Raw genomic sequence first — 247,892 nt, forward strand, 5'->3', positions numbered from 1 at the left:
GAAATCTCTGATGATTTCCCTTGTGTAGTAGCGTCTATTCACCTATAGAGGGTGGATTTGTTCCAATTCAAACAGTAGATGGAGAATCAGGTTTAAGGAAGATACACTTTGACATTTCCTTCAATGATTCACCCACAGAAAGACAGTCTCCCATTGTAGCTGCTTCTGAAATGACTTTAGGAATTTCATTCCCAAAGTCAAATCAGTTCCTGAAATGATCTTTTTTATTTTTATTTGCTCTTCCTGTGAGTATCTTTTCCTTTAGATACTTATCCTACTTCTCTTTCCAAAATATGCTTTATTCATAAAAACTGTAAAATATATTGGCAAACATTACAACTTTAAAATGACAGTAAAAAATCCAACTCATCTCCTACAGCATGCTTTGCTCTTTGGAAGCTCAATTCAATTGTAATAGCCTTAATATTTACAGTGTACAGGACATTCCCTGTAAAGCACACAGCCAGAGGAAAAGTCATTTCACAATGAAAACCACGGAAATTTCTCTGCACATCACATTCCAGTCTGAGTTGCCTCAATATAATTTCAATCTCTGTTGATTTATTTATAATATAAATTTCCTGAAAACTGTAGCTACTTCACAGAATGAATGAGAGGGAGAAGGGAGAGTACAGGATAATTAACTTTTACAGGTGAATCAAACTGGCTCCAGGACAGGGAGATATTTCAGAGACCAGTAACCAGGTCTCCAACTCGAGGAGGTGCCAGATGGAGTTGGGGCAGAGTCATTGTGCTTATCTTGGGGTAGAGGCCACTGTGCTCAGTTGCATTCCAGGAGGGTTGGGCTGGGGGCCCAGGCCAGTAGCGGCACTGGGGCCAGTGATATCAGTCCCTGTCATAGCTCCCAAAGTCCATCAACACAGACTGTGCCTGCCAGTGTCCAGGTCTCCCAGAGACAGCAGCAGCTTCTTCACGCAATGAGTAGATATTGTGTGATACAGAGAACATCCATCAGAGGAGAGATTGTTAAAAGTGTAAGCATATGGACAGTGGAAAGAGTGAGGACTGCAGATGCTGGAGATCAGAGCTGAAAAATGTGTTGCTGGAAAAGCGCAGCAGGTCAGGACGGGCTTATGCTCGAAACGTCAATTCTCCTGCTCCTTGAATGCTGCCTGACCTGCTGCGCTTTTCCAGCAACACATTTTTCAGCATATGGACAGTGTGTGTGAGATACTGGCAGTATCTAGAGGAGGGGAGACTGTGTAATACGAAGGCGAGTGTCTGTGTGCTGTCATGACCAATACTGGAGGAGTGCAGTATTGCTCTGGCTCTGTTACTCCACAGATCACAAAACAAAATATGATTCCTTTTTCTAGTTACCAAATCTTATCAATTCAGAACAGATATTAAACAGAAAGATCTGTCAACCATATTTCTTAATAACACAACTGGGGTTTATTATCAAAACTTAATCAATGAGGATGCAGCAATTGGTTAACATACACAGTCAGTGATATGGAACTGAATTGAATTAAATTGAAGTTATTGTTATGTGTACCGAGTCACAGTGAAAAGTTTTGTCTTGCAAGCAATACAGGCAGATCACAGAGTTAAGTAGCATAGATAGTAAATAATAGGTAAACAGTGGCAAAAATAAAAACACAGGTACCGGCGAATATTAAGAGTTTGTGAGTCCATTCAGTATTCTAACAACAATAGGGCAGAAGCTGTTACGAAACCGGCTTGTGCGTGTGTTCAGGCTTCTGTACCTTCTCCTCGATGGTAGAGGTTGTAGAAAAACATTGCCAGGGTGGGATGGATCTTTGAGAATACTGGTGGCCTTTCCTTGATAGCGGGCCTGGTAGATGGATTCCTACTCCTATCCCCTCTAAATACCTTAAAATGCACACACACACACACGTTTCAACACACACAGTGAGACTTCCTTTAGGAGAAGAGGGATGAAAATGATTTCTCTGCGGAGATTGGCTTTCCGAAAATAAAAACAACTTTGCCCAATAAATTTTCCTTGAAGGCAAAAGGTTAAAGCATAGATGTTTCAGAACCTGCTGCTGGAAGGTACTAGCATGTGTAGTCAAATCATTAATCACTCAGCTGTCTCTGAAGTTAGCGAGTTTTGCCAAGATTTGTAGCTCAGGTTGAGGTTCTGGATGTAGATTTGCTCGCTGAGCTGGAAATGAACTGGAAATGAAAATGAACCTTCCAGCTCAGCGAGCAAACCTACATCCAATGTCTCTGAAGTCTCATAAATACAGCTTGCTCAGAAAAAGTTCTTAACAAGTTCTTTCAATCACTCTTTTCAAAAGAACAGTAAGTTTCCCGGAACTCAAGAGGATTGTTTTTTCTGAAATGAGAGAGAGAGATCAGCTAGGCAGCTGGTTTTAGTAGGTTTTCCTCCAACTCAACTGGTTCTTGGCAGAGTTTTCTTCAACTGAATCAGATAGAAATAACTCTCCAAGCCAATCACTGTCCAAAACAGTCCCAGCAGGATCTACAGCAAGTCCTTATCTTCCAGGGGTGGGAAGAGTCAGACCTGCATAGAAGCATGTTACAGGGCTATGACCAAGGCAAGGGTGTAGCTCAAAATTTTCACTTACCTTGCAGAAGCAAGTGGAGTCAGACATGTAAGAGAGCACCTTCCAGAGCTCTGAATAAGGGCAGGCTCAGGATCCAGGGCATCCATTAACTTCCCAGAGTGGGAAGAGATGTGAGTTTTGAGAAGATTTGAAGCTCAGGTTGAGGATCTGGATATAGGTTTGCTCACTGAGCTGGAAGGTCAGCTGAAAGATCCAAGGAAACCTAAACACACAAATAGAAAGCAGGCTATGCTACCAGTGCTTCATCTGGAGGCTCACTGATGATGTTGCCGCATATGGTGACGAAACATCTGAAAATGAACCTTCCAGCTCAGCAAGCAAGCCTACATCCTGGGAAGAGATGTATTAAATACAAGAGCAGAGAGTTGATGGAGCTTCATAAGACATTTGTTCGGTCACAACTGGAATTATGTGTGTAGTTCTGATCACCACACTCGAGGAAGGATATGATTGCACAGAGGAGATTCACCTGGATGTTGCCTAGGTTACAGTGTTTCAGCAATGAAGATAGCTGAGTTCGGCAGTGGCTGTTTTATGTAGAACAGAGAAGGTTGAGGAGGAGACCTGATTGAGGTCTACAAAATTATGAGAGCCTTGATAGAATAGACAAACACTTACCTTTCATAAATGTTTCAATAACCAGGTGGCATGGTTAAATATAAAACATCTTAAGAGTTGTACATCACAGAAACTGACCCTTCAGTCAAACTTGTCCATACTGACCAGGTTTCCTAAACGGAACAAAGCCTGTTTGCCTGTATTTGGCCCATAGCCCTCTAAACCGTTCCTATCCATGTACGTCCCCAAATGTCTTTAAAATGTTGTAAATGTACCATCCTCTACACAACCATTGCCTATTGGGGGACCTATAGAACAACTCCATGGAAGTAATTGACCCTTCTTATTTCTCTGTTCCACCCATATAGCTTAACTGGACAAACCTTAGTTCACCTGCCTTACCTGTCAGGCCTCTTGTATTGAAATAAGTGCAGTTTAGTTCATCAGGCTTACCTCGCTTTCTACCATGTTGTCAATTTAACTTGTTCCACTTAACTACCCGTACTAGTTTCAAATCTCTTTCTTTTCTCATGCTGAATAGTTCTAGCAAATCTCCCCACCAGGATATTGCTCCCTCTCCAGTTCAGGTGCTACATGTCCCTCTTGTACAGATCACCTCTGCCCCAGAAGTGCTTGCAATGATCTAAGAATCTGAATCTCTGCCCGTTGCACAAGCTCTTCAGCTACACATTTATCTGCTTTGTTCTCCTATCCCTACTCTCACTAGCACTTGGTATGAGGAGGAATCCAAAGATTACAATTCTTGTGCTCCTGAGTTAAAACTTTGTGCCTAACTCCCAATATTCACTCTACAGTCCGTCATCGTTTTTCTACCTACATCATTGGTACCAATGTGTACAATGACCTCTGGCTGCTCACACTTTCCTTTAGAATTTGCTACAACTGCTCTGAGACGTCCTTCACCCTGGCACCAGAGAGGCAACACACCATTCTGGAGTCTCACTCGCTGCCACAGAAAGGCTTGTCAGCGCCTCTGACTACAAAGTCCCCAATCCAGGAACCTTGATCAGTCAGGAAATCAAGGGTTAAGCAGAAATGCAGGAAAATGAACCTGAGCAGTATCAGATCAGCTATGATCTTATTGAATATCAGTATTTGCTCCTGTTCCTATTTCTTACAGTCTTAATGTGATAGACCAATCGAAACATAGTGGCAAACAGTTAAGGGATATTCAAAATACTCAGAAGTATATTCCTATGGTAAAGAAAATCTCTAAAGGGAGGGCCAACCATGCACGGTTCACTAAAGTAGTTAGAGAAGGAAGAAGAAGAGAATTAAGGAAGAAGCATATAATTGTACAAAGGTGAGTGACAGATTAGATGATTGGTCAGAATATAAAGAATGGCAGGAAAGGACTAAAACGTTAATTAAGATGTAAAAGAGTATGAGAGGAGGTAAGCTAGAAATGTGAAACCAGATAACAAGAGTTTCTACAGATACTTAAAAGGTATTAAATAAAGTCAATGTTGGTCCAATATAGATTACAACATAGAGGTTAATAGTACAGGAAAGGATATGGCAGATGAAATAAACAAATACAGTAAACTTTATTTTAACCAGCATCTTAACAAACCAGCCAAAATTATAAACCTCAAATACTCTGATCTTCCACAATGTCTGGTTATTTATGCTGTAAATTAAGTATAACAGTGATGTACATACCCCCACAATACATTTCTATTACTTACTATGTGTTTTTAAATTGATTTTAGGCAAAATGTTTATGTTTTTATGTAAATTCTTTGAGGGATGCTGATGTCTTGAAGTCAGAGTTTACTGTGGTTATGCATAATCTCTTAACTACCCGGAAAAGTCGATCAACCAGCAAATTCCTGGTCTCATAGGTTCTGGTTAATAAAAGAAGTTTGCTGTATTTTGTTTCTGTCTTCACTATAAAGGATACAAAAACTTTCCAGTAATAGCTATAAATCAGGAGGTGGCATGGAGAAACAAATTGAACAGAATTACAATAGTATGGCAAGTAAGTAATCTGTGAGCTAGCACCTCTTGGTCGAGATGGATTTCATCCTTACAGTCTTAAATGAGTGGTTAATGAAACAAATGTGTTGGCATTAATTTTCTGAAGTTGCTAACTTCAGGAAAGATTCCATTGGGCTAGAATGGAAGGAGGTGAGAAACAGGACATTGTCGGCCAGTTATTCTCACCTGGTCCAACCTCACCGACCACCCACAACATTCCCTGCCCCCGTGTTGATGTTTGCTTTGTTCCACAAATCCAGACAACACAAGTTTTCTGTACAACAGCAGTAGCTTTTATAATTGGACAGCCAGCAAGAGATTCAAAATGTCCCCAAAGTAGCCATGTGTCTACTTGTGGTGACACTTCTCTATGAATATCTGCCCCACACACACACAGACAGTATATTTTAGAGGAATCAAACAAAAGGTTTATCAGACACATGGGCGATTGTCATCACATAGGTTAAAGTAGATAATTATGAATTTACAAAGCCCGATGAATGTGGGTGTCCTGTGGTAACATGTGAATGGATTACAGAAACTGTTTATCGTATTCTTCACGATTATATCTTGATGGGAAGAGATTAAGGCAGAAGGGTTTTACCTGCCGTAAATGGGGGATTCACATACCTATGCTAATATGGAGGGGACGTAAATGGGGAATTCTCAAACCTATGCTGATATGGAGGGTAAGTAAGAGAATGGGAGCGGGAGGCAGTTTAACAGGATTGTGGCTAAGGCTATCAGTCTTGTCTGGAAAGGGCAAGTACCTCTGTCAGGGGGAATGCATATGTGTGGCTCCACTCGACTCCATATCTGAGACACAGTCAGTCTCTGCCCTACTGAGATGTTCTGTCTGTATTGTAAGAGGGCAGGCTTTCTGTTGATACTGCAGTAAGTCCTTTGGCAGGGGAATGTTTAACCCTTGACTCCCCAGTGTGTCCTGCAAGAGAAGCAAAGCATGGAACTGACCACTCTGTGGCATTTTAACTCCATCACCCATACCTCACATTCCCACACCCTGATCCCCACTCATTTTCACTAGCATCACCACAGGGCCCTGCTAACCTCTGAAAGTGTGAGGAGACCTCCCACAGTCTGCACCAAGTGTGATCTGTTTGACAAAACCAGCTGATCAAAGATTGAAATACCGAATCTGGAGTACTCCCTGTTTAATTCTGAATGGTTGATAACTGGCTGTGAATACAAATGCTTTATTAGAATGACTGACTTGGTGTTTTCTAATCAGTTACAGAAACACTGAGATTCCTGGTACCCTGTCCTTAGTTACACTCCTCGTTCTTTTATTCGCACTTGAATTTAACTTGGCCAGTTGTCTCCTGACCTTATGGAGTTAAAAACATTTTGGAAGTCGGGGAGCTGATGGCCTTATGGGAAGGAAACTGCCATCCTTATCTGGTCTAGCCTACATGCGAGTCAAGATTAGAGTGCTGCTGGAAAAGCACAGCAGGTCAGACAGTATCTGAGGAGCAGGAAAATCGATTTTTCAGGCGAAAGCCCTTCATCAGGAAAGTTTTCATCAGGCCTGCCTGGCCTACATGTGACTCCAGACCCACACCCACAGCAATGTGGTTGACTTTTAACTGCCCTCTGGATAATAAATGATGGCCTAGCCTGCAATGCCCTCATCCTGGCCAGATGTCAGACAACACCAGGTTATAATCCAAGAGGTTTAGTTAAAACACAAGCTTGTGGAGCATTGCCCCTTTGTCAGGTGAAGTGCCACTTCAGAGTAAGGGCAGGGGTCGGGTGAGAATGCTGGCGTAGGTTGGGGATGAGTGAAGGCAGGGTTATGACGGATGGTAGAGAGGCAGAGATGAGAGAGACAGATGCGGGAGTGTGGCGCTGAGGGGGATTGGTGATTGCAAATGAGTGTAGACAGGGTTGGGGAGGGTGACCTGTGAAGGGGCAAACCTCCACACTACCCCCTTGCATCCCGTTTAAATCTGAACACAGAACCGGAGACATGTGAATGTGAGAATTTAATATGTGTCCAACATAACATGTGCTGGCATCAGTAAATGCAGCCCTCGGAGTGATGTTTAAAACCATTGGGAACTGATCATACAGCCTGGATTGGTTCCACATCATACCACTGATTATACTCCTCTAGGCTGTGTGAGTGGAATACATTCAGGAGGGTTAACTTTCAGATATGCAAGTATATAAAAGAAGACACATTTGAAGGAACCTCATTGCTATTGAAAAGTCAGGATCAGTTAGCCTGAGTTATGGCCATAATCAATATGGAATGGACCTTGGTGGGAATTGTAAGTAATACAGTGGTCTTGGCCATGGAGATTTCCTGTGTGTGCCCTGCACGTTCTTGTCAGATCCACCAATGTCAAGGCAGTTTTCTTCATTGACCACTGCCTCCTGCTGGCCGACCGTCAACTGCAGTACATCCAGCGCGCTGGCAAGGGAATGTGGAAGCTGAATGTGAAGAGATTGACCCCAGGAAACACTGAGGAGCTCAAGAAGGATTACACAGATTGGAGAACTATGAAGTCTCTCTTTGAGCCTCCAGCAGACTGTGGGAAAGAATCAAGGTGAACATCAAGAGGTTCTTCATCCTCAAAGGTGTTCAAAAGGCAAGAGAGAGAGAGAGATGTGGAACACTGTCCAAACTCCAGAAAAGCATGCAGAACCTACTCCTGCTGCAGACGATTGGATTTATGTCACAGAGGATCTTCAGGAGGTAAAGAGCCAGCAAGACTCGCTCTTTGCCCAGGAGTCCTTCAAGATAATCTTCCGGTCCAGGGTCCGCGGCGTGGAGCAGGATGTGACATGCTCGTGTTGCTTCTTCCAGAAGGTGCTCATGGAGAACTCTGTCCTCAGCGCCTGAAGGAAGAAGATGGCTCAATAACGTCATCTCAGTCTGACGGCCTGAGGATCAGCAAATCCTTTTATTGCCAGTCTGGATGACACAAAGCCCCCAGACAGCACAATCTCCCAATCATTCCTGTCCTCTACCATGGAGGTCTTAGACAACAGCACAGAGGAGAGGCTGGACCAGCCTCTGGATGAGCTGATCAAGTCCTTACAAAACAATAAAACTCCTGGAAGTGATGGTTTACTGGCCGAGCTGTATTCAGCTCTGAGGGACTTGATTGGCCAGGACCTGCTGGAGGTGTACAATAGTATGTTTTTGGCAGTCAGTATTGCAAATCAACGAGGAAAGATATCATCACCCTCATCTACAAACAGATGTTCTCTGAGACCACCCCCCCCCCCCCCCCCACACTCCTCAGGGATATGATCACCTATGTGTCGGACACGGGGCTGGACACCTGCCATATCAGCCTGGACCAGGAGAAGGCCTTTGACAGGATATTGCACACTTTCATGTGGGATGTGCTTTCAAAAATGGGCTTTGGGGAGGGAATCTGCAATCAGAGCAAACTGCTCTACACCAACATCCGAAGTGCAGTCTCAATCAATGAGTGGGAAGCAGAAATCAGATCAGATCGGGAGTCAGGCAGGGCTGCCCACTCTCTCCTGCCTCGTTTGTGTGTTGGATACAGCCTTTTACTGAGTCCATCAGGAAGGATGTGAGCCTCAGAGTGGTGATTATTTCAGGCAGTGGAAGCCTGCAGGTCAAAGCCTCCCTATACATGAACGTTGTCTTCTCAGCTCTGCTGTCAGTGCACAGACTCATGAGCATCTGCAACCAGTTCAAATTGGGCCTTGGGAGCCAAAGTAAATTGAGGCAAGAGCGAGGTCATGTCCTTTGGGAACTGGGCCAACTGATCCTTTATCCCCTTCACCATAAGGACAGATTAGCTGAAGGTGCTGGGAATATGGTTCAAAGGAGTTGGGGTGTGCGCAATATCTTGGGAGGAGTGTATTACCAAGGTGAGGCAGAAACTAGTCTTTCGGGAACACTGCTCCCTCTCCATTGCAGGTAAAAACCTGGTCATCAGCTGTAATGCACTCTCTTTCTGTTGCTGTATGTAGCACAGGTCTGGCCCATGTGCCGAACCTGCTCTGCTGCAGTCACCCAAGCTGTCTGGAAGTCTAAGATGGACCGTGTCCACAGGGACACCAAAGCTCTGGATAATGGAGGAGAGGGGGAGAACATAACCAATGCCGACTCTATCCTGATGGCCAACTTTGTGTACAGATGCATCAAGCTGTGCGTAGACCCTCAGTGTACAAACACCAGTGTCACTAGGTACAGAGGTTCTATAAGACCATAAGACATAAGAGCAGAAATTAGGCCATTCAGTCTATTAGGTCTGCTCCACCATTCAATTAGGGCTGATAAGTTTCTCAATCCCCGTAGCCCTTGATCCTGTTGACAATAAAGAACCCATCTATCTCCATCTTAAATATATTCAATAACCTGGCCTCCAGAGCCTTCTGTGGCAACGAATTCCATAGATTCCCCATTCTCTGGCTGAAGAAGTTTCTCCTTATCTCCGTTCTAAAAGGATCTTCCTTTTATTCTAAGGCTGTACCCTCGGGTCCTGCTCTGTCCTACCAATGGAAACATCTTCCCAATATCTATTCTGTCTGAACCATTCAGTAGTCTATAAGTTTCAATTAGATCCCCCTTCATCCTTCTAACCTCTATCAAGTATAGACCCAGAATCCTCAAACATTCCTCATAATATGTTAACCTTTTCATTCCTGGGATCATTCTTGTGAACCTCCTCTGAACACGGTCCCGGGCCAGTATATTCTTCTTCTGATATGGGGCCCAAAACTGTGTACTATACTCTAAAATGTGGTCTGACCAGAGCCTTATAGATTCTCAAAAGTACATCTCTGCTTTTATATTCAAGTCCTCTCAAAATACACACCATCATTGCATTTGCTTTCCTAACTACTGATTCAGCCTGCAAGTTTACCTTGTGAATCCTGGACTAGATTTCCCAATTCTCTAGATTTCTGAATTTTCTCCCCATTTAGAAAATAGTCCATGCCTCTCTTCCTCCGACCAAAGTGCATGACCTTACACTTTCCCACATTGTACTCCATCTGCCACTTCTTTGCCCACTCTCCAAACCTGTCCAAATCCTTCTGCTGCCTCCCCGCTCAATGTTACCTGTCCCTCTTCCTATCTTTGTATTGTCTGCAAGCCTAACCAGAATTCCCTCAGTTCATTCATCTAGATCATTACATTTTTTTTAGAAGCCCTATAATGTGGAATCAGGCCATTTGGCCCAAAAGGTCCTGGTGGCTCAGTGGTTAGCACTGCTGCCTCACAGCATCAGGGTCCTAGGTTTGATTCCTGTCTCAGGCAACTGTCTGTGTGGAGTTTGCACATTCTCCCCGTGTCTGCGTGGGTTTCCTCCAGGTGCTCCGGTTTCCTCCCACAATCCAAAGATGTGCAGGTCAGGTGGATTGGCCATGCTAAATTGCCCACAGCTTGACACCATCACAATGCTGGGACATTAGTACGAGGGAAATGGGTCTGGGTGGGTTACTCTTTGGAGGGTCGGTGTGGACTTGTTGGGCTGAAGGGCCTGTTTCCACACTATAGGGAATGGAATCTAAGTCCACGCCAACCCTCTGAAGCGTAATCCACCCAGAGCAATTCCCCTACATCTATTATTCTACATTTACCCCTGACTAATGCACTCAGCCAACACATCCCTACAGGCTATTTAGCATGGCCAATTCACCTGACCTGCACATCTTTGGACTGTGGGAGGAAACTGGAGCACCCGGAGGAAACCCATGCAGACACGGGGAAAGTGTGCAAACTCCACACAGACAGTGGCCAGAGGCTGGAATTGAACCCGGGTCCCTGGTGCTGTGAGGCAGCTACACTGGAGCTTACTGAGTAAAATAAGAGCCCATGGTGTTGGCATGGATAGAAGCTTGGCTGTTTGGCAGAAAGCAGAGAGTGAGGATAAAAGGGTCCTTCTCAGTATGGCAGCTGGTGACAAGTGATGTGCCGCAAAGCTCAGTGATGGGAACCATAACTTTTCACTTTATACATTATCAGTGGCTCAGTGGTTAGGGTTAGCTTTAGAGTCGCTTGCAAGGGAACTTGAAGGTGGTGGTGTTCCCATGTATCTGTTACCCTTGTCCTTCTAGATGGAAGTGGTGGTGGGTTTGGAAGGTGCTGTCTGAGGAGCCTCAGTAAACTTCTGCAGTGCATCTTGTAGATAATACACATTGCTGCTATTGAGTGTTGGTGATGGAGTGAATGGATGTTAGTGGAAATGATGCCAATCAAACAGGCTGCTTTGTCCTGGATGGTGTCAAGCTTCTTGAGTGTTCTTGGAACTGCACCCATCCAGGCAAATGGGGTGTATGTCATCTCATTCCTGACTTATGCCTTGTAGATGATGGACAGATTTTGGGGAATCCAGAGGTGAATTACTTGTCGCAGTGTTCCTAGCTTTTGACCTGCTCTTGTAAATACTGTCTTTATGCAATGAGTCCAATTAATTTCTGGTCAATGATAACATCCAGGATGTCAATATTGAGGAATTCAATGATGATAATGCCATTGAAAGTCAAGGATGGTGGTTAAATTGATTCTTAATGAAGAGAGTCATTGCCTGGCATTTGTGTGGCGTAAATGTTACTTGCCACTTGTCAGCCCAAGCCTGGATATGGTCCAGGTCATATGCATTTGGACAATGACTGTTTCAATATCTGAGGGGTCGCATATGGTGCTGCATGTTTTTCACTGATGATTGCACATTCTGATCTTATGATGGAGGGAAGGATGAAGGAGCTGAAGATGGTTGGGTCTACACACTACTCTGAGGAACTCCTGCAGAGATGTCCTGGCTGATCTCCAACAATCATAGCCATCTTCCTACGTGCCAGGTATGGCTGCAACCAGTGGAGTATATTTCCCTGATATCTATAATTCCAGTTTTGCTCGGGCTCTTTGATGCCATACTTGGTCAAATGTGGCCTTGATGTAAATTTTATTTTTAATATTCACTGCTTCAGATTTTAAGGTTCTTTGTTTCATTATATTTTTAATCAAGAATCCTTGGGAAAATTATCCCCCACCACTTTCTCTGGTGCAGTGCCCCCATGGGACAGGGAGAAAAATCAGCTCCGACAATCCAGGCCACCGTCTCACTCTCAACAAGGTGAGGGAATGTGCTGTTAGTCCATTGAGAGACACGGGATGGGACACTGGAGGGATCCATGATTCTCGAGAAGTGTTTGTTCAAGTATTGTATTGTTTACTCTTCAGTAGTGTGCTGTAGTGCACCGAGTTTGAAGAGAGCCTTCAAGTCAAGACCAAAGAAGTTAGGGCTGTTTAGGTAATGACAAGCTCAAGAGAGAGAGAGAGAATGAGAGACAGTGAGAGAACAAGGACAGGGAGTGAGCCAGAGAGAGAAAGTGAGCCTGAGGGAGAGCGAGAGAGCCAGCCTGAGATAGGGGGAGAGAGAGAGAGAGAAAAAGAGAGATAGAGAGAGAAAGAGAGGGAGAGAGAGAGAGGGGGTGAAAGAGAGAGAGACAGAAAGAGAGAACGAGAGAAAGGGAGAGGGGGGACAGAGTGAGAGAGAAAGAGAGAGAGAGGGAGAGAGAGAGGGAGAGAGAGGGGGGACAGAGTGAGAGACACAGATAGGGAGAGACAGAGAGCGAGGGGGATAGAGAGAGAAACAGAGAGACAGAGAGAGAGTGATTGAGAGGGAGAGACAGAGAGAGACAGACAGACAGAGAAGGGGGGGAGAGAAAGAGAGGGAGAGACAGAGAGAGAGAAAGAGAGTGAGAGGGAGACAGAGAGAAAGAGAGAGAGTGAATGAGAGAGAGAGAAAGAGGGAGAGAGTGAGTGAGAGGAAAGCAGAGACAGATGGAGAAGGTGAAGGAGAGACAGCATCTATACACCCTTTAAGTGGCCCTGAGCCAACATGAAAAAGCTTGAAAGAACTCTGGGTTCTATCGTTTCTTAAATCTCTCCCATCAGATCAGTGGGACACCAGTGATGAAACAGAACAGGAGAGAAGCAAAAGCCATCTTAACCATTAAAATGTGCTCCCCAACTTTTTGACACATCGCTAATAAATGGGTGCACCTTTAAGACGGCTCTTCCCATTGCATGCAACTTATCAACATTCTCTTTCTTCATTCTCGTACAATTAGAATGCCAAAGTACTGGAGTCTTCAAATAATGGGATACCCAAATATTTGCCTTTCACTCCATCATCACCTCATTATTTCCCCAGAAAACTGAGAATGCCTTTCTCCTTCTCTGAAGCCTGCACTAAGATCCTTTCACATCATGTCCTTGTGTTGCTTGGGCCCACCTTTCAGAAGAACCTGGATACAGAGCAGCAGAGATGGAGGTACAAATTAACAATTTGCTGTCTTACCAGGGAAGGTATTGTTATGTCATCATAGGTAAAAAAGAAGGGGGCAGTTGAACAAAGGTCCTTGAGCTAACTGCCATCTGCCAGAGCTAAGAATCCTCAGCTCTCAAAACAGAAAATGTTCTCACAGTCATCTATATATTAGAGAAAGTGTCACCTAAACAATAATAGTAGCAATGACAGAGAAAATGGCATTCCTGACAGAAGAATCAGAGGAAAAGGCTTCCTGACAGAAGAACGACAGTGGATGCATGGAACATTCCGGAAGATAGATAGGATGATGATGAAGCATGTTTTCCTTTATTGGTCAGAGTATTGAGTACAGGAGTTGGGAGGTCATGTTGCGGCTGTACAGGACATTGATGAGGCCACTTCTGGAATATTGTGTGCAATTCTGGTCTCCTTCCTATCGGGAAGATGTTGGGAAACTTGAAAGTGTTCAGAAAAGATTTACAAGGATGTTGCCAGGGTTGGAGGATTTGAGCTAGAGGGAGAGGCTGAACAGACTGGGGCTGTTTTCCCTGGAGTGTCGGAGGCTGAGGGGTGACCTTATAGAGGTTTATAAAATCATGAGAGGCATGGATAGGATAAATAGACAAAGTCTTTTCCCTGGGATCGGGGAGTCCAGAACTAGAGGGCATAGGTTTAGGGTGAGAGGGGAAAGATATAAAAGAGACCTAAGGGGCAACTTTTTCACACAGAGGGTGGTGTGTGTATGGAATGAGCTGCCAGAGGAAGTGCTGGAGGCTGGTACAATTGCAACATTTAAAAGGCATCTGGATGGGTATATGAATAGGAAGGGTTTGGAGGGATATGGGCCGGGTGCTGGCAGGTGGGACTAGATTGGTTTGGGATATCTGGTCAGCATGGAAGAGTTGGACCACAGAGTCTGTTTCCATGCTGTACATCTCTATGACTAAATATGCAACCTGGTTGTAATTTTGAGAGACTAAATTCTTTTTTTTCTACATGAGTGGGACTCGTATTTATTGGCACAGAATTAAAATCTTGTTTTCTTTGGGAATAGTTAGTAGTTAGAAGGAATTTATTCAGTTTGTTAATACTTTAGTTAATTTGTTCACTGTTAGAGTTAGATAAATGTGTTGATTTTTAAGTGAGTATCAAGGATTTATTTTTAACCACTAGAAGTTGCAGAAGAGCAGTTTACATCACCTTTTACACCCTTTTTATAGATTATAGGTTTCGGTGCTCCTCTTTGGGTGGTTCAGTTTTATTTCTCGGCGGGTTGGAGGGTTCACCTTTCACTTTATAACAATTATCCAAAACTCCAAACCCATCTTCCAGGTGTAGCAGCGATTTACTGCATTTAATTCAATCTAGCTCAATTCTGTATTTGCTGCTCACAATCTTGTCTTCTTTACATTGGGAGACAAAATGCAGACTGGGTGACTGTTTTGTTGAACACCTCCACTGTATCTGTAAAAATGACCCTGAGGGTCCAGTTGACTTCAACACACCAACATCTCTGTTTCAGGCCTGCTATAGTGATTGTGTGAAGCTCAGCGCAAGTTGCAGGAACAACACCTCATCTTCTGCCTCAGTACCTTACAGCCCTCAGGACTCAGAAGTGAGTTTATCAGTTTCAGAACGTGAACACCCTCCTTCATATTCATTACCTGCTCCTACACTTCTATTCTGTGTAGGTGCTGCCAGCACAGCGATCTCATTTTCATCTGTTCAAGTTTTCATTTACACTCATTCAACATTTACTTGTTTTCCAACTTACTATCAGCAATCCCCTTATCTGCTTCCCTTGAGTGTCTTGCTCTCTCTGGGAACAGTTCCCAACTAGATTAGAGCTGTGCTGGAAAAGCACAGCAGGTCATTCAGCATCCGAGGAGCAGGAAATTCGACGTTTCGGGCAAAAGCCCTTCATAAGGAATAGAGCTAGTGAGGGATCTTGAAGGAGAACCGTTGCTGGTGTTTTTGAATCTGTAGTCTGTACTGTTTGTCCTGTTCAGTTCTGAACTCTGCTGGTTTAAAGGTGGTCCGGAGTCAGTGTGGGATGAGTTGGTTACGGAGGCAGGCACTGAGAAAGCAAATGTGGCTGTGGTAGCGAGTCTGTTTCAGGACATGGTTGAAGAGCTTCCCGGCAGAGGAGATGACCTGGGAGTTGCAGTGAGAGAGAGACTCACTAAGATTCTTGTAGAGAGAGGAGGAAAACTTCTTCAAGGCAGGCAGTAGGGTTAAAATCAACTAGGTAAAAACAAGGACTGCAGATGCTGGAAACCAGAGTTGAGATTAGGCTGGTGCTGGAAAAGCACAGCAGGTCAGGCAGCATCCGAGGAGCAGGAAAATCGATGTTTCGGGCAAAAGCCCTTCATCAGTTTTTACCCACAGTTCCCAACAATGTGACTCACTCCTTACCCCCCGCCTCCCCAACCCTGTCTTCAGTGTAAATACCAGTATTTTCAGCTGCTTTCAGTTCTGATGAAGTGTCACTGGACTTGAAATGTTAGCTCTGTTTCTCTCTCCACAGATGTTGCCAGACCTGCTAAGTTTCTCCAGCACTTTCTGTTTTTGTTTCAGATTTCCAGTTCTTTGTTTTAGTATAGATTGTGGTTAGTCAGCTCAATACAGACCATGAACAAATCCCAAATCTTTCCAGTCTACATGGATCCTGATTTTTTTATTAGATGTTTCAATGGCTTCAATGTTCTGCTCGCAAATTGATTTATTTCTGTGCTAAAGCAACAGATTAAGCAGTATATTTAGGAAATGTGTTCAATTCACATATTCAGAAAAGGCTGAATAAAGCTGTCTCTGTTTCACAGGATGTGACACAAGAAGCTGTTTCCTGCCTGGGAATCGTTTTGAAAGAGTTTCCCCAATTGAATCGTGCCATTCCATATTCTGTAAATGTAATTCTGTGAACATTTCACCTAATGTTGGACTCTTCCTTTGCTGGTTGCTATAGTAACTGTAGCAGTGCATGTTTCTTGAAGATGAGAATCAAATGGGCAATAAAATGAGGTTGATTAACATTTGAGAAAGAACAAGCATGACTTTGATAATGTGACGTTTTTGTTTTGTGTTGCACTGTATGTGAGAAGACCCATGTATACGGCAATGCAACTAACTATAAATAATATGTTTCTTTTGTATAAACTGAGCAGTTAGTTTGTGGAGGTAATTTTCTGTGAATTGGACATCATTGTTTAAAAGTCGATGTGTGTAAAATTGTGAAATGGGGGAAAGCATTGCATAGTCCCTTTAAAAGATGGTGTTTTCTTCACTGCTTAGAATTAAAATGGATGTCTGAACAGGAGTTTAAAGTGTAGGTGCACAGACAGCAGCCGAATTGAAACATTTTGTATCAAACAGGCAAGCAGCATTTTTACCAAGACAACAAGTCTTTTTAAATTTATCCAATCAATTTGAATCAAGCACTCAGATACCTAAAACCAATTAAATTAAAATCTGATGGTTTTAACTACCTAGAACCAACCCGATTGTAAAGAAATTGATAGGTCATCAAGGGTATAAAAGATGAGGGCATCTGGAAAATCGGAGAGAGCAGACTGCCATCTGAAGAGATAACAACTTTCAGATGTCAGAGAAAGGACCATCTAATTAATAAAGGTACCGCAGCGCTCTTAGTTAATATTCCCAACAGCAGAATTCACACAGAGAGAACATTCCTGATAGAAGAACTGACGCAACGATTCGAAAGGAGGAGGCATTCCTGAAAGCACCAGCAGAAAGGTCAAAGAGTATTCCAGAAGGTGTATCCTGCTGTAATTTTGAGAGACTAAATTTTATTATTTTGTTACATGAGTATTTTTTAAAACAGCATAACATTAGGATTTTGTTTTATTAGGGAATAGTTAGTAATTAGAAGGGAATTGATCAGTTTGTTTGTGGTTCTGTTAATTTGTTCACTGTTGAAGTTAGATAAATAAATTGTCACTTGTCGATTATAGAGTGGGTAAAATGATTTCATTTCAATTAACCAGTCCTTTGTAATAGCTTGGGAGGGTGAGAGGTAGTTGTCCACTTCTTTTAATGGATTATAAGGCAAGGCGAGCCTCTCTGGGAGTTTCAGTTTCAGTTATCAGAGGGGAGTCGATCTCCACTTCATAATGTATACATCATTTCATTCTCACCTTGATACTCACCTGTAATCAACTTGAAATTGGGAGATTTGATTAACAGCAAGACTTTGTGGAGCTTTTAAAAAACTAAATAAGAATAATTGAATATGTGTTAACGGTGTTTGGTGACACATGAACTTTAGGTGACATGGCAGCAGCACAGTGGCTCAGTAATTAGCACTGCTGCCTCACAGCGCCAGGGACCTGGGTTCAATTCCCACCTAGGGCAACTGTCTGTGTGGAGTTTGCACGTTTTCCCTGTGTCTACGTGGGTTTCCTCTGGGTGCTCCGGTTTCCTCCCACAGTCCAAAGATGTGCAGATTAGGTGAATTGGCCTGTAATGTTAGGTGCATTAGTCAGGGGTAAATATAGGGGAATGGGTCTGGGTGGGTTGTTCTTTGGAGGGCCGGGTGTGGATTGTTGGGCCGAATGGCCTGTTTCCACACTGTAGAGAATTGAAAAAAAGATTTTGCAGCAAATGTGTTCACACAGCGATGTACATGCACACTGAACATCACTGTTTCAAGTGCAAAGATCTACACTGCCCACGAGCACATAAAGGTCGCAGGCTCGATATGGGAATCCATGGGGAAGGGGGAGAGAGTGGACCACGAGTGGGGAGAGAGATCGGACAGGGTTGGAGTGGGAGTAATTGGGTCTGCGAGGGGTGAAATAGGCCACGCTGATTCTATTCCCCTCCCATACACACTCCTTTCCTCACCCTGAGACCTGATCTCTCTCCTCCCACCCGATCTCTTCCCCCCTGCAGTGATTGGAATGAAGTCAGTCAGGTGGATCTCACAGACTATGAGTTCCCCGATTAGGGATGTTAATATGATACAATCAGGGAGCCCTGGCTGACTGGTATAAACAGGAATGTCAGAGATTTGACTCACCCCAAGAGTTGGCTCTGAGGTAACTGGATCAGTGTCAAGAACTTTCCACGAGTACATAAAGGGTGACTTGGTGACAGGATACTGGCCTCTCGGGAGTTATTTCACCTCCCATACCTGATCCCTCTCTCCACACCCCCACTCTCTTTCCCCACACCCAGTCTCTCCCCAGACCCTGTCTCTCTCTCCCCCCACACCTAATCTCTCCTCCCACACCTGATCTCTTCCCACACACCCAATCTCTCTTTCCCCATACCCCCAATCTCTCTCCCCATACCCGATCTCTCTCCCCAGACCCAGTGTCTCTCCCCAGACCCAGTGTCTCTCCCCAGACCCAGTGTCTCTCCCCACACCCAATCTCTCCTCCCACACCTGATCTCTTTCCCCATACCCCCAATCTCTCTCCCCAGACCCAGTGTCTCTCCCCAGACCCAGTGTCTCTCCCCAGACCCAGTGTCTCTCCCCACACCCAATCTCTCTCCCCACACCCAATCTCTCTCCCCACACCCAATCTCTCTCCCCACACCCAATCTCTCTCCCCACACCCAATCTCTCTCCCCACACCCAATCTCTTCCCACACACCTCATGTTTAAAAGATAAAAATAGTTAAAACTATTGTTGTGGTTGTGTTCGCCGAGCTGGAAATTTTTGTTGCAAATGTTTCATCCCCTGTCTAGGTGACATCCTCAGTGCTTGGGAGCATCCTGTGAAGCGCTTCTGTGGTGTTTAGATTAGATTACTTACAGTGTGGAAACAGGCCCTTCGGCCCAACATGTCCACACCGACCCGTTGAAGCGCAACCCACCCATACCCCTACATGTACCCCTTTTTACCTAACACTACGGACAATTTAGTATGGCCAATTCACCTGACCTGCACATCTTTGGATTGTGGGAGGAAACCGGAGCACCCGGAGGAAACCCACGCAGACACAGGGAGAATGTGCAAACTCCACACAGTCAGTTTCCTCTGGCATTTATAGTGGCCTGTCCCTGCCGCTTCCAGTTGTCAGTTTCAGCTGTCCGCTGTAATGGCCGGTATATTGGGTCCAGGTCGATGTGTTTGTTGATGGAGTTTGTGGATGAGTGCCATGCTTCTAGGAATTCCCTGGCTGTTCTTTGTTTGGCTTGCCCTATAATGATAGTGTTGTCCCAGTCGAATTCATGTTGCTTGTCGTCTGCGTGTGTGGCTACTAAGGATAGCTGGTCGTGGCGTTTCGTGGCTAGTTGATGTTCATGGATGCGGATCGTTAGCTGTCTTCCTGTTTGTTCTATATAGTGTTTTGTGCAGTCCTTGCGTGGGATTTTGTACACTACATTAGTTTTGCTCATGCTGGGTATCGGGTCCTTCGTTCTGGTGAGTTGTTGTCTGAGAGTGGCTGTTGGTTTGTGTGCTGTTATGAGTCCTAGTGGTCGCAGTAGTCCGGCTGTCAGTTCTGAAATGCTCCTGATGTATGGTAGTGTGGCTAGTCCTTTGGGCATGTCCTCGTTCCGTTGTCTTTCTCTTCGGCATCTGTTGATGAAATTGCGTGGGTATCCGTTTTTGGCGAATATAGTTAAAACTATATATTTTTTAAAAAATTCAAAATTCCAACTAAAGACTGAAAGTATGTTCAAGCCAAAAAGATGTATACATGTTTTTGAAACTAACATTGAAATTGGCTCCAACTAGACATCCTAAGGTAAGAGATTAGTCAAAATGCAGAAGGAGTTAAAGTGTTGATCCACAGAAAGTATTTGTGGATCCAGCCCTTTTCATATTGTCAGCCACCTCAGTGACAAAGATGTGCAGAGAGACAATTTTCAATAAATCCATTCACTAGTTCATGCACTAGTGTCTGCCTAGAGCATACAGCATGTGCCTCGGCGTCAGCAAATGCAGCCAAGTGGGTAGAGTTTGGAACCATGTGGGTAGAGTTTGGAACCATGTGGGTAGAGTTTGGAACCATGTGGGTAGAGTTTGGAACCATGTGGGTAGGGTTTGGAACCATGTGGGTAGGGTTTGGAACCATGTGGGTAGGGTTTGGAACCATGTGGATAGGGTTGGAACCAAGTGGGTAGGGTTTGGAACCAAGTGGGTAGAGTTTGGAACCATGTGGGTAGGGTTTGGAACCATGTGGATAGGGTTGGAACCAAGTGGGTAGAATTTGGAACCATGAGGGTAGAGTTTGGAACCAAGTGGGTAGAGTTGGAACCATGTGGGTAGAATTTGGAATCATTTTGGCAGAGTTTTGTTTTGCACTCCTGACCATTCAAGCCCATAATTTTGAAGCACAACCTAAGTTTTCCAAAAGCGAAACTTGTATTTTTCTTCTCATCTACCTTCCATTAGATAGTTTCATCAGCATTGACATTAAACAAAAGGTCCATATAAATTCTAACACTTAACACCACCTCTGGTGTTATTCTATCTGCATTGAACTAGAGGTGATGGAGGAGCAAGTGTTCCAGAATGAGGACTCTTAAATAAAGTCACCAATAAATCAAGAAAAGAATTAAATTTCTGTGAGAAAATCTTTTATCCAGACAGTGATCAGAGTACAGAATCCACTACCACAAGCAGTAAGGTGAACAGCTGAGCGACCTTTTTTCAGAGAAGACTTCATTAACACATATAACAAACAACATAAGCAGGAGTAGGTCATCTGGCCGTTTGACCCATCTCCACAATGTATGATCCTATTATGGCCTTACCTCTACTTGTCTGCCTGTTGTCTACAACCGTTGACTCCCACAACAATAAGGGAAAATGATGCTATATTGGTTATTTCACTGGACTAGTGGTCAAAAATTCCAATCCAATGGTTCTGGTGACTTGGGTTCAAATTCTAACATGGCCGATGGTGAATTTACAATTCTCTAAAAATCGAGAATAAAAATAATGACCACAGTTGACTATTGTAAAAATCCAATCAGTTCACTAATGTCCTATACGGAAGGAAATCTGCCAAACTTACCTGGTCTAGCCTACATATAATTCCAGACACCCAGCCCTCTACGCAACCAGGGAAGTGCAGTAAGTGCTGGCCTAGCCAGCAACTCTCATAATTCTATGACGTAATTAAAAAATAAATCTGTCTGAAATAGCGTGGGCAGAGAGAGAATACAGGACCAGATGAAGTAGGGTGGAAGGTGTTTAAACAGCATTACATATTGAAGCATATTAATATTTAAGGATTAAATCAGAAGATGTGAAACTGTTCAAATATGTTCGACATTGGTTTTATCAAAGACTGAAGTCAACAATTCCATGTCTGCTGTAAGTTAAGAGGCCCTCAATTTCTGGGAGACCTCGTTGAAAAAAACTGAGGGGTCTCTTTTTGCAACCCTTTTTGTACTTTGTTTTCTGTTTTACAGATTTAAGAAGGAAAGCTACTCTTGTGTTAAAGCAGTGAGCAAAATCATTCTGACTTCTGCAGACCCAAATTTTGAAACCTGTACTTATTGCCATGGTTACACTTATTTGTAATGTTTTCATTTCAGGCCACAGGGATTTTGCAGAGAATCTGAAATTGATAGTATGACAGAAACTAGACCATATGGAAGACAGTGGGATGCTATTTCTAAAACTTGAACACATTTCAATTTTAGCCTAAACTGGGAATGGAGTAGGTTCAGGTCAACTGTGGTTAAATACTGCCGAGATTGACTTCAGTGTATCATAAAATCAGTCAGGATATAACAGTACTGTTCTTTCTAAAGCCAGACGCTTTCTGCCAGGTTAAAGCCAGAATTGTAATATGTCAAGGAGCTCATCTAAGCACTGGCATTTTTGTTTATTCATTCACAGGATGAGGGCGTTGCTGGCCATTTGTTGCCCATCCCTAATGGCCCACACAGCAGTTAAGAGTCAAGATCTGGCCTACATGGAGTCTTGAGAGACTAGGTGGGTTAGCCATGGTAAATGCAGGGCTATGGGGATTTGGGTGGGGTGGGGGTCTGGCTGGAATGCTGCAGACTTGATGTGCTGAATGGCCTCTTTCTGAACTGTAGGGATTCTACGAATTCTAAGATGATTAGATTACTTGTACATGATTGTTTTGACGTTATGATTTTTGCAAACCAACTATCCAAAAGGCCACTGCTTGCTAGTTGGGATGTGGATCATTGATTGAGAACTTTTTGGTTATCCATGGAAGTTCCTATTTTAATATATATGGGCTGGTACTGAGATCAGTTCAGAAGTGACAACTACATAAAGAAAGGTAGCTTTCTGCAAGAACTTGTGTAATTATAGGAGCACTGCAGGGAGAAGTTGAAGAAGGAAGTGTAGTTTATTGGTCTTGCCTCAAGTAGACTGAGGCAGGTTTTGGCAGGTGCATGCTGGGATATGCTCCCCAGTTCTGCTACATCTTGCCTGATGTCAGTAGTCACCTTATTGTCTTCATATCCTTACAATCCTGGACAATGTTAGGTTCCTTGGTTGTATCATTACAATCACCCTGTATCATCAGTGAGTGGCCATCCACAGCTATGGGCTGCAAAAATTTAAACACTCCTTCTTTTTGCCCTAAAGTGGGACATCCTTCACATCTCATTCTGAGAATGTTCCACCTGGCTATAGGGAGCCTAGGAAGGGGAAAGGTCTCCCCCCTCTCACATCCTACAGAGCCCCACAACATTTTTCCATTACTCATTGATATTGCTTCTGCAGTGTGCTACTCCCAAGTCAGTGACCTCACTTTGACCTCACCGGATAAGGTCATTGGCCCTGTCCAATCTCTGGAGCCTTGCCTGCATTTCCCATGCGTTCAGTCCAGACTTCTCTGGATCATGTAAACAGCTTCAGGCACATATATTGACACAGCATCCCCTTCTAATGAGGGGAGGATACTGCATTTCTTATACTTAAGACAACCATCTCAGCTTCTAGCAGTGTTAGCGAGCATTACAGTAGGACATGTGAACATATGTTTACAGAAGTACAGTCAAGCTGCAGGTAATGAATACCTGTGCCATCCATGTGCCCTCACAATGTCATTTTCTTTGTTACCTACCACTATGACTAGTCCTAACCTGACACGTACTGCTGATGTGCAGATGACCTGATTATTGATATTTCCTGATGTCTGATACCATGGTGGTCTTGACATCAGGAGGGCCCTAGCCCAGGTACAGGCACACTTGGCCCCAGCTGCTGTCAATAAAGACAGCAGCAGAGACATGATACCTCCAGAGTGTCTGCAATTCTAACCCAAGACAGGGCTGCCTGTCAGATATGGATCATAGAATCCATACAGTGTGGAAGCAGGCTATTCAGCTCACTACAACCCTCCATTGAGCATCTCATCCAGACCCACCTCCCCAACGTTTCCTTGTAACTCTGCATTTCCCATGGCTAACCCCAGGCCACTATGGGCAATTTAGCACTGCCAATCCACTTAAACTGCACATCTTTGCAGGAAACCAGAGCACCCAGAGGAAACCCCTGCAGTCACAGGGAGAAGGTGTAAACTCCACACAGTCACCTGAGGATAGAATCGAACCTGGGCCCATGGCACTATGAGGCAGCAGTGCTAACCACTGAGCCACCATACCACCCAGAGTACCTTGCTTCATCATCCTGTGGGTGCCTGTTGGAGTCAGAGGGAGTGAGATTGAGGTGTGTCATCCAGCTTTCACCTTGCCGATGATACTGGGTACCTATAGCTATAACAATGATGACGAATCGAGCAGCCACTGAGCAATTGCTGGATTTGGGTCTTCAAGTAGAAGAACCTTCAGTGGTCCCCAGTGTGTGCACTGGCTCTCCAATGAACATCATGACTTACTGCCAATCTGTTACTTTTTGCCCATACCCTAAACATTACTTCTGCACAAATATTTATCCAAAACCTTCTTGAATGCCTCAATTGACTCTTCCTCCACCACACTTCCAGACAGTGCTTTCCAGACATGAACTGCTTGTGTGAAAATGTGTTTCTTTCACATCATCTTTGCTAAATTTGGAAATCTATGCCTTGTTCACCTTCATCCTTTTACACACTTCGTGAAGTTTCGTGAAGTTTCTCAACCCTGGAAATATTCTTACCGATCTTTTCTGCACTTTGTCCAGTGTATTTACATTTTTCCCATAAGATGGCACCAGCACTGGACACAATATTCCAGCTGAGGTCTAACAAAGTATCTTGTTTAAGTTCAACATAATATTTTTGTTGTTCTACTTTGTGTCCCTCTTAACAAAGTCCAGGATGTTTTCTCCTTCTGTCTTGCCACCTTCAATGATCTGTACGCATGTACACCCAGCACCTGCACCAGCTTCTGCACCCCCTTTAGAATTGTAAACTCTAGTTCTTATTGCCTCTTCATGTTATTCCTACCAAAAATGCAACATCTCACACTTCTTTGGATTGAATGTCATCTGCCACCTCTCCAGCCAATCCACCAACTTATCAATGTCCTTTTGAAGGTTTGCACCACCCTCTTCACAGTTTGCAGTGTCTTCAAGTTTCATAACATCTACAAACTTTGAAACAGTTCCCGGCAGGCCAAGATCTAGATCATTTATGAACATTAGTAAAACCAAGCGTCCCACTGCCCACCCCTGGGGAACTCTGCTACAAACCTTCGTCCAGCATGGAAAATATCCATTGTCCACTGCTTTGTTTCCTATCACACAGCTAATTTTGTATCCACATTGCTACTGTCTTTTTTGTTCCATGAACTATAACTGTCCTCACAAGTCTGTCGTGTGGCACTGTATCAAATGCCTTTTGAAAGTCCACATATACCACATCAACAGCATTTACCTCATCAACTCTCTGTGTAACTGCTTCAAATAACCCCAAGTTAGTCAAACACAATTCCCATTTAGGGATCCATGCTGGTCTTTCCTAATCAATCCACCCTCTCCCACATGACTATGAATTCTAAGACAAGCATCCCCACCACAGATGTACTATTCTCTGACAGAAGAACGTCCTCCTTATCTATGTCTTAACTCGACAACCCTTGACTCTAGTCCTAATGCTTGTTATTACATTTATTTCCCATCCTCCTGTTGTCCCTTGTCTATTTATTAAGTTGTTATTAATGTATTCTAATATGAAGGCTGATTCAAAGTCTTAGTCAACACCTCTGCAATTTCCTGGTTCCCCAATATTATTTCCCCAGCCTAGTTCTCTAAGGAGCCTATGTTAGGTTTGGCCGCTTCATTCCTTTTTATAGACAAAAGTAGCTCTTGCTGTCTGTCTTGATATTAATTGCAAGTTTACCTTCAATGTTTAGTTTCTCCCTCAGTTATTTTTTGTCATCTTTTGTTGGTCTTTAAAATTTCCTAATCCTCTATCTTAACCAATAATCTTTGCCATGTTGTTAACTTTTCTTGCAATTTCACGCTTAGCTTCCCTGGTTAGCCCCTTCCAAATATCCTTCTTTCTCACTGGGATGTATCTTTGTGTAAGTCATGAACTATCTTTTAAAATGTCTGCTATTCTTCCTCAACTGTCTTTGCTGATAAATTCCTTTCACAGTCCACTCCAGCAAGTTCTGCCCTCATTTCTTTGTAATTACCTAAATTTCCTCCTCTCAAATAGAATGTTAAATTCTCCCATGATATAATCACTGTTTCCTACGAGCTGTTTTATTCTGGCATAATTTATTAAACCCGACTCACTACACATCACCGATCCAAAATAGTGTGATCCCTGGTTGGATCCACAAGATATCGTTCTTGTAAACTGTCCTGAATACATTCTGAGTTCTTCCCTGTGGCTACTTCTGTTAATCTGACTATCCAAATTTACATGAAGGTGAAAGTCACCCATGCTTTACTCTCTGCCCTACTGTATAGCTACTGTTAGGGGATGGGGAGAGAGAGAGAGAGAGAGAGAGAGAGAGAGAAATAGAGTGAAAGAGAGAGAGAGTGTGAGTGAGAGGAAAGTGGCGACAGAGGGAGAAGGTGAAGGAGAGACAGCATCTTTACACCCATTAATTAAGTGGCTCTGAGCCAACGTCACAAAGCTTGAAAGGACTCTGGGTTCCATTGTCCTACCAGACGAGATAGATGTTGATCTTAGGGATAAAGGAATCGATGAATATGTGGAGAAACAAGAACAGCGGACTGAACTGGATGATCAGCCATGATCATATTGAATGGGGGTCAAATGGCCTACTCCTGCTCGTACTTTCCTAAGTCTCTTTTCCTTTTTCTTTCTTACCTCCAAATATATGGATTCTACATCTTTGGATGCAAGATTATTTCTTGCGATTGTACTTATTCCATCCCATACCAAGAAAGCTACTCCATTCTTTCTTTCCTGCTATCCTTTTGAAAAGTCACTTACCCCTGAATATTTCACTCCCACCTTTCATCTCCTTGTAACCACATCTTTGCAATAACTGTAAGATGATTTTCATGTTCAAAGTGGGCCCACAAGCATCAAGGACACCCCTGTTGCAAGAAGAGCAGATTGAGCATATACATATGAATTGGCAGCCCAAGATGGCACATTATACAAAGGAAATAAAATCATTATTCCAAATGAATTGAGAGAAAAAATGCTACAGTGCATCATATAAATCACCAAGTGATTGAGTAAAGTCTGAAGGTGGCAGGTATCGGTCAGATACCTTATGGACAAATAAGCCACACTTGGATAGGTACGTGGAAGATAGTACAATGAAGGGTATATAGGTTAATCTGATCTTAGAGTAGGATAGATGTCCGGCACAACATTGAGGGCTGAAGGACCTCTATTATGCTGTACTGTTCTATGTTCTGTGTGATGTGCTTCACTGACCGAATATGATCAATGAAATCCAGGGCCGCATCAGAGCTGGTAATGGATACCTAGCTAAACTGGTAATGGATACCTAGCTAAACTGGTAATGGATGCCTAGCTAAACTGAGATGGCAGTGAAAGTTGTCAAAGGAATCAAAAATAAATGAATAAATCCAGCATAGACATAAATAATGCAATCCTCAAGTGGAAAAACACCTACTGAAAGTAGTTCAGTACAATGACTAACTGAGGCCTGATTAGCTTAGTTGGCTGGATGGCTGGTTTGTGATGCTAACAGCTTGGGTTCAATTCCTGCACCAGCTGAAGTCACCATGAAGGACTTTGCTTCTCAATCTCTCCCCTCACCTAAGGCACGGTGATCCTTAGGTTAAACCACCATCTGTCATCTCTGGCTAATAAGAGAGCAGTCATATGGTTTGTCCTGGTAATATCATGATCCATCCAAACTACCGAGAGCAAAAAGCTACTGAAGTTAGTTGTAGTAACAGGTGTGAGTGATAAAATCGAGGTGAAACAACAGCAAATCCAATTTTATTTTCGCAGAATGGCCAAACCATTGTTACGCTGAGCATTAAGAAACCATTCAAGGTACAAGTCATCTGTGCTGTCAAAAAGAACCAGCCCTGTGACAACTTGGGAGCTGCATTAAGTAGTTGCCACCTTGATTGTAATTCATGGAGAAGAATGATCAGGTAATGCCATCACAATCACAGAGACATACACACAATTGGAGAAGCTGTTCCTCAACTGCTGGGAGCGGACGAGGACGATACTAACTCATCACCTCCACATTCCACAGACCAACCATCTGACGTACAGGTGTACAATAACCCAGAAATGGAAATGGACCAATAACAGGTAACAAATGACAACATTTGAATAACACACTCGGGGGAAAAAAACATCACCCAGATGAACTGCCAATGACTATGCACCATTCAGAGTCTATTATAATTTAAGTATTATATTTGCAATACTCATGCAAAGTCAGACAAGAAGAATAGACTGCAAATACATGAGAACAGTTGGACACTTAGCAGGTAACCTAACTATCTCAAAATGTAAAGGGTAAGGCATGAATATTTTTTCTGTTTCTGTTTTTGAGAAAAGGTGTTTGGAATAAAATGCAATATTGTACCATTCTGTTTCATGGTTTGCCATTATTAAGTAACTCTTACCATGAGACATAGATGGGGGAATCCATTTTGTGGCTGGTTTCAATAAGTCACAGTCCAGGCTAGAGTGTGAGAGACAGAGAGAGGGAGACAGTGGGGTTATACAGGAAAGCATATGAATTTGAGGCGTAGCAAGAAAGGCAAGGAGAGGTAAAGTGGAGAGAGAGGAGGGAGGGGTGAGGAGAGAGGACTAGGTAGAGAGGTTCAAGGAGAGAATGGTAGGACTTGGAACAGGGAGAGTAAGAAGGATAGAGGGAGAAGGAGAGAGAGTTAGGGAGAGAGAAGAGGGAGAGAGGGAGAAAGGGGCAAGGAAAAATGGAGAGAGGGAGAGGGGGTGGGGAGAGAGGCAGAGACAGGCAGGGAGAGAGGGATTGAGTGATAGAAAAAGGAAGGTTTAAGAGGGGGAGGTTGGATAGAGGCAAAAAAGGAGGGAGATGGGGGGGGGGGGGGGGGAGAAGAGAAACGAGGTTAGAGAGGGGTGATGGGGGAGGGAGAAAGAGGTAGGGAGCCAGAGAGAGATGGGGAGTGGGAGAGAGGGAAAGATAGGGAGGGAGGGTAAAAGGATTGGAAATCCTTGCAATCGACAATTCTCAGAATTTCATACGTTGCCTCAGGGCCCCAGCCGGGTATCTGCGGGATGGGTTTGTCATAGCAACCAGGCCCCGAGGCGGGAAGCTGGGGACTGGGGAAAGATGCGGCCAATAACACAGGAGCTGGCAATGAGAAGCGGCAGGACCAATGAGAATAGAGAGTTCAGCAGCATCAGCACCAATGATACAGGAGCAGGCTACAGCATTGCAGCAAGCTCAGGCAGGGAGAGGGACACACAGAGAGAGAGAGAGGAGAGGAGGAGGGGGGGGGGGGAAGAGAAGGGCAAGGAGCATCCATCCTCCATCCACCATCCAGCAGCCGGGCAGGGAGTCACGCTCCTGTCCCCTGCTATCCCCTGCAGCCGGAGTGGCCAGAGGGCTGCGGGCTCCAGTGGCCGGACAGGGAGATCCAGGAGCTCCGGCGCTGCAGACAGCATGGACCGTCTGATCCGGCTGCTGCTCGGCTTCCTCGCCGTGTTCCCCCTCCAGAGCCAAGCAGCGCCCAAAGTGGTGAACATCGGCGCGGTGCTGAGCACCAAGAAGACGGAGAATATCTTCAGGGAGGCGGTGGCGCAGGCGAACCGGAAACACGGAACCTACAAAATCCAACTCAATGCCACGGCGGTCACTCACAAACCCAACGCTATCCAGATGGCCCTGGCAGTGTGTGAAGACCTGATCAGCAGTCAGGTAAAGGTGGCAGTCTGCTCTCGCTATTGACTATCACTAACCAGAGTGTTAACTAGGACTGAGCATTCTGTAGCAACCTTATACTAACCTTGAGTACTGAGCAGTAATATTTACTAGTCTTGACGAATGATTGGAAGTATTATTCAGTACGAAAACCAGCATCATTTACTAGTTTACTAGCACGATTTACTAGAATTGGTCGTTAACCAGCAACATTTACTGGCACTGAGATTTAAGTCAGTTACCATTTACTCATGCCAGCTATTAAGCAGCACAATTTGCCAGTTGGTGGTATTAGCTGTACTAATTACCAATTGGTACCATTTACTAACAGTGAGCACTAACTAGAAACGTTTACTTGTACTCTATTTAATGGCAGCACTTACTGGCACTGAGTAACAATCAGAAATACTTACCCCAGTCGTCCATTAGCAATTTGTCAGCATGGACACTGATGAATTTGACATGACCAGATTCAGGGGATTACGTGTTTGAGGAGAGATGTTGGGAGGGTGTGGGTCAGCAGTGAAGGAGAAAGATAATGCACTGGAGGAAAAAGCAATTCATTTAAATACGAGGAGTTAAAAACAAATTAAATGTAAAGAATTGGGACCAAGAGACCCCAAATGGAATTGGGGTGACAAAAGAGAGTGTGAGTCAGGGATTGGGGCAGCTGAGTTATGGATAAGGAGAAATTTGAGGGAATATTGGAAAAATCAATGTTGAGGTGGGTTACAAAACATTGATAATGACGGAATGTGGCAGAGTGAATAAGGTAGAGACAGAAGGTGTGTGATGTGAAATTAGGTTAAAAGTTCTTGCTGATGCATGGGATGGACAAACTATGGGGAAGGAGAATTGAAAAACAGGAATAGTGTTCTTCACTATCGATTTATTTAACATTGTGAAGGTCACTATCAGGTAAGTATTGACACTAAACCATTGAAGGAACCATTAGGATAAGACCAAAAGTCATGTCAAACAAGTAAAGGTGCAGCTTAAAGGAGCATCAAGAGGTAGCCAGGCAGAGAGGTTTTGGAAGGGAATTCCAGAGACTGTCATCTTGTAACTGAAAACACATCAGCAGCAATGATGGATGAAAAGAATGGGAACACACTGATCTCCATCTTCACTGCATTGCCAACTACCTCAGCTTACCTCAGCTTCTCTGTCTCTGAAAGTCTCAGCATTGTGTCCAGAATTAGATGAGCATAAGTATATTACAGAAGGAGAGAGTTAGGTAGAGGCCAGGCTATGCACAATATAAAATTGAAAAATCAATATATTGCCTATTGTGAGTCTGATGGCACCGATGCAATAGCCAGGCAGCTTTAGAAATGACATTGCAGTTGAGGGGAGGGTGAGTGCTCAGAGTAGAAGAAAGAGGCTGGTGTGGTGAGACTCTGATAGGACACTGTCAAGTCTGATTGCTACTGAGTTAGCACGAAGAACGTTATCCCCATTCTAGCTTGCAAAGCTTAGGATACCTTTGAGCCATACCTTAAAGCTGCAATACTAACTCATATTTCTTTTCTTTTTTATATTGACATTTTCTTGATAATGTTTGCTCTTTTATGATAACCGTCTTATGTGCCAGGGAGATGAAAGACAGGACTCTGCTCTCTGAGGAACCCTTCCTGTTCTGGGTACCTCTCTGGAGAGGTGTCTGGTACCTCATTGCTTCCTGTGGCTGAGAGCAGCTATTGAATTGGAAGCAGCCAGAGTCCACCCACACTCTACTGCATGGAGAATGAATGCTCCCTGCAGCCAGACATATATTGCTAAGCCTCTTACTAACTACTGAACCTCCGCACGCTTGCTGCTGGATGTTGTAAAGGTTTTTCGGCGCAGAGCAGAGTACAGGGGCTCTTCTAGCATTCCACCCATGAAGAGCATTCACCAGATTAAAAGGAAGAGACAGAATATCCATCATCACTTCAGACTGTTCCAAACGTTTTACAGCCAATATAGAATCATTGAGGCATGGTCACTGTGTAGGAATTGAAGCAGCCAAATTTGTGCACAGCAAGCTCCCACAAGGATCAATGTCATATGTCATGTTTGAGGGATGGTGGCTGAAGGACATTTATTGGTCAGGATACCTGAGACACCTAATCCATGGGATCTTCTGCATCAATCTGAGATGGAAGATGGGATGTTGACTGAGCATCACATTTGAAGGACAGCAGTTTGGACAGTTGAGCACTGGACTACTCCCCAAGATTTCATGCTCACTTCCCCAGAATTAGGCTTCTTACACAGATATGTAGCAGCTTCCCATTGTGAAGATCAATAGGAGACAGAGACTCTTGCATTTCCATAGGTTTTGATTTGCACCCTGGCATATGGTCATCACCAGGAATTCCAACATTTGTTGCCCATCCTAATCGCCGTTGAACTGAGTGATTTCCTCAGCTATTTCAGACAGTTAACACATTGCTATGGGTCTGGACTTATTTATAGGTCAGACTGGGTGAGGATGGTAGATTTCCTTTTTTCAAAGACATTAATGATCCAGATGGGTTGGTACAATAATTGTTGATAGTTGTCATGGTCACCATGACTGAACTCAGCTTTCCGATTTGTTAAATGAACTCAAATTCCACCAGCTGCCTTGATGCAATTTGAAACCATGTCCTCATGGCTTCAGGGTGTGCCACTGGATGCCATTACCAATTTCCAACCATTCCCTATTCCCCCTTCCTGCACACCTTGTAAAACTTCAAAATGTCCCAAAGCACTTTACAGCCACTGAAATACATTGGCGAGGCAGCCAAAAGAACACCATATGACTATCATGTGACCACCACAGGACCAAAGAAATAGTAGCTGAATTAGGACACTCAGGCTATCTAGTCTGCTCCACCATTCAATTGTGGCTCAACCCTGTTCTTCTGTCTTCTCCCTAAAACCTTTTATCTCCTTTTTAACCAATAACCTATCTATCTCTGTCTTAAATACACTCAATGACTTGCCTTCCAAAGCTCACTGCGGCTATGAGTTGCACAGATCACCCATTCCTCCTTATCTCATGTTTTCCATGGCTGTTCTTTCATTCTGAGTCTGTGCCATTGGGTCCTAGACTCTCCTCATAGTGGAAACATTTTCTCCACATCCATTCTATTCAGGTCTTTCAGTTAGCTATAAGTTTCAATGAGATTCCTCCTCATCCTTTTAAACTCCAGCAAGTACAGATCCAGATCTTCAACTTCTTTTCACATGACAAGCCCTTCATTCCCGGAATCATTCTTGCAAACTGCCTCTGGACCCCCTCTAAGGTCAGCACATCCTTCCTTATATATGGGTCCAGAACTACTGACAATATTCCAAATGCAGTGTGACCAGAGTCTTATGCAGCCTCAGCAATACATTTCTGCTCTTGTGTTCTAGCCCTGTTGAAATGAATGGTAACACTGCACACTTGCCTTCCTAACTGCCAATTGAACTTGCATGTTAACCTTAAGAGAATCCCAAACTCGGAGTCCTAAGACCCTTTGCTTCAAATTTCTGAAGCCTTTCCCCATTTAGATAATAGTCTATGCCTCTATTCTTCCTACCAAAGTGCACAATCTCACACTACCCCACATTTTATTCCATCTGCCACTTCTTTGCCCACTCTCCTGACCGTCCAAATCCTTCGACAGCTTCTCTACTTCCTCAGCATTACCTGTCCCTCCATCTACCTTTGCATCACACTGAGCAACAAGCCCTCAGTTACTTTGTTTAGGTCATTGATGTATAATGTGAATAGTTGTGATCCCAACACTGACTCCTGTAGAACTCCACTAGTCACTGGCTGCCATCCTGAAAAAGACCCCTTTATCCGCACTCTCTGCCTTCTGCCAGTTACCCTAATCCATTCCCATACCAAGCCTCTCATACGGGGGTCTTATCTTATTTAGCAGCCTCCGATGCAGCACCTTGTCAAAGCCTTTTAGAAATCCATATAGGTCACCTCCACTGCTGCCCTTTGTCTAACTTGTGCGTTACCTCCTCAAAGAATTCTAACAGCTTTGTCAGGCATGATCTCCCCTTACAAAACTATGCTGATTCAGTAGTAGTTTTTTTTTATCAGAACCCCTGACAATCCTGTTTTTTTTCTCTCTTTTTCTTTTATTTAACCCCCACTCTACCGCCTAACTGCGGTAGTGCTTATTTTTTCCCCAGCACCCATGGTGTGTGTATGCACAGGTGTGAGACACAGTGAGAGACACAAAGTGCACGAATCTTTATTCAATTTTCTGTAGTAGTTTACTATATACTTCCAATTACTCACAATCCCATTGTAATTTAGATTAGATTACTTACAGTGTGGAAATAGGCCCTTCAGCCCAACAAGTCCACACCGACCCGCCGAAGCGCAACCCACCCAGACCCATTCCCCTACTCCTAACACTACGGGCAATTTAGCATGGCCAATTCACCTAACCTGCACGTTTTTGGACTGTGGAAGGAAACCGGAGCACCCGGAGGAAACCCACGCAGACACGGGGAGAATGTGCAAACTCCACACAGTCAGTCGCCTGAGGCGGGAATTGAACCCGGATCTCTGGCGCTGTGAGGCAGCAGTGCTAACCACTGTGCCACTGTGCCGCCCACGTGGTGCTTTAGGAAAATGTTGAATCATCCTTTGGCAGCTTATTGGATGGTTTTGCTGCAGAATGTGTGCTGTGATGGCTGCATAAAAATCGTTGTGGCTGATTTTAAACACAAGGTGTTTCTCTTTGTCTCTTTGTTAAATGTGTTTAATTTATGCATGCAGTATGGTAGTACTTGGCAGAAGACAAGAAGGAAAAGGAGGCTTATTATTTTCTGGGACATCTTCAGTTTTTCTATAAATAATAATCATGCAGCACTGCCATTGAAAGGTGGCAGGAGCTAGTTAGTCTCAGCGTGTGTTTGAGGAGACATGATAGGCTCAGCCCCCAGACTTCATTACAGATGAGAAATACAAGACCTTTTGCAGCTTTCAGGAAACAGAGACAAATTGGCACCAGTTCGGGACAGTGTTGAATAAACTCTGCCTTTTTTGACCTCCATGCCAGACATATTACAGTAGCTTGGAGCTATGCATACCTAGTTCCATGGCTTAAAGCAGATCTGATTGCCTCAGTTCAGTTTTATATTTGCAAATTGTATGATGCTATTTCTGGATTCTGCAGTATACTCAGATCTGCTCATGCTGTGAAATATTAAGTAAATGCTTTTCTAGGGGATCTAATGGCGTAGTGGTACTGTCTTTGGATGATGGGGGGGGTGGGGATGGCATGGTGACTCACTGGTTAGCACTGTTGCCTCACAGTGACAGGGACTCTGAACAGGCTGGGGCTGTTTTCCTTGGAGCGTCAGAGGCTGAGTGGTGACCTTATAGAGGTTTACAAAATCATGAGGGACATGGAGGGATAAATAGACAAAGTATTTTCCTTGGTGTCAGGGAGTTCAGAACTAGACGGCATAGGTTTAGGGCGAGAGGGGAAAGATATAAAAGAGACCTAAGGGGCAACTTTTTTACGCAGAGGGTGTTACGTGTATGGAATGAGCTGCCAGAGGAAGTGGTGGAGGCTGGTACAATTACAACATTTATTAGGCATTTGGATGGGTATGTGAATAGGAAGGGTTTGGAGGGATATGGGCCGGGTGCTGGCAGGTGGGACTAGATTGGGTTGGGATGTCTGGTCGACATGGATGGGTTGGACCGAAGGGTCTGTTTCCATGCTGTACATCTCTATGACTGTATGACCTGGGTTCAATTCCACCCTAGAGCAACTGTGTGGAGTTTGCACGTTCTCCCTGTGTTTGTGTGGGTTTCCTCTGGGTGCTCTGGTTTCCTCCCACATCCAAAGATGTGCAGGTTAGGTGGATTGACTATGGGAAATGCAGGGTTACAGGGATAGGGGAGGGGGTGATGCTGGGTGGGATGCTCCACAGAGGCTCAGTGTGGAATCGATGGGCCAAAAAGCCTGCTTCCACATTGTAGGGATTCAATGATTCAGTAATAGAGTGCCCCAGACCTAAGTCCTGGGCACATTGGTTTGAACCACACATTGGCAGTTCATGAAATTTAAATTTAATTAAAAATCTAGAATAAAAAAACTAGCCAATGGCAACCATGTAACTGCATTCAATTGTTGTAAAAAAAATCATTTTGCTCTCTGTAGGATGGAAATCTGCTGTCCCTACCCAGTCTGACCTACATGCGACTGCAGACACATAGCAGTGTGCCTGACTCTTAGGCCAATGAGGGGTAGGAAAATAAATTCTGACCAAGTTCATAAGGGAATAAAAAAAATTTCTTCAGGAAGCTGTTAACTGACACTGAGTGAGCCTTCTGATGTGCTGTACTGAAGTGTAATTGTGCATTTTTTACAGACCACACAGATTGAATAACATCATATACTGATGTCGACATCTATCTGCATCGTATACCACCATGTGTACATAGATAGGTACAACAACTAACAAACATACACACATAGGATCCCTTCTCTGATCCTTTATTGGCAGTGATGGCTGAATCCTGCAATGACTATTTCTTTTCTTTATGTTGTCATGTCAATGTCGCTGAAATGCAAAGAACACGGTAGAATCTGAAATACTGGAAATATTCTGTAAATCCCATCAAACATTTTTCTCAGGTTTCAATTTGGTCTTTTCACAAAAATACACACTTGCCATTTCTCTTTTCAGATTCTGAATAGTTGTTTCTGCATTTGTTTCCTGAACTTCCCCTTCCCACTGAAGCCAACCATGCGTTATTGGGAAAGTCTTCTTTAGGTTATGGAGCCAAAACAGAGATATTTGCAACAAATATCCCATAGTTAGCAGTGGAGGCACCAGCTGGTCAGATTTAATGGCTGTACATTTTCTTCAGAGAGCAGATTCCGGGCAGGATCAGCTTACATGTTGAAAATAGTTCATATATTTCCTATAGTTAGGTTCCTGGAACATTTGATTTGGAGGAGTGCTGCTTGTGTAGAGGGCTGACCCCACACAAATTGATAAAAGTATTTGCGTGAGTATTGCAGGTTCGCATGTCTCACAGATCGGGCTCCTCCTTTGTCTGTAATTGCAACCTTTTGTTGATAGTATTATTGACCTAATGGGCCTCTTGAGTGGATCAACCTTCTGATATTAAATGGTACTTTAACCAAATTATATTATAAGCAATTTTACTGCAATATTCCAAACCTCAGAAATCTGAGCCATTTCATGAGGATGTAACTGAGTGCTGCTGATACAGTGCAGACCTCCCAGTCCAGATTCATTTATCTGTTGCTGCCACATAATGGAAAAAGTCAAGCCCAAAAAGAAATCATTTTGGCTCATAGGAAATTGCCCTCATCACAGCACATCCCAACCCTCAACACCCGATCCCATCACGGCCCATCCCCCAATCCCCTGATTCCATCATAGTCCATGACCTCATCACAGCCCAACCACCTGACCCCATCACAACCCATCCCCTGACCCCCAACCCCATCATGGCACATCCCCTGATCCCTGACTCCATCATGGATCATCCCCCAACACTGACCCCATCGCAGCCCCTTCCCCAACCCTGACCCCATCACAGCCCATGACCTCACCCCATCACAACCAATCCCCTGACGCTCTGACCCCTGATCTGATCACAGCCCATCCCCTGACCCCATCACAGCCCATCCCCAACCCCCTGACCCCACACAGCCCATCCCCTGACCCCCGACCCCCTGACCCCGTCACAGCCTATCCCCGGCCCCCCCGAACTGATCACAGCCCATCCCCTGGATCCCCTGACCTCATCACAGCCTGTATCTCGAGACCTTGACTTCCCTAATCTTTTTAGAGGTCTACAGTGCAGAAAACACCCGATTCAGTCCATCGAGTCTGCACCAGTCAAAAACAAGCACATAATTATTCGAATCCCGTTGTCTAGCACTTAGCCCAAAGCCTCATCGGCCTTGGCATTGCATGGTCCAGACTCTTGTCACTTGCTGTTCAAAAAACATTTCCTCACATTCCCTCTAAAATTTGCCCAATAATCTAAAACACTCATCACGGCCCATGCCTCTGTTATTGAGGGGTGGTTAGCTCAGTTGGCTAGACAGCTGTTTTTAAGTGCTGGGAGGTGGAAATTGCATGGGTTCAGTTCCCACAGCAGCTGAGGTTACCATGAAGGGGTCTCCTTCTCAACCTGTCTGATCACATGAGGCATGGTGATCTTCAAGTTAATCCACCACCAATTGTTTGTCTCTAATAAGGGAACAGACTGATGGGCCAGTGATAACACTATCTTTACTCTCTTTTATTTTCTATTTCTTAGAAGAAGGCACAAAAACAATACCAAAATTAGTGGGGAACTGAGGGATGATTGATAGTGAGGAACTCAAAAATAGAAGCTTACCAAACAGCTGGAACTGATGCCTACATTCCAGGGTAATAAAACAATGGGCCGACGGAGACACTGAGCACAGGGTCTGACCTTGCAACATTTTCCAGATTCTGAACTGGTATCAGTAGATTGGAAGTTAGCAAATGTCCTGTTCCTGAAAAAAGTAGGGAAAGGGACGTAGGGAATGATGGATCAATCAGGCTGATATCAGTCATTGAGAATATGTTGGAATACATTATTGATCAAATGTTAGCAATATATTTTGAAACTCATAACCATGCACAGCCGACATAACTTTGTTTTATGAAAGGGAAATAGAGTTTGGCCAATCTGCTTCCATTTTTGACGATTCCTTTATTCAAAAAGAGAAGGCAGCAGAAAGCAGGAAACTACAGGCCAGTTAGCTGAACATCTGTCAGGAAGAAAGGAAATACCCGAGTGGCCAGTGACATCTGAACAAAATGTTAGAAGTTACTATTAAAGACATTAAAACAGGGCACTTGGATATGTTCAAGGTGATAAGGCAGAGTCTGCATGGTTTTGTCAAAGGGAAGTCATGGTTAACTAATTTATTGGAGTTTAAAGAACATAAGATATTGGAGCATAATTTGGCCATTCTGCCCATCGAGTCTGCTCCACCATTCAATCATGGCTGATACATTTCTCAAGGACATGCAGGTCCTGAGCCTCCTCCACTGCCAAACTGTTATCACCTGAAGCCTGGAGGAGGAACACCTCATATTCCACCTTTGAACCCCACAACCACATGGGATAAATGGAGGCTTCCTCATTTCCCCTTCCCCCACATTATCCAGTTCCAAGCCTCCACCTCCGGACCCGTCCACCACTGCCCCCTCTGATCTATCACCTTCTCCCTTACCCCATCTACCTATCGCTTTCCCAGCTACCTCCCCCCAAACCCCACCCCCACAGATAATGCACTCCAGTCCCTGTGGCGCCCACCTCTCCCTGAACAGCTCCAGGGTGTTGGTGGACACCACGTGCTCCTTCTCCAAGGAGACCCGGGCTCTAACGTAAATCTCCTGGTTATTTTTTTCTTTTTCTTTTTTTTTCTCTTTTGTTTCTTTTCTTTTTACCCCCGTAGTGCTTATTTTTTTCCCCAGCACCCATGTTGTGTGTGTGTGCAGGTGTGAGACACAGTGAAAGACACAAGGTGCATGAATCTTTACTCAGTTTCCACCACCAGGAAGAAAGGAAACACCCGAGTGGCCAATGACAAACACTGCCCTTCACATCAAAGGGCAATGCTGTGTGATCAAACAGTGAAGGGGAGGGCAGGGATTAAATCAAAATAGAGTTGGAGGGGGAAATGATGCACTCCACTCCCTGCGGCACCCACCTCTCCCTGAACACCTCCAGGGTGTTGGTGGAGACTGCGTGCTCCTTCTCCAAGACATCCAGACTCTAACATAAATCTCCTGGTTAATTTTTTTTTTTCTTTTTTTTCTTTTCACCCGGGTGGCCAGTGAAGAAACAACATTTATTTATTTATTATTATTTTTTTCTCCTGTTTATTTTTTTTTTCTCTTTTTTTTTAACCCCCACACTACCACCTAAGTGCGGTAGTGCTTATTTTATCCCCAGCACCCATGGTGTGTGTGTGTGTGCAGGTGTGAGACACAGTGAAAGACACAAAGTGCACGAATCTTTATTCAATTTCCACCACCAGGAAGATAGGAAAATACCCGGGTGGCCAGTGACAAACACTGCCCTTCACATCAAGGGACAGTGCTGTGTGATCAAAACAGTGAAGGGGAGGGTAGGGACTAAATCAAAATAGAGTTGGAGGGAGAAATGATGCACTCCACTCCCTGCGGCGCCCACCTCTCCCTGAACAACTCCAGGGTGTTGGTGGAGACTGCGTGCTCCTTCTCCAAGACACCCAGACTCTAACATAAATCTCCTGGTTATTTTTTTTTTATCCCCAGCACCCATGGTGTGTGTGTGCAGGTGTGAGACACAGTGGAAGACACAAAGTGCACCAATCTTTATTCAATTTCCACCACCAGGAAGATAGGAAAACACCCGGGTGGCCAGTGACAAACACTGTCCTTTCTCCTGGTTTTTTTTTTTAATCTTAACCCCCACACTACCACCTAAGTGCGGTAGTGCTTATTTTATCCCCAGCACCCATGGTGTGTGTGTGTGCAGGTGTGAGACATAGTGAAAGACACAAAGTGCACGAATCTTTATTCAATTTCCACCACCAGGAAGATAGGAAAATACCCGGGTGGCCAGTGACAAACACTGCCCTTCACATCAAAGGGCAGTGCTGTGTGATCAAAACAGTGAAGGGGAGGGTAGGGACTAAATCAAAATAGAGTTGGAGGGGGAAATAATGCACTCCACTCCCTGCGGCACCCACCTCTCCCTGAACAACTCCAGGGTGTTGGTGGAGACTGCGTGCTCCTTCTCCAAGACATCCAGACTCTAACATAAATCTCCTAGTTATTTTTTTTTTTTTTTCTTTTTTCCAATTTACAGGGAGAGGAGGACAAACCTCAAATCCCAGTTTATCTCCTGGTTATATATTTTTTTTTTCTTTTTTTTTATTTTAACCCCCACACTACCACCTAAGTGCGGTAGTGCTTATTTTATCCCCAGCACCCATGGTGTGTGTGTGCAGGTGTGAGACACAGTGAGAGACACAAGGTGCACGAATCTTTATTCAAATTCCACCACCAGGAAGATAGGAAAACGCCCGAGTGGCCAGTGACAAACACTGCCCTTCACATCAAAGGGCAGTGCTGTGTGATCAAAACAGTGAAGGGGAGGGTAGGGACTAAATCAAAATAGAGTTGGAGGGGGAAATAATGCACTCCACTCCCTGCGGCGCCCACCTCTCCCTGAACACCTCCAGGGTGTTGGTGGAGACTGCGTGCTCCTTCTCCAAGACACCCAGACTCTAACATAAATCTCCTGGTTATTTTTTTTTTTTTTTTTTTTTTTTTGAACCCCAAATTTCACTGTTTACCAAGCTAGTACTTTAACCAACTAAGCCAGAACATCATGTTGACACTCCTGTTTATTTATTTATTTTTTTTTTTTCTTTTTTTTCCCCCCACACTACCGCCTAAGTGCGGTAGTGCTTATTTTATCCCCAGCACCCATGGTGTGTGTGTGTGCAGGTGTGAGACACAGTGAGAGACACAAGGTGCACGAATCTTTATTCAAATTCCACCACCAGGAAGATAGGAAAACGCCCGAGTGGCCAGTGACAAACACTGCCCTTCACATCAAAGGGCAGTGCTGTGTGATCAAAACAGTGAAGGGGAGGGTAGGGACTAAATCAAAATAGAGTTGGAGGGGGAAATAATGCACTCCACTCCCTGCGGCGCCCACCTCTCCCTGAACACCTCCAGGGTGTTGGTGGAGACTGCGTGCTCCTTCTCCAAGACACCCAGACTCTAACATAAATCTCCTGGTTATATGGTGAGCCAAGGCTTTCTTGATTGGCCCAGGTTAACAACCCAAATCAAGAGCCTCGTAGTTAAAGAGGTCCACTTTGTTCCAAACACTACACTTCCTTACATCAAAGATAACCACCGAACCTTCCTCGTCTATCTGAGCATACTTGCATTCGGTATCAGTCAAAGTCCGGGAAGCATACGCTATTGGGCATTCCTGTCCTTGTGGCCACTGGTGAGCCAACAGTACCCCAATACCGTACGGGCATGTCAGCACTATTTCACGCTTCGGATCATAGTGGACCAACACCTTAGATGATGATAGCTGCTTTTTCACTTCCCTAAAGGCTGCTTCTTGGCTTTGTAACCATTGCCAAGGCTGACCCTTTTGCAATAGCAGGTATACGGGTGCCATGATGAGGCCAGGTTACATGTGAATTCACCAACCCAAGGAAAGCTCAGGTACAGATGTGGGAGTGATCAAAGCTCTTTTGATCGCAGTCACTTTCTCTTCAAATGAATGTAACCAGGTTTTGTCAATTCTGTCACCCAAGTAAACCACTTTGGCTCATGGAATACAATTTTTCCATTCTAAGGCATACATCCGCCTGGGGGAAACCTTTAAGCACTACATCCAGGTTCTCCAAGTGATCTTTATTGGTCTTCCCTGTTATTAGTGTGTCATTCAGATAAATGGCAACGTTGGGTAGCCCTTGTAAAATGTTCTCCAGGATCCACTGAAAAGGAGTACAGGCTGATGATACCCTGAATAGCAGTCTATATTGATATAAACTATTATAGGTTACAACTGTAGCTTACTTCTGGGATCCTCAATGTAGTCGCAGGTTCAGGTAGACGTTGGTCATGTCCAGCTTCGTCATGGACAGCCCCTCCACCAACTTTCCGTACAGTCCTCAATGCAAGGGATCGGGTATTTACCCAGCTGCGGGAAGTGGTTTATCAGTTGCTTAAAATCCCCATAGTTACATGGTTATTCCCACAGACCAAACGGTCTCTCAGCATCTCATTCAGGGTTAACCCAAAATCACATGCATCAGCCAATCACTGTAACTTCGAGAAAAATCCCAATATGGATTCCACCAGTTCTCTAAATGCTGAATAGAACCAATAGCATCTCAGGATTAGAGGAGGTTTGGGGTCGTAATATTCCTTAACCAACTCTGTCAACTCTTGGAAGGTTTTAGTGTCTGGTGCCTCTGGAAAGTTACAACCGAAAATGCGGGTCCACACACAGTCAGAAGGATTACTCATTGCTTTTCATCTGACCCAGAAGGAGTATGACACTCCTTCCACATACTTCGACAGCGGGGTCAAATGAGAGTCAAGATTCCCAAGTAGAGGCATGACGCCAGAAATTCATACCCCAACTCCATGATAACTGTTGCATGCGAATGTTCTTCAGGCCCAACCTGTTTTCTCCCACCACCACTGAAATCACTGCACAGAGGCTGGTGTCCCGTCACCAAGTCACCCGTTATTTACTAGTGCATAGTACATTGGCTGTGGTCAGTCAGCTCAGACCAGTCCTCAACTGAGGAAATTGTAATCTCCTGGTTATTTATTTTTTTCTCGATTTTTTTTTCTTTCTTTTTTATCCCCAATTGCCATACAGCAGTAGTGCTCATATTCCTCAGCACTCATGTTTATGTGTGGGTAGGTGCAAGGTACGGTGAAAAACACCAAGTGAAAATAACTTTCATTAACATTTACACCATCAGAAAAGACACCCGTGCGGCCAATAAACCCATGGGAAGCAAAGCCCAGAGTGAGCAATGCTTCTCCTGGTTAATTGTTTTTCCCTCTGGTTATGTACATATTTTTTCCTTACGCCCACCCTACCGCCTAACTGCGGTAGTGCTTCTTCTGTTTTTTTTTCTTTTCTCTTTTTTCTTTGTCTGGCTATATTGGTCAGCGAAGGCTTTCCTGATTTGTCCAAGTTAACAACCTCAATCAAAAATCTCATAGTTAACAAAGTCCACCTGGCTCCAACCACTTTGTAAGACATTCACCTATAATTTAGCTGGGTAGATAAAGGTGGACTAATGAATGTAATATATTTGGATTTCCAAAAAAAAACATTCAATAAGCTGGTGCGCATGTAGTTATTGCACAAGAGAAAGACTCATAAAGTTAGGAGTAAAACTTTGACATGCCTTAAAGACTAGATCATGTAAACGAAGCAGAGATTAGAATAAGTGAGACAGCTTTGGGTTGACAGACTATTGCTATTTATTGTCTATATTAATGACTAAGATGGCAAGAATGAATATATTGCATCTGGGTTTGCTGATGGTACAAATCTTATTGGGATTGTAACCCATGGGGAGGATATAGAGAGTGAAGTGGAACACAGGTAGGTCAAGTAGACAGGATGGAGATAGCAGGCAAAGTAGAATGGGGAAAGTATACACTTATTAACTTTAGCAGGAACAATATAAAAGCAAAATAAGTTTTAAAATTATGACAAACTGAAATTTGCTGTTTTGGGAGATCTGGATGTCCTTGGACTAAAAAAGCAGTAGGAATGAAAAACGTGGATCTGATCCAGTAGGTTGTGGGATTGCTTAATTCCCTCAACTGTATGTTAACTTTTGTGGAATGTTGTTTTATGAAGTTGTAGATGTGTACTTTCTCATTAAGAGAGTGTGAAAGCTGGCATGGCCCTAGAAAGGCACAGGGTGTGCTGAAAATTTTAGAAATGTAACATTTAGATGTGAAAAAAAAGCTGCGATGAGTTGCAATGGTACACAACAAATTTGAATTCAGTCAATTAGTTTAAATTATGCCCCAACACACCAAAATCCAATCGAACTTGAATTTTACTGTTTTTATGACATCAAACCAATGAGACAATCTGATGTTGTAGGGTAAAAAAATCAAGCAGGAGAAAGTGAGGTCTGCAGATGCTGGAGATCAGAGATGGAAATGTGTTGCTGGAAAAGCGCAGCAGGTCAGGCAGCATCTAGGGAACAGGAGAATCGACGTTTCGGGCATTAGCCCTTCTTCAGGAATGATTCCTGAAGAAGGGCTAATGCCCGAAACGTCGATTCTCCTGTTCCCTAGATGCTGCCTGACCTGCTGCGCTTTTCCAGCAACACATTTCCATAAAAATCAAGCATTTTGACCAGTTAGCCACAGTGGCAGAGAGCACCAACAGGTAGACTGCCCACAGAGACACTCTCTTTTCATATGGAATCTGTGCAGCAGAAAACCGAAGACGACTCAGGAAAATCTACAGAGGAAAGTACAAAGGGAAGACTGACAGCTGGCTGGTTTTGAAATTTTGAATTATTTTGTAAAACTTATCAGGGGATTTTATTGGATTGGTATATTGTTGTAGAGTGGGAAGCAGATAAATCGATTAGACAAAGGAGGATTACAGTGTAGATAGTTGTTGTTTAGTCTTCTCTTTTTCTCTTGGAATTAAAGAATAAATTGTTAATTTTTTTTAAATAGTGGGATTTGGTGGTTCTTTAGGAGAAAGTGAGGACTGCAGATGCTGGAGATCAGGGCTGAAAAATGTGTTGCTGGAAAAGCGCAGCAGGTCAGGCAGCATCCAAGGAGCAGGAGAATCAACGTTTCGGGCATAAGCCCTTCTTCAGGAATGCCCTTTCCTGAAGAAGGGCTTATGCCCGAAACGTCGATTCTCCTGCTCCTTGGATGCTGCCTGACCTGCTGCGCTTTTCCAGCAACACATTTTTCAGCTTTGGTAGTTCTTTGTCAGTCATATTTTTACAGATTATGAGGTGAGGTTAGCTTTTCTGTGTGACTGGTTTAAATTAGCGAAGGGGTTTACCCCGTGACATAACAGTTATACCCAACCAGATTGTGCAGAGATTGTTTCAACTTGTAAGCAACACGGAATGAGGTGCATGTGTAAAAGATCAAAAGAAAGACTTGCATTTATACAGTAGTTCTCAAGATTATTGGACAACTCACTTTATAGTCAATTTATGCTGAGCAAACTCCTACAAATAGATTAGATTCCCTACAGTGTGGAAACAGGCCCTTCAGCCCAACAAGTCCACACCAAACCTCTGAAGAGTCACCCACCTAGACCCATTTCCATTTGGCTAATGCACTAACACTACGGGCAATTTAGCATGACCAATTCAACTGACCTGCACACCTTTGGACAATGGGAGGAAACCCACACAGACATGGGGAGAATGTACAAACTCCATACAGACAATCACCTGAGGCAGGGATCGAACCCAGGTCCCTGGCACTGTGAGGCAACAGTGCTAACCACTGACCCACCGTGCCACCTAAGATTTAGGCAATCTGTTTCAGTGAGATGGTTTGAGGGATGATGGTTAGAAAACTGGGGAGAACTTTGTAGGACATTCACCTGTCGATTGCCTGTAGCTTTGGAGGAACGTTTTTACACAGGGTGGCTGGAATGTACAACTCGCTGTCAACTTGAGTCAATACACCAGGCGGCATCAGTGCATTTAAACAGAGGTTTGATACACACGTGTGTGTGTGTGTGTGTGTGAGAGAAAACAGAAAGCGGGCAGGTAAGAAAAGGTAATTTGTGTAGAAGGAGTCTTGCATAGGTTCACAATGGCAGAGACCAAGCAGGTAAAATTAAATTTCTTTGTAAATTCTCTGTAATTTTAGTTGACAGTGAGGAGTGGAAAAGGGAGAGAAGTATAATTCTATTATTGGGCAAGGGCAATGTAGCACTGACAACTGGGTAAATGATGGGGTGAGAGCCAGCCAATGGGGAAAGGATGTTACTAACTGGGGATTGGGAAGAATTGATGAAATGGGTGACAGAGAGGGGAGGAACAGTGACTGAGACCCTGATTACTGCTTTTTTTTAGTTTGGTAGGGTGAGAACTCTGCAAGGCACTGGTGTTCTGATGTTGGAGGAATGTTAGTTCCTGGATGTTTCACATCACTGTGTGTGGTTCTTTCTTCCCAGGTTTACGCGATATTGGTGAGTCACCCACCCGGCCCAAGTGACCACCTCACCCCTACTCCTGTGTCTTATACAGCTGGCTTCTACCGAATTCCTGTCATTGGCTTGACCACACGCATGTCAATATATTCAGATAAGGTAAGGAAAACCCAATTAACTGATTGGTTTGTCCAGTGATTTAATCTGTCAAAATGGGAAGAGAGTTACTGTCTATTTCCTATCAGTACTAATTGCCTCATTATTACAAATGGGCAGAAAATCAGAGGCTGCGTAGCAAAGTATCAGTTGATCCTATCCTGTTTACATCTCTTGCTGGGAACTTGACATTCTCTATAAAAACCTCCAGAGCCACTCCACAAGATTTTGTTTGTAGTTTGTACAAAAGCTACAGTGGGGGCTGTTGACTCAGCCTATATTGTATATCGAGATGTTAATCTAACATATTATATATTAGTACTTCATGTGGGAGTAGGAGGTCCACCTGCAGATCACATTATCCCCAAGAAACTAGGCAACAGATTAGAACAAATAGACAAATTATGTTCATAATAATGAATTCAGAATGTGATTGGTCTTAAGTGAAATTTTATGAAATGTTTCTTCATTGGAGCGATTTTCCTCAGGATTTTATGCTTCCTCCTTTTGAATGGATCTATGTATTACCCAGTTTTCAACTGGCTTGTAGACAGTTCTAGATCTTCTGGGTCCAGCTGGTAGTCAGTCTCAGGGTTAGCTCACTGCAAATTGACTTGCAATCTGCTTCAGCTGCAGCTGTACAGCACACACATGAGATCACTGCAGCCATGCAGTATATGCATGCCCTCAATGCAGCTGTGCAGTTCACGCATGGCCTCAATGTGGTTTTTCAGTTAAAAATGACCATGCGGTGCCTGTCCAGTATGTGCATGAGATCACTGAAGTTGTGCAGTATTTGAATGAACCCCTGCAGTTGAGCAGTTCATGCAGGGCCACGCTGCAGCCTTGTAATACATGTATCTAATCTTTGCAGTTGTATAGTGCGTGCATGAGATCACTTTGGTGTGTAACACATGTATAAATCACTGCAGTATGTAGTGTATCCATGATTTCACTGCAGTTGTGCAGGACATGAATGATCACACTGCCTTCTGGGGAAGATGGGATTTGGACAAGGAGGATGGGTTGCACCTGAACTGGAGGGGTACCAATATCTGAGGCAGGAGTTTTGCTAGATCTCTTTGGGAAAGTTTAAACTAGTTTGGCAGGGGGATGGGAAATGGAGCTATGGATCAGAGAATGGGGTGAATGGGTGAACACGCAGACACAGCGTGCAGAGAGTCTGTGAGGAAGGATAGAGAGATGATAGGGCAAAGTTGCAGTCAGCGCAATGCATTGAAATGTGTCTATTTTAACGCAATAAGTGTCGGGAATAAGGGTGTTAAACTTAGAGCATGAATCAGTACTTGGAGCTACGATGTTGCGGCCGTTACGGAGACGTGGATATCATAGGGACAGGAATGGTTGTTGGATGTTCCAGGGTTAGATGTTTCAAAAGTAGAAATGTAAAAGCGGTGGGGGAGTGACATTGCTAATCAGGGATAGTATAACAACTGCAGAAAGGGAGGTCATCCAGGAGGGGTTGTTTACTGAGTCATTATGGATGGAAGTCAGAAACATGAAAGGAGCAGTCACTTTATTGGGAGTTTTCTCTAGACCCCCAATAGCAACAGAGACACGGAGGAGTAAGATTGAGAGGCAGATTTTGGAAAGGTGCAGAAGTAACAGGATTGTTGTCATGGGTGACTTTAATTTCGCTAATATTGATTGGAACCTCTTTCGTACAAATAGTTTGGATGGAGCAGATTTTGTCAGGTGTGTCCAGGAGGGGTTGTTGACTCAATATGTAGATAGGCCGACTGGATTTGGCGCTTGGCAATGAACCAGGTCAGGTGTCAGATCTCTTGTTGGGAGAGCATTTCAGTGATAGTGATCACAACTCCCTGACCTTTACTATAGTCATGGAGAGGGATAGGACCAGGTGGTATGGGAAAGTATTTAATTGGGAGAGGGGGAAGTACAATGCTATTAGACAGAAACTGTGGAGCATAAATTGGGAACAGATATTCTCAGGAAAATGCATGACTGAAAAGTGGAGGCTGTTTATGGAGCACTTGCTGCGAGTGTTGGACAGGTTTATCCCACTGAGGCAAGGAAGGGATGGTAGGGTGAAGGAACCTTGGGTGACGAGGGATATGGAACATCTAGTCAAGAGGAAGAAGGAAGCTTACTTAGGGTTGAGAAAGCAAGGATCAGACAGGACTGTAGAGGGTTACAAGGTAGTCAGGAAAAAACTGAAAAATGGACTTGGAAGAGCTCGAAGGGGGCATGAAAAGCCTTGGCCAGTAGGAGTGAGGAAAACCCTAAGGCATTCTGCACTTAGCTAAGGAACAAGAGGATGGCTAGAATGAGGGTAGGGCCAATCAGGGATAATAAAGGGAACCTGTGCCTGGAGTCAGAGGAGGTAGATTAGATTAGATTAGATTACATTACAGTGTGGAAATAGGCCCTTCGGCCTAACAAGGCCACACCGACCCGCCGAAGCGAAACCCACCCATACCCCTACATTTACACCTTACCTAACACTACGGGCAATTTAGCATGGCCAATTCACCTGACCTGCACATCTTTGGACTGTGGGAGGAAACCGGAGCACCCGGAGGAAACCCACGCAGACACGGGGAGAACGTGCAAACTCCACACAGTCAGTCACCTGAGGCGGGAATTGAACCCGGGTCTCAGGCGCTGTGAGGCAGCAGTGCTAACCACTGTGCCACCGTGCCGCCCACGGTAGGGGAGGTATTTAATGAATACTTTGCTTCATTATTCACTAGTGAGAGGGAACTTGTCGATTGTGAGGACAGCGTGAAACAGGCTGATATGCTTGAACAGGTTTATGTTAAAAAGGAGGATGTGCTGGAAAGTTTGAAAAGGTCCCCTGACCCAAGGTTACTACAGGAAGTAAGGGAAGACATTGCTGAGCCTTTGGCAATGATCTTTGCATCCTCACTGTCCACTGGAGTAGTGCCAGATGATTGGAGGGTGGCAAATGTTATTCCCTTGTTCAAGAAAGGGAATAGGGATAATCCTGTGAATTACAGACCAGTCAGTCTTATGTTAGTGGTGGGCAAATTATTAGAGATAGGATTTATGATTTTTTGAAAAGCATAGCTTGATTAGAGATAGTTAGCATGGCTTTGTGAGGGGCAGGTCATATCTCACAAACCTTACTGAATTCTTTGAGGATGTGACAAAACACATTGGTGACTGTAGAGCAGTGGATGAAATGTACAGAGGAACCTCGATTATCCAAACGAGATGGACGGGCAATATTTCGTTCAGATAATCGATTATTTGATTAATCAATTAAATGCCTTTCCTCTGGGGCTCAGAGTTTTTTAAGTCTGCTCCCCGCTTAGGAGACTGCAGCAGCACACTGTGCGCGAGAACCCACCTTCAGCGCTGCCCCCACCCACCCTCAACCCCGTCCGATATCGCCTCCCCCCCCGCCTTGTCCAACCTCCCCCCCCCACCCCCCCCCAACCCTGTCCAACACCTCCAACTGCCCCCTGCCCCCGTCTAATACCACCCCCCGGCTCCTGGGCCTGTCCAACACCACCCCCCAACCCCGTCCACCCCTGCCCCCCCCCCCGCTCCCCCTGCACCAAACCCCGCCCCTGTCCACCTCGCCCACCCCTGCCCCCTCTCTGGGACAGGCGGGCAGGACACCAACAACAAGACTGCTGCTGCTGCTGCCTTTGTGGGGTAAGTCTCCACACACACACAGACAGACAGACAGACACACACACACACACACCCAACGTCTTCGCCCTGTACAGGACAATGTTGGATTAGCTAGGGAGGGGGGGTTTAGGGTACATGCTTCTGTAGAACTCCAGGGAAAGTGTGGGGAGAGAGGGGGCAGGAGGCCAGTCATTTGGAGACGGTGCCTGTTTAATCACTGTAAACAAAAGACGCAATCACTGCTGGAAACACATCTTTGATGTAATGTTGCTATTGGGATCTTACATCTCTTTCGGATAATCTGATATTCGGATAATCGAGGTTCCTCTGTATATGGATTTTAGCAAAGTGTTTGATAAAGTTCCCCAAGGTAGGTTCTTTCAGAAAGTTAGGAGGCATCAGATGCAGGGAGATTTGGCTGTCTGGATCCAGAATTGGCTACACTATAGAAGACAGAGGGTGGTTGTTGATGGAAAGTATTCAGCGTGGAGCGTGGTAACTAGTGGTGTTCCGCAGGGATCTGTTCTGGGACCTCTGCTCTTTGTGATTTTTATAAATGACTTGGATGAGAAAGTGGAAGTGTTGGTTAGTAAGTTTACTGATGGCATGGACATTGGTGGAGTTATGGATAATGTGGAGGGCTGTTGTAGGTTGCAATGGGACATTGACAGGATGCAGAGCTGGGCTGAGAAGTGGCAGATTGAGTTCAATCTGGTAAAGTGTGAAGTGATTCACTTTGGAAGGTCAAATTTGAATGCAGATTACAGGGTTAAAGGCAGGATTCTTGGCAGTGTGGAGGAACAGAGGGATCTTAGGGTCTACGTCCATAGATCCCTCAAAGTTAAAACCCAAGTTGATAGGGTTGTTAAGAAGGTGTATGGTGTGTTGGCTTTCATTAGCAGGGGGATTGAGCTTAAAAACCGTGAGGTTATGCTGAAGGTCTATAAAGCCCTGGTTCGAACACAGTTGGAATATTGTGTTCAGTTATGATTGCCTCATTATAGGAAAGATGTGGAAGAATTAGAGAGGGTGAAGAGGAGACTTACCAGGATGCTGCCTGGATTGGAGGGCAGGTCTTATGAAGAAAGGTTCAGAGAGCTCAGGCTTTTCTCATTGGAGCCAACAAGGATGAGAGGTGACTTGTTAGAGGTGTACAAGATGATGAGAAGCATAGATAGAGTGAATAAGCAGAGACATTTTCCCATGGCGGAAATGGCTATCATGAAAGGGCATAACTTTAAGATGATTGGAGGAAGGTTTAGGGGAGATGTCAGAGGTAGGTTCTTTACACAGAGAGTGGTGGGTGTGTGGAATGCACTGCCAGCAGTGGGAGTAGAGTCAGATACATCAGGGACATATAAGTGATTCTTGGATAGTCACATGGATGATAGTAAAATGAAGGGTATGTAGATTAGTTTGATCTTAGAGTAGGATAAAAGGAGGGCACAACACTGAGGGCTGAAGGGCCTGTACTGTGCTGTGTTCTAATTACAATGTTTAAAAGACATTTGGATAAGTAGATGAATTGGAAAGGTTTGGAGGCATATGGGCCAGGAACAGGGCAGTTGGGACTTGGTTAATTTGGGATTATGTTTGGCATGGACTGGTTGGACTGAGGGATCTATTTCTGTGCTGGTTGACTCTATGACTGTGTGGTTCTTGTGTGATTTGTACATATCCCTTCATATCTTTGGATAACAAAAGCTTTGCAATTTCACTTTTAACAATCAACTGAATAACAAGTGCTGCATTTGAGAGGACCTTCCAAATTTCCTTCTTAATTTAATTCTTGAAAATTCGGACTTACTTTTAGACTCTGTCTCCTGGTCCTGGACTGTCTGAGCAGTCAGAATAATTTCTCTGGGGACATTGCGTAATTGTTGCATAACGGGTATAATGTATTCCAACCCTCTAAATATTCCATTCACCTTGTTCTTTATCTTCTCTGCTGGTCCATCTGTTTTTTTCACAATTCACGTCGATGGAGCAGCAGCGTTCTGGAGGGGTAATGGGTCAGAAGAGTGGCTCATCATTACCTTCTCAAGGGCCATGATGGATAAATACCAGCTCTATCCATGATGTTCACATCTTGTGAACAAATCCAAAAATACAAGCTCCTTCTGGACCTCCATAGTTTATAGATGCAGAAAGGGCAGATGCGTAGAATCTCTACAGTGTGGAAGCAGGTCATTTGGCCTATCAAGTCCATACTGACCCTCCAAAGAGCATCCTACCCAGACCCATCCCGTACCCCTGTGACCCTGCATTTCCTGTGGCCAAATCACCTATGCTGCATATTCTTGGTCATTATGGGCAATTTAACATGGCTAATCTACCTAAACTGCACATCTTTGGACTGTGTGAAGAAATTGGAACAGCCAGAGGAAACCCACACAGACACAGGGAGGACATGCAAGCTCCATACAGCCAGTTGCCCGAGAGTGGAATTGAACCCGGGTCTCGGGAGCTGTGATATTTCACTTGGCTGCGGGGACTAGAACCAGTCTCACAAGAAGGGCAGGTCCAAGATGAGGAGGAGCTTCACTCAGAAAGCAGTGAATCCTTGGAATTCTTTAACTTAGAGAGCTGTGGAGAATCAGCTGTTGAGTGTAGACAAATCAGAGATCAATAGATTTCAAGGTACCAATAATACCAAAGCACATGGAAATGGTGCTGGAATTGAGGTAGATGATTAATCACAATGGTGCATTAGAATGGCAGAGCGGACTTGAGGGGCTGAATGGACTTCTTCTGCTTGACTGCTTTATGAGGGAAACCAAATAAGATCCACACACAATCCCCAAGTTTCTGCAAACAACTCATTTGGATTCATCAGGAATCTGCCCTTTATAAATCCCTTCTGGCTCTTTCTCTCTCTCTCTCTCTGGTCACTACAGCAGCTCAGAGCCTGGAAATTCTGTGGTGAGTAACTCAACTCCTATCTCTCAGGAGTCTGATGGAATACTCCCTTCTTGCCTGGATGGGTCCAGCTCCAACAACATTCTTGAAGTTTGCCACTATCCAGGACAAAGAAGCCCATCTGATATTTACTCTCTTTACCACTGACACACAATAACAATAGTGTGCGCTATCACTGCCGTAGTTCACCAAAGATCCTTAGACAGCACCTTCCAAGCCTCTACCACTTTGAAGCACAAGGGCAACAGATACATGGGAACACCACCCCCCTGCAAGTTCTCCTCCAAGTCACTCACCATCCTGGCATGGAAATATGATGCCGGCCACTGTCACTGGGTCAAAATCCTGGAATTCCCTCCCTAAGAGCATTGTGGGCCTACCTATAGAACAGGGACAGCAGCAGTTCAAGAATGCAGCTCACCACCACCTCCTCCAGGGCAGCTAGGGATAGGAAGCAACTTCTGGCTTTGCCACCATGCCCTCGTCCTATGAAAGAATAAACAAAAACAAAATATTAAGAAAACGGGTTATAAAAAAAATTGCTAAATTTCTCTTGAATATTAACAATTGAGGATTGAAGAAATTGAAAAGTTCAGGATGTTTAAAAGATTCAGTATATTTATGCTTCTTGGGAGTGAGTCTGGAACATGTGGATAGAACATGAACATCTGAGCCATTCAGATGCAAACTCAGGAAACACCTGTACATAAAAACAGTATTCACAATTAGGAATTCTCCCTGATACTATTGCAAGATAATTGGAGCTTTCAAGTTTGAGGTTGACTGATTTTTGATGCGTATACAAGCATTTTGGCAAATCTTACATAAAGGAGGACAGAGCCTGTGACTGCAGGCCCCCCTACCCTGTAGGTACTGGACCCAGTGACTCTACTGCCCTTATCCTCCCCAGTGATTGTTGCTTGTGATTGGGGTAACGTGCAACAGCTGACACCCTGAGAATGGGGAAGCCTATGTTGAGGTGACCCTATCATGCCAGGGAGACTCTGTGGCTGAGGGACCCTGTGACTGGCAGACACTGTGTAAGGGATCCCTGTAGCTGGGGGACCCTGAATTGGGGGGTGGGGATGGTCCTTGTGACTGAGGGACCCTGTGACTGAGGGACCTTGTGTCAGGGGAACCCTGTGACTGAGGGACCCTGTGACTGAGGGACACTGTGTTAGGGGGTCCTTGTGACTGAGGGACCCTGTGTCAGGGGGGTCCTTGTGACTCAGGGATCCTGTGTCTGAGGGATGCTGTGTCAGGGGGCTCCTGTGACTGAGGGACCCTGTGACTGAGGGACACTGTGTCAGGGGAACCCTGTGACTGAGGGACACTGTGTCAGGGGGACCCTGTGACTGAGGGACCCTGTGTCGGGGTGACCCTGAGTCAGTGGGAGTGCTGTGTTGGGAAGGACACAGTATCTGGACCATCCTGTGTTGAGTGGAGCCTGTGAATGGACAGTTTGATGTGATATAGCTATTTGCTGACTGCCCGTGTGTTTTTCCTACAGAGTATCCATCTCTCTTTTCTCCGCACTGTGCCACCGTACTCCCATCAAGCTCAGGTCTGGTTTGAAATGATGAGGCGTTTCCGTTGGGGACACATCATTCTGATAGTTAGCAATGACCATGAGGGCCGGGCAGCACAGAAGAAGCTGGAGACACTCCTGGAAGAAAAGGAGTCAAAGGTTAGTGCATGACCTTTGTGTCACTTCCCAACTGTTGTGTGTATGTAGATATCTGTACGTGAACACATTTTCTCTCCATTTTGAACATGGCTAACATTGCTTTAAGCATCTACGGTGTCTTGAGTGCTACCTGACAAAACTTGTATTTATCATTCCACGTGCTTCATCGTAGTCAAAATCTGCTACGTGTAATCAGCGACAGGATGAGAGCCGTATACTGGAGCTCTGCAAAAAAAAAACAACCTGCAGCTCTTCTTAAAGTTGGACCAAGGTCCTAACCTCCACAGACCTTAACCAATCATATGGCATCAGGAGCATCCCACTGTCAACACATACTCTGCCAAGCATACTACTCAGTACAGGACAACTCCAACATGACTAGGGCACTGTATCTCTTTATATTCTGCCTATCATAATTCCCAATCCAAGTCCAGATAATAGGATGAATGAGAGGGAGTGATTTTCACTTACAATGCGCAAACCCTGCTTGACCTCAAACCTCTGCCTCTCCAACCTCTCCTGAAGCCTCCCACTGGTCCTTCCATTCACAAAATGAGGGGAATGAATGAATTCACCATTCCTGAACATTCATGAAAGATTGTCAATCCACTGACCATCAGACCCTGGCCCATTTTATTGCTAAATAGTGTAATAACAGCCATTGGAGAGCTGCCCAAACCCAGGAAGAGTCATTGCAATGCCAAGCGTGTGATGCATGAATTAAATCATTAACATTCCCACTTCACAATTTCTCTCATCACTACCCAGCTCCCACATGCACTTTATCTCCCAGGCCAGCTACCTCCTTCCTAGTCTTCCTCCATCCCCACCCTGTAGCTTTGTCTCCCCTACTCCTTTCTTTTCCTCATCTCAAATCTCTCACCATTGTTGATTTTATTCTTCACAGAGGGCCGGGTTCACTTGTGTTCCTTCTGCCAACCCTCAACTGACTGTCTCACTCACTTGATAACAACCATTATATCTGGGCAAACAATTGGAGTAAAACCTCACTGGTTAAAGGGTTAATGAGAGCTGGGTAAGAGAGGACTAAAAGAGTTTGTTTAACATAGAAAGGCCTGTCAGAGTTAAGGTTTGTGTCCTCCCACCTTACAACTTGTTAGGATTAGTGTCCTGCCAGGCAGAATGAGCAGTCAGTATTTGGGTGCGTTTAGGGGGTAATGGCCTGGGAAACATCCTGGTAAATGGTTCAGCTGAATTGTGGTTCAGTTATCTGTCTACCAGATGGATTGGTTATCATTCTGGATTAATGATTGCTAATCCAGTAGTTAATCTTCCAACAAGGTTAGGAAGGACTGGGTGATTCTGTTAGAGATTTCTATCATTGCTGATAATAGATTGGATAGGGTGAGAAGCTAATTGCTAGAGTGAGGGGTCCAGGATCCAACTAGAGGCAGGGGGTCAGTGACTGGTTGGAGTGAGGGTCAGTGATGTGAATTGAGTCAGTGAGAGGTCAGTGATCAGGGTAGATTGAAGGATCAGTGATCTGAAAGGACTGAGGGGGTCAATGGTGAGACTGGAGTGAGGGCTCAGTGGTCTGTTAGAGTGAGGGATCAGTGATGAGGATGGCGTGAGGGTTCTGTCTCTGGTTAGAGTGAAAGGTCAATGATGGTATTGCAGTGAGGAGCAAGTCACTTTGGAATGAGGGGTCAGTGTGCTGGATTGAGTGAGGGGTCAATGATCAGGATTGATTGAGTGGGAGGTTGCTTATCCTTTTTTAATGCTGTCTATGAACTCATTGCCAATTCTTAGGAAAAACCTATCTGGTTCACGAATGCTTTTTAAGGAAGGAAACTGCCATCTTTACCTGGCCTGGCCTAGATATGACTCCTGACCCACAGCAATGTGGTTGACTCAGTTGCCTTCTGGGAAATTTGGATTGGGCAGTCGATGCTTCTCCAGCCAGTGATGGCCGCATCCCATGATTGAACTTTTTAAAGATCCTGCTGTGATAGGTGGCCCATATCCAGATGTGTTTCGGTCTCCCTGATTCAAAGTGATTACAGTGGAATGACAGCTTCGTGCATAAAAAAAAAACAAATTGGAGCTGAGGTAGCTCTCCACTTCTCAAACTTGTTCCACTGATATAACCATCATTGCTTATCTTTAAAATGCTATTCCCCTTCCTAGCCAATCCTCATTTTCTCTGATTCCACAATTATTCTCAAGTCTGAATATATTCAAAGACCACAATTTGTGTGGTGAAAACTTCGCAAACTTTTGAAAGATGGCATTTCTCAATTTGACCCCAATTCCTGAGATTGTGCCCCTCTCCCTCCCCCCCAGACCATGGACATGAAATTTTTTAAAAAGTACTGGAGAAACTCCCCAGGTCTTGCTGTATCTGTGGAGAGAGAAATAGAGTTAATGCTTGAGCCCAGTATGACTCTTGTTCAGAGTTGCTGTATCTATATTTGCCAAGCCATGCAAACTCTTATATGTTTCAGTGAGATTATCTCCCTTTCTTACAATAGCAGAGAACATTGATCCATTGTACTCAATTCACAATATAGGGTTACCTTTCATCCCAGCACCCAACCAAATGAACCTTCTCTGGACTGTCTCAAAGGCAACTATATCTTTCATAATAATAAAAAAAAACAAAAAATGTGAAAATTCATACCAAATCTGGAGAGATTATAATGTTTCCATTAATTATGTTTCTTTCTCCACAGATTCTTCCTGAAATGCTGCGTTTTTGTAGCATTTTCAATTTTTTATCAGGTTTCCAACATTTGCAATAAGTTGCTCAGGTACATAAAGCCTTATTTAGTTAAGGACATCAAGATTGTACACACTATTTCAAGTTTAGTCTTAGTAAAACCCGACATGATTGTTACTGGTTAAAAAAATTCTAATTTTCTATTCTTACTTAAAGAGGTTAATAACAGTTCACTTTGCCACATTAAACTTCACTGGCCAATTTATTACTTGCTAACTCAAGCTGGCTTTGTATCTTTGCAGCCTCTTTGTTACCCCTGTACTCTCCAGGCAGGTTAGTGTGCACCACCTAACTTCATATCCCAACAAACCTGAATGCATTCAGGTCATACATATAGATTGTAAATAGCTGTGGGGCCCTAGCATTGTCCTTGAGCAATCCACTCATAGCAGCCTGTTAACTTGACAATGCCACTATTCTCTGCTTCCTCTCCATTAACAAAATCTATGTCCACTATTGCCTCAACTCCATTTGCCCATATCTTGTTTAATAAATTTGTACGTGGTACCTATGGAATGCCTTTGGAAAGCCTGAATGTGCTACATCTACTAGATTTTATTTATCCACTCAGGTAAATCACAAACACTATAATGAATTTTTCAAATATGATTGCCATTTTATAAAAGCACACTGATGGTGTCTAATCATGTTATCCCATGTGCATTGATAACACATCTTCAATAATAAGTCCCAGGAATTTCTTGACTGATGCCAGCCTGATTGTCTGGTAGTTTTCTGATTTTTTTTTTCCTCACTTGTTTTCTTGAGTACCAGCATAATAAGTTGTTTGAAGGTTGTCATGGTGACAGTGGTAACATCAAGTAAGAATGTTTACAATTACACCATTTAGCTCTGAAATTGTTATCTTTAAATAATTTTCTTTAGAAAAACCATGAGCCTTGACAGTTCAGGAAGTTTGCTCTGACCTGTCACCTGCAGGAATGACTTGAACAAAGAAGTTATATACAGGGTACAGTGAAGGGTCTTATTGCTGATTGGATTGAAATAGTTCAGATCATGTTAACATTCATGCTGCTGATTGGTTGGCTGCACACAGTAGCCACCTGAAATGTTGAGGCCAACTTTAAGGAACAGTCTTGCAGTGACACCTTTTTTTCAGAGAATTTGTACAGCATGTAACTGTAAATATTTTTACTTAATGTTAGTTGTACTACATTTTCTCATTTCCAAACGGTGGGCATATTTCTACAATGCAGGGAGTTTTAAAACATGACAGTTTCCATTACTTTTACTTAAATGTATGGTGGAGTCCACAGGATTTGTTGAGTTTTAGTCCCATTGGAAGGGGTGGGGGTTTTCCTGAGTTACTTTTTCTCTGCTGATCTCAATTACTTTAAGTAATTAGCTTATTGTTCCGTAATATTTCAGGCATATATTTTGTATCTTCTATCACAAAGGCAGAGCAAAATATTTATTTAACATTTCTACTACTTCCTTATCCCCGATTATAGTTTCTCTTGTCTCAACCTCTTTTTTTAATTGTCTTCCTTTTTGTTGACTCACTGAGGCTCTTGTAAATTTCTTGCAAGTTAACTCATTCTTTTTATTAATCAACTTTTGTGTCAAACGCTTCTAGTTTCTCAAAGTCTTCAGGCTTCCTTTTGTTCTTGGCAATACTATAAATTTCTTTTTCTTTAATCTAATACTATTCTAGCTTCTTACATGAGCTACAAATGGATTATTTTTCAATGGAACTTTTCCTCATGAAAATACTTTTTAATTGAGATATTTGGGTATTGCTGAAAGAAAAACATGCTCTTGGTGTTTTTCATCTTACACACATCATAGACAGATAGAAAAAATACCAAATTTCAAAAGGAATAATAATTTATATGGTACATTTTCCGTTCTCCATGGTAGCACATCAACTAATCAGAGTCTATTTGTTAACCAATCAGCACTGGGTTTTGCGTGTTATATATTTTGTTGTTCTTTTTGAAATTTGGTACTTGTGCATTTGTCTTGATGAGCGCAGGAGGAACAGCTTTGATGATATATCTCTTTCTTGAATTATTTCTTCAAATATTTGCCACTTCTTATCTAACTCCTTAACTTTTAATCTGTTTCTACAATCGGTCTTAACCAACTTGCCACTCATACCCAAGTAATTGGCTTTATTTAAGGTTAAGATTTGTGAAATTCTGTTGTATTGTAATCACTCTGCTCAACTGGATCCTTTTGCTGTGAAATTGCTGATCAATCCTAGCTCATTACTCAATCTATGATCTAAAATAGCTTCACCCCAGATTAGTTCCATGATGTATTGATTTGGGAATGCCTCGAATGCATTTGATGAACTTTCCGGACATTTTCCAGTTTACTTGGTACATTTCAAATGAAGATTGATAGTTTGGTGAGTGAGGGTTGGTGACTGAGATGGAGTGAGGGGCCAATGATATGGATGAAGTGAAGGTTCTCTGAAATGGCTGTTGTTGGGGGATAGTTGTGTAATATTTAATGTCAGTGGGAATGATCTGAGTTGAGTCATTGATGCAAATAGAAATTGTGGCCAGTGATCTGATTGAAAGGTATAAATCCATGTTCCAATTGGTTGGTTATGTAATTATCTAGGTAGCTCAAAACAAATTGGTGATTAGGATAGCAAATAGGCCAGTGCACCGAATGAAGTGAAGAGTTAGATGCGGACAGAGTGACATGAGTGAGATGTTAGACAGGGGTTGTTAGATATTGGATGGAGTAAGTAGTCAATATATATCCAACAGTTATTGCCTGGTTGTGGAAGAAAGTTTGTATTTACTGATGTAACTCATAGATTCATACAGCACAGAAACAGAGCCTGCAATCCAACTCGTCCATGCCGACCAAGTTTCTCATACTTACCTGCATTTAGCCAATATTCCTCTAAACGTTCCCTATTCATGTCCTTATCCATATATTTTTTAAATGTTGTAACTGTACATGCATCTACCACTTTCTCTGGCAGTTCATTCCATGTGTGAACCATCACTCTCTGTGTGAAAAAGTTACCCCTCAGATCCCTTTAAAATCTTTCTCCTCTGACCTTAAAAATATGCCCCCATCCTAGGGAAAAGACCCTTGCTATTCACCTTATCTATGCCCCTGATGATCTTATAAACCTCTATAACGTCACCCCTCAACCTCCTGTGCTCCAGTGAAAAGATTCCCAGCTTATCCTTATAACTCAAACTCTCCATTCCCGGGAACATCCTTGTAAACTTTTTCTGAAACCTCTCCAATTTAATAATGTCCTTCCAATAGCAGGGCAAATCAGAACTTATGTGGTCCTGAAAGTATCACAGTTGTCCTCCTGGATCTGACCCATAAAACAGCTATAGGAGGAGGCCATTCGGCCACTTAAGCCTGTACAGGCAGTGTGTTGGGTTGTGACTTATTGGTATATTACACCATTTTTGTTGTTTGTTCCACATTTCATGACATCCTTGGCAACAAAAAAATTCACTGTCCTTTGAGGGGGGAGATGTGCTTGTGTGCAATAGTGACACTTTATTCTGGATTTCCTAATCAAAGGAAATAGATTCTCCTTATCAAACTTGTCAAGTCCTGTGAACATTTTATACGCCTGGATGAGATCAATCCTCAACCTTTTGTACTTAAGGGAATACGACCTAGTCTGTGCATCTTGATATCTCCATTGCCAAAGCCAGAATATCCTTCGTGATATGCAGTCCTCAAACCTTAGTGTAGGACTTCTGATGCGTACTAACCAGAGCTTTACATAACTGTAGCATAACTCTGTATTCCTTTGTATTCCAGCCCACTTTGTGAAGAAGGGTATCATTCTTTTAGCCTAGTAGATTATTTTATGGAGAACAGCTGTGACAGAGTACAAATCTGAAAATTTGGTGAGTGAAGGAGTTCAGTGAAGAAGGAGGAAGGTGATCCTTTCTTTCTCTAACCGTGTCTGCCTTCAGGAGAGAGGGAATTGAAAACTGCATGAGCAGGGGACAGAGAGCTAGTGGGAGTTCAGCTGCATGCTCTGAAAGCTGGGAAAGAAACTGATTGATGTGTCACTGGCAAATGTTCTCCAAACTCTAATCGTGACAAAAAGATTTTAAGACAAGGAAATAGAGAGCGTGCAGGGCCAACTTGTTCAGTAAAGATGGAGTGGCACCAATAAATCCAGCAAACTCTGGGTATTGGGGGATATACAGACTGGGTAAAGAAAAACAGGGAAGCTTACGGTAGATATCAAGAGCTGAAAGCAGCAAACAATCCTACAGAAGTATAGAACATGCAAGAGGGAACTTAAAAAGGAAATTAGAAGAGCAAAAGGGGGGCTCAGTGGCACAGTGGTTAGCACTGCTGCCTCACAGCGTCAGAGACCTGGGTTCAATTCCCATCTCGGGCAACTGTCTGTGTGGAGTTTGCACATTCTCCCCGTGTCTGCGTGGGTTTCCTCTGGGTGCTCCAGTTTCCTCCCACAATCCAAAAATATGCAGGTTAGGTGAATTGGCCAGGCTAAATTGCCCATAGTGTTAGATGAAGGGGTAAATGTAGGGGAATGGGTCTGGCTGGGTTGCGCTTCGGCAGGTCGGTGTGGACTTGTTGGGCAGAAGGGCCTGTTTCCACACTGTAAGTAAGTAATCAAAAAGGGGGCATGAAAAGATACCAGCAGGAAAATCCTAAGTTATTTTACAAGTACGTTAATGGGCAAAAGGATAACTAGAGAAAGAGTAGGGGTCATTAAGGACCATAGTAATTGGGAGCACGGTGGCACAGTGGTTAGCACTGCTGCCTCACAGCGCCAGAGACCCGGGTTCAATTCCCATCTCGGGCAACTGTCTGTGTGGAGTTTGCACATTCTCCCTGTGTCTGCATGGGTTTCCTCCAGGTGCTCCGGTTTCCTCCCACAGTCCAAAGATGTGCACTAAATTGCCCGTAGTGTTAGGTGAAGGCGTGAATGTAGGGGAATGGGTCTGGGTGGGTTGCTCTTCAGGGGGTCGGTGTGGACTTGCTGAGCCGAAGGGTCTGTTTCCACACTGTAAGTAATCTAATAATTTGTATGTGGAGCTAAAGAAGATTGGGTTCCCAATGAATATTTTGTGTCCTGATTCACTAGTGAGAGGGCTGATATGGGGATAGAAATCAGGGAAAAGAAATTAGCCTAGACAGAGAGGAGATTCTGAGTTGTCTGGCAGGCTTAAATGTAGATAAATCTCCATGGCTGGATAAAATGTATTCCAGACTTTTGAGTGAGACATAGGAAGAAATAACATGGGTGCTAGCAATAATTTTCAATTCCTCTGACCACAGGAGAGGTGCTGGAGGACAGCCAATGTTGTACTATTATTCAAGAAGGGAGCAAGGGGTAAACCAGGAATCTACAACCCAGTTAGTCTAACCTCGGTGATGGGGAAACCATTGGAAGCAATTCTGAGTTACAGAATAAACCTGCATTTGGAGAGGCAGGGGTTAATCAAGAAGTCATCATGGTTTTGTTAAGGGGTGGTCATGTGTAACCAACTTGATTGAATTTTCTAAGAGGTGACCAAGTGTGTAGGTGTCGACTTGGACTTCAACAAGGCCTTTGATAAGGTCTCACATGGGAGCAAAGGTAAGATCCCATGGGATCCAAGGAAAATTGGCAAATTGGATCCAGAATTGGCTGAGTGGCAGGAAGCAGAAGGTGATGGTCAAAGAGTGTTTTTGTGACAGGACGCCTATGACCAATGGGGGTCCACAGCAATCAGTGTTACTCCCTTGCTGTGTGTTTTATAGATTAGATTTGAATATAGAAGAATTGATCAGTAAGTTCACAGATGATACAAAAATTGATGGGGTGGTAAATAGTGAGGAGGATAGTCTTCGATTACAGGAGGAGAGAGACGGTCTAGTCAGATGGGCTGATAAATGGCAAATGGAAATCAAACTGAGAGGTGATACATTTAGGTAGGGCAAACAAGGCAAGGGAATACATGATGAACGGGAGGACACTGGGAAGCACTGAGGATCAGAAGGACCTTGGTGTCCATGTACACTGGTGGCTACAGGTATCGGGACTGGAGAATAAAGCATAAGAAGGCATCTGGGATACTTGCCTTTATTAATCAAAGCATAGAGTTTAAGAGCAGTGAGGTTATGCTGGAACTGTATAAAACATTGGTTAGGCCACAGCTAGCGTATTGTGTGCAGTTCTGGAATCCACACAATAGGAGAGATGTGATTGCACTACAGAGAGTGCAGAAGGGATTTACCAGGATGTGGTCTGGGCTGGAGAGTTTCAGTTATGGAAAGAGGTTGGACAGACTGGGTTTGTTTTCCTTAGACCAAAACAGACATGATTGAAAAGTAAGAAATTATGAGGAGTATAGTTAGGCTAGAGAGGAAGGAATGTTTCCCCTTGGTGGAGGGAATCAGTGACTGGAGTATGGGTTTGAGGGAAGAGGCAAGAGGGTTAGAGGAGATGCAACGCAAAACTTTTTCACCCAGAGAGCCCTGGTGATATGGAACTCACTGACTGCGAAGGTGGTAGAGGCAGAAGCCCTCATGATATTTTAGAAGTATTTAGATGTATGCTTGCAATGCCAAGGCAAAAAAAAAGGATTGTTAATCCAGAGATCCAGTTAGTGTCCTGGGGATTTGGGTTTGAATCCTGCCATGGCAGATGCTGGGATTTGAATTCCATAGAAAATAATCTGGAATGAAGAATCTAGTGATGACCATAATCCATTGTCAATTATCAGCAAAAACCCACCTGGTTCACTAACGGCCTTCAGGGAAGGGAAATGCCATCCATCTCTGGTCCTAGATGTGATTCCAGAACCCCCCACTCCACCATAGCAATGTGGTTGACTCTTAACTGCCCTCTGGGCTATCAGGGATGGGTAATAAAGGCTGACCAAGGCAGTGACACCCACTTCCCATGAATGAATACAATAAACACAGGCTACAGGCCAAGCCTTTATATGGTTTGCCAGGTCAGTTTGGCTGACCTGGCAAGTGCATAATGCACCGAGTGTCCAAGATGAACTCTTCTGCAGGATATGTCATTAGCTGCAGGTGGTTTTCAGAGAGAATCTGGCAGGTAGTACATGTCCCTTCTTTGATCTGGTTTGCTCATTAGTTTTCTATTTTGGATACTGATGAGGACATTGACTTCTCAGAGGAATGCAGCCAGACCAAGTCCTTGACACCACAGGTACTCAACTGTACAAGAAAGGCGGAAGAATAAAAATGCGAAGGGATTCAAACAGGCGTTTCTGTGGCAGTGAACATGGTGCATTGTCTCTGTGGTGCCAGGGTCACAAATGTCACAGAGCAGCACCTAGCCTGCACATCCCTGGACAATTTAGCATGACCAATCCACCTAACCTGCACATCTTTGGACTTTGGGAGGAAATTGGAACACCTGGAGGAAACCCATGCAGACATGGGGAGAATGTGCAAACTCCACACAGACAGTCGCCTGAGGCTGGAATCGAACCCCGGTCCCTGGGTGCTGTGAGGCAGTAGTGCTGACCACTGAGCCACCGTGCCACCCAAATTGCCCCCAAACAATAGTTAATGTGGGGCATGGTATTAATCAGGAGATCAGGGAAGCTTATGGCATGGTTAATATAGTATCCAGTGACTTTAATTTGAGTATAGACTTGGTAAATTTCATGAGGGCTAACACCATGGCAGATGAGTTGATGAGGTTTTGGACTGTGATAGGGATGGTTTTCTTGTCTAATATGTTGAGGAACTGACAAGAGAACAGGCTATTTTCAATCAAGTCTAATGTAATGAAAAGGGCATTATTAATAATCTTGTTTATTATTGAAGAACCTTTAGGAATATGTGACCACAACGAGATAGAATTTTACATTCTGTTTGAAAGTGGAGTGTTTCACTCTGAAACCAGGGTGGTAACTTTAAACAAAGCAAATTATGAAGCTACAAGGAGGTATATTCCTTCAAAGCACAAAAAAGCCAAATATGCTGGTCAGTCGTGGGCTAACAAATAATTGAAGGATTGTATAAATTTAAGCGGAAATGATTTGAATGTTGCCAGATAAAACAGTAAAACTGTTCGTTGAGAGGATTTGAGAATACAGCAAAGAGGACCAAGAAACTAATAAAGGAGGACAGAATAGAGTATGAATGTGAACGAAGAAAACACATAAACGTGGGGTGATAAAAGCTTCTGTAGGTACGTAAAAGGAAACATTTGTGTAAGACAATTTTTGTTATTCACTTGTGAGACGTGGGCATCGTTGGCTGTGAGCAGTAGCAGTGAGGTTACAAGGAGCAATGAGAGTAAAGTGTGGAGAGTTTCCAGAAACAGACAGAATGGCTGTGCAGCTGTTTCAACAAAATTGAAGTGTAATGTCACAAGAGACCAGGAAGGTAATTGGTGGGTTGTTGTTGAGGTAACTTTAGACTAGATTGGTCAGGGGGGTGGGATCCTGATAAATATTTCAGAGGGCAGAGAAGCTTAGATGGAATTCAAAGTTAAAATGCTAGTAACTGAGTCTGCCAGGCGGAGGAAATGTTGGCTAGATAAGAAAGAATTTTTACAAGGATGTTGCCTGGTACGGAGGGAAGGTCTTACAAGGAAAGGCTGAGGGACTTGTGGCTGTTTTCGTTAGAGAGAAAAAGGTTGAGAGGTGACTTAATTGAGACATATAAGATAATCAGAGGATTAGATAGAGTGGACATTGAGAGCCTTTTTCCTCGAATGGTGATGGCTAGCGTGAGGGGACACAGCTTAAAATTGAGGGGTGATAGATATAGGACAGACGTCAGAGGGAGGTTCTTTACTCAGAGAATGGTAGGGGTGTGGAACGCACTGCCTGCAACAGTAATAGACTCGCTAACTCTAAGGGCATTTAAATGGTTATTGAATAGATATATGGATGAGAATGGAATAGTGTAGGATAGATAGGCTTCAGATTGGTTTCACAGGTCGGCACAATATCGAGGGCTGAAGGACCTGTACAGCGCTATAATGTTTTATGTTCTATGAGTGAATTTACTGAATATATTTTAATGCAGAAAGGCAGACAAGCTGAGGGCAGAGATGGGCTTGTGGGAGTATGATATCAGAGCTATGTCCGAGACTTGGTTGAAAGAGGAGATATGGGGCAAAGACACCATGTACTGTAGGCTCCCAGACAGTCAGGGAGATATGGAGGATCAAACTGGATTTTAGGAAGACTTTTGACAAGATCCCTCATGGTAGGCTCACCCAGAAGTTTAAGATGCATGGGATCCACAGTGACTTGGCCACGTGGTTTCAGAATTGACTTGCCCATAGAAGATTGAGGGTAGTGGTAGAAGGGTGGTTTTCAGGCTGGAGGTCCATGACTAGTGACGTTCCACAGGGACCCTACTGGAACCTCTCTTGTTTGTGACATATATAAATGACTTAGATGAAAATATAGATAGGTGGGTTAGTAAGTTTGCAGACGATACAAAGATGGGTGGAGTTATGGATAGTGTAGAAGACTATCAAAGCAAACAGCAGGATATAGATTAGTTGCAGATATGGGCAGAGAAATGGCAGGTGGAGTTTAATCTGGGTAAGTGTCAGATACTGCACATTGGGAGATAAAATGTTAGGGAAAAGTATATAGTTAATGGCAGGACCCTGAACAGCATTGATGTATACAGAGAAACCTTGATTATCCAGCATTTGATTATCCGATTATCTGGCAAGATTGCAAGGTCCCGATGCTTGGCTAAACTGGGTTATCCAGCATTTGATTATCCAAACATTGGATTATCCGACAAAATACTTCCTGCCCATGTCATTCGGATAATCAGGGTTCCTCTGCAGAAGGATCTTGGGGTTCAATCCATAGCTCCCTGAGAGTGGCTGCGCAAGCAGGTTGGGTGGTAAAGAAGGCATATGGCATGCTTGCTTTTATTGGTCGGAGAATTGAGTACAAGAGTTAGGATGTCATGTTGCAGCTTTATAAGACTTTGGTTAGGCCACACTTGGAGTATTGCGTTCACTTCCAGTCACCATCTTACAGGAAAGATGTGGAGGCTTTGGAGAGGGTGCAGAAGAGATTTACCATGACACTGCCTGGATTAGAGGGTATCAGCTATAAGGAGAGGCTAGAAAAACTCAGGTTGTTTTCTCTGGAGCGGCCAAGACTGAGGGGAGACTTGATAGAAGTCAATGAAATTATGAGATGCATAGGTAGGGTTGACAATCCGAATCTTTTTGGCCAGAGTTGAAATGTCTAATACTGGGGAGCATGCATTTAAAGTGAGCAGGGAAAAGGTCGAAAAAGACTTGAGGGGTAAGTTTTTTTACACAGAGTGTGGTCAGAGTCTGGAATGCACTGCCAGGTGTGGTAGTTGATAAGGGCATTTAAGGGATTTTAGGTAAGCATATGAATATGCAAGGAATGGAGGGATATGGACTAAGGATCCATTCCTGTGCTGTACTGTTCTATGTTCTATAAATATGTCATCACATTTCAAGAACAGTTAGAATAAGAAGGCAGTTATAGGAGGGGATTTTAGTACCAAAATAGTTTTAGGTCAGGAGGGAGCAAGTTCTTAAACTGCATCCAGGAGCACCTTTTTTGGTAGAAAGCCAACAAGGATCAAGAGGAAGGCCTGGCTCTAGGGTGGCACTAGCTCAGTGGTTATCACTGCTGCGTCACAGTACCAGAGACCTGGGTTCAATTCCAGCCTTGGGCAAATGTCTGTGTGGAGTTTGCACATCCTGCATGCGTTTCCTCCCACAGTTCAAAGATGTTTAGGTTAGGTGCATTGGCCATGCTAAATTGCCAACAATCTCCAGGGAAGAGTGGATTAGCCATGGGAATCATAGGGTAGTCTGGGTGGGGTGCTGTTTGGAGAGTTGGTGTGGACTTGTTGGATCAAGTGGCCTGTTTCCACATTGTAACGATTCTATGAAATTATATTCAGAATTGTCCCTGGGCAGATTGTTTTTCTTCATTCGTGGGATGAGGGCATTACTGGCTGGCCAGCATTTATTGCCTGTTCCTAGTTGCCCCTTGAGAAGGTGCCTTCTTGGACTGCTGTAGTCCATGTGCTATAGGCGGATCCACAATGCCCTTAGGGAGGGAATTCCCGGATTTTGACCCAGTGACAGTGAAGAAACTGTGATATATTTCAAAGTCAGGATGGTGTGTGGCTTGGAGGGGAGTTTGCAGGCAGTGGTGTTCACATGTTTCTGCTGCCATTGTCCTTCTATATGGAAGTGGTCATGGGTTTGGCAGATGCTGTCTAAGGATTTTTGGTGAATTTCTGCAGTGCATCTTGCTACAGAGTGTCAGTGGCGGAGGGAGTGAATGTTTGTGGATAAGGTGCCAATCAAGCTTTGTGGTGGCAATCTTCTTGAATGTTGTTGGAGCCGTATCCATCAAGACAAGTGCAGAGTATTCCGTCATACTCCTGACGTTTGCCTTATAGATGGTGGTCAGGCTCTGGGGAATGCGGAGTGAGTTGCTCGCTGCAGAATTCCTTTTCTCTGACTTGACCTTATAGCCACAGTATTTATACAGTGAGTCCTATACAGAACTTCATCAGAGGTATACCCCAGGATGTTGATAGTGGGAGATTCAGTGATGGTAACACATTGAATGTCAAGCGACAGTGGTTTGATTGTCTGTTGTTGGTGATGGTCATAGCCTGGCATATGTGCGGTGCGAATATTATTTGCCACTTGTCAGCCTAAGCCTGGAATATTGTCCAGATCATGTTGCATTTGACCATGCTTCAGGGGAGCATCTTGGAGATGGTCACCATAACTCAATTAGATTTAGAACGGCTATGGAACACAGTAAGAATGGGCCTGAAAGAAAAGTTCTCAACTGGGAGAATGGGTAATTTTCCTAAAGTAAGACAGGATTTGGTTCAAATGGATTGGGAGCAGCTACTTGCAGATAAAGCAGTGTCAGAGCAGTGGGACACATTCAGGGAGGAAACAGGAAGAGTACAGGGCAAATGTATTCACAAAAAGACAAAGGGGGGGACCAAGATCAGAGAACTTTGGGTATTAGAGACAGAAAGGTTGGGATTAAAGAAGAAAAAGAAGCTAATGCAATTACTAAGGGCTGAGTACAGCAGTCTTTTGAGGAGCATAAAAAGTGCAGGAGGAACTGAAAAAGGAAATTAGGAAAGCAAAGGGAATGCATGAGGAAGCATTGGTGGATGGAATAAAGGAAAGCACAAAGAGTTTGTTTTAAATGTATAAAAAGTGAGAGAATAACTCGGGAAAGAGGAGGGTCCATTCGTGACCATGGGAATAATCTGTAGGTGGAGCTAAAAGATGTGGGCACGGCTTGATGAAAACTGCATTGGTCTTCACAATGGAAAAGGATGATGGAGATACAGACAGCAGGATGGAGAGCTATGAAATATTAGGAGAAATTAGCTTAGAGGGAGAGGACATAATAGTAGGTTTAGCAGCCTTAAAAATGGAGAAAACCGGAGACCTGGATGACGTGTATTCCAGGCTCTTGAGGGAGCAGTAATTTCCTATTCCTCTCTGGCCATCGATGAGGTGCCAGCAGACTGAAGACTGTTTACATTGTTCCGATATTAAAGAAGAGATAAAGGGACAGATCAGGAAATGACAGACTAGCACTCTAATCTTGGGTCTGAGGAAGCTACGAGAAAGAATTGAGGGACAGACTATAGCTGTACTTTGTGAGACAAGGATTAATCAGGGATAGTCAACATGGATTTGTTAAATTTATGTTTGACAAATTTACTCAATTTGCTTTTAAAGAGCTAACTCGGAGTGTTAATGGGGATATAGCATTTGATGTGGTCTCCAAGGCTTTTGATAAGAAACTAAGAATCCATGGGATCTAGGGCAAAGTGGTATGTTGGATCCAAATTGGCTGAGAGGCAGGAAGCAGAGGATGTTCGTTGGGAGATGTTTCTGTGGCTGGACATCTATTTTCAATGGGGTTTCACGGGGCTTGCTATCTGTGGTGTGCATTATAATTTTGACTTAAGTGTAGGTGGTATAATTGAGAAGCTCACAGGTGAGATGAAAATTAGTCAGCAGTAAATTTTGAGGAAGATAACTATAAATTGCAGGACCAACTAGAGCCGTGGCAAGCTGAATTCGACCTGAAAAATCCTGAGGTAATGTACTTGAGGAGTCTAACAAGGCCAGTGATTACACTATGAAGAATTCTGTGAAGAACTTCATCACTCTGGGACACCCGGACCAACCAACCCAACCACCCTGTGGCTCAACACTTCAACTCCCCATCCCACTCCACCAAGGACATGCAAGTCCTTGGACTCCTCCATCGCCAGACCATAGCAACACGACGGCTGGAGGAAGAGTGCCTCATCTTCCGCCTAGGAACCCTCCAACCACAAGGAATGAACTCAGATTTCTTCAGTTTCCTCATTTCCCCTCCTCCCACCTTGTCTCAGTCAAATCCCTCGAACTCAGCACCACCTTCCTCACCTGCAATCTTCTTCCTGACCTCTCCGCCCCCACCCCCACTCCGGCCTATCACCCTCACCTTAACTTCCTTCCGCCTATCGCATTTCCAACGCCCCTCCCCCAAGTCCCTCCTCCCTACCTTTTATCTTAGCCTGCTTGGCACACTCTCCTCATTCCTGAAGAAGGGCTCATGCCCGAAACGTCGATTCTCCTGTTCCCTGGATGCTGCCTGACCTGCTGCGCTTTTCCAGCAACACATTTTCAGCAGTGATTACACTATGGATGGTAAGACCCTGGAAAGTACCGAAGACCAGAGAGGCCTTGATGTGCAAATCCACATCTCAGTAGAGTTAGCAGGGAAGATACATAAGGTGATTAAGAAGGTGTTTAGGACGCTTGTCTTTATTAGCTGGTGCATAGAATGCAGAAACGAGGAGGTTAAACCAGAACCGTATAAAGTGCTGCTTTGGTCACATCTGGAGTGCTTTATACAGTCCTAGGCACCACCTTATAGGAAGGATGTAATTGCACTCAGGGAAGCTTTGGAGGAGCTTTATCAGGGTGCTGACCGAGCTAGCTGGTCTGAGCAATGAGGGAAGATTAAAGGAGAAAGTGAGGTCTGCAGATGCTGGAGATCAGAGCTGAAAATGTGTTGCTGGAAAAGCGCAGCAGGTCACGCAGCATCCAAGGAACAGGAGAATCGACGTTTCGGGCATAAGCCCTTCTTCAGGAATGAGGGAAGATTGGTTGTTTACAGATTGGAGATGCAAGAAGTAACCTGATTGAGGCATTTTAGATTATGAAGGCATGTTTTTCTATTAGTAAAGGGGTCAATAACCAAAGGGCAAAGCGAAGAGTTGAGGAGAATCTTTTTTTTGACAGAGTGATGTGTTATGGACCAGACCAAACTCCCTTCAAATATATCAAGGAGATAACCTCGACCCCCAACTTTTATCTTATTTAAAGGCAAGTGGAAAGTACTGTGTTCTCCATGTAATTCGATTGGTCACACTAATTGGCTTTAAGCATGGTCGAAAAGTGTGGCGCTGGCAAAGCACAGCAGGTCAGGCAGCATCCGAGGAGCAGGAGAATCGACATTCTCTGGAACACGCACTAAACAACCCTACTGCCCCTCGGCCAACCACTTTAACTCCTCCTCCCACTCCACCAAGGACATGCAAGTCCTGGGCCTCCTCCACCACCAAGCCACCCTCCAACTGGAGAAGCAATGCCTCTTCTTCTGCCTTGGGACCCTTCAACCACATGTCACCAACATCGACTTCACTAGTTTCCTTATCTTCCCTCCCCCCACCTCATCCCAGATCCAATCCTCCAACACATTACCCCCCTCTTGAACTGTCCTACCTGTCCATCTTCCTTCCCACTTATCTGCTCCACCCTACCCTCTGACCTATCACTATCAACCACCCGCCTACATCTACCTATTGCCCTCCTAGCTGTCTTCCTCCCACCCACACCCCCACCTTCCTATTTATCTCTCAGCGCCTCCCCTTACTCTCTTGGCTTTAAGCATGACACACTTTATTCTTATCCTGTACAATTAAAATGCAAACAAACCAATAAAAAATGGTATAACTTTAAATCAACTGGAAAACCTAACAGAATAATAGATTATTTAACTACTAAACAGCAACTGTTCCAATAGAGTAATGTCCCATAAACACACTCTTGGCAAAGGCAAATTCAGTAAAATAGACTATCTCACATGCAATGTTTCTCCCACCCAAGAGGAAGAAAATCAAGAGAAAATTCTGACAGAGAGAGAGCGAGAGAAAACTCAAGTATTTTGCTGTTCCAGGGAGAGATGTATGGCAACTTCAAAGTTCCCACCACTGATGAAAGTTAAACTAAAATCCTGCTTTGGTAGGAGCCTGTCTGTGCTGTATTGTTCCAATTTAAACAAAAAACCCAGACCTCACATTTGGCTTGGAACAGACCATGCACCTCCTCTGTCGCAACTTCACTTCATATAAAATCAGAACAAAATACATGTCTTAAAGCTGCAGGGATTAATGTCGTTAGATCTTTGACTGACACAAACACAATGGGTCAAAAGCTGCGGTACAGGAAAAGCACATCAGGTCAAGCAGGCTCCGTGGAGCAGGAGAGTCAATGTTTCGGGTATAAGCCCTCCATGCTGCTCTTCAGATGCTGCCTGATCGGCTGTGTTTTTCCACCTTTCGACCCAGATCTCCAGCATCTGCAGTCCTCACTTTCTCCACAAACGCAGTGGGCCAAATAGCCTCTTTTTGGCTCTGAGTCTATAAAATGCTTGTGTTGGAAAAAATAATGGAACTGACAGGTGGTAAATCTGTGGGATCTAATATTCTACACCCCCAAGTAGATGCAATGGTGTCCATCTTCAAACATGTTCCAGGTTCTGGATGGCTTCTATGGGTTGCAATGCAGCAAAATGTCGCTGCATTATTTAGGTAGGGAGGTAAAAAGAAAGCGTGGAATTACAGACTTGTTAGCGTTATATCAGAAATAAGGAAAATTATAAAAGATGTGAGAACTGTTCAATACTGATCTGATTGGGCATTATCAAGATAGTTTTATGAAGAGGAAATCCTGTTTGATGAAGCTGCTCAATGGTTCAAGGATATTACAAATAAAATTGATCAAGAGGAGTTGTAAACTTGGATTTTCAAAAGGTTTTTGATAAGTCCCCTATACTACATCAATTATCAAGATTGAAGCAAGCTGGAGAAGAGGAAATATAATGGCATGATAATGTTTTGGCTTACAGGCAGAAAATAGAGGATAGGAATATGCAGGCCGTTCTTATGTTAACATGCTGTAGATAATGGGGTACTGCAAGGGTCAGTACTTGGACCCCAATTGTTCACAATACTGTAAACTTTTATTATCCAGCACCTATGGGACCAGGAATGCACTGATTGATCAAATGTTCTGGATAATCAAGAGGTCCACATAATCAGTGTAAAAACACACACAAAATAGTAGAAGCGTAATGCAGGGAGTATACACATCATGTTATACTTTATTTACATCATAAATCACTTAAATATTAATGAAACTTTGCCTTAAATAAAACTTAGGAGCAGAGAGCCTTCTCACTTGCAGTATTTGAGAAGAAATTGTCTCGAAATTGAATCAACTGTTGATAATTTGTGTGACCATTCAATTGAACAAGTATATTTGCATTGAGGTAAATAAATAAAAAAAACTGTAATAATTGGACAGAATAATGCAGAAAACTTGTGCTATTTGAGGTATATAATTTTTGCCAGTTTATCAAGAGAGCCAGTTCATAAGGTGCCAGTTAAAACAAAGTTTGCTGTGTATATCAATGATTTAGATGTAGGGTTCAAATGTAATAGTTTCAGGTATGTGGATGACTCCAAGCTAGGTAGGTATGTGTGCTCTGAAAACGTTGCAAAGCGGCTTCAAGAAGATTTGGACAGACATTAGTGAAAGGAGCAAGAACTTGGACTAAAATTAGAATAGATGGAATATATTGTGAAATGATCCACTTTGATAGGAGGAACAAATGTACAGGGTATTTCTTAAATGGCAAGAGATTGGAAAGTGCAGATGTACAAGGACTCTTAGGTGTCCTTGTTGATAAGGCACTGGTAACCTATATGCAGGTACAGCAAGCTGTTAAAGTTTAATTAAATCTTAGCTTTTATTACAAGGGATTTCAGTATCATCTTATTGGTGTAGGAGCTTGGTTAGACTTCACCTGGAGCACTGCACGCAGTTTCGCTCCCCTTATCTTAGGAAGCCATGATGTGGTGGTGCCGGTGTTGGACTGGGGTGGACAAAGTTAAAAATCACACTGCACCAGGTTATAGATCCAACAGGTTTATTTCAAAGTATAAGCGTGTGGAGCGCTGCTCCTCCATCAGGTCGCTAGGATTTTAGGGAAGATAGTATTGTCATGGAGTGCAGTGGATTTTCGCTGAGAGGTGATCATATTGAAAACCTCGAAATGCTTAAAAGATGCAGGTAAGATGTCTGTCCTGATTTGGGAATCTAGAACTGGGGCACACCAAGTAAGGGGGGGAAATCACTTAAGACCCAAAATGAGGAGAAAGCTGTTTTATCAGAGGATTGTAAAGCTTTGGAATTCTCTACTGCACTCTCAATTATTGAGTCTGTTTAAATTAAGGATTTACAGAACTACTGATGATATAAAGGGATATGGAGACAATGTGGGAAAATAAGAATTGAAGTGAATGACCAGCTGTGATAATATTGATTGTTGGAGCAAACTCGACAGACTGAATGGCAAACTCTTGCACCTATGTCCTGTATCTTATACATATGTGCGCACGATTGAAGGAAAAGAGAGGCTGATAACAGGTACAAAGTGAGCTAATCAGTGGAAGCTCGAGTGAGTATCCAGGGATGTCCTTAAGAATGGAGTTTGGAGAGCAAAGAGGCAGCACAAAAAGAAACTGGCAGGTCAGCGTAGGGAGAATGCAAAGGTATGCAAGACGGTGGGCCAAGTGCTAGAAAATGGGTATAGAGTAGTGTAGGTGGTTGTTTGTGACTGTGCAGATGCGATGGTCAAAGGGCTTTTTTTCTGTGCTGTAGATCACATTATGACTGTAATTTCCCAAGATATTCTTTAAGCATATCAAGGGAAGGAAAATAACCAGAGAAAGAGTACGGGCCAGAAGGGACCAAGGAGGGCAATCTGTGCCTGGAGCCAGAAGACATAGGTGGAGTACTTCACATCTATCTTCACCATGGTGGAGGAGGATGAAGGTGTAGAATTCGGGAATAGGGACTGTAAGTTCTTGAGCAGTTTGATGTCAGAAGTGAGGATGTATTGACGGGCTTAAAAATGGACAAATGCCCAAGTCTGGATGAGTTATATCCCAGGTTGCTGTTGAGATGAGGGAGGAAAATCACAGGGGCTCTCACCCAAACTTTAATTCCTCTCTGGCCAGAGGTGAGGTGTCAGAGGACTGCAGGGCAGCTAATGTGGTTTACAAGAAAGGTGGTAGCAATAAACCAGAGAATTACAGAGCCATGAATTGCAAATTAGGGGTAGAGAAACTATTGGAGAAATTCCTGAATCATAGAACCCCTACAGTGTGGAAACAGGCCATTTGGCCCAACAAGTCCACACTAACCCACTGAAGACTAACTCACCCAGACCCACCCCATACCCTATAACTGTAACTCTGAGATTCCCATGGCTATTCCATCTAACTTGCACATCTCTGGACTCACTGAAGGACTGAATTAATCTCCACTTGGAGAGGCAAGGATTGATGAGGGATAGTCAGCATGTCTTTGTCAGGTCTAGAAAGTTTGATTGAAATCTTTATGGTGGTGACCAGGTGAATAGGTGAAGATAGTGCAGTTGATGTCATTTATGTGGATTTCAGCAAAGCCTTTGACAAGGTCCCACATGATGGAAAAAGCAGATAAGGCAAAAGGATAACTTGATAGATGGACATGGGCTGATGGAATTAACTCTTGGTGTTGGAAAAAAGAACAAAACAAGGGAGTACTTAATGAATGAAAAGACCTTAGGAAGCTCAGAGAAACAAAGGGATCTTGGGGTGCTTGTCCACAGATCACTGATGGCAGCAGGAAGATTATAGAGTAGAGTATTAAGAAGGCATCTAGGATACTTGCCTTTATGAGGCATGGCATACATTATAAAAGCAAGGAGGTCATGTTGGAGCTGAAGAACTTTGATTTGGCCATAGCTGGAATTCTGGTCACTGGAAGAATGTGACTACACTGGAGGGAGTGCAGAGGAGATTCACCAGGATTTTGCCTGGGATGGAGAGAGGCTGGATAAGCTCGGGTTGTTTTCGCTGGAGCGAAAAAGGTTGAGGTGTATAAGATTTTGAGGAGAATGGACAGGATGAATAGAAAGTAGCTGTTCTCCTCAATTGAAGGATCACTATCAAGGAGACATAATTTTAAAGTGAAAGGCAGGTGGTTTAGAGAGGATTTGAAACAAAAGCTGTTCACCCAGAGGTTGGTTGGAATCTGGAATGTGCTGTCTGGGAGAGTAGTTGATGCAGGGAACCTCACAACCTTTAAAATGTCTTTGGATAAGCTTTGAAATGTCATAACATTCAAACTATGGATCTGCTGCTGGAAAGTGGGACTGATTTCGATTTAGATGAGTTTTCTTTTGTTGGTGCATATTCAGTGGCTGAAGGGTATTTTCTATACTGGAGATTCTATGATCCCATGAAGAGAGATAGGCCACTTGGCCCCTTGATCTTGCTTCACCTTTAAGTAAGACCATGGCTGACCTTATTACTCCTGTGTTCTTGCTTATCCACGATAACCTTTGAACCACTTACTTATCAAGAATTTATCTATTTCCTCCTTAAAACTATTCAAAGACTCTGTTGCTTTTCAGGAAGAGAGTACCATGTACTCAGCAGCCTCTGAGAGAAATAATTTGCCCTGATATCTGTTTTAAAATGGATGACCTGCTTATCTTGAAACAGTGAGGCCTTGTTCTAATCTCTCCCATGAGAGGAACCATCTGTCACCCATATCCCGTCCACGCTGCAAACGTGCTCAGCATCGATATGTTTCAATTAAGCTGTCTCTTACTCCAGTAAACTTCAGTAGATACAAACCTAGCCCATTTAGTCCAGACAACCATAAGACATAGGTGTAGAAGTAGGCCATTCAGCCCATTGAGTCTGATCCACCAGTCAATAAGATAATGACCGATTTAATAATCTTCAACTCCACTTTCCTGCTTTTTTCCCTATAACCCTCAATTCCCTTACAGAATACAAAATCTGTCTTCCTCAGCCTTGAATATACTTAATGACTAAACCTTGATAATCTTTCTGTGGTAATGAATTCCACAGATTCACTTCCCTCAAGTGGAAACAACCTAACTTGTCAAATCCCCTAAGAATTTCATTTGTTTTCAGGAGGTTGCCTGTCGTTCTTCTAATGGGTACTGGCTCATTCTATTCCACGTCTCCTCATAAGAAAAATCTTCCACGTCTGGAGTCAATCCACTGAACCTCATCTGGATTGCCTCTGATGCCCAGTATGTATTTCCTTAGATAAGGAGCCCAAAGCTGTTCACTATATTCTAGCTGTGATATGACTAAGTGCATTGAATAGTTTCAGCACAACGTCCCTAGTTTAATACTGCAGCCTTTCTCCATTTATGTAATATTTAGCTCTTCTGTTCTTTATGCCAAAATGCGTAATCTCACATTTTCCCAGATTGTAGTTCATCTGTCAAGTTTTTCCCAATCACTTATCTCTCTGCACGCCCTCATTCAATCTCATCACTTGTGTTCCCAACTATTTTTCTGTCATCTGCAAACTTGCCAATGGGACATTCACTTTCCTCAACCAAGTCATTAACATATATTATAAGTAACTGTGGTCACAGCACTGAACTTTGTGGCCATCCTGAAAATCCCCCTTATCCAAACTCTGCCTTCTATTCTTTAGTCAATCCTCTATCCATGTTAATAATCAACCTCCAACACCATGGGCTCTTTGCTTATTAAGTAGCCTAAAGTGTGGTACCTTATTTTGAGGGGAACTAACAGGATGAATAGCTGTTCCCCTTAGTTGAAGGACCAATAGCAAGGGGGCATAATTTTAAGGTGAAAGGCAGTTGGTTTAGAAGGCTCTTCTGTACTAGAAATTCTATGATTGTATGTGCAGAGATAGGCCACTTGGCCCCTTGTTCTTGCTCCATCTTTAAGTAAGATCATGGCTGACCTCATTACACCCGTGTTCTTGCTTATCCATGATAACCTTTGAACCGCTTACTAATCAAAAATTTATCTATTTCTTCTTTAAAAATGTTGCTTTTCAGGAAGAGAGCACCAAGTACTCACCATCCTCTGAGAGAAATAACTTGCCCTGATATCTGTTTTAAAATGGATGATCTACTTATCTTGAAACAGTGAGGCCTTGTTCTAACCTCTCCCACTACATCCTTCAGTGCCCCCCCATTCATCCTGTAAACATACTCAGAAGCGATATGTTTCAATCAAGCTGCCTCTTACGCAACTAAACTCCAGCATTTTGAAAATCTAAATATATTAGATCCACTACTCCCCTTTATCTTTCCTGTTTGTTACCTCCTCGAACAGTTCTGGTAAACTTGTCAGATAAGATTTCCCTTTCATGAAGGTATCTGACTCTGCTTGATCATATTATTAATTTTCTAAATGCTCTACTGTTCCATCCTTTACAATAGACTCCAACATTTTCCCAACAACAGGCCTAAGTGGCCTGTAGTTACATGTGCTTTGTTTCCTTTTTCAGTAAAGTGTTACATTGGAAGTTTTTCAATCTTCTGGAACTTGTCCAAAATCTAAGGATTCTCAGGACATGACGACCCATGCATCTATGCACTTTGCAGCTAGTTCTTTTAATATCCCATGATGCTTTATCAGGTTCAGGCCACTGTTGGTCTTTTTGCCCCATTAGTTTCACTAACACTTTTTTCTAGTCAAAGTTATTATATTTACTGCCTCTCCCCTTTTGCCTCTTGATTATTTAGTAATTTTGAAATACTATTAGTATCTTCTTTTGTGAAGATTGATGCAAAGTATTTATTCAACTCCTTTGCCATTTCCTGCTTCCCCATAATTAGTTTCAAGTCTCCTCATTAAAGGAGCCTATGTTCACTTCCGCTTCTCTCTTCCTTTTTATATATTCAAGTAGCCCTCGCTGTTTGTCTTGATATTACTTGCGAGTTTATTCTCAAAGTTTATCTTCTCCCTCTTTATTAATTTTTGGTTGCTTTTTCTTGTTTTCCAATCCTCTGGTTTACTGTTATTCTTTGCCAAATTGCTTTTTTTTCCCCCTTTATCGTTAAGTTCCCTGGTTATCCTGGTTGGCTTACCCCCTTCCAAGTTTCCTTTTCCGTACAGAGAAATACCTTGGCTGTGGGCCATTTTCTTTAACGTCTGTCTATTGTTCCTCGCTCCTCTTTGCAGCTAAATTCCTTTCCCAGTACACTCCAGCCAGCTCTGCACTCGTTGCAAAATGCAGCTTTTGCGATGTTTTTCAAAATCAACAAGATTTTCCCAGCTAACGTTATCAAGAGAAACGAAGCTTGGTCAAATGAATGAAATTGAGGTGGGGATCATAGGTCAGCCATCATAGGTCAGCCATCATGGGTCAGCCATCATGGGTCAGCCATCATAGGTCAGCCATCATGGGTCAGCCATCATAGGTCAGCCATCATAGGTCAGCCATCATGGGTCAGCCATCATAGGTCAGCCATCATGGGTCAGCCATCATGGGTCAGCCATCATAGGTCAGCCATCATGGGTCAGCCATCATGGGTCAGCCATCATAGGTCAGCCATCATGGGTCAGCCATCATGGGTCAGCCATCATGGGTCAGCCATCATAGGTCAGCCATCATGGGTCAGCCATCATGGGTCAGCCATCATAGGTCAGCCATCATGGCTGTATTGTCTTCTTTTGTTGCCCTCTTCCTCCTGGCAAATTTTCTGGGGTAATGAATTCAATTTTAAAGCACTATCATCTATAGGACAGTGGTGGTAGTGCAGCAAATATGTACTTGACTCAACCGACATTGTTTGACAATTAAAGAAGCAACAGCATCATGAAGAGGGATTGGCTAGGTACCAGTGGTCTGAAGATGCATTTCCAATCACATGCATTTGTTTGTAAATGGATTTGCATGAGAATATGGAGGCATTATTAGTATGTTTGCAGATGACACCAAAATTTGTGGTATTATGGACAGTGAGAAAGGTTATCTAAGATAACAAAGAGATCTTGGTCATTTGGGACAATGGGCTAAGGAGTGGCAAATGGAGTTTAATTTGGGTAAATGTGAGGTATTGCATTTTGGTAAAACAAACAAGAGGAGGACTTGGACATTTATAGGTATAGCCCTGGGTAGTGTTGCAGAACAGAGACCTAGAGTACATAATTCTTGGAAACTTGTGTCACTGGTAGACAGAGTTAAGAAGTCATTTAGCACACTTTCTTTCATTGCTCAGTCCTTTCAGTATAGGAATTGAGACGTCATGTCGAAGTTGTACAGGATGTTGGTGAGGCCTCCATTGGAGTTCTCTATGTAGTTCCAGTCACCTTGTTAAAGGAAGGATATTATTAAATTGGAGAGAGTGCAGAGAAGACTGAACAGAATGTTGCCGGGAATGGAAAGTTTGAGATATAAAAAAGACTGGGACATTTTTCACTGGAGCATAGGCGGTTGAGGGGTGACCTTATTGAGGTTTATTAAATCATGAAGAGCATAGATAAGGTGAATGACAATGATCTTTTCCTGAGGGTAGAGAGTTCAAAACTAGGCAGCATATTTTTAAAATCTGAGGAGAAAGATTTAAAAAGGACACGAGGGGCAACATTTTTGCACAGGGAGTGGTTCATGTGGGGAATGAACTGCCAGAGAAAGTGGTACATGCAGGTACAGTTACAATTTTTAAAAGAATTTGGATAAGTTGATGAATAGGGAAGGTTTGGATGGAAATGGGCCAGGAGGACGCAGGTGGAACTAGTTTAATTTGGGAACATGGTTGGCGTGGACTAGTTGTACCAAAGGGTCTGTTTCCATGCTATATGACTCTATCAACTATAAGTGGTTCCTCTGACACGATTTCATCAGGACAGAATGTCACAATGGGAAGGTGATCCCTGGGTAAATAGCAGTAGACTGTACATGGCAGGAGTGGGAGAGGATAACACTCCTCCTGACTCTCCAGGGCCTGTCTACCATCTACAAGGCACAAGTCTATAACTGTCTCTCTCTCTATACACTCCATCAACATTTAAGAAACTCGCTGTCTTCCAGGATAAAGCTACCTGCTTGATCAACACTCCATCCACCACCATAAACATTCATTCTCTGAACCAGACTTTCTCTAACAACCTTTGATGAGCTGCCTTCTTGGATTGTTGCAGGCCATATGGTGTTTGTGTACCCACAATGTTGTTACAAAAGGGGGTTTCAGGGGTTTGACTCAATCACAGTTATAGGATGGTGATATAATTGGAATGGTGTGTCTTGAAGATGGATCTGTAGGTTTTCCATCTGTCTGCTGACCTTGCTTAGATGGTAGCACGTTTTGTTGAAGGAACATTGGTGAGTTATTGCAGTGCATCTTGTAGATGGTATACACCACTGCCACCGTTTGTAACTGTGAGAGGGTGAATGTTTCTGGTAATAGATGTGGTGCCAATCAATTGAGCTGCATTGTCTTGGATGGTGTCAAGTTTCTTGAGTATTGCTGGAGCTGTACTCATCTAAACCAGTGAAGAGTATTCTATCTTGTACCTTGTAGATGGTGGACAGACATTGAGGAGTTAGGAGGTGAATTGCACACTGTAAAATTCTCAGCCTCTGACCTGTTGTTAAGACTAGACTAGTTAATTTTCTAGTTGATGGCAGCCCCCAGGACATTTATAGTTGGATATTCAGCAATGGTAATGGCATTAAATATCAAGGGAAGGTGATTAGATTATGTTTTGTTCACATGGTTATTGCCCTAGCACGTGCATCGAATGAGTGTTACGTGCCACTTGGAATGATTTCTTTGGCTAAGGTGTTTGACCTCCAACAGACAATCACATTTCTTTGTGCTAAATATGATTCTAACTAGCATTGACTTTGTTTTTGTGAGGGGTCCTTGATGCCGAGTTAAGTTGTATTCTACCTTGATGACAAGGGCAATCATTCTCACGTCATGTCAGGAATATTGTAATTATAGTGGCACAGCTTGGCTCAGTGTGTGGTATATTCTGAAGTACAACATTACAATATTACAGCTGAGTAATATTGTATGGGTCCATAACCTTTGTGCTATGCTATGCCTTCAGATATTTTTGATATCAGGTGGAGTGAATTAACTTGACTGAAGACTGGCATCTGTGATGCAGGAACCACTGTAGGAGGCTGAGATAGATTATCCACTCAGCACATCCAGCTGAATGTGAATGTAAATACTTCAGCCTTGTCTTTTGCACTGATATACTGAGCTCCCTGAGGATGGGAGTATTTAATAACATTGCTCCTTTAGTTAATTGTTTTATTGTCCGCCATCAATCATGACTGTGACAGGAATGTGACATGACCGTTGGTTGTCAGATTGCCTAGCTTTGTCTTTCATTTACAGCTTCCACTGTTGGTGAATGCAGATTGTGGCTTTACTGGATTAACACCTTGTCTTTGGGCACACCTGGTGCTACTCCTGCATGCCCTCCTGCACTCTCCATTGAGTCAGGTTGGTCTCCTGGCTCAATGGTCAATAGTTAAGTAGGAAACATGCCCAAGTTTTCAGTTGTTTGAAATCGATCCAATTTGTCATGGTGGATGCCACACAACTCATTGGGTGTTATCTCATTGTGAAGATGTGTCTTTGTCTCCACAATGTCTGTGGATCATCGCTCTGGAAATGGGACAACTTCCCAGATGTTAGAAAGTTGCTTCAATAGGGATGAGGGATACAATATGTTGGATCAGTGGGTTTGAGTCCTGCATCCCCTAGAGGAACAGAATTTGATAACTCATCTTAGTTGATTTGAGAAGGTTAGCATTTCACAGGATATGATGTAAAGACACTCCGAAGCTCTCTTTGAGGCACAGTAGTATTGACATTAATGACTTGGAAGTGCTTTCCACCAATCTTTCAAAATGACGACAATGTGCCCATTAAGTTACATCTCACTTTGAGCTACAACATCACCAGCTTAATGATGCAGTGGGAAAAAAGTAAAGAAAAGGAAACAAATCCTGCACTCTGGATCCTATCACCCCTTGGGACTTCCTGCCCAATGTTCCTTAAGATCTTTGGATTCACATTTTGCTGGTTCAGTCACATGAGACACATGCCAAAATCCTCAACCCTGATAAGACGTCATCCTTCAATCAGGGGAGTGCTGATAATGATCCAAGCCCTTAATTAGTATGAATGAGTGATCACACTCATTGGATCTACAGTGAGGGATTCCTCTGGATTAGTACAAAAGTATGATCTCTTTGTGAATCAGGGATGTGATGATATACCACTGGGACAGGTGGGACTTGAACCCTGGCCTCCTGGCATAGAGTTAGGGACACTACCACTGTACCATTAACATCCCCTAAACAGAGAGATTCCCTCAATTAACCAATCTGAATGTGTCACGTCAGTCATTTGGTCAATATTAATTAAATGTTCATTCTAATTGGATCAGTAGAAATAAGAGAACCCTCTCATTAGATGCGTAGAAATGAGAGATTTCTCTTTTTGAATCAAGAGGAATGAGATCTCTCTTACTAGTTCGATGGCAGTAACAGGCATGTGGCAATAGCCACCTTGCAACTTAACAGAGAATGTTTGACTGGAGAGATAGCTGAAAATGTGTTGCTGGAACAGCGCAGCAGGTCAAGCAGCATCCGGATGCTGCCTGACCTGCTGTGCTGTTCCAGCAACACATTTTCAGCTCTGATCTCCAGCATCTGCAGACCTCACTTTCTCCTCCCTGACTGGAGAGATAGCATGGAAGAGAAGTCTTTATATTTCTGGGGCATTGGAACAGGTTTTGAGGGAGATCAGATAGGGCAGGTTACATTTCAATAGAAAGGGACCCATACTCTTTGGGAACTTCGTTGGTGAGAGTTTAAAAGGAACTTTGGGAGAGAGATGTGAACCTGCACAACTGAGATGAGAGAAGCAAAACTGTAAATAGAAGATAGAAAATTATTACACAAGTATGTAAGGTTGAGGAAACAAAAACTAGAAAATAGATTACAAAGGTGGTGTCTGATGATTAGGGTATATACATCAGTATAGTGAGGGATCTAGTGAATAAGGCAGGTGGGCTGAGGATTCAACTAGTCACTTGGAATCTTAATCACAGTTATTACTGAAATATGGTTTAGATGAAGGGTAACTGAACATCCCTGGTTACAGGGTTTTCAGACAGGATAGAAGAGGAGAGGGGGAAAGCATTACATATTGGGTTAAATAAACAATTGCCATGGTGAGGAAGGATGCTATGTCGAGAATATGGGTTGGACTGAGGAACAGAAAAAGATGCTCAGAATGCAAGGAGCTTTGTGTAAAACCCTCAATTCTCTGTGGGAGAAGAGCAAATGTATAGTCAAATCTCTTAAGACATGCAGAACAAATAGTTGAGGATTTAAAGAGTCTAACTTTAATTGGGATAATCTCAATCCAAAAGGTACAGAAGGTGCAGAATCCTTAAAATATATTCTGGTTCATAATAAATTGGACAAGAGAAGTGCATTTTTGTGTTTTATTTTAGGAAATCAAACTGGATAGGTAAAAAGGGTTTCAGTGGGACAATATTTTACTAGTAGTGATTATAAATCAGAATTCTGGAAAAGCTTATATATAGGCAAAGAGTAAAAGTCTTAAAGTTGGAAAAATTAAGTTTTACTCACTGGGATGACTTAGCAGAAGTGAATAGGAAGCAGCACTTGAAGATAAATCAGTGCCGGAATAGTTGAATGCACTTAAGGGGGACATAAAAGAGAGCTTAGAACAAACATATACCCCACAAAAAAATGGGAGGGACTCCTAAATCTAGATATACCTCTTCCTTCAACATCAAAGAATAAAGGGATTAGAATAGGCAAAATAAAGGTTTGCATCAGGTACTAAGAAATCAATGTTACAGGAAGCCAAGAGCAAGATAGAAAGTGCAAGAATGAGATTATAAAAAGAAATTTAGAAATCAAAGAGAGGGGCATGATGAAATACATAAAATCAAGGAAACATGTTTTAGAAATAAAAAGAAGATAACGAAGGACAGAATAGGGCCTATTTGAAACCAGGGAGACAAATTGTGCACATGTAAGTACAAGATGTCATGGTTCTTAATCGATATTTTGCATATATTTCACAAAGGATGTGACAAAGCTGACAATGTAGCTAAGGAAAATGACTGTGAAATGTTGATTGTAGTAATTCGAGGCAGGAAATAATAAGGTGTTGAACATCTTTGAAAGTTGACAAATGAATGGGTCAGGATAAATTTTATCATTAGCAACAGAGGCTCTGACAGTTACCTTCCAGTCCTACCTGGCTATAGGAATGGTGTTAGAGGACTGGAGAATTGCAAATGTTATACCGTGGCTTAAAAAAAGGAGGAAGGAATTGGTGAAGTAATTGATGAGCCAGTCGGCCAAATACCAATGCTGGATGTAATTGGAAAGAGTTCTGAGATCAATCATCATTTAAAAAGACAAAGTTTAATCAGCAACAGCAAGGATGTGTCTGACTAATGCTTTTGAATTTTTTGAGGAGGTAACAAGGAGAAAGTCTGATAAATTCAAATGTTATAGAATCCTAAGTAAAGTGGCAATTTGGATCGAAAATTGACTCAGAGGCAAGATGCAAAGAATAATGGTCAATGGCTGATTTTGTTTTTGGAACCCGTTTCCGGGTTCTGTGGCAATGTGTACTGTGTTCCTGGCTTCTTATTTATCAGTTGCTTAGACTTTGGTATAATGGGTATGATTATGAAGTTTGGAAATGATGCAAAAATTGACCTGGCATTTTATGAGAGGAAAGAAATCTGGACCTGCAAGATATAGATGGTCTGGCTGAATTGGTTCATAGCATTCAGTCAGGAGAAATCTGAAATGACATAATGAGCAGGGAATTGCACTATAAATGAGAGGACACTGAGGTGTAGAGGGAAGGAGAGACCGCCACACGTTCCTGCAGGTAACAGGATATGCAGGTAAGGTGGTCAACAAACTAAATTAGATGCGTTCCTTTATCATCTGAGATCCAGAGTTTAAGGGCAGGGAGGCTAGATATGTTTAAAATTTAATCAGACCACAGCCAAGATACTGTGTACAGTATAGGTCGTGACATTACAGAGATGTGGGAGACAGTGGCACAATGGTAATAGAGTAAGCCCAGGGTAATGCTCTGGGACATGGCTTCAGATTCCAATTTGGCAGTTGGTGCAATTTGAATTTACTTAATCAAATCTGGAATTGAAAATTATTGGCACAGTGAGCCAGGGGACCCATGTTGTACTGTATCAGGGGTGTGTAAAAACATCTCAGAACAGGTTGAAACTAGTTTTGAAAATTAGTCTCGGTAATGATGAGCAAACTATTATTGGTTTGTACACTATGTCATTTAGGAAAGCAAGTCTGCCACTGCCCTTATCCTGGTCTGGCCTACATGTGACTCCAGCCCCATAGCCACGTGGTTGACTCTCAACTGCCCCCTGAAATAGCACTCGGTTCAGGGGTGAATAGGGATGGAAAATAAATACAGGTCTCATCACTCAACAGGATGAAAAAAGATTTCATTGCACTTGCAAAGGAGACGAACAAGATTTATCCATTTTACGAATTAGACAGGCTGGGGTTATTTTCCCAGGAACAGGTATGCTGAGGGGAAATTTAATTTGAGGGAGCTAGATAGAGTTAAATAATACTCCCTCTTTTCTCATGGTGTGCAGACCTTGGAGAGCCACAGCAGCAATTTCCAAAACCAAAGACAGTGTGTCTACACACTGATCACACCGAGTGGTGGACCTCAGAGAGACCTCGGAGTGGCTGCGTGACTTAGAGAGAACACCAGAGTGGATAGAAGGGAACATTATCAATAGGTCAACAGCCAGGGGCATAGATTTAAAAGGAATGGGTGAATGGAGGAGTTGAGGAGCACCTTTGTTTTCCTGGAGAGTGTTAAACTCACTACCTGAAATGGTTGTTGGGACAGAAACCCTCATCATATTTGAAAAAAACTAATGAATAGAGACTTGAATGCCATCACTCGCAGTGGGACCAGCCTAGTTAAACCTTGTGTCAGATGGCATGGGCATGACGGGCAGAATGACCGCCTTCCACCACAAATCCCTCTGAATGAGTGATCCCTGTCACTAGATCAGCAGGAATAAGTGATCTCTTGTCATGTGATCATTAAGAAAAAGTAATTCCTCTCATTAGAACAATAGGAAGCAGTGACTGATTTCATTAGGTTAGTAGGCAAGATAAATCTTGCTCATTGGATCAAAATGAATGAGAGATCACTTTCAATCAGTTGGCATCAGGCATTTCCCTCACTGGAACACAGAAGATGCAAAACCTATTCCCCGATATAATCTAGGATCAGAGTTTTCACTCACTCTCTGGTGTTGAACCATTTCTCCATTGATTTGGCAGTTTCAATTTTTCCTCCACTGGACGTGTCAGGAATCAGATTACACTTTTCAAATGGGATCTTCCATCAAATGGGATCTTCCAACAAATTCCAACATCCATCATTCCACTGGATGGTCTAACTCTGGGAGTAGGAGGAGATTGTTCCTGTCTGGATATGATGGAAATACACAGACCAGGAGATCCACACTATCCCTACACAACACCAAAAGAGGCTCGCCCTAACACCACCCGAGATTTAAAGCTTGCTTCAACACCAAGCCAACACCCTAGAGCACTTCAACATCATCATGACCCCAGTCAGTGATCAATCACTTCCTGTACTCCAAGGTTCACTTTAGTACAACATTTTCCTGAAGCAGGGGAGAGCTCCCAGCAAGGCCCATGTCGGTCAGAACCTGCTTGTCGTTGTGTCTCCTCTCACTGCGGTAATAATAAAATTGCCAAACAGTGAATCAAAGTGAAGCCTGATTCAGAGCCAGTGTCACAGAGACTGAATCAAAAAGCTAGTATAGTATGACTTACATGGAACCAGGATAACAGTGCCAATGTCGCACAATCACAAACCAATATCATTTAAATATATACTTTATTCATAAATTACCTATAAGTGGGTACAAAGATTTTGTAGAAAATACATTGGACCTCCACCATGCACAGCAACAGAGAGAGAGTGCCTCACACCTGATGGCCAGATTTTTACCTGCAATGGAGAGGGAGTGGTGCTTCCGAAATCCCAGTTTCTCCCTCACCTTAGCAATGCAGTCCTTCCAAGTTTTTGCACATGTCCCAGCCCCTCCGAACCATATTCCCAGCACCTTCAGGTAATCTGTCCTGACAGTGAAGGGAATAAAGGATCAGTTGGCCCAGTTTCCAAGGAACATAGCCTCACTCTTGTCTTGATTCACCTCGGCGCCCAAGGCCAGCTTGAACTGGTCACAGGTGCTCATGAGCCTGCCCACTGACAGCGGGGATTCAAGCAGAAAATGCCAATGTCGCCATGTACAGGGAGGCTTTGACCTGCAAACCTCTGCTGCCTGGAATAGTCACCCCTCTCAGGCTCACATCCTTCCTGATGGACTCAGCAATGGGCTCTATCCAACACACAAACAAGGCAGGAGAGAGTGGGCAGCGCTGCCTGACTCTGGATCTGATGTTGATGGAGAGGAGTCAGCTCAAATTGCAGATTATTTCCCCTCAGCATTTATTTATTTATTCATTTTTTGGTACATGGGCGTCACTGGCTGGGCCAGCATTTATTGCCCGTCCCTACTTGCCCTTGAGAAGGTGGTGGTGAGCTGCTTTCTTGAGCCAATGCAGTTCACTTGCTGTGGGTTGGCCCACAATGCCCTTCGGGAATGAGTTCCAGGATTTTGGCCCAGCGACAGTGAAGCAATACTGATACATTCCCAAGTCAGAATGGTGAGTGGCTTGAAGGGGAACTTGAAGGTGATGGTGTTCCCATGTATCTGCTGCCCTTGTCTTTCTAGAGGGAAGTGATTGTGGGTTTGGAAGGTGCTATCTGAGGATCTTTGGTGAATTTCTGCAGTGCATTTTGTAGATAGTATACACTGCTGCTACTGGGTGTTGATGGCAGAGGAAGCGGATGCTTGTGCTTGCAGTGCCAGTCAAGCGGCTGCTTTGTCCTGGATGGTGTCAAGCTCCTTGAGTGTTGTTGGAGCTGCACCCATCCAGGCAAGTGGGGAGCATTCCACCACATGCCTGACTTGTGCCTTGTAGATGGTAGACAGGCTTTGGGGAGTCACTGCAGTATTCCTAACTTCTGACCTGCTCTTGTAGCCATTGTGTTTATGTCATGAATCCAGTTGAGTTTCTTATCAATGATAACTCCCAGTCTGGTGATGGTGATGGTAACACCATTGAATGACAAGTGACGGTGGTTAGATTGACTCTTATTTGTGATGGTCATTGCCTGGCATTTGTGTGGCATGAATGTTACTTGCCACTTGTCAGCCCAAGTCTGGATATTGTCCAGATTCTGTTGTATTTGGACACAGACTGCTTCAGTATCTGAGGAGTTGTGAACGGTGATGAACATTGTGCAATCATTGGCGAACATCCTCACTTTGGATCTTACGATGGAGGGAAAGGTCAATGATGAAGTAGCTGAGATGGTTGGATCAAGGAAACTACCCTGAAGAGATGTCCTGGGGCTGAGATGACTGATCTCCAATAACCACGACCATCTTTCTATCTGTCAGGTATGACTCTAACCACCAGAGAGTTTGCCCCCTGATACTCATTGATTCCAGTTTTGCTAGGGCTCCTTGATGCCACACGTGATTGAATGCAGCTTGATGTCAGGGACTGTCACTCTCATCTCTCCTCTGGGATTCAGCTGTTTTGTCCATGTTTGAACCAAGGCTGCAATGAGGTCAGGAGCTGAGTGGCCCTGGGGGGAACCCATTCTGGGCGTCACTGAGCAGGTTATTGCTGAGCAGGTGCTGCTTGATAATGCTGTTGATGACACCTTCCATCATTTTACTGATGATTGAGAGTAGACTGATTGGGCAGAAATTGGCCGGTTTGGATTTGTCCTGCTTTTTATGTACAGGACAAAACTAGGTGATTTTCCACATTGTCAGGTAGATGCCAGTGTTATAACTGTACTGGATCTGTTTGGCTAGGGGAGCGGTAAGTTCTGGAGTTCAGTACTATTGCTGGAATGTTGTCAGGGCCTGTAGCCTTTGCAGTATCCAGTGTCTCCAACCATTTCTTGATGTCATGGGGAGTGAATCGAATTGACTGAAGACTGGTATCTGTGACGCTGGGGACCACCCTAGGAGGCTGAGGTGGATCATCCACTCAGCACTTCTGGCTGAAGATTGCTGTGAGCACATCCCACATGTAAGTGTGCAATATCCTGTCAAAGGCCTTCTCCTGGTCCAGGCTGATATGGCAGGTGTCCAGCCCTGTGTCCGACACATAGGTGATCATATCCCTGAGGAGTGTGGGGGGGGTGTCTCAGAGAACATCCTGCCCAGTACTGCACACATTTGGTTGGGGTGAATCACCAATCCCAGTGCAGACTTGACCTGGTTGGCGATGAGCTTAGACAGGATTTTGTAGTCTGTATTCAGCAGTGAAATTGGTCACCAATTTCTAATTTCCTCCCTCTCCCCCCCTTCTGTTTGTAGATGAGGATGATGATACCTTTCCTCGTTGATTTGCACATACTGACTGCCAGAAACATACTATCGTACACCTCCAGCAGGTCCTGTCCTATCAAGTCCCACAGAGCTGAATACAGCTCGGCCAGAAATAACGGCTGGTCCAGCCTCTCCTCTGTGCTGTTGTCTAAGACCTCCATGGTAGAGGACAGGAATGATTGGGAGGTTGTGCTGTCTGGGGGCTTTGTGTCATCCAGACTGGCAATAAAAGGATTTGCTGATCCTCAGGCTGTCAGACTGAGATGACGTTATTGAGCCATCTTCTTCCTTCAGGCTGCTGAGGATAGAGTTCTCCATGAGCACCTTCTGGAAGAAGCAACATGAGCATGTCACATCCTGCTCCACGCCGCGGACCCTGGACCGGAAGATTATCTTGGAGGACTCCTGGGCAAAGAGCGAGTCTTGCTGGCTCTTCACCTCCTGGAGATTCTCTGTGACATAGATCCCATCTGTCCAAAACTGTTTGGACAGTTTTCCTCATCTCTCTCTCTTGCCTTTTGAACACCTTTGAGGATGAAGAACTATAAAACCATAAGAAATAGGAGAGGAAGTAAGGCCATTCGGCCCATTGAGTCCACTCCACCATTCAATCATGGCTGATGGGCATTTCAACGCCACTTACCCGCACACTCCCCGTAGCCCTTAATTCCTTGCGAGATTAAGAATTTATCAATCTCTGCCTTGAAGACGTTTAATGTCCCAGCCTCCACTGTGCTCTGTGGCAGTGAATTCCATCTCTTGATGTTCAACTTAATTGTTTTCCACCAGTCTGCTGGAGGCTCATTTCCACTCCCCCCAACTTGTCTCAGTCAAATCGATCGAACTCAGCACCGCTTTCCTAACCTGCAATCTTCTTCCTGACCTCTCCACCCCCACCCCCACTCCGGCCTATCACCCTCACCTTAACCCCCTTCCACCTATCGCATTTCCAACACACCTCCCCCAAGTCCCTCCTCCCTACCTTTTATCTTAGCCTGCTGTGCACACTTTCCTCATTCCTGAAGAAGGGCTCATGCCCGAAACGTCGATTCTCCTGCTCCTTGGATGCTGCCTGACCTGCTGCGCTTTTCCAGCAACACGTTTTCAGCTCTGATCTCAAGCATCTGCAGTCCTCACTTTCTCCTGTTTCCACGAGGGATCTGGACATGGTGTCCAGTTCACTGTTGGCCCCTCCAAATCGTCCATCTGCATCGATTGATGGAGTTGAAATCTCTGGCCAGAATGACTGGCCTGGACGTCACCAGCAGCAATGGGAACTGCTGCAGGATGGCCAACTGCACACTCTTTCCCACCGAGGCGTACATATTCATTAGTCTCAGGGGAGTGTTTCTGTATGTAATATCTGCTACAAGGAGGCACCCACCAATTACTTCCTTAACCTCGGAGATGGTGAAGTTGTGGCCTCGCAGCAGGATACCCAGGCCGAAGGACAGCAGCCCTCCGATCCCCCCACCCCAAACCAGACCTTATGCCTGTGGGTACATAAACTTGACCATTTTGTGTAGCTGCTGAGGTGCAGTATCCCACACTCCTGAAGAAACAGGAGGTCTACTTGGGTACACATCGCATAGTAGATTAAACACTAGATGTATTCATCCTGGCAATTTTAAAACTTCCTGCATTCCCTAGGTCTGGGCAAACTGTTGGATTTTCCGCACTGAGGTAGCCATCCTGTTCCTCCCTGGAAGCATTGCCCTGATCCTTTGGGAACGAAGCCAGAAGGGTCCGGTTTGGAGTCTGACAGAGGGGCTGTCGTGCTCTGTTCCTGATTCGGAGCGTTACTACTCCTAGTTGCCCTGTGCTATGGTGCAGTGGGTACCCCATGGTTTCTGGCAGCTGAAAGTTGGGCTTCACCGGGTCTCTTGGCACATCTGGTTTTTCCAGGTTGGGGGGTGACCCTATCCATCTCCCGCCATGGTGCTGTGCCTCTTTTTCTGTTGGTGGTCATCCTTCTGCACATCTTCATCGTCAGAGGAGCTGCTGGTGTGTCCATCATGCAGCTGCCTCTTTCTGTTTTGCTGTGGGCCTGGGGGCACAACACATTTTCCATTTCCAGTTGTTTCTCACTAGTATCCAGTCCCCTGCCTCTGTTGTTTCCTGTTCCTCCATGGACTGCATCTGTTCAGGTAGAGGTTGGGTCAGTTGCTGTGCCTCTGCGCTGCCTACCTTTCCCTCCTGTCCCTTCTTCTGGGTGCCCCTCAGTTTCAGTTTTTGTGTTGGAGGGTGGCACCTCACAGTCTATTGGGGGTCTACAGCACACATTGCCACTTCCAGGCACTTGAGCATATGTCCTCTCCACCTCCACCATGTCTTGGGTGGGTCTTGTACAGGCAGCCTGCTTCCCCTCACAGGTTGCAGCTCTCGGAGTCCTTGCAGTCCTTAGTCAGGTGGCCCTCCTGTTTGCAGTTCCTGCACAGTGTCACTTTGCAGTCGCCGGGCTTCCCTCAGGTTCGGCATACTCGAGGCTCACCCAAGTACATCAGGCCACCTTGACTCCTTCCAAATCGCAAAGCTGGTGGGTGGAGTATGTTCCCACTGGCGTTCACCTTCAGGGTCACTTTGCCCTTGCTGCTTGCTGGTCCAGGTTCCGAAGGGATTCACGACATCAGTGCTGCCTCCTTCAAGCTGCATGTACCTTCCCAGAAAAGTCAGGACATCTGCTGCAAAAAGTCAGGACAGAAAAGTCAGGACATAGCTTTAAATTAAGGGGGGGTAGATATAGGACTGAAGTTAGGGGTAGGTTCTTCACTTAGCGAGTCGTAAGTTCATGGAATGCCCTGCCAGCAGCAGTGGTGGACTCTCCCTCTTTATGGACATTTAAGCGGGCATTGGATAGGTATATGGAGGATAGTGGGTTAGTATAGGTTAGGTGGGCTTGGATCGGCGCAACATCGAGGGCCAAAGGGCCTGTACTGCGCTGTATTCTTCTATGATGTGAGGGTCCTACAAGTGGATTGTTCTAACCTGGTAGCTCTATGCAGGGAGAGCCAGCCGTGGTGCCGCAGACAGGACGGAGGAGGGCCCTCACGTCCTTTCTTCTCGAATAACTTCAGGAGACAATCCCAATGCTTCACTTTCCTGAAGGTCGCATCAAAGTAGTCTCTGCTGGGGAGCTCCTGCAGACAGAAAATATCTGCTGTTTGGAACCCACAGCAATCCAGGAGAACCCTCCTCATGTCAAGAAGACAATCCATCTCCTTCACAGTCACCCTGACTGTTTTGTGGACACCCTGACCAGGAGTGCAGGCACTAGCAGAAGCTGTAGCTCTAGTTGGCTGGTCACTGAATTGGTGTTAGGCCGAAGCCAGCATTGGGTTCTGCTGACGCCTCAGCTAATTATATGGGCATATGACCACAAAATGTACAGACCTGTATAAAAATGATAAGTTTTGATCTCTGTATGTAAATGTTTACATACGTATGGCATGACCAATTGTACAGACCATCAAATTATTTATGAATAAATTATATTTTTGAAAAAAAAGATTCACCATTTGCAGCTCAGCTCAGCCAATGATCCTCCAAATTCCGTTTGCAGTCAAGATCCAGATTTCAGAAGATTTTTTATTTAAAAAATATACTTTGTTCATAAAAATATCTTTATTTGCATACACAGTCACTGAAGCAGTTCGTAGCATATGAAGGAACAAACAAACATTGGAGTTTGACTCTATCCAACAAACAAAGGCGTTTCTTACTTGTGCAAGATTGCATATTGAAGGCATCAGGAGGGTCCGATAAGTGAATTGACCCCCAGCCAAGCACCCCCAAAGAGCCAGATCTAATGCCACAAGCTGGTAAAGCTGGTGTTATACAAACAGTGTACGGTGCTAACTCCACAAGATCAGGGTGACCAGCACAGAGCCATACTCACAGAGTCAGTCTAACACATGTCAGTCTAACTCCACAAGATCAGGGTGACCAGCACAGAGCCATACTCACAGAGTCAGTCTAACACATGTCAGTCTAACTCCACAAGATCAGGGTGACCAGCACAGAGCCATACTCACAGAGTCAGTCTAACACATGTCAGTCTAACTCCACAAGATCAGGGTGACCAGCACAGAGCCATACTCACAGAGTCAGTCTAACACATGCAGTGTTTTGCAGCAATGCCACAAAGCCACTGGAGCAGGCTCACTGTAATATAGCCAGTGTTACTCAACCAGAGCTGCTGTCAATGTACCAGCCCCCCCACAGTGCACAGCCAGTGTCCCAGAGGTAGTCTCCCACAAACAGTGTTGCAGAGCCTGCTCAAGCAGCCAACACCATGGATTCATATTCAGTGTCACAGAGCTAAAGTCGGTGAAGCCAGAGTTAAAGAGCCAGTGCTACACAGCTCATACCACAAGGACAGTGTAACAAAGACAAGGAAGGCAAAATAAAAGCGCAAGTAGGCCATTCAGCCGCTCAAACCTGTTCCACCAGTTGGGACCATGGCTGATTAGGTTCCCCATTGCTATTCCAATGCAATTCCTGTAACCCTTGGTATCATGAGTATCTAGAAATCAAACTCCCTCTTTCATGGATGTATTTAATGACTGAATCTTACGTCCCTCTAGGGCAGAGAATTCCAAGGATTCATTGCCCCCTGAGTGAAGAAATTGCTTCTTATTTCAGTCCTGTATGGCTTACCTTTCTCCTGACTCTAGGCCTGCTGAGGGTGAGCATCCTTTCTACACCCACTCTGCCATGTTCTTTCAGGATGTTATAATTTTCTGGCCGATCACCTCTCATTCATCAAAACTCAATTCTAGGCCTAGTGTCCTCAATCTCTTCTTGTCAGATGGTCCCAGGAATTAGTTTGGTGAAACTCTGCGCACTCCCATTTTGGCAACTTTATCCTTCTTCGCTTAAAGAGACAGGACTGTACACAATCCTCTAGGTTTTACACAGTTGTAGCAAGACCTTTTATCTCTGTAATGAAATCCTATTGTGATGAAGGCCAGCTTACTATTAACTTTCCTAATTGCTTACTGCTCCTGTATGTTAGCTTCAGTGATGTGTGAACAAGAGTATCCAGGTCCCTTTGGACACAATATTTCCCAACCTCTTACCATTTAAGAAATAATCTGTTACCTCCACTCTTCAAAACGCTGCTCTGATAGACAGACAGCCATTAGGAGTCAGTGTCACATGAGCAAATTCACACAGATATTGGAGCCTACGACTTTGGAGCTGGAGTAGGCCTCTCCAGCATGCTGCATAACTCCATAAGATCATGACTGATCTGATGGTAATCTCAACTCCAATTTCCTGTTATCCCCATCACTCATGACCCTGCTGTCTTTCAAAAAATCTCATTTAGCCTCATGTAAATATATGACGCAGCATCGACTGTTTTCTGAAGAGATTTCCACAAACTAAAAGCCCAAAGGGCTTTTGCCCGAAACATTGATTTTCCTGCTCCTCGGATGCTGCCTGACCTGCTGTGCTTTTCCAGCACCACTCTGATCTAAACTCTGGTTTCCAGCATCTGCAGTCCTCACTTTTGCCTCTCAGAGAGGACTCCACCTTAATCCTCTTATTCTTAAACTGTGTCCTCTGATTCTCGTCTCTCCTACATGGGGAAATATTCTCTCAGAAAGCACCCTGTCAACTCCCCTCAGAGTTGCCTGTGTTTCATAAAATTACCCCACATTCTTTGAAACTCCAGTGGGTAATGTATCACCTCCATACAGCCAAGGATCAAGATTTGGATCCAGAGATCAATTTTAACATATTTATGTAATGCTGAATAGACTCTGTAACCTATGAAAAACAACCTGTTATGGAGCCAATGTCATTAAAACCTGCGTCACAGTGACACTCTAATGATCTAACGTCACAGAACCAGTGTGACCAAGCACTCTCAAGGCTGCCACTCTCACAAATCCAGGACCAGAAAATTGGATTCATATAGTCATATTTACAGAGCCATTTCCAAAAAGCCAGTGTCACACAGATAGAATCACAGAGCCAGTGTCAGAGCCAGTATCACAGAGACAGTCACACAGGCAGATTCACAGAGACATTCAGACAGGCAGATTCAGACAGGCAGATTCAGACAGGCAGATTCACAGAGACATTCACACAGGCAGATTCACAGACAGTCACACAGGCAGATTCACAGAGACATTCACACAGGCAGATTCACACAGGCAGATTCACAGAGACATTCACAGGCAGAATCACACAGGCAGATTCACAGAGACAGTCACAGGCAGAATCACACAGGCAGATTCACAGAGACAGTCACACAGGCAGAGTCACAGAACCTTGTTCTCAGGGCCAGTTGTATAAAGTAGTGTCACAGGTGAGTCGCAGACACAGATAGTGTAATAAGGTATCACAGATCTACTCTCATTGACCTCCGGTCACAGAGCTGGTTTTGCAGTGTCGATCCCAGTGAGCCAGCCTCACACCTGTGCTGTCACAAGGTCATACCACCACTGTTCCAGAACTGATGCCCCAAGACCAGTGTTTTAGAGACAGTGTTTTAGAGTTAGACACAGCTAGATTCGTGCAGACAGTGCCTCTGAGCCAGTGTCTCAGGCTGCTCTCACAAAGCCAGGTTCATTAGTTGATCCAGTTTTGTAAAGCCAGTGTTGTAGATGCAATGTTTTCTACAGGCATAGGGTTGTAAAAGGGTGGTAAAGGAAGGGTGAGTCTTTTCAAGACCATCAAAAAGGGGATCTGCTCATAGAGGCAGGATTTACAGCTGAGTCATTAAGGAGGTACCAGGTACTGCTCTTTACCCAGGAAGTCATAGTCATAGTCATAGTCATAGTCGGGTCCTGGGGAGAATAATCATTGAGATGGAGAATATATTAGAAAGGAAGAAGGGCTTATGCCCGAAACGTCGATTCTCCTGTTCCTTGGATGCTGTCTAACCTGCTGCGCTTTTCCAGCAACACATTTTCAGCTCTGATCTCCAGCATCTGCAGCCCTCACTTTCTCTCAATATATTAGAAAGGCAAGCTTAAAGTTAAGTCACCTAGATTGGATCAAATCATCTCAGGATACTGAAGGGGAAAGTTGCAGAGGGGCTGGTCATATGTTCACAGCCCTCCATAGATTAAAGGGACTGTATTAGAGACTACCACAGGATGACATAAGGGGACTGGGGAATTGCAAATTTTGTACCCTAGGTCAAAAAAAGGGTACAAGGACCACACCAGTTAGTTTAAACTCGATGGGGAGAAGGTTTCAAAAATTGTAATCCAATAAAAAATAGGCACATGTGGATTCACTAAGGAAAGGCAACATGAAATATTAATGAAGAATCAGGCTTAACTGATTTGATGGAATTTGTTGATGAGATAACAGAGGCTGGATGAGGGTAAGGTCGATGATGTGGTGTATAGGGAATTCCCAAGTGGTTTTGCTAAGTGTGACGTAAAAGGCTTGACAGCAAAGTTAAATCCCACAGAATAAAAAGGTATGAAGTTGGCTGTGTTCCAGGAAGCTGGTGGTATATGGGTGTTTTTCAGATTTTTAGTGTGGTTCTTAGAGGATGGGGGTTTAAGACTCCTGTTTCTATATTAATCACTTACACTCGGGTTGCAGGCTGTTCAAGCTTTGCAAATGACACCAAACTTATCAAGTTAACTGTCAGGAGGTAATGAAGAGGACATAGACATACTGGTGGGATGGCAGACACGAAGCTGATGAAATTTAATATAAAGAAATGTGAAGTGATAGATTTTTGGAGAAAGAATGAGGTGAGGTAATATAACATACAAGTTGCAATTTGAAAGGAAGTGCAGAAACAGAGGGACCTGAGGGTAAATGTGTACAAAACATTGAAGAACAGATGAGTAAATGGATAAAAACATAAGATCGTGTAGAGTGGATGTGAAGAACCATACCCAGAGATTCCTTGTCACAGACTATTCATGAAGAGCCAGTGCCACTCAATGAGATTCATGTAAAGTTCCTCAGATCCATTGTCACAGTGCCAGTGTCACAGAGCTAGATTCAAAGTTGGACTCATAGAGCCAATGTCACAGTGAGATTCACAGAGCCAGTGTTACAGGACCAGTGTCACAGAGTGAGATTCACAGAGCCAGTGTCACAGTGAGATTCACAGGGTGAGATTCACAAAGCCAGTGTCACAGTGAGATTCACAGAGCCAGTGTCACAGTGAGATTCACAGAGCCAGTGTCACAGTGAGATTCACAGAGCCAGTGTTACAGAGCGAGATTCACAGAGTGAGATTCACAGAGCCAGTGTTACAGAGCGAAACTCACAGAGTGAGATTCACAGAGCCAGTATCACAGAGTGAGATTCACAGAGCCAGTGTTACAGAGCGAGAATCACAGAGTGAGATTCACAGAGCGAGAATCACAGAGTGAGATTCACAGAGCCAGTATTACAGAGTGGGAATCACAGAGTGAGATTCACAGAGCCAGTGTTCCAGTGAGATTCACAGAGCCAGTGTTCCAGTGAGATTCACAGAGCCAGTGTCACAGAGAGATTCACAGAGCCAGTGTCACAGAGAGATTCACAGAGCCAGTATCACAGAGAGATTCACAGAGCCAGTATCACAGAGTGAGATTCACACAGCCAGTGTTACAGAGCGAGATTCACAGGTCCAGTGTCACAGAGTTAGTGTCACAGACCCAGTGTCCAGCTTCCAGACATCGAGTGCTCAGTGTCACACTGCCAGTTGCAGAATCAGCATCAGAGTGCCAACTGCCCAGAGCCAGTGCCACATAACTTTCAAACAACGGAGGAGCTGTTTTTTTTGCAAGCTCCAGTGATACGTCTGACCCTGAGGAGGAGAGAGGGTTAAATTGCTTACTACACGTCATTTTCAACTGTTTATAATATTCTTCTGTGTCTACATATTTTCTCTGTGCACATTACTCATCAGAATAAAAAAAGGAACTTTGAAAACAACGACCAACATTCGTATGACAGCAGGCGAGGACCAAAGGTATATTTGCATGTAGACTGCACGAGCCAGCAACCGTAAACTAACGGAGTAGCCGAGCCACAGTCAGAATGACCAATGAGACTGTTCTGGTAGCACGCTGTTAGTTTCAAACAGACTCTTTTGGTTTGTCAATGAGAATGGTTAAAGAATATGAGTCGCCCCCCCCCTCCACCTAACCGAATCTTATTATAAGGACACATGCATGTTGAATAAAGACTAACTTGCAAGTTTCTTAAAAGTACATTTTAGAAACAAGCCATGACGTTTCCCCCCTGACTTCACCCCGTTTAAGACTCTTTTTTTTCTTTTGAAAGACCGACCAACTCTTTTTCAGGTTGAGATGCATTTTTTTCCTCTCTATTCTACTCTGTCAGATGCACGCACCCTTTTTTTGGTCTTGTTCTATCTTAGTTTGCATGCCCAGTACAGAGAACTCTGTAGCTCACATTGGCTCCACACGGGCCCACTTATTTGATCGCCTTTAAGCTGATCTATGCTGGAGATCAAAGGCGTCGTTGATGGAAACAGGCCGAAAAGGATGGGTTTGGACAAATCGTTTAGTAATTCTGAATCCCTGCACCAACTACAGGCTGAGAAGGTCCTACAGTTTGAACCAGGCACCACAAACATGACATCAATGCTGCTAGAAGCCAAGGAGTTGGAGGCCAGAGTCATCATCCTATCCGCCAGGTAAGTGACACTGCATCCAATAAGTCATTCTGTGTGTCTGTCAAACCCCAGCTCCTGTTTCTGAGGAATCTGTTCATTGCCTGCCCTCTATCCCTGACCTTCTGGAAATACCCAGCTTTATTCCTCCAGAGATGTTGATATCCAGCTCCCTGCTGCTGTGTTCTATGGTATGTCTGCCTGTATGTCTTCTCATGTAAACCTGATTACAGATCCTTTTATTGTTCTGTGTGTGATGTGAACTATACCTCCAACAGGGTGTTTTACCTGATGTGGAAATGCTTCTGTTATTTCTTGTAATTTAATATCTGTTTCTAGATATGATAGTATTGATTAGTTCTACAACCGATTATTAAATAGAAACATTAAAATCACAGGCCATATGAGTGAATGGACCAATATTAAACTATCAGGTAACAACAGGGCAGCATGCCTTTAATAATGTGGCATGTGTCCAGTGAGCCAGATTAAGATGGAGTGTGTGATCTTTATGTCCTCAGGTCATGTGCTATGTTACAGTGAGGTTATTATAAACATGTCTCTTAACGATAGACTGACTATGAGAAATAACACACATTGGTCTGTATCAGATGAACCCCTCATGCATTTCATGCACACATCCAGCTCAATTTCCTCAGACAGTGTATACACACAGCTGCATTTCCCCAGTCTTTATACCGTACACCACAGCTCCATTTCCCCAGAGTGTATATATACACAGCTCCATTTCCCCAGAGACTGGATAAACACAGCTCCATTTCTCCAGAGACTGGATAAACACAGCTCCATTTCTCCAGAGGCTGGATACACACAGCTCCATTTCCCCATCCTGTATAAACACAGCTCCATTCCCACAGAGTCTTTACACATACAGCTCCATTTCCGTAGAGTCTATATATACACATAGCTCCATTTCCCCAGATTCTGTATACACACAGCTCAATTTCCCCAGAGTCTGTATACATACAGCTCCATTTCCCCAGAGTCTGTATACACACAGCTCAATTTCCCCAGAGTCTGCATACATACAGCACCAGTCCCCTAGAGTCTTTATATACACAACTCAATTTCCCCAGAGTCTATATACACACAGCTCCATTTCACAAGACTCTGTATACATACAGCTCCATTGCCCCAGAGTCTATGTAGGCACAGCTCCATTTCCTGAGAGTCTATGTACACACAGCTCTATTTCCCCAGCGTGTATACACTCAGCTCCATTTCCACACAGTCTGTATATACACAGCACTATTTCCCCAGAGTCTGTATACATACAGCTCCATTTCCCCAGAGTCTACATACAAACACAGCTCCACTTCTCTAGAGTAGGTATACACACAGCTCCATTTCCTCAGAGTCTGTATCCACATGGCTCCATTTCCATAGAGTCAGTAAACACACAGCTCCATTTCCCCAGAGTCTGTATCCACACGGCTCCATTTCATCAGAGTCTATATACACACAGCTCTATTTCCCCAGAGTCTGTATACACACAGCTGTATTTTCCCAGTGTCTGCATACACACAACACCATTTCTCCAGAGTCTGTATACACACAGCTCCATTCACCAGAGTCTATATACACACAGCTCCATTTCCCCAGAGTCTGTATACACACAGCTCCATTCACCAGAGTCTGTATACACACAACTGCATTTTGCCCAGAGTCTGTATAAACATAGCTGCATTTCCACAGAGTCTGTATGCACACAGCTATATTTCCCCATAATCTGTATACACACAGTTCCATTTCCCCAGAGTCTACATACACACAGCTGCAATTCGCCAGAGTCTGGATGCACACATCTCCATTTCCCCAGAATTCGTATACAGACAACTCCATTTCCCCAAAGTCTATGTACACATAGCTCCATTTCCCCAGAGCCGATATACACACAGCTGCATTTGCCCAGAGTCTGTAAACACACAGCTCCATTTCCCCAGAGTCTGTACATATAGCTCCATTTCCCCAGAGTCTATATACACCAGCTCCAATTCCACAGTGTTTGTTTACGCACAACTCCATTTCCCCACAGTCTATACACACACAGCTCCATTTCACAAGACTCCATACATACAGCTCCATTGCCCCAGAGTCTATGTACACACAGCTCCATTTCCCGAGCCTCTATGTACACACAGCTCCAGTTCCTGAGCGTCTGTGTACACACAGCTCTATTTCCCTAGGGTGTATACACACAGCTCCATTTCCCCAGGGACAGTATACACAGCACCATTCCCCCAGAGTCTGTGTACACACAGCTCCATTTCCCTAGCGTACGTATACAAACAGCTCCATTTCCCCAGAGTCTGTGTATACACAGCTCCATTTCCCTAGCGTACGTATACAAACAGCTCCATTTCCCCAGAGTCTGTGTATACACAGCCCCATTCCCCCAGAGTCTGTGTACACACAGCTCCATTTCCCTAGCGTATGTATACAAACAGCTCCATTTCCCCAGAGTCTGTGTATACACAGCTCCATTTCCCCACAGTCAGTATATACACAGCTCCATTTCCCCAGAGTCTATATACACACAGCTCCATTTCCCCAGGCTATGTACACACAGCTCCATTTCCCCAGACCAGTATACACACAGCTCCATTTCCCTAGTGTCAATATATACACAGCTCCATTTACCCAGAGTTTGTATACACACAGCTCCATTTCCCCAGAGTCTTGTATACACACAGCCCCATTTCCCCAGAGTCTGCATAATATAACACCAGTCCCCCAGAGACTATATTTACACAACTCAATTTCCCCAGAGTCTATTTACACACAGCTCTATTTCCCCAGAGTCTGTATACACACAGCTCCATTTCCACAGTGTCTATATACACACAACTCCATTTCCCTAGAGTCTGTATACACACTGCTCCATTTTGCCAGAGTCTGTAACACACACAGCTCCAATTCTGCTGAGTCTGTATACACACAGCTCCATTTCCCCAGGGTCTGTACACCCACAGCTCCATTTTTCCAGAGTCTATATACACACAGCTCCATGACCCCAGAGTTTGTATACACACAGCTCCAATTTCGCCAGAGTCTGTATACACTCAGCTCCGTTTCCATAGTGTCTGGATACACACAGCTCCATTTCTCCAGGGTCTGTGTACACACAACTCCATTTCCTCAGAGTCTAACTACACACGGCTCCATTTCGCCAAAGTCTATATTCACAGAGCTCCATTTCCTCAGAGTCTGTACATACAGCTCCATGTCTCCAAAGTCTATTTACCAGAGTCTCTATGGTACAGAGAACACAGAACGGAGAATTCACCCACAAAGGTATACAGGAAAGCCGCACACACAGACCAAGTCCTGAACTATGAAAGCAACCACCCCAACACACACAAACGAAGTTGCATCAAGACACTATTCAAAAGGGCCACAACACACTGCAGCACACCAGAACTGCAAAAAGAGGAAGAGGAACACCTATACAAGGTATTCGCCAAAAACGGATACCCCCGCAATTTCATCAACAGATGCCTAAGAGAAAGACAATGGAACGAGGACATGCCGCAACACAAAGGACTAGCCACACTACCATACATCAGGAGCATTTCAGAACTGACAGCCAGACTACTGCGACCACTAGGACTTATAACAGCACACAAACCAACAGCCACTCAGACAACAACTCACCAGAACGAAGGACCCGATACCCAGCATGAGCAAAACCAATGTAGTGTACAAAATCCCATGCAAGGACTGCACAAAACACTATATAGGACAAACAGGAAGACAGCTAACGATCCGTATCCATGAACATCAACTAGCCACGAAACGACACGACCAGCTATCCTTAGTAGCCACACACGCAGACGACAAGCAACATGAATTTGACTGGGACAACACTACCATTATAGGGCAAGCCAAACAAAGAACAGCCAGGGAATTCCTAGAAGCATGGCACTCATCCACAAACTCCATCAACAAACACATCGACCTGGACCCAATACACCGGCCATTACAGCGGACAGCTGAAACTGACAACCGGAAGCGGCAGGGACAGGCCACTATAAATGCCGGAGGAAACACCACAGAAACGCTTCACAGGAGGCTCCCAAGCACTGAGGATGTCACCTAGCCAGGGGACGAAACATTTGCAACAAAAATATCCAGCTCGGCGAACAGAACCACAACAATGAGCACCCGAGCTACAAATCTTCTCCCAAACTTTGAAGTCTATTTACACAGAGCTCCAATTCCCCAGGGTCTGTACATATAGCTCCATTTCCCCAGAGCCTGTATACCCACAGCTCTATTTCCCCAGCCCATGTACAAACAGCTCAATTTCCCCAGAGTCAGTAACAGACACAGCTCCATTTCCCCAGCCTGTATAAACACAGCTCCATTTCCCCAGAGTCTGTAACACACACAGCTCCATTTCCCCAGAGTCTGTAACACACACAGCTCCATTTCCCCAGAGTCTGTAACACACACAGCTCCATTTCCCCAGAGTCTGTATACACACAGCTCCATGACTCCAGAGTCTATATACACACAGCTCCAATTCCCCATGGTCTGCATACCCACAGCTTCATTTCCCCAGAGTCTATGTACACACAGCGTCATTTCCCCAGCCTATCTAAACACAGCTGCATTCCCCCAGAGTCTGTATACACACTGCTCCAATTCTGCCAGAGTCTGTATACACACTGCTCCATTTCCCCAGAGTCTGTATATACACAGCTCCATTTCCCCATGCCTGAATACACACAGCTCTAGTTCACTGGAGTTTGCAGACAAACAGCTTCATTTCCCCACACTCTGTATACACACAGGCAGAAGTGGGCACTGCAGATGCTGGAGATGAGAGTCAAGATTAGAGTGGTGCTGGAAAAGCACAGCAAGTCAGGCAGCATCCGAGGAGCAGGAAAATCAATGTTTTCCTGATGAAGGGTTTTTGCCTGAAATGTCGATTTTCCTGCTCCTCGGATGCTGCCTGACTTGCTGTGTATTTTAAGCACCACTCTAATCTTGACTCTGTATACACACAGCTCCATTTCCTTAGAGTCCGTATGCAGAGCTGCATTTCCCCAGAGTCTGTATACACACAGCTGCATTTCCCCAGAGTGTATATACACATCTCCATTCCCCCAGAGTCTGTATACACACAGCTCAATTTCCCCAGAGTCTATATATACACAGCTCCAATTCCCCAGAGCCTGTATACACACGGCTTCATTCCCCCAGAGACTCCCAGAGTCTCTATATACAGCTCCATTTCCCCAGAGTCTATATATATTCAACTCAATTTCCCCATAGTCTATGTACACACAGCACCATTCCCCCAGAGGCTGTATATACACAACTCCATTTCCCCAGAGTTTATATACACACAGCTCCATTTCCCCAGAGTCCGTATACACACAGCAGTATTTTACCAGGGTCTGTATACACACAGATATTTACCCAGAATTTGTGTACACACAGCTCCATGTCCCCAGAGTCTGTGTACATACAGCTCCATTTCCCTAGAGTCTGTATACACACAGTTGTATTTCCCTTGGGTCTGTATACACTCAGGTCCATTTCCCCAGGGTCTGTATACACACAGCTCCATTTCCCCAGAGTCTGTATACACACAGTTGTATTTCCCTTGGGTCTGTATACACTCAGGTCCATTTCCCTAGAATCTGTATACACACAGCACCATTTCCACAGCGTGTATACACACAGCTCCATTTCACCACAGTCTGTATACACACAGCTGTATTTCCCAGAGTCCGTATACACACAGCTCCATTTCACCACAGTCTGTATATACACAGCTGCATTTCCCCAGAGTCTGTATAGACATAGCTGCATGTCCCCGAGTCTGTATAGATACAGCTCCATGTCCCCAGAGTCTGTATAGACATAGATGCATTTCCCCACAATCTGTATACACACAACTGCATTTTCCCAGGGTCTGTATAGGTATAGTTCAATTTCCTCAGAGTCTAATTACACATGACTCCATTTCCCCAGAGTCTGTACACACACAGCATCATTCCCCTAGTGGCTGTATACACACAGCTGTATTTCCCCAAGGTCTGTATACACACAGGTATTATCCCAGAATCTGTATACACACAGCTCCATTTCCCCAGAGTCTGTATACATACAGCTCCATTTACCCAGAGTGTGTATACAGCTCCATGTCCTCAGAATCTATATACACACAGCTCCATGTCCCCAGAGCTTATATACACACAGCTGCAATTCCCCAGAGTCTGTATACACACAGCTCCATTTCCCCAGGGTCTGTAAACACACAGCTCCATTTCCCCAGAGTCTGTATATATACAACGCCAATTCCCCAGAGTCTGGATATAAACAGCTCCACTTCCCCAGAGTCTGTTTAGACACAGCTCCATTTCCCCACAGTCTATATACACACAGCTCCATTTCACCAGAGTCTGTATACACACAGTTCCATTTCCCCAGTGTCTGTTTACACACAGCTCCATTTCCCCAGAGTCTATATATACAACACAATTTCCCCAGAGTCTGTGTACACACGGCTCCATTTCCTGAGAGTCTATGTACACACAGCTTTATTTCCCCAGTGTGTATACACACAGCACCATTTCCCCAGAGTCTATATATACACAGCTCCAATTCCCCAGAGCCTGTACACACACAGCTTCATTCCCCCAGAGACTCCCAGAGTCTCCATATACACAGCTCCATTTCCCCAGCGTCAAAATATACAACTCCATATCCCCAGAGTCTAGGTACACACAACCCCATTTTGCCAGTCTATATATATTCAACTCAATTTCCCCATTGTCTATGTACACACAGCACCATTCCCCCAGAGGCTGTATTTACACAACTCCATTTCCCCAGAGTCTATATACACACAGCTCCATTTCGCAAGACTCTGTATACACACAGTTGTGTTTCCCTTGGGTCTGTATACACTCAGGTCCATTTCCCCAGAGTCTGTATACACACAGCTCCATTTCCCCAGAGTCAATATATAAAAAGCTGCATTTCCACAACGTGTATACACACAGCTCCATTTCACCACAGTCTGTATACACACAGCTGTATTTCCCAGAGTCTGTATACACATAGCTCCATTTCACCACAGTCTGTATATACACAGCTGCATTTCCCCAGAGTCTGTATACACACAGCTCCATTTCTCCACAGTCTGTATAGATACAACTCCATTCCCCCAGAATCTGTATAGATACAGCTCAATTTCCTCAGAGTCTAACTACACATGGCACCATTTCCCCAGAGTCTCTATACACACAGCTCCATTTCCACAGTGTCTGTATATAAACAGCTCCATTTCCCCAGAGACTGTGTGTCACACAGTTATATTTCCCCAGAGTCCGTATACACACAGCTCCATTTCCCCAGAGTCTGTGTACACACAGCTCCATTTCCTGAGAGTCTATGTACACACAGCTTTATTTCCCCAGTGTATATACACACAGCACCATTTCCCCAGAGTCTGTATACACACAGCTGCATTTCCCCTGAGTGTATGTACACACAGCTCCATTTCCCCAGAGTCTGTATACACATAGCTCCATTTCCCCAGAGACTGTATACACACAGCTGCATTTCACCAGAGTCTATATACATACAGCTGCACTTCCCCAATGTGTGTATACACATCTCCATTCCCCCAGAGTCTGTATACACACAGCTCAATTTCCCCAGGCTCTGTATATACACAACGCCAATTCCCCAGAGTCTGGATGCAAACAGTTCCATTTCCCCAGAGTCTATATACACACAGCTCCACTTCACCAGAGTCTGTATACACACAGCTCTATTTCCGCAGTGTCTGTATATAAACAGCTCAATTTCCCCAGTATCTGTGTGCACACAGTTATATTTCCCCAGAGTCCGTGTACACACAGCTCCATTTCCCCAGAGTCTGTATACACACAGCTCCATTTCCCCAGACCCTGTATACACACAGCTTCATTCCCCCAGAGACTCCCAGAGTCTCTAAATACACAGCTCCATTTCCCCAGCGTAAATATACAACTCCATATCCCCAAAGTCCAGGTACACACAACCCCATTTTGCCAGTCTATATATATTCAACTCAATTTCCCCATAGTCTATGTACACACAGCACCATTCCCCCAGAGGCTGTATATACAAAACTCCATTTCCCCAGAGTCTATATACACACAGCTCCATTTCCCCAGAGTCTGTATACCATACAGCTGTATTTTACCAGGGTCAGTATACACACAGCTATTTACCCAGAATCTGTGTACACACAGCTCCATGTCCCCAGAGTCTGTGTACATACAGCTCCATTTCCCTAGAGTCTGTATACACACAGTTGTATTTCCCTAGGGTCTGTATACATTCAGGTCCATTTCCCCAGGGTCTGTATACACACAGCTCCATTTCCCCAGAGTCTGTATATACAACTCAATTTCCCCAGAGTCTATGTACACACAGCTCCATTTCCTTAGAGTCTATGTACACACAGCTTTATTTCCCCAGTGTGTATACACACAGCTCCATTTCCCCAGAGTCTGTATACACACAGCTGCATTTCACCAAAGTCTATATACACACAGCTGCATTTCCCCAGAGTGTATAAACACATCTCCTTGCCCCCAGAGTCTGTATACACACAGCTCCATTTCCCCAGGGTCTGTAAACACACAGCTCCATTTCCCCAGAGTCTGTATATACACAATGACAATTCCCCAGAGTATGGATACAAACAGCTCCATTTCCCCAGAGTCTGTATACACACAACTCCATTTCCTCAGAATCTAACTATACACGGCTCCATTTTGCCAAAGTCTATATACACAGAGCTCCAATTCCCCAGAGTCTGTACATACAGCTCAATTTTCCCAGAGCCTATATACGCACAGCTCTATTTCCCCAGCCTATGTACAAACAGCTCCATTTCCCCCGAGTCTGTAACACACACAGCTCCATTTCTCCAGTCTGTATAAACACAGCCCCATTTCCCCAGCCTGTATAAACATTGCTCCATTTCCCCAGCCTGTATAAACACAGCCCCATTTCCCCAGCCTGTATAAACATTGCTCCATTTCCCCAGCCTGTATAAACACAGCTCCATTTCCCCAGAGTCTGTAACACACACAGCTCCATTTCCCCAGCCTGTATAAACACAGCTCCATTTCCCCAGAGTCTGTAACACACACAGCTCCATTTCCCCAGCCTGTATAAACACAGCTCCATTTCCCCAGAGTCTGTAACACACACAGCTCCATTTCCCCAGCCTGTATAAACACAGCTCCATTTCCCCAGAGTCTGTAACACACAGAGATCCATTTCCCCAGCCTGTATAAACACAGCTTCATTTCCCCAGAGTCTGTATATACAGCTCCATTTCCATAGAGTCTGCATACCCACAGCTTCATTTCCCCACAGTCTATATAAACACAGCTCCATTCCCCCAGAGTCTGTAACACACACAGCTCCATTTCCCCAGCCTGTATAAACACAGCTCCATTTCCCCAGTCTGTATACACACTGCTCCATTTTGCCAGAGTCTGTATACACACAGCTCCATTTCCCCAGTCTCTGTATACACACAGGCAGAAATGGGCATTGCAGATGCTGGAGATGAGAGTCAAGATTAGAGTGGTGCTGGAAAAGCACAGCAGTTCAGGCAGCATCCGAGGAGCAGGAAAATCAATGTTTTCCTGATGAAGGGTTTTTGCCCGAAATGTCGATTTTCCTTGTCCTCGGATGCTGCCTGACTTGCTGTGCGTTTCGAGCACCACTCTAATCTTGACTCTGTATACACACAGCTCCATTTCCTTCGAGTCTGTACACACAGCTGCATTTCCCCAGCCTGAATATACACAGCTACGTTCCCCCTGAGTCTATATACACACAACTCAATTTCTCCAGACTCTGTATACACACAATCCTATTTCCCCAGAGTCTATATATATTCAACTCAATTTCCCCAGAGTCTATATGCACACAGCTCCATTTAACAAGAGTCTGTATACACACAGATCCATTTCTCCAGAGTCAATATAAACACAACACCATTTCCCCAGAATCTGTATACATACAGCTCTGTTTCCCCATAGTCTGTATACACATAGCTCCATTTCCCCTGAGTAAATATATACACAGCTCTGTTCCCCCAGAATCTGTATGCGCACAACTATATTTCCCCAGAATCTGTATACATACAGCTCCATTTCCCCAGAGTCTTTATACACACACATCCATTTCCACAGGGAAATATATACACAGCTCCATTTCCCCAGAGGCTATATGCACACAGTTCCAATTCCCCCGAATCTGTATGCACACATCTCCATTTCCCCAGAGTCAATATATACACAGCTCCATTCCCCTTAGAGTCTGTATACACACAGTTCCATTTCCCCAGAGTCTGCAAACACACAGCTCCATTTCCCGAGTCTATACACACATAACTCCATTTCCCGAGTCTCTATATACACAGATTCATTTCGTTAGTGTCTAAGTACACACACTCCCATTTCCCCAGAGCCTGCGTACACACAGCTTCATTTCCCCAGAATCTGCATACACACAGCTCCATTTCCCCTGAGTCTATACACACACAACTCCATTTCCGGAGTCTCTATATACACAGATCCATTTCCTTAGAGTCTATGTACCCACGCTTCCATTTCCCCAGAGTCTGCATACACACGCTCCATTTTCCCTGAGTCTATACACACATAACTCCATTTCCCGAGTCTCTATATACACAGATCCATTTCCTTAGAGTCTATGTACACACACTCCCATTTCCCCAGAGTCTGCATACACACAGCTCCATTTCCCCAGAATCTGCATACACATAGCACTGTTTCCACAGAGTCTATATACACACAGCTCCATTTCTCCAAACTCTGTGTACACACAGGCAGAAGTGGGTACTGCAGATGCGGGATATCAGAGTCAAGATTACAGTGGTGCTGGAAAAGCAGAGCTGTCAGGTAGCATCTGAGGAGCAGGAAAATCCATGTTTTCCTGATGAAGGGTTTTTGCCCAAAAATGTTGATTTTCCTACTTTTTGGATGCTGCCTGACCTATTCTGCTTTTCCAGCACCACTCTAATCTTGACTCTGTCTACAAACAGCTCCATCTCCTTAGACAAAGGGTCAGTTAGACTCGAAACATCAGCTCTTTTCTCTCCTTACAGATGCTGCCAGACCTGCTGAGGTTTTCCAGCATTTTCTCTTTTGGTTCCATTTCCTTAGAGTCTGTATACACACAGCTCCATTTTCCCAGAGTCTATGTACACATCGTTCCATTCCCCCAGAGCCTATATACACGCCGCTGCATTTCCCCAAAGTGTGTGTACACACAGTTCCATTTCCACGGAGTCTGCATACACACAGCTCCATTTCCCCAGAGTCTATACACAGACAGCTCCATTTCCCGAGTCTGTATGTACACAGATCCATTGCCTCAGAGTCTATGTACACACACTCCCATTTCCCCAGAGTCTATATACACACAGCTCCATTTCCACGGTGTCTGGATAAACACAGGTCCATTCCCCCAGAGTCTGTATAGACACAGCTCCATTTCCCCAGACTCTTCTTACACACAGCTATATTTCCCCAGAATCTTTTTACACACAGCTCCATTTCTCCAGAGTGTGTATACGGACAGCTCCATTTCCGCTGTGTCTGTATTCACACAGCTCCATTTCCTCAAAGTCTGTACACACACAGCTCCATCCCACAGAGTCTATATACACACAGCTCCATTTCCACAGAGAAATATATTCACAGCTCAATTTCCCCATAATCTATATGCACACAGTTCCATTTTCCTAGCCTGTATACACACAGCTGCATTTCCCCAGAGTCTGTATACACGCAGCTCCATTTCCCCAGAGTCAATATATACACAGCTCCATTTCCCCAGAGTCAATATATACACAGCTCCATTTCCACAGAGAAATATATACACAGTTCCATTTCCACAGGGAAATATATACACAGCTCCATTCTGCCAGAGCCTGTATGCACACAACTATATTTCCCAGAATCTGTATACACACAGCTCCATTTCCCCAGAGTTTATATACACATACCTCCATTTCCACAGGGAAATATATACACAGCTCCATTTTCCCCAGAGTCTGTATACGCACAAGTATATTTCCCCGGAATCCGTATACAAACACCAGCATTTCCCCAGAGTCTGTATACACATAACCATTTCTGCCAAATCTGTATGCACACAGCTCCAATTCCCCAGGGTCAATATATACACAGCTCCATTCCACTTAGAGTCTGTATACACATAGTTCAATTTCCCCAGAGCCTATATACATGCAGCTGCACTTCCCCAGAGTGTGTATACACAGTTCCATTTCCCCAGAGTCTATACACACACAGCTTCATTTTCCCAGAATCTGTATGCACACTGCTCCATTCTGCCAGAGTCTGTATGCACACAACTATATTTTCCCATGTCTGTATACACACAGCTCCAACCCCCAGAATCTATATACAGATACCTCCATTTCCACAGGGAAATATATACACAGCTCCATTTCCCCAGTGACTATATGCATACAACTCCATTTTCCTAGCCTGTATACACACAGCTGCATTTACCCTGAATCTGTATACACACAGCTGAATTTCCCCAGAGTCTGTATACATACAGCTCCATTTCCCCCGAATCTGCACATACACAGCTCTATTTCCCCAGAGTCTATACACACACAGCTGCATTTTCCCAGAATCTGTATGCACACAGCTCCATTACCCCAGACTCTGTATACGCACAACTATATTTCCCCAGAGTCTGTATACACACAGCTCCATTTCTCCAGAGTGTGTATACACACAGCTCCACTTCCCCAGACTCTTTTTACACACAGCTTTTTCCCCCAGAATCTGTATACACACAGCTCCATTTCTCCAGAGTGTGTATTCTCACAGCTCTATTTCCGCAGAGAAATATATTCACAGCTCTATTTCCACAGAGAAATATATTCACAGCTCCATTTCCCCAGAGTCTATATGACCACAGCTCCATTTTCCTAGCCTGTATACACACTGCTGCATTTCCACAGAGCCTGTATACACACAGTTGTATTTCCCCAGGGCCTGTATACACACAGTTGTATTTCCCCAGGGTCTGTATAACACACAGCCTTATTTCCCCACACTCTGTATACACAGAGGCAGAAGTGGGCACTGCAGATGCTGGAGATTAGAGTCAAGATTAGAGTGGTGCTGGAAAAGCACAGCAGGTCAGGCAGCATCTGAGGAGCAGGAAAATCATTGTTTTCCTGATGAAGGGTTTTTGCTCGAAATGTCGATTTTTCTGCTCCTTGGATGCTGCTTGGCCTGCTCTGCGTTCCAGCCCCACTCTGATCTTGACTCTGTGTACAAACAGCTCCATTTCCTCAGAGTCTGTATACACACACCTGCATTTGCCTAGAGTCTGTATAAACATAGCTTCATTTCCCTAGAGCCTATATACACGCAGCTGCATTTCCCCAGAGTCTGTATAAACATAGCTCCATTTCCACAGAATCTGTATACACACAGCTCCATTTCCTCACTGTCTGTATGTGCACAGCTATATTTCCTCTGAATCTGTATACACACAGTTCCATTTCCCCAGAGTCTGCATGCACACATATATATTTCCCCTGAATCTGTATACACACAGCTCCATTTCCCCATAGTCTGTGTACATACACCTCTATTTCCCCAGAGTCTGTATACGCACAGCTCCATTTTCCAAGCCTGTGTACACACAGCTGTGTTTCCCCAGCCTGTATATACACGCAGCTCCATTTCTGCAGAGTCTGTACACACATAGCCCCGTTTTCCCTGCCTGTGCACACACAGCTCCGTTTCCCCAGAGTCTGTACACTCACAGCCCCATACCAGCTAACATCTAACATCTCTCCAGCTAACATCAGTGCATAACGGTCTGGCCCTCATAGTCAGACGATGCTCCTGTTCTGGAATATCCATTCAGTGGAAATTGGTTATTTCTATCTATTCTGTCTTTTCCTGTTAATATTTTGAAGACTTCAATCAAATCATCCCTTAATTAGAGAGGAGATGTCTAATTTGTGTAATCTCTCCACATAACTTAATCTCTGAAGTGTCGGTATCATTTTTGTAAACTTAATTGTACTCTCTCCAAGATCAGTATATCATTCCTAAGGTGTGGTGCCCACAATGCTCCAAGTGGAATCTAATCAGGGTTTGTATAATTACAGAATAACTTGTACATTCTTGTACTCCAGTCTTCTCGATGTAGAGGCCAGGGTTCCATCAGCTGTCATGATTATTTTCTGCACCAGATTGTGACATGTTAAAGATCTATGCATTTGAACACCCACGTCTATTTGGCATCCTCTGTATTTAGCTTCATATCATCTAGAAAGTCCCCAAATCTGTCCTTTCATGGTCCAAAATAGATAACCTCACACTTGCTTATATTGAACTCCATGTGTTTTCCCCATTCACTTCGTCTGTCGACATCCTTTTCTACTTTGATGCTATCCTCTATACTGTGGACATGCCACCTAATTTTGTGACATCAGGCAATTTTTATGTATAACTTTCTTACGACATTATCCAAGTCGTTAATAATGTGAATAATCAAGGCCCTAACACAGATCCTTGTGGAAGACTACTGGTCATATCCTGCTATTTGAGTATCTACCCATCATCCCTATTTTCTGTCACCTGTCATTCAACCAGTTTCCTAGCCATGTCAGTAATTTGCCCTCAATTCCATTACCTTAGTTAACAGTGTGTTATGTGGGACTTTATCAAATGCCTTCTTGGAGCCCACATAAATAACATTCAAATACATTTCCTTATCCATTACCTTAGTCATCGCCTCAAAACATTCAATGAGGGTTGTCATGTGTGACCTACCTGTCATGAATCTATGCTGGCCCACCCTGATTAACTGAAAATTTTCAAGGTTTTCAGTTACTCTGTCCTTCTAATAGATTCGAGCAATTTCCCCACCGCACTTATTGGGTAAACTGATCAGTAATTCCCTGGTTTTCCTCTTTCGCCCTTCTTAAAACGTGGAGTGACATGAACAATTTTCCAACCCAGACGGACAATTCCTGTATCTAAGGAACTCTGAAAGATTATAATTTAGGGCATCTACAATGTGCTCCCCCTGCTTCATTTAACACAAGTGCACATGCAAACCCGCACACGCAAGCACACACACACACCATGCAAACACGTGCGCGCACACACACACAATGCACACACACACACAATACACACACGTGCGTGTGCACACACACACAATGCACACACACACAATACACACACGTGCGCACGCACACACACACACAATGCATACAGGTGTGATAAACACATACATATCCATTGATTTAGATTCTGCCTGTACACCTCTCCATTTTCCATTCACGAGGCCCATGGTGTGACCACATGGGGGCTGGTGGATTGACACACTGCATGTTCCTGGGCTAAGCTTTCTCCGAGTTCCTCGGAAGCTTTAGCCTGAGCCCATGAGGGACCCAGTTTTTGTGTGTCATCATGAGGATACACACCTGAGGACTTGCCAACCTGACTGCACGTCCCACAGTTTGCCCAGGACTTTTCTGCAGCCAAATCCATTTGTCAGTATTTTGGCTCCATTCCCAAGTCTCTCTGTACCAATGCTTCCAGATGCTACACTGAAACAGATACCAAGTGTAAAGCTAGGCCTTGCTGACCTTCAGTTCAGCTGTGAACACCATTCCTGTGTTTTCCAGTTCTCAGAGCTTCGAAATAGAGAGATTTATTGAGTATACTTCTGACTGCTCTCCCTGTGGCTGGTGAACCGTTATATTGGTATTCAGATCCTGCCCGCAGTGCAGCTGTGTATGTGGCATAATGGACGCATTTTCACAACACAATTAATCCCTAGCTCTCTCTTTGATTAAGGTAACATTACAGCAGTTATTACACAAGGCTGTGATTGAATGAAGGTGGAGAGGGTGAAAATGATTAATCTGTCTGGGCAAGCTATGACCCACTGCAGGACAACTGGGGCTTGGACCCTAGCCTTTGGGTACAGAAGCAGGGACCTGATCGCTGAAGACAGTGGACTGCTCATCTGATTAACGTCCATTAAAGTGCAATTCAGATCTTTATCAAAGCCTTTAACAGTAGACTCATGAGGCGATTTATGTGTTGTGCATGGGGTTTGGGAGGGGCATGGCATTTAATGAACAGAAACTAGAGGGCAGGAGAAGGGGTTCACTGCTGGAGGGGGCAACACTGTGAGAAATGATGAGCAGAAGCCTTTACATCGGTTGGACCCTGTACATTAGGAATACCACCTGCCGGGGCATCTTGAAGGCTGACTGAGGTGGGGGTTGGCAGTGACTGAGTAATGATCAGCCAGCGCCAGTGTTGCACTAGGGGCACATGAGCATTATCCATTCTGATGTGGGTTGCTCAAGCATGTAGGAGTATCACAGCAGGCAGAGACAGGCAGAGCAGCACTCTGGACAAACGGGCAGAAGTGCACAAAGATGTGCCAGGAGACCAGGCTACCCAGCAGATGGAATAATTCAGCAGTTGTCAGTGTGCCAGTATGTCAAATCACTGTGCCCATCCTGAGAAAGATGTGACAGGTTGGTGGCAGAGCTCAGTCTTGTAGCACGTCCATGGGAGTCTGAAGCTAATGGCTCAGAAAAACCATCCAGGCCCTGAGTTCCTACATTTCACCCTCAATCCAGGGGCCAACAGGAGACACTTGTAGCATTTCTCAGTCAGACACTCATTCCTACATTTAGATAATGGCAGATGCTCTGCTCAGTAAGTTCAGCCAAGAAATCAAGTTCAGAACAAATGTGGACAGACAGGCCAAGAGAGTCCGGGTGGTCTGCGAATGTCCCATGCACAATGGTTTCAGTGGGTTTCTGAACGCTTGGACATACCAGAGAGTTCTGCAGGATGTCGGAGTCATAGCAGCTGCCAAGATGATGGGTGCACACCTCCAGGAAGTGGTATGGGTGATCACAGATCATCTGGACATCAATAGAATGGAACTCCTTCTTTCTGATGAATTCTGGTGCTCTCAGTGACCCTCTCAATACAACCTGAATACTGGGGAATCCCAGCTACATTTCCAAATCCTATTGGCCAGGCTGCAACACTGTGCTCCTCATCGGATATAAAATAATCTGGTGTGATCTTGAACAGATGGATTGATCGCTGCCTGGAAGTATCTGTAGATGCACAACTGAGACATTACATACAGGTAAGATAAGACAGTCAAGAGATACAATAATAGAAGAGTCTATGACATTTGGAGAGGTATATTAGCTTGGACAGACGATGGACTAACAAACAAAAGGCTGAGTTGTGAAAAGGGGGACATTTTCAGGATGCCAGCCTGTAACTAGTGGAGTGCCAAAGGGATCAGTGCTGGGGCCACAGTTATTTACAATCAATATTAATGATATAGATGAGGATAGGGCATGTACTTTTGCCAAGTTTGCAGATGACACAAAAATAAGTGGGAAGACAAGTGCTGAAGGTGACAGAGTCTGCAGAGGGGTATAGACAGGTTAAATAATTGAGCAAAAACTGGGCAAATGGAATGCAATGTGGGAAAATGTGAGGTTTGCACTTTGGCAGGGAGAATAAAAGAGCTGAATATTAGTTAAATGAAAAAAGACTGCAGAAAACTATAGAACAGATGGAGCAAAAGACTGCAGATGCTGAAATCTGTACTGAAAACAAAAAATGCTAGAAATCACAACGGGTCAGGCAGCGTTCGTGGAGAGAGAGAGAGCAAGCTAACGATGAAGAGTCATCTGGACCCAAAACATTAGCTTGCTGTCTCTCCGTGAATGCTGCCTGACCTGCACTTTTTGTTTTCTGTATAAAATGGAGGGGTTTGGGAATCTTCATCCATGAATCACAGAAGCTGAAATCCAAATTCAGTGGATAGTGTGGAGGGCAAATGACCTTTATTTCAAAGGGAGTGGAGACTAAAAGTAGGGAGGCTTTGTTAAAACTCCACAAGTCACTACTCAGACTGGAGAGCTTTGAAGAGTTTTGGGGCCTTGATCTAAGAAAAGATATGTTGGCATTGGAGGCGGTCCAGAGGAAGTTCATTAGGCTGATCACTGGTATGGAGGGATTGTCTTATGAGGAGAGATTGAGTACGTTGGGTCTGTACTTAGTGGAATTTAGAACAATGAAAAGTGACCATTTTGAAACATACAAAATTGTTAGGGGATTTGACAGGGTAGATATGGAGAGGTTGTTTTGCCTTCTGGGACGGTCTAGCATCAGAGGGCATTGTCTCAGAATAACGGACTGCATTTTTAAGGCAGCAATGAGGAGGAATCCCTTTTCTCAGAGAGTAATGCATCTGTGGAATTCTTTACCACAGAGGGCTGTCGAGGCTGGGTCATTAAAATTATGCAAAGCTGAACTCGACAGATTTTTAATCGGTGAGGGAATCAAGGGTAATAGGTAAAAGGCAGAAGAGTGTAATTAAGGATCAAAACAGCATTAATTGGCATGATTAAGTGTTTTGTCGGTTTCAATGTCATTCAACCTCTTGTCGAACGACAGAACAGACACAATGGGCAAATGGCCTATTTCTGGTCTGAAATGACCAGCCGATCTCTGGAAGGAGCCAGTAACATCAACATTCAAAGCAGCTGTCATCTTCCCAGCCACTGAGAGAAGATGGCCTTCCATTCCAGCATTTGGCCAATTCTATCACAGTCTCCCACAGCCCATGGAGCTCTGTCTGACACAGTGTCCCATGGCCCAATGGAGCTCTGTCTGACACAGTGTCCCAAGGCCCATGGAGCTCTGTTTCACACAGCGTCCCAGGGCCCATGGAGCTCTGTCTGATACAGTGTCCCAAGGCCCATGGAGCTCTGTCTGACACAGTGTCCCAAGGCCCATGGAGCTCTGTCTGACACAGTGTCCCAAGGCCCATGGAGCTCTGTCTGACACAGTGTCCCAAGGCCCATGGAGCTCTGTCTGACACAGTGTCCCAAGGCCCATGGAGCTCTGTCTGACACAGTCTCCCAAGGCCCATGGAGCTCTGTCTGACACAGTGTCCCAAAGCCCATGGAGCTCTGTCTGATACAGTGTCCCAAGGCCCATGGAGCTCTGTCTGATACAGTGTCCCAAGGCCCATGGAGCTCTGTCTGACACAGTCTCCCAAGGCCCATGGAGCTCTGTCTGATACAGTGTCCCAAGGCCCATGGAGCTCTGTCTGACACAGTGTCCCAAGGCCCATGGAGCTCTGTCTGACACAGTGTCCCAAGGCCCATGGTGCTCTGTCTGACACAGTGTCCCAAGGCCCATGGAGCTCTGTCTGACACAGTCTCCCAAGGCCCATGGAGCTCTGTCTGACACAGTCTCCCAAGGCCCATGGAGCTCTGTCTGATACAGTGTCCCAAGGCCCATGGAGCTCTGTCTGACACAGTGTCCCAAGGCCCATGGAGCTCTGTCTGACACAGTGTCTCGAGGCCCATGGAGCTCTGTTTCACACAGCGTCCCAGGGCCCATGGAGCTCTGTCTGACACAGTGTCCCAAGGCCCTTGGAGCTCTGTCTGACACAGTCTCCCAAGGCCCATGGTGCTCTGTCTGACACAGCGTCCCAAGGCCCATGGAGCTCTGTCTGACACAGTGTCCCAAGGCCCATGGAGCTCTGTCTGACACAGTGTCCCAAGGCCCACGGAGCTCTGTCTGACACAGTGTCCCAAGGCCCATGGAGCTCTGTCTGACACAGTGTCCCAAGGCCCATGGAGCTCTGTCTGACACAGTGTCCCAAGGCCCACGGAGCTCTGTCTGACACAGTGTCCCAAGGCCCACGGAGCTCTGTCTGACACAGTGTCCCAAGGCCCACGGGGCTCTGTCTGACACAGTGTCCCAAGGCCCACGGGGCTCTGTCTGACACAGTGTCCCAAGGCTCACGGGGCTCTGTCTGACACAGTGATCCAAGGGCCACGGAGCTCTGTCTGACACAGTGTCCCAAGGCCCACGGAGCTCTGTCTGACACAGTGTCCCAAGGCCCACGGAGCTCTGTCTGACACAGTGTCCCAAGGCCCACGGAGCTCTGTCTGACACAGTGTCCCAAGGCCCACGGAGCTCTGTCTGACACAGTGTCCCAAGGCCCACGGGGCTCTGTCTGACACAGTGTCCCAAGGCCCACGGGGCTCTGTCTGACACAGTGTCCCAAGGCTCACGGGGCTCTGTCTGACACAGTGTTCCAAGGGCCATGGAGCTCTGTCTGACACAGTGTCTCGAGGCCCATGGAGCTCTGTCTAACACAGTGTCCCAAGGCCCATGGAGCTCTGTCTGACATAATGTCCCAAGGCCCACGGAGCTCTGTCTGACACAGTGTCCCAAGGCCCATGGAGCTCTGTCTGACACAGTGTCCCAAGGCCCATGGAGCTCTGTCTGACACAGTGTCCCAAGGCCCATGGAGCTCTGTCTGACACAGTGTCCCAAGGCCCATGGAGCTCTGTCTGACACAGTGTCCCAAGGCCCATGGAGCTCTGTCTGACACAGTGTCCCAAGGCCCATGGAGCTCTGTCTGACACAGTGTCCCAAGGCCCATGGAGCTCTGTCTGACACAGTGTCCCAAGGCCCATGGAGCTCTGTCTGACACAGTGTCCCAAGGCCCATGGAGCTCTGTCTGACACAGTGTCCCAAGGCCCATGGAGCTCTGTCTGACACAGTGTCCCAAGGCCCATGGAGCTCTGTCTGACACAGTGTCCCAAGGCCCATGGAGCTCTGTCTGACACAGTGTCCCAAGGCCCATGGAGCTCTGTCTGACACAGTGTCCCAAGGCCCATGGAGCTCTGTCTGACACAGTGTCCCAAGGCCCATGGAGCTCTGTCTGACATAATGTCCCAAGGCCCACGGAGCTCTGTCTGACATAATGTCCCAAGGCCCACGGAGCTCTGTCTGACACAGTGTCCCAAGGCCCACGGAGCTCTGTCTGACATAGTGTCCCAAGGTTTGTAGACCTCTGTGACAGCGTCCCAAGGCCTATTGAGCTCTGTCTGTCACAGCGTGTGTTGACACTGAGCCTCACATCTCCCCAGGAATTGAAGCCATGTGAACACAAAGAGGAGAAGGCCATTCAGCCCCAAGAGCCTAGACTACCAATTCAGAATGATTAAGGCTTATTGAATACTTCAGTGTTTTTCATCCATCGCAACCCTGTACACCATTGGTAATCAGACTATCTCCCTTAAACATGCTCAAAGACTAAGCTTAAACAGCTCTCTATTGTAGAAATTTCCAAAGGTTCAAATCCCTCTGTGTAAAACAAATTCTCCTCACGTCAGACCTAAGATGTATTCCTCTTATTTTTAAGTTATGCCTCTTGGTTTCATAGAATCATAGGATCCTTACAGTGCTGATAGAGGCCATTCAGCTCATCGAGTCTGCACCAATGCAGTCAGATGAGCAGATTAGTGAAAGGTTGAATTTAATGCTGATAAGTGTGAGGTGATGCGTTTTGAAAGAAGGAACAAGACAAGGGAGTACTCAATGAATAGCAGCACAGTAGGAAGCTCAGAGGAACAGAGGGATGTCAGGATGCTGCTCTATGGATCCCCAAAGGCAGTAGGACAGATTAATAAGGGAGTTAAGAAGGCATAATGGATACTTGCCTTTATCAGTTGTTGTATAGATTAGAAAAGCAAGGAGGTTATGTTGGAGCTGTACAGCTGTTAAGGTGAAAGGCAGGAGGTTTTGGGAAGATTTAAGGAAAAATGCTTTCATTAAGAGTGTGGAGGGGGTCTGGAAGGCACTGCCTAGGAGGGCAGTTGAACCTCACAGCCTTAAAAAGTAGTTGGAGGAGATGATGGCTAGGTGATATTATTGCTGCACTGTTAATCCAGAGACTCAGGTAACGTTCTGGGGACTGGGGTTCAAATCCCGCTATGGCAGATGCAGGAATTTGAAATCAATAATAATCTGGAATCAAGAGTCCAATGATTGTTGGTTGTCAGGAAAAACCCATCTGGTTCACTAATTTCCTTTAGGAAGGAAACTGCCATCCTTACCTGGTCTGGCCTATATGTGACTCCAGGCCCACAGCAATGTTGGTGACTCTTAACAATTAGGGATGGGGCAATAAATGTTGGCCTGGTCAGTGATGCCCTCGTCCTGTGAATACATTAAAAAAAAAAGGATGAGCACTTGAAATGTCATAACATTAAAGGCTATGGGCCTGGTGCTGGAAAGTGAGTCTAGTGTAGATTTAGAGTAGTTTCTGTTAGTATAGACACGATGGGCCAAAGGGCCTCTTGCCTCCTGTAAAATTTGATGATTCCCACACACACTAGTTACTCATCCTTCATTGCTTTACTGCTCAATTGGTTTGCCCATACTCTAAGCAAATTGGAGTCACCAATGATTACTGTGTTGTCCATGTTACATGTTTCTCTCATCCTCTGACTAATACTGTGTCCCGCACTACCTCACTATTTGGTTTGCCTATAAGTAACTCGAACCAATATCTGCTGTCCCTTGTTGTTTCTTAGTTCATCCCATGATGGAATTGATACTTTGTTCATCTGATCTGGATCCTCCCTAATGCTTCCTACTATGCTGATCCTATCCTTTATTATTAGCACAGCTCCATCTCCTTTTCCTTCTTTGCCTGCTCTTCCTGAATATCGAATATTCCTGAGCAGGGGGCAACAAACTGTGTTCCCTCCTACGGACCACAGTCATCCTGCAGCTGCAGCTCGATGCGTTTTGGCCTCTGCAGTGGCCATCTGCCGCTCTGCTATTACCATTGGCCTTGTTCGTTCTGTATCTGCAATCATTGCTTCAAGACAACCACCACGTGAGTAATATCACACATGAGCTGTCCTGTAAATGACCTATGATGGGAATATAAGGAGCAAGATCTCAGAACAGTCAGTGGCAGTGTGTCGTGCAGATGAGGGCTGAGCACACTCCGCCAGACAGTGAGACAATGCTGCACCTCGATAATGAGGGCCATCTCGCCATCATTCATTCTGCTTCAGCCTCAGCACGGGCATCAAACTGGCAAAGGTGATACTGCGACCGAGTGACCAACATGTTACATCAAAACGGGAATGCCCTCTGACCCCCTTCACGTTCCAGTCCTCCAACGCCCATTTCACCTCTCACTGCATTCCCTCGAGACCATTATAATAGGTACAGACCAGAGGACGAAGTAATAGCCTCTTCCCATAGCATATTGGAAGCTTCTCAGGTTATGGCTTGCCTTTTGCCAGCATTTCTCTCATCTAAAGTCATCACCGCTGACTTCTGCATCATTGAGATACCAGATTTCAGTTTGTAAGCACTGTCTGCAGGTCTCCTTTGACCAGCAATTGAACCCAAAACACATTCACTACACGCATTGCAAATTATTGAAAATTAAATGCAGCCGGAATTTGCAAGCGCGTACTTTGTGTATCTGTCCCTTGATGTCCTAATGTCGAGCAGAGGGTTCAGTGCTTCAATGCCCATCACACTGACACTGACACCACCCACCCTGGGTAAACTGTTGCAGTTAATGAAGGGAAGGTGTGGGCAGTGAACACAGAGCACGGTGGACCCTGTCAGCACTGGGCTCTGTCTCGTCACCAGGTAAACCCCCCCATATCTAACACCTTCAAAGACTACATCCTTTTTTACCTTGCACTATCCTAACATTTCCACTCCTTCACCCTTACAGAGTGGAGACCTAACACTCTCTTCCTTGCCCCCTGAGCCCTGCTGGTGGTGATGGTCACTGTCAATACTGCCAACTCCCGCTCCCACCAGCCTACCATGTCCTCTGATGCTGATCAGCATATCCTGCCCCTAATACTTTACGTTCCCCTGCATCACTGGCCCGGTCCCTACCTCAACACATACCTCTGCTTACCCCCCTCCCCCCATCTGGACCATTTCGATCCCTATTGGTATTGAGCTCATCCAACACTCACCATCCCTCCCACCCAACTCAACAGTCAATGCATGAAGCTCCCCTTCTCCCCCAGGACTGTATTTGCTCCAGACTTCTTAGAGACTTTGATGAACAGCCCTGAGACATTAGTGACCTAGACCAGAGTCTTTACAATTCTTCTCACGGCTTGTGATAGCCCGAGAGAACGGACTGCTGCCCACCAGCTGGACTATGATCGGACATATCCCCAACCATGAGGGGGCCAATCAGATGCCTGATCCTGGCCAAGCACTGGGACTGTGTATGAACTGACCCGTCACTGACCCCCTGACGAACCATGGCTCCCTTTGACTGGGCTGATGACTAGCCCCCCCACACAGGTTTCCCAATCAGTCATTTGGTTGAATACACATGCAGTGTGTTTGCACTGGCCAATGCTGAAGGTGTTGGAATGGTGCTTTAAAGCAAGACAAACCTGTCTGTGTATCTGTGCAGAAAAAAAACATCAGTACGGTAGGATTGATGGCCTTGGGGCTACAGCTAAGCACCATCACACTAACAAATATGGAACAGCACAGCATGGCAAGGCATGGCTGCTGGGAACAGGGACATCATCATGAAATGCATGGTAGCCAAGAGAGCACGCAAGCAGTCCTGAGATAGTCATAGAGATGTACAGCACAGAAACAGATCCTTCGATCCAACTCGTCCATGCCAACCAGATATCTTAACCTAATCTTAGTCCCATTTGCCAGCACTTGGCCCATATCCCTCTAAATCCTTCCTGTTCATATACCCATCCAGATGCCTTTTAATGCTGTAATTGTACCAGCCTCCACCACTTCCTCTGGCAGCTCATTCCACACATGCATCATCCTCAGTGTGAAAAGGTTGCCCATTAGGTCCCTTTTAAATCTTTCCTTTCTCACCCTAAACCTATGCCATCTAATTCTGGACACCCCCACCCCAGGGAAATGACCTTGTCTATTTACCCTATTCGTTCCCCTCATAAGACCATAAGACCATAAGACATAGGAGTGGAAGTAAGGCCATTCGGCCCATCGAGTCCACTCCGCCATTCAATCATGGCTGATGCGCATTTCAGCTCCACTTACAAGCGTTCTCCCCATAGCCCTTAATTCCTCTAGACAACAAGAATCTATCAATCTCGGCCTTGAAGACATTTAGCGTCCCGGCTTTCACTGCACTCCGTGGCAATGAATTCCACAGGCCCACCACTCTCTGGCTGAAGAAATGTCTCCGCATTTCTGTTCTGAAATGACCCCCTCTAATTCTAAGGCTGTGTCCACGGGTCCTAGTCTCCTCGTTTAACTGAAACAATTTCCTAGCATCCACCTTTTCCAAGCCATGATTTTATAAACCTCTATAAAGTCACGCCTCAACCTCCGACGATCCAGGAAAAACAGCCCCAGCCTATTCAGCCTCTCCCTGTAGCTCAAACCTTCCAAACCCTCCAAATCATCTAGAAGAGGGCACTGTTGGTATGATCAGCAAGTTTGCAGATGACACACAGATTGGTGGAGTAGCGGAAAGCATAAGGGACTGTCAACGAATACAGGAGGATATAGATAGACTGGAGAGTTGTGCGGAAAAGAGCCAGATGGCTTTCAATCCAGAGAAATGTGAGGTGATGCATTTAGGCAAGTCTAATTCTGTAGCAAATTCTACAATGAATGGAAGAGCCTTGGGAAAAGTTGATGGGCAAAGAGATCTGGGAGTGCAGGTCCATCTTACCCTGAAGGTTGCTGCACAGGTGGATAGAGTGGTCAAGAAGGCATATAGTATGCTTTCCTTCATTGGACAGAGTGTTGAGTGTATGAGCTAAAATATAAGAGCTAAACTATAAGAGTTAAAATTGTACAAGACATTGGTTCGGCCGCATTTAGAATACTGTGTACAATTCTGGTCATCACATTACTAAAAGGATGTGGCTGTTTTGGAGAGGGTGCAGAGAAGGTTTACAAGGATGTTGCCTGGTATGGAAGGTGCCAGCTATGAAGAGAGGTTGAGTAGGTTTGGTTTATTTTCACTAGAAAAAAGGAGATTGGGGGGGACCTGACTGAGATTTACAAAATCATGAAGGGTCTAGACAGGGTGGATAGAGATAAGCTTTTTCCCAGGCTGAAGGATTACATAGAACATAGAACATAGAAGAATACAGCGCAGTACAGGCCCTTCGGCCCTCGATGTTGCGCCAATCCAAGCCCACCTAACCTACACTAGCCCACTATCCTCCATATGCCTATCCAATGCCCGCTTAAATGCCCATAATGAGGGAGAGTCCACCACTGCTACTGGCAGGGCATTCCATGAACTCACGACTCGCTGAGTAAAGAACCTACCCCTAACATCTGTCCTATACCTACCCCCCCTTAATTTAAAGCTATGCCCCCTTGTAATAGCTGACTCCATACGTGGAAAAAGATTCTCACTGTCGACCCTATCTAAACCCCTAATCATCTTGTACACCTCTATCAAGTCACCCCTAAACCTTCTTTTCTCCAATGAAAACAACCCCAAGTGCCTCAGCCTTTCCTCATACGATCTTTCTACCATACCAGGCAACATCCTGGTAAACCTCCTCTGCACCCATTCCAGTGCCTCCACATCCTTCCTATAGTATGGCGACCAAAACTGCACACAATACTCCAGATGCGGCCGCACCAGAGTCTTATACAACTGCAACACAACCTCAGGACTCCGGAACTCAATTCCTCTACCAATAAAAGCCAGTACGCCATATGCCTTCTTCACCGCACTATTTACCTGGGTGGCAACTTTCAAAGATCTGTGTACATGGACACCAAGATCCCTCTGCTCATCCACACTACCAAGTATCCGACCATTAGCCCAGTACCCCATCTTCTTGTTACTCTTACCAAAGTGAATCACCTCACACTTAGCTACATTGAACTCCATTTGCCACCTTTCTGCCCAGTTCTGCAGATTATCTATATCCCGCTGTAACCTGACACATCCTTCCTCACTGTCTACAACTCCTCTGACTTTCGTATCATCCGCAAACTTGCTCACCCAACCTTCTAACCCCTCTTCCAGGTCATTTATAAAAATGACAAACAGCAATGGTCCCAAAACAGATCCTTGCGGAACACCGCTAGTGACGGCACTCCAAGATGAACCTTTGCCATCAACTACTACCCTCTGTCTTCTTCCAGCCAGCCAACTCCTAATCCAAACCTCCAACTCACCCTCAATGCCATACCTCCGTATTTTTTGCAGTAAATTCAATAACGAGAGGTCACGCTTTCAATGTGAGAGGTGGAAAGGGGGATACACACGGCAAGTACTTCACACAGAGGGTGGTGAGTATTTGGAACGCGTTGCCAGCAGAGGTGGTAGAGGCAGGCACGGTAGATTCACTTAAGATGCGTCTGGACAGATGCATGAGTAGGTGGGGAGCAGAGGGATACAGATGCTTAGGGTTAGACAGTACATTTGGATTGGCTCAGGCTTGGAGGGCCGAAGGGCCTGTTCCTGGGCTGTAAATTTTCTTTGTTGTTTTTTTTTGTTTAACCCTGGCAACATCTGTGTCAATCTTTTCTGAACCCTTTCAAGTTTCACAACATCTTTCCGATAGGAGGGAGGCCAAATTGCACACAATATTCCAAAAGTGGCCGAACCAATGTTGTATTGTTGGGTCTGTTTCAGCCCCTTGCAGCAGCATTTCAATGCTAGTTGCTGATGTCACCTGCACACAGCCCTGTACCTGTGTCAGAGATGTAAGATGAGGATGCTGAGGATCCTGCCAGATGTCAGTGTCTGTGGGCAGGGAGTGCATGCAGCTGGTGTTCATGGATCAGCTCCGAGGTATGGGGAGCAAGAAAATAGCAGAAAACCAGCACACAGGTGCAGCAGGTAATCAGGAAGGCTCATGGAATGTTGGCCCTTATTTCAAGGGAGTTGGAGTGTAAGAGTAGGGAAGTTTTACTGCAACTATACAAGGTGCTGGTGAGACCACATCTGGAATACCGTGAGCAGTTTTGGTTCCCTTATTTATTTTATTGGACGCTTCACTTGAATAAACCCTGGTGTGGACGGATTGTTTTATGATTAAATGTTAAGCAGGTTAGGACTGTACTCATTGAGTTTAAAGAATGGGAGGAAATCTCATCGAAACATAGAGGATTCTTAACAGGCTTGGTACGTTCAATGGATGAGGATGTTTCTCCAGATGAGAGAGTCTAGGACTGGAAGGCATAGTCTCAGAATAAAAGGACACCAATTTAAAATGGTTGAGATTTTTTGGAGCACCATGCCACAGAGAGCTGTGGGGGCAGAGTGTGTATTTCAAGCTGAGATAGTTTGAGTCTTGATCAGTTGGGAATCAAGGATTATGGGGAAAGGGCAGAAAAGTGGACATGAGGAATGTCAGATCGGAGATGATCGTATTGAATGGCAGAGCAGGCTCAGGGGCTGAATAACCTGCACCCAGTCCTGTTTCTTATGGACTTCTGCTGTTTTGTGCTGACCAGCATAGGAACTGTTCACAGACTGTGGTGAGCTGAAATCAGTACATACCCACACACATTATTGTAATATTAGTTTTCAGTTTTCTCATGAGAGATGGTAGGTTGGAAAGCTGCAAATTAATGAGATGTGATATACATCAATGTGGCTATTAATGAGCAATAGACCCCTTAATAGCCCGACAAATCTGTTAGAATTCTTGAGGAAGTAACAAGACATAGCAGAGTCAATGGCGTGATCTGTTTGGATTTCCAGAAGGCTTTTGACAAGTTGCCGCATAGGAGACAGTTAAATAAGGTCAGAGCCCATGGCAAGGTTCTGGTATGGATTGAGAATTGGCTGACTGGCAGAAGGCAATGAGTGAGGATAAAGGAGTCTTTTTCAGGATGTCAGCCAATGACTCATTCTGCAGAGATCACTGTTGGGACCATAGTCAGCATGGAATAGTTGAACCGAAGGGTCTGTTTCCGTGCTGTATGACTCAATGATCCGATCAATGTTATACAAATATACATTAATGATCTGGATGAAAGAACTGAGAGCATTGTTGCTAAGTTTGCAGATGACACAAAGATAGTGGAGCGACAGGTAATGTTGAGGAGGCGGGGAGGCTGCAGAATAACTTTGACAAGCTGGGGAAGTGGGCAAGGAAATGGCAGATGGAATTCAAGGTGGGAAAGTGTGAGTTCATGCATTTTGGTAGAAAGAATAGAGGTGTAGACTATTTTCTAAATGGGGAAAGGCTTTGAAATGTGCAGCACAAAGTGACTTGCCAGTCTTAGTTCAGAATTCTCTTCAGATTAACATGTTGGTTCAGTTGGCAGGTAGGAAGGCAAATGCAATGTGGGCACTCATTTCAAGAGGGCTCGAATACAAGAGCAAAGATGTACTGAGACTGTATAAGGGTCTGCTCAGACTGCATTTGGAATATTGCCAACAGTTTTTGGTCCTGTATCCTGTGGGAAAAATGTGCTGGTGTTGGAGAGGAGCCAGAGGAGGTTTACAAGATTGATCCTGGGGATGAAGAGCTTGTCATATGAGGAGGAGCACTTGAGGACTTTGGGTCTGTGCTCCATAGAATTTAGAAGGATGAGGGGGGCATCTAGTTGAAATGTACAGTATACCGAGAGGCCTGGATAGAGAGACTGTGGAGAAGATGTTTCCACTGGGAGGAGACACAGTCTCCCGAGGCACAGTCTTAAAGTGAAAGGTTTACTCTTTAGAACTGAGATGAGGAGGAAATTCTTCAGCCAGTGGGTGGTTAATCTATGGAACTCATTGCCGTAGAGGGCTGTGGAAGACAAGTCATGGAGGACATTTAGAACATAGAATGTTACAGAACAGTACAGGCCCTGTGAAAACAATCTGAAGCCCATCTATCCTACACTATTCCATATGTTTATCCGATGATTATTTAAATGCCCTTAAACTTGCCGAGTCTACTACTGTTGCAGGCAGTACGTTCCACGCCCCTACTACTCACTGAGTAAAGAAACTACCTCTGACATCTGTCCTATATCTATCTTCCCTCAATTTAAGGATATGTCCCCTCATGCTATACATCACTATCTGAGGGAAAAGGCTCTCACTATCCACCCTATCTAACCCTCTGATTATCTTATATGTCTCAATTAGTCACCTCTCAACCTTCTTCTCTCTAACGAAAACAGCCTCAAGTCCCTCGGCCTTTCCTCATTAGATCTTCCCTCCATTACCAGGCAACATCCTTGTAAATCTCCTCTGTACCCTTTCCAAAGCTTCCACATCCTTCCTATAATGCAGTCCCCAGAACTGTATGCAATATTTAAGATAGAGGTAGATTGGTTCTTGATCAGTAAGGATTATGCAGACAAGGCAGGAGAATGAGGTTGAAAAACTTAACAGACATGATCAAGTGGTTGAGCAGACCCAATGGGCCAAATTCTACTCCTGTATCTTATGGTCTGTTGTCTAAAACATCAGGCCCTGGTGAGAATTTCACCTCAACATCCTGAACTCACTTAAAAGGTCCCACGAGTTATTACCAATGATGAGATAGGTCTCACCGGACAGCTTGTGTGATTCTGCCACATTTCTCCCCATAGCCCACATCATTGAGGCCTCTACAATGTTCCATCATGGTCTCCACTAGGCTGGCTTTCCAGATTTAATTGAATTCAGATTTCAAATGGATTCCCACATGCAGTCATCTGTAACCATAAGACAAGAAATATTAACAAGAGTAGCTCAGCGTCCCAGTGTCTACCCATACCAACTCCACTCCTAGTGTCAGTTTGTACCCAGCTCTAAGCTCCTGCATTGGCCTTTATCAAGCACTAATCCCAGTGTCGGGATGTACCCAGCTCCATTTCCACACTGATTGATTGTCTATTTCCAGCTTCATTTCCCTAAATCTGTTTTTAACCAGAACAATCATCTAGAGTTCATCTGTTTCCAATTCTCTTCCTGATGCCATCTATTTCCAGCAACGTTAACCTGTAACAAGCTTGTCCTCGGGATCCCATTTGTCCTTAGCCTAGAGTAAGGCTCTCTCACTCCCTTCATTACTGTGATACTTCCTATTGGCACTTATGCAATGGCTCTCTCATGTAATAAAACACTCCAGATCAATTAAAGACTTCTCTGTTCTACCGTACTCTGCTGTGGTCAGATTAACCTCAAGAGTTAGATCATTGTTAGTATTTTCATATCCCTTTATGTAACTTATGTCTTTCATCAGGGCTAGGCTGTCTGAAGCCAACTTTCTGCAACAGGAGACTGTTGTAGCTGGCAGCAATTCTGCACAGTCTGTCTAGATACATAACTCTTCCAACAAATCTGTCTGTTCACTGCTGTCTCATTTGAGTCTGAAAGCTGCACTTGTTCCTTTGATTCTCTTTGTACCTAACTCTGTTCCTGAGAGTTTGTTAAGATAGTTTTGCACGTACGATAACAAGCCAACTAACCCTGCAGAATGCTTCTCTCTGCTTTATTCTGTTGTTTTGTTTTATCCATTGGTTTTCTTTTATTCATTCAAGTGGGTGTCACCGGCTAGGCCAATATTTATTGCTGATCCCTAATTGGCAAAAGGGCAATCAAGAGTCAATGACATGTAGGCCAGAACAGATAAGGGTGGCATTTTAATGAACCAGACGGGCTTTTCAGAAAATCAACAACAGTTTCATGGTCAATCATTTTGAATGAATTCAAATTCCACCAAATGCCATGGAGGATTCTGGGTAATCCAAGATGGAGGGTGGGAAAAATTTCTGGCTGTAACAGGCTGCTCCTTTTTTTGAGGTATTTTAGGTGCTGGAGGTGATTTCCTCGAATTCCAGGAGCAGCAATTACTGTTTTATATGTTGTTGCATTGTTTTGGAACTTTGGGGAAAAAATAACTCAAAACAATGGCACTATTAAAAGGGAAAGGAACACACAAAGGCAGCACATGGTGAAGTTAGTGCAGGAGACAGAGAGAGAAAGAAACCCACACTGCTAACTGACACAGCAGTGAACCTGCACAGTTACTGCCTTTGCTGTTTAAATTCATGTATCACTGGACATCGGAGTGCAGCTGGGAAAATTAACAAACAGCAAAATTCACAACTAATCTTGGAGGAACCTGTTTGGGAGAAGTCATACCACAGAGACAGATAAGTGGATAGGTTTAAGTGTAGCTTTGCTGTAGATCCACAATAGTGTGTAGAGTGGGTTCTTTCTTGATTATGTGTTTTATTAAGATATGTCTCTTGATTAAACTTAAAAATATAAGCCATAAGTATTAAATTAACTTTGGAACAGTGTTTGTAGAGGAATAAGATGGGGCTATTTTCTGGGTCTGCAGATTGGAAGAAGCAAAAATGGCCCTTAGTAGAATGATATGCTCTTGTTGGATGTGGGAGTTTAGGGAGAGTTTATGTGTTACTGAGATTATATCTGCAATAAATGCCTTTGGTTGCAAATCCTATCAGATTGAATGGAACAGTCGGAGCGATAGTTAGAGGCAGCGAGGAATTTACAAGAGCAAGAGGGTATGATGGAAGGCAGTTATAGGAAGGGAGAAAAGTCACAGATACAGTCACATAATAGGGTTAACTCCAGGAAAGGTAAGAAAGGTAGGCAGGTAGTGCAGGAGTCTCCTGTGGCTATCCCCATTTCAAACAGGTATGCTGTTTTGGAAAATGTAGGGGGTGATGGATTCTCAGGGGAATGTAGCACAAACAGCCAAGTTTCTGATATTGAGACTGGCTCAAATACAATTAGGTATATGTTGGGTTCCAAGAGATCAATTGTGTAAGGGGACTCTCTAGTCCAAGGCACAGACAGATGTTTCTGTGACCAGCAGAGAAAAAGCAGAATGATGTGTTGTTTCCCTGGTGCCAGGATCAAGGATGTCTCAGAGAGGGTGCAGAATGTTCTCACGGGGGAGAGGTGGCCCAGCAGGAGGTCATTGTACACATTGGAACCAACAACGTAGGAAGGGGAAAGGGTGAGATTCTGAATGGAGAATTAGGCAGGAATTTAAAAAGAAGGTCCTGGAGAATAGTAATATCTGGATTACTCCCAGTGCTACGAGCTAGTGAGGGCAGGATTAGGAGGATAGAGCAGATGAATGCATGGCTGAGGAGCTGGTGTATGGGAGAAAGGTTCACATTTTTGGATCATTGCAATCTCTTTTGCAGTAGAAGTGACCTGTACAAGAAATGCAGATTGCACCTGAATTGGGAGGGGACTAATATACTGCCGGGGGATTTGCTAGAGCTGCTTGGGAGGATTTAAACTAGTCAGGTGGGGGGGGGAACGCAGGGAGATAGTGAGGAAAGAGATCAATCTGAGACTGGTACAGTTGAGAACAGAAGTGAGTCAAACAGTCAGGACAGGCAGGGACAAGGCAGAGAACAAAGTAGGGAAAAAGTGAGGTCTGCAGATGCTGGAGATTAGAACTGAAAATGTGTTGCTGGAAAAGCGTAGCAGGTCAGGCAGCATCCAGGGAGCAGGAGAATCGACATTTCGGACAAAAACCCTTCATCATTCCTATTGAAGGGCTTTTGCCCGAAATGTCAATTTTCTTGCTCCTGGGATACTGCCTGACCTGCTGTGCTTTTCCAGCATCACTCTAATCTTGACTCTAATCTCCAGCATCTGCAATATTTGCTTTCACCTGTATTTATTTCAATGCAAGGGGCCTAACAGGGAAGGCAGATGAACTCAGGGCATGGTTAGGAACATGGGACTGGGATATCATAGCAATTACAGAAACATGGCTCAGGGATGGGCAGGACTGACAGCTTAATGTTCCAGGATACGAATGCTACAGGAAGGATAGAAAGGGAGGCAAGAGAGGAGGGGGAGTGGTGTTTTTGAAGAGGGATAGCATTACAGCTATACTGAGGGAGTTCAAAATTAAAAATCACACAACACCAGGTTATAGTCCAACAAGTTTATTTGGAAGCAGTAGCTTTCAGAGCGCTGCTCCTTCATCAGGTGGGTGTGGAGTATAAGGTCATAAGACACCGAATTTATAGCAGAAGTTTACAGTGTGATGTAACTGAAATTATATATTGAGGAAGACCTGGATTGTTTGCTAAGTCTCTCATCTTTTAGAGTGAACATGTTGGTTTCAGTTCTATCATATGTAAATCGCAGAACATTTAGAAGTTACATTCTCAAGTGAACTTTAACAATTGGTGTCATGTCGGCCCAGATAATGTTTTGAAGGTGTGAGCTGCCCTGTGTGAGACTGTCTGTACCACAATGGGCACACTGATTCTAATCTAAAAAATGGACTTACAGAATTACATTTTACTTTGTGCAAAAACTGCATGAACCCATGTATGATTCTGTAAATCCATGTTTTAGATCTGTACATCCAGTCCAACACCGGCATCTCCAAATCAGTACTGAGGGAGGATATTCCCAGAAATACATTCAGGGAAGTTATTCGGATGGAAGGGATGATCACCTTATTGGGATTGAATTATAGACCCCTAATAGTCAGAGGGAAATTGAGAAACAAATTTGTATGGAGATCTCTGTTATCTGTAAGAATCATAGGGTGGTTATGGTAGGGGATTTTAACTTTCCAAACATAGACTGGGACTGCCATAGTGTTAAGGGTTTAGATGGAGAGGAATTTTTTTAAGTGCGTACAAGAAAATTTTCTGAGTCAGTATGTGGTTAGCAAGGTTAGATCTCATGGAATACAGAGAGAACTAGGTATTTGAATACAGAACTGGATCAAAGGTAGACGACAGAGAGTGGTGGTGGAGAGTTATTTTTCAGACTGGAGGCCTGTGACCAGTGGAGTGTCACAAGGATTGGTGCTGGGTCCACTACTTTTCATCATTTATATAAATGATTTGGATGTGAGCATAAGCAGTATAGTTAGTAAGTTTGCAGATGACACCAAAATTGGAGGTGTAGTGGACAGAGAAGAAGGTTACGTTGGATTACAATGGGATCTTGATCAGATGGGCCAATGGGCTGAGAAGTGGCAGATGGAGTTTAATTTAGATAAATGTGAGGTGTTGCATTTTGGGAAAGCAAATCTTAGCAGGACTTATACACTTAATGGTAAGGTCTTAAGGAGTAATGCTGAACAAAGAGACCTTGGAGTGCAGGTAGAAAGTGGAGTCGCAGGTAGATAGGATAGTGAAGAAAGTGTTTGGTATGCTTTCTTTTATTGGTCAGAGTATTGAGTACAGGAGTTGGGAGGTCATATTGTGGCTGTACAGGACATTGGTTAGGCCACTTTTGGAATATTACATGCAATTCTGGTCTCCTTCCTATCGGAAGGATGTTGTGAAACTTAAGAGTTCAGAAAAGATTTACAAGGATGTTGCCAGGATTGGAGGATTTGAGCGAAAGGGAGGGGCTGAACAGGCTGGGACTGTTTTCCCTGGAGCGTCGGAGGCTGACGGGTGACCTTAGAGAGGTTTATAAAATCATGAAGGACATAGATAGGGTAAAGAGACAAGGTCTTTTCCCTGCGGTGGAGGAGTCTAGAACTAGAGGGCATAGGTTTAGGGTGAGAGGGGAAAGATATAAAAGAGACCTGAGGAGCAACGATTCATACAGAGGGTGGTACGTGTATGAAATGAGCTGCCAGAGGAAGTGGTAGTGACTGGTACAATGACAACATTTAAAAGGTATTTAGATGGGTATATGAATAGGAAGGGTTTGGAGGGATATGGGCCAGGTGCTGGCAGGTGGGACTAGATTGGGTTGGGATATCTGGTTGGCATGGACAGGTTGGACCGAAGGGTCTGTTTCTGTGCTATACATCTCTGTGACTCTATTCGAACCTGGGCTGCTGATTATTACCAGAGTCTCTGGATTAATAGACCATTGATAATACCACCAAGTTATGAACTAACCCTTGTTAAAATAAACTAAATTAAAGTAATACTTTGTTATGAATTATTGTATCCCATTTATGGCTTATTTTTAAGTTCAGGAATTGTTTGAGTTGATTCAGTCACATCACATTGCTCTTTTGTTTCAGTGACAATCTTGATTAGTCAGTGTAAATGCTCATAGTTGATCACTATCGTTAAAACAGTGGAGGCACTGAAGGATTGGCCAAGTTTTTACCTCAACCCCCCCACCCCTGGGCGCTGGCTTCGGGAAGTTGGGGCTGGGGTCATTCCCAAAAGAGGCAGCCTGCTGTACTGTGAGGAAGCAGGTTGGCCTGAAAGTTGGAGGAGTTATTTTTCCTCAGATGAAGTCAGACACGTCTCTGGAACTGACAAGAGTAGGATTTTGATGCCTACAACCGGCTGCTGCCATCACCCTTTTCCTAGATTGGATCTAGGGTTTTTTATAATAACAAGACATAAGCTAGCCATCCACAAAATCTACAAAGGCCATTTATTTCCAAGACAGTGTACACTACTTCTTCCAAAGCAGAAGCTACTAAAGGAAATAATTGCAGCCCCATCACTTAGAATTATCAAGATACATGTTTCCATTATTTGCATTTAAAATTTTCCTGGTCAGGATGTCTGTATAAATGTTGGTGCAGTACAGACATTAGGCTGTGATGCTGCACAGCTACCAGGATTCTTACCCAGCAGCAATGAGACAACGTTGTTGAAGGAGACTTGGTGAGTTGGTACAGATCCATTGGCAATGGAACACACTGCTGCCACCTTGTGGAAGAAGCGAAGGGAGCTGACAACTGGTTTAAATCTTCCAGAATGGAACAAATTTGATTTGAAATGCTCAGTGATGAATAAACGGTGGACGCCCAATCGATCAATTTATTTTTTGGCCTGTTTCACTTCATTAACCTTTGCTGTTCCATCATACCATTAACATATATTGCTGCCCCTGGTATACGCAATAATAAGCACTGCCATGTCAAACCCTGAATATCCATTAGTGCCCCAGCCATACTGATGCTCTCCATTATTTCACTGTCACACTTTCAATATCCATTACTGCCCACAGTGCACTCCCAATATCCATTAGACCTCTGCTACACTCAGTATCCAAATCACTGAGTGTACTTAAGACCGAGCTGGATGGAACAGCAAAGGTTAATGAAGTGAAACAGGCCAAAAAATAAATTGATCAATTGGGCGTCCACCGTTTATTCATCACTGAGCATTTCAAATCAAATTTCAGGCCAACCTGCTTCCTCACAGTACAGCAGGCTGCTTCTTTTGGGAATGACCCCAGCCCCAAATTCCTGAAGAAGGGCTCATGCCCGAAACGTCGATTCTCCTGCTCCTTGGATGCTGCCTGACCTGCTGCGCTTTTGAGAAACATCCCAGCCATGATTGAATGATGGAGCAGACTCCATGGGCCAAAAGGTCTAATTCTACTTCTACATCTCATGGCCTTTCTCCTCGTCAAGTTGTTCCAATACAGCTATGCACAGGTATCTACCCAGCAATGTGAAAAATGTCCAGGTAGGTATGTCCAACAAAAAAGAGAATAAATCTGAGTTGGCTAATTATTGCCCTACCATTTTATTTTTAATCATCAACAAAATAATGGAAGAAACTGTCAACACTGCTAACAAATGGCACATACACAGGAATAACTTGCTCACGGAGTGGGACCATTCAGCACAGCCATTTTGGCCTGTTTGGCGCAGCCTATTTAATAATTCTATTATTATGTTGATTTTTGTTGATGAGTACCGTATATCTGCGCCAAAATAGTTCTGCACCTAAATGGGTCTGCAGCAAAATAGGCTGCGCCAAAAGGCTCGCGCCAAAATGGCTGCGCCGAATGGTCCTAAATCCATTTGCTCGCTGCCCTGTTTATATTCTGCCAGGTCCACTCAGCTCATGATTTCATTACAGCATTGGTTCAAACATGGTCAAAAAAAGCTGAATTCCAGAGATGAAATGAGAGTGACCAAAATGACGTCTGGCAGATTTGACTGAGTGTTGAATCATATATCCCTAGTAAACTCAGTGGTAATCAAGGGGAAAATCCTCCCTTGATTGGAGTCATACCTCGCATAAAGTAAGGGGACTATGGTTGTTGTTGGTCAATCATCTCAGTTCCAGGATATTGCTATATGAGTTCCTCAGGGTAAAAGTCCCTGGCCCATCCATTTTCATCTGCTTCTTCAATGTCCTTCACTTCATTATAAAGTCAACGGTGATGATGTTCACTAATGATTGCACAATATTGAGTGCTTTTCAGAGACTGAAGCAGCTCATGTTCATTAACAACAAGATCTGGCCAACATCCACTTTGGAGCTGATAAGTGACATAACATTTGTGCCACACAAACGCTAGAAAGTGACCATCTCTAATGAGAGAGAATTGATTCATCATCTCTCGAAGCTCTGAGACAGCATCAACACTGAATCCTCCACTATCGAGACACATTGTCTCTAAGCTGCATGGCTGTTGGGAAGCTCCAAGCAAGTCATTTGACATGTTGATGTATGGCTGCATTGCTGTGCACAGACCTCACAGCAACCAGAGAAATTGCAGGGAACCTTGCCTGGGGTTAGCATTGAGCTGAAACTCAACTTGGCCATCCATATAAATACAGTGACTACAAGAGTATGCCCAAGGTGTGAAGAGATGTGCCTTTAAGAGAGATTTGTCCTGTCCAGTTTATCTTGAAGAACAATGTTGTCAAAGGTGTCAGAGGTGTCTGATTCATGGAAGTCAGAGTAAATAGCTTAGGTTTTTAAAAATATTTAAGCAAAAGGAGCATGAGTGGGTGGAATCAGGCTCACACAGTCCGAGGATTTTAGTTTTGCTTTCAGTTGTTGAAGTTGAAGCTGGCTGTTGAAACTGCTAGGCACAGTTCTGTCTCTGCTGTAGCTGAAAGTTTGAGTTCTGCCACTGCTGCTAGAGTGAGAAGACAGCACATGAGATTGAAACTGTTTTGCTAAATTGTCTTTTCCAAGGTGTTTATGGGATGCTGGTGTATTGGAACAGTTGATAAGTAGTAGTTAAATGACATATTACTTTGTTAAGTATTTTGCTAGATTTAAGATTGTGCCAATTATTTTGATTGTATTTTAACTGTGGTGTAAGAATAAACTGTGTTTTGCTTCACCTGATGAAGGAGCAAAACTCTGAAAGCTTGTGATTTCAAATAAAACTGTAGGACAATAACCTGCTGTTGCATGGCCTCTGACATTATCCACCCTAGTCCAACACTGGCACCTCCACATCAAGCATAGTAGTTTGAACAATCAAATCACATCTGGAACACAGTGCCTTAAACTTGCCGCTAAATAAGATAAAAGTTAGGGTCCAGGCTTTCATCATGGTATGTTTTGAGGGGGTTTGGTCTGGTAACTCACCTCCTGACTCCCCAAAGCCTGTCCACCATCTACAAGGCACAAGTCAGGAGTGTGATGGAATCCTCCCCACTTGCCCTGGATGAGGGCAGTCTCCAACAACAATCAAGAAGCTTGACACCATCCAGGGCAAAGCAATGTGCTTGATTGCTATTCCCTTCACCCCTTTTTATGTTCAGTGCCTTCACCACCAATGCATAGTGATAGAAGTGTGAATCACCCATAAATGCACTGCAGATAGAACCTTCCAAACCTGTGATCTTTACAAAATAGCTGAGCAAGAGCAGCAGATACATGGGAACAAGTTCCCCTCCAAGCCACCCACCATCCTGACTTGGAACTAATTATCGCTGTTTGCATTGTTGCTGGGTCAAAGTCCTGGAATAACCCCATGTCCTCCCATAACGTTGTGATGTCCCTATGACTCCAAGGACTGCGGAAGTTCACCAGAACCTTCCCACAGACACATAGGGATGGGTGATAAACGTTGGCCCAACCAGTGGTACCCACACCCTGTGAAAGATTTAAAAAACTGCGAAGTTTTGTAGAATTGATTTTCATTCTGTTTTGACATTGTGTAAGAAACAAACCTAACTATCCAGACTCAGTGGGTGATGTTCTGATAGGTTGGAGACTAATAATAGTTTGATCAAGTTTAAATATGTTCCTTTTCTTTCTTCTTAGTGAAGATGATGCTGTAACAATGTACAAGACAGCAACCTTCCTGAATATGACTGGGCCTGGCTATGTTTGGCTTGTTGGGGAAAGAGAGATATCTGGCAGGGCCATGCAGCATGTTCCAGAAGGTGAGGCAGTAAGATGGCTGAATTACAATTCTGAAATCTGTGCTCTTTAATGTTCCCCCAACAAGTCAATACAACATCCAAACATTTCAGCTGGATCACATCCCCATAAAACAGTGACTCTCCATTCTGATATACCAGTCTGGTGTATCCTACACCCCTCACACCCTACACACCATAAGATTACTGCCATAAACTATACACTCCTCACTGTAGGTCTTTGGTACACCCCACATCCCTCACTGTAACGCTCCTATATATCCCACAGCCCACACTGTGACACTGTCGTATACACCACACCTCTGACAGTCATTCTGATATATCCAACACTCCTCACTGTAACAATCTAATTGTACTACACACCCCTCACTGTAACACTCTGATACACATCCCTCACTGTAACATTTTAACATACCACACACACCTCACTGTAACACTCTGATACACATCCCTCACTGTGACACTCTGGTATACTCCACACCCCTCACTGCAACACTCTGATATACTCCACACCCCTCACTGTAACACTCTGATACACATCCCTCACTGTAACATTTTGATATACCACACACACCTCACTGTAACACTCTAGTCCACCCAAACTACATTGTCTCTCTCATACACTATACACTCCTCACTGTAATTCTTTGACAGACCCCACATGCCGCACTGTAACATTCTGACATACTCCTCACCTCTCACTATAACACTCTGATACACCTCATACCCTCCCACTATAACACTCTGTGACACTCTGATATACCCTACAGCCCTCTCTGTGACACTTTGATATACCCCACAGCCCTCACTGTAATATACCCCACACCCCTCACTGGAACACACTGGTATACCCCACATCCCTCACTGGAACACACTAATATACCCCACACCCCTCACTGGAACACACTGGTATACCCCACACCCCTCTCTGGAACATACTGGTATACCCCACACCCCTCACTGGAACACACTGGTATACCCCACATCCCTCACTGGAACACACTAATATACCCCACACCCCTCACTGGAACACACTGGTATACCCCACACCCCTCACTGGAACACACTGGTATACCCCACACCCCTCACTGGAACACACTGGTATACCCCACACCCCTCACTGGAACACACTGGTATACCCCACACCCCTCACTGGAACACACTGGTATACCCCACATCCCTCACTGGAACACACTAATATACCCCACACCCCTCACTGGAACACACTGGTATACCCCACATCCCTCACTGGAACACACTAATATACCCCACACCCCTCACTGGAACACACTGGTATACCCCACACCCCTCACTGGAACACACTGGTATACCCCACACCCCTCACTGGAACACACTGGTATACCCCACACCCCTCACTGGAACACACTGGTATACCCCACACCCCTCACTGGAACACACTGGTATGCTTCAAACCCCATAGTGTTTCTCTCATAAACTATATACTCCTCACTGTAACTCTTCAATAGACCTCACACACCTCACTGTAACACTCTGATATACTCTACACCCCTCATGTAACACTCTGATATACTCCACACACTTCACTGTGATATACCCAACATCCCTTACTGTCACACTTTGATAGATTCCACACTCTTCACTGTAACACTCTGATATACCCTTCACCCCTCACTGTAACACTCTGTTATACCCCACACCACATTGTGTTACTCTCATAAACTATACACATTTCACTGTAACTCTTCAATATACCCTACACCTCCACTGTAACACTCTGATATAGCCCACACTCCACACTCTCATAAATCCACATCCTTCACTATAACACTCTTGTATACCCATCACCTTTCACTGTAATATTCTGATAGATGCCATATCCCTCACTGTGACGGTGTGATATTCTCCACACCCCTCACTGGAATACTGTGATATATTCCACACCCCTCACCGTGACACCCTGACACACCCAACACCAGTCACTGTAACACGCTGACATACCACACATTATTCACTGTAACATTCTTGTATACCCCAAACCCCTCACCGCAACATTCTGGTATTCCCTGACTCCTCACTAGAACACCCTGGTATACTCCACATCCCATCGTTTTAATCTCAAATTGTATACACTCCTCACTGCAAGTCTTTGATGTACCCCACATCCCTCGCTTCAAAACTGTTAGACCCCATGCCACTAACTGTAACACTTTGTTATACCCCCACTATAACACTCATACACAACTCATTGTAACACTGATCTGTCCCTCACTGGAAGACTCTGATATACCCCACGCCACTCATTGTAACAGTGTTGTACCCCACACCCCTCACTGGAACACTCTGGTATACCTCAAGCCCCACAGTGTTTCTCTCATAAACTATGCACTCCTCACTGTAACTCTTCAGTAGAGCCTCCCATTCCCCAACCCTCCACCCTCCCCCCACTATAACACAATGATATATGCCAGTCCCCTTACTGCGACACTCTGATATACCCCATACCCCTCACTATGACACTCTGATATATCCCACACACCTCACTATGTCATTCTGATATACCCCACACCCCTCACTGAAACACTCTGGTATACCTTAAACCCTATAGTGCTTCTCTCATAAACTATACACTCCACACTGTATTTCTTCGGTAGACCCCACACCCCTCACTGTAACATTCTGACAGATGCCACATCCCTCACTGTGACATTGTGATATACCCCACACCCCTCACTGTAACACGCTGATATACTGCACACCTTTCACTGTAACATTCTGATATACCCCACATCCCTTACTGGAACATTCCAGTGTACACGATACCCCTTAGTGTAACACTCCGGTATACCCCAAATCCCATTGTGTTACTCTCATAAACTATACACTCTTAACTGTAACACTCTGATATGCACCACACCCTTCATTATAACATTGTGGTATATCCCACACACTTCACTGTGACATTCTGATATTGCCCATACCACTCACTGTGACTGATATATCCCACACCCCTCACTGTGACACTCTGATATACCCCACACCCCTCACTGTAACACGCTGATATACCCTGTACCCCTCACTATGACATTCAGGTATACCGATCATCTCTCACTGTAAAATTCTGATATACCCCACACAGCTCACTGAGACACTATGATCTCCGCCATACCCCTCACTGTGACACTCTAATATACCCATACCCCTCACTTTAACACTCTGATATACCCCACACCCTTCACTGTAACACTCCACTATATCTCACATTTTTCACACTCTGGTATACCCCACACCCCTCACTAGAACACCCTGGTATGCCTCAAACCCCATAGTGTTTCCCTCATAAACTATACACTCCTCACTGTAACTCTTCGATAGACCCCACATCCTTCATTGTAACATTCTGATAGATGCCACATCCCTCACTGTGGCACTGTGAGATACCCTATATCCCTCACTCTGACACTATGATATACCCTACACCACAATTGTAACACTCTGATATAGCCCACACCCCTCACTGTAATAGGCTGATGTTCCACACACCTTTCACTGTAACACTCTGAAATATCCCACAACCCTCAGTGGAACACTCTAGAGTACACCACACCCTCACTGTAACACTCCAGTATACCCTGTACCCCATTGTGTTACTCTCATAAACTATACACTCTTAACTGTAACACTTTCATATACCCCCACTTTCATATACTCTGATATACCCTGCCCCCCTCACCATAACAGGGAGAAAATGAGGACTGCAGATCAGAGTCGAGAGTGAGTTGCTGGGAAAACACAACAGGTCAGGCAGCATCCGAGGAGCAGGAGAATCGATGTTTTGGGCATAAGCCCTTCATCGCGATTCCTGTTGATTCTCATGCTCCTTGGATGCTGCTTGACCTGCTATGCTTTCCTAGCAACTCACTCTCGACCCTCACCGTAACACTGTTATGCCCTCATTATAACACTCGGATACACTCCTCACTGTAACACTGATATATCCTACTCCCCTCACTAACACTGATACATCTCTCACTGTAAAACTGTGATATACCTCTCATTGTAACATTCTGGTCACCCCTCACTGTTACTTTGAGTTCTTTCTCTCACTGTATCATTGTGTGTTCACGTGCTGTGGTTTGATTTCTGACGCAGGTGTAATTGGTTTGCAACTGATCGATGGTAAAAATGAAACAGCCCACATCAATGATGCAGTGGGTATTGTGGCACAGTCCATTCATGAGCTCTTTGAGAAGGAAAACATCACCGACCCCCCGAAAGGTTGTGTAGGGAACACTAACATCTGGAAAACTGGGCCACTTTTCAAAAGGTAGGGAAGTTCAGTCAAGTCGTTATGTTCAAATGTTAAAATGTATTGGGAGGAGCCAAAATCTATTCAATTGGGAATTTGGAGAAGGTATTAAACAGGACAGGAAAGCCATAGAATGATCTTCTGGACTAGTTTTGATCTCCTGTGTGTGTGATGTAGAGGAATTTCCCAGATATTTTTCTGAAATTGACCTGTGCTGTGATGTGTTTTCTCACTGTTCCCAGGGGACTATGCTTTTTCTCACTGTGCTGCCCAGTCTAAGGGCTGGATTGTAAATTTCTGACTCACTGGGAATGAGGGTAGGATTAGGTTTCTGGCACAGCAGGTGAGCCAGATCCGTTCCCTGCACAGTAATCCACCAATGAAATGATTGTAGGTTAAATGTAGCTGCGTTTTGCAAATGGCTGCTTCTTGTATTGGTTACTGCCATGTTGTAGAGTCAGGGCAGCTGTGAGTCCTGCACTTGTACCCATCAAATGGACACTTCCACAGGGTGTTCTTCCAGCCATTTACTGGGATCATTTTGCATCTAGAAGTGGGAGAGTGATGGCTGGAAACACAGCTCACAGTGGGCACTGTCAGCAATGGGCCCCATCTTTTTACCAGGTACCAATCCTTTTACCTTGAACTATTCTGACCGCCCATTCCCTCCCATTTCACAACATTACACCATGATGATGCTCACCCCGTCCTTTACACTCCCTTTGTGATAAGGCACATATATATATATGAAAGTTAATTTGTTCTTTTTGAATTTTTTACTTCTCTTTAATAATCTCTCCTCTTTTCAATGTTGATGGACCAACAATATTTCCTGTCTTATTTTCAGTTTGTTTTTCTCCGCTGGGTTGAAGCAGCCTTTATTAAAAGATAGGTGCTCAATATTCATTATCTGTCAATGTTAGTGTTTTTCAAACTATTTTTCAATAAAATTTTTAACAGTTTATGAATAACTCTTTAACACCTAAACAATATGAATTCACTGCGTGAAATCACTGCACAGAGGCTGGTGTTCCGTCACCAGTCCCCCTTTATTTCCTAGTGCACAGTATACTGGCTGTGGCCAGCCAGCTCAGAGTCGGTCCTCAACTAAGATTTTAATCACCTGGTTATTTTTTTGGGAAAAATGAAGGTTGGAGGGGGGAGGGGAAGGGATTAAATCAAAATAGAATCAGAGGGAGAAATAAAACTCTCCACACCCCACGGGGCCCACCTCTCCCTGAAAACCTCGAGGATATTCTCTCCTGGTTATTTTTTTCTAAACTGTGGAGATACTAAATCTCCTGGATATTTTTTTTTCAGCCAGGGCTTTCCTGATTGGCCCAGGTTAACAACCCCAATCAATGACCTCGTAGTCAACAAGGTCAACCTGGTTCCAATCACGACCCTATGTCACCATTGTGATGTAAGGTGTGTGATGTACATTTCCAAATTCAGTTCCAGCTGCAATCAGGAGCAGATATTGATCTCATGGAATTGACGGTAAGCTTCAATCACAGTGACCAGCCCACAGGTTAGCTCACACATTCTACCATTCTTCATTTCAAGATGTCAGGAACTCCGCAATCTCATTAATTCCAATTGCTTTCACAATATTAATGCTGAGCTGTGTGTTCATTACCTGTAGGGTTCTGCTGTCCACCAAGTATCGTGAAGGGTTCACTGGACAAGTGGAATTTAATGATGAAGGGGATCGAAAATTTTCCAACTACAGCATTGTCAATGTGCAGAAAGGGAAGCTAGTGCAGATTGGAGTGTACAATGGGACCAATGTACGTATGAAAACCAGAGCATTAATCTCAGCATTAAACTGGGCTGAACTGCTAACCTTGATGCTGTCACATCCTTCACTCTGACCCTGAAGTAATATGAATGTAAATCCCTAAAACCACCTACTTCTAATTCTGTCTAAAACCCGCAGTTTATTCCAAAACTGTGCTGCCTCCAGCCTTTCTCACAAGTCCTGATCACCAATCACCCTGCTCTCACCTATCTACATTTGCTCCCAATCTTGTAGTCTCTTCATTTTAAAATGTATATCCTGGTTTTTAAATTGCTGCATGGTTTCACCCTTGCCTATTTCTTTAACTCTTCCTGCCCTACAATCGACTGACATCTCTGCTGTTCTCAAAAGCTTCATGCATTCTCAGTTTTAATCGCTCCAACATTGGCCATGACTTCAGCAGCCTAAGCTCCAGAGTTTGGAAATACTCCCTGAACCGCTCCACCTTTTAAACGGTCTATGAAACTGGAACTGTAAAAGGTGTGCTGTGATCATGTGAGGTGTTATATAGATAAAGTTTCTTTTCTGTGTTAAATACCCTCACCCCCACCTCATTGATGCCATAAACTTCTAAATGCAATTCTTACCAGTCAAAGAAAATTAATGTTGTTTTATGATTGTATGATAAGAACTTATTAGTAAGGGGATAAAGGGTTATAGGGAGAAGGCAGGAGAATGGGGTTTGGAAACACATGAGCCATGATTGAATGGTGGACTGAATGACTTAACTCTGCTCCTATATGAGATGATTGACAAAAGGAGAAACTTCTTTACTCAGAGAGTTGATAGGATTTGGAATTCACTGCCTGGGAGAGTGGTCGAGGCAGATTCCATAGGAGGATCCAGAGAGCTGGATATATATATTTGGAAGTGATGAAGCTCAAGGGCTACGGAGAAGGGGCTGGAGAATGAGACCAGTTGGGTATCTCTTTCAGAAGCTGCTGGGTATGATGGATCAAATAGCCTCCTTCTGTTATGTAAAATTCTATTCTGGTCTTATGGTCTTAAAACAGCTCAGTCCTTTTAAGCTCACTAGTCTACAAATATGTCTAATTGTACCAGCGTGATGGGACCTTTTTCTGTGTCTCTGCAACATGGAACCCCTGCAGGATTACAAGGTATCCAGTCTTGTTCCCACGTGACACAGGTGATTCCACCATATTAACAAAGAAAATCAAATAATTTGGTATATGTCAAATTATGAAGTGTTTAAATAGATCATATTTTGTGACAGTTGCTTTTCACATCTAGCCCCAAGATTGTTAAATACTATACAGAAATAAGTATGTAAACAAATTAGAAAGTTGATTTTCTGATCATTAAGTGAGGTTTGTCAGCAGAGTTTATTTCCTTCAGCAAGTATAGGTAAATGAGCAGTGTAAATTTTGATTTAAAGTGAAGTCCCAAATTATAATCCACTCTCGAGATTTCCTTGTTACTCGTTCATGCCTTGTCAACACTTTGAGCTCAGAATAGACTAGCAGGTATTGTTTCTGGAAGATATGTGTTTGATTGCTCTCCCTAGCTCAGTGTTTTACATCCTTCACGTCAATAACTCTTTTCCATGTTTAATTAATTCCACAGGTTCTGCTGAACGATAAGAAAATCATCTGGCCAGGTGGCGAACTAAATACACCTAAAGGCTTTCAGATGTCAACTAAATTAAAGGTATAAACCTGGGCAAACATTCTCCAGTAGCAGAACAAAATCTAGCAGGTGTGAAGTTAAAACACTGGATTGTTTGCCTGAGACAAAGTTAACATAATGGAGAGTACAGAGGATAGCAAATGGGCAAAACTGTGGCAGATGGAGTTCAATGTGAGTGTGAGATTATCCATTTTGGACTGAAAAGGATACATCAGGGTACTTTCTAGATGATGTGAAGTTAAATACAGTGGATATCGGAAGAAATTTGGAGATGCAGGCGCATAGATCTTTAAAATGTCACAAACAAAAATAATCAAAAAAAGCTAAAGGAATACTGGCCTTTATTTCTAAGCACTGGAGTTATGCTGCAGTTACACAAACCCCTGTTTTGACCCCATTTGGAATACTGTTAACAGATCTGGGCATTACACCTTCGGAAGGATATATTGGCCTTGGAGGGAGTACATTGTAGGTTTACAAGATTGACACTTGTATGTCAGGGATTAGTTATGAGGAGATATGATACAAATTAGGCCTAAGTGAAAGTGAGGACTGCAGATGCTGGAGAACAGAACTGAAAAATGTGTTGCTGGAAAAGCGCAGCACCTGACTGCCCTGGCCGACCCATTGTCTCAGCCTGCTCCTGCCCCACCAAACTCATCTCTGCATACCTCGACACGGTCCTGTCCCCTTTAGTCCAAGAACTCCCTACCTACGTTCAGGACACCACCCGCGCCCTCCGCTTCCTCCATGACTTTTGCTTCCCAGGCCCCCAACGCCTTATCTTCACCATGGACATCCAGTCCCTATACACCTCCATCCCCTATCACAAAGGCCTCAAAGCCCTCCACTTCTTCCTCTCCTGCCGTACCGACCAGTACCCTTCCACTGACACCCTCCTTCGACTGACTGAACTGGTCCTCACTCTGAACAACTTCTCTTTCCAATCCTCCCACTTCCTCCAAACCAAAGGAGTAGCCATGGGCACCCGCATGGGCCCCAGCTATGCCTGCCTCTTCGTCGGAAAAGTCCATCTTCCGCAGCTACACTGGCACCAACCCCCAGCTTTTCCATCGATGACTGTATCGGCGCTGCCTCGTGCTCCCACGAGAAGGTTGAACAGTTCATCCACTTTACTAACACCTTCCACCCCGACCTCAAATTTACCTGGACCATCTCAGACTCCTCCCTCCCCTTCCTAGACTTCTCCATTTCTATCTCGGGTGACCGACTCAACACGGACCGACTCCCACAGCTACCTAGATTACACCTCCTCCCACCCTGCCCCCTGTAAAAACGCCATCCCATATTCCCAATTCCTTCGCCTCCACCGCACTTGCTCCCAGGAGGACCAATTCCAATACCGAACAACCCAGATGGCCTTCTTCAAAGACCGCAATTTCCCCTCAGACGTGGTTGACGATGCTCTCCACCACATCTCCTCCACTTCCTGCTCCTCCGCCCTTGAACCCCGCCCCTCCAATTGCCACCAGGACAGAACCCCACTGGTCCTTACCTACCACCCCACCAACTTCCAGATACATCGTCATCATTTCATCATTTCCACCACCTCCAAACAGACCCCAGCACCAAGGATATATTTCCCTCCCCTCCCCTATCAGCGTTCCGGAAAGACCACTCCCTCCGTGACTCCCTCGTCAGGTCCACACCCCCCACCAACCCAACCTCCTCTCCCGGCACCTTCCCCTGCAACCGCAAGAAATGCAAAACTTGCGCCCATACCTCCCCCCTCACTTCCCTCCAAGGCCCCAAGGGATCCTTCCATATCTGCCACAAATTCACCTGCACCTCCACACACATCATTTATGCATCCGCTGCACCCGATGTGGCCTCTTCTACATTGGGGAGACTGGCCGCCTACTTGTGGAACGTTTCAGAGAGCACCTCTGGGACACCCCGCACCAACCAATCCAACCACCCCGTGGCTGAACACTTTAACTCCCCCTCCCACTCCACCAAGGATATGCAGGTCCTTGGCCTCCTCCATCGCGAGACCATGGCAACACGACGCCTGGAGGAAGAGCGTCTCATCTTCCACCTAGGAACCCTCCAACCACAAGGGATGAATGCAGATTTCTCCAGCTTCCTCATTTCCCCTCCCCCCCCACCTTATCTCAGTCCCAACCCTCGAACTCAGCACCGCCTTCTTGACCTGCAATCTTCTTCCCGACCTCTCCGCCCCCACCCCCTCTCCGGCCTATCATCCTCACCTTAACCTCCTTCCACCTATCGCATTCCCAACGCCCCTCCCCCAAGTCCCTCCTCCCTACCTTTTATCTTAGCCTGCTTGGCACACCCTCCTCATTCCTGAAGAAGGGCTTATGCCCGAAACGTTGATTCTCCTGCTCCTTAGATGCTGCCTGACCTGCTGCGCTTTTCCAGCAACACATTTTTCAGCTACAAATTAGGCCTGTTTTCTCTCGAATTTATAAGGTTAAGGTGTGATCTGATTGAAGACGTCACGATATTAACAGGAAAATACAGGATAGACAAACATTTCCACTGGTTGGGAAATCTAGAACTAGGGCAAAATTGGAGAATTAAGGCTAGAGCATTCAGGAGAGATGTTAGGAAAGAATGTTAGATATTTGGAACTCTCTTCCACAGATATTGAGGGATATGGGCCAAAAACATGTATATGGAACTAGGTCACAGATAAGCATGATTTCAATGAATGGTGGAACAGGCTCAGGGGCTAAACGACCTCCAACTGTACCTCTGAGTCAATGCCAATTACAATTGATTTCCAAAATACTCCGCTTCATAGATTAAACAATGATTGGTCCGTTTCACAGTTCAGGAAGGTTCAATTCCCTATGTGCTGCTGATATACTGTATGGTGTCCAGCAGAGAAACTCATTGTTCAGTGATGATGGAGGAGGAATGGGACAAATGACCAGGCTTTTGGCATGACAATAAAGAAAGGGTCAGTAATTCAGCCATTATACGTTACCACAGATGGATTAAAGGAATGAAATACAGTAGAACCTTGATTATCCAAACATCAATTATCCAAATTTCGGATTAACCAAACAAGATCTCAAGGTTCATAAAAACGGCATTAGGCAACTCAGTGTTCAGTTATCAGCGAAATGGCATTATGGTGTGCATTGTTGGCTAACCGAGAAATGTTCGGATCACCAGCACTCATAAATTAGCACTTGTTTCCGGTTATCCGAACGATCACTTATCCGAACAAAATACTCCTCGCTTCTCTCATTCGGATAATCGAGGTTCTACCGTATCCAATTTAATAGTAATGGCTCGTGCAGGAAAAGCAGTTCTGATCATTGTCAAATTGTCATGTCAATGAAAGGTTGTAAAAATGGCAATGCAGGTGTTTGCACTGAAAATAGTTTGGTTACCTATTTAATACACCATACGTCAATTCACTGGTTTATAACCTCAGCTGCAAGCCGGTAACAAATATATTCACCTTTGGCCAGCACATAGCACATTCGAGTAAGGCTGAGTATAATGTTTACCTCGCCATGCATCCCTTGCTTTATTCTGACTCTGTCTCTTACAGGAGTGGGCATTGAATCTGAATGCAATCCCACATATAATTTACCAGTAACTAGCAACTTGTGCAGGTTCATGTTGTGTAATGGGAATAAACTTGGAGAGTGCCTGCTGTGGATTTGCACAACTGCTTGGTGATTTATTTGAAAGGCTGAAATCTCTTAGATATCTGTTTGCAGTATTGAGACTTGCAATAAAAGCTCCAAGTTTAAAACATTTAAAACTGCTGGGTTTTAAATTCAGAACCTGGATTTCTACACCCACAGTCACATTGCCTCAACGTGAGTATCAAGTTCGACTGAACAAAGTCTGAATTATATCACAACAAATGCTTCCGCTACAATCGGGAAAAGTTTGCCTGCTTTCTTTGTAAGCTTCTTATGAGCTGTTCACAAAGCAGATGCAGTTCCAAAAGATTTACTCCTAAAGTTTATTCAGAAACGTGATTGAATCTTTTCTGTTTTACCCAAAGATTGTCAGTATTTACCAGGAGCCTTTTGTATATGTGAAGCCAACACTACCAGATGGAACATGCGAGGAAGAGTATACAATTAGCGGGGACCCCATTAAAAAAGTGATCTGCACTGGACCAAATGCAACTGTGCCAGGTAAGCAGCACAATACCACCCTGCTGTTCACACAAGAAACACAACTCACACCCATGGTACCCATGATACTATAATCACAGCACCCTAACATAACTGATCACCCTCTAGTATTACCACCATCGCCCCAAATACAATTCATTATACCTGCCAAATTATTAATAACAAAATGAATCACCCCCTCACAAATAGAACACATCACCCACCCTTAATTAACCCATTACCTACTACAAATCAAACCATTCCATCTCCACTTTCCCTCCGCAAATATAACCTGCCCTCTTCTCATAGGCAGCCCCTTGAGAGGAGGACAACTTTCTTCCACTGAGAGAGCTGGGAGAGAGGTGATTGAACAGTCCGATACTGAACCCATCCCCTCCCCACCCTGCTATAGAAGGCTGTGGCACATTTACGTTTTTGTTTGCACTTGGCCTCCACCTGGGCTTGTCGAAAGTACTCGAGATGGAGAGCACCTTCGTGATGATTAACCTCATATTTAGACAATCTTGGGCAAGAGATTCCCACAAGCCAATGGGGTACAGCATTTTTTCAAGGAGGCCTTGAGGATATCCTTGAAACAGTTCCTCCATCTCCTGGCAACCACTTGTAATGAAGCTCAGAGCAGAGACATTGTCTTGGGAATCTAATGTAAGACAGTGAAGGTGGACGAGAACGTTCAGGTGATGGTGTTCCCATGTCAGAGTGAACAAAAATATCATCATCAGTACTCAACACACAGGAGAAAAATATAGGTCTGCTTCTTACATTTTAAAATTGCAGACTACACTCTTTTTGAGAAAAGTGTCGTTTATAATTCATAATTTATTGCTGTTGATCCCTAGTTCCTCTTGAGAAGATGGTGGTGAACTGCCTTTCTGAACCACTGTAGTCCTTGTGCTGGAGGTAGACCCACAATGATGTTAGGGAGGGAGTTCCAGGATTTTGACCAAACATCACTGAAGGAATGTTGATGTAATTCCAAGTCAGGATAGAGTGTGGCTTAGGTGATGGTGTCCCCATGTATCTGCTGCTTTTGCCCGTCTAGGTTGTAGAGGTCCCATGTTTGGATGTTGCTGTCTATGCAGTCCTGGGGAGTTATTGCAGAGCAACATGTGGATTGTACACACTGCTGCTGTAATGCTTTGGTGGTGAAGGGAGTGAATGTTGAAGATGATGGTTACCAATTGAGATTGCTGCTTTGTTCTGGATGGTTTCAACTTTCTTGAGTGTTGTTGGAGTTAAACCCAGCTGGGCAAGTAGAAAGCATTCCTTCACATTCCAGACTTGTGCCTTAGTGGATGGGTTTTAGGTAGCCAGGAGGTGAGTTACTCTGTTGTGTTCTTGTACCGTATTTGTACGGTTAGTCCTGGTTAGTTTCTGGTGAAAGCTAATCCCAATATTTTGAGGATTTCTAGATACTTGTTAACACTTGTGGACAGGTTGCACATTTCCAAAGGAGTTACCCAGTGGACAATTTTCTCCACAGGTAATTGTCCAAAAAGGCACCTGCACCCAAAATTCATCCGTGACCTGCGACCCAAAAGAACAGCAATCAACAGGATTCCCCAGGGGATTGCTGCTGACTATTTCCCATGTTTCCTTTAACTTTATGCACAAGGGTAATTCAGCTCACCAAAAGAGTATCCTTAATTGGTCTAGTCTCTACATTCTAGATTCCACATTTCCGGGACTCCCAAATCCTGCTTCAGCACAGGTGATATTCCTGCTCCACAGATGCTGCCTGACCTGCTGTGCTTTTCCAGAACCACTCTACTCTTGACTCTAATCTCCAGAATCTGCAGACCCCACCTCTGCTTAGCGAGGAGTCAGCTGACTGCTTGCTTCAATGGTCAGTTGCCTCTGGGATCCACGCATGCATGAACCATGGACTCCCCACAGTCTGCCCCCCATGAGGTTTGAATTGAGGCCTAGAATTGTGATTCCCAGCAAATTCCAGCATTGTTGCCATAGTGGAGGTATTATCCCGGGACCTCCATGTGAGGATGAGCATGTTAGGTTCTGGATCAGTGGTGCTGGAAGAGCACAGCAATTCAGGCAGCATCCGAGGACAGGCAAAATCGACGTTTCGGGCAAAAGCCCTTCATCAGGAATAAAGCTTTAAAGGCAGAGAGCCTGAAGCGTGGAGAGATAAGCTGGTGGGGGTGGGGAGAGAGTGGCATAGAGTACAATAGGTCAGTGGGGAAGGAGATGAAGGTGATAGGTCAGGGAGGAGAGGGTGGAGTGGATAGGTGGAAAAGGAGCTAGGCAGGTCGGACAAGTCCGGACAGGTCAGGGGATCGAGTTGCTGGAGGTTAGAAGCTAGGATGAGGTGGGGGAAGGGGAAATGAGGAAACTGTTGAAATCCACATTGCTTCAGGGCTGAGGAAATGACCTGGGAGTTGCAGTGAGAGAGAGACTCCCTGAGATTCTTGTAGAGAGAGGAGGAAAACTTCTTCAAGGCAGGCATCCTTGCAAGAGGATTCGCAGTAGGGTTAAAATCAACGAGGTAAAAACAATGACTGCAGATGCTGGAAACCAGATTCTGGATCAGTGGTGCTGGAAGAGCACAGCAATTCAGGCAGCATCCGAGGACAGGCAAAATCGACGTTTCGGGTGTTTAGGTATGAGGATGCTGTCATCCACATTTCCTATGTTTTGACTATTGGCAAGGAAGTCCTCAGCTAGCATATCATCCCAGGTGCAAAGGTCTCTTCAGACCAGCAGAACCAGCTAATGTACTCAGACTGTGAATATCAGTGCTTGCTGCAGTGTCGCTGAGCACGAGCAATGGATTGAGACCTCTGATAACCTGAAGCTTCAGTTATTTTTATCTAAATTTGTTGATGTGTCCACTCTTGGAACGTGATCTAGCTGTTGTTGGAGTCTGCAATTAGTGACCTTCACAATGACATTTGTAATATTGGCCCATCTTAAGCCTCTCTCTCACCTCCCAAATCCACGCAGTCCTTCTAGGAACTTCACATTTGAACAAACCTAATCTCAGTATGTCACAGCATGAAAAAACCTTTATCAAAGTCATTAATGACATTGTATGTGACCAACATTGGTAAACTTTCCTTCCCTTGTCCTTGTCGATTTTGCCTGTCCTCGGATGCTGCCTGAATTGCTGTGCTCTTCCAGCACCACTGATCCAGAATCTGGTTTCCAGCATCTGCAGTCATTGTTTTTACCTGAGCATGTTAGGTGTCACACGAGCCAATCGGCTTGTTAAGAGCTGACCAGCAAACCTCTTGGCCTATCGCAGGTCTCAGCAGTGGCTTCATTGCTGGTTCACCAGATGATTATGGCCAATTTCAGGCTGGCAGCTTCTGGGTCCTAAAGTCCAGCTATCAATGCCTACCCTTCAAGTGAGAAGATAAGTCTTTTTTTTTATCATGGAGTGGACGTAATTGGGAGAGGAGTTCATGTGAGTTGAAGGCCAGGGTAGTGGAGGGGATTAGCTTTGAGAAGCCACACCTTGCTATCTTTCCATTCCTTCAGTTGCCCCTAGATTGGGATAATTCAAATCCCCTCCCAACCCGACAGACAGGTCACTCTAGTTACCCCAGTCAGGAAACCAGCCACTTTCTGATCTGTTGCGAATGCAGATAATGGGGGGGGGGGGGAAATAGAGACCCTGACATGGCTGTTAAGTGACCATTTAAGGGCTTTAATTGCTGAAGAGTCAAGAAAAACCTCAGTGGAACTTCTTGCCTACTGCTTGGTGAGGTGGCAGGTATATCTCCAGCACCAACTCACCCAATTACTTCTCCTGCTCAGCACTTCTCTTGCCATCTTCTGGCAGGGGGATGATTCTGCTGTCTATTTATGTATTTGAAACATGGGAGCAGCACATTGTGGTTGAGGTTTTGCTAACTACACTTTGTTATATTTGGCAGGTCATCCAATTGTCCCTCAGTGCTGTTTTGGATTCTGTATTGATTTGCTGATCAAACTGGCGAGCACTCCGACCCTGAACTTCACCTATGAGGTTCATCTTGTCCAAGATGGGAAATTTGGAACACAGGAAAGAGTAGGTATTTCTTCATTCATTTCATGAGGGGGAACTCAGATAAGATCAGAAGACATGCACAGGGATCGATGTATACTGTTAACCCACAATCGGTTTTGGTGATTCAGGCAGCTGAATGATGCTGATTACCAGATTGCTACATACATTGCCCCTGTTGTTCATTAGCTGCACACATCAGCAGGAAGTCTGATAACAGAGGCAGCCACTGCTATGTAGAGGGGAGGTTTATTGTGGCTGCAAGAAAGCGGTCAAAGAGTCGTAGAGATGTACAGCATGGAAACAGACCCTTCGGTCCAACTTGTCCATGCTGACCAGATATTCCCAACCCAATCTAGTCCCATCTTCCAGCACCCGGCCCATATCCCTCCAAACCCTTCCTATTCATATACCCATCCAAATGCCTCTGAAATGTTGCAACCTCTACCACTTCCTCTGGCAGCTCATTCCATATACGTATCACCCTCTGTGTGAAAAAGTTGCCCCTTAGGTCTTTTTTATATCTTTCACCTTTCACCCTAAACCTATGCCCTCTAGTTCTGGACTCCCCCACCCCAAGGAAAAGACCTTGTCTGTTTATCCTATCCATGCCCCTCATGATTTTGTAAACCTCTATAAGGTCACCCCTCTATAAGGTCACGCTCCAGGGAAAACAGCCCCAGCCTGTTCAGCCTCTCCCTTTCGCTCAAACCCTCCAACCCTGGCAACATCCTTGTAAATCTTTTCTGAACCCTTTCAAGTTTCACAACACCTTTCCGATAGGAAGGAGACCAGAATTGCACGCAATATTCCAACAGTGGCCTAACCACTGTCCTGTACAGTGTAGGCCCTAAAAGTGAACGATGACTGAGTGAACCTTTTAAATGCAGATTCTTAATTCCCTCTTTACAGCATAAATGGACTAAGTGACAATTTGAGACTGACTGAATTTAAAAGGACATTAAACAATGGAAAGCAAGAGGAACAAAAGCACCGAAAGAGACAAAACAGCTCAAGGGTCTTAAAAAAAACTACAAATTATATTGAATCATTTAATTAAGAGAAAATATACCTCAGCTGCTACAATTTTGAACTATGACAGAATGTAATACATTGCGTATGGCAATCTAATCTTGCACCATAAAGTGCTACACCTGAACTTCTTAGTAACAGCAAATCCATCAAAAAATTCAAACTAACATTTGTTTGAACAAGTGTGAGTTAAATTCATAGGAGTAAAGCAAGTTGATATCCTGAGACATTGGTCAGAAATAGTTTGAGAGCTGGAAGAGTAATTCTTCATTTATGGTGCAATGGTATATCATAAACATCTTGCAGGTGCCTCTTCGCAGATTAGTTAGATGGTGAGTAAATCTCAAATGTTAATAGGTAATTGGATTTGCCGATTTTTTAATATTGTTAAGCAGTATTCTAGCCTAGAATTTTAAATGCTTCTCACGAGAAAATTAAACTAACTTTACTACTGCCACTACCCTCTGAGAAGAAGTTACACCAAAGAGGAAATGAATAAGTAAACGAATCACAGCACTCAAAGCTTTCAGAGCAACTTTCCCCATTCAGAATTATAGATTACAACATGGCTACCGAAGTTCCTCTCAACTGCTGGGTGCACAGAAACCTGGAATGTAATGGGCACAATTAGCAGACCGTACACAACAAAGAAAAACTAAAGGCAACACTGAAACAGATTAAAACTCAGGAAATACACTGCCCATTCCAAAGCCCAGTATGACAAACACGGCTTATGAAGTCAGAAGTCACATGACACCAGGCCACAGTCCAACAGGTCCACCTGAAATCATAAGCTTTCCGAGAGCTGTTCCCCCCCACCACACACCCCCACACCCCCGTCACTTCACCTGATGAAGGAGCAGCGCTCCGAAAGCCTGTGACTTCAAACAAGCCTGTTGGACACTAATCTGCTCATCAGCGTGGACTCAAATGGGGCTCTTGCTCTTGGGTTCCATGTTAACTATATTGTAAGATCCAAATAGTTATTCAATTTCCAACTTCAACAATAATATTAAGATCCATTTGGTGCACAGTTCTTTTTTCTCTATCTGGTCTCTGACACAAAATATTATTTGTCACTTTGATGCACATTAGGGTCTACCTGCAACTTGCATGTAACCTCTTTCAGCTAACTGCTCTGACAGCTTTCTCTCATACTTTTCGGCATGATTGACCAGAGTTAAAAGCTTTGTTCATTTGTGTCACATCTGGTTGCTAGTTGTTTCAATCATTTTCAATGTTAGCCAATTGTCTTGTTTAATGGATGAGAAGATAATGGAATGGAAAATTGTGTTTTTCTTCTGAGTGAAATAGGTTGTGAGAACATACCTTGCTGAGTTGTAGTTATTTTGCATAGATTCAAGTGTTTCAAAAATAAATTTCAATTCTTCACCCCTTAGTAGAAATGTGAAACCATTATTATTTTGCTGTGTGTGGTTTCAAAATCTGTTACACCTTTGAAAGGTCACAACCACTTTCACCAATTGAATTAGCAGCTTTTCATATAACATCTCAGAAACACCATTCATCCCTTGAATGACTGCACAATGGTAGTTAGCTCACAGCCAGCAGTATTCCATAAACAGCAATGAGATCATTCCTTTCTTTTTGACTGTATTGTTTGACTGCCAGATACCACAGGGACACACTGTTCTTCCTTTAGTGGCTTGAGTTTGATGACATTTAATGAACAGAATAATCAAATAGGCCTCAACTTAATAGCCCAATAGAGATATTAAAACACACTGGAGTATCAGTCCAGTGTACATTCTCAAGTGCTAATGTGGAATTCAGGTCTTCACACCTCCAGCTCACCGAGGTAATGTAACACCAATGATCCAAGCAGAGAGTTCTATAAGTGAGTTTTGAGAAGATTTGTAGCTCAGGTTGAGGTTCTGGGTGTAAGTTTGCTCATTGAGCTGGAAAGTTCATTTTCAGATGTTTCGTCACCATACTAGGTAACATCTTCAGTGAGCCTTCACACGAAGCTTCATCCGGAGGCTCGCTGAAGATGTTACCTAGAATGGTGACGAAACGTTTGAAAAGGAACCTTCCAGCTCAGCGAGCAAACCTACATCCAGAGAGAGTTCTGTCTTTGAATCTCCAAGAAGTATTTCAGGCAACAGCAGTGTGTGGGAGAGTGTTTCTGTTCCTGTTTAATACAGAATTTTAGCATGCCAATGAAGAATTCTTCACCACCACCCCATCCCCACAAGCTTCGCATTTCAAACATTCTGCACCAATTATTTGAAAGCTTACAGAAATCTTAGACATCTTTAAGAGGGTTAAAAACAGGGTTACAATTCTGTGAGACTTCAGGGTGCTGGGGTGAGCGAGGTCGCTGGCCCATATCAACCTGGTTTAGTTTGATCTCTGACTTACCAAACTGCTACCACACAGCTAAATGCCACATTGGAGTAAAGCCAGCAAGCAGCATAGTGAACTGTCTGACTGTCCAAATCTGCCAGTTCAGTCTAGCCAGCAGATTGAACCCCAATTACTAACCAGATCTTCCAAAAGGAATATGTACATTTAATGGTAAGTGACCACATAAGGGGCAGTTTGTCTTGATCAATGCATTTTAGATTTTTGAGGATAAACTAGACTTGCAGGCGGGTGGGTGCAGAAAGATTGTTGCATTCAAAAGATGGAACACAGTGACATATTAGACCTAGTGGCACAGCATTTTCAGACCCATCACACCACAATCAGTCTGGAGGTCTGGTCAATGTTTCAAGTGAATAGATCTAAGTTGTAATTCAGGGCACTGTTCAGAGAGGGCAGCAGTGTACCATTATTGGGAGCATAACCTGCCATCAGACATAGAAACATGTTCTATATTTCAAGCAATCCTTTTCAAAACTAAGCTGAATGGTTGGGTGGAAGTAACTGAAGACAATTTGGTAGTTTGCAGAGTTGAGTTGTGATGAACCAATATTGCTCAGAACCAATTTCCAATTTCTCTCTCTCTCTCTCCCCCTCTCGATATCTTTGCCACTAATGTTTCCAAATGCTCATTGGATGCTCTGGTCTCTTCCAGGTGAATAACAGCAATAAGAAAGAATGGAACGGGATGATGGGCGAGCTGCTGAGTGGGCTTGGTGATATGATTGTCGCCCCTCTAACCATCAATAATGAACGTGCCCAGTATATTGAATTCTCTAAACCCTACAAGTACCAAGGACTCACCATTCTAGTGAAGAAGGTATCGGCATAGAGATTCTATCTCCCAGCTACTCATCCACTCACCGAGCCATCCACTCACCGAACCATGTTTTCATGCAGTTGTCTAGTCATCTTACCATCGAAGTGCTTCACTCTGTGAACAACAAGCAAGTGAGGTTGTTTTCTTTGAACATACGCTCTCGGGATGTGGGTATCACTGGTTGGGCCAGCATTTATTGCTCATCCCTAGTTGTCCTGGAAATGGTGGTAGTGAGCTGCCTTCTTGAACCACTGCAGTTCATGTGCTGTAGGGAGACCCATAACGCCATAAGGATGGGGGTTTCAAGAGTTTGACCCAGCGACACTGAAGGAATGAAGATGTTTTTCCAAGTTAGGAAGATGAGTGGCTCAGAGATGAACTTGCGACTGGTAGTGTTCCCATGGTGTCCATTACCCTTGTCCTTCGAGATGATGAAAGTTGCAGGTTTGGATGTTGCTGTCTAAGGATTCTTGGTGTATTGCTGTAGTGCATCTTATAGATACAATGCTTGCAGTGTGTGTTAGTGGAGGGGGTTTAAGGTGGTAAATGCTGATCAAGTACATTGCCTTGTCCTAGAGTGGCATCAAGATTCTTGAGTGTTATTGGAGCTACGCTCATCCAGGCAAGTGGAGAGTATTCCATCACACTCTTGACTTGTGCCTTATAGATGGTAGACAGGCTTTGGAGAGTCAGGAGACGAATTCCCAGTCTGTAACTTGCTGTTGTTGCCATAGTATTAAATGGCTGGCCTGGTTCAGTTTCAGGTCAATGGTAACTCTCAGGATATTGATAGTGCATGACTCAGTGATGGTAATGCATTAGATGTCCAGGGAAGATAGTTAGATTCCCTTCTCTACAGACGAGGTTGAGCTACCACAGTGAGAACTATCAAGTTAGTTATTGAGTCATAGAGTCATACAGCTTGGAAACAGAGCCTTCAGTCCAATTCATCCATGCCGACCAGCTTTCCCAATTGAACTATTCCCATTTGCCTGTGTTTCACCGATATCCCTCTGAACCTTTCCTGTTCAAAATGCCCATGCATTCCCCTACCTATCAAATCCCTTCTCACCGTTGCTCTTCCAGTCTACTTTGGGCCCATCCCTATAGAGCTGAGTGCTGCCATAGACTCGGCTCAAACTGCACTTCCCAGATGGAACCATCGCTCTGTCCCCAGGATTTCAAATGGAGTATTGGTTGGCGATAGGAATGCACACAGTGACTCCCTGTGTTACTGTCCCTTCAGGCATCCTGGTGGTCACTCATGCCCTCTCTTCCTGCATATACTTAAGAGTTGGGGTGACCACATCAATGAATGCACTATCTGTGTAGCTCTCAAACTCTCAGATGCACTGGAGCAATGCCAGTTGTTGCTCCTGTTCTGAAAACTGGTCATGACTAACTCTGATAACTGTTATCCTTCTGCATGGACAATTGTGCCAAGTCCAGCGTGACAAAGTATATTGAAGTCTGTGGGAAGGGGGAGATAACAGTGACAGAGAGACTGTGCCCATATGTTGTTCCCAGAATGTTTCTGATTCCACTTCATTGCACCTACTGCTGTAAAAGTGAAGCCAACCTTCCATGCTCTGACTGCAGTGTTTCTGCTTCTGTGACATAGGAAATACCTCGCAGTACCCTGGATTCATTCATGCAGCCATTTCAGAGTACACTGTGGTTGCTGGTGGGCCTGTCTGTTCATGTGGTAGCTGTCATGCTTTATCTCCTGGATAGATTCAGGTTTGTGGTATCTTAATCAAATTCACTTCTGCTTTTCATTTTTTTTAGCTGATGGGATTCAATTTGTGAATTTCTGTGGTTGATGCTACTTATGCAGGTGGAGAATAAGGGTTGTGATCGTAGCAGGATAATTATATGTGAAAATATTTACCTTTGATCCACTGAGTACCTTGTCTATAACTGACAATAGGAAGTGGCAAGCGTATTAGATCAATATTTGGTAAGTTTTGACAGTGTGAGAAGAACACAAAGTATCAGTGGTACAAACAAACTGTGAAAACCATTGAGGCAAATAAATTAGTCTTGTTTAAAAATTGCTAATTGTAAAAATCAGGCTTAAGATATTTAAATGTCCAGATCCTGATGGGACCTCCAAGACAGATTTAAAAATAAATCTGGAAAATACTAAAAGTACTCAGCATGTTTGGCAAGATATGCAAAAGGAGAAAGTGAGAACTGCAGATGCTGGAGATCAGAGTTGAAAAATGTTTTCCTGGAAAAGCGCAGCAGGTCAGGCAGCATCCAAGGAGCAGGAGAATCGACGTTTCGGGCATAAGCCCTTCTTCAGGAAGATATGCAAAAGCAGAGTTAATGGGTGGTATTTTTGTCTCCCTAGCAGGGGAGGGGTAGATAGCAGGAAAGAAATCTTCATCTTTCCCACCACATCACCAACTGAGTGCTAGGCAGAAAGATGCATCGTTGACCTACTGACTGATGACCATTAAAGCCTGAAGTGGTCACTTCATGGTCACATAAGGGCTTGAACCTGTCATAAGTCTGGTCACCTGGCTCCTGGCAGCAGTGTAAAGTCGCTGCTTTCTGGCAGGATGACCTGCCTGACAGATTTGGTTGGGAGGGGGATGTCAGTGGGATAGGGAATCAATCTCCACCAAGCTAGGTACAGTTCAAGGCACAGTTGGAGGAGTGACAGAAAGCCAACAAACTGGCCTTACCTCCAGCATCCAAAAACCTTCTCCCCTTGGTCCCCACCCCACTATCTCCCAAAAAGAAACAGACATCTTCTCATCAGCCCAAATCTAAATGTCTGCACTGCCTGTGTCTTCCATTAATCTTCTAGATCAGGAGAGGTCTAGAGTGGTCAAGAAGCCATATGGCATGATTTCCTTCATCGGATGGGGTATTGAGTACAAGAGTTGGCAAGTCATGTTACAGTTGTATAGGACTTTGGTTCGGCCACATTTGGAACATGCATACAGTTTTGGTTTCCACATTACCAAAAGGATGGTGGATGCTTTGGACAAGGTGCAGAGGAGGTTCACCAGGATTTTGCCTGGTATGGAGAGCGATAGCTATGAAGAGAGGTTGAGTCGATTACGATTACTTTCATTAGAAAGACAGAGGTTGAGGAGGGACCTGATTGAGGTCTACAAAATCATGAGAGGTATAGACAGGGTGGTTAGCAAGGAACTTTTTCCCAGAGTGGGGTCTCAATTACTAGGCGTCACAAGTTCAGTGTGAGAAGGGGAATAGTTTAAGGGAGATATGTGCAAAACGTTCTTTATGCAAAGGGTGGTGGGTACCTGGAATGCGTTGCCGGAGAGGCAGTAGAGGTGGCACGATAACGTCATTTAAGATGTATCTAGGCAGATACATGAATGGTCAGAGGGATACAGACCTTTAGAAAATGGTCAATAGGTTTAGAGAGAGGATCTGGATCGGAGCAGGCTTGGAGTGTCGAAGGGCCTGTTCCTGTGCTGTAATGTTCTTTGTTCCTTGTTCTCCAGCTCCCAGTGGCCACTGGCTTCTGATTGGCCAAAAACTTCAGGCTTGGTAGGATTTCACCAGTGAGACCACCTGATAGACTGAGAAATCTGCCACTCACCACTCCACATCTGTAATTCGTGTTTGATCCAGTGGACTTTCACACTGGCGAGGACAGGGGTTTAGTCACCATTGAAGACTCCTTCCTCCACATCAAGTTCATTTTACATTAAATCACAGACAATGTTTCAGGTCAATGATGTTCTCTCAACTTTAAAGAGTTAGAGTTGTGAGATATTTTACACAATTAGAGGAGGGAAAGGTGTCTGATAGGATGTGGACAGGTTATACAAAACAAAAGGGCTATTGGAAGAAGGCAAAAGGAGATGGTATATAAGACAAATAATGAACCAAATGGTAAGAGTGAGGAGATGCAATCAGGACTAATCACATTTTAAGAAAATCTGAGGTAAATTTCCCTCTAATCTCCAAAAGCACTTGAAGAACTTTTAGGAAGACTGTTGTAAGCAACATCTAACCACTTCCTGTGTCAGGAAATGAGCTTCACTCTCTGAAACCCATCTAGTTATCTTTAATATTTTAGTTATTAAAGAGTCCAGACATCTGGTCCATAAGACTATAAGACATCAGAGCAGAAATTAGGCCATTCAGCCCATCGAGTCTGCTCTACCATTCAATCATGTCTGATAAGTGTCTCTACTCCATTCTCCCACTTTCTCCCCATAACTCTTGATCCCCTTGATATTCAAGAACCTATATGGTCCATACTGACTGCATTGAAAAGAAATACGTTTCGGCTTAAGACCACTATAACTTTTGTATTTTATAATGTTGAGCCCCATGACTGCCCTTCCCACCCACAATTCTCCTGCTCTGTAATCATGATCCCATGCCCACATACCTCGCTTCTTCTGTAGGTCCCCATTTTCTTGCTCTCCTACATTTGCCTGAATATTAACCAACCTCACACTATGATGGAAAGAAACCACATCAGGATATATTCCCTACCGCTGAAAAGTCTGAGGTAACTGAGATCAGAGTTGATTCATCAGTTGGTTGCCCAAAAGCATTTTGGCCAAATTGTATTTTACTGAGAAGTAGTGGCTGTTGTGTAGATGGTGAATTTGAATCAAAGATTTCCAATATTTCATCCTAATGGACAAGGCTCAAGCGGAAGGAGAGTTGCAAAAGGATAATCTGTGGTTGTAATATCAATTGGCAATCCATGATATGTGGAGTTGTAACATCTGTGTCTTCTGTCTTTCAGTCCCTTTGGGCGATTTAAAGTGAACAGTGAGGAGGAAGAGGAAGATGCGCTGACCCTGTCCTCAGCCATGTGGTTCTCCTGGGGTGTCCTGCTGAACTCTGGAATCGGAGAAGGTAAGCTGGGAATCGCTGAGTCCCTGCAGGTGTAAAGAGTCTCTGAGTCATTACAGTCTTCTCCTGGCTTTGTTACATATTTCCAAGTTCCTCAGTTTATATTTCATAATGTTCCAACCAATTCTACTTCCTTGATTCTCAAACTACCATTTATTATGTAACTACTACATATTTTTTAACTATCTATGTATATGAATGTAACTAATTTTAATGTATAAAAATTGTCTTTTTAAAATGTGGATTTACTTAAATGTGTATCTTTTAAAATAATTACCCAATCTGTTTACCACTGTCTCAATTGTAAATTACACGTGGCCTTGACTCCCTCTGTACAAAACTATATTTGATTCTCATTTGGTTATCACTGACAGTTCATTTGGAGAACAGCCCTTTAGAAGATTCTCCAGAGTCAATTGTAAGACTCTGTACTCTAAGACAATTGAAGGCTTTTCAGACTAAATTTAGCAGAACTTTTTTTTGCATAAGGATGTAAAGGAGTGTGGAGTTCAGGAGGGCAAGTCTGAGCCACTGTTCAGTGTGGTTTAAACTGAATTTCAGTACAGAGTTGGGGAGTTGAGTGGTTTCCTCCTGCCTTTAAACTCCAAGGCATACACTCACCGAAGAGATGGGAGAAGAACCATATAGCTGGGAGAAGGCTGACGTTTTATGGGCAGAGTTGGTTTTTGAGTGCTGTCTGCTATTTACAGGAGGGTTGTATATCTGGAATAACTGATGATAAGTTGAGATGTGGAAGGTCTAAGCAACACAGAGAGAGTGCAGCACAAAGAGAGGTGGTAAAGAATGAAGTTGCATTTGCCTAAATGGTGTCTCTTCAAACTACATCTTCCAGGGGCCCCCAGGAGTTTTTCTGCTCGAATCTTGGGCATGGTTTGGGCTGGCTTTGCCATGATTATCGTTGCTTCATACACAGCCAACCTGGCAGCTTTTCTGGTGTTGGACCGACCTGAGGAGCGGATAACTGGAATCAACGATCCCAGGGTAAAGATTTCACATTACTGTAAGAGCAGTACAAGAAATAGCATATGGTAGATCCTTTAACTACAGCTCGCCCTATGGTCATAGCCTAGAATTGCAGCAGCAACTGCTGCTGAGCAGAGATTTATCCAACACACCTCCTCCTAACACAAATATCGTGCTTGCTCCTTTGGTTCCGTGACCAGATATTAGGATTTCCCATATTCCCACCATGAAAGCTGGAATCCAGTGTAGATCACAAACATATCCTCACTTATGAATTTCTTTCAAAAGGGAGTGAGTGAGTTTGAGGAATGCGTCTTCAGAAAGTCATAATTTACCACTCATTATTTGCAGAATGTTTTAACAGCTTGGAGCAGACAGCTGTAAATACTTCTGATGCACGCACATATTTGTGAGAATGGACTGGATAGTGACAAACTGAAAGAAAGAGCACGTGCACTGTGACACCACCTCCTCTTCTTGACATCTCTTTTGACCCATGTTTTACTGTGGCATGATATCTGAAACAGCCTGGTATTAGCCAGAATAACAACAAACATGAATGCTCATATAATGTTCCTTTGTTAATTTTCCATGGTCATTGAGTCAGAGATGTACAACATGAAAATAGACCCTTCGGTCCAACTCGTCCATGCTGACCAGATATCCTAAATTAATCTAATCCCATTTCCCAGCATTTGGCCCATATCCCTTTAAACCCCTCCAATTCATATACCCATCCAGTTTCTTTTAAACGTTATAATTGAACCAGCCTCCACTACTTCCTCTGGCAGCTTATTCCATATACTCACCATATTTTGGATATTATTATTGTGGAACGGGTTAAACTAAATTGCCGTTAACATTTCCATTTTACTCTGATCTACAGCAGTTTTTCAGCATTTCACACTCTGGGACGGCTTTCCTCACTTGTTATGTGGTAGACTTGCAATGAAAATGTAAATTGTGCAATTTCTGACTTGCTGGCTGATATCTGGGAGGCCAGTTAAAAATATATCCTACATCTCTGTGTCTTGTGAATGTGAAATACGAATCCAAGCAGTTTTAACCCACCTTCTGTTTTGTTCACAGCTTCGTAATCCTTCTGATAAGTTTATCTATGCTACAGTGAAGCAGAGCTCAGTGGATATTTACTTCCGTAGGCAGGTGGAACTGAGCACCATGTACCGGCACATGGAGAAACACAATTATGAGAATGCAGCTGATGCTATCCAGGCTGTGCGAGATGGGTAATACTCTCAGCAACCTTTAAGACATTATTTAACCCTGCTTATACCGCTGTTAGTGATACAAAGTAATAGCTGTGTTCCCCTGATGCCCTGAACATTTTGTAAATCAGACAGACTCATTTTCAGGTCTTGAGCCTTTGAGTTATCAAGCCAAGCCATTTTTGAGGTGTTACTATAAGAGCTGATGATATAAATATCAGACAGGGTACATATGCTCAGGCATGGCAATGGTGCCCCCCAGCTTGATGGCATTCAGTGTCTAAAGGTCACCAATGAAGTATGGACCCACTTGGGGTAAGATTCTGAAGATCTGCTGTTATGGTACCAATGATGGATAGCTGGGTGTTGAGTAGATGATACTGTATATATTGGAGACTAATGTGGTATATGCTGTTTATCTGTCAGGCCGGCTTTAGGGTCTTCACTACACCGTCTAGAAAGCTCCCAGATTCCATCTCGAGTTCATAATGTTAACTGATCACTGCCTGTGTAGCAATTGGATACACAAACGGGGAAAATTCATGTCACGGTTTCAATTAATCATTATCCATAAAAGCCCGTTGAAACGTCCTGTCTTGAGATGAAATGAGAATGTAACTTGAACAGGCCTTTCCATGTGTGCACCTGTTGTATTAAACAGAGATCCAGAAGAATGAGCAGCTCAATCTCAAGCAGGCGTCCCCCTGTATACATAAAGAGTTCAGTTTCTGTAACATCCTTCACAACTGGACTACCCGAAGCACTTCTCTGGCACAGAAGCCCAATTGAAGTGAAATGTCTGTTGCATTGTAGGAAACAAAGCAGTCACCTTACCCAGGGTAAGATCCCAAGAACTGAAAGTTGAAGATGACCAGATCATTTTTGTTTTTAGTGATTTTTATTGAGGAATAAATATTGATTCAGACACCAGCATAGGTGTCTAACTTTTTTCCCACTTTCAGCTATTGTAGGAAAATCAATCACAATTTAGAAGGATTTATACAGCCCAGAGATCTCTTTACCAACCATGTGACCATGCACCCTAATTCATCTAACGTTTACACAACACCAGATTGTAGTCCAACAGGTTTAATTGGAAGCGCTAACATTCTAAGTGCTGCTCCTTTATCAGGTGATGAAGGAGCCACCTGATGAAGGAGCAGCGCTCCGAAAGCTAGTGCTTCCAATTAAACCTGTTGGACTATAACCTGGTACACATGTGATTTTTAACTTTGTACACCCTAGTCCAACACTGGCATCTCCATATCATCTAACATTCTTCAGCTTATATAAGAAGAAGGGTGGATTTGAATTAAATTTTCATTGCAGATAATCTGTAAGAAAACAATGATTCTGATGTACGAATGTGTCTTGTTAGCAGCAGACAGAAGGTCAGAGAGTGAAGATACCTCATTACATCCAATATGTGCAACACACTGTCACTGCATGTTATCAAGCTCAGTGTAAAGTGATTGGTAAATCTAATCCCGGAACAGCCAAAACATGAAACTGATCTTGATTGGTACAGAAAATGCTGTTTAGATCAGAGTGGTGCTGGAAAACCACAGCAGGTCAGGCAGCATCCGAGGAGCAGGAAAATCGACGTTTCGGGCAAAAGCCCTTCATCAGGAATAGAGGCAGGAAGCCTCCAGGGTGGAGAGATAAATGGGGGAGGTGGGGCTGGGGAGAAGGGAGCAGAGAGTACAGTAGGTGAATGGGGGTGGGGATGGAGGTGACAGGTCGGAGAGGAGGGTGAAGTGAATAGGTGGGAAGAGAGATTGGCAGGTAGGACAAATCATGAGGACAGTGCTGAGCTGGAAGGTTGGAACTGAGGTAAGGTGGGGGGAGGAGAAATGAGGAAACTGGTGAAGTCCACATTGATGCCATGGGATTGAAGTGTTCTGAGGCAGAAGATGAGGCGTTCATCCTCCAGGCGCGGGTGGTGAGGGAGCGGCGGTGAAGGAGGCCCAGGGCCTGCAAGTCCTTGGTAGAGTGGGAGGGGGAGTTGAAATGTTGGGCCACAGATAATGCTGTGGCAATCCTGAAAGTACTTTGGTCCCTTGAATTTGTCTATGTTGTTACACTCTTCAGATCCTTTCGTAGATACAGTGAAAGTTAATCACAGGATGTTTCATTCTAGGAAACTGCACGCATTCATCTGGGACTCGGCTGTGCTGGAGTTTGAAGCCTCCCAGAAATGTGACCTCATCACCACCGGTGAATTGTTTTTCCGATCGGGGTTTGGGATTGGAATGCGGAAGGACAGTCCATGGAAACAGGCTGTGTCACTAGCTATATTGAGGTAATATTCTAATAGCACAGCTTGTGGTTACACTATCTCCCTCTTGGGAGAAATCAGTATTTGACATTAGTAATCTTAAATCATTGTTTTCTAATCTAACTGTCCCTCCTCCTCGCTCTAAACACTTCAACTGAAATAAGAATGCTCAGCTCAGTCTGAATTCAAATCCAACATTATTTTTCTTTCTTTCCTTCTCTGTCTGTCTCCCCCATCTCTCTTTCTTTCTTTATTTCCTGATGTCCTTCTCTGTCTCTCTCTCTCTCTCTCTACCACTCCCCATCCTACCCTCCCAAATCCTGCCTGACCCTCTCTTTCTCTCTCACCTCCATTTGTGAATAAACCCTTTGCTATCCCAGAACATGTCATCTTGGCTTTAATGGAAAACGGACTGCAGTACAACGACACTTTCTAACTGAGTGAAGTCTCCCTCCCTATTTGCCCCAGAAGGTGTGTCTCTGGTGTTGATGGTGTTATCACCAAACGTCACCCTAGGTCTCTCCCTCTGCACTTCTTGCACTTGCCCTTCCTACGAGCATTTCACTTTGTTCAATCTCTGTCAGCTCTCATTCTGTACCACCCACCCAATACCAGAAGATTTTCTCACAGAGATGTCTTCATCGCTGCCCACCCTCAGGCTCTGTACTGAACAATTTCTCATACTGTAACCACCACACCAACTCATCATGCACTCTCTCCTCTGAGTTAATTGTCCTTTTATCCTCTCTGAATCTCCCTCCATGTATACTCCCCAACTCCTGTTTGTGACTGTACCATTTCACATGGTCTTGTTGTATCTTGTCATCAATGAAGTCAGATCTAATCAGTTGCCCAATCTCTTTTCAAGACCCAACTTTGTCTCCTCCTGGAAAACTCTAGCCCCCCGTCACTTACAACTGTACTTGCAACATTGCAACCACCATGTCTTTGATCCTCTGTTCATCACAACATTTCTGCTGCAACTGATTTGATCAACCACATCATCACCTCTATGTTTAATGCCCTAGTCCCCAGTGCATATTAGATTAGATTACCTACAGTGTGGAAACAGGCCATTTGGCCCAACAAGTCCACATCGACCATCCAAAGAGTAATCCACCCAAACCATTCCCCCACCCTATATTTACCCCTGACTAATGCCCCTAACACTATGAGCAATTGAGCATGGCCAATTCACCTGACCTGCACATCCTTGGACTGTGGGACGAAACTGGAGCACCCAAAAGAAACCCACGCAGACACGGGGAGAATGTGCAAACTCCACACAGACAGTTGCCCGAGGCTGGGATTGAACCCAGGTCCTTGGCACTGTGAGGCAGCAGTGCTAACCACTGAGCCACCGTGCATCCAGACTTTATCTCCACTCCCTTATGTTGAAGGGTTACAGATGTGACTTGATACAGTGGGTGACTGTTTGCCACTCACACCAGATCTTGCTGGACCATAAAACAAAATCACTACCTGATCCTGCTGCTGCCTGTTAAAACCATATTGTTTCTGATTCCACCCGGGATGAAAAGTAACTGTTGGCTTCTTTTCTCTAATGCAAACCACTTTTTTAAAACCCCCTTTCTATCTCCGTAACCTTCATCTACAATAATGTGTGAGAAGCTCATGGACTGCTTTTGTCACTAATATTGTGACCATTCGGTTTGCTGCTTTATGCGAGGTTCCTCCCTTCTCCTGTTCAGCTTGTCCCCTGCCAACATTCTGAATCCACATTATTGTCTAGTTTCTCCCCAAATTTTCTGAATGCTGTCTCTCAATTCATCGTGAACATGTGGCCAATCTTTGCTCCCTCCAACCCATTGTCAACTAAACTCTGAATCAAACTAAAATGAAGTACAAAGAACTACTGGAAATTGGATGAAAAACAGAAATTGCTGAAGAAACTCAGCAGGTCTGGCAGCATGTAGGCAGAAAACAGAATTAACATTTCAGTCCAGTGACCCTTCTTCAGAACTAATTGTAACTAGGGAAAAGGTGATACATATACTGAAGATGTGGGGGCACAGGGGTTGGTAACAAAGGTGAGGTGGGGGGTGGGGCAATGTTGGAGGTGGGGGGCGGGGGTTGGTAAAGGAGTAAAAGATAGGTGGAGATGGAGCCCAAAGAGAGAAAACAGCAGCTAAACAGACAAAGGGATGGTGAGCTTGGTAGAAAGGAAAGTTGCTTATGGGACAATCAATGGGTGAAAATGGGTTGGCTGTGCTGAAAGTAGCCTGTATCATGACAGAGCCTGGGTTGGGTAGAGGACATGGGAGAAGGTTCTTAAATTATTGCCCTCGATATTGAGTCCAGAGAGCTGCAGGGTTCCCAAGCAGAAAATGAGATGCTGTTCTTCCAGCTTGCGCTGAGCTTAGCTGGTGCACTGCAGCAGGCCCAGATGATGTCCAGGAAACAGGGTGGGGGCTGTTGAAATGGCTGTGGAAAAGGATATGGAAGATATAGACTGTAGAGAAATAGATGGTGACAAGAATCCAGAGAAAGTATATTCCTGTCAGGGTGAAAGGGAAGGCTGGTAGGTATAGGGAATGCTGGATGACTAAAGAAATTGAGGGTTTGGTTAAGAAAAAGAGGCTGAACAGGCTGGGGCTGTTTTCCCTGGAGTGTCGGAGGCTGAGGGGTGACCTTATAGAGGTTTACAAACTTATGAGGGGCATGGATAGGACAAATAGACAAAGTCTTTTCCTTGGGGTGGGTGAGTCCAGAACTAGAGGGCATAGGTTTAGGGTGAGAGGGGAAAGATATAAAAGAGACCTAAGGAGAAACTTTTTCACGCAGAGGGTGGTACGTGTATGGAATGAGCTGCCAGAGGAAGTGGTGGAGGCTGGTACAATTCTAACATTTAAGAGGCATGTGGATGTGTATATGAATTGGAAGGGTTTGGAGGGATATGGGCCGGGTGCTGGCAGGTGGGACTAGATTGGGTTGGGATGTCTGGTCAGCATGGACGGGTTGGACCGAGGAGTCTGTTTCCATGCTGTACATCTCTATGACTGTATGGCTGGCAACTGGAAGCTTGAAGTCATTTTTGCAGACGGAGTGTGGATGTTCTGCAAAGCAGTTGCTCAGTCTGCATTTTGTCTTCCCAGTAGACTACACTGAGAGCAGCGCATACAATAAACTACTCACCAGGCAACCTCCATTTCAGGTCCCCATTTTACAGCATTTTATTTACTGTTCTCTCTCTTCAGGTATTTTGCCCCAAACTCTGCTTGAAAGCTTCATCGTTCCTCTTCTCAAAAGAAATCAGACTTCCATGGCACTGTTTTCAAGCTACAACCTCCCACTTCTCTCCAATGTTCTGAATGTGTTATCTTTGACTTAATCTGTGCTATCTTTCCAGGACTTCTGATATTGAATTCCTCCCTGTTACAGTACAGTAACTGCTTGCCACAGACACTATGTGACAATGATTGTGGTAAACAGTCCCTCTTTATTCCTCTTGACTTCTTGTCTCTCTCTAATTGAGATCAGAGAATCACTTACAATGGATTCTCTAACTATTCCCGCTACCTCTCTATCCCCAAAAGAATAAATCTCCAGTCCCTACCTAACTCTCATCCTCATGCTCCCCTTCAGTGATATTATCCAGTAACATAGATTTGGTTTCCACATGAATGCTGATAATCTGTTTGACTTCATCACCACCTCCCTCAGATCCTTCATGTTGCTAAATTATCAGACTATTTATCCAACATCTGGTACTGGATGATCATAAGTTTCTTCCAACTAAATGTTAGGAAGGCAAGATTTGATCCAGTATGAGACTCTGACTACACATTCACATTATCAGATTTACCTATTTCCATCGCTGTAACATCACCAAATATTGTTCATGCCTGAGCTCATCTACTGAAGAAGCCCTCTTATTTGTCTGGCCTAGTTCCAGACTCGATTATTCCAATGCACTCTTGGCCATCCTTCCCTCTGTTAACTTGTAGTCATCCAAATCCCTGTTGCAATGTTATAACTTGCACCATAGAACATAGAACTTTACAGCGTAGTACAGGCCCTTCGGCCCTCGATGTTGTGCCGACCTGTGAAAATAATCTGCTGCCCATCTAACCTACACCATTCCATAAAAGCAAATTACTGTGGATGCTGGAATCTGAAACCAAAAGAGAAAATGCTGGAAAATCTCAGCAGGTCTGGCAGCATCTGTGAGGACAGAAAAGAGCTCACGTTTCAAGTCTAACTGACCCTTTGTCACAGCTTTGACAAAGGGTCAGTTAGACTCGAAACATCAGCTCTTTTCTCTCCTTACAGATGCTGCCAGACCTGCTGAGATTCTCCAGCATTTTCTCTTTTGGCTACGCCATTCTATTATTATCCATGTGTATATCCAATGCCCATTTAAATACCCTTAACATCGGCAAGTCTACTATTGTTGCAGGCAGGCTGTTCCATGCCCCGCCTACTCTCCGAGTGAAGAAATTACCCCTAATATCTGTCCTAAATCTATCACCAATCCATTTCCTAATTGTCCCTTGGCTCACTTACCTAAATAGCCTCCAAACTCAATTCAAAATTCTCGTCCGCGTTTTCAAACAGCTGGGACGTGATGTCCTAGTGATATTATCGTTAGATTATTAATCCAGAAACTCTGTTAATATGCTGAAGACCTGGGATTAAATCCCACTGTGGCACCATCATGGAAGTTGAATTCACTAAATATGTAGAATTAAAGGTTGAGCGATCGCCATTGTTGGGGGAAGAACCCATCTGGTTCATTAATCTCTTTCATGGAAGGAGATCTGCCATCTTTACCTGGTATAGCTTACATGTGACTCCAAACCCACAGCAATATGGTTGAGGTCTCGACTACCCACTGAAATCATTATGACTGGACACCCAGTAACACCTTTACTGAACTCAATTGTGTAAATATCCATACAATTCTATTTCATGCATCAAACAATAGATGATCCTGAAAAAACTGCTTAAAATCTTGCTTGCCAGTGATAGGTAGTGCTTCTGAAATGGTCTAGCATGCCATTCAGTTGTAACAATCACTACAGAGTCTCAAAAAAGGAATGAAACCAGATTGACCACCTGGTGGGAAGGTACTTCTCAAAATTAACGTATTTTTCTCTTTCTGTGGGCAATCAGAAAGATCCAGAAAAGACTTGCTAAATTCTTGAAGACCATTCTGAAGTAAGAGTTAAATTCAGGATAAAGACACTCCAATTTACCACACAAATTCTATTGACCAGTTTGTCAAACAATACTGCCGCAAAGAGTAAGTGAATGAATTTTCTGAAGAAAAGTCACAGATGCTCATTGAGCTGGTCATCTCAACATCAATAGAAACCTTTTGGAAGGGTCATTTGGACAAGTAAAAGGGCCCTATCATTAAAACATTACTTTAAGATTGAGGTGAATATGCAGTCAACAACAATGACCGCGTTATGACTGCATCCAACATTATTGCTACGATGCACCAAACCAACAAACTCCAAAATGTGTATCTATCCAAAAACTGTTCAACTTTTCTTGATATCTAAAAAACTAAGGGATATCAGAGGCATATATGCAAAGGTCAAGTCAGACTTCAGAAACAATACGCAGGTGGCCAATAAAGTAGTGCAACCCCACAACACTGGGCAGCAACTCCTCAAATACAATGAGGTTCACAGTTAACCAAGTAGAAAATGACCAAAATATTCATATTGTTAAGCTCACGCAGCATGTCGACTGTAAAAAACAATTGGGAGCTTTTATGACTTCCTTTTATTTGTTCATGGGACATGAACCAAGGTTAAAAATCACACAACAAGTGGTTATAGTCCAACAAGTTTATTTGGAAGCACTAGCTTTTGAGGTGCTGCCTCTTCATCAGGTGTTTTTTTTTGCCTATGGCGGAGTTGAGAGCAAACTAGATTGCACTGGTGGATCTGGTGTCACTAATCACTGATGATGCAGTACCACTGCATCACCAGCCCCCATTGTACCATGAGTATTATTTGTTCTGATGATAGGATGATGATGTACAGTAAAAATTAAAAACAACACAACAGCTAGTGCCAACATATTACCACTGCACATCCTGAAAGATGTATACTTCAGCAAGTGGTGTTTTGTGTACAGCCCACGAACTTTTGCTCCACAGATTACCAGTTCCAAGCATTTACACTGTCACACTGCAGTACCAAAACACCAGCTCAGTTTAGCTTCCCACAATCTTCCACCTGGTAGAAATTACCAGTCCAGCCATGGCATGATTACCAGTATACATCCATTTTAACACAAGATCAATTCATGGGATTCACTCCACCCTCACTCTTGCAGACTCAATCAAGTTAGTTAGTGATCTGTAAGGGATATAGTTTTGATGTGAAATATCACCCAGGTACCAAGCTGATTACATCTCACACACTGAGCAGATTATTCAACCCATTCAAAGTCCAAGATATTCCTCTTGATCTACACTTTGGCCAGAGCCATGTGAATAGTTGCAATTAGCAACTGCTAAAGATGACAAACTACAAGAGTGCAAAAGACCATTAAACAAGGATGGTTTCTTAGTATATAAAAAGTAACTGAGTAGATTCAATCATTTTGGTCATACAGAGATGAACTTGGCATAAAAGCATTATGCCAAGATATTAAGTCCATATTACATCAGGTACACATGGAAATTGAACGCACGAAAAGGGTTAGCACAAGAATCTGTGTACTGGCCAGGGACCATTTAGGATATTCGATGACTTGTGTTCGCATGTGAGGCATGCCGAATATATAAACCCCAATGACAGAGGGAGCATCTGCATGCACACAATATTTGAACCATTCTTTCCAATCACTTACAGATAGCTATAGATCTATTAGAAGCACACAGGGGAAGATTATATTCCTGTTCCAGATTACTTCTCTAACTTTCCCATTGTTCGATAACTTAGCACAACCAATGTGATTGTTACTGATATAGCACTATTTTTATTTTGTTTGGTGTCCCAGATCAGGGCATTTTTGACAATGGACAGCAGTACATTGGCAAACCATTTCCAGGTGTATACTACATGGAGATTGACCCATACCACATCATCATCTCACTAGCCATGCTCACCAAATCTGGTACAGCATATAGTTTGTATTTGTCAAATCATTAACCATTGAGTGTCAAGCAACAAACCAGGATTTATACATGTGTTATGAAGTGGAAGTGGAGGTCGAAACCCCTCTGATGACTGAAACCGAAACACCCAGAGAGGTTCACCTTGCTTTATAATCCATTAAAACACGTGTGAAATATGGTAGAACCTAGCTGTCACCCCCCAAGCTGTTATAAAGGACTGGTTAACTGAAATAAAATCCTTTCACTCACTCTATAATCAACAAGTAACAATTTATTTATCTAACTCCAACAGTGAACAAATTAACAGAACCATTAATAAACTGAACAATTCCCCTTTAAGTAACTTCCTGAATAAGTAAAATCCTAATGGTATGCTGTTTCAATAAAAACAAGTCCCACTTATATAACAAAACAATAAAATTTAGTCTCTCAAAACTACAGCAGGATACATCTTCTGAAATGCTCCTTGGCCTTTCCATTGATGCTTTCAGGAATGCCTCCTCCTTAGAATTCTTGCATTAGTTCTTCTGTCAGGAATGTTCTCTCTCTGTGTGAATTCTGCTGTTGGGAATATTAACTAAGAGCGCTGCGGTACCTTTATTAATTAGATGGTGCTTTCTCTGACATCTGAAAGTTGTTATCTCTTCAGATGGCAGTCTGCTGTCTCCAATTTTCCAAATGCCCTATTAAATTCTTTACAATCTGATTGGTTCTAGGTACTCAAAACCATCAGATTTTAATTTAATTGGTTTTTGATATCTAAGTTTAAATTCCTCAGTTGCCGTTATGTGATTTTAACTTTGGTCTCTGGATTATTTGTCCAATAACATAATTACTATGTGCCTGTATTATTATTAATTATTAATGGAGGTAAATCAGACGCGTTCCTTGATAGGCATATGCTTTATCTGCTGTATGTGTCCATTATTCATTTGTCCAGTTCATGGAAGCCTGTTTCCTGGCTTTACTGACTCCCCCACCTCTGCCCCTACATGTCTGGTGTGGAGTGATGGCCCCTCAAACTATGTAATCTGTTGTCTCTCTTGAATGGGCAAAGGTGTCTACGAGTCTATTGGTCACTAGAACCGCCATTACTGGACAACTCAATGTACCCAGCACCAAGAACAGTCCTCTGTTCCTTGAAGCACCTATAACAGTCCTCTGTTCCTCTGAAAATGCTTGTTGACTACTTTTTTGTTTAAATCTTTCTTCAGTTTCCATGAAAATGGTTTTATGGAGGACCTGGACAAGACCTGGGTTAGATATCAGGAGTGTGACTCACGTAGCAATGCTCCAGCCACTCTGACCTTTGAAAACATGGCAGGTAAGTGTGCCAACAAGCACCCAAATATCTGATGGAAAACGTCATATTTTGTTGTTTTGCAGTGGCAGTTGAGAGTTGAAATTTTCAAGGATCCAACATAAAAATGTAAGAACTAGGAGCAGGAGTAAGCAGTTCAGATCCTCGAGCCTGATCCACCATGTGATAGGATCATGGCTGATCTTACCTTAGCCTCAACCCCACCCACCTGCCTATTCTCCATAACCCTTCAACCTGTTACTAATTAAAAATTTATCTTCTCAAATTTACTCAATGTCCCGGCATCCATGACGCTTGGAAGTAGCGAATTCCAGAGAATTGTGACTGTTTGAGAGAAGGAATTTTTCCTCATCTCTGTTTTAAATCTGCTACCCCTCAGCGTGAATCAATTTTCAGTCCCCTCTTAATCATATTGCCAGCACAGTAATCAATTCTATCTCATCTGTATGTGCTGCTTTATAGGAAACAAATCCAGGCAGGTACAATAAGGGTGTTGGTGACCAGCATTCCCCTGTCAATGTGATTCATAATAATCAAAGACAGGAGATAGGACAGCAACTGCTTTCACTCACTACTACAGGAGCAATGGGATGGCATCGTTTCCATTTATCCTAAAGGCTTGCCTTTCTTGATTGTTTTCTTTGCGTCAGTTGTTGTCATGAAAGAGCTAATATCCATCTTTCCAAAGAGTTGACCAAATCTTCCAGCTAATTGGTGAAAGTAGGAATGGTGACAGGACGCATCAGCGATAGGCAGGGCTATTTCAAGGTTAACAGGACAGGGAGCTCAGGTTAAAGTTATATTCAGCACTGATGAGCGCATGTTGCCATCTGTAATCACTTTCATGTTTTTTATAAGACAGTGCCTCAACTATGACTGAAAATCTCACAGCAAGGATTTGTTCAATACTGCCAACTCTGCCAATTATTTCATACAATTACCAGATAGCTGACTAGAACTCTTTAATATGTTGGGAATGGATCTGGCATGTGCAGATGGGAAAGGAAATGGGATTTGCCACATATTGCAGTTTGATTCATTTATTAGTGTTGCATTCTGAAGAATCAACACTTCCACCTGTTACTGAACCTCCTCCTTTGTTTCCTGTCTTTTAGGTGTCTTTATGTTGGTTGCTGGTGGGATTGTTGCAGGAATATTTTTGATATTCATTGAAATTGCTTACAAACGGCACAAAGATGCTCGAAGAAAGCAGATGCAGCTGGCTTTTGCTGCTGTCAATGTCTGGAGAAAGAATTTGCAGGTATATTTTAGGATTAAGTCCCAGAACTCTCTGCATCATATCACTGAAGTGCTACTAGTGATATTAAATCTTAGGTAAAAACTGCAGAATTGTCACCTTCTGTCCTGTAATTACTCAGCCTTCCAAGCCCATTCTAGCTCTCTGCTAGTCCCCATTGCTCTGCAAACCTTTTCTCATCTGGTGCTTAACTGGTTCTCTTTTGAAAAACCATAATTGAATCTGCCTCCACCACACTCCAAGACAATACATTGCAGATCCTAACTACTCCGCTGTGTACGAAGGTTTCGTTTCATGTAATAATTGGTTCATTTGTCACTCACCTTCGATCAATACCCCTCTGGTTCTGGATCCTTACGTTAATGAGAGCAGTTTCTTCCTAAACATCTCTCGCAGGTTTCTCATGATTTTGAATACCTCTATCAAGTCACCTCCAAGCCTTCTTCTCTACAATTAATAAAACCAGTTCAGATACATAGGAACACAAGAAGTAGGAGCTGGAGGTAACCATACAGATTTTGAAACTGCTTTACCGTTCAATACTATCATGGTTGACCGTCTGTCTCTTCTTTTGTACACCTTTCACATATTCCATAACTTGCTGAGAGCAAACTTTCAATTATTGTGCCTGAAGTAACTGCACAGAGGCTGGTATTCTGTCACCAAGTCACCCTTTATTTACTTGTACACAATATATGGGCTCTGACCAGCCAGCTCAGAGCCAGTCCCTTGGCTGAGGAGACCTACTGAATCTCCAGTTTCTGTCTGTCAGCCAGGGCTCCCTGATTGGCCCAGTCAAGGATCTCATAGTCGATTAGATCCAGCTATCCCTGGTTCCAATCACTAAAGTGTGTCCATAAACCTCTGGGTAGGAAATCCAAAGAATCAAAACCCTGTGAGTAAAGAAATTTCTCCTCCCCTCAATCCTGAATGATTGACTCCTTATCTTAAGGCTGTGGCCCCACATTTTTGATTCTGCAGCCAAGTAACCTCTTCTGAATTGTGCAAATGCCCCATTTATCCCAATTCTCAGCTACCTGTCCGTTAAACAATCCTCCATCCATGCTAATACATTACCCACAATGTGATCCCACAGTTCTAGTCTCACATGTTAACTCTTGGGTCTGGTGCCTGTACACATGCTTTTTGGACATGTAAGTATACTAGATATACTGGTTTCTCTTTAACTCCCTTACTTGTTACATCCTTAATCAACTTCTCTGATTTATTCAGGTAATTAAATAAAGGATGTAACTGCAGCCTTTCCTGTAATCTTGTCTGCACACACTCTAAATCTATCACATTATTCTTAAAATATAATACCTGGAATTGGTTATGATATTCCAGTTGAGGCAACACCAGTGCTTTATAAAGATTCATCACAATTTTCTGCGGGACAAGGAATGCCATTTTAATAACTTTTGCTGCCACTTTCAATAATTTAAAATCAGGTCCCTCTGCTCCTTCCCTTTAGATTTGTACCATTCATTTTATACTGTATCTCCTCATTTTTCTTACCAAAATGAATAATTTCACAATTTCCTGCATTAAATTTCACTTGCCTGCCTATTTCACTAACCTGCCTGTCCTTTTGAAGTTTTACACTCTGCTCCTGGAAGTTCACAATGCTTTCAAGTTTTGTGTCATCTGCACATTTCAAATTTTAGTTCTTTATAGCTGAAACTAGGTCATTTAAAGATCAAGAAATGCAGTGTCCCTCGTGCAGATGCTGTAATAACCCATTATCAAATAAAACAGCTGTTCACACTTCTCTCTGTTTTGACCTCTAACCTAATTTGACTCTGTTAAACAATGTCTCCGTTTTAAAATTCTCATCTTGTTTCTCACATCCCTCCATCAGCACCCCTAACTCTGTAATTTCCACCAGCCCAATACTAGCCTTTTAGGTATTTTTACATTTTAATTGCTTCACCACTGGAGGCTATGCCGAGGTCCTAAACTCTCTGTGACTCTGTTTCCTGTTTTAAGACACTCCTTAAAACCTACCTCTTTTACCAAGGTTTTGATCATCTGGCCTCATGTCTGTTCGGATCAATGTCAAGTTTTGTTCGATAATACTCCTGTAAAACATCTTGGCATGTTCTATTATGTTTAGGAAGCTATATAAATGCAAGTTGTTGTCACTCTATACATGCCCTGCCCCCTGTAATGTATGCCCTGTATGTGTCTTTCCCCTACAAAGTTCCCTGTACATGTCCTGCCTTTGCAAAATGCACTTTGTATGTGTCCTGCCCCTGCAATGTTATAACTCTGTATATGTGCAGCACAGTACAATTCTCTTCACAGGTTCAGAATTCACCACTAGATGAAAAAGAATGCTTTCTTTATGAGATTAGAATCTAAGTGGTGTATTGATAAATTGCTGCTGATTTTTCAAAAGAATTGGTCCTAATATAATCTTGTCAGGGATGGAATTGCATTTGCTTTAAAACCTGGTTAAAGTGTAGTTTCCCCCTTTCCTCAATGTTTAAGTCTAGTGTATATTTCCATATGTCGTATAGAGTCCATGATCGAAGCATTGATGTATTGCATTGATTCAAAGGCCTTTATTCCCTCCAGATGAGGCAGAACCACAAAAGGTGAGAGTGTGGGCACCAAAGGGCCTGATTTAGAACTTTACTTAAATATGCATTTTCTTGGTGAGTTCTGGTCAAACAATTTAATATTGGACTAACGCTTAACTGAGAGCCCCATGATTCCTGTGATTTCCATAATAGCTGTCAAGAGCACCCAAGAGGTAAGTGACTGTTCCTCTACTTGTGAGCACTGAACAAATTTCTGTTTGTGAATATTAGCTCAAGAAATAGTTACAAATTGGCCTGGATTCAGACTTTGAAGCTGACTTCTTGCAGGATTTAGAGAAATGCTGTTCTAACTAGTTTTGGCTGCCATTTTGGTAAAAAAGAGTGTATTGAGAGACATGAAGTGGGAGAGTGACTAAAGTAGCACTGTGGTTCATGGAGATTTGTTGCAGTGGTCCTTGGTACTTTGACTATTTAGTGGTATCCCCTAGGAGTATGATTGGTGCAAGACAAAAGTGGAAGAGGTTGAGGTGTTGAATTCCAGGATAGTCTCTTGAGTGACCATTTTGGATAGTTAATCGTGTTGAGTTTTAAAAATCAATGATAAAATCAAGTGAACATTTGTGTGCTTTCTGGTAGTGCTGATCCTGTAATCAAGGGAATATGTTGCTTTCTTTATTTAGTACCTCTTAAAACCTGAGAGCAAGTATTGTATTAAGAAGTTTATCACATTACCAATACTCCTGGTGACTTCAAGTATTTGCAGGTTTCTAGATCCACAGAAAGTTTAGAGATAAGATTTGCTTCAAACAAATAGGATTTGTCACCAAAAAAACTCACTGCAAAGCTGCTGTGGTTTTGTCACGTGTGTGCAGGGTACAAACCAGAATCTGATGTATTAAACTATCACCGACAGCAGATTTGATCCACCATCTGTTCAGTACACTTTTCTTCCCAGACGGCTGCAACTTTTGTTGGGATGTAATTCCACAGACCGCAGCACCATTCTGGTAACTTCCGGACCCATTTCTTCTTTATTGTTACTTTATGGAAAACAGTGTGTAATTACTGTTGCATTGAAATGGATTCATTAATTTTCATGCAACAACATAAACAGCGGTTATTGTTTATGTTAGAGTTGCTGATTGATACTTTTCCCTCAGTCAGCACAGCAGAGAATATGTCCCTTTTTTGAGATGTGTGTGGAATCATGTACATAAATCTAAGAAAGATGATGGATCCTCAGCTTAGTGCTGAAACTGAAAGGGAGCCTCCATGTCAGCTATCTCTCTCAGTCCTGCAGCAACCTGACACAATGGTTAAGTGAATGATGTTGTGGCTGCCTGACCATAACAGGTACCACAGCCAATCCTGATAGACATTCTCTTTAACATTTAACCTTGGATCATTTCTACCAGGTATTTCTAGATTTCATCTAAGGATAGGAGTAGCTAATGTTCTCTTTCCCAATACATGGCATTGAGTTCAACGTCAGTGCCTTTTCACATGTTAGCAGATACCTCTCCGAAATGGAATAAACTGGGTTGGGCCTGGTCCAGTCAAGAGTTCTTCAGTGATTTCTGCAGTGAAGCAGCATCCACCATTAAAAAAATGTGTGCCTCTCTTTTGTAAAACGAGATGTGGAAATAGTAGGATTGAAGGGCAGCACGGGGCAGCACGGTGGCTCAGTGGTTAGCACTAATGCCTCATAACGCCAGGGATGTGGGTTTAATTCAACCCTCGGGTGATTATCTGTGTGGAGTTCACATATTTTCCCTGTGTCTGCGTGTCTTTCCTGCCAGTGCTCCGGTTTCCTCCCACTGTCCAAAGATGTGCAGGTTAGGTGGCTTGGTCATGGGAAAGGCAGGGTAAGGTAGAGGGCTAGGTCTGGGTAGGATGCTCTTTGGAAGGTCAGTGTGGATTCAATGAGCCAAATGGCCCGCTTCCACGCTGTAAGGTTTCTATGATTCTATGAGAGGTCTTCCAGCTCTACAGACCTCCTGAAGTTTGCTGCCAGCTTGCAATAAGTCCTTAGTGTTCATCCTCCCTTACCTTGCTCGAAGTGCTCAAAACTGCCCCAGGGCATATGAGAGGACCACTGCATCGAAGGCAGGCAATCGGTCAGATTTGGTCCCCAAGAGGTGGGTACCAGACTCTGGACAGATGACAGGCAGATGGACTCCTGTCTGAGATGGGTTAGGTCTTAGGTAATTTCTACTTCACTGTCTCAGTGAACTGGGCTTGCTAAGTGGATTGTGCCTCTATGAATTGAGGGCAATAGACAGTGTTTTGGATGATGGAAGATGTCCAACAAGATAACGTTTATAGACAAGATGATCTAATTAGTTTGTTGGAAATACAATATCATTTTGTTTTCTCTTGCTTTTAAACTTAAAAAAATACTGAATTGTGAACTGAGGTAACAGTTGAAGTTAGCAAGAACAGATCAACTTCATTGTAAACCTCAAACATTCCCTGGGAGCATGTTCTTCTCGAAGTACAATATCTATTCTTTCTTTAATGTCTGGCATCTCCGTTAAGCTTTCATATACATTTTCAAGGTGCCCTGCAATATAACCAATCAATGGTTCACTTGTGGTCTGAACTCATGCTGTGCTTTTGGAATGTGCACTTGTAGTTGGAATTTGTATACCTGGCTAAGGTTGACTGCTGAGATTTCAATTGTGATGCTATCATTTGGAATTTGTACCTGGATTTGGAATATATATCCATTGTTTGGAATGGGTACTGTGAATGTAGATGTGGATTTGGATTTGGATCATACTGAAGTTTGCAAAGTACTGGTATGGACAAGCGTTGTAGAATATCCACTTTTGTTTTGGAGTTTGTATTGTAGTTGTGAGTTGTGGTTGTGTACTTTGCTATTGAATCAATAAATGTTGCTTGAGCCAGGTCCTTCTGTTTTGAAATGTGTGTTATAGTTTATGTGAGTATATTGTGTGGATCTAGATCAGGTGCTGCATGGCCAATTGCTTAGCCAAATAGGCAAAAATCATCATACAAAATTAGGCAGTCCCTCAATATCATGAAATAATCAGGCTTCCAGGGGCCCAATGTTGATTGATATCATGTGTTTGGAGGATTTTAGCATCTTGTGTCCCAGGCATTACTTAAAGGCAATCATCGCCCCTTTCAATATAAGCAACCAGATGCCAGTTCAGGAGATGGCAGATCAAAGCATAGCTTTATGGGTCTCCTACCTCTCAGATACAGAACTAGAGATCATGGTGGAGGAAGTTACCATGAGAAAGGAAGGACTCAAGTGCCAGAACTGAAAGCCTTGCCAGCTGTGGACATAGGTAGGAGAATGTATCAGCACCAAGAGCATTCCTCAACAGCATGAATGCAATGCAGGAAGTTCAGTTATCTGGGCAAGATTGCCAAGGTAAGATTCATATCATGCATCAGTCTCTGTAGAACCCTGCATGACCCAGAACCCACCAATTTTTCATCCAGCAGCATTCTCCTCTATTTACTGCAGCCCATTGTCTTCCACTTCCTTCTGCTACATTTTGCATCTCCATCTCTCCTCAATATTGCTGCTTCACACACACCACGAGCTCTATTTGAATTGAATTTATTATCACGTGTACCGAGGCACAGTGAAAAGTTTTGTCTTGTGAGCAATACAGGCAGATCACAGAGTTAAATAGCATAGATAAGTAAACAGTAGGTAAATTGCAACAAAAACCAAAACACAGGTATAGGCAAATGCTAAGAGCTTGTGAGTCCATTCGGTATTCCAACAACAGTAGGGTAGAAACTGTTTCAAAACCAGCTGGTGTGTGTTCAGGCTTCTGTACCTTCTCCCCAATGGTAGAGGTTGTAAAAAAGCATTGCCAGGGTGGGATGGATCTTTGAGAATGCTGGCGGCCTTTCCTTGGCAGCGGGTCTGGTAGATGGATTCTATAGATGGGAGGTTGGCCTTTGTGATTGTCCAGGCTGAGTTCACCACTCTCTGTAACCATCTCCGATCTTGAATGGTACAGTTGCCATACCAAGTAGTTAGACATCCAGACAGAATGCTCTCGATGGCGCACCTATAAAAGTTGGCAAGGGTATTCACCATCATGGCAAATTTCCTCAGCTGCCTGAGGAAGAAGTGACATTGCTGGGCCTTTGTAACCAGTGTGTCCACATGTAGAGTCCAAGAAAGTGTGTTGTTGATAACCACTCCCAGGAGCTTGACACTCTCCACTCATTCCACTTCTATGCTGTTAATGAGTAACATCCCATCGAAAGTCAATAATGAGTTCCTTGGTTTTGCCGGCATTGAGAGCTAAGTTGTTCTCAGTGCACCATTTTTCCAAGTCTTCCACCTCCCATCTGTAGTCTGTTTCGTCGCCATCTGAGATTCGACCAACTATGGTGGTATCAGAAAACTTGTAAATGGCATTAGTCTGGTCTTTGGTGATGCAATCATGGGTATACAGTGAGTACAGTAGGGGGCTGAGGGTCTTCGGTGTTGAGTGTTTGTGAGAATGAAATATTGTCCCCAATCTTCACTGATTGCGGCCTGTGGGTCAGGAAACTGAGGATCCAGTTGCAGAGAGTGGGTCTTAGTCTGAGATCACTAAGTTTAGTAATCAGTCTCGAGGGGATAATAGTATTAAGGCTGAACTGTAGTCAATGAGTAGGATTCTTACGTAGCTCTTGATGTCAAGATGTTCTGAGAAGGAGCGAAGGGCAAGTGATATGGCATCTGACGTGGATCTGTTGGTCCAATAGGCAAATTGGAGTGGGTCAAGAGTAGTGAGGAGGCTGGAGTTGCTTAATGCCAATGACCAGCCTTTCAAAAGCACTTCATGATCACCAAAGTTAGAGCCACTGGGCAGTAGTCATTGAGACATGCTGCATGAGCTTTCTTAGGCGCAGGGATGATGTTGACCCTCTTGAAACAGGCAGGGACAGTGGCCTGCTGCAGGGAGAGGTTGAAGATGCCTGAGAAGACCTCTGCCAGTTGATCTGTGCATGCTCTGAGTGCACGGCCTAGTACTCTGTCTGGTCCTATTGCTTTCCTTGGATTCACATGAAGGAAAACTGATGTGAGCTCTGATGCAGTGACGGTTGGGATAGGTTCGTCAGGACTTGTCAGAATAGGTGTTACCTCTCTGCCGAAATCCTGCTCAAAGCGAGCAAAGAAGGCGTTAAGACGATCTGGGAGGGATGTATCATCGTCTGCTATCTTGCACTGTTTCTTTTTAGAACCTGTGATGTCATTCAGTCCTTGCCATAGTCACCGGGTGTCTGTCTGGGTCTCTAGTTTGGATCGGTATTGGTCCTTGGCTGTCTTAATGGCTCTGCGAAGGTCATACTTGGATTGTTTATATTTGATGGGTCTCCTGATCTGAAGGCCTCACATCTGGTTTTTAGCAGGTTCTGTATGTCCTAATTCATCCAGGGTTTCCTGTTGGGGAACACCCGGATTGACCTCCTCGGTATGCAGTCCTTCACACACTTGCTGATAAAGTCTGTGATGGTGGTGGCATACTTGTCCAAGGTACCTGCCCAAACATGGCCCAATCAGCCGATTCGAGACAGCACCGGAGTTGATCCTCTGCCTCCTCTGACCAGCACTGGACTGTATCCACAAGGAGGTCTCCTGCTTGAGCTTTTGCCTGTAAGAAACACGGCATTGTGGTCAGAGTTCCTGAAATGAGGGCGGGGAATAGAGCGGTGGGCATCCTTCACAGTGGTGTAGCAGTGGTCTAAAATGTTGGGGCCCCTGGTGGGCAGGTAATGTTCTGGTGGTACTTGGGCAACACCTTCCTTAGATTGGCTTGATTGATGTTGCCAATTACAATTAACAGGGCCTCAGGGTATTCTGTCTCCAGGGTATTGGTGGTGGAGTACAGCACATCCAGAGCTTCCTCAATCTTTGCTTGCGGCGGTATGTGCACAGCAGTTAGTATAGCAGCGGTACATGCCTGTGGGGGGTAGAAGAGGCAGCATTTGATGGTGAGGAATTCAAGGTTTGGGGAGCAATGGCTGCCCAGGATTGTAATGTCGGTGTTGTTAATTAAAAAGCAAACCCCCTCCACTCTTTGTCTTACCCGAGGGTGCTGTATAGTCCATACGATGGATGGAAAAACCATCAGCCTGAAGTGCGCAGTCGGGAATGGATGGGTTGAGCCAGGTTTCTGTGAAGCAGAGTGCACAACAGTCCCACAGTTCACGCTGGAAGCTGAGCCGTGATCTGAGTTCATCGATCTTGTTCTCCAGAGATTGTACATTTGCTCGGAGTAAGCTAGGGAGTCTTAAAACCGTGTAGTCTCAGTCTTACTAGCAGGCTGGCACGCTTACCCCGCTTCCTCGCAGGTTTCTTACACTTGAGTGGTCCGGTGGTCTGGGTGGAGTGGATTGTGACTGTTTCCAGTTAAGTGATCCTTTCTAGGATCCTATGGAGCAGGTAGGTTGCAGTTTAGTATATTTTTGCAGAGGGTCTGCTTAGGACCCAGTGTAGCGGGTAATGACCATGATAGGTAGGCCCTCAGAGCATTATGCTAGGCTAACATAAAAACTATCCCTCTTGGATATTAGGGAATCTGACAAACTATAATAGACAGGAGGAGGGTTAGTAATCATTTAGGTCCCCTCTGGCACAAGGAGCAAATAATGCCAATCATACAAAGTGGTTGGATTACGGCATGTCACCTGGTGTGGCCGGAGAATATGTTTTGCTACTGCACACTTTCTTTCTTCTCACTAAAATCTCAACCTTACACAATCTGCATGACAAAATGTTGCTGCTTTCAACAGTTTCCTGGGTGTCTCTCTTTGAGTTATTCTTTATCATAGAATTCCTATGGCGTCAAAAGAGGCCATTTGCCCATCAAATCTGCATCAACCCTACAAAAAGCATCCCACTCAGATCCAGCTCACCATCCTGTCTCCATTGCCTCACAATTGTCATGGCTAATCCACCTAACGTACACATCCCTGGACACCACGTGGCAATTTATCAAGGCCACTCCACCTAAACTGCGCATCTTTGGACTGTAGGAGGAAACAGGAGCACCCAATGGAAATCCATGCAGACAGAAAGAACACGCAAATTCCACTCAGACAGTCACCCAAGGCTGGAATCAAACCCAGGTCCCTGACCACAGCTGAAAGAGCTTTATGTCTCTCTTCCTCTCGGGGCAACAACATGTAGAGGTCCCAGTTGTTGAGGATGTAGCACAAAGCAGCAGCCCAGAAGATACAGAGTTACTTTAGCAAGCATGGATTCAGAGAATGATAGTACACATGATATGGAGTACACTGGGAGGGAGCCGCATGAACTGTAGGATGATACAGCTGAGGGACTTGCTTGATAGAGGGAGAAATCACAACCTAGTCCTGCAACAGAGTACACAGATGAAGATCTCAAGGGCACAAGTTTTAAGACTGCTTCCTGTACGTCAGAACCTTTTATTTACACTGGTGGCTACAGAGACTTCATCAACCACAGCACAGAATGGCATAGTCCAACCCCAGCTGATATTTTTGTTCTTATCATAGAATGGGAGCATCCAAAGGGAAAAAGCACACTTCACAGTTGTCTTTTACACTGTCCTTTATGTAAATGTTCAATATTCATTGTATTGGCCCAAAGGGTTTCCCAGCAACTGATGGTTTATTCCAGTTCCTTTGTTTTCTGTGTGACAATTTGCAAACTTAGAGCATGCTTTGGCAGTGAAATTTCCTTTCCCAGAGATTCTCCTTCCAGGTCAAGCTAGGTAACTCTTCCTGTTTTGTTTTAACTCCCCATGAATTTGGCCATCTCAACTGGAGTATGAATTTCCACTGACATTCCTGCACAGTGAACCATAGGAACCTTTTTGGCCTCAAGCTGTTCCTTCTCTCCAGGATCTAAATGGACTCAAAATACTGTCTGTGATATTCTAGGAGTGTGTGTAACCTGATCTTTCCGTTGGCTTCTTCTGCATCCTTCCTAATGGGAATGTAAATAACATGGGATTTAAATTTATAGATACAAACACAATGTATCGCAGAACTATCAATCTCATAGTTGTAATATAGAGATGCTCAATTTTCTTCTATTGCAATGGTCATTGCCTTTCTCTTTCTTTAATATTTCATCACTTGAGCATTGCTGGCAATGCCAATAATTGTTGCCCCTCACAACTTCCTTTGAGTTGAGTGACTTGCTCAGAGGACAGTTAAGAGTCAGCTACAACGCTGGGGCTCTGGTGACATATATTAGTCACACAAGGTAATGATGACACATTTCTTTCCCTAAGGGACATGAGTGAACTGATTATAGATTCATGGTTGTTTCATCATCATTAATGAGATGAGCTTTATATTCCAGATGTTATTAATTGAGTTTAAATTTCACGAGCTGTCAAGGTGGAAGTTGAATCTATGACACCAGAACAAGAAACTAGAGCACGAGATTCCTAATCTTTGAGGATTTTGGGTAATCCAAGATGGAGGATGGGAAAAATTTCTGTCTGCAAGAGCTGCTCCTTTTTTTGAGATACTTTAGGTTTTGGAGGTGATTTCCTCAAATTCCAGGAACAGCAATGACTGTTTTATATGCTGTTGCATTATTTTGGAACTTTGGGGAAAAAAAGTCAAAACAACAGTTTAAAAGAGAGAAGAGCAGACAAAGAAAGCACGTGGTGAGGACAGTGCAGGAGAGAGAGAGAGAGAGAGAACGAACGAACTAACGAATGAATGAAAGAACGAATGAACGAACGAACGAATGAGAACCTGCACAGTTGCTGCCTTTGCTGTTTGAATTCGTGTATCGCTGAACATCGGAGTGCATCTGAGAAAATTAACAAATTCACAACTAATCTTGGAGGAACTGTTGGGCGAAGTTCACAGCACAGAATCAGATAAGTTAATTGTTGTTTTAAGTCTGTCCAAGAGAAAGGCTGCAGTAGTGAGTATAGTGGATTCTTTCTTGATTATATGTTTTTAGAGATAAATCTCTTGATTAAACTTAAAATATAAGCCATAGCTGTTAACTTAACCTGGGGCAGTGTTTGTAGAGGAATAAGATGGTGTTATTTTCTGGGTCTGTAGATTGTGAAGGAGCAAAAATGGCCTTTGCAGTGATATGTATTTCTTGTCAGATGTGGGAGTTTAAAGAGAGTTTAAGGGTTACTGCGGATAATATCTGCCATAAATGCTGTTGGATGCGAATCTTATCAGATCGAGTGGATCGGTTGGAGAGACAGATAGAAGCGATGAGGAATTTGCAACAGCCAACAGTATGTGATGGATGGCAGTTATAGGAAAGGGGGGGGGGGGAAAGTCTCAGATACAGTCACATAGATGGGTTAACTCCAGGAAGGGTGAGAGAGGTCGGCACCTAGGGCAGGAGTCTTTTGTGGATATACCCATTTCAAACAGGTATAGTGTTTTGGAAAATGTAGGGGGTGATGGATTCTCAGGGGAACGTAGCACGAACAGCCAAGTTTCTGGTATTGAGACTGGCTCTAATGCAATGAGGGGTACGTCGACTTCCAAGAGGGATTCCAAGAGGAATTGTGTTAAGGGATTCTGTAGTCCGAGGTACAGACACGCTTCTGTGACCAGCAGAGAAAAAGCAGAATGGTGTGTTGTTTCCCTGGTGCCAGGATCAAGGATGTCTCAGAGAGGGTGCAGAATGTTCTCATGGGGGAATGGGGCCAGCAGGAGGTCATTGTCCACATTGGAACCAATGACATTGGAAGGGAAAAGGTTGAGACTCTGAAGGGAGATTACCGAGAGTTAGGCAGAAATTTAAAAAGGAGGTCCTCAAGGGTAGTAATATCTGGATTACTCCCAGTGCTACGAGCTAGTGAGGGCAGGAATAGGAGGATAGAGCAGATGAATGTGTGGCTGAGGGGCTGGTGTATGGGAGAAGGATTCACATTTTTGGATCACTGGAATCTCTTTTGGGGTAGAAGTGACCTGTACAAGAAGGACAGATTGCACCTAAATTGGAAGGGGACTAATATACTGGCAGGGAAATTTGCTAGAACTGCTTGGGAGGATTTAAACTAGTAAGGTGGGGGGGGGGTGGGACCCAGGGAGATAGTGACGAAAGAGATCAATCTGAGACGGGTACAGCTGAGAACAGAAATGAGTCAAACAGTCAGGGGAGGCAGGGACAAGGTAGGACTAATAAATTAAACTGCATTTATTTCAATGCAAGGGGCCTAACAGGGAAGGCAGATGAACTCAGGGCATGGTTAGGAACATGGGACTGGGATATCATAGCAATTACAGAAACATGGCTCAGGGATGGGCAGGACTGGCAGCTTAATGTTCCAGGATACAAATGCTACAGGAAGGATAGAAAGGGAGGCAAGAGAGGAGGGGGAGTGGCATTTTTGATAAGGGATAGCATTACAGCTGTGCTGAGGGAGAATATTCTCAGAAATACCCAGTTCCATTTGGGTGGAACTGAGAAATAAGAAAGGGATGATCACCATATTGGGATTGTATTATAGACCCCCCCAATAGTCAGAGGGAAATTGAGAAACAAACTTGCAAGGAGATCTCAGCTATCTGTAAGAATAATAGGGTAGTTATGATAGGGGATTTTAACTTTCCAAACATCGACTGGGACTGCCATAGTGTTAAAGGTTTAGTTGAAGAGGAATTTGTTAAGTGTGTACAAGACAATTTTCTGATTCAGTATGTGGATGTACCCAATAGAGAAGGTGCAAAACTTGACCTACTCTTGGGAAATAAGGCAGGGCAGGTGACTGAGGTGTCAGTGGGGGAGCACTTTGGGGCCAGTGACCATAATTCTATTCATTTGAAAATAGTGAATGAAAAGGATAGATCAGATCTAAAAACTGAAGTTCTAAACTGGAGAAAGGCCAATTTTGACGGTATTAGGCAAGAACTTTCAAAAGCTGATTGGAGGCAGATGTTCGCAGGTAAAGGGATGGCTAGAAAATGGGAAGCCTTCAGAAATGAGATAACAAGAATTCAGAGAAAGTATATTCCTGTCAGGGTGAAAGGGAAGGCTGGTAGGTATAGGTAATGCTGGATGACTAAAGAAATTGAGGGTTTGATTAAGAAAAAGGAAGCATATGTCAGGTGTAGACAGGATAGATCGAGTGAATCCTTAGAGTATAAAGGAAGTAGAGCTGAAAATGTGTTGCTGGAAAAGCGCAGCAGGTCAGGCAGCATCCAAGGAACAGGAGAATCGACGTTTCGGGCATAAGCCCTTCTTCAGGAATGAGGAAAGTTTGTCCAGCAGGCTAAGATAAAAGGTAGGGAGGAGGGACTTGGGGTGGGGCGTCGGAAATGTGATAAGTGGAAAGAGGTCAAGGTGAGGGTGATAGGTCAGACTGGGGTGGAGGTGGAGAGGTCAGGAAGAAGATTGCAGGTTAGGAAGGCGGTGCTGAGTTCGAGGGATTTGACTGAGACAAGGTGGGGGGAGGGGAAATGAGGAAACTGGAGAAATCTGAGTTCACCCCTTGTGGTTGGAGGGTTCCCAGGCGGAAGATGAGGCGTTCTTCCTCCAGGTGTCGTGTTGCCATGGTCTGGCGATGGAGGAGTCCAAGGACCTGCATGTCCTTGGTGGAGTGGGAGGGGGAGTTGAAGTGTTGAGCCACAGGGTGGTTGGGTTGGTTGGTCCGGGTGTCCCAGAGGTGTTCTCTGAAACGCTCCGCAAGTAGCCGTCCTGTCTCCCCAATATAGAGGAGGCCACATCGGGTGCAGAGGATGCAATAGATGATGTGTGTGGAGGTGCAGGTGAATCTGTGGCGGATATGGAAGTTTCCTTTGGGGCCTTGGAGGGAGATGAGGGGGGAGGTGTGGGCGCAAGTCTTGCACCTCCTGCGGTTGCAGGGGAAGGTGCCGGGAGTGGAGGTTGGGTTGGTGGGGGGTGTGGATCTGACGTGGGAGTCACGGAGGGAGTGGTCTTTACGGAATGCTGATAGGGGAGGGGAGGGAAATATATCCTTGGTGGTGGGGTCCGTTTGGAGGTGGCGGAAATGACGGTGGATGATGTGTTGTACATGGAGATTGGTGGGGTGGTAGGTGAGGACCAGTGGGGTTCTGTCCTGGTGGCGGTTGGAGGGGCGGGGCTCAAGGGTGGAGGAGCAGGAAGTGGAAGAGATGCGGTGGAGGGCATTGTCGACCACGTCGGGGGGGAAATTGCGGTCCTTGAAGAAGGAGGCCATCTGGGTTGTACGTTTTGGAACTGGTCCTCCTGGGAGCAGATGCGGCGGAGTCGAAGGAATTGGGAGAATGGGATGGCGTTTTTACAGGGGGCAGGGTGGGAGGAGGTGTAATCCAGGTGTAGTCGGTCGGTTTGTAGTAGATGTCCGTGTTGATTCGGTCGTCTGAGATAGAAATAGAAAGGTCGAGGAAGGGGAGAGAGGAATCTGAGACTGTCCAGGTGAATTTGAGGTCGGGGTGGAAGGTGTTGGTGACATGGATGAACTGTTCAACCTCCTCGTGGGAGCACGAGGCAGCGCCGATACAGTCATCGATGTAGCGGAGGAAAAGGTGGGGGGTGGGGCCAGTGTAGTTGCGGAAGATGGACTGTTCCACATATCCTACGAAGAGGCAGGCATAGCTGGGGCCCGTGCGGGTGCCCATGGCTACTGCTTTCGTTTGGAGGAAGTGGGAGGATTGGAAAGAGAAGTTGTTCAGGGTGAGGACCAGTTCAGTCAGTCGAAGGAGGGTGTCAGTGGAAGGGTACTGGTCGGTACGGTGGGAAAGGAAGAAGCGGAGGGCTTTGAATACGGCGGGAAAGGAAGAAGCGGAGGGCTTTTAGTATGGCGGGAAAGGAAGAAGCGGAGGGCTTTAAGTACGGCGGGAAAGGAAGTAGGAGTATACTTAATAGGGAAATCAGGAGGGCAAAACGGGGACATGAGATAGCTTTGGCAAATAGAATGAAGGAGAATCCAAAGGGTTTTTACAAATATATTAAGGACAAAATGGTAACTAGGGAGAGAATAGGGCCCCTCAAAGATCAGCAAGGCAACCTTTGTGTGGAGCCACAGAAAATGGGGGAGATACTAAATGAATATTTTGCATCAGTATTTACTGTGGAAAAGGATATGGAAGATATAGACTGTAGGGAAATAGATGGTGACAACTTGCAAAATGTCCAGATTACAGAGGAGGAAGTGCTCGATGTCTTGAAACAGTTAAAAGTGGATAAATCCCCAGGACCTGATCAGGTGTACCCAAGAAATCTGTGGGACGCTAGAGAAGTGATTGCTGGGCCTCTTGCTGAGATATTTGTATCATCAATAGTCACCCGTGAGGTGCCGGAAGACTGGAGATTGGCAAACTTGGTTCCACTGTTTAAGAAGGGCGGTAAAGACAAAGCAGGGAAGTATAGACCAGTGAGCCTGACAAGTGGTGGGCAAGTTGTTGGAGGGAATCCTGAGAGACAGGATGTACATGTATTTGGAAAGGCAAGGACTTTAGGGATTAGGGATAGTCAACATGGCTTTGTGTGTGGGAAATTATGCCTCACAAACTTGATTGAGTTTTTTGAAGAAGTAACAAAGAAGATTGATGAGCGCAGAGCAGTAGATGTGATCTATATGGACTTCAGTAAGGCGTTCGACAAGGTTCCCCTTTAGCAAGGACTGATTACCAAGGTTAGATCTCATGGAATACAGGAGAACTAGACATTTGGATACAGAACTGGCTCAAAGGTAGAAGACAGAGGGTGGTGGTGGAGGGTTGTTTTTCAGACTGGAGGCCTGTGACCAGTGGAATGCCATAAGGATCAGTGCTGGGCCCTCTACGTTTTGTCATTTACATAAATGGTGTGGATGCGAACATAAGAGGTACAGTTAGTAAGTTTGCAGATGACACCAAAATAGGAGGTGTCGTGGACAGCGAAGAGGGTTATCTCAGATTACAACTGGATCTGGATCAGATGGGCCAATGGGCTGAGAAGTGGCAGATGGAGTTTAATTCAGATAAATGCAAGGTGCTGCATTTTGGGAAAGCAAATCTTAGCAGGACTTATACACTTAATGGTAAGGTCCTAGGGAGTGTTGCTGAACAAAGAGAACTTGGAGTGCAGGTTCATAGCTCCTTGAAAGTGGAGTTGTAGGTAGATAGGATAGTGAAGAAGGCGTTTGGAGTGCTTTCCTTTATTGGTCAGAATATTGAGTACAAGAGTTGGGAGGTCATGTTGCGGCTGTACAGGACATTGGTTAGGCCATTGTTGGAATATTGCGTGCAATTCTGGTCTCCTTCCTATCGGAAAGATGTTGTGAAACTTGAAAGGATTCAGAAAAGATTTACAAGGATGTTGCCAGGGTTGGAGGATCTGAGCTACAGGGAGAGGATGAACAGGTTGGAGACTGAGGGGTGACCTTATAGAGGTTTACAAAATTATGAGGGGCATGGATAGGATAAATAGGCAAAGTCTTTTCCCTGGGGTTGGGCAGTCCAGAACTAGAGGGCATAGGTTTAGGGTGAGAGGGGAAAGATATAAAAGAGACCTAAGGGGCAACTTTTTTACGCAGAGGGTGGTACGTGTATGGAATGAGCTGCCAGAGGATGTGGTGGAGGCTGGTACAATTGCAACATTTAAGAGGCATTTGGATGGGTATATGAATAGGAAGGGTTTGGAGGGATATGGGCTGGGTGCTGGCAGGTGGGACCGAAGGGTCTGTTTCCATGCTGTACATCTCTATGATTCTAGTGACATTACCATTCTGCTACCATCTTCCCATACTTGTCATTTGTGTGGCGGAAATGTTTCTCGCTGCATTTTAGCACAATCCAGTTTCTGATTGTCAAACATAATGGGCCCAAAATGGTCAAGCCTCTGGTGAGAATTCCTACTGTTTTGCTGGTAGCTCATCCTGCTGTTACCTGGCTCTGTAGGTGAATATCTTGTCAGCCGTTTTAATCGATAAACAGAAACATGAGCTTAAGTTTGGGCAGCGTGAATAGAAACCACCACTCTTTCATTCTGTTGTCACATGGAGAAAAGGCAGTGCCATATCATAGTGGTAATGGCTCTTTAAGGGACAGACTAAAACTGAACTTTCTCAAACTGTTTCCTATAATAGTGACTAATTCAAAAATACCTCATTAGTTGTAAAATGCTTTGTGTTGGTTGTGAAAAGCACTATTTAATGAAAGTTTTCATTTTAGTTTGGCAGCAAGCCTGCATTCCTACTACTCTCTGACCCGATGGTTTCATTTCTTGACTGGTTCCGCAAAACTAGCTGGCTCTGAGTGGTCCTAATTGATGCCATGATACAGCAGCCTGAGGTGGGCTCACTAAGCTCAAATGTTTTTTTTTAACCCTAATAATCAGGTATAAGCAACAGGGAAACAATGTCTTTGCAGCAGTGGAATAGGGCATTGAGGATAGACACCAGGCATTAAAACATGACATCAAGATGGTTATGATTCAATACTGAAAGAAGGAAATGTTAAATCCAGTGTGCTTGCTGAGAAGATAAAACTCTTACATTCATCTTAGATTGATGTTAGTCTTCATATTTTTGTCATTGAGATAGTAGGGATAGAAGAGATTCAGAGATTGTTAGAATTGAGGAGGTGCTGGGCTACTAAAGGGAGGGGAGGATTTGCCAAGAGAATCTGCCACCAATAATTAGTTGTTGTATAATTCTGACAATTGGCTGCTCTAACTAGCACTCCTCTCCCTCATATTTCTTTTATTTTTCCATTCCTTACTTCACCCTCAAAAGCACATCTTCCTTCTGCAGCGTAACCCTTCTGATTGATAGGATTGTGCAGCAAAATACAGCAAATCTAGAGACATATGTCGGTCAGTTCATGCAGGTTCCAGACACCTATGATTTCTCAGTAGATGTTTGGCTTAAATGTGGTTCTCAGTATATTGGCACTATCCATTTGTGCTGGATTCCAGGCAGGACACCTGAACCAGATATAGAAGGGATACCTATGACCTCCCAAGTGCCACCCTCACATCTCTAGGCTAGATCAAAAACAGGTGGATTGTGAACCCTGGTGACACAAAGATAGGGGATATTGTAAGATGTATAGATGGTAACGTATTCTATTAATATCTTTGTGATAATGTTAAGTGAATGGGCAAACTGTGGCAAAGCAGATTTCAGAATGGTTAATTGTGAGATCCTCCACTTTGGATCTAAAATTAATAGGACAGGATACTTGCTAAATTGTGAGAAACAGTGAAGATACAGAGACTTGGTGAGTCCAAGCACACAGATCATTGAAATGTCTTTACCAGATTAGATTAGATTCCCTACAGTGGAAACAGGCCCTTCGGCCCAACCAATCCACACTGACCCTCCAAAGAGTAACCCACCCAGACCCATTTCCCTCTGAATGATGCACCCAACACTATGGGCAATTTAGCATGGCCAATTCACCTGATCTGCACATCTTCGTGACTGTGGGAGGAAACCGGAGCACCTGGAGGAAACGAGGAGAATGTGCAAACTCCACACAGTCACCCAAGGCTGGAATTGAACCTGGTACTCTGGTGCTGTGAGGCAGCAGTGCTAGCCACTGAGCCACCGTGCGCCCCTATATAGAAAAGAATGACAAAGTCAAATGGTACCTCAGCTTTACAAAGCTCTTGAGTTATATTGAGTGGTTCTGGACACCACAGTTTAGGATATAATGGATTTAATGGGAGAACAATGTGACAAAGTCTTGTCATGGATTGGGAGCATCCCTGCCTCTGAGCCAGAAGCTCATTGTTCCAGTCCCATTCCAGGACCAAGTAAGGCACATTCATTATGTGATCAAATGGGCTGAGTATCAGCCTGCAAATCCTTCTAACACCCAGGCAGGCAGTAGGAGTGGGAGAAAATCCTAGTCGGCTGTATGATGGAAAGAAACTTGCAGCCTTGAACATACTGCCCAAGCACCAGGCAAAAAATACTTGTGAGCAGGGAGAGGCAGTTGGCTAGTGTGTATCAGACTGATGACACTAACTGCCCAGGGTCTGATCCCTGTTCTGGCCAGGGTGTGTTCTTGCCCTACCAGTAGTGGAGGTTGTGGTGCTGCCTTTGCAGGGAGAGCTTAAGAAGAAGAAAGGTGGACAGTATAGATTTACCAGAATGACACTTCAGCTCCATTTGTTAAATTAGGAAACTTTATGAGGTGAACTTACACAAACTGGGGTTGTATTTTCTTAAATTTGGAACATTAAGAGATGATTTGATCAGGGTTTTCAAGCTATTAAGAAAACAGATTAGAGAGAAAGAAAGTAAGTGTAGGTTATGGCTAACCAAATTTAAAATGTAGGGTCAATCCTTTCAAGAAGAAAGTTGGTTTAGTACATTTGAAGGGATGATGGCAGAAGTTTAGAACTCATTTGAGCAGATGGTAATTACTCTAAATGCAGTGTTAACTTTAAAACTGAAATGGATACATGGGTGGGAGGTTAATGTTAGTGGTGGTAGTTGGGGGAGTGTTAGTGGTGGTGGATTGGGGGTGTTAGTGGGGTGGGCTGGGGGTATTAATGGGGTGGATTGGGGGTGTTAATGGATGTGGGTGGGGTGGTTAGTGGAGATGGGCTGGGTGGAGGGGAGAAACAGGGTCGCATGTGTGTGAAACCTTGCACTGAGAGAAATCCAGTGTTCTACACAAATCCAAGAGCTGATGAGTAACAAATGTAAAGGAAAATTTGTCATTTGACACATTTATAGACAGCAAACTGATGAATACTACTAATATTACCTCCTGCAGTCTGGCATGAGCCTGTGATGTATGAATTGAAAGTTACTTTTTCCTTCAAAAGCATGGTGATGCTGTGGGGGCCCTAGTGGGGTTTGGTTCCAGTTCTGTTGCATGATGTGACTGAGGTCAATCTCTGCCCATCTGCTGAGACACATCCTCTGGAAGCACACAGACAGTCCCAAGGCAAGGGCTTCAGTGGAACTGCATGGCTAGTAAGTTGGGTATTGATGGAAGGAGGGATTGGTCAGCTTGGATGGGGAGTAGTGGAGAAGAAATGGATGATGGGGGATAGGGTTTGGTGAGCAGGTGGTTAGGAAGAAAGTCCATTACCACCTTCAGGGGCCACTTAGTGGGCGGCACGGTGGCACAGTGGTTAGCACTGCTGCCTCACAGCGCCTGAGACCCGGGTTCACTTCCCGCCTCAGGCGACTGACTGCGTGGAGTTTGCACGTTCTCCCCGTGTCTGCGTGGGTTTCCTCCGGGTGCTCCGGTTTCCTCCCACAGTCCAAAGATGTGCAGGGTCAGGTGAATTGGCCATGCTAAATTGCCCGTAGTGTTAGGTAACGGGTAAATGTAGGGGTATGGGTGGGTTTCGCTTCGGCGGGTCGGTGTGGACTTGTTGGGCCGAAGGGCCTGTTTCCACACTGTAATGTAATCTAATCTAATCTAATCTGATGCAGGAGGGCACCCCCTGAATATTGTATCCCCTTCCTTGCCACCCTTTTAGAAACATGAAGAAAAGTAGGCCCTTTCCAGTTTCTGGTCAATAGTAATCCTCAGGATGTTGATAATGAAGGAATTCAGCAATCATCATGCCATTGACCATCAAAGGCAGATGGTTAGGTTCTCGTTTGAGCTGGTCATGACCAGTTACTTGTGTGCAATGGATATTATTTGCCATTTGGAAGCCAAGCTTAGACATTGCTCATGTCTTGCCGCACATTGCAACTGAGGAGTTGTAAATAATGTATGCAATCATCCGTGATAACAACTTCTAACCTCATTAATGAAGTACAGGAGATGGTTAACCCTTGGATATTCTTTTTTTGGGGCTCTTGTTCCACAATGGTAGAGTCCCTACTTCAGGATCAGGAGGGCTGGGTTCAAGACCCACTCACTCAAGAGATGTGTAATAGCAGCTCTGAACAGGTTAATTGGAAAATATATAACTTGAGGAACAGAGCCCTTGTGCAGCATTAAGTGTTCCTATCTCTGGGCTCAAAGGTTTGGGTTTTGGTCTCACATGCTCCAAAGATTTCCAGAAGACATTCGACAAGGTGCCACACAAAAGGCTGCTGCAGAAGATAAAGATGTGCAGCGTTATGATAATGTTTTAGCATGGATAGAGGATTGGTTAACTAACAGAAAGCAAAGATTGGTAGTACATGAATGTTTCTCTAGTTGACTATCAGTGGCTAGTGGTGTGCCTCAGGGATCAGTGTTGGGACCACAATTGTTTACAATTTACATAGATGATTTGGAGTTGGAGACCAAGTGTCAAAGTTCGCATATACCACTAAGATGAGTGGTAGAGCAAAGTGTGCAGAGGACACTGAAAGTTGGCTGCGGGATATAGATAGGTTAAGTAAGTGGGCAAGGATATGGCAGATGGAGTACAATGTTGGTAAAAGTGAGCTCATCCTTTTTGGAGGGAATAACAACAAAATGGACTATTTCTTAAATGGTGAAAAATTGCAGCATGCTACTGTGCGAAGGAACCTGGATGTCCTTGCGCTTGAAAGACAAAAAGTTGGTTTGCAGGTGCAGCAGGTAATTAAGAAGGCTAATGGAATATTGTCTTTCATTAGTGATTTTTGAGAGGATTTGTAGCTCAGGATGATGATGTCTCTAAGTTAGTTCGCTGAGCTTCAAGGTTTGTTATCAGATGTTTCATCACAATACTAGGTAACATCATCACTGAGAGTCTATGGTGAAGCGCTGGTGGTATGTCCCTCCTCTATTTATAGGTCTTGGTTTCCTAAAGTACGTGATGTCATTTCCAGTTTTTTTTTCGAGGGAAGGTAGATAGGATCTAAGTCGTTGTGTTTATTGATGGAGTTCTGGTTAGAATGCCATGCTTCTCAGAATTCTCATGCAAGTCTTTGTTTTGCCTGTCCTAGGACGTGTGTGTTGTCCCAGTCAAAGTGGTGTCCTTCTTTGTCTATATGTGTGGAAACTAGTAAGAGTGGGTCATGTCTTTTGGTGGCCAGTTGATTTTTATGCATCCTGGTGGCAAGTTTCCTGCTAGTTTGTCTGATGTAGTGTTTTTTGTTTACAGTTCTTGCATTGTATCTTGTAAATTAGTTTTTCTGGTGGTATCTAATGGATCCTTTAGTTTCATTAGTCGCTGTTTAAGAATGTTGGTAGGTTTGTGGATTACCATGATGCCAATGGGTCTAAGTAGTCTGGAAGTCATTTCTGATACATCTTTGATGTAAGGTAATGTGGCTATAGTTTTTGATTGCATTGTATCTGCTTGTTTGGTTTGGTTCTGAAGAATCGGCAGATTGTGTTTATCGGGTACTCGTTTTTCTTGAAAACGTATAGATATTTTCTTCTGCTTTTTGTCAACAGTGCTTAGGTGCAACAGTGTGATGCAGCTTGTTGAAATAATGTCTTAATGCAGCTCCTTTTGTGGGTATCGGGGTGATTGCTTCTGAAGTTAAGTAGTTGGTCCGTGTGTGTTGTTATTCTGTAGACGCTGGTTTGAAGCTCTCCATTAACTGTGTGTTCACCTGTCACGTCAAGGAATGGGAATCTGTTGTTTTTCTCTTTTGTGAATTTTATGCCTGTCAGGATAATGATGTATGTTTCCTCTAATTTGTTCTGTTTTGCAATGACAAAGTTTGGGTTGGATAGATGGGAGGGCAGCTTGTTCAAGTCTCTGCATTACTGCTTCCGCTATGAGACCTGATATTGGGTGATCCCATAGCTGTTCCATTGACTTGCTTGTCGGTTTTGTTATTGAATGTAAAGTTGGTGGTGAGGCACAGGTCCACGAGTTTGAGGATGTTGTCTTTGCTGATGCAGTTGGTGCTGTCTGGTGTTTGTAGTTCTGGTTTTCCTAGCTGTGATGCCAATATTTCTTTGGCCAGGTCGATGCTAATTGATGTGTAAAGGGCTGTAACATCAAAGGAGACCATTATTTTGTCCTCTTCTACCTTGGTGTCTTTGATGGTGTTCAGAAATTCTTGGGCGGAGTGAATGAAGTGGCGTGAATCTTCAGTTAGGTGTTTTAGTTTTTGGTGAAGTTCTTTGGCTCATCTGTATGTTGGTGTAGTACATAGGGAGACTACGGGTCTGAGGGGGGGCACCAGGTTTGTGTATTTTTGGTAAACCATTGAAGTGTTGGGTGTTGGATCCATCTGGTTTCATGTTTTTGAAACATGTTTAATTCTCCTGATTTTGAAAGTCCTGTTGGAAATGATGAGATTCTGTTTATTAGCTGTGGGTCGGGTCTATTGCCACCTGATGGTAAGTGTTCGTATCTGCAGGCAGTGCATTCGTCCTTTCAAAATAGTCAATTTAAATCACTCCCAGTCAGACGATTAAGCTACAATTACAAATATGCGAGTAAATAGGACTTTCTTTCAGAAGAAACACAGCATACCATAACTCAAGCTATTGCACCTACATTAGGTCGAAAAAGGAAGGAAACACGCTTAATGGTCAAGAAATTAAAGCCTTAAAAAGACTTTAAAAAGATAAAAACATTGTTATCCTAACTGCAGACAAGGGACACATGACTGTTATTTTTTAAAACTCTGACTATCTTGAAAAGGCAAATGCACTGCCTGCAGATACTGACATTTACCATCAGGTGGCAATAGACCCGACGCACAGCTATTAAACAGTATTGCATCCTTTCCAACAGGACTTTAAAAATTAGGAGAATTAAGTAGGACAGGTTTCCAAAACATGAAACCAGATGGATCCAACACCCAACGCTTCTATGGTTTACCAAAAATACACAAACCTGGTGCACCCCTCAGACCCGTAGTCTCCCTCCGTGCTACACCAACATACAGATGGGCCAAAGAACTCCACCAAAAACTGAAACACCTAATTGAAGATTCACGCCACTCCATTCACTCTGCCCAAAAATTCCTGAACACCATTAAAGACACCAAGATAGAAGAGGACAAAATAATGGTCTCCTTTGATGTTACAGCCCTTTTCACATCAATTAGCATCGACCTGGCCAATAAAATACTGGCATCACAGCTAGGAAAACTAGAACTACATATACCAGACAACACCAACTGCATCAGCAAAGACAACATCCTCAAACTGGTGGACCTGTGCCTCACCACCCACTTTACATTCAATAACAAAACCGACAAGCAAGTCAATGGAACAGCTATGGGATCACCCAATATCAGGTCTCATAGCGGAAGCAGTAATGCAGAGACTTGAACAAGCTGCCCTCCCATCTATCCAACCCAAACCTTGGGTCCGCTACATAGACGACACCTTTGTCATCACAAAACGTAACAAATTAGAGGAAACGCCCATTATCCTGACAGACATATAAAATTCACAAAAGAGAAAAACAACAGACTCCCATTCCTAGACGTGACAGTTGAGCACACAGTTAATGGAGAGCTTCAAATCAGCGTCTACAGGATAACAACACACATGGACCAACTACTTAACTTCAGAAGCAATCACCCCAACACCCACAAAAGGAGCTGCATTAAGACATTATTTCAACAAGCTACATCACACTGCAGCACCCAAGAACTACAAAAAGCAGAAGAAAAATATTTATACTACGTTTTCAAGAAAAACGAGTACCCAATAAACACAATCTGCCGATTCCTCAGAAACAAACCCAAACAAGCAGGTACAACGCAATCAAAATCTATAGCCACATTACCTTACATCAAAGACATATCAGAAATGACTTTCAGACTACTTAGACACTTGGCATCATGGTAACCCCCAAACCTACCAACACTCTTAAACAGCGACTAATGAACCTAAAGGATCCATTAGATACCACCAGCAAAACTAATGTCGTTTACAAGGTACCATGCAAGAACTGTAAAAAAAACACTGTATCAGACAAACTAGCAGGAAACTTGCCACCAGGATGCATAAAAATCAACTGGCCACCATAAGACATGATTCACTCTCACTAGTTTCCACACATATAGACAAAGAAGGACACCACTTTGACCGGGACAACACATACATTCTAGAACAGGCAAAACAAAGACACGCATGAGAATTCTTAGACACATGGCATTCTAACCAAAACTCCATCAATAAACACATCTATTTAGATCCTAACTACCTTCCCTTGAAAAAAAAACTGGAAATGACATCACGCACTTTAAGAAACCAAGCGCTATAAACAGAGGTGGGACATACCATCAGTGCTTCACCAGAGACTCTGGCTGATGATGTTACCTAGTATGGTGACAAAATGTCTGAAAACAAACCTTCAAGCTCAGCGAACTAACTTTTTGTCCTTCATTGCTAGAGGGATGGAGTTTAAACACAGGGAGATTATACTGCAGCTTTATAGGGTGCTGGTGAGACCACACCTGGTGTACTGTGTATAGTTCTGATCTCCTTACTTGAGAAAGGATGTACTGGCACTGGATTGGTGCAGAGGAAATGTACTGGGTTGATTCCAGAGCTGAGAAGGTTGGCTTATAAGGAGAAGTTGAGACTGGGGCTATACTCATTGGAATTTAGAAGAATGGGGGTGGCGGGGGTGTGTGATCTTATAGAAACATACAAAATTATGAAGGATACAGATAAAATGGAAGCAGGGAGGTTATTTCCACTGGAGGGTGAAACTAGAACTAGGGGGCATAGTCTCAACATAAGGGGTAGCAGATTTAGGATTGCGTGGAGGAGAAACTTCTTCACCCAAAGAATTGTGAAACTGTAGTATTCCCTACCGACTCAAGCAGTTGAGGCTACCTCATTGAATGTTTTAAGGCAAAGATAGATTTTTGAACAGTAAAGCAATTAAGGGTTATGGTGAGCAGGCAGGTAAGTGGAGGTGAGTGCACAAATGGATCAGTCATGATCTTACTGAATGGTGGAGCAGGCTCGAGAGGCCAGATGGCCTACTCCTAGTTCTTACATTCTTATAAACCGGTTGATTAAGAAAAGCCTACTGCAAACAATTCCTCTGATGTTATTGGGGATCTCGTGGAATAGTAGTGGTGCCCCTTCCTGTGATCCAGGAGGCCCAGGTTCTGTTTCACTGCTCTAGAGGTATGTAACAACATGTCTGAACAGGTTGATTAGAAACTTGCTACCCTGAGGAGCATGTGCAGTGATGTCTGGGACTGACGTGATTGACCTCCAACAACCATAAACAGCATTCCTTGTGCTAGGTAGAAAGAGACACAATTTAAAAGTAACTCTACCTACTACCATTAAATTGCAAAATAACTGTTTGTAAGCCAATGTCCCTGGAACCTCAAGTTGTTATCTTGTTCTATCTCTGCTGACTATTGGTTAAAGGAATAGATCTTTAATCTTGCTGAATAGGACCCCTCTTTTCAATGGAGTACTGTCAAATTGGATTTAACAACTTAGGTTTAGGTAAGATATTTCATTTTGGTTAAAACACTAGGGAAATTGTTTTTGCACAGTGGATTAGATGGTGTAATCCATTTATGAGAAAAAGGTTTAAATTACCTAGTGTGGTATTAGTAATAAATGCCTTTGTATCAAATTTCCTTATTTGCTGCTTTAATATTGGAATTAATCTATATATATTAAGTGGTTTAACAGTTCCATTAAAATTGTGATTAAAGAAATTTCCTCTGATCATATCCATTGTTAAATTTGCAATCTATAATTTTCATCATTGGCTATTGTAGTTCACCATTCTGAATCTTAACAATAAGGTGAACAGCTTTATTGTTGAATGTTGCTTATATATCCAAGAGAATATCTGTTTGTGTAACTTTCTTCTCATGTAAACCTACCTCAGTACCATTGCTAGGGCATAATTGAGAACAATTAAGAAAATTAAAAACAATTTGAGTGAAGAGCAGTGGTTTTAAAAAAGGTTACTTTTGAAGATTGTTATTTTGTTCATTATTTAGTTGGTAATTGAAACAAATACAAAATAGAAATGTAGCCTTACACTGGTTGTTTATGTGCAGGGAATCTAATCAGTTTCAGTGCTAAGTTCAATCCTGCAGAGACTCTTTAATGATAGAAAGCTGATTTGTCTGAAGCTTGAGCAGTATAACTTTTGCATTGCATGAACTGGATCAGTACAATGCAAATCACCTTGCTCTGGTGTCTGTCTTTTAACTGTCTTGACTGTCCTATCAGTCCATGTGCCTGTTTATTAGCAAATGTCTCTCTGCCAGAGTCTTTTGAATGTGAAAATTATTTTAAAAGAACTCAAGTTTTGTTTGCAAACTTGGCAGACATTGTCTACATTGGCACTCTTCTACCTTTGACTCCACACTTCAAAGCTCAAGATTAGAAAATACTAAATAAATGTCTTTATTTTGATTGAAACAATATTTCAAATAGTAAAGGATCCAAGTGAATGAAGAGTCCAGCTACAAACAGGAAATAGTGACTGCTGACACCACAGTCTAAATACATGAAGTGAAGCCCTACAACTGGCTCTTTCAGTTACGATTCTCAAATGCATTCCTCTGCATTCTTTGAAAAGGACGGCAATTCTTCAAGACACTAGTGGAGGAATCAATTTGGAATGACAGTTACGCATTGGAAGGACCTGGTTGTTTTGCCTCAAAGTAATTTACCTCTCACTGCTGTTCCCAACACAAAGACATGGATTTTTAAAAATGAACACAATTATAAAATATTAAATTACACAATATTAAATGCAATTTAATGATAATGGTGCTTTTTAGTGTTTTAAATAGTATTTATTTTGTTTCGAATTCATTTTGGTTCTAATAATTTTGTTAGATTTTATTTTATTTTTAAAATTGCTTTAGAAATCACAAAGAACACAAGTGTATTAGTGACAAGTGCACTACATACACAAAGGTTCATGCATTCTCATTTTCAAGATCTGAGCTACATTCATTAGATTCACTGCTCTTTCACAAATCTCGCTTGTGGTGAACTTTTTTGCTTTGATTCTACCATTAATGTTGCTTGACAGACCCTCCTTTGCCAGATGACAATATGAACCCTCTCAGTGATTAATCACTTCCTTTCCTAGTTCATTGGAACTGCCATTATTGGGCCAAGTTACCACATATATTTGCCAAGCCAAATATCTATAGTGTACATCTATTGATTTCTGCTTGCCAGAAAAGTTGTTAGCTAGATTATAAATAGCTACTACCAACAGAAAAAAGTCAATAACATCAAATATATCTGTTCTAGGATAGAAAAAGTGGTAGCGCAGAGCCTGACCCTAAAAAGAAAGCACCTTTTAGATCGCTCACTTCAACACTGACCTCCAGCTTCAAGAGACGTAGGTCTTCCAAAGACACGGTAAGAGGAATTGGGACTCCTTTCACCATGCCATGAGTCCATTAGCCCAAAGTTCATTCAGTACTATTACATATCCACCTCACCACATGCCCATGTGAAACAGCTGCATTACATCTTTAACACTGGGCAAAGGAAGGAGGCGAACTTGGGAGAACTCCAGAAGTGTTGATAACATCCTTGAATGTTTATGTCTGACACTTGTTCTTGCTCTCATTGCCATTGTTAGTTGCCCTGTTGTTTTGAAGGAAATTCCCCACGCTGATTGCTGATCCATTCATGATGAGAATAACTTTCAGTTAAATCTGACAACCACCACAAGACTCTAGGTTCATTCCCAAGATTCATATATTTCATCCTCCCTAAGCATCATGTCTTCTGCCATGTACAAGTATCATGTTTTACCCAGTTCCAACAAACCATGTTCTTTATCATTCACAAGAGTCATTTACAAAAATCATGTTCTTTCAAATGCTTTTTGATGATGGTGATGATGAGGATGAAATTTCTAAATTAAATTACTGACATTACCTTTTTTGATACATTTGTTAATTGTGATGATGTAATGATGTTTTTTTTTCTCTCTGCAGACACTTTTTCTTCCTTTTAGATTTTTTTCTTGGCCAATTTTATCAAGTTCTTACTGAAATTCATCTTTATCTTGGCTTCTTGCTGTAAGGTCATCACAATCACACAGTAATCACACATTGTCAACTGCAAACTTTCTTTACTTTCATTTTGACATTTTTCATCTCCTACTTTGGATTTATTTTCCATATATGTATTGTGATGATTTGGAGGATGGATTTATGTTTTTGGCTGCAGTTAAACTCAGAAATATTGCCTTTCCAAAGTGATCTTGCAGGAGATTGGGGAGGAGACACAAGATGAAGATGCTAACCATTGCTTCTTTCAGTGCTCAAATTGAGCTTGCTAAACAGGATTCTCACTAAAGTGAGCCAGACCATTATTGAGACAGAGCACAAATAGGTGTTGGACCTGTAGTACACCCAAACTGATTTGCTCACATCACCACAAAATAAACTGAGCTGTAAATGAATAGGTCTGGTCTGTTCAATCTAGACTTCATCCAAAGTAATTAAGATGGACTAAGAAGTAATTTGAGAATGAAATTTCTGCAATGAAAAACAGCATGATGAGTGTTTTTTTTCTATAATTAATAAAAACCAACAAAATTGCAAGAATGCACAGCTTTGAACTGCACAGTAACTGAAAATGTATACTTTGGTAATCTACATTGTTATCAAGGAAAATAGGCATTCTCCTGTTTTTCATTAAAAGATAAATTTGACTTCCAAATATCACAGCATTGATGTCCATGCACATGAAAACATCACAAAATCATTATGGCAGTTTCAACATTTTTCTGGTTCTATTGTAATTCAGTAGTGTTCTTTTTCACAATGTTTATGTTACTGAGTTTTTGGTTAAAGCTTTGTTTCCCTTTTAATAAAATAGATTTTGGGGAAAAAAAATTAAAACGCCTTAAACTCTGGATCAATGACGATATTTGGAAAAACTGAAAATTTATGACATTTCGATTGAATGCATGAATGTTATTGTGCAAACTGCGTAACAGTGTGAAAAGTACAGCCAAACAATCTTATGTAAAATAAATTAAAGAACTCCTAGCAGAACAGATTAGCAAAATGGGGCTTGTTTACAGGGCCTGGAAGGCAGGGAGCATTGAATCAGGCTGCCTGGTTCATAGTGTACCTGAATTATAATCACAAATAAAAACTCAAACTCTAATGCCAAAATTCATCATTAGAATCCCACCAGTGCACTACATTATCAGAGCTGTTGAGCCCCTTTTCTGGGCAGATTTCAAGGTTGGACGTTGCTTTGTTTATTTGCCATCTTGAATAGAGTCAAAGTTAAAAATTACACAATATCAGGTTATAGTCCAACAGGTTTATTTGGAAGCACTAGCTTTCGGAGCGCTGCTCCTTCATCAAGTGGTTGTGGAGAATAAGATTGTAAGACACAGAATTTATAGCAAAAGTTTATAGTGTGATGTAACTGAAATTATATATTGAAAAAGACCTGGATTGTTGTTAAGTCTCTCATCTTTTAGAATGACCATGTTGGTTTCAGTTCTTTCATATGTAAATCACAAAACTTCTTTTAAAAGTAAATTTAAAAAAAAAATTTTTAGCATTAAATATTTTAAAACTTTTTTTTAAAGCTAGTGCTTCCAAATACATCTGTTGGACTATAACCTGGTATTGTGTGATTTTTAACTTTGTACACCCTAGTTCAACACCAGCATCTCCAAATCTTGAATAAGAGTCAGTTATTACCAAACACAATATAAAAGACAGTTCTCATGTACTGCTCTGTGAACAATGCATATGAATCTATGCTCTCTCCTTCTAGCAACTATGCAACAGTGTCAATGATTCTAAATAGGGTTGCCAACTCTGATTGGTCATATTCCTGGAGGCTTCATCAGATCCTACTGCAAGGGGTGGCACGGTGGCTCAGTGGTTAGCACTAATGCCTCACTGCACCAGGGACCCAGGTTCGATTCCAGCCTTAGGTGACTGTCTGTGTGGAGTTTGCACATTCTCCCTGTGTCTGTGTGGGTTTCCTCCCACAATCCAAAGATGTGCAGGTCAGGTGAATTGGCCATGCTAAATTGCTCATCATTCAGAGGGAAATGGGTCTGGGTGAGTTAACTCTTCGGAGCGTCGATGTGGACTTGTGGGACTGAAGGGCCTGTTTCCACACTGTAGGGAATCTAATCTAATCAAAACCAAAACCCTTGCAATTAGTCACCTAGCAAGTCCATCTTTGTGATGCACAACACTATGCCAATCGAAAGATGGATAGCCTGTTCATTATTCAAATGAGTTTTGACCATCAGTCAAATAACATTTTGTCCCCATGTCCTTTTTTTTATATAACTTATGAAAGCATTTTTAAACCTCAGGTTTTATTTCACTGTTTTTGTACTGTGTTCCTTTTAGCCATTTCCTGAAGATGAAAGTTTAATTGATGGAGACACCAGGGAAATCTTGGAGGGTTGGCAATCCTAGTCCTGAATGATTAAGCTGTTGTACTTCTTCAATTGTACTCATTCTTAAAGGTTTGCCATTGCTTAACATGCACTTTTAATTCCAAACACAGGGATCTAAGTTGTGTTCTTTCATTTTCCTCTGGCTGCCTTCTTACTGAGGGACCTTTGTTTTATTTGACGTTTTCATCATTTCATCAATATAGTTTAAAATCATTTTGTTTCCAAAGTGTTTTAAACTTCATTTGTATTTTTTAATTCAGAAAATGTGACATCAGAAAAACTGCATCAGAAACTTTCCGTTCCCATTCCCCTTAATTGTACACTGTGCCATTATCCTTTCAGATATTGTTTGGAGAAATTCAATGTACTTTTTTTAAAACTGAAGAAGCATTTTACTTTCTGAATAAAATAAAATGCAAAAATACCTGTCTTGTCTGTCAGCCTGATTTATGTGCCTTCCTAGTCTTTGATATAAATTGAGCAATCTCATCTCCAACAAACTTCAGCATTGCTAACCTCATGTGTCCCTCATGTCTTCTGCTCCATTGTGCAAACTCTGCCTGCCAGCTGTCATTTCTCAAACCCAACCACCTTGGCAGTCCTCAAGAAGGCAGAATCTTTGAATGCTGTAGATTTATTTTGTTGTTCTGACAAGAAACCATTTCTCTTTCTCCATGCTTTCAGACTGAACAATGATGCTTCTTTCTTCTTCTCCTTCTTTAGATTAGAAGGTAGACTGCCCAAGCAATGAGAGTGAATGCATACCTTTTGTGAACTACTACTTCATCTCAGTATGTCTCTCTAGAACTATTGCAAGGACCAACAGGCTAGGCATTATAAAATCCATATTAGTAAAATGTATCTTGGTTACTCTGTTTTCTCTTTGAATGTGAAATGGGATATAATACAGTTGCTTGGAAAATGGCAGCTTCACATGGCCATTTGTACACAGGTGATATTGTAAACGTTAGAAATCCTTGTTTGAATTGATGAAAAGATATTGACAAAACAGATCCTTGTTCCCATTTTCACCCACATCATGAAAAACCTTGGGTGTTTACTTCTGCAAAACTACAACTAATCCTTACATTAGCTCAGGTTGTCTAGTGATATGAATGAAATGAATCATAAAACACATTTTGATGTAATAGATACTGTATTGTAATTTGTGTTTTAGATTAATATACTTCAGTTTAATTCCAGATCTCTCAATTATTTACCTACTATGAATATGATAATAAAATGAAACTATTGTTAAAACACTAGGAATAATAAAAATTCAAAAAACCTTAGTTCTAACAGCAAGTATGAAGTTGATACTAGCTGGACCACTATGAAGGCAGTGAACAATATGGATGAGGTGATCCAAAGTTGTTCACCTTATTGAGGGGATGAGCCTAATATAAGGATTCATTACCTCATTCATGCCATTTAAAAATATTTATGGAGTTTTTAAAATGGAAACAAACATTGCCATCATCACCTGACAGTAAGTACAGCTGGCCTTATTGGAATAAAGATAGCAATCATTTCTGTTTGCACAAGCTACCCCTCCGTGTTTAAAAAGCAGTGCATATATAAACATTTGGGTCTGAGAAGGAAACATTTCATTTGGAAAATTCCACTGATTAACAAATTAATTTTGAAAGTTCTTTCTGTATTACTTTCTAATATATTTACTTGACTGACCCTACAACCATTAACTGAATTAAATGTCACTGGCTATAACTTTGAGGCTTTGACGGGCCTTGATGAGTCCCATTCTTTAGTTTTGTTTCCAATGATTTTGAGGTTTCAGGACTATCGTCATGGTTCTATCTTCATGCTCTCCAGTATGGTGGCAACAACTGCTGACTATGTGAAGTCCAGAAATCAAAAATATCTGACAGTTCAGCTGATTAACTTTGTGAAGTAGTGAAAATAATAATGGCCTTATCTGGTTTCTGTTACAGTGAGTTTTGGCAAAATGTAGGTTGATCAGAGGTTCAACTCATACTATTAAAATGTAGGTGCTAAAATGCAATTTAAGATAACTTTAAAGCCATTATTTCTTTGTGAGTGTAACACTGTGATCTTGCACAGTATTTCTGATAGAATACCATTGTATTGTTCTTTCTTAGTTCTTATTTCAAAACCACAAAAACATTAAACAATATGTTCGGCAATAACATTGGCAATGCTGTGATTGTAAACTGCATCGATAGAATCCTTCAATTTGAGTGTAAAATTTGGGACTTTTAAACAAGATTGTCAGCAATTCTATCAGAAGTTGGAATTTTCTACCAGTCATTTGTTTCCTACATGCATTGATATGCTGCATCTGTTTCTATCACCAGCAATGACACAAACTGCCATGGACCTTACTTCATTCCCAATCATGAATCAATGTTGACAACCCAAAAGTTTTGGAAGAGTTTTGAATGTACTATTATTTCATAACAGCATTCATAATTTGCAAACTATCAGAGCATATTTAGATAAATTAGGATTACTTTTGATCCTTAGGTAGTTTGAAATAATTTCCATCCCTGACAGATCAAATGCCCTGTTAAGATCAACATTTTATTGCTCAATCCAATGAATTTTGTTGGAACTCTACTGTCTCTCTTTCCTTATTCTTTTCCCTGTATGTTACTGTTTGTACATGATACAGATTCCACACTGTGAACACTCCCTCCCTCATATCAAACATCAACCCAAAAATAGGCTAAACAGAATAAACATAGAGCACAAACACAAAGTGGTAACATATAAAGAATAGAAAGAGATTAAAGGAGAAAAAGGACAAGAAATAGACTTGCTTGAAACTGGACTTGAAAGATCAAATGTCAAAAAGGGTAATGCTTTTACGTTTCCCCTTGAATTTTTTTGTTGTTGTGGAGAATCAAAAAATAGTGAATATAGGATGGAGTCTTCTAGGCATTGAGGCAGGAAGACAAAACAAAAATTGGCAGGTTGATAGTATATCCAGAACCCCATCTTGCGTTCCTGCCTCCACCCAAATCAAGTTCTCAGCATGACGTTCTCTGTTTGACCTTCCGCCTTTGCTGTAAATTAAGACTCTTAGGTAGTCAAATAGTGACCACTTAAGGACAATTTAAGTGTTAACCTCTCTCTTATTTTACAGCAATATCGCCCTACTGACATAACTGGACAACTGAATCTCTTAGACTCGTCTGTCAGCACGGTAGTGTAATTCAGTCTGGACACTGATGTGTAAAATTTCTGCCTGGGCTGCAGTTATCTAAGCTCCATGCAATTGAGTGGCCTACCCGACTGATAAACCAGCACGAGTTGCCTGTTGGTCAGGCAGTAAGAGTCTCTTATGTACTAATTTCTTCACAATGCAGGGACTGGACAAAGGGTATAGAAGTAACCAGTGACCGCAAGCCTCCTGCCTTTACTTCTGATCCCCCGTCCCCTCTGCATATACCATCAAACTCCAGAATCCAACCTTCATCTGATCTCTTGATTCTCATTTGGGTTGTTCTTCGTAGCAGCCATGATTTTCGCAGTGGCACTCCCAGGTGCAAGAGCTGCCACCCTCTGACTGGCAGGCAATTCTTGTTGGAAAGGTCTTCTTGCCCTACTGGGAACTTGATTTCAGAGGAAGGTTTGTCGCTGACCTCTAAATTGTCTGACTAGAAGAAGATAAGACAGGCCTTGCTCTGAAGAGTCCACCTTTTGAGCAAGCAAGCAAGACACCTGACAGAAATGGAAGATTCCTCTTTCTAATGTCAGAATAAAGGGTTTCCTATTTAAGATAGCCATGAGGAGGAATTTCTTTGAGGCAGCTACATATTAGATCCAAACATTTTCCGATTGTAATATTTCACTTGACTTCCAATAATAAATCCATGTATAATATTTCTTGGCAAACGCTACATATATTTGTCAAAATTGAATAATAATTGTGCAGTTAACACCTTGAGTGAGGGCATGCTTATTCAAGCAGATGTTTGGGATGGAGAATGTACTGATTCTTCAATGTAAATGTAGAATAATGGCAGTAACTTTTCTCTCTCTCTTATTTTACAGCAATACCATCCTGATATAAGTGGGCAACTGAACCTCTCAGACCCTTCTGTCAGCACAGTGGTGTGATTCTGTCCAGAACATTGAAGTTTAAAATGAGAAAGAAATATGAGAATCAAGAATTATTGGCCAAAGCAGCAAGAGTTTAGATCACCAGCAATGACCACAGCGAAAGGGAAGGAAAGTAAAAAAACTTCAGTGGAATCACAAAATCATCAGTGTTAGTGTCTTCTGAAAACCTGCAGTGTTAAAGTTACTGACCCCCGTCTCTGCTACTCAGCAAAGCATTACTATACGAACATACAAACCAGAAGTAGGCCATTTGGTCCTTCAAATCTGTTCCACCATTCAATAAGGTCATGGTTGATCAGGTTTTTGTCCCGAATTCTACATTTCCATCTATTCCAATGACCTTTGATTCCCTTGCCTATCAAGAATCTATCTACCTCCGCCTTCTCAGTACTTTTGTTTGCATATAAAGTCTTTACTATGAGTTATTCAACAAAATTATTCATTAAAAACTTTATTCTTCACTGAACCATTTATATTAAAGTTAGTCATAAAATTATTAACACAGAGGAAAATGGGTGGCATAGTGAATTAGCACAGTGCGCCTCTGGGACCTAACAGGAACCAATCCAAAACAAAAGTGGGACAATTTAAATTCAGTATGAGGCATGAGGCACAGAATGACCCACGTGTTCAGCACAAATTGGCAAACCCAATCACAGGCACCAAAGGAGGGCTACTATGAGAAAAAAATAATCAAAATGGGAAGCATTCTGAAGGGATTTTGGGGGATTGTAGAACATAGTGAGCTTGTAAAGAGTACAAACAACTTGTTGTATTAGTGAAGATTACTATTCAAGATCTACAAATAGTGTTAATTTTTTTTGTCACCACATTTATTTAACCATGTTCTAATACAATGGAAGCATGGTTTGTTCTACTTGTATTGTTATTCGAAAGAGTAAAATTGGCAATCTTCAGGACATTCACAGACAAATACTTATTACTTGTAAGCAAATCCATTGTTTAGTGCTGGGCATGAGAAATTACTGTTAGTTCTAGTATCACAATGGCACCTCCAAACACTGATATATTGTTCTGCATTCTACTCAGCAGCACATAACATTCACCGTAGGTTTGCTAGCCACCCTTCACGTTGGGAGCTGTGGTTGCAGTGAATGTCTTCTATCATCTTTAATTGTGTGCACACCTGGAAGAACTTCACAACTGGCTTCCTCTAGGAAGATTGCTGTGGATGTTCTATTTTGTCCAAATCTAGGTTCACAAACTGGAAATCAGCCCGATGTCAGATTCACACTGAAACAGAAAAACTCTCCCCAAATCTTTCTAACACTAATAATTAATCAATTTCAAGGCATATCCCAGGATCATTTTCCAAAGAATGAAGGGGAGATGAGAATAAATGTTTCACTGGGTCATGCAGACAAGGAACATTTTACCAGAAATGGTAACTGCAGCCAGGCCATAATTTTATTTATAGTGAAATTGTATATGTATTTGAAAAAGAATATAAATGCTTATGAGAAAGATGAGAAAAAAGAATTAGAGTAGATATTTTCAGCTATCACCTATCAGAAAACAGGAGTGATGGGGCAAAAGTTCTTTCTATATTGTGATTTGTACAAAAGTGGAAAAGCCTATTTTATAGTCACGCTTTACCAACATCAGTGAATGGAAGTGCTAATTTAATGGGATATCATTAGCTATCATGTCCCAGTGCACTGGGCCAATATCATTAGTGCACTGGCAACTATTCATATCTTGTTGGTTTAGTCTTTGGACAAATTATAACCAATAGGATTCTACAATATAGCAGAATGAGGAAGTTACCCCAGCCTCTACAGCATGCCCTTCGCCTGGTACAGATGAAGAAATTCCCAGAGATTATGACAGTCCAAACAAGGCCCAGTCTATGGGAATCATTCCAGATATCTTTAGGGCTTTGAAACCATTAGGTTATGACAGTTCTATATGTAAATAAGGCAGAAATAAATAAATGGATCAATTGGGGGTTCAGATGGGATGGGGGAACATAGAACATTTAATATCTTTCAGGTAAACTACCAATTTTGTGGCATCCTGTCTCATGCAGGACACTATGAATTAAACATTTTACATCTCACCTCAACCAAATGACCATCTTCTAATTTATTGACAGCTCTGCATTTATAAACAGAAAATGCTGCAAACACCTTTCTCATTATGACCGCATCAATACAGAAACAGTGTGGATGTTTCAAATAACTGTCACTTCATCAGAATTTCCTCAAATTGTATGTAAGGTCGTTGATCTGAAACACGAACTCTTTCTTCACTGATGCAACCAGGCTAACAGATTATTTCCAGTATTTTCATTTTTCCTTTCAAATTTACCGTACCCAAACAACTTTTCCTAAAAAATAATTTTATTTGTTTGGAATATTGTCCTTATCAGATCTTATATAAAACATCTAATATTTCCAAATATGTTTAGAACTGAGATTGAAGTCCATGAATGAAGCAGCAACACTGTTACTGATCCACCTTACCTAAGAATCCCTGTAAAATTAATTTATAATTTAGATTTAAAAATGCTGGTGTTTGCATTCCTTCCACAAAGATAACAATTGCACTCTTTCTTTAAATGTGCATTTGGTATCTCTCATAGACAATAATATTTTTCTCCAATTTGTTCCTGGTTATATACTATAGAGCAACATTGAACAACATTTTATTTTATTGAACTAAATTGCTTTGAAAATTCTTACATAATTCTTCCAAGCCGTTGTGAACAAGATAGAAATTATGATTCCATTTTTATAATGACAAGAACTAGAGATCTGTTAAATCATTTTATATAGTTGAATTGTAAAGTAGAATTTGTGATTGTAATTTAATGCTAGGGAGCTATTGCCATATCTGCTTTCTTATGGGAAGTCCTGTAATGTACTTAACTTGTCTCATTCACTGCTATAGGATGCTGATACAAATACAGGGGATTTGCTGTATTGCTCCTTGTGCCAGTGAGTCATACACAGTGCCTGAGAATATTTGTTTTAGTTCATAGTCAATCTGTATTGGGTCTGGTGATAAGTAATGCACGGTACTGAAATAAACACATTTTTCAACAATTCTGGAACAATTAAAATGAATCATTCTAAAAGGTGTATGGCATTTATATGGTATTCTTCAGCTATAAACATTCCAAAACTCTAGATTTTGATTCAAATTAAATATAGAACATAGAATAATACAGCACAGAACAAGCCCTTCGGGCCACGATGTTGTGCCAAACATTTGTCCTAGCTTTAGCACCTATCCATGTACCTATCCAATTGCCGCTTAAAGATCACCAAAGATTCTGACTCTACCACTCCCACAGGCAGCGCATTCCATGCCCCCACCACTCTCTGGGTAAAGAACCTACCCCTGACATCCCTCCTATACCTTCCACCCTTCACCTTAAATTTATGTCCCCTTGTAACAGTCTGAAATATGTACTTCTATATAGTGATATCTAATCTTAAAAATCTTATAACATTAATTAACATTGAGTATTTTACAAATTACACCAAACTTTGATTTTATCAAATGATGCAAGCTTAATATGCAGGTAACAAAGTGAACATGAAGCTATTCAATTATTCACTTAGGTGATGTGGTACATTTCTGACAAGTCCAAGATTTGTGGCACATCCATAATTGCCCTTAAGAAGGCATCTACTTGAATTACTGCAGCCAATGTAATGAAGGTTGCATTTTTTTTATTGACTTATGGGATGTAGGTAAGCAACATTGGCTTTATTCATTGCCCATCCTTAATCATCCTTGGGAAGGTGGTGATGAGCCATTTTTCAAATTTCTGTAATCCATATGATTACAGGCAAATTTTTCTGTAGCAGTTTAATAGAACTATATGGTTTGCAACACCATTTCAAGGGATAATAAAGAATCAACCACTTTGGGTCTGGAGTTAAATATCAATTGAAACAGGGAGATGTGGTAAATTTTTCTTCCCTAAAGGGTCTAGGGGGATGAGATGGGTATTCAAACGATCTAGTAATTTCATGCTCATCATTACTGAGATTAACTTCTTAAATGTAGATTTAGTTAACCAACTAAATAGTGTTACAGGAAATAATGTTTCTGGAGCATTAGTTGGGCCCATGAATTACTATTGTCAGTATGCTACTATTGCTAATTATTTTAGATTAGATTCCCTACAGTGTGGAAACAGGCCCTTCAGCCCAACCAGTCCACACCGACCCTCTGAAGAGTAACCCACCCAGACCCATTTCCCTCAGACTAAAGCACCTAACACTATGGGCAATTTAGCATGGCCAATTCACCTGACCTGCACATCTTTGGATTGAGGGAGGAAACTGGAGCACCGGGAGGAAACCCACGCAGACACGGAGAATGTGCAAACTCCACACAGTCGCCCAAGACTGGAATCAAACCTGAGACCCTGGTGCGGTGAGGCAGCAGTGCGAACCACAGAGCCACCATGCCACCCACAGTGACAAGGAATTTGGAGTTGGTGGCATGGTGGCCCATGCACCTGCTGGTTTCAGCTAAGTTGGGAATGAAGGTGGGACAGCCAAGAAAAAATGGCAGCCAAGAAGCGCAGCCAGAATTCCAGCTTCTGTTTCCATAGAACATTGAACATTACAGCACAGGACAGGCCCTTCGGCCCTCGATGTTGCACCAACCAGTCATACCAATCTGAAGCCCATCTAACCTACACTATTCCATGTACGTCCATATGCTTGTCCAATGACGACTTAAATGCACTTAAAGTTGGCAAATCTACTACCGTTGCAGGCAAGGCATTCCATACCCTTACTACTCTCTGAGTAAAGAAACTATCTCTGACATCCGTCCTATATCTATCACCCCTCAATTTAAAGCTATGCCCCCTCATGCTCACCGTCACCATACTTGGAAAAAGGCTCTCCCTGTCCACCCTATCTAACCCTCTGATTATCTTATATGTCTCTACTAAGTCACCTTTCAACCTTCTTCTCCAACGAAAACAGCCTTAAGTCCCTCAGCCTTTCCTCATAAGACCTTCCCTCCATACCAGGCAACATCCTAGTAAATCTCCTCTGCACCCTTTCCAAAGCTTCCACATTGGGTGGCACAGTGGTTAGCACTGCTGTCTCACAGCACCAGAGACCCGGGTTCAATTCCCGCCTCAGGCGACTGTGTGGAGTTTGCACGTTCTCCCCGTGTCTGGGTGGGTTTGCTCCGGTTTCCTCCCATAGTCCAAAGATGTGCAGATTAGGTGAATTGGCCAAGCTAAATTGCCCGTAGTGTTAGGTAAGGGGTAAATGTATGGGTGGGGTGCGGGTCGGTGTAGACTTGTTGGGCTGAAGGGCCTGTTTCCACACTGTAATGTAATCTAATCCTTCTTATAGTATGGTGACCAGAACTGTACACAATACTCCAAGTGCCACCGCACCAGAGTTTTGTACAGCTGTAGCATAACCTCATGTTTCCGGAACTCGATCCCTCTATTAATAAAAGTTAAAACACTGTATGCTTTCTTAACAACCCTGTCAACCTGGGTGGCAACTTTCAAGGATCTGTGTACCTGGACACTGAGATCTCTCTGCTCATCTACACTATCAAAAATCTTACCATTAATCCAGTACTTTGCATTCCGGTTACTCCGACCAAAGTGAATCACCTCACACTTGTCCGCATTAAACTCTATTTGCCACCTCTCAGCCCAGCTCTCCAGCTTATCTATGTCTCTCTGTAACCTACAACATCCTTCGTCACTATCCACAACTCCACTGACCTTAGTGTCGTCTGCAAATTTACTAACCCTCCCTTCTACACCCTTATCCAGGTCGTTTATAAAAATGACGAATAGTAGTGAACCCAACACCGACCCTTGCGGTACACCGCTAGTAACTGGACTCCAGGATGAACATTTCCCATCAACCACCACCCTCTGTCTTCTTTCAGCAAGTCAATTACTGATCCAAACTGCTATATCTCCCAGAATCCCATTCCTCCGCATTTTGTACAATAGCCTACTGTGGGGAACCTTATTGAACGCCTTGCTGAAATCCATATACACCACATCAACCGGTTTACTCTCATCTACCTGTTTGGTCACCTTCTCAAAGAACTCAATAAGGTTTGTGAGGCACGACCTACCCTTCACAAAACCGTGCTGACTATCCATAATCAAATTATTCTTTTCTAGATGATTATAAATCCTATCTCTTATAGCCTTTTCCAACACTTTACCAACAACTGAAGTAAGGTTCACTGGTCTATAATTACCAGGGTCGTCTCTACTCCCCTTCTTGAACAGGGGAATCACATTTGCTATCCTCCAGTCTTCTGGCACTATTCCTATAGACAATAACGATTTCAAGATCAATGTCAAAGGCTCGGCAATCTCCTCCCTGGCTTCCCAGAGGATCCTAGGATAAATCCCATCCGGCCCATGGGACTTATCTATTTTCACACTCTGCAGGATTTCTAACACCTCTTCCTTGTAAACCTCAATCCCACTTATCCTAGTAGCCTGTATCTCAGTATTCTCCTCAACAACATTGTCGTTTTCTAGAGTGAATACTGTCGAAAAATATTCATTTAGTGCTTCCCCTATCTCCTCTCACTCCACACACAACTTCCCACTACTATCCTTGATTGGCCCTAATATTACTCTCGTCATTCTTTTATTCCTTAAATACCTATAGAAAGCCTTAGGGTTTACCTTGATCCTATCTGCCAACAACTTCTCATGTCTCCTCCTGGCTCTTCTGAGCTCTCTCTTTAGGTCTTTCCTGGCTACCTTGTAACCGTCAAGCGTCCTAACTGAGCCTTCACATCTCACCCTAACATAAGCTTTCTTCTTCCTCTTGACCAGAGATTCCAATTCCTTCGTAAACCATGGCTCCCACATTCTACAGCTTCCTCCCAGCCTGACAGGTACATACTTATCAAGGATACTCAGGAGCTTTTCCTTGAATAAGCTCCACATTTCTAATGTGCCCATCCCCTGCAGTTTCCTTCCCCATCCTATGCTTCCTAAATCTTGCCTAATCGCATCGTAATTGCCTTTCCCCCAGCTGTAACTCTTGCCCAGTGGTATACACCTATCCCTTTCTATCACTAAAGTAAACATAACAGAATTATGATCGCTATCACCAAAGTGCTCACCTACTTCCAAGTCTAACACCTGGCCGGGCTCATTACCCAGTACCAAATCTAATGTGGCTTCGCCCCTTGTTGGCCTGTCTACATACTGTTTCAGGAAGCCTTCCTGCACACACTGGACAAAAACTGACCCATCTATAGTACTCGTACAATAGTGTTCCCAGTCAATATTTGGAAAGTTGAAGTCCCCATGACAACTACCCTGTCTCTCTCACTCCTATCGAAAATCATCTTTGCCATCCTTTCCTCTACATCTATGGAACTATTCAGAAGCCTATAGAAAACTCCCAACAGGGTGACCTCTCCTTTCCTGTTCCTAACCTCAGCCCATACTACCTCAGTTGACGAGTCCCTAAACATCCTTTCTGCAACTGCAATACTGTCCTTGACAAACAATGCCACACCTCCCCCTCTTTTACCATCTTCTCTGTTCTTACTGAAACATCTAAATCCTGGAACCTGCAACAACCCATTCCTGTCCCTGCTCTAGCTATGTCTCCGAAATGGCCACGACGTCGAAGTCCCAGGTACCAACCTGGGGGATGCTGCAAGTTCATCCACCTTATTCCGGATGCTCCTGGCATTGAAGTAGACACACTTCAAACCAACTTCTTGCTTGACGGTGCCATCTTGCGTCCCTGAAACTTGATTTTGGACCTCCCTACTCTCAACCTTTTCTATACTCGAACTACAATTTTGGTTCCCATCCCCCTGCTGGATTAGTTTAAACCCACCCCATTCTCAACCATTTTCCCAAGAATGATAAAAGGAGCAAATTTCAGAACAGACCCATTTCTATTATTGAGGTACTTAGCATCATTGTAGGCTCATTAAAGGCCTGAGCTACTAAGTTTCCAATTTATAATAAGATAGTCAGATTTCAGCAGGGAATTAGACCAATTGAATAAAGTCAAGCACATGGTTGGCTATAAGCTTACATGAAGTGATAAAGTTTGAAATTAGAATTTTTTTTAGAATCCATACAGTGTGGAAACAGGCCCTTTGGCTCAACAAGTCCACAGTGACCCTCTGAAGAATAACCAACCTAGATTCATTCCCCTACCCTATTACTCTACATTTACCCCCTGACTAATGTACCTAGCCTACACATCCCTGAACACTACGAGCAATTTAGCACGGTCAATTCACCTAATCTGCACATTTTGGATTGTGGGAGGAAACCAGAGCACCTGGAGAAAATCCACACAGACACGGGGAGAATGTGTAAATTCCACACAGACAGTTGCCCGAGGCTGGAATCGAACTCGGGTCCCTGGTGCTGTGAGGCAGCAGTGCAAACCACTTGAACAAGTATACTGTTTTGGAAACTGTAGGGGGCGATGCACTCTCAGAGGAATGTAGCACTGACAGAAAGTTTGTGGTACCGAGACTGGCTTTAATATAATGAAGGGTCTGTCAGGCTCCAAGCGAGTGATAGGGGACTCTCTAGTCAGAGGGAGGCATAGACAGAGGTTTCTGTGGCCAACAACGAATCATCAAAATGATATTTTGCCCCCCTGGTGCCAGGATCAAGGATATCTCGGAGAGGGTGCAGAATATTCCCAAAGGGGAGAGGGACCAGGAGGAAGTTGTTGTACACATTGGAACTAGTGACACAGGAAGAGAAAAGGATGAGGAGAGAATATAGGAAGTCAGGCAGGAATTTAAAAAGTAGGTCCTCAAGAGTAGAATTACCTGGATTACTCCTGGTGCCAAAAACTAGTGAGGATAAGAATGGGAAGATAAAGCAGATGAATGGATGGCTTAGGATCTGATGCAGGGGAGAAAGATTCACATGTTTGGATCATTGGAATGTCTTCTGCAGTAAAAGTGACCTATATAAGGAGGACAGATTGCACCTGAATTGGAAGGAGGTTAATATACTGGCAGGGAGGTTTGCTAGAGCTGCTCAGGAAGACTCATACTAATAAGGAGGTGGAGCAGGAACATTGACGTTTCGGGCAAAAGCCCTTCAGTGGGGAGCGGGGCGGGGGTGAGCTGGTGGTGGTGTACCCAGAGAGACAGTAAGGAAAGAGATCAGTCTGAGACTGATACAGTTGGGGAAAACAGCAACTTTCAAACAGTCAGGGCAGGCAGGAACAAAGCAGAGAACGAGGTATGACTGATAAATTAAACTGTATTTATTTGCATATATGAACTCAGAGCATAGTTGGAAACATGAGACTGGGATATCAGAGTGATTACGGAGACGTGGCTCAGGGATGGCCAGGGCTGGCAGTAAACTGTTCCAGGGTATAGATGCTAGAACAAAGAACAATACAGTGCAGGAACAGGGCCTTTGCCCTTCCATACTAAAACTATCTTCACTTATAGGATCCGTATCCCTCTACTTTCTTCTTATTCATGAAAATGTCCAAGTGTTTCTTAAATGCTGCTATTGTGACTGCTTCCACCATCTCCTCTGATAGCGCATTCCAGGCACTTACCACCCTTTGTGTGAAAAATGTACTTCGCAGATATCTTTTATCTCCCCTGCACCTCAAACTTTGTCCCCTAGTAATTGACCCCTCCAACCAAGGAAAAAGCCTCATACTTTCCACTCTATCTATACTATTTACAATCTTATAAACTTCTATCAGGTCACCCCTCAACCTTCTGTAATCCAGTGTAAACAAACCCAGTCTCTCCAACCTTTCTTTCTAGCTAAAACCCCCATATCAGGCAACATCCTGGTAAACCTTTTCTGTACCCTCTCCAAAGCATCCACGTCCTTCTGGTAATGTGGTGACCAGAACAGTATGCAACATTCCAAGTGCGCTCTAACTAAGAAAGCACAGCATAACTTGTCTATCCTTTTACTCAATGCCCCTTCTAATGAAGGCAAGCATGCCATAGGCCTTTTTTACTACCTTATATATCTGCGCTGTCACTTCCAGTGATCTGCTGACCTGCACCAGGTCTCCCTGCATATCAATACTCATAAGGGTTCTGGCATTCACTGTATAATTTCCACCTGTACTTGACCTTCCAAAATGCATCATCTCACATTTGAATTAAACTCCATCTGCCATTTTTCTGCCCATTACGCCAACTGACTTATATCATGCTGTATCCTCTGACAATCCTCCTCACTATCAGCAACTCCACCAATCTTTGTATCACCTACAAACTGACAAATGAGACTAGCTATGTTTTCCTTCAAATCATTTATGTAGACCACGAACAGCAGAGGTCCCAGCACTGATCCCTGTGAAATACCACTCATCACAGTCCTCCATTCCGAAAAGCATTCTTCCAGTGCTACCCTCTGTCTCCCAGGATTAAACCAGTTCTGTATCCATCTTGTCAGCTCACCGCTGATACCATGTGATTTGTGCTATAGGAAGGATAGAAAGAGGGGGCAAGAGATTAGGGATAGCACTACGGCTGTACTTAGACAGGATATTCCTCGGAGTACATCCAGGGAAATTATGTGGGCGGAACTGAGAAATAAGAAAAGGATGATCACCTTATTGAGATTGTACAATAGACCCCCCAATTGTCAGTGAGAAATTGAGAAAAAAATTTGTAAGGATATCTCAATTATCTGGAAGAATAATAGGGTGGTTATGGTAGGGGATTTTAACTTTCCAAACAAAGACGGGGGAGTGGGTGGGTGGGTGGAACTGCCACAGCATTAAGGGCTTGGATGGGGAGGAATTTGTTAAGTGTGTATAAGGTCAATTTTGACGGTATTGGGCAGATGTTTACAGGTAAAGGGATGGCTGAAAAATGGTAAGCCTTCAAAATGATATAATGAGAGTCCAGAGACAGTATTCATGATTTGGAGATGCCGGTGTTGGACTGGGGTGTATAAAGTTAAAAATCACACAACACCAGGTAATAGTCCAATTAAACCTGTTGGACTATAACCTGGTGTTGTGCGATTTTTAACAGAGACAGTATGTTCCTGTTAGAGTGAAGGGCAAAGCTGGTAGGTGTACAGAATGATGGATGACTATAGAAGTTGAGGTTTTGGTCAAAAATAAGAAGGAAGTATACGTCAGGTATAGACAGCAGGGATTCAGTGAATCCCTAGAAGATTATAAAGCAATAGGAGCATGCTTAAGAAAGAAATCAGGAGGGCAAAAAGAGGACATGAGATAGCTTTGACAAATAGAGTTAAGGAAAATTCAAATACATTAAGGACAAAAGGGTAACTAGGGAGAGAATAAGGCGCCTTAAAGATCAGCAAGGTTTCCTATGTGTGGAACCACAGGAGATGGGGAGATACTAAATGAGTACTTTGCATCAGTGTTTACTGTGGAGAAGGATATGGAAGATAGAGAATACGGGGAAATAAATAGTCGCATCTTGAAAAATGTCCATTTTACAGAGAAGGAGGTGTTGGAGGAGGTTGATAAATCCCTCGGACCTGATCAGGTGTACTCTAGAACTCTGAAAAGCTAGGGAAGTGATTGCCTGGCCTCTTGCTGGGATATTTGTATCATCGACAGCCACAGGTGAGGTGCCAGAAGATTGGAGGTTGGCTAACATGTTGCCACTATTGAAGAACGATGGTTAGGGAAAGCAGGGAACTATAGATCGGTGAGCCTGACATCAGTGGTGAGCAAGTTATTAGAGGGAATCCTGAGGGATAGAATTTACATGTATTTGGAAAGACAAGGACTGATTAGGGATAGTCAACATGACTTTGTGCATGGGAAATCGAGTCTCACGAACTTGATTGAGTTTTTTGAAGAAGTAACAAAGATGAGTGATGAGAGCAGAATGCTGGATGTGATCTATATGGACTTCAGTAAGGCATTCGACAAGGTTCCTCATGGTAGTCTGGTTAGCAAGGTCAGATTACATGTGCTACAAGGAGAACTATCCATTTGAATTCAGAACTGGCTTGAAAAAAGGTAGAAGGCAGAGGGTGGTGGAGGTGTGTTTTTCAGACTGGAGGCCAGTGGTGGTCCATGGGCATAAGTGCTGGGTCCACTGCTTTTCATCATTCATATCAATGACTTGGATGTGAATATAGGAGATGTGGTTGGTAAGTCTGTAGATAACACCAAAATTGGAGGTGTAGTGGACAGTAAAAGTTACCTCAGATACAACAAGACCTTGATTGATGGGCCAATGAGGCAAGGAGTGGCAGATGGAGTTTAATTTAGATAAGTGTGAGATGCTGCATTTTAGAAAGACTTATACACTTAATGGTGAGGTCCTGAGGGAATGTTGCTGAACAAAGAGACCTTGGAGTGCAGGTTCATAGTTCCTTGAAAGTGGATTTCCAGGTAGAGAGGATAGTGAAGAAGGTGTTTAGTATGCTTGGTGCTATTGGTCAGTGCATTGAGTATAAGAGTTGGGAGGTCATGTTGCAACTGTAGAAACATTGATTAGGCCACTTTTGGAATACTGCGTTCAATTCTGGTCTCCCTGCTTTATAAAGGATGTTGTGAAACTTGAAAGCATTCAGAAAAAAATTTACAATGACGTTGGCAGGGTTGGAGGTTTTGAGCTATAGGGAGAGGCTGAATATGCTGGGACTATTTTCTCTAGAGCCTCTGAGGCTAAGGGGTGACCTTATAGAGGTCCATCAAATCATGAGGGGCGTGGATAGGATGAATAGCCAAGGTCCTTTCCTCAGGGAGTGGGCAAGTCCAAATCTACAGGTTTAAGGAGAGAGGAAAGATTTAAAAGGGACCCAAGGAACAACTTTTTCACGTAGCGGGTGGTGCCTGTATGGAATAAGCTGCCAGAGGAAATGGGAGAGGCTGGTCCAATTACGACATTTAAAAGGCATCTGGATGGGAATATGAACACGAAGGGTTAAAAGGGATATGGGCCAAATGCTAGCAGATGGGACTAGGTTAATTTAGGATATATGGTCGATATGGACGGATTTGACTTAAGGGTCTGTTTCCATACTGTACAGTTCTATGACTCTATGAATGAAGGCTGTATCTTTGACTTGACTGAAGCTTGCTGATAACCATGGTAAGCTTCTTGGCTTTATATGTGGGCTAAGTAGCATGACAAGAGTGTAGTAATATAAACCTGGTATCTCTGTCTGAGGGGGCAATGTGCAAAAAAGGCAAGGCAAGTCAATGCAAGGCAGGGATCTGCAGGCAGCATGGCAGACTCAGAGAGTGAGCACTATGACAATAAGTAAAAATGCAGGAAAAGCCCTAAATTCAAAGCCACAGACCCAGACAAACCTCATTTTAACATTTGACAAAAATGCATTGAAGGTTCCTGAACTATTAAAGTCATGACTTTATTTTATTTTTCATGAAAGGTAAGAAAAACCATTTCTGTTACTATGTTTCCAACATGAAAATAGATTTCATATCAAGGTGTCAGCAGCAATTCTGTTAGTTGCTCTCAAATCCCTGCATCAGATTCTGAGTTTAAATTCACTTCAGGATTTGAGTGTAAAAATCCAGGCTAACACTATTGCACGTTATCAAAGGAACGCCATAAAGTTAGACATCCTTTCTTATTAAAGCGATGCCTCATCTACCTTTAGGATGGATATAAAAGATTTTATGCCACTATTTACAGCTTGTCCCTACTGACCCAGTCAATACTTAACCCTCACTGAGCATTTTGAGAGCAGATGATGTGGTCATAAAGGGATCACATTACTATTTTTGGGGTCTTGCTTGTGTAACTTGGCTATTGTGTTCCAACAATAGTGATTACATTTCAAAAGTATTTAATTGGCTGTAATGTGCGTTAGGGCATTCCAAGGTTGTGGAAGACACTATGCCGTTGTAACTTTTTCTCAACAATTTCTAGCCCATAATTTTCGACCTTTAATTTTAATTTACTACAACTCCAAAGCAGAAAATAGTCCCTTAAATAGATCAACAAAGAGGTGATGTTGAGCAAATGGGAAGCACACATTTATGACAAAATAAGTTTGAAAGTTTTGCCCTTGTTCCAGATTTTGACCGTTCCCTGTCCATCCAAGGTTTTGTATGGTTTTTCAATGCTCAGAAGGGTTAACTGCTATTCTTTATTGTCAAAATCAACTTTTCTAGGTTGTAATTGTTATTCTCTGCCACAATTTTAAATTCTGTAGTTGTGCCATGGTCATTCTAGAGGAGTGTGCCAGGTATGAAGGTAGATATGTTCAGATCATTATGATTACTTCACTTTTGTTGACCAATCGTTCCTAGTACTGCTAATGAAATTGCTTCCTCTAGACTTTTTGGGTTCAAAAACATGCATTCCAGTATTGTTATTAACCATTCATGGCTTGAAAATAAAAGTAACACCTAGACCTTTGCTCAAAGGTAGACCTTACCATTACTGCTGCTTAGCTGCAAGCATAATCAAACGGTGTAACTCCTAAAAGCTTCAATATGTGTACACCAAACAATATTGTCCCACAAAGTATTACCTGCTGGGTCTTTTGTCTGCTTTTGTTTGCTTTTAACAAGTGTGACTTCAGGCAAATTTGCTTCAGTCAAACAAGTTCTTTAATTAATGCAGAACAAAAAAAGGTAAAATTGGCTCTTAGTTTTGAATGGCCATGCAGAAACATTTAATGAATAATTGACATTAAGATTAATGTAGAACAAGAAAAATAAAATCAGCTGCAAGTTTTGAACAGGCCTGTGGTAAAATTTAACAAATAGTTGACATTACAGGTAGAATTTGTTATACACGAAACAGTACAAAATTGACCTAATTTAAAATGATTTCAGAATCAAAACAATTTTCTAAAAAGAATGGTACACTTTCTCTGGTAGCTTTTGGCATCACTGTTTGAGCACTGTTAGAATTACTATATTAATATTTTGTCCATCTTGATATCCAAAACTCCACATTTACAAAATTATTGCATGTACAGAAATAAATGCCGTCAGGGTTGATTAGATTAGATTAGATTACTTACAGTGTGGAAACAGGCCCTTCAGCCCAACAAGTCCACAGTGGCCCTCCGAAGAGCAATCCACCCAGACCCATTCCCTTACAGTTACCCCTTCACCTAACACTATGGACAATCTGGCATAGCCAATTCACCTAACCTGCACATCTTTGGACTGCTTACTAATGTTTATCTTCTTCAATATTGGTAATGAAGTGCATACAGCAGATATAATTGAAAAGACAAGTTGCAAGAGCACAATTGAGGTTTACTGTTTGCAATGTTCTTGGATCATAATGGTTCAGAATAAAAAATAAATAAACATGACCTGTTGCTGACATGGGTTTGAAAAAAAACTATTCGCAATTTATGAAACTCTTTTACATGTAAAGTTCTTAAGAAAAGCCAGCACTTAAGCAATCCAATCTCAATAAAAGTGGTGCTTGCTAGTCAATGATGGATTTAATTAGGAGGATCAATACTAATTAGCCGACTGATACTAACTGCTTAATTTTATTCACCTCGCCAGTTGATTCAACAGGAGCAAGTCCCTAGTGGAAGGCTCTCTACGCGGGAGTTCTCACCCTTTCCCTGGGGATCTGGGATGGAGGGTGCTGCATGCAGCAGAACCGCAGATTGTGCTGGTTCACAGACTTACAGCCCAACTGCTTGTTCTGTGGTGTTGTGGAGTCTGTGAACCATGTATATATGGATGTGGGCGTTTGCACTCCCATTTTGGTTTTCTTAAGGATCTCCTTTGATGTTTTTGGTTACACTTCAGCCCCATGTTTCTGATCTTTGGGCAACTGGTGAGGAGCGGGGAGGGCAGGTCAGAGGACCTCCTCGTGGATCTGCTCCTGGGCTTGGCCAGGCTGGCCATAAACAGATCCAAACAGCGGCCTGTGGAGGGGGTCGTTATGGCCGATTGCCTGCCCCTTTTCCACAATTACATTCCGGCCCGAGTGTTTCTAGAGTAGGAGCACGCAGTGTCTACCAACACCCTCGAGGCTTTCAGGAAGAAGTGGATACTGTGGGGTTTGAAATGTTTTATTTCCCCTTCCGACACTGTTTTGGTTTATTCCCTGCCTTCCCTTTCACTTCTTTTTTTACCCGTCAGCATTGCCCTTTGTGGAGAAGGGCACTGGTTGTCCATGGCCACTTGGGTATTTCCTTTCTTCTTGGTGGTGAAATATAAATAAAGATTTATGTACTCGTTGCTCTTCACTGTGTCCTACACCCGCACACACATGACTGGGGTGCTGGGGAATGAATAAACATACTGCTGTTGAGATTTATTAAGAAAAAAATATAACCAGCAGATTGGAAAAAAAAAAGAAATATATATACCAGGAGATTACAAAAAAAAAGAAAATATATAAAAACCAGGAGATTAGAATGTCCTCCACTGAGGACTGACTCCAAGCTGGCTGGTCACAGACAGTGTTACTGTGGGGAAAAGTCCTTTCAACTAAAGAAGAGAAAAAAAAAACCAACAGGAGCAAATTATTCATAAGCGATCCTAATATTGGGCAACCAAGTTTTGTACTTGTTACAAATTTTGGGTCACCTAAACTTTTTTCACATTTGACAACAATTTTCTGCCCTATATATAGCTCCAACATTTTATAACAAACACTATTTTAATACTGCCTAATACTTAATCACATGCTAGTCTAAGATGGAATATAACAATTCTTGCTGTCTTTAAGGCACAATAAGAAAATCAGGCACACACTTCTGGAAAGACAGTGGTATTTAGTAATGTTGACATTTAAGTACCTTAGTTGAAATTGAGTTATTCTTTGTCGCAATTGTATACATCACAATGTATATTAATGATGTTAAGACATGTATAACTTTTGTGCTGGAAGTGACTTAGGCCAAAATGTTTGGCTGCATTAGCCATGCCTGAAACAATTGCTAGTCCTTTTACAAATCAGCTTATTGGTCCAACAGCAGTTTGAAGCTCCATTGGAAAAATTAGAACATTACATTAAAGCCCCGAGTGTGGAAAAAAGCCATTCAGCCCAAAATGTCAGCAATGACCCTCTGAAGAGCATCCCACCCAGAGCCATCCCATCCCTGCATTACCCATGGCTAACACATGTAACCTACACATCCCTGAACACTACAGGTAATTTAGCATAGCCAGTCCACTGAACCTGCACAACTTTGGACTGTGGTGGGAAATCAGAGCACCCGGCAGAAACCCACACTAACACAGGGAGCACCTGCAAACCTCACACAGACAGTGACCTGAGAGTGGAATTGAACCCAGGTCCCAAGTGAGGCAGTGAGGCAGCAGTGCTAACCACTGAGCCACTCGTGCGGCTAGTACCTCAAACCTCACCAGTCAATATTTTGGGATTGTTCAAATTTCTTGGACCATGGGCTGGATTTTTGCTACCGAGACTAATAGCTGATGTCAGGATATTTCCCAACTTGGTACACCTGTTTTTGTTTAATGGACTTGATTACTCAGTGGTAGCAGGATAGAACCAGGCTGCTGGACAGTGCAAGTAGATCCTAGGTAGTTATGAGGCAGAGCCAATATAAAGCAGGCTGTTTAGGAGGCCTGCCTTAATTCTCTGGGATAACAACGGCAATTGTGGAACTGCTGAAGAAAAAGACATGCTTTGGTGGATAGATACTGGTTGTATCTGAACTGAAGCAGCATGGCGTCAAAACATTGCACCTCAATGCAAGCTGGACGAACAGCACCTCAACTTCTGCTTTGGTACTTTCTAGCCTTCAGGACTCAACACCAAATTTAACAATTTTAAAACATGATCACCTCTTTTTATGCCTATTACTTGTCCCCATAATCCCAGGTCCTTACACGTAATAGGTTGCTTTCAGCACATGCAACCTATTGTCAACTACCCATGGTCCTCATTATCAACCATCCAGTTTCTCTTCTTCCCTGGCTTGCTTGTCTGCCTCTTTTTTCTCTCTCTTTCGCTCTTCTCTGTGGTTTCCTATCAGCTCACTCCTTTTAACTCCATCCCCACCCCAATCAGTATAAATACCACATTTTCCTACCTGCTACTAGTTCTAAACAAGGGTCACTGAACTCAAAACATTAGTTCTGTTTTCCTTCCATAGACCTTGCCAGGCTGTTAAATTTCTCTCGCAATTTCTGTTTCTGTTTGTTTCTGTATTCTCATTTTGGTAAAAATGACTGTGACATTGTGAAGGCACGGTGACTGCTTTTTGCAATCACAGGTAACAAAAAATAGCCGACTTCTCTACTATAGGGGGTGAAGAATTGAAAGGTGTTTTTGAAAAGTTAGCAAAATAACTACACTACAGCAAAGAATGCACTAACAATCTATTTAATATACAAGAAAAATACAATTATTTAAATAATTATCTTCTGATGTACTAAGAAAGAAGCAAATAAAACAATTGACTAATATTACAGATGACTGAGGCAGCTAGCAACGAAATGTGACTTCAGTGATGTTGAACCTGTCAAATGAGAAATCAAAGCATTTATAAACAAAAGTTTTTTCTCTAGGCAATTACATCAAAAAGCACTTAAGGAAGTTAGAGCACCGTCAGAGCTGTTAGCTGACAAGTTGGCTGCTCTGAGAAACAAAACAGCAGCAATGTGGTTGACTCTCAACCATGCTCTGAAGTGACCTAGACAGCCACTCAAAAGAAATGAAACCTGACTACTTGGCATTGATCTAGGCAACAGAAATGACAATGACAGAAACAGCTCTGTATATCCTGAAAATTCCACTTTATTAACATCTGCGAGCCAGTGCCAAAATTGGGAGAACTGTTTCACTACCAGTCAAGCAACAACCTGACACAGTCATAGTCAAAGAATCATATGTTGCAGATAATATCCCAGACACCATCATAACCATCCCTGGATCTATTCTGTCCCATTGGAAGGACAGAGCCAGTAGAGGTGACAATACAGTGGTGTAGTCCCAGGGTGTTGCCCTGGGAGTCCTCAATATTGCCTACCGAACACATGAAGTCTCATGGCATTAGAAGTCTCATGGCAAGGAAACCTGCCGCTGCTTACCACTTGCATCGTCCCTCAGCTGATGAATCAGTACTCCTCCATGTTGAACAACATTTGTAGGAAGCTCTGAGAGTAGCAAGGACACACAATGAATTCTGGGTAGGGGATTTCAATGTCCACCACCAAGAATGGCTGAGTAGCAGAACTACTGATCGAGCTAGTTGGATCCTAAAAGGTATAATGTTCAAACACAGAGGCAGGCAGTGGAACGAGATCAGCCTCTGTATTCACAACATTGTAAAATTAAAACCTTCAAGAATCCTCAATGGTTCCTAGCCAGACTTCTGAATAACTAAATCCAGATTCTGTGAATAATCTATTCTAGACACTAGTTTGTATTTTAAATGAAAGACTTAGCAATTTATTAACAACAAATTAACTTTAGCAGAACAAAAATTAAACCAGAAATCAATCTAATTGGTCTATGCTATAAACCCAAGAACCTTTGTTTTCACTAAATAAAAATCGAACGAACTGCGGATGCTGAAAATCATAAACAAAAAGAGAAGTTGCTGGGAAAGCTCAGTAGGTCTGGCAGCATCTGTGAAGAGAAATCCGAGTTAACGTTTTGGATCCGGTGACCCAGTTCTGAGGACCTTTTCCAGCGACTTCTATTTTTGTTTCAATCTTTGTTTTTCTGTCCTAGTGACACAAAAGACGTATAGACAAACAAACATAGTTAAAGGATAAATAAAATAACTGAATTGGCCAGATTACTTAAGTGGTTTTCATGATGTATTGATCCACAGGAATAGATAATGGTTTCTTGGTTGATTTTCTGACCATGCCAAATCAGTGTCACCTTTACTGTTAACTCAGATAAACGCAGTATTACTTGTAACTTTCTATTTTCTGAACTTGCAAAAACTGATAAGAGAGGTTGGCAGGGAGCTTTCAAATCTTCATGCTGTGGCATCTACAGCCAAATGTTTCTCAGAGAAAACACAATCCAAAACCCAATTCAAACTCTGACTATACTGACAGGCGTACTATCCTGTCCACAAGGTTCCGGTTACCATTAAGATCTGTCATCTGCTGAAACATTGTCTTTCCAGATTGGCTGGAACCAAATCCCAGGTACTGACCTCATTACCAGCTAACTTCTGCTTTCTGTTTAAACATATTGCTCTTCCACTGTAACAAAGTGTTTGCAGACCTTTTGATCAGGAACCAATCTGCAAATAACTTCAGGTCTGGCCACATGAATAAATAAAAGCATGGTTGGTCTATATTCCTTTTAACTCAAGCTGTTCTCCATAGCCCAAAAGAATTCTTTAGCTCACAGCTACCAGTTCACAACTCCAACCCCAAATTGCTAAAAGAATGAAAAATCAGAAAGACTTCCAAAATTAGCTACTAGCTGGATCTATTGCAGGTGTGAGGGAAACAAGCAGGAAAAACATGCTTGATCTCATCCTCAATAAAATGCTACAGAGGCATCTGTCCATGACAGTATAAAAGTGACCACCATACAGTCCTTTTTGAGATGACGTCCCACCTTCACATTGAGAACACCGCATGGTGTATCACATTACTAAGTGGAACAGACTTCAAACGGATCTATCAGTTCAAGACTGGGCATCCATGAAGCGCTGTGGGCCAAAAGCAGCAGAATCATACTGCAATACAATCTGAAACCTCGTGGCCCAGCATATTCCCCAATCAACCAGGCAATATCAGGCATACCTAAAAATGTGGTGTCAACATGGTCAAGCTATCAAATAGGACCACTTCCATGCCAAACAGCATAAGTGATAGATAAGCTCAGTGATCCCACAATCAACAGATCAGGTCTAAGCTCTGCAGCCCACTGGAAGAGGAGGGTACACAAATACTTCCATTGTTTAGGATGAAAGAGTCCAGCACATCAATGCAAAAGATAAGGCTGAAGCATTTGCAACAATCTTCAGCCAGAACTGCCAAGTGAATAATCCATCTCAGCCTCCTCCAGGGGTCCCCAGCATCACAAATACCAGTCTTCAGCCAATATGATTCACTCCTCACGGTATCAAGAAATGTGTGGAGGCACTTGATACTGCAAAGGCTATCGGCTCGGACAACATTTCAGAACTTGCTACATCCATTCCAAGCTATTCCAGTACAGCTACAACACTGGCATCTATCTGGCAATGTGGAAAATTTCTCAGGTATGTCTGCTTCCAAAAAGCAGGACAAATTCAACTTAGTTAAATATTACCCCAACATTCTACCCTTGATAATTTGTAAAGTGTCACCAACAGTGCTATCTAGCAGCACCTGCTCAGCAATAACCTGCTTACTAATGTCCAGTTTGTGTTCCGCCAGGGCCACCCAGCTCCTGACGTCATTATAGCCTTGATTCAAATGTGGATGGAAGTGGTGAATTTCAGAGGTTAGCTGAAAGTGGCAGCCTTTGATATCAAGGTCACATTTGATCTAATATGGCATCAAAGAGCCTTAGCAAAACTGGAATCAATGGGAAATGGGGGAAACTATGTTGTTTAGAGTCTAACTGGCACATAGGAAAATGGTTGGGGATATTGGAGTCAGTCATCTCAGCTCCAGGCCATCTCCACAGGAATTCTTCAAAGATAGTGTCCTAGGCCCAACCATCTTCAGAAGCTTCATCAATGACCTTCCCTTCATCATAAGGTCAGAAATGGGAATGTTCACTAACGATTGCACAATGTTCAGCATCATTTGTGAATCCCTCAAATACTGAATCAGTCCATATTCAAATGTAGCAAGTTGAGGACAATATCCAGGCTTGGGCTGAAAAGTGGTAAGTAACACGTGCACCACACAAACGCCAGGCAATGACCATCTCCAATAACAGACCATTTAACTACTGGCCCTTGACATACAATTATGTTGCCATCACTATTAACATCACAATTATTAATATCACAACACCCTTGTGATTACTATTCACCAGAAACTCAACCGAACCTTGTTATTACCACTGTGCATTGCAAACCAGCCATTCAATCAACTGAGCTAAATCTACCCATGTAAATACAATGGCTGCAAGAGCAGGTATGCTGCAGTGAGTAACTTACCTCCTTGCTCTTCAAAGCCTTTCCATCATCTATAAGGCACGAGTCAGGAGTGTGGTGGAATACTTCCTACTTGCCTGGATGTGTGCAATTTCAATAACATGTAAGAAGCTTGAGACCATCCAAGACAAAGCAGCCCATTTGATTGACACCATATTCACAAGTATCCACTCCCTCCTCCACTGATGCTCAGTAGCAACAGTGAGTACTGTCTACAAGATGCACTGCAGAAATTCATCAAAGATCCTTAGACAGAACAAACCCATGACCACTTCCATCTAGAAGGACAAGAGCAACAGATACATAGGAACACAACCACCTGCAAATTCCCTCTAAGCCACTCACCATCCTGACTTGGAAATATATTTCTGCTCCTTCATCGTTGCTGGGTCAAAGTCCTGGAATTTCCTCCCTATGGACATTCAGGTAAACCTACAGCATTTGTATTGCAGCAGTTCAAGACAGCAGCTCACCACCGCCTTCTCAAGGTCTAGTAGAGATGGGCAATAAATGCTGGCCAGCCAGCAATGCCCACATCCCATTAGTGAATAAGAAACAACATAGAAATTAGGCACAGATCCTTCAAGCTTGCTCCACAATTCAACATTGTCATAGCTGATCCTCTACTTTGATGCCATATTCCCACTTTCTCCCAGGTCCTTGACACCTTTAATATCTAAAACTTTATTTATCACTTCCTTGATTATATTCAGTGACCTACTTCCATAACCATCTGTGGTAGGAAATTCCACAAGTTTATTTCCCTTCCAATGAAGAAATGTTTCCTCATGTCAATTCCAAATGGCCCACCCCATATTCAGACACATTGGCTCCTGGTTCTAGGCTCTCACCCAGAGAAAACATCCTCCCTGCATGTAGTCTATCTAGCACTGTTAGAATTTTGTACATTTCAATCAGATCCTGTCTCATCCTTCTAAACATTAGTGAATACAGCCTACTATTCCAGGTACCATCTCTGGTATCAGCTTCATGAATCTCCAGTGCACACCCTCTTTAGCATATCCTTTCTTAGGTAGGGAGACAAAACTGCACACAATACTCCAGGTGTAGTCTCACCTGTGTAACTGCAGTAGGGCATCCCCACTTCTGAACTCCAATCCTCTTGTAATGAAGCCCAAGGGCATTGTATATCAACCTACAGCACATGGACTGCACCTTCCCAAGGGCAACTAGGGACAGGAAACAAAAGCCAGCAACATGTATATCCCACAAGTGAATTTAAAAAAAATTGCCTTCCTAATCGATTGATGCACCTGCCTATCTACTTTCATTGACTGGTGTACAAGGGCACAGAAATCCTTTTATGTTAACATATATCCCAAAATATCACTATATAAATAATACTTTCCATTTATATTTTTCACACTTATCACATTTATCTGCATTATACGGCATCTGCTGTGCATTTGCCCACAGATTCAACTTGTCTAAATTACTTTGAACTCCTTGCACCCTCTTCAAACCACACAATGGGAAATGTTGCATTCTGTTCCTTCATCCAGGTCAGTTATATACACTGTAAATAGCTAGGGCCCAAACACTGATCCTTGTCACTAATCATTTCTTGCCACTTGGAAAAGACTCATTTATTCCTTTCAGTAAGCTTTTAATTCATGTCAATATGTTACACCCAATCCCACTGCTTTAATTTTGCCCACTAACCTCTTGTGAGGGACCTTACCAAAAGCCTTCATCACAGGTAGACAAGGTGGTGAAGGAGGTGTTTGGCATGCTTGGCTACATTGGTGACAGCATTGAATACAGGAGTTGGGATGTCATGTTGCAACTGTACAATACATGATAAGGTCACATTTGGAGTACTGTGTACAATTCTGGTCGTCCTGCTATAGGAAGGATGTTATTAAACTGGAAAGGGTGCAAAAATGATTTACAAAGTGTTACCAAGACTGAAAGGTTTGAGTTACAGGAGAGACTTGGGTAGGCTGGGAAATGTTTTCCTTGAGTGTAGGAGGTTAAATGGTGACCTTACAGAGGTTTACAAGACCATGAGATGCATAGATAAGATGAATAATCAAGATCTTTTCCCCAGTGTAGGGGAGTCCAAAACTAAAGGGCATAGGTTTAAGATGAGAGGGAAAAGATTTAAAAGGAACCTGAGAGGCAACATTTTCACACAGAGAGTGATGCATATCTGGAAAGAACTGCCAGAGGAAGTGGTAGAGGCAGGTACAATTACAACATTAAAAGATATTTGGACAGGTTAATGGATAGGAAAGGTTTAGAGGGATATGGGCCAAACACAGATAAATGGAATCTCTGAAAAGGCTATGCCAATATCAACCTCCTTAGAATTGGGTGACCATTTAACTAGATATTTATCTTGATTGTTCTGATTTGGATGTTGCTAAGCAATTTAACTGTTCCAACTCAGATGTAAATGGACTCTCCAGGGTGTGCACTCTTCTAAGTATCAGCCTATGAGTTCTCTTACTCAACTTGTGTCTAGGGACTCTTTTGCTGTCCGCATACAGGCAATAACTACAATGGGACTATTTCAGTTTAGCATGGTCAGCATGGATGAGGCCCAAAGGGCCTGTTTCAATGCTGTGTCAAGGACCCTCCGTGTGCAAATAAAGAGTGACTTGGTGATAGGATAGCAGCCTCTGTGGAGTTATTTCAGTGGCAACAAGAGTGGGATTATTGATGTAACCATGTAAAATTAGTTACTCGCTGAACCTCAACTGGCTTTATCATTAGAAAATGTGGCTAGTGGAACACATGAATTGCAGGGTAATCTAATGGAAATGGACACCCTCACCAGTCTGACAGGGCTTGGAGAACACCACTTAAGTGCAGGCAATTGCATAGCCTCACTCAGGACATATCTTAACAGAGGGCCTCTTCATCAGCCCACAGCAAAACCCCAAAACAAAGTCAAGTCTCGGCCAAACTGTTCAAGCTTTCTTCAGGACCTGAGCCAGCAAGCCATTGTAGTTATTGCCTGTATGCGGACAGCAAAAGAGTCCCTAGACATAAGTTGAGTAAGAAAACTCATAGGCTGATATTTAGAAGAGTGCACACCCTGGAGAGTCCACTTACATCTGAGTTGGAAGTTAAATTGCTTAGCAACATCCAAATCAGAACAATCAAGATAAATATCTAGTTAAATAGTCACTATCAGGAGGTTGACATTGGCATAGCCTTTTCAGAAATCGCAGAAACAATCTTAACAAAATTCGCTCTGAACTCCAACTCTAAAGTTTGGTTAGACTGAGATCCTATACCAGGGAACCTTTACAAATTAAGGGTACAACTGCAGTGCCAATCTCTAATGAGAAGCAGCTGGTTCCAATACTACTGATTATAGTAAAAGGCTTGGGTCCAAGTTAGTGAGGTGAAATTACATGAGAAAGATACATCTAGATTAGCTCAACATTTTTGATTAGAAAATGGCTGCCTGAGTGAAGTCCTCTCAGACTGAAATACTGGCAAGTTTTTCAGGAAGATCTAGGGACTATCAAAGAAGCCATGGCCACCTTGTAGGTTGACCAGGAAGCAATTCCACATGTCTGCAAGGTCCAGCCAGTGACATTTTCCTTACAGGCAAACATAGAAGCAAAAATCAGAAGACTGGAAGGTGAAGGAATCACCAAACCAGTCCAGTTTTTGGAATGGGCAGCACTGGTCATAACAACTGTGAAGCCAATGGGTCAGTTCACCTTTGTGGGGTTTTTAAACAATGATAAACCACATTTTGCAATTGGATAAATACTCAATCCCTTGTATATGCAAAGTTGGTATGGAGGGACTGTCCTTCAAGAAGCTGAACATGAGCCATGCATAGTTGCAATTGTGGTTAGGTGAGGACTCCCAGAAGTTTGCTACAATTAATTCCCCTAAGTCCTGGCAAAACTGAAACAGCTGGTGTTGGGGGATACAAAAAGGCCATCACAAACAGAACTGAAACTTTCTTAGATCTGCAGAGACCAGATCACAGTAAAGGATTGCATATTATTAAGGAAAGCATGAATGATTGTCCCAAGCAAATGTCACCATCAGATATTGGCTGAACTCCACGAGGGTCACGCAGGAGTTTTGAAATGAAGATGTTGGTGAGAAGTTATATCTGGTGGCCAGGATTGGATGCAGACAAAGTTGTGCTGGTGGTGCAGTGTCCAGAGACCCAACAAGGACAAACATTACCGCCAGCCGCTCCCCTCGCATTGATGGGACAGGCAGGGTAAACCCTGGACTCGGTTACACGTCAATTATGTTAGTCTTTTCATGGCTCAATGTTCTTGGTCATTGTGGACACCCACTCAAAGTGGCTGGGTGTGCATAGAGTTCACTTGTCAAACACAAGGGATGAAAATAGAAAAACTGTGCATCTTTTCAATACACAGACTCCCAGAAGTCATAGATAAAAAGTCTTCGTTTACCAATTTGAGTATTTCTTAAAGTCAAATGGTATTCATCATATAAGTACAGCTCCATACCACCCATCATCCAATAGTTTGGCAGAAAAAGCAGTCCAAACTTCGAAAGCAGGCTTAAAGAAACAGCCTACAGCTTCATTAGATATCAAACTGTCCTGGTTCCTATTTGATTATAGGACTATCCCTCATATAAGTATGGGAATAGCTCCAGCAGAGTTGCTACTGGGGAGAAAATTCCATACAAGGTTAAATCTGATCTTCCTGGACCTGGAGGGGATGGTGAAATGGCAGCAGGGTCACCAATGACTCCACTGGGCAAGAAAGACAGTTTATTTCAGGTGACGAAGTTTGATGTAGGAAGAATGGGAATGACCCTGCATGATTCAGAGGCATGGTCAATGTGAGGTCTATCCCAGTGACATATAAAGTTTGGATATGTGCAACAGTCCTGAACAAGCATGTGGACCATATGAAAGCTGCAAACTCGCAAAAGATGCAGGAGGAAAACATGCCGGGATCCTCACCTGCCTTTCTGACAGTTCTCACTCTCCATTAAGCAGTCGAGATACCTCGGATTCTCAAAGCCTTTGCCGGTTGAAGAAGAGAATGAATCTCTTCTGAGATGCTCTGGGCACAAGCGGGCGAGCTATTGTGCATTACACACCCCCATATCAGAGGCAGATTTGGAGGAACCTGACCCAGTGCCAAACTGCCCCTGGAAGAGCTACAAAAAAAGAACTGGCCTATGTCCTCAGACTCAGAGGGGGAGGGATGTAGTGATTCTAACGAGGTCAGCCAGAATATGAGTTCCCTGATTGGTACTGTTAATATGGTCCAATCAGGGAGCACTGGCTGACAAATATAAACAGGGATGTTACCGCAGTTAGACAGTAGTGTGGGGGTAAAAAATGTTTTTAAAAAACAAGAGTGTCAGACATTGTGTTCATTCTGAGAGCTGGCTCTGAGGGAGCTGGATCAGAGTCAAGGACTCTCCTTTTGATTATTAAAAAAGAAAAAAAGAGTGTCAGAGGTTCTGAAAAAAAAAGAGTGAAAAAAGAGATAAACAGGGGTGTTCGAGGTTTGGTTCACCTGGAGAGCTGGCTCTGAGGGAGGGCTGGCTCTGAGTGTTAGATCTGCAACTGTTCATGATATATATAAATGATTTGGAAAAGGAGACGAAGTGTAACATATCCAAATTTGCTGATTACACTAAATTGAATGGAAAGGCAAACTGCAGAGGATGTGGTGGGTCTGCCCGGAAATTAGGTAAGTGAGTAGGCAAGGAACTGGTAGATGGAATACGTTGTTGGTAAATGTGAGGTTACCCATTTTGGATATAAAAAATAATAGGTCAGCATATTATTTAAATGGTGAAAGCTTGCAGCATGCTGTTGTGCAGATGGACTTAAGAATGCTCGTAAATGAACCACTAAAAGTTGATTTGCAGGTGCAACAGGTAATCAGGATGCAAACAGAATACTGGCTTTCATTGGTAGAGGGATTGAATTTAAGAGCAGGGAGGTTCTGCTGCAATTGTACAGGGTGTTGGTGAGGCTGCACCTGGAGTATTGTGTGCAGTTGTTTCTCCTTACTTGAGGAAGGATATATTGGCTTTGGAAGCAGTGCACAGAAGGTTCACCAGGTTGATTCCGGAGATGTGGGGGTTACCCTATGAGGAGAGTTTGAGCCACCTGGGACTGTACTCACTAGAATTTAGAAGAATGAGAGGGGATGTTATGGAAACATAAAATTATGAAAGGGATAGATAAGATAGAAGCAGGCAAATTGTTTCTACTGATGGGTGAGACTAGGACTAGAGGACATGGCCGCAAGATTAGCAGGAGTAGACTTAAGACAGGGATGAGGAAGAACTGCATTTCCCAGACAGTAGCGAATCTATGGAATTCTTTGCCCAAGGAAGCGGTAGAGGCAGCTTCATTTAATATATTCAAGGCATAGTTGGGTGGGTTTTTGCATGGTAGGGGAATTTAGGGTTATGGGGATAATGCAGGTAGGAGGAGCTGAGAGGATGGATAGATGAATCATGATCTTAATGAATGGCGGAGCAGGCTCGACGGTGAAATGGCCTACTCCTGCTTCTAATAAAATGAAACAATAAATCAGTATTAAGGACTCTCCACGTGTAAATAAAGGGCGACAGGATATTGGCATCTGTGGAGGTATTTCACATGCCTCCTAAATTTGCATCCAAATTGTTTATATAATTGACAAACAGTGGACCCAGCTCCAATCCCAGCAGAACACTGCTGGTCAAGGGCCTCCAGTCCAAAAACCAACCCTGCACTACCACTGAGTGTCTGATCTGGGGCCCAGCCCCTATTCTGCTGCTGACATGTGATGTAAAGCGACGTGTGTACCATACCTAAAACACAAGAGAATATAAACAATGCAGAGGGTAATGACCTGAATGTAATTTTGTGCTCTCTTTGAGACGCAGCTACTAGCCACATATACCAGTGACCATTGGTTTATCTTATATCCATGATATAGAAGCATATGGCAGGATCTTGGAAGATAGACAATAAATCTCAGGATTATCCCATTCTCTATAATACAAACAATTTCTCCTACAACAGTGACAAACCATTGAAAGTTGTCAGGATTTTTGAAATGTTAATGACATTTGTGATGAACCTACCTCATAGGTTTCATCTATATAATCAACAAAGAATTCAAGAGCCAGAACCAAATTAAAATCTGTATAGATTTGCAATACCTTTACCAATCAAAAGAAATCCCAAGAGCAGAAGATTATCTTTAGATAGACATGAACAAGTTTCTTAATTGAAACTTGCAAGGAACAAGCTACTTGACAATCTAATGGAACTAATGACAGAAAAGTCGCCAAGTCCTGATTGTCTGCATCTAAAGGTTTCAGCAGAACTGGCAGACAGTGTGGAGGCATTGGTCAAAATATCCAGAACTCAATAGATTTTGGGAGGTTTCTAATGGGCTGGAACATTACTAATGAGGTACCTTTTTCAAGAGAGAAGGGAGACCGAAAGCAGGAAAATATAAGCCAATTGCCTTAACATCTGTTGTTTGAATAAAGGCAAAATACTGCGGATGCTGGAAATCTAAAATAGAGGTTTATAAAATCATGAAGGGCATGGATAGGGTGAATGGCCAAGATTTTTTTTCCAGGGTTAGGGCGAGTCCAAACCTAAAAGACAAAGATTTACGGTGAGAGGGAAAGATTTAAAAGGAACCTAAGGGGCAACTTTCTTACGCAGAGGGTGGTGCGTATATGGAATGAGCTGCCAGAGGAAGTGATGGATGCTAGTACAATTACAACATTTAAAAGGCATCTGGAAGGGTACATAAATAGGAAGGGTTTAGAGGGATTTGGGCAAACGGGACTAAACTGGTCGACATGGACAAGTTGGACTGAAGGGTCTGTTTCCATACTGTACAACTTTATGACTCTGAGAAAATAATGGCACTGAGAAAATGTCAAGGTAAATCCGCATTTGAAATGTGGGACGTTTTTAAAGAGAGGTTGATTAGAGTGCAGGACAAACATGATCCTGTGAAAATGAGGGATAGAAATGGCAAGATTAGGTACCATGGATGACAGGTGAAATTGTGAGACTAGCTAAGAGAAAAAAGAAAGCATACATAAAGTCTAGGCAACTGAAAACAGAAGAAGCTTTGGAAGAATATCGGGAATGTAGGACCAATTTGAAACGGGAATTAAGCAGGCTAAAAGGGGTCATGAGATATCTTTAGCAAACAGGGTTAAGGAAAATCTCAAAAGCCTTTTATTCATATATAGGGAGCAGGAGGGTAACGAGAGAAAGTGTTGGCCCACTCAAGGACAAAGGAGGAAAGTTATGCATGAAGTCAGAGAAAATGAGTGAGATTCTTAACAAGGACTTTGTATCGGTATTCACCGAGGAGAGGGACATGTTGAAGTAAGGGATAGATGTTTGATTACTCTAGGTCAAATCGGCATAAGGAGGGAGGAAGTGTTGGGTATTGTAAAAGGCATTAAGAGGGACAAGTCCCCAGGTTCAGATGAGATCTATCACAGGTTACTGAGGGAAACGAGAGAGGAAATAGCTGGAGCTTTAACAGATATCTTTGCAGCATCCTCAAACACAGGTGAGGTCTTGGAGAACTGGAGAATTGCTAATGTTGTCCCCTTGTTTAAGAAGGGAAGCAGGGATAATCCAGGTAATTATAGAAGTTAGCCTGATGTTAATGGTAGGGAATCTGCTGGAGAAGATACTGATAGGATCTATTCCCATTTGGAAGAAAATGGGCTTATTAGTGATAAACAACATGATTTTGTGGAGGAAAGGTCTGATGGAGAAAGTGAAGCTGCATGAGGTCCAGAGTGTACTAGCTAGATAGATAAAGAACTGGCTGGGCAACTGGTGACTGAGAGTAGTGGTGGACGGGAGTTTCTCAAAATGGAGACCTGTGACAAGTGGTGTTCCACAGGGATCTGTGCTGGGACCACTGTTGTTTGTGACATACATAAATTACTTGGAAGAAGGTATAGGTGGTCTGATTAGCAAGTTTGCAGATGACATTAACATTGGTGGAGTATCAGATAGTGAAAGGGACTGTCAGAGAACACAGCGGAATATAGATAGATTGGAGAGTTGGGCGGAGAAATGGCAGATGGAGTTCAATCCGGGCAAATGTGAGGTGATGCATTTTGGAAGATCCAATTCAAGAGCGAACTATACAGTAAGTGGAAAAGTCCTGGGGAAAATTGATGTACAGAGAGATCTGGGTGTTCAGGTCCATTGTTCCCTGAAGGTGGCATTGTGGGTCAATAAAGTGGTTGAGAAGGCATACAGCATGCTTTCCTTCATTGGATGGAATACTGAGTACAAGAGTTGGCAGATCATGTTACAGTTGTATAAGACTTTGGTTCGGCTACATTTGGAATACTGCATACGGTTCTAGTTATCACATTATCAAAAGGATGTGGATGCTTTGGAGAGGGTGCAGAGGAGATTCACCAGGATGTTGCCTGTTATGGAGGGTGCTAGCTATGAAAAGAGGGTGAGTAGATAAGGATTATTTTCATTAGAAAGACGGAAGTTGAGGGGGGACCTGATTGAGGTTTACAAAATCATGAGAGATATAGACAGAGTGGACAGCAAGAAGCTTTTTTCCCAGAGTGGGGGACTTAATTACTTGGGGACACAAGTTCAAAATGAGAGGGGAAACATTTAGGGGAGATATGCATGGAAAGTTCTTTACAGCAGAGGGTAGTGGATGCCTGGAATACGTTACCAGTGGAAGTGGTAGAGGCAGGCACGATAGCATCATTTAAGATGTATCCAGACAGAATGGACAATGAGTAGAGGGATACAGACCCTTAGAAAATAGACAGCAGGTTTAGATAGAGGATCTGGATAGGTGCAGGCTTGGAAGGCCGGAGGGCTTGTTTGTGTGCTGTAATTTTCTTTGTTCCATGTTCTAAAGAATAACGAATCCCTGAACCAACTGGATTTCCGCATGAGGCTTTAAAGGAAGTAGGTGACACTGGTGTAGCTGCTATAATTACAAAGTCCAATGTTCCCTTGTTTCCCGAAGCAATCTTTTAATTTGGAAA

At 43.4% G+C, this 247,892-nt stretch overlaps 1 protein-coding gene and 1 long non-coding RNA gene across 10 annotated transcripts; one reads left to right on the forward strand and one right to left on the reverse strand.

Annotated features, from left to right (window-relative positions):
• Positions 1-5,435: 5,435 nt before the first annotated feature.
• Positions 5,436-28,690, reverse strand: LOC148146149 (uncharacterized). 2 transcript variants are annotated; one of them, XR_015760793.1, is made up of 3 exons: positions 28,384-28,690; positions 26,747-26,853; positions 5,436-6,081 (listed from the first exon to the last, which is right to left on the reverse strand). It is a non-coding gene; the product is annotated as an uncharacterized LOC148146149 (long non-coding RNA). The 2 variants fall into 2 exon arrangements; XR_015760794.1 differs by lacking the exon at positions 5,436-6,081 and adding an exon at positions 21,172-21,320.
• Positions 28,691-29,252: 562 nt separating this feature from the next.
• On the forward strand, positions 29,253-218,958 carry grin1a (glutamate receptor, ionotropic, N-methyl D-aspartate 1a). 8 transcript variants are annotated; one of them, XR_015760745.1, is made up of 22 exons: positions 29,253-29,660; positions 46,411-46,545; positions 54,617-54,793; positions 100,135-100,197; positions 100,787-100,887; positions 140,751-140,872; positions 145,001-145,175; positions 146,803-146,947; positions 148,543-148,626; positions 152,621-152,756; positions 156,653-156,786; positions 160,835-160,999; positions 162,621-162,739; positions 165,750-165,862; positions 166,713-166,861; positions 167,933-168,090; positions 170,210-170,371; positions 178,664-178,773; positions 179,886-180,031; positions 208,597-208,707; positions 212,471-212,538; positions 215,786-218,958. XR_015760745.1 is itself a non-coding variant. In XM_087998561.1 (21 exons), the coding sequence occupies exons 1-21, from the start codon at positions 29,406-29,408 to the stop codon at positions 215,849-215,851; spliced, it is 2,826 nt and encodes a 941-aa protein (XP_087854687.1). In that variant the 5' UTR covers positions 29,253-29,405; the 3' UTR covers positions 215,852-218,958. The 8 variants fall into 8 exon arrangements, 7 of the variants coding, with proteins under 7 accessions (XP_087854687.1, XP_087854686.1, XP_087854689.1 ...); XM_087998561.1 differs by lacking the exon at positions 212,471-212,538; XM_087998560.1 differs by lacking the exons at positions 212,471-212,538; positions 215,786-218,958 and adding an exon at positions 214,875-214,943.
• The last annotated feature ends 28,934 nt before the right edge of the window (positions 218,959-247,892 follow it).

Source organism: Chiloscyllium plagiosum, unplaced genomic scaffold (assembly GCF_037043375.1).
Source record: "Chiloscyllium plagiosum isolate Xiang-an unplaced genomic scaffold, Cpla_swu_hap1 HiC_scaffold_21, whole genome shotgun sequence".
Classification (NCBI taxonomy): Eukaryota; Metazoa; Chordata; class Chondrichthyes; order Orectolobiformes; family Hemiscylliidae; genus Chiloscyllium; species Chiloscyllium plagiosum.

Excerpts from the sequence above, each read along its gene's own strand:
- grin1a (XM_087998560.1), top strand. The coding sequence starts at position 29,406 with ATGGACCGTCTGATCCGGCTGCTGCTCGGCTTCCTCGCCGTGTTCCCC. Across the intron at positions 46,546-54,616 it reads TGTCAATATATTCAGATAAG|AGTATCCATCTCTCTTTTCT; the intron begins GTAAGGAAAACC and ends TTTTTCCTACAG. Across the intron at positions 178,774-179,885 it reads GACCTTTGAAAACATGGCAG|GTGTCTTTATGTTGGTTGCT; the intron begins GTAAGTGTGCCA and ends CCTGTCTTTTAG.